This window comes from Sus scrofa, chromosome 3 (assembly GCF_000003025.6).
Source record: "Sus scrofa isolate TJ Tabasco breed Duroc chromosome 3, Sscrofa11.1, whole genome shotgun sequence".
NCBI classification, from domain to species: Eukaryota; Metazoa; Chordata; class Mammalia; order Artiodactyla; family Suidae; genus Sus; species Sus scrofa.
In genome coordinates this window covers 91,580,045-91,840,898 of record NC_010445.4, presented here as the reverse complement: position 1 = coordinate 91,840,898, position 260,854 = coordinate 91,580,045, and the positions used below count along the sequence as shown (strand labels likewise).

General features: G+C 39.8%; 1 protein-coding gene and 1 pseudogene across 5 annotated transcripts; one reads left to right on the top strand and one right to left on the bottom strand.

Moving 5' to 3' along the window:
- On the top strand, positions 13,826-15,879 carry LOC110260102 (annotated as a pseudogene).
- FSHR (follicle stimulating hormone receptor) lies at positions 65,644-233,663 on the bottom strand. Of its 5 annotated transcripts, none has more exons than XM_021085881.1 (10): positions 233,407-233,662; positions 157,047-157,118; positions 116,959-117,033; positions 114,413-114,484; positions 91,643-91,714; positions 90,263-90,340; positions 84,794-84,862; positions 84,608-84,682; positions 71,851-72,036; positions 65,644-67,564 (listed from the first exon to the last, which is right to left on the bottom strand). In XM_021085881.1, the coding sequence occupies exons 1-10, from the start codon at positions 233,556-233,558 to the stop codon at positions 66,331-66,333; spliced, it is 2,085 nt and encodes a 694-aa protein (XP_020941540.1). In that variant the 5' UTR covers positions 233,559-233,662; the 3' UTR covers positions 65,644-66,330. The 5 variants fall into 5 exon arrangements, with proteins under 5 accessions (XP_020941540.1, XP_020941543.1, XP_020941541.1 ...); NM_214386.3 differs by having other exon boundaries at positions 66,216-67,564; positions 114,413-114,487; positions 233,407-233,594; XM_021085884.1 differs by lacking the exon at positions 71,851-72,036 and having other exon boundaries at positions 114,413-114,487; positions 233,407-233,663.

The following is a 260,854-nucleotide window of genomic DNA, read 5'->3' as shown; positions in this document are numbered from 1 at the left end:
AAGTTTGCAGGCAAGGTCAACTCAGGTAGAGGGAAAAGCTGGTCTACAGTGGGGCGGGGCAGGGGGAGGGGAATGGGCCAGGAAGAGAACATTCGGTTTGTGAGTGAGTGAGATCAGACTGGGGAGGAAGAGGAAGGGCTAGGGTTTGCACACATGAAAGAGGGGATGCTCAGCAGTGTGAAAGGTGGGGTGGCTCTATCAAGCACTTAAGCTCGTCTTTGGCAGTTCTCAAGTTTTGGAAATATTTTAGCTTATGAAACTGGCTATGTGGGTGGCACTGAATACAAGAATACATTCCCGAGACACTGCCACAAAAATACTTGTCCGTCAGATACCAGTAAAAATCCGGTCTGTCAGAGCCAAACAGGGGGCTTGGATAACTTTATCCAAAGGGCGCTCCTTTGCATTAACTCACCCAATACCTAATTCTCCACTGCACTGAAGGCCTGGGGAAGCATGCCTGACTGGGGTCCCTCCTGATACCCTAACCCCTGCCCACTCCCCAGCACCTCTTTCTCTGCTGGGCAGGTGCTGCTGTCCGGCTCGGCCCATTAGACCTGGCAGTTCTCCTGAAGGAGAAGGACCAGTCTCTCGGAGGCAGAGCCCTGCAGAAGCCCCTGGGGTTTCATTGGCCAGGAAGGCTGGCAGCTGGAGACAGGCTTCCTGGAAAGAGAACCCCAGGATATGGTAGTGGGAAAGCCACAATTACAGTCAGAAGCAAGTTGGGAACAAAACAAAAAAGCAAGCGATCCGTTTAGAGGCAAGGAGAATTGAGAGTGAGTCAGTCTAAGAATGAAATAAAGTAAGTGGTTCAGAACCCAGGTTTAACCAGCAGGAGCATACTAAATGCCTCGCTACCTGCTGCTTGATACAGATGGTGCTGGGTGTACATAGGCACTTGCAGGGACTGTAGATTAGTTTGCTAAAGACAAAACGGAGCTGCCTGCTTTGAACTTTCCCTAAGATCCGAATCCTCTTAGCTGGAGAACAGAAACAACAGCTTGCTTGTTCCACTCTTCCTTGGTTTAAAGTGCCTGGAGGTCTGGTAAGAGGGCAGCCTGGACAGCTGGATAGGGTCCCAGACCCATCCTGTTGGGCAGCCTTCCTATGCCTTGGTTCTCTACAGGCTTTGGGAACTGTCCCTTAAAGGATCTGTCACTTGTAAAAGATGTATCTCCCAAATTAAGAGTTTAACTAGATTTTATTCTGGGAATTGAGCAAGAATTGGCAATAATTTAGCTAGTAAAAGTGTAGTTTAATGAAAGTATCAGACAATAGGCCTGGAAGAGGCTTTTTACTATCATAAGATGAGAGTTTCTATGGGCTGTTCTGACAGATTTACTGTTGTTTTAACTTAATAAGCTATTTCTGTTTTAGCGTTGTTATTGTTTCCGTGGTTATAGGACACTCTATATTGTTTTATTATATTATCCCTCCCCCTTGGTTTTATGGTGGCATTTTTCTCTTTGCGTAGCTTGTAAATACATGCATTTCCTCTGATCCTCCCAATTCTTCCAGGCACATGAAGAAACGGCACTTTGTCAGTACATGGGGTGGAACTTGCCCCAGTCTGTCCTTCTTTTCTTCCTTCCAGTTCATAAGGGCAGATTCCTCTTGAAGTCAGTATCCTCCTCCCAAATTGTTTTCATTTCTTCCCTCAAGGCATCCAAATAAAAAGAACAGTTCTAAGGTCTTAGGCTTATGAAAGCATTTTTAGCTTGAAAATCTGTTGTCTGATGTGATCTTTATGATTACTCTGCGCGGTGGGCCATGTTGGGGATGGGGGTGGATTACTGTCTGCATTTTACACATTGGGAAATGCAGTTCTGAGAGGATCAATACGATACTGAGGATTACTTAGCAAGTCAGTGGTAGAGCCTGGACCAGAACTCAGGCTTCCTGGCTGGTGGTGGAGGCGTTTCCCAGGCTGGAAGGGCTAGGTGGATGCAGAAGGGCTGATCATCAAAGGGGCAGCCTGTTGGCCATGGTGTACTCCATCACTGTTCCATTACCCACTCAACAGATGATACAAAGCCTTGGTCTCTTCTTTTTTATTTCTCTCTCTCTCTCTCTTATTCTCCAAGAAAGAAATTGCTACTGGGAAGGAAAAGCAAATTTAAATCTATCTCCTTCACCGTCATGAGCATTAGATGGACAAACAAGGTGGCCAGAATTATGTAGGGCAATTATAATAATCAATCAGGACTGGCTGAGGGAAAATCAAATCAAGTAGGGAAGGAATGGAAGAATCAATACCAGTGCCAAGTATGTTGTCTCAGTGAATTCTTTTAACAATCCCACAAGGTAGGTGAGTCCCAACTTCAGAAGAGAAACCTGGACAGAAAGAATCAGGGACAAGTTTGGGATCAAACACCCAAGCATGTGACAGCACTAGATTCAGATCTTTCTCTAAAGACCAAGAGTCATGGGCCCCTGTTCACCTCTGTCTATTTCCATCCTTTTTCTTCTTCAGGTACCTAAGAGCCCATATCTCTCATGAGAGCCCTCATTCTCTCCTAGGACTACGGGTTTAACATTTAGTAACATCTAATTAGAGTAAAAATATCATTAAGAGAGAAAGGGCCAAACAAACATAAACCTTTTGTCTATATTTGAATTTTAGAGAAGATTACATAAATTATTCTTTTAGATTAATCTCTTTTTGGAGGATAATTTGGAATGGGAACAAGTGAAATAACTGTTCCTTGGACCTCTGGCAGCCAATCAGGATAAAGTCACAATTCTTATTCATCAACATCCATCAGCTTCCAGCTCCTCAAGTGGGATGCAGTGATCTTTGCTAGTTCTAACTCTCTGTTTCTATGACTGAATATACCCAAGTTGGCCTCTCTGTGGTCCTGGGCCCTGTGCTTCCTTCGGGAAGCACCAATCCTATGCTGCTCATCTAACTTTTTGTTTGTTGCACTTGGTCCTTTAGCTGGTTCCCCTCCTCCTTCCTGGATGGCCTCAATTACAGCCCTGGGAGCTTTCCTGCCTCAAAGTCCTTGACCCAGCTGAAGGTAGAGCATGTTGGGGAGAAGGAGACTTTAGCCTATCAGGGTTCACATTCTTTATTGTGTCTCTTTTTGTTTTCTCTCCCTCTTAAGTCTTAAGTTTCTGGGATTTGAGTTTCAGAATAATAGGGAGAGAGTGCTTTTCCCAGAGACTGGGCATTCTTGTTGACCTGAAAAGATCTAGTTTACTGAGGCTCCATACAGTGTCAGCTTTCCTCTCCTCCTTCTTTTCCTCTCCCTCCCTTTCCTTTTCCTCCATCCCTTTAGTCTTTTTAACATTCATTCTTATGGTTTTTGTTGAGAACTTTCCTTTGGGGCTTCTGCTGGAGAGAATGATAAGCAGGATGGCTCATGGAGGTCACCTTAGGAGCCATTCTGATATTCTTAGGGTCTGTACCCTGTATAGTTCAGAAGTACCAGAACTGCTAACACTGAGTTTTGAGTTTACGGATTTCTTATATTCTAGGAGAGTATTTTTTACTATTATTGTTAGCATTCTTTTTTTTTTTTTTTTTTCTGCTCTCTCAGCATGAGCCTTCCTAGCTCTAGGTGACTATCTGATTTATCACCAATATTGTAATTTTAGCCAATTCTGCTATTTCTCTGAGTCCCGTGTCAGCATCTGAAGTCTCAGCATCATAAGTCTGAGAGAAGGTGTAGGGCATGGGCCCAGGCTCTGATGTGGCTGGTTACAACTCACAGTAATTATTCTGTAAGCACTGAATTGAATTTGTACTAAAAACCAGCCTTCAAGGCAAAGGACAAGACAGGTTTTGGGCAATTATTATGGATCCCCAACAATAAGGAGCTGCCAAAAAATTTTTTTTGAGGTGGGGACAGATACAGTCTTTGCATTATTTTATGAAATATTTACTGAGATTTTAAGATACTTTAGGTCAGCAACTGTGCTTTATTCATCTTTAAATCCCCAGCACAAATCTCAGCACTGAGAATGTAGAGGTATGAATACTTTGAGTAGCATTAATGAATAAATGAATGGATAAATATGTGCATGGCACTGATTGTAGAGAGGGGAAATCAGAGGCTGGGGACACTTTCAAGAGGCCTTTGTAATCTTAAGATAAAATGGCATGGTGATTGATCACATATGGAGGGAAGGAAATAATAAAAACTGATTTTACATTTCTTAAAACTGTGGAGAATACAGACACTAAGTCTTTAGAAATAAAGGATTAGATACAGGAGCTGGATTAAGGTGGGGAGAGGAGATGTTTACATTCATGTAGGCATGTTGAGATTAAAGTGCTACTGGGACAGCAGAGGAACACATCCAGCAGGCAGCTAGAGAAAAGATGGAAGACACGGGCAGAGGTCAGATCTGGGGGTGAGGATGCTCGAGTTCTCTTCATAGGTGGCATTTTCTGTGGGAGAAAATGAGATGCTGACTGAAAAATGTGACTTCATGAGATGTGGGCAGGGATGGGAAGTTTGCCTGTTTTATTTGCTGTTGCATTCTTGGTGTCTAGCACTTGGTATAGAATAAGGACTCAATAAATTCATAAATGCAAGTATCTACTCATTTGTCTATCAAAAGAGGTATATTGAGCACCTACTACGGGCAACTCTATGCCAGGTGCTGTGATAGGTTAGAGTCTCTGACCTACTGGGAGCTCATGATCTGACAGGGAAACAGACTTGTGAACCAGTAACTCAGTTTTGATGTAATGTGTCTGAGTGTTACTGAGTGCCGAGTACCTGAGTGAATGGAGGAGACAGGTCTCTTTTCCTTTGTGATGCTGAGTAATTTTCATTTAATGTTGCTACCTGGTATCTCTCAAGTCAGCAAATTCCTCTCTATTGGAGTGAACTTACATTCAGCTGGATGAGGTACAATTTTCTGCAAAGAGGAGGAGCGGGGGGAGGCAGGGGTGTGGCTGGAAGTGTTTGGTTCTGTAGGCTGTGCCCTGCGCAACTCTAGGGAGTGCCATTAAGGTACATTCTGATAGGAAAGGTGCCCTCATAGTTGTGCAGTGTGGCAGTCCTGTGACAGCAGCCTTTAAGCGGCTAGGGAACTTTGAGGTTTGAGATAACTTAGACAAAAGCTTTGAGGGCACTTCAGAATGCATTTTCTTGGTCCCAGTGACCCATGTGAAGAGACAAGTTACAGTCAAGAAAGCAGTGGGAACAGATTGCATTGCTAAAGGGAATGAATTCCATTTTTGCTGTTTGAGCCTTAGTTGGGTGTGGGCTACGCTGGTATCATTGATATCAATAGGGACATGACTATGACTTTCAGGTTTCTTGTGGTGCTACCCTGGGTCCCTTTCACTTGCCACATACCCTCTACTCAGTACCATATGTCGCCCAGTAGGGTGGGCAGCAAGTTTAGTCCTTGGCAACCTTGTGGAAATTAAACACACACACACACACACTCTCCTCATTTCAATAGGTTTTCTCCTCCTTTGGGTCTCTCTGGGAGTTGGTGGAATCTTCTGAAACCCATTACCATGGAATGGCAGGGATGCAATGCCAAGGGGACCCTGGGGTTTGCTGCAGAAGACTTTGTCCCCAAAGGAAAGAGGATGCCCCAATGATGGGATTTGTGTCTTGCTTGGGTAGGTTGTGTCCCTTACATGAGAACTTATAAATTTGCCCTGCTTCTGGCCATGGAAGGCCTCCTAAGCCTCACACCTGATTCCTTTTTCCAGGATCTAACGCTGCCATACAGAATTCTGAGGCAAACTCAAAGTCCGGCCCTTTCCATGGCAAATTGATTCCTGTCTTCTGTCTTGGAGGCTCCAAGGAATGGGTAGCATTTCAGGGTATAGTGGGAAAGTTAGAGAACTGAGCTCTAGACTTGGCTCCACTGATCATTGGCCATGAAAGTTTGGGGCAGGTCAGTTTCTCTTTCTGGGTCACAGTTTCTCCATCTATAAATGGTATCATCATATTACTTAGGAGGGGGCCCTCTCACAGAGCTTTTAAGAGAATGAAATGGGTTAATGAGAAGTTATTTGAGGCAATATTTGTGCTATGGGAATGTTTTCTGTGTCAGCATAGTTTGGCTTGATCACATGGACCTCTGGACATAGACAGATGCCTTTTAGTTTCCAGACATCAGGTGTTGAGCCCTATAGTACACATTTTCCTTTGGAATAAAGAGTAAAGTCTGGAGTCCTAATGGGCAACATTAGTTAGAGTAATACTGGTGGGAGTCCAGCTGTGGTGCAGGGGGTTAAGGATCCTGCGTTGTCTCTGCAGCAACTTGGCTTCCATCTCTGACCCGGTGCAGTAGGTTAAGGATCTGGCATTGCAACAGCGGTGGCTAAGTCACAGCTATGGCTTGGATTCAATCCCTGGCTGGGGAACTTCCATATGCTGCAGGTGTGGCCAAAAAAGAAGAGGGAAAAAAATACTAGTGACTATAAGAAGTAAAACCCCCAAATCTCAGAATCTTGAAACACTACAAATTTATTTCTCACTCTTTAACAGTCAAATGCATGTGTTTATTGTCAGTGGGTGGGTTTTCTTCTTGTAGGGTTTAGAGATCGTGGTTCTCAATCTTGGCTTCCTGTGCAGTTTTAAAAAGGATTCTTGGTTCCCACCCCAGAGATTCTGCTTTAATTGGTTTCTGGTTGTGGCCCTCATGTTGGGATGTTTTTTAAAGGCTTCAGGTGATCCTAATGTGTAGGTAAGGGTGGGTGGGCCCGCAGGTCGTGGTGCCTCTCCTTTCGACTATAAGAAGGGGAAAGAAGCAGAGGAGAGGGTGCATTTGCTTGTTGGAAATATCCACCCACCTTTTGTGGCCATCGCCTCGGTTCCCATTCCATTGGCAAGAGGAGCCGAGTTACCACTCGGAGTGCAAGGTAGGCTGTGAGATGTGGTCCCAGGTTGGGTGCTATTTCAAAGTGGCTGTATATATCACAAGGGGAGCTTTTGGGTTGGTTATTTATCTATGTCCCAGGGGCCAACAGATTGACTTCCCCAGATGCTGCAAAACTTAACCTGTGGTACAGAAGCTTAGAGCTGTTGTCACTTCGAAGAGGCTTTCTTAGAGGATTGGGAGAAGAATGAATTCTACCTGATTGTCTTGAATTTGGGAGCTGTGGTCACCCACATTCTTGTTGGCAGCCTGGTATTAGAGGATAGTTTGTCATTGTAAAGAGACTCTGAAGGCAAGCGAACTTCGTTAAAAATCCTCGCTTATTGTTACTAAACTTGTGATTTGGGGCATGTTAATTAACATCTGTAACCTTCATTTTGTTTCCAAATGTAAAATATATATAATTACACCTATGTTGATATGTTTTGTAATGCAAAAATACCTACCTTGTCTTAAATAAGATAACATCTGTTATGGAGCTGAAAATGACAGGCAGGGGTGGGATCCTTGGAGAATCTTCTCTCACAGAAGGAAGGAGGGAGGGATTCCCTGCCTGGTGGGAAACCGTGGACTGAGGAGGGAAGATGAGTTTCACTCCTAGGCTGAAGAATAGCCTCAGGACTGCACTTGTCCTCTTAGGTTAGAATAATGGGACTGGCTCCCCCTCAACAGGTGGGGGTCTTCTCGGAAAATAGTGAATCAGGCTCCTCCTAGTCCAGGAGCATCGGCTGTCTCTTTGCTTTGTATCTCCCTGGTTTCAGCTCCCCCGGCAACTTGAGAGAAAGACTCCCAGACAGAAACAGGAGTGTTCTAACAGGGCTAGGGCTCCTGGAGGCTTTTTCCTCCTGTTGCAGCTGCTGCCTGGGGCTGTTGATAAGACAGTAGAGATAGCAGGATACCTTCCTGTTAATGCCTGCGAATAGCCAGCTGGTACAGATAACAGCCTGTCAGTTCCTAGCCCAGAGTGTGACATGGCTGGCTTTGTGTGACTTTAATTAATTCTGTATGAGACTGTTTGGTGCTGAGGGTGGGGAGGGCAGGCAGCAATGGGAGGAGAGACACCAGTGCAGGACTGTGAAACTGACAAAGGTTTTGGAAGGCTTCTCCATTTTCTCTATCCATGATTCTTTTCCTTTTCAGCTACTTGGCCCCTTTGCTTTTTGCCGCAACCTCTTCCTATAGGGATTGACCTGTGTGAGTTGGGACTGGGGTTAGGTTACTTGGGCTGATTATCTCCTAGGATCCCAAGACTGCGAAGGTAAAGCAGCTTCTGCTGGGGTTGGGGAGAGGCACTGCCTGATGGCTAATGCTGATGGGTCCACCATACTCCAGGCTAATGGCAACAGGATGCCATCATCATCTGTACTTCTGGGGAGAATTCCTTCCCACCTTTTGTTTTTTCTTTTGGGTCCTTAAGCCCTCATTTTTTTTTTTTTTTGTTTCTTTTGATGTGCAGGTCTGCAGATAAAGCTTCTATAGTCCTTCACACGAATTGCTGAGAACAACATGAAGCCCCTAGTGTGTGTAATGCTCTGTGCTTGACACATTTTCTAGTGATGGTTCAAGCTTCACAGCAGACATTTGGAGTATCTATTTTTATCCCATTTTTACAGATGAGAAAATAGGCCCAGAAAAGGTAAGAAGTGTGCCCAGGGTCAGGTAGCTTTTTAAGAGGTGTTTCAAAGCTGCCTCCTCCCTGCTCTGATCCCCAGCTGGTTTTGTGAAACATCTTTGCAGATGAACAGTGAAATATATAATAAGAGATGGGATGCTTTTTTATGAGGCAGAATTTTACAGTCCCAAATCCAAACACATCATTCCCTATCCTTTTAGGAAGAAATATGATTCTGTAGCAGGAGTTAGAAAATTAAACCCTAAGGTCCCAACATGCCTCCTATGTCTCCTTGGCTGAAGATTGCTTTTCCCAGATGACACTCCATTATTTTGGTATGGACCTGAGCAGACATACTCCCACTCCCCCCCTCCACTCTGACCAACCAGTACTAAGCAGTTTGACTTTTACTTCATAAACTATGTTCTCAGACAGTTTCTAAGATGAGGCTCAACCAAGATGATAGGATAGGGTGGGTGTGTGAACCCTTTGAGACAGGATCAGAGTTCTGAAAGGTGTGTTTATTTTTTTATAAAAGCATGTTCAATGTTATAATTACTTTGATTTGTTTTAGTCATACATGTGATTGTGTTAAATAATCATAAATTAAAATTTTGAGAAATACAAAAATTCATAATGTGCTAATGTTGAACATAAACTATCTGCCTTTCTCAGGATATTTTAATTCTACCATGTGGTTATGACAAAAGAATGATGAGATCCCCACTGTGAGGCAGGCCAATGAGAAGGGGAAAAGTTTTAGGAGCAGGAGGGTTTGTGGGAAGCACCCTCAAATCATACCCCGCAGAGCCCAAGGACAGGTTGGAAAGCAGATTAAAGAGATGAGAGTTCTCAGTCCCCATCTTGATCTTCCAGGTGGTGATGGTCTCCATCTACCGAGTGCTCCACTCAGTAAATGGCTAAATTACTCCATTTCTGAGTGCTCTTCAAAAAACTGCCATCAGGTGGTGTGTTTGCAGTGGGGATGTGGGGATAAGCGAAGAATAGCACTTGCTGGGGATGGAGAGAGAACCCACTGGACCATTTTGCTCTAATTGTCCAGAAAGACATGGACGTATTCCCAGTGAGTTGATTTGTAATCAATGTGGGGGAAAAAGCTCAATACCACACCACTTATGTTTGGATGTGACTCTTCGGTAAGTGAGTTGTTAGAGGCAGCACATTCCATCCCTGAATCACAACTAGCAACCCCTCTCCAAAGACATCTCTCAACCAACCTCTCTCCCCCTACCCCCCTGCTTTTTAGGGCTGCACCTGGAGCATAGGGAAGTTCCCAGGCTAAGTGTCAAATTGGAGCTATAGCTGCGAGTCTACACCACAGCCACACAGGATCCGAGACACATCTTCCATCTACACCACAGCTCATGGCAACACTGGATCCTTAACCCACTGAATGAGGCCCGGGATTGAACCCACATCCTCATGGCCACTAATCGGGTTCATTACTGTTGAGCCATGACAGGAACTCCCCAACATCTCTTAAAATCCTTCTCAAACCCAGTTTTGTATCCTTGATCTTGTTGCAGGGTCCACACATCATGGACCAAGTTCTCCTTCATTTATCTTCATTCTTACACTGTGTATGTCCACTCTGGAAGTCTGTGTGCCACTTCATCAGACAGCCTGCTATCTCTGGCACCTATGGCCAAACTGCAGTGGAAAGATGGTTGTGCTCATGTCCTGTGCATGATGCATCTCAACTTGGTTGTCCTTCTTCAAGTAGGCAGCTTTGCTGAGTGGAGACATAAGAAACTTGATAGCAGTTGATACGAGGGAACCCACTACACTAACCACAAAGCAGTGGCATTTGTGGTTGGCAGGGTCCAAAAGGGCAGATGTAAACAGGATAATAAGTGGATAGAGGAAAGGGCATCTACTGTCCCCTGTGGTGATAGACTCCTTTGGCTGAGACTTTGACCCAAGGTGAGAACTGCCATTTCCTAGGAATGGGTTATAACCCTTGAATTGGCATCAGCCCAGGTTCATAATCCACAGGCACTTGGCAAGGACATAGGATCTACCTGTGAGATGAAGGGGGTTTCTGAGATGCTCATGCTTTGTCTTAATACTGTGGAACCTCTAAAGGACATCCTCCTTCATGGCCCCAAGTTGGCCTTTTCTCATTATCTTGTGCATTATGTTGCCATGTTCTGTAGAAGCAGAGTCTAAAGATAGGCTGAATTTATGCAGTTCTTGGGGGAAGGGCCCAAGGACAAGTGCAGGTTGCCTGACTCCTGGGGCTGGCAAATTCCACAATGTGTTCCCATTGCCAAGAAATGCCTCCTCCATTGCAGGCCCTCTGCCTAGCAGAGAGCTCCACCCTCATTGTGAGGGCCTCAGTCCAGAGCTCTGAGGAGACTCCAACTCCTTCAGAACTACCATGCTTGGTCTGTTGACTCATTGCAGTAGAAATTGGTACCACACAGCAGTTAGAAACCCTCCCTGGAGGTAGATGACCTAGGTTGAATTGCTACCATTTTAACTGCAAAATTACATAATATTTAGAAGGTGACTTTTCTGGACCTTAGTTTTCCATCTGTAATAGTGGGAGTAATAGCAACATGAAATGAAGAAGTCCATGTAAACCACATGGCACATAACTTAGTTCTCTCTAACTTTTAATCTCATGAAATTACATGGTAGAAATTTCCAGAAATATAATAGTTGCTACTCAGAAACATTCAACTCCTCTGAGCTTGGTATGTTACTGGCCTCAAATCTGTCCTCTTTTTGCCTCCCTACATCTCTTTCACTTGTTGGCATATCGAACTACTGCCAAATTGAATTATTTGAAATGAAAACATTTAAAATTATTTGACCCTCAAAAATTAAAGTACCTGAGGTTTTATTCCCCCAAACCAACAAAAATGCAAAATGGCAGCAACTGTTCTTGGCACCTCACCCCCCAACACATACACTATTCCATAGGCACACCCAGCTAGTAGGAGACTCTTTCTTGGGGTTAGACCCTTAAGCTGTCAATCAACCACAGAATTACTATCCACGTTCCCATGGATTTTAGCACAATGAGATGTTGTTTTGTTTTATCTGAGTGTAGTTGTTTTGTCTTTATTGGAATTGTATTTCCCTAAAAGCAGCCTGGATTAGTGAGCAGGGGACAATGACAAGGAACCACACTAAACTGGGTAATCCTGTTGAGGAACTGTGTTTGATTCCCAGTTTTCCTGCCCCAACATCCCTGGCCCCATTGACCATCTTGTTAATATTTATAGTTGCAGCTTTCTGCTCCAGTAGAAAAAGCCAGAGTGTTCACAAATTGCCTCATAAAAGAAACTCAATTTAGAAAGTCTTATTCACTAAGGATTTATTAGCTCTTCACACTCGGGAAGCGTAGAATTTTATTTCGACTGAAGAGTTAGTCTTATGCACCCAAACCAGCTGAATAATTCCATCCTGGAGACAGCAGGCAGTTGGAGGCAAGAGCTTTTCATCTGCTAGCAACTTCTCCTTTGGTTATGGTCTCTGGGTGGATGGGTGTACATATGTGTTAAAGGGGAGGGTCCTTTTTCTCCAGGGTGCAGCCATTCAGGTATGCCACACCATACAGACTGAATCAAAAGCTCTAAGTTTAATTACTTAATTTAATAGATGGTGGGGGTGGGGCAGACATCTCTACAAATTCATTGTCCAAGAATATGAACAGTGAAATGTACAGATAGTGTAAGCTCTATGTGTGGACAGAGGGAGAGTGGAACAGTGAAGAAAAGTCCTACCTGAAGAATTAAATACCAGTAGGAGACAACCTTGTCAAGGTGATGTCAAGTGTCCAGATGAGTAACTATGAGCTGGATGGCATAATGAGTAAGCAAGGTGTTAGGAGGAGGACTGGTTAGAGTGCACTGGGCTGGTCAAGGAAGTCTCCATGGAAAGTGAAATTTTAATGGCCTGAAAGCATGAGTTTTACTTGGACAGGCAAAGAGGAAGAGAAACACTTGAAGTGAGGACAATTAAAAAGATCTCTCTTTGCTTTAGATTTCATCCAGGACTAGTCTTCCATTGAAAGGGAGAACGAGTATAATTTCAGAACTGTACTCAGTTTTAGTTGTAAATGCCCACACATATACAAAGTATTTGGAACATAAGGAAGGGTAATTATCTAAAACATGTCTTTCTTTTACTCACTCCCCCACCAAAGGCTAAGAACAGAGTAACTTAGGCATGTAGGGAGAAATTAAAATTGGAAGTTATATGGTACCAAAAGTACTATCCAGAGCAATTAGATAAGAAAAAACGAAATGAATCACAGATTGAAAAGGAAGAAGCAAAACTGTCACTATTTGCAAATGACACAGGTAGAAAACCCTAAAGACTCTATCAAAAACCTGCTAAAATAAACACATTTAGTAAAGTTTTAGGATATAGAACTGATGAACCAATATCTGTTTATTTTTGTGCACCAGTGATGAAATATCATAGAAATTAAAACAATCCCATTTACAATTATATCAAAGCATGAAATACCTAGGAGTAAATTGAACCAAGGAAGTGGAAGACTGGTATGTTGACAATGCCAGGGCATTAGTGAAATAAATTGAAGACAAGTAGATGGAAAGATAGTCGTGCTCATGGATGGGAAGAATTAAAATTGTTAAAATGTCCATACTACCCAAGCAATCTACAAATTCAATGCAATCCTTATCAAAATTCCAATGGAATTTTTCACAGAAATAGAACAAACCTAAAATTTGTATGAAACCATAAAAGATCTCCAATAGCCAAAGCAGTCTTGAAAAAGAAGAACATAGCTGGAGGTATCACATTCCTTGATTTCTAAGCATATTACAAAGCTATATTAATTAATATAGTATGGTATTGGCATAAAAACAGACATATAGATGAATGGAACAGAAGAGTCAGTCCAGAAATAAACAAAGGATATACAGTGGGGAAAAGAATATACAGGAATATACAATGGGGAATATAACTTCTTCAATAAATGGTACTGGAGAAATTGGACAGCCACATGCAGAGAGTGAAACTGGACCACTATATTACACCGTAAACAAAAATGAGCTCAAAATGGATTAAAGACATGAACATAAGACTGAAACCATAAAACTACTGGAAGAAAACATAGGTGGTAAGCTCCTTGACATAGGTATTGGGTGATGATCTTTTCTGAATCTAATACCCAATACAAAAGCAGCAAAAGTGAAAAATAAGAGTGGTTACATCAAACTAAAAAGCTTCTGCATAGCAAAGGAGATCAACAAAATTAAAAGAAACTACCGAATTAAAAATATTTGTAAATCACATATCTGATAAAGGGCTAATATCCAAAATATGTAAATCACATGACTCAATAGCAAAAAAAATAAGCAGTCCAACTAAAAAATGGGTAGGGGTGGTAGCAGTGGTGGCAGCTCCGACACCTGCTGCGACTTGCCGTCGGAGAAAACCTTCAAACAGTGCTGAACCTTCGAACAGAGAGTAGAAGATGTCCGGCTTATCCGAGAGCAGCATTCTACCAAAATCCCAGTAATAACAGAACGATTCAAAGGTGAGAAGCAGCTTCCGGTCCTGGATAAAACAAAATTCCTGGTGCCTGATCATGTCAAGATGAGTGAGCTCATCAAGATAATTAGAAGCGCTTACAGCTCAATGCTAACCAAGCCTTCTTCCTGTTAGTGAACGGACATGGCATGGTGAGGTGTACCAAAGCGAGAAGGATGAAGATGGATTCCTGTACATGGTATATGCCTCTCAGGAGACTTTTGGAATGAAATTGTCCGTGTAAGACTAGAAAAATGTATCTGTGCTAGAATTTTTTAAACCTTTACCAAGGAATAAAAAAGGGGTGTTACCAACTGAGATTTATCAGCTCATCTAATCACAGATCATCCAAACAGTAGTTTTCCTCTCTAGGAGTTTTAGGAAGTTGTTTTCGTACTTTACGCAGAAAAAAGGAGCTCCGAATGAGCACATTCAGCTTTGGAAAACTTTATTACTTAACCTAGGCTGTTTTGTTTTTACATATATAAGTTTCAAAATAAAATACTTTGCATTCTAAGTTGCCAATAAAATAGATCTTCAAGTTATTTTTAATGCTCTTTTCCCAAAAGGAACTTAGAATTTGAGCATTCAGAGGGACAGTTAAGTCTTGTCTCTAGGTTCATAGAACCTGCTAACTTTTTACGGAAGGGTTTCTACTCAAGTAGAAAATCTTCTTAAGAGGATCTTTAAGCATAAGTTGTCAGGCATGGCCACGTCCATCCCAGTGTATTTGCCATAATAGTTGGAAAAAGGGTGAATTGGGGGTACACAGGAAATTATAAGCCTGAACTGCTGTCCAGGGTTCCTGATCTGCTAATAAGTGTATTCCAGGTCAGCACTCATGAGGAAGTTCTCATTTTGTTACTTCTCTAGACAGTACGTGCAAAAACACCACTGCTCAACAGGAACCTTGAATAATTGATAATTTTGGTCAAGTTTCTCCAAAGGCCTAGAGAAAGAAGGGCATTTCTTCTGTTTTGGATATTCTCTTCAGAGTCAAGATATTGCCTGCTTTGGTCAACGCCAAGCAGTTACATCAGTTTCATTCTTTAGGACAGAGGTGGGAAACCACAGGATTCAGATGTCACTTCCTCTACCTTCTGGCTGAAAGTGTCTTATGTTAAGTGTGTGACTAAAATATGTAATTAAACACTTTTAAGAGTATCTCGGTTATCACTGTTTGGTCAAGCAACCATCAGAATTTCCCCATTCTATGTGCATGTCACTTTGGAAAACAGCAAAAGGAAAAACATGTTCTTTTATGGATATTAATGGCAAAAGTTAAACATGTTCAAAAGTCCAACTAGAATAAATAGCCAGTGCTTCCTGCTACCTGAAAGAAAAAAAAAAATGGGTAGGGGATCTGAATGGACGTTTTATCCAATGAAGATGTACAGATGGCCAATAGGCACATAAAAAGATGCCTGAAATTCTTATCTGGGAAATGCAAATCAAGACTATAGTGAGATATCACCTCATACCTGTTAGAATGGCCATCATCAAAAAGATTAGAAAAAGCAAATGCAGGCAAGGATGTGGAGAAAAGGGGACCCTTATGTGCTATTGGTGGGATGGTAAATTGGTGTAACTGCTGTGGAAAACAGTATGGAGCTTTTTAAAAGAACTAATAATAGAACTACTATATCATCTAACAATTCTATTCCCCAGTGTCTTATCCAGAGAAAATGAAAACACTAATTCAAAAAGATATGCACCCTTATGTTTATTACAGTATTATTTACCATAGCCAAGTATGGAAACATTCATCAATGGATGAATGGATAAAGAGATTGTGATACACATACGCACACCCATACATATACAATAGAATGTTATTCAGACATAAAAAAGAATGAAATCTTGGGAGTTCCCATCGTGGCGCAGTGGTTAACGAATCCGACTAGGAACCATGAGGTTGCGGGTTTGGTCCCTGCCCTTGCTCAGTGGGTTAACGATCTGGCGTTGCTGTGAGCTGTGGTGTAGGTTGCAGACGCGGCTTGAATCCCGCGTTGCTGTGGCTCTGGCGTAGGCCGGTGGCTACAGCTCCGATTCAACCCCTGGCCTGGGAACCTCCATATGCCGCGGGAGCGGCCCAAGAAGTAGCAAAAAGACAAGAAAAAAAAAAAAAGAATGAAATCTTGCCATTGTGACAAAATGAATGGCTAATAAGGGCAATGTGCTAAGTTGTAAAATAAGTCAGAGAAAGACAAATACCTAATGATTTTATACATAGAATCTTAAAAAAAAAAAAAGCTCATAGACACAGAGAATAGATGGGTGGTTTTCAGGGATGGGGAATAGGAAAAAGGAGTGACTTGTTTTTGTTTTTAAGTTTAAATACATTTTTTGAAATGAGAGTTAATTTCGAAGGCGTTCCTGTCGTGGCCTAGTGGAAATGAATCCAACTAGGAACCATGAGGTTACCGGTTTGATCCCTGGCCTCACTCAGTGGGTTAAGGATCCAGTGTTGCTGTGAGCTGTGGTGTAGTTCACAGACGTGGCTTGGATCTGGCATTGCTGTGGCTCTGGCATAGGCCGGCAGCAATAGCTCCAATTAGACCCCTAGCCTGGAAACCTTCACATGCCGTAGGTGCAGCCCTAAAAAAACAAAAGGCAAAAAAAAAAAAGAGCTAATTTTGAAAGTACATAAAGAAAAAATAGCATTCAGTAGAGGCCTAACAATAACTTCTTAGATTCTTCAAAGGGCATATGTTTCCAGATAATGAAATCTACTTTATAAAGCCCAAACCAAATTTTGACCATTTATTTTGTCTATTTCGCATTGTATATTTTTAATCAAGATATTATAAATACTCTTACCGAGGCCAACAATAGAAATGAACAAATTTGTATCCATCCTTTCCACCATCCTAATGCTGAAGCTATGAGAAATGTCCCACAATCAGCCATTGTCACCACAAAGAGAAAAGTCAAAAAAGAGATGAGGTAAAGGAATTCTGAAATAGCTATATAGAATACACTTCTGGAGAACCTACTAAAGAATTGTCAGTTATGTATGTATTTAGTAATAAACATGGCAGGTGTCTCTTACATTTTTTTTTGGGGGGGGAGGGTTTCAACAACTTGAAAAACATCTGCAAATATGGGAGAGGGATACAAGACCTCCCAGGACGAAAGACAGGAGCTGGCACAGAGCCTGTGACTACCACCCTGTAGGAGAGGCCGCAGGGACATCTTCTGGGCAGGAATTATTTTGAGTTACAGTTATGAAATTTGAGGTTTTTCTGAGGCAAAGCAGGAAAGGGGAAGAACAAAGATGGAAGGAGGGAGCACTGCTCAAAACTGGCACTCTGAGAAGTTCCTGGAAAAGGGAAGAACAAGTGGAAGCTGCTCAGTGTAGAAGCAGTTTTCCATCTCAACTATGGTACCATAGAATAATCCATAACAAGATTAGGCAAAAAACAAAATCAATATCAAAATTAGGGATATCAAGAAAAGCTTAAAAGATGTATTTTTTTCTGTTGAAGTCAGAGAAGGATATTAGATTCCTCTAAAAGTTGGTCTCAATGGGATGAATACATTCGGAAGATTGAGGTACTAACTTCCAGTTACAAAGTCAGTGGTGAGTATGAAATGCCCAGTGTGGGGAAGATAGTAACAATGTAATATCTTTGTACAGTTAAAAAAGAAGGAAAAAATTGGTCAGTAGTACATTGACCTATAAAGGGGGAGTGCTGGATGCCCACTTGGGGAGGAGGGAGTAGACCTCTCCTTGGGGCCCCTCTTCTGGGGCTTACTGTGTAAGATGCTTTTAGCCACTGTATTGTCTGGTCATCACAGCTCTGGTGAGATATTCTATTTTATTTTAGGGGAGAAATGGAGTCTCAGATTGGGAAATTTGCTTATAGTCTCATAGCTTTTCAGTACCTGAGGAAGGATTCAAACCTGCTCCTTAGGCTATTATAAATTTCTTCCATCACTTATGTAAAAAACTTGTTTTTCAGGTGTTCCCATCATGGCTCAGTGGTTAACAAATCCAACTAGGAACCATGAGGTTGCGGGTTCGATCCCTGGCTTTGCTCAATGGGTTAAGGATTCAGCGTTGCCATGAGCTGTGGTGTAGGTTGCAGTCTTGGCTTGGATCTGGCGTTGCTGTGGCTCTGGCATAGGCTGGCAGCTGCAGCTCTGATTCAACCCCAAGCCTGGAAATCTCCATATGCCGTGGGCGTGGCCATAGAAAAGACAAAAAAAAAAAAAAAAAAAAGACAAAAATAAAAACTTGTTTTTCAGTACTGCCCATCTCAAAGGTTTTGTTACTGTTGACCTGCTTTCTGTGGGTCTCCTGCTGGGCTTCATGAAATAAAACCATCTGTGGACAGGTACTGGCTTGGTTTAATGTGAAAGATTAGTGTCTGTGCCATTCACTATTTAATAAAAATTTTCCAAGGATGGGAGGATGAGCTGTGATATTTCATATACAGTGCCTTGCACATAAGAATTCAATAACCGTTATCTATCATGACGATAATGATGATGGTAATGAAGATGATTAAACAGTCTCTGCCCAAAAGAATTTCCTCTGACAGACCATTGATTTCTGCAAAAGAATTGGCCTAATAGGATAGAGATTGTCATCTCCACATCATTAATTATGAAGCATTTATGAAATGGAATGGGGAAAAATGCTCTGGAGCCCAGAGCTTAACCTCTTGTTCTATTGCCTCCTTACGATGCTCCAGGGCCCTTGCCCTATTTAATAGGGGATGAGGTAAGTTTTGCATTTTTTTTTTTTGAGTCATTGAGACACATGAGAGATTTCTTCTCAGAGATGAATGATCTTGTGGATGTTTTTCTTTAGGAATATTCCCTGTCTCTTCTGCTGAATGATGGGTGTCCTTCTAGCTAGCAATGCTCTAGCTCTCCTTTTACATATTCTGGCCCATCTTCCCTTGATCTTCCCTCTCTTTCATTCCCTTTGTGAAGACAGAATACTATCCATGGTGAAGACCTTCAGCTGGGCCTGAGGGAAGGAGAGAGGTCATCATCTTTTGGCCTTGACTTTCACAAAAGACCACCAGATGGGGACTTAATCACCAAATAGATGGTACCAATAGTAATTGCTAGAGGACTTCAGAGGAGGAGCAGGAGGTATGTATGACCTGGGGTGGTCAAGTAGGCTTCTTGGAGAACATGGGCCCTGAGCTGGTGGGGCCTGAACTGGTCCTGAAAGCCAGGCTGCTTTGAATTGAACCTCAGCTCTGCTACTTAGTAGTTATGTGACCTTAGTAGGTTTTTCACTCTTTCTGTGTCTTAGTTTCCTCATTTGTAAAATAGGAATAGCCCATTGGATGGTTGTGAGGTTAAATGAGTTGGTACATCAAGTACTGAGAACAGGAAAAGTTCAGTAAGTATTGGCTGTTTTTGCTGAAGACTAGGGGAGTGGATAGTCATAGAGAAGCCAGATATCAGAGGTGAGAGAGAAAATTCAGGTCAAATTTATGTTCCCTTCCAGCCAAGGCAGGAGGCCTGACTCTTCCTGTTTCACTGGTAGCGCAGCTGAGGACAAAATGTTTATCATTTGTCTTTCCTGAAGGCATAATCGGCTCCTTAGGTGGCTGCAATGTGGAAAAACATTTTCTACACAGATTCATTTGCTCTTTGGGAATGTATTAGAGCCTAGAGAAATGCTGGCCCTGAGTGAGGACATTTTGGCTTCTATTAGAAGGCATACGTTGTTGGAAATTCAGAAGACTTGCCTGTTCATCTTCATTAGAAGTCATTCCCAAGCCCAGCTGTTGGTTTACATAGAGTTTATTGGGAAGACCTGGGTCCTGTTTTTGGGTTGGCATTTATTGATCATCTTCAGTGTGCCTTGTTTTTGCCTTTACAGAGCCCACAATTTATCTGGTGACACAGACAAGTAAAGTGGCAATTACACTGTAGTGTGATAAATGCTTTCGTGGGGAAGGGTAGGGCCCCATGGGAGTAAAATGGAGGGGACAGCTAATCTAGGATGGTGGAAGAAGGGACATTAAATTAAACCCCAAAGGAAGAGGAGAACTGAGCCTAGAGCAGTAGGGTTGGGGGTGAGGGAGCAGTAAGCTGCATGTAGCAGGCTTGCTAATATGCACCAAGGGTGATACTGTGTATGTGTGAGCCCATGTGCATGAGTGAAGGGGAAGGAAAAAAGGTGGGGGGGGGGGGGAGACAGTCGGGTGGTGAAGAGAGACCTGATCTGGATTAAGGAGAGGAATCCAGTTTTGGCAATATCTTCCTGGCTGACTTTGGGCAAGTCACTTACTTCATCTGTATAGAGCTTAATTTTTTCATCTGTGAAATGAAGATGATATTATAAATTTGGCCTATTTCTTAAGGTGATTTCATAATAATAGGTATGAAAGGGCTTAAAACATACAGTATTATGTACTTTTCAGGAATTATCACTGTCATCACATGATTTCATTTTGTAAGGCTGACTGTACTTCTTTCATAAATCCATTGTGCTTGGGTGTATGTGGAAGCAAGTGACTAGGAATTACTCTGATGAACAGTATCTTTAATTTTCCAAAGGCATTATTAGAAGCAGAGAAGTAGAGCACCTGGTTATGGTGGTGGACAAGGTTAGCCTATTAGCAGACAGAGTGAATGGCCATCTGTGCCGTCCATTCCTCCTGTCCCACAACCTTCCTCTACCCACCTGTGCCCAAAAGGTGGTGACTGACAGGATATTCAGAAAATGTGGAGAATTTGTCTAAGTGCCAGAACATCAATTCTTTTTTTTAAATTACTTGATGAATTTTATTACATTTATAGTTGTACAACAATCATCACAGCCAAATTTTATAGCATTTCCATCCCAAATCCTCAGCGCATCCCCCTGCCCCTCAACCTGTCTCATTTGAAAACCAAAAGTTTTTTTGAAGTCTGTGAGTCAGTATCTGTTCTGCAAATAAGTTCTTGTGTCCTTTTTTAGATTCCACATGTAAGTGATAGCATTTGATGTTTTGGTGTCTCATTGTCTGACTGACTTCACTTAGCATGATAATTTCTAGGTCCATCCATGTTGCTAAAAATGCCGTTATTTCTTTCCTTTTAATGGCTGAGTAATATTCCATTGTGTGTATGTACCACATCTTCTTTATCTACTCCTCTGTCAATGGACATTTAGGTTGTTTGCATGTCTTGGCTATTGAAAATAGTGCTGCAATGAACATCGGAGTATATGTGTCTTTGCGAGTCATGGTTTTCTCTGGATAGATGCCCAGGAGTGGGATTGCTGGATCAAATGGTAGTTCTAGTTTTAGTTTTCTGAGGACTCTCCATCCTGTTTTCCACAGTGGTTGCACCAATTTACACTCCCACCAACAGTGTACTAGGGTTCCTTTTTTTCCACACCCTCTCCAGCACTTATTGTTTGTAGACTTTTGGATGATGACCATTCTGGCTGGTGTAAGGTGGTACCTCGGAGTGGTTTTGATTTGCATTTCTCTAAGAATGAGTGATGTCGAACATCTTTTCATGTGTGTTTTGGCCATCTGCATGTCTTCTTTGGAGAATTGTCTGTTTAGATCTTCTGCCCATTTTTGGATGCGGTTGTTCATTTTTTTTTTTTTTTTTTTTTTTTGGTATTGAGCTGCAGAAGGTGTTTATGAACTTTGGAGATTAATCCCTTGTCAGTTGCTTTATTTGCAAATATTTTCTCCCATTCTGTGGGTTGTCATTTCGTTTTGTTCCTTTGCTGTGCAGAAACTTTTAAGTTTAATTAAGTCCCATTTATTTATTTTTGTTTTTATTGTCATTACTCTAGGAGGTGGATCTGAGAAGATGTTGCTGTCATTTATATTGGAGAGTCAGAACATCAGTTCTTGCTATGGCTTTTCCATGACTGGTTTAGAGTGATTACTTGGTCAGATGGCACAGCCAATGGAGGGAATGGTTTGGACATTGGAACAATATGATATGGGGGTGGGGGCTTCTTACTCAGCAGAGAGGTGATGGGGAGGACTCCAGGGATAAGCTTCAGGCATTAGCCATGAGGGTGGCCACTTGGTGGTCTTGTAAGTCAAGAAATCGTCCATCCTAATCCTAGTTTCAAGGTCACTGTGTGACCTAGGCAGGTTACTCTTCCTTCTTGAAGCCTCAGTTTCTTTATAAGCTGCTGATGATAATAATGGTAGCAACTTCATAGAATTGTTGAAAGAATTATTAAAGAGTAAAATTAGGATATACAAATATAAAATGAATACGTCAAAGATTTTATAGAACCCATTAACTAAAAAAGGAAGTAGTAAGATGATACCACTGGCTTAAAGGGGAACTCAAAGAACCATATGTGATATAGGTGATAAGGAATGCCAAAATGAATTTTAAAATAGGTGGAAACTGAGTTTATACACAAGGTAATAATTAATTGCGTTCCACTGGACACATTTCATTTGCATTTCAATTGACAAGTTTATTTGCACTATTATCAGTTTTCCACATCTGACAGAGTTATAGAATAACTAAAAAAAAAGTCATAACCTAAATTATGCCTAGTTTTCTGTTGGAAAAAAATCTAGTAATCTTTTTGGTTCATTTCAAAGTCTTTCTCATACTTAATTAAATAGAGATAATGCATATAGAGTGCTTGGCAAAGAGTAAGTGCTCAGTAAATGCTAGCTATTATAAAAGTCAGTGAAATTAATAGTAATAATAAAAATCTTTTGCACTGCTGGCAGTTAGCACCCTGAAGTAAAGCTTTGGTCATGATAGCTCTTTTTCAGAAACTTTCAGTTATTCATCATTGTCTCTGAAATAAATTTTACTTTCAGCTGAACATTTAAGGTTCTCTGATCTGTCCCCACCAAACTTGCCGGTCTACTGCCTATACTTAACTCCCTGCAAAGTCTGTCCTGGTACCTGGTGAATTTCACCCTTAGGGATCAAGCTTTGTGAACACTGAAGACTTCTGGGTCTCTAAGCACTTCCTCTGAAAATGCAAATGCCATCAAGAGAGGACTTTTGCCTGGAGGTGATCTGACAACAACACAGTTGTCCAGAATGGCAAGTATATTAGTCTGCCTAGATTGCTGTAACAAAATACCAAAGGGTGGATGACATAAAACAATGGACTTTTACTTTCTCACACTTCAGAAGGCTTGAAGTCTATGATTAAGGTGTCAGTTGATTGAATTTCTGGTGAGAGTTCCCTTCCTGGCTTGCAGATAGCTGACCTCACATGGCTTTTCCTCTGTGCATAAGGAAGGAAGGAGAGAGCTTTGTTGACCCTTTCTCATAAGGACACTAGTCTTACTTGGTTAGAGCATCATCCTTATGATCAGTTTTAACGTTAAGTACCTCACTAAAGGCCCTATTTTCAAATACAGTTACACTGGGGGCTAGTGCTTCAATATATGAATTTTAAGGGACTACAATTTAGTCCATAACAGCAAGGTACAAGAAGACAGAAGGTGATTTAAAAAAAAAAAGGGAAGGCTGATTGTCATCACTATGCCAAAAACCTGTTTTGCTGAATTTTCCTTGTAGTAAGCCCAGCTCTCACCAGGATGACTCTGCAACCTGGCTCCCAAATCTCAGAACACCAGTCCTAGCTGGCGAAGATGGTGGGTAGGTGGACTGGGTTCTTTCTTGCCATCTCTTGGCCTCTAGTGTGTGTGTGTCTCACTTAATCTAAAAACATAGGACAGCTGCCTACATCTGGCTGAGATTTTCACTGGGAAAGAAATACCAGTAGAAATGCTACTAGGCAACCACAAGTCTCTTCTCCAAGTCCGTGGGGAGTGGGAGGGATCGGGAGCTTGGGCTTATCAGACACAACCTAGAATAGATTTACAAGGAGATCCTGCTGAATAGCATTGAGAACTATGTCTAGATACTCATGTTGCAACAGAAGAAAGAGTGGGGGAAAAACTGTAATTGCAATGTATACATGTAAGGATAACCTGACCCCCTTGCTGTACAGTGGGAAAATAAATAAATAAATAAATAAAAAAATGCTACTAGGGTCTCTTTAAAGATTCTTAAGATTATGTGGTTTGTTTTTTGGGGGGTGGCTTAAACATAAGATTTTTCTTTGCTCATATATTTTGATTTTTTTTTTGTGGTGGGGACCAGACATGTTTGTTTCAAAGTGGTTCTTCTTTCATACCATTTTTTAGAGATTTTGTAGGACACAATTGGGCTTAATCACAGCAGTCTAGCTAATATTCACACTAATAGATGAAAAAAATTACAAAATATACATAGGGCTTTTGGGTAGCCAAGCACCTGTGGTTAGTTGATGAAGTTTTCATCTTGGGAAAAGTATTGTTTTCCAAGCATGTTGTAAGCCAAACTCAATGACCAATGTTTGCATGAAGACATTTGGATAATTTTGGGAGCAATTTTAGGGTAGGCGCACTTACATGAAATTTTTTGCTGAGTAGATAACAGTTCCTATTGTTATGGTTTATTTTTTGGAAACCAACTTGGCTGAGAGTATTTATTTGCACATACATAAGTTGAGGAAGGGAGACATGGTGAAAGATGAGGAGTGGGGTGGCGAAGGTGACCTGGTAGGTTTGTAGCCTAACAGACTAGACCTTGTCACTCATTAGATCTACATTGGGTAAGTCCCTTAATTTTTTAGGCCGTAGTTCTGTTATCTATAAAATAATGTTGATGGCCTGTTAGGTTTAGTTTTAGCTGCTGTGACAAACTCCACAATTCTGGTGGCGTAATACAATAGAAATAAAGACATTTTGAGATGAAAATAATTTTGAATGAATTTTTATTTTTAAAAAATTTTTATGCAATAAGCATGTTGAAAAATGCACACATCAAAATCTTGTAGCTTAGTTATTAGAAGTGAGCACTAATATAACCATTAACCCTGACCATTCACCTCTCAAAATTCCTCAAAGCAACCATGATTCTAATACCCTAAATTAATTTTGTGTATCTTTATACTTTATATTAATGGAAACATAAGGTATGTATATCTTTGTGTTTGGCTACAGGAGATTCAAGTATGAGATTAATATTTTTGTAGCATGTAGCTATAATTCACTAATTATGATTCCTTTATTATGTTAATTGTGTGAATCAAAATTTATCCATTTCTTGGTTATTATGAATAATACTGCTATGAACATTTGTGTACATTCTTTAAAAAATTTTTATTGACATATGGTTGATTTACAATACTAGTTTCAGGTGTATAACATAGTGATTCAATATTTTTATAGATTATTCCATTTAAAGTTATTACAAAATAATGCCTATATTCCCTGTGCTATACAATATATCTTTGTTGCTTATTTATTTTATACACAGTAGTTTGTATCTCTTAATCTTATACCCCTATCTTACCCCTACCCCTTTTCTTCTTCCCACTGGAAACCAGTAATTCTGTGTGAGTCTGCTTTTGTTTTGTTACATATATTGATTTGTTTTATTTTTTAGATTCTACACTTAAGTGATGAGTATCTGATTTATTTCACTTAGCATACTAACTTATTAGTTATACTAACTTATAGTTATACTAACTGTTGCAAATGGCAGAATTTTATTCATTTCTCATGGCTGAGTAATACTCCCAATAATATCTTATAAAATATTATATTATATATGATAATTATATATAACTTTATCCATTCATCTGTTGATGAACACTTAGGTTGCTTCTGTATCTTGGCTCTTGTAATAATTCTGCTCTGAACATTTGGAGGTAGGCATCTTTTTTAAATGGTGTGTTAGTTTTCAGTGGATATATACCTAGGAGTTGAATTGCTGAATCACACATGGCTCTATTTTTAGTTTTTTTTAGAAACCTCCATACTGTTCTCCATAGTTGATGCATGAATTTACTTTCCCATCAACAGTGTAAGAGGGTTCCTTTTTCTCCACACCCTCTCCAGCATATATTTCTTGCAAACTTTTTGATAATAGCCATTATGAGAGGTGTGAGGTAATATTTCATTGTAGTTTTGATTTGCATTTATCTAATAATTTGCAATGTTGAAAATTTTCCTTTTTCTTTTTTTTTGGGGGGGGGGTGGTTTAGAGCCACACATGTGGCATATGGAGGGTCCCAGGCTAAGGGTCCAGTTGGAGCTATAGCCACAGGCCTACGTCACAGCCACAGCAACTTGGGATCCGAGCCACATCTGTGACCTACAACACAACTCATGGCAACATTAGATCCTTAACCCACCGAACTTGGCCAGGGATCGAACACACGTCCTCATGGATACTAGCCAGGTTCATTGAACCACTGAGCCATGACAGTAACAACAATGTTGAACATTTTCCATGTGCCTGTGACCATCTGTATATATTCCATGAAAAAAATGTCTTTTCAGGTCTTCCACCCATTTAAAATTGTTTTTTATTTTTTATTTTTATTTTTTAAGATTTTATTTTACCTTTTTATATTTAATGATTTTTTATTTTTTTCCATTATAGCTGGTTTACAGTGTTCTGTCAGTTTTCTACTGTATAGCCAGGTGACCCAATCACACATGAATGTATACATTCTTTTTTCTCACATTATCATGCTCCATCATAAGTGACTAGATATAGTCCCCAGTGCTATACAGCAGGATCTCACTAGTTATCCATTCCAAAGGCAATAGTTTGCATTTATTAACCCCAGACTCCCAGTCCATCCCATTCCTCTCCCTCCCCTTGGCAACCACAAGTCTATTTTACATGTCCATGGTTTTCTTTTCTGTGGAAAGGTTCATTTGTACCATATATTAGATCCCAGATATGTGATGTGGTATATGGTATCTGTCTTTCTCTTTCTGACTTACTTCACTTAGTATGAGAGTCTCTAGTTCCATCCATGTTACTGCAAATGGCATTATTTTGTTCTTTTATATGGCTGAGTAATATTCCAATGTGTATATATACCACATTTTCTTAAACCATTCATCTGTTGATGGACATTTGGGTTGTTTCCATGTCTTGGCTATTGTAGATAGTGCTGCAGTGAACATAGGGGTGAATGCATCTTTTTGAATGAAAACTTTGTTGGGATATATGCTCAAGAGTGTGATTGTTGGGTCATATGGCAGTTCTATATTTATTTTTCTGAGGTACCTCCATACTGTTTTCCATAGTGGTTATACCAATTTACATTCCCCCCAATAGTGTAAGAGGGTTCCCTTTTTTCCACACCCTCTCCAGCATTTGTTATTTGTGGACTTATTAATGACAGTCATTCTGACTGGTGTGAGGTGGTACCTCATAGTAGTTTTGATTTATATTTCTCTAATAAACAGTGATGTTGAGCATTTTTTCATGTACTTGTTGGCCTTTTTTTTTAATGGTGAGTTGTATGAGCTTTTAAATATTTAGGATGGTAACCTCTTATTGATGATATCATTTGCAAATATCTTCTCCCATTCAGTAGGCTGTCTTTTCATTTTGTTGATATTTTCCTTTGTTGTGAAAAAGCATTTAAGTTTAATTAGGTCCCATTTATTTATTTTTGCTTTTGTTTTTTTGCCTTAGGAGACAGATCCAAAAAAATACTGCTGTGATTTATGTCCACGTCTTATGTTCTCTTCTAGAAGTTTTATGGCTTCAGGTCTTGTATTTGTGTCTTCAATCCATTTTGAGTTTATTTTTGTATATGATGTGAGAAAATCTTCTAATTTCATTCTCTTACATGTAGCTGTCCAGTTTTCCCAGCACCACTTATTGAAGAGACTGTCTTTTCTCCATTGTCTATTCTTGCTTACTTGGTCATAGACTACTTGACTATAAGTGTGGGTTTCTTTCTAGGCTCTTTATTCTATATCATTGATCTGTGTGTTTGTCTTTATGGCAGTACCATGCTGTTTTGATTACAGAAGCTTTTTAGTATAGTCTGAAGGTCAGGGAGTGTGATACCTTCAGCTTTGTTATTTTTTTCTCAATATTGTTTTGGTAATTAGGGATCTTATATGGAAACACAAAAGTTTTAGGGTTATTCTATTTCTGTGAAAAAATGTCATGGATATTTTGATGATGTTGCATTAAATCTATAGGTTACTTTGGGTGGTAAGGCTATCTTTACAGTATTTATTCTCGCAACCCAGGAACATGGGATATCTTTCCTTTTCTCGGTATCATCCTCAATTTCTTTCACCTCATATAATTAGTCCAATTTACTTTATTATGTTTTCTTTTGTAACCTTGATTTTTTTTTTCTCCCTTTATTTGTCATGGACTGAGATTAGAGTCTCCTAAGGCTGTTTTTTTTTTTTTTTTCCTCTACTTCTCTCTGAATCATCTAGAGGTTTTTTTGTTTTTGTTTTTTTGTTTTTTTTGTTTTTTTGTTTTTAATATTATTCTAGAGTTCATAGATGTTCACACTTTTATCTCCCTTGAGATGTGCACCCTTTGGCATTATACAATACCCTTCTTATCCTTGTTAAATACTTTTTGGCCTGAATCCAACTTTGTATAACATTCAGATTGTGATTTTTTTTTTTCTTCTGTCTTTTGTCTTTTCAGGGCCACACCTGCAGCAAATGGAGGTTCCCAGGGTAGGGATCAAATCATATCTTCAGCTGCCGGCCTACACAGCCACAGCAACACAGGATCTTTAACCCACTGAGCAAGGCCAAGGATCAAACCCACATCCTCAGTGTCCTAGTCAGGTTCATTAACCACTGAGCCACAATGGGGACTACCAATATTTTTTTCCTTTTATATGCTGTTGAGGAGGAAGAAATTTTCCTCTATCATTCTAGGTTCTTTTGGCTGCTCTAAAAATTAAAACTTTTAAAAAATTATAGATGGTTTACAATGTCCTTCAGTTTCTCCTGTACAGCAAAGCGACCCAGTCATACATATGTGTATTCTTTTTCTCATTACCTTCCATCATGTTGTATCATAAGTAGTTGGATATAGTTCCCTGTGCTATAAATCAGGACCTCATTGCTTACCCATTCTAAATGTAATAGTTTGCATCTACTAACACCAAACTCCCAGTTCATCCCACCCCTCTCCCCCTTAGCAACCACACGACTGTTCTCCATGTCTGTGAGTCTGTTTCTGTTCAGTAGTTAGGTTCATTTGTATAAGAAATAAAATTATATGAGATATATTAACAGGAGAAAATCAAACAAAAGTTGAGTAACATATACATGGGAAGGAACCAGAAAATCTAAATAACTCACTGAAATGGCCAAACCCTTACCTTAAATACCATCCTCAGCTAAAGACAAAAGTGAGTATTGAGATTGGGGAGAGTCAGCTATTGGAGGTTAGAGGAAAAGCACAGTAAACAAGGGAAAGTTTATTATGCTGATTTAAGTTATTGCCATCTCTTGATATGGATTTCTAGAGATTTGATCATCCTCTTCTTAGTCAACAAAAGAGTCACTCCTGCAAGTGGATATTTGCCTTGTAAATATTTCTTACAGAAGGGTAACTCTAACTTGGTTTTCATAGTTATTCCCATGTCTTTTGTTTCTTAGAAAATAACCAACTTCAAGTAATATAGCAGAGACACATTTTTGGGGTGGCAGATTTTGCTACCTTACAATGCATTTGCCTAATATATTTTTGTCTATTATTTTCACCTTCTCTGAGAATCTATATTCAGCATAGACTTGAACTACATGTTGTCATCCAGTCTGAATATATTTTTTCTCTAAAGGGCTGACTTCAGCTCATTCACATTTATTGATATGATAATATAAAGTACTTCAATCCTCTATTTCCTTATATAGTATCTATTAATTTTAGCTATAACTTAGGTCTCATAGAAATGAGACCTCTGTGTGCCTGAATTAAAATTTCTTTTTCTCTTGTTATTCTATTTTCAATATTGCTATTAGTCTAGCCACAAGATCTCAAAAAGAATAGAGTGGGAAATTCCCTCTCCCTGACACAGCCGTGTTCCTGGATTGTTATTAGACCTGATGATCAATCCCATGGGTTAAGGTAAAGGCCAAAGTATGGCAATGAGGGTGGGGCATGGATACTTAGGCCTCTCTCCCTTTTTCAGATTGAGCTTTTACACAACTGCCTCTGCTAAGGTGATTGGTCAGAGCTGAGGTTTTTGGTTAGGCCTTCAAGTAGGAGAGGGAGGGAGATCACGTTGCCTAAGATTATAAATTATTAGAATTGGGAGGGAGGGAGAGAGTAAATAGGAGGCTCTACTCTGACCTTGAAACTTGATCCAAATTAGTCTCTATAATCAGAACTGCATCATAAGGTGTGCTAGTGTAGCTAGGAATGAAATGGCACCGTGACTTTAATTCTGCATTGTCTTTGTGACTGCCTGTCTAGAACTTTTCTGGGCGGGGATAGGGATAATTAATTGACAAGGGTAAGTTTAAGTCATTCTTTGGTCCTTGACCATAGATAGCATCATCATAGTAAGACCTGGCACTTTCATCTTAATTTCTCAAAACATAACCTCATTGGGATGTTATAAAGATAAAGGGCAGGGAAAACTCTGTAGGAGTGGGGAAAAAACCCACCAGCTAGTAAAGAAGAGCTATTCCAGGACATGGGGCAGTGGCCTAGGAGAGCCTTTGGGGCACATGAGTGTGTATGAGAATGTGGGAGCAAGAGAGGTTGGTAGCAAGAGAGAATGATCTTATGAAAACATAAACCTGATGGTGCAGTTATATTGCTCATAGTCCTTTAGAGTCTCCTCACTGCTTGCTTTGAGGATGAAGTCTAATTTCTTTAGTCTTATCTCTGTCATGGCACAGCTCCCCCCTCTTCAATGAACCCTTGACCTGTAATTCCTTAAGCTAGTCAAATCCTATATTGATTCAACGCTTGGCATCTTATGAGCTGTTCCCCCTTGGAATATTTGATTCACCTAGCAGATACCTACTTATCGATTAGGTCCCCACTTAAATTGTCACTTCAGGGAAATTATGTATATTTAACTCACAAAACTCAGATGTGCAGCAAATGTTGTTTATTTTTCTGTATCTCAGCAATCTTATGCTGAAGCCCTTTTTTTTTTTTTTTTTGTCTAGTGGCAGAAAAAGCTGCAGTCTTGTTAATCCATTTAAACCAAATCACTTTCAAGATTTTCTCTAATTTCAGAATTAAGCTTAGTCACTTCAGATATTTATCCCCTGTTGGGTCTCCATGGGGCTGCATCTAATTTGAAGGGCTGCTTGCAAGTTGTCAAGGCCTTTGAGAAGGCATTGAGTCCTTGGTCTCTAGCCATGTAGTGTTTGTTTCCATGACAACTTTTTGGCTCATCTGTCTCATGGTGTCTATACCTCTGGCTTCTATCAAGTTAGGCCATCTTGCCTGGCCAAGGAGAATGGTTATTTCAAGAAAGAATTAACTATGTCCTCATAGCATCCATGGCAGGGCAGTTTACTACCGAACTTCTGCCAACATGCAGTTTCTCTTGCTCACGAGATATCCACAGGCTTGCTGACTTTCTCCCTTACATTTAACCCTTGGGTAAATAAGAAAATATGTAAATTGACTCTTTACCTTCATTTTGAAGAACTGTCATGGAATAATCTGATATTCTTACTCCTTGAAACTTTTGCTGTTTTTACTCAAAAAGCCTTTTTTCTTAAGATGTCCAAATACTTACCTGTACTTAGATTTTAAACCAGTTTATTCTGATAGTAGATTAAAAAAATCTGTTTTTAAACTCAAAAACTGATGAGACCACTTTGTATTCTTGCTATAAAAATTCTACTCTTTTTTTTTAAGGTATTGAATACCTTGGATTTTAGGGGAGCGTCAGAAACAAGAAATTGTGGGATATGGAGGGAATTTATTTGATGATTCAAGAAAATAATCTACCACAGAAGCCTTCTTCAGTGTCAGGACCAGATCAGGACCCACTGTTAAGAGGCCGAAATTACACACTGAAATGACTTGTGTCTCTATCATTACCAGGTCCATGTGTTCCCACCAAATACTGAGCTTCTAGAGAGATCTGGGCCTGTGTCTTGCTCACAACCAGAGCCTGAGCTTTAAGCCCAGAACTTGGCAAGAGTTCCCTGTCGTGGCTCAGTGGTAAGAAACATGATGAGTACCCATGAGGATGTGAGTTCAATCCCTGGCCTTGCATAGAGGGGTAAGTATCCAGCATTGCCGTGAGCTATGGTGTAGGTTGCAGATATAGCTTGGATCCTGCATTTCTGGCAGCAGCTGTAACTCCAATTTTACCTCTAGCCTGGGAACTTCTATGTGCTGCACACGTGGCCCTAAAAAGACCGGAAAAAAAAAAAAGTCACAGGACTGGGCAGAGAGAGTAGGTGTTCTAGAGTCCCATTAGGCCACTGAATAATCTGGGGAGAGAGGAGATCAGTGTGGCAGCAAGAAGGTTCTGGTATTCAGGGACACAGAGGGAACTGAATGGACAGATGGGAATGGCTGCTAGTTCCTCTTGATCGGATCAGTGACGCATGAATTGCTGTGGAACCCAATAGTACCAGGATTTTTGTTTTCTGTGTACATTTCAGGTAGACATTGAGTTCAGTTAGGAACTCATTCTGGGGAGGGTACCACTGTGAATGTAGTGAAGGACAGTGGGGGAAAAACACCTCATCTGCATGTAGGTTGCACTGTTTGCATCCAATCTCTTTACCTGGTTAGCCCCCATCACTCCTGCACATTCCCCAAACACAGGCTGAGTGTAGTTCTGACTCTCTACAGAGGGAGCTCTACATTGCCATAGTAAGGACAGGGCTTTGTAAAGTTCTCTGCTGGTATGCACTGCACTGGGGTTAGAGGGTCCCTGTAGAACCAGCAGGCTTGCTTGAAGAAAACAAATAAGTTAAAAATAACAAGCCGGTAATTCGCTTTCTCATTTTATCAGGTTGTCAGGAAATTTGTGTGTGTTGTGTGTGTTTTTCTAATTTAAAAAGCATATCTGAATCTTTCCTGTCAGAATTGATTATTTTGGGACTTTAAAAGCAATACACTCAACCAGGGAGCAAAACTGTGGAAAATCCTGACTTGAAAGCAGATGGTGAGATTTTTATACTCATTTGGTAAGAAATCCTGGTACATTCTTCTGACTTATTTGGTGGGAATCCTGGCACATGACTGGGGCTTCAGAAAGAGAGATTATGTCACTAGGGTCATTGTGTCAATTTATCTTCTCCTGAGAAGGATCCAAGTGTTAAACAAGGCTTAGCTAAATCTCCACATGACTCAAAATCTCCAGAAGTTGGCAGCAGCATGTCATAAGCTTTGGAGATTGACATCAGACAAAAAAACAAAAACAAAAACTTTGTAAGATAGATTCAGAGACCTCCAAGGCCAGTAGCCCGGCTTTCTTATTTTATAGATGAGGAACTCAGACCTAGAGAAGTAATCGACTTGTACAAGGGGACACAATTAATTAGTGGTAGAGCCATGATAACAATTGCTTAAACCACTGCTTCTCAGACTTATATTTTCATACTAGCCTTGTGGGGGTTATGTTAAAATACAGATTCAATTCAGGAGGTCAGAGGCAGGGCCTGAGAATCTGTACTCTCACATGATTTCAGGTGACATTGATGGTCCTGTTGCCTGGGCAACTCTGATTTATTAGGGAGCAGGGACTTAATCCCAAGCTGTTCCTGAGTACCCCTTCAGCAGGGCTGCTGGGGTAATGCATGCGAAAAGGCTCAAGAGCACTTGCCCAGGATGGACTCTCATGGGGGTGGGCTAAGTTCACCAAATCAGGGATGTCTTGTAAGGTCGGGTTTATGGGGATCTGACTATTCAGATGACTTTTCTTTCCTTCATCATTGACTCTGTCACTGTTTTTTTGCTTCTCCTATGAACAGGGACTTGAAAAGATGAGATACTTGTCAATTAAGGGAAAATTGTGGAAAAAAAATACTGAGTATCCTATGCAATTCTGGGCATTGTCTAGCAAACTCATCAGGATTGTCTGATTTTATAATAGTCTCATCCCATTGTCTTTGAGCTGTTTTGAAACTCTAAGTTCTAGAATTCTGAATGTAGCACAAATGGTTCTTGTCTGTAGAAAGGCAAATAAAATTTGTCCCATGGAATGCAGTTGATTATTGCCATGTGGATTTTGACTACATCCATCTGTGAATTTATTTCAGCATTCCTCATTATCTATATTTGTGTGTTTTTTGAGTTCCCCTTTGAAATGATGATAATCTGACTACTTCTGTCATTCCTTAAGGAGTTAAATATGACACATGTTCATTTTATATTTGCTTAAGAGCTATGATTATATCTTTTAAAAGTTATTGTTCTTTAAAAATCACTTTGATTATTTGGCTAAATATCTTTTCCCCAAGAGGTAAGATTATTTAGTTAAATATCTTCTCCTTAAGAGGTAAGATCGAATCTACTCTTTAATGTATGCATTTAGGGTCTTAATTTGCAACATTTATAGAGCACTTAGTGTCACCTATTTTGTGGAGTCTCAAAGGATCCCAAGTTACCCATTAGGCAACTAAAGCTCCAGGAAGTACAGTCTTACCCAGGGACACATTGCTAGCATGCAGCAGAGCAAGACATTTCCCTGGCTTCCTTTTCCTTATATTACCTTCTAGTTATTTATATATTCAAATGACCCAGGTCTTCACCATTGCCCCAGGGAATTGATCAAAGATAGGAGGAGGATTGACATGTGGGAGGGAGCCTGTTGGAACCAGCCCCCTTTGCCTGTTTGATGGACGCTTCTGGAAGGGAGTCAAGGAAAATGTGAACTAGAAGTCTCTCTGCAGCTAAAGGCTTAATGCCACTGCAGATGAGCATGGCTATGGTGATAATGATGGTGATAACAGAGATTCTTGGAATGTTAAAATGAGCACATGCTTTGGAGTCAGATTGATCTGAGTTAGAATTCTGCTCTTCTTTAGCAAATTGCCTTAGCCTTGGCAGAGTTGCTTAATCTCCCTGGATTTTTTTTTCTAATCTGTGAAATGGGATGGCACAATTTCATAGACTTTCTGAATTCATGAGACAATATGAGAAGCACAGTGTAGTTCCTAGATCAGTATTCAACAAACATTATTTTCTCTTGTTGTCCTTTCACTTTTGCCATAAAATGTATTCTTTTATATTCAGCTCTACGCAGAAGAGAGTTGACTGTTCAGTGGCATTTTATTCAATATACTTATTATGAACCCAGCCTTGTGGTAGAGACTACAAGGTGGGTGTACAGAAATACAAATCTTCCTATCCGTGCTTTTGAATGCACAGTCTGATTAAGGGAAGGGTGGTGACCTTGAACAAACGAGGACATTGGTGTAGTAAGAGTTTGGAGAAGCAAGGCATCAGTGAGGGTTGGGAAAAGGTGATTGTGGGAGCAGCATGAACAAATGTGAGATGCTGGGAAGGGGCATGTGTGGGGAAGGAACTGATTTTCCAGCAGGGATGGGGTAGAGGGGAGCAGGGGAGCACAGATGGGGAATGCAGGCCTGTGCTGGCCTAAAGAGGCCCTTGGATGCTGAGCTAAGCCATTAGGGGTTAATACAGTAGGTGACAGCCAGCCCCTGGAGGGTTTGGAGCAGAGCAGTAAGTGCTGTTTAGTGTAAATCTGTATGTTGCCTCCTAGAGCTTCCTCTGTGGGGGCTACTTGTTGTTGAATTCACTGAATCTCTCCTGGAGGTCAGAGATGTTGTGTACTCGCTCTGACATTGACTGAGATGTGGCTCTAAGGCACTGGGGGGAGAAGCTTTTGTGGGAAGCGATGACAACTTAAATGTCCCATGGAAGCAGCTCCCCCAGATTTCTACACATCGCATTTCTTTTTCTGAGTGTCTGTACTTCTGGTTACTTTAAACAGGAAGATATTATCTATAATTTTTCATCATAAATCTGTTTAATTATCTTTATTTTTTCTCTGGGGCCCCAATTTAATGAAAAGGTATAATTTTGACTGCTAAAAAATTGAGCTTTGCTACTCTAGTCAATATTTTTCATTACCATTGTCCTTTCTAGGCAAGCCTCTTGATAATGGAATTGCATATGAGCTCTTTATGAGGATTTTGACAAACTTCCATTCAAAACCAAGGCAATTTTAATGGCTCAGGGACTGAATGCAAGGGGTCTGGGGTAAAAGGGATGGGGCAAGCTTTTTTTTTATGGGCGCATAACTGCTGAGGGCTAGTGTCAGTGCAGGCATGTGGGAGAGCAGGCTGATCATCAGGACTGAGTGTAAATATTAAGCAGCAAGTGACTGGGAGATATTAAGCCTAGAACAAGGGGAGATAGGAAACATAATACACGAACCACCTGGGAGGTGAGATGTGAGACCATTTATGGAGATGAGATGCAGAATGCAACTGACAAGTGATACTGATGGGAGCAAAGTCAAGGTAGCTACTAGCCCCTAGAGTGATCAACATGATAATGAAAAATTAACAACTACCTTTACCAAGTATTTTACATACTATTTCATTTTCATCCTCAGAACAACCGTGAAAGGTAATGTTATTAATCTGACTTTATAGATAATAAGAAATCTAGGATTAAAATCTTGGTCTTCTTGAGGTCAAAGGCTGAGCTTGACACAGCATTGGCACCATCTCTTCAGGAAGATGCTTCTAAGCAGAAAGGCTTGGGGCGAAACTTCTGACCTTCAGCTTCAATTGACTCCTAAGGAATGGTGGACCATCCTTGCCAATAATTGATTTGCAGGGGAGACCGTTGTGCATTTGGAAAAGGACTTGTTGGTAGGAGCAGAGGGAAAGGAATAGGGAATTCATTGAGCTGTGCCAGCCAGGGTCAGAGTCTTCCAGCTGAAATGGAGTGCTGATTTTGGATATAGCTAATGGCAGGCACTCTGATCCAGTTCCCTTAGGGTGATACCTGGATGTTAGGAGGACAGGGCTAAAAACAAAGATGGTGAGTTATGTCATGAAGACCACAATGTACCATTAGAGGACAAAGGCATCCTTTCTTGGGGACTGACTTAGGAAAATATACATGAAGTAAAGGGAATGGATTCTTCCATTTTTGGATAGCATGGCTGGACTGTGGAGTGTTTGGGGTGCTGGTTAATTCTACCAAGGTGAGTGACAGCTCTTTCCACATCTGGATTGGCCATTTTGACATAGAAATCAGGCAAATGCCTGCGGAAAGAAGGCTTTGACAGGCACCAACAAGGATAGCAGGAGCCTTGCCAAGGCAGAAATTCTAGACCTTGTCAGGAAAAATTGAGAACTACTTTGAAATGGGGGAAAAATAATTAGAGCATCCCTTCAATGGAATACTAGGTGTTGGATAGTGCCCCCTTCTGGTTATCTGATCTTCTTGGGCTTCACATCTTTTTTTGTCTTTGAATTTGCATCCTCTGAACATTCCTAATTGCCTATGGATGTATCTGCTCTAGATTCTCCTTTGACCCTATTGCAGCGTCCTATTGGTTCCCTCATTAATTTAAATAAATTTTTCGTAAGGTAGATCTTCTCTTTGTACAAGAGTCATATTTTTACATTAAACAAAAGCATCCTTTAAGAGCTCATTTAAAATGTTCAGCAAGCACACCCAAATCTCCCTCATGATAAGTCAGAGTTCTTCATGAACAAGAATCCAGCCTTTCATGCATCTATTAAAGGTTGTGGGGAGAACGATGTCTGGCTTTGCTGGTTCAATTTCTTCTCTGCCTTTTGAGAAACAGTGTTCTGCCCCTGCTGGGTTGATTTTTTATAGACTTTTATGACATGGTTGGATGGAAGATACAGTGAAGAAGGAAATAAGAGGCTTGGAGTAAAGCTGGAGGAAGAGGGGTTTTTTTTTGTTTGTTTGTTTGTTTTTGTTTTTTGGGACATTTGAGGGAGTTACTCTTTGAAGGTGTGAAGAAAGTGGATGGAGAAGGAAAGGAACTTCATGAACTGTATCCCCATTCATAATAGTCATAAACACAAGCAAAGTTATTTTGAAAATGCGTTTTCATTTATAGGACTATGTCTCTTTAACTGTGACTTCTCTCTGAGGAGTCCTCTGGGTTGGTCATGGTTTTGTAGGTTTTGTACCAACACTTGTTATTGGCCATAAAGATACTTGAGATGACATGTCCACAGGGTACTTTTTAAACAGAAAAATGAGGTTGGTTCCCACTCAGGAGAGTTATAGGTATGAAATCTTAGCAAAATCTAAAAAATAAAACCCTATTGTTTTCAGTGCTCTATTCATAATTTCCCACTTCCTTTAATTTGTAATAATGACCCTAGTTGGTGCAGTGTATTAGCAAATTGTGAATGTTTGCTGTTTTTTGAAGTCCATCTACTTGCTGATTTTATTGGCCATACCTTCTTGCTACAGATAAGAACAATTTTATCCTTTTCTTGGCCCAACCAAGAATAAATAGCCAGGGCCAATATTTTTTTTCTCACCAAGTCTTCAGCTCTGCAGAAGATAAAACCTTTATAACTGAATAGAAAAATTTCTAAGAGATGCTGGAATGAGTGACCCAGTAGCCTTAGGTCACCTCTCTATCTGAGCACCAACCTCTGTCCCGCTCTTCTTGACTGTACACTGTAGATCACATGTAAGACCTTTGGCAAATAAATGTGCATTGAAGGCAAGAAGAAACCCTGATGGTGGGTCAGAAGAAGCTCAAGGTGGGGCCCAGCTCTAGCTATCACATACGGCATTCCTCTTATAACAAATATCCTTTTGTTATAATTGTATGAATTTGGGTAACAATCTCCCTAGGCCTCTGTTTCTTTGTCTGTAAAATGAAAGGGCTACCTAGATTCCTGAACTATTTTTTAGCTTTTAAGGTTCCAAGAGTCCATGGACTTTGGGCATAAACAATAGGCAATGAAGATCTCCCTTACATCTCACCATTAAACCACAGCTCACTGCAATTCTGGCCTTGGTCTCGAATTCTCTGTTTATTAGAGAATCGAATTAACTGGAGTGAGCAGTTCTCCCTTTATGAACATTTTGGCTAATTAAGATTTCTCTGCAAAGGACACTCAATTCCCCAAACCTCTCCTGGGCCCTTAGGGGAGCGTGGGTGTGCATGAAGACAGGACAGGTCAGAATGATGGCAAGTGGTGGGATCAGCCATTGGTGCAAGGTAACATTGATCAAGGAGTTCTTGGGAACTCCCAGAACCAACTTAAAAGAACAGGTAGGCATCAGGCACCTATGAGAGGAGAGGCCACAGAGGGTTCAGGAAGAAGGCAAACAGAGGTGCTAGACAAAATTCTTGCCATGCTGAGGGATAGACTGGACCAGTGATCCAGGACAATCCTAGGTACAAATTTCCTATCTCAGTCTTGTTCAGGTCAGCTCTACCTACCTGAAGCCTGGAGGCAAGTCCAGATCTCTGTCACCTTGAACAGAATGTCACAACTTCTTTTCCTAATTCTATGGCAGTTGCTGAAAAGTATCACCCAGGTATAGAGATGAGAAAATATTGTTTGAACACTAACACTTATTTTCTGGTGATAAAAGAATTGTCTTTCTTTCATCATTGTTCCATCAACTCCAACTACAAAAGGGCTTAGGTTTCCCAGAGCCTTCATGTAATTGCCTGCCCCAGTAATAAAGAGGCTACAGTCTCTTCTGTTGTGATAGCAACAGAACGTTTTGGAACTTCGGTTCCCCTCTGGCTTCTCCACCTGCGTTCAGTTTGTTGGGTGAGAGAGTCTGAGTTTGATTCTCTTGGTCGATTTTCTAAAATTAAATTGCCCTGTAAGTTTGCTCCAAATAATTTAGACAGAGGGTCAAAACGCTGTACTAATTGGTTGATAGTAGTCCAGTTTTCTGTCTGGTTTTGCCTGGAGGCTCTTTTAAATGGCTTTCTGGGAGAATCAGGGATTCCTACTGCTCTACTAAGTTCAGACTTTCAGAGACACTTGCCTCTCCCTTCAGTTTTCTTTTTCCCCTTTGTTCCCGGTACTGGCTGGACCTGCCCTCAACTCAGTTTGCTGCTCATCATGGGCCAGTCCACCTTTTCAGGATGCACTTGGACCATCGCCAGGCCCTGGGGACCTGGCATAGACTCCTTGGCAGCAGAAAGCAGGTGGGTGGGAAGTGGGAGGAGTGGCCAGAGTCTCTGTCTCTTCAGGTTCCTTTTTTTTTCTTGCAAGTCCTGCCAGAGGATGGAGAGACCACATAACTTATCATCCAAAATTGAGACACTTTTTTGATGGTGTTTCTTAGTCATTATTGATTGCTGCACCTGTACAGCAAGAACAAACCACGGTCTGCCTGCTTATAATGTTCTTCTCTTACCTTCTCCTGGGTAGCTCCCATTCACTCATTCTTCAAGTTTTGGTCTTGATAATGACTTTTTTTTTTTTTTTTTTAAAGGAAGACTTTTCTTTTTTGCCTTTTTTTTTTTTTTTTTTTTTTTTTTTAGGTCACACCCATGGCATATGGAAGTTCTTAAAGGAGGGTCTCATTAGAGCTGCAGCTGCTTTCCTATGCCATAGCCACAGCAATGCCAGATCCAAGCCACGTCTGCATTCTACACCACAGCTCAAGGCAACGCTGGTTCCTTTAACCCACTGAGCGAGGTCAGGGATAGAACCTGCATCCTGGTGGATGCCAGTTGGAATCTTAGCCCACTGTGCCACAATGGGAAATCCCAGGAAGACTTTTCTAACTCCCTGGGGCTGGGTTAGATGCCCTGCTTCTAAAACTTTCCCTTCCCATCAAAGCCATCATTCCATCTTGTAATTACCTGTTTACAGCTCTTTCTCTCTCATGAGTATGTACCTGGGGCTCAGGTGCTGGGCACTATTGACTTGTTTACACAGCACAGCCTCTGGCTTGGTGATTGCAGCTCAGTATTTACTGATGGCTACACTGATTTTCTTTCTCTCCTACTGGGTTTTGGTGCTTTGGGTCTCTAGTGTCTTCTATGGTGTTTGCCTGTATTTAGGTTAGCTTAGTGTTGGCTTCTCGCATCTGGTGCTTGGCTGCTCCCTCCTGATTTTCCTCTTTGCCATTTTCTTATCCATCGAGCTCATTCTTCTCTCCTCCCTCCACTGCTCCCTAGCTCTCATGGTGTCCTGTGCTGGACAGGACAGCTCAACATCTCTTTCCTCTCTTCCCCCCCTGTACAACATTACCTAAAATGAGTGGGTGGCTCCTGCTGTGGAAGTGCGTCCCAAGAACAAATGTCTCCATGCTCTGTGGCTTTGGAATAAGAGAACGGAGCCCAGGCCTTGACAGCCTAGAATATCTCTGGCTGTTTCGAGTTGGTGATGAATTTCTTTTAGCGCACATGTATGTTAGTAAGTTTTCACCTCTGCTCTGCCTCTGCGGTCTAGTCCTTTACATGGCAGTAGGTTCGAAGCAGAATGGCTGCTGGGATGATTTCCATTGCTATAGTAAATTTCTTCTGGATCTTCAAGCATTCTGAATTTGAGAAGTGGGCAACATTGTTTACTGTTGGTCTTCTTGGACACCAACACTCCCAGACCCAGGGAAGGAAAGCTTGTTCAACACAGGTGTTCCTCAAAAATGAGACTAAGTTGGAAGGAGGCTAGTGATAGGAATTTAACTTTTTTTCCCCTGTGCTGGCCTTTGAGGTTCCACTTTTTCCTTAATTGTCCTTTCTTTGTTTCTGATGATTTTGCTGTTGGTGCTTATCTCTTTTCCTGCCTCAATTCAAAGCCACAAATGAATTCCATATCTCTGTTCACCTCTGGCTTGTCTGAGCTTCTTTGCTACCTCATATACTTTAGCTCTGAAAACTGCAGGCCAGCCATTTGTATGCAGGAGCTGGCATGCCCTGGCCCTGAGAGCCAGCCCCATGTCTCTCTTCTCAGCTTTGCATTTGGTAGTTTGCAAATCCACTAGAGTGGGAGCATTTATACCATGGAAATCAGTGAATTTGGCAAAGTTAAAAATCAAGGGTGTGTGTGTGTCTGTTTAGGTGGAGAGAAAAATATTAAATCAGTGAAAACAGGAGGTCTCTGGTAGTGCAGTGGCTTAAGAATCTGGTATGGTCACTACAGTAGCTCCTTCACTGCTGTGGCACCAGTGTGATCCTTGGCTGGGCGAAAACAAAAGAAATCAGCAAAAATACAAACAAGAATGTATGTATTCCTGGAGTTCCCGTCGTGGCTCAGTGGTTAACGAATCCAACTAGGAACCGTGAGGTTGCGGGTTTGATCCCTGGCCTTGCTCAGTGGGTTAAGGATCCGGCATTGCCGTGAGCTGTGGTGTAGGTTGCAGACGTGGCTCAGATCCCGAATTGCTATGGCTCTGGCATAGGCCAGCGGCTATAGCCTCGATCAGACCCCTAGCCTGGGAACCTCCATATGCCACGGGAAGTGGCCCTAGAAAATGCAAAAAGACAAAAAAAAAAAAAAGTATGTATTCCATGAAAAGCACCTTAATTTAGAATCTGCTATAGATGACTGTTCTGAGGAGGTGGCATCAGAGCTGAAATATAAGATATTAATCAGTCAAATGTAATTTAAACTAGAATCTGTAGATTAAGAGTCAGTAAACTTTTTCTGTAAAGGCCATATAGTCGCTGTTGCAATTATTGAACTCACATATTATCACACAAAAGCACCCATAGACCATACATAAAAACCAAGCATGTTCCAAGAAAACTTTGTTTGCAAAAACAGACAATTAGCCAGATTAGCCACAGGCCACAGTTTGCCAATCTCCACTCTATTTAGCCAGCTAGTTTTACTCATGGAACTTACACATGTATTTGGAACATCTAATCTGAGTACATTTTAGAGTTTCCAAATTCACTCTATTTTAAAATTTTAATATGCAAAATTTCAGATAGACATGAAACTAAAGAGTGTAGTGAATCCCCATGTCCCTGTCATCCAGTTTCAATGATTATTCATACAAAGTAAATCTTACTTTGACAACCCACCTCCTGTATTCTCTTAATGTGAGAAGCTTATGTGTCAAAAGGCAAACCCATCTTAAAAGTCAATTTAATAGAGTAGGAGATGTTTTAATCCATAAAAGCCAACTGACCATTTTCAAAAGCAATCTTATCTTAGCCCACCTGATTATGAGCAGTGACTCCGGGGAAGCAGGACACATGTACACTCTGAGAGCATCCCTGTCCCTCAGGGGAGTGGCCTACCTTAATGGAGAGAGAATCATGGACTTGTTTGGAGATTAAAAACAAAACAGGCTACCTGGGACATGTGGCAGAATGCTTCTGCTGCTGGGCATTCTCCCAGCTCCTGGGCTTTTCTTTACTCAGTCCAGTCCTTGTCACCAGGGAGTGACACAGGCAGGTTACAAGGCTGGTGCAAACTCAGCATCTGTGAAGAAGCCACCCCCTTCCCACTTCCCTCTCTATCCCCCACTTCTGTGAGAGGTCTCAAGGATGGGTTTGCTTTCAGTGAAAAGAATCATAGAATCAAAGTTAGAATGGAATAGGACCTTGATGAGCATATAGTTCAACACTTACCAGTTATAGGTGATGAAGAAAAGCAGACAGAGAAGTGAAGTAATTTTACTCAAGAGCACACAGCTAGATTGTGACAGCAAGGTCTAGATTAGAGGCTCCTTATTTCTAGTTGAGTATTGGCAAGAAAAAGATATGGAAAGGAGACTTCTACCAAATTGCCTCTGTTTGTTTCCCTTGTCCAGGTTCCATTCACTTCAGACCTCTCTTGTTTTTAAAAACATTTTAAAATTTATTTTGCAGCTGCACCTGTAACATGCAGAAGTTCCTGGGCCAGGGACTGAATTCATGCCACAGCAGTGCCAATGCCAGATGCTTAGCATGTTGAGCCACCAGGAGACTCCCAGATCTTTCTTGCTGTTGACTGTTAGCTATTTCCTGGCACTGTTGGTGACTCTGATGGTATTACTTTTATCAGAGGAAATCATGTTTCACTGGCAGATGTTTGGGCATAATCACATTGTCCTGATGCTAAGGAACCTGTGTGGCCTTTCTCAGGCTCTTTTCTCTCCTGCTGGCTCACACCAAACTTTGTGAATGGAAAATCCACACCCTTCTCTCCCCTCTTTTTACATATGCAGATACCACTCTACTGACAGAAGCTTCTTGTGACTGTACAATAAGCTTCCCACTAGATGTGTTGGGTTATAGAACATGTTCTTGTTTTTGTTTTTGCTGATTTAATATTTTCCTTTCCATCTAGACAGCTCCATGAAGAGGAAGACCACAATTCATTACTAAATGCCCAAGCCTACCATCATGTCTGGCACATGGAGTGCGTCAATAAATGCTGGTCAAATATGTTTTTCTTATTTCCTCTTTCTGTTTGTCTGTCTTTTTTTTTCTTTTTTCTCTTCTCTTTCTCAATTTTTTCTCTTGTTCTCTCTTCTCTCACTCACTTTCTTCCTTCCTCTCACTCACTCATTTTTCCTCCCTTCTATTCATAATGCAAACTCTTGAGGACCAAGATTTCTGCTTTTCCTATTTCTAACATGGTGCCTAGCACAGGGCCCAGTCAACAATCATTCACCTGAAGCACTGTTTTCAATATATAGAGGAAAGCATCTTGGGGAGTTATAGCCCCATGGGAGGCTGGTCCTCTAATTTTGTAGTTTTCTTATATAGGATATAATGTTGTTTTTAAAATAAACTTTTTTAGAGCAGTTTTGTAGAGCAGCTACATCCCAGCAAAATTTAGCACGAAGTACAGAGTTTTCCCATATACCCCTGACCCCAGACCTACATAGCATATCATGCTAGCAACACCTCCCACCAGAGATGCATTGGTTACAGTGGATGAACCTACACTGAACCCAAAGTCTATAGTTCAGTTTAGGTTCACTTTTGGTGTTGTACATTCTGTGCTTTGGACTAATGTATAATGCTGTGTAGCCACCATTATAATAGCCTACAAGAGAGATTTACCTCCCTCAAAATCTTCTGTGTTCTGCCTATTCACTCTTTCCTAATCCCTCCACCCGAAAACCACTGATCTTTTTTCTGTCTCCATAGGTTTCCTTTGTCAGAATGTCATATAGTTGTAATCACAGTATGGAGCCTTATCAGATTAGCTTCTTTCACTTAGAAATATGCATTTAAAATGCTTAATCAAGTTTTTTTTGAAGCTGTAAATGTTATTTAACTCAGTGTTTCCTCCATGTCTGTTTCACGGTCCCTGTGCCTGTACGTGAGAAAGTGGTCCATGGTCAGTTAAGTTGGAGAGCGTGAGTACTCTCTCCTTCTTAGGGAGGGTCAAGTTCACACTGGTGTTAAGAGCATAGTTAGCCCACTATTTACCTCAGAGGCTTCTTCAGAGAGAGCTATTAATTCTTTGCCTGGGGAAATGGCCCATGAAACCCTTTTGGAACCTGGCCCCATTAACTTACTCCTTTTTCTTCTGTTTTGGTTCTTCCTCAGAGACAGTGGCTCCATTATGTTATCTTAAACTCTTTCAGGGGAGGTAGTACCAGAAAGTATGTCATAAAGAAGGATTTTAGCAGTACCACATGTTCTGTGCCAATTTTCACTATCCACCTGTTGCTGCAGTAACAACAAAAACAGGCAAATGCTAGGTAACACAAACCAGCAGGTAGAACTAAAGTTTCTTTTAATAAATTTATGGTTGCTTGGGAAACCTGGGCCCACTGAGGGTATATTAATTTAAGGTCTTGGAGGACTTGTGATGTGACTAAAGGCAGAGTCAGTGGCTAAAAGTTTCTATCTGTATACCATGGTCTGGGTCATTTGAGAACATGCTAAACAAGCTGATGTCAGAAACTGGCTAATATCTGCCAATTTTGTGCAAATATAACAATGTGTGTGGAGTTTCCATCATAGCTCGGTGAGTTAAGAACCTGACGTAGTGTCCATGAGGATATGGCTTCATTCTCTGCCCTTGTTCAGTGGGTTAAGGGTCTGGCTTTGCTGCAAGCTGCAGCATAGGTCCCTGTGGCTCGGGTCCTGCGTTGCTGGGGTGTAGGTCTCAGATGCCGCTTGGATCCTGTGTTGCTGTGGCTGTGAGGTAGAGGGGAAGCTGCAGCTCCTATTTGACCTCTAGCCTAGGAACTTGCATATGCTGCAGGTGCGGTTGGAAAAAGGAAAACAACAACAATATATTGATAATTCTGTTCAAGTTTGAACACTCGTTTATTCCGCCTCTGTTATCCAAAGTTGGGACTCTTAGGTATTGGCAGTTGCCGCAGTGAATGTTCTGTTGTGTCACACCCTTGAGTGCATCTTCTTCTGTATGCAGCATCCTTCCCATCTCAGCTGAGAAAACACTCATCTCTCAAGACCCAACCTAAGTGTCTTTTTTCGCTGAAGCTTTGCTTGACTCTTAGCAATCCTCTTCCCAGAGAGCTTTGTCCGAGTTTCTCTTACAACTCTCATCTCTCTCACTGTTTCGCAAAAATTCTTGTCATGGTAGACTGTGAGTTTCTTGAGGATAATGACAACGTCATATTTCTATACCCCAGAAACCAATTCTATGTCTAGCACATAGTAAGCAGCTCTAATAAATGTTTGTTAAGTAACAAGAAGAATAAATGAATAAATCAGTCACTCAGGTGTTTAAGGCCTTAAAAATCAGAAATTAATAGTGAGGATATGAACAAACACAGGTCTTATTGATTGCTTTTTAGTTTTAATAAGCATCAATTTAATGGGTTAATATTTTCTGGTAAGGACAATAAACATAATTTAAACTTTCAGGTTTCCAACTAAATGATCAAAACAGACACACCCTTCTAATTTGCCTCCTAATAACAAAAGTTGTTCATTTTACAGTTTTTTTGCTTTGGCAAAGCACATAGACAATTTTTTGCCTAATTAGCTCTCAGAAGTTTAGAAGTTGTTTTTTAATTTGTGAAAATGATTTTAAAGTTAAGCAAGAGTTTAAGTTTGGGGAAAACACCTTAAGACTTTTGCTTTTCCCCCTTTTGCCATCAATGATGTAAAACTTTGAATTTCTCTGAGTTTTAGTACAAGTCACATATAATGAGTAGAGCAGAATAACTAAAATAAAGCCTCAAGATGATAGAGATCTTGTTCTGTTGAATCAAGGAGACAAGGATGAAAATGAAGTTTTATTTCATGCCTTTCCTCATTCTTCATATTTGTGTGCTTTCTCTTTCTCTACAACAACAAATAAATCTTGTCAGGGAGTTCCTGTTGTGGCGCAGTGGAAATGAATCTGACTAGGAACCATGAAGTTGTGGGTTTGATCCCTGGCCTTGCTCAGTGGGCTAAGGATCCAGTGTTGCTGTGAGCTGTGGTGTAGTTTGCAGACATGGCTCGGATCTGGTGTAGCTGTGGCTCTGGCGTAGGCTGGTAGCAACAGCTCTGATTGGACCCCTAGCCTGGGAACCTCCATAAGGCGCAGATGTGGCCCTAAAAAGACAAAAAAAAAAAAAAAAAACCCAAACAAACAAACAAAAAACAAATAAATCCTGTCAGAGCAAGGCTGCTATCTCATTTGGTCCCTGATGTAGTCCCAGTGCCTGGTAAATGCCTGGTATGTAATAGGTTCTCAGTAAAAAACAAAGAAGGAATAATAGTTGCAAGATTGTAGTCAGAGTGGGAGCGAATGAGGGCCTCAATTGGAGTAGTGACCTTGGGGAGACAGGGGAGAAAGGGATGGTGAGGGATCAATGCAGCTACAGATCTAACTGCCCCTGGAGATGGCTAGATGAGAGTGCATTGGGGAAGGAAGGAGTTAAAGGAGCAGCAGAATATGGAGCCTAATGGATGGAAATGGTGCACGAAGAGAAGCGGAGTTTGGAGGGGAAGATGCTGATCTCTGATTTAGGAATGTTGCGTTTGAAATCCCAGTGGGGAGATACCAGAAGGCAGTTAAAAATGGGACACCAGAGCTTAGAAGAAAAGTCAGGAATGGAGGTACTGAGGTGATTATTGAAGCCACAAATGTGATGGATTGTCAGGATAAAAAGAATAAAAAGAGTCCTAAGCTAGATCTTTGGGGAATATATCCATAGCTTGGGAGGCATGAGGGTATGGGGACAGACTAAAAACTAGAGGTGTGATCGGAAAGGTAGGCATATAACCAAGAAGGTCAAAGAAAGGAGAGAGTTTGAGGAAGAGTACTTGGTTGGGGTGCTAAAGGCTGTGCAGAAGGTTAGGACTGAAAAAGATGACAAAATTCAGCAGTTAAAAATATTTCCTAGGAAGACAACAGATTCTTTGGAAGAGTGAGTAGTAGGAAAAGCAGGCTTGCTAGAGGAATGCTCAGTACTTGGCTAACACATCTCATACTGTTTTCTAATCCTGTAGCATGTGTTCAGTAAGTACTTGCTATTTGAGAGTAGAATCAGAATCTACATTATTTGTAGAAGTAGTGGGTTTTGCTTGAGGAGTACTTGCTTAATTTCTCAGGAAGTTGTGAAGATTGTAGAGCTCTTTTAATGAAGTGGAGTCTAGCCCTTAGCCTGAGTTGTGGTTATCTAACAATAATCTGCCACATGGTTCACGTCTAGGGTTCTTTTGTGGTCTCTTTGCATGTCAAGCTCTAGGCTGCTAAGAACAGTCTGCTGACAGGGTAGATCATTACCTACAGTCTTGGGTCTAAGAGTATTGACTTAGTAAATGCCTAAATCTTAAACTAATTTAAAATTGTTTTATATAGTTGGAAATCCATTATTTCCTTTGAAAATTTTTTCTGTACATTTGATGGAAATAACAGTGGGGTGAGAGGTGGGCCTGGGAAGAGGGCCAAAAGGGTGCTAAAGATTGGATAAGATGCGAAGTGTAGCCTGTGGTTAGTATCTTTGACCACTAGATGGTGACCTTGCATTGGCCTAGTGATTGCCTATTACCAAAGGGTGGTAGAAAGGCAACTGTAGGGGGTTGAAACCCACCGCAGTGAAATAGAGAAGCTTTTTTGATGGTGTGAAATAAAATGGTTGATGAGATTTGAACTAATAAAAGTTGAGGAATACCAGTGTCCTCCCAACTTTTTGCACAGGCTGTCATGCACTGGGAAGACTTGAGCATCTTGTTAAAAACTTACAGTGTTGGGCAATGGGAAGAAGACTGTTTTAGGAAATAAAAAAGCGGCATTCTAGTTCACCTGTTGGCACTTGCTCCTGGTATATCTGGCGAGTGGTTTAACTTCTAGGAGCCTCAGTTGCTTCATGTGTAAAATGGGAGGTAATAATTCCTAACTTGTCAGAGGCCAGGCCAGTTTCTCCCAAGACCTTGTCCTGTTGTATTAGTAAAGGGAAAAAGAGGTTGAGGTTTAGTATGTCTTTGAAAGGTGAGGGGAGAAGAGACCAAAGAATCTTGGCTAGTCATTGTCTACTTTTTACAGTTTTTAACTTTCTTTTTTGGTCAGGCGATGGAGTCTTAGCGGATGTTCCCCTCATTGGGAGAACAATAGGTATGAGTTTTGGGTACAGGTTGGGAATAGGGAAGGAAATAAAGGCAAAATCCGAGAGGATTAAACATTTTCTAATGGCGCTGTGGTATGAATTCGTGTGGGTTGGGTCTCTTAGGTCCAAAACCAGAGACAGGAGGAGAAATGGGAAATACTCAGTTATGGGAATGACAACATTATTGACCTGTGATGATAGTTTCGTGTCCCTGTTTTACAGTAGAGGGACTTGGGGGAAGTCTGGTGATATTCAATATGTTAAGGATTTATTTTCAATCTCACCACTAATGTAATTCATAATGGCAGCACTTTTATTTCATGCTTATTCAAGGGGCCTTGTATGAAAACACTTGAACCATTTATCAAGAAGTGATTTGGTGTTTAAATTGGTATTATTTCATTAGGAGAAAATAATGTCTCCATCAGGGCAGATTCCCAGGAGGCTCTCAAGTCATGGCCTCTTTCTCAGTTTTCCATGGGAGACTGTCCAAATACTGTGTTAACTTGAGCAAAGAAGAGAAGCTTGATTCTGTCCTCTGTGGTCCAGAACTTCTGTAATTGAGCCATGGGGAGTGGCTTGCCCTGTCTCAGAGTAATGAATGTTTACCCGGAATTCACTGAAGGAACCAGATTGTAGCCTTTCTGATAGGAGAACTCATGAAACCCTGAAGGACTGTCTATTCCAGCCATTGTCTACATCTTTTTACTGGAACAGAATAAATACAGTTAGAATAGATGAATATTTTATATTGGGGAGGGAAGGGAACAGAAAGCCATGAAAGTTTGAAAATATATGTTAAAAGCAAAGGTGAATTAAATGAGGGCAGGGACTGACTATGCTTTGTGGGATATATGTCTATGGCTGTATATTCATTTCTCTCAAGTGTTACTGCCTTTGAGCAATTGTTAAAAGTAGTAACAACAACAACAACAACAAAAGTTACCTTTTGTGCCCTTGGTGAGCTTTGATTAAATTAAATTGATTCTACAGTTCTCTCTTTGGGTGGAGGATGGTCAGGAAAACTGCACATGCAGCCTGAGTAGGGGGTTGGCGTGTAATCTAGCTATGTACTCAGTCATCAATACCTTTGTCTTCAGTGAGGTTTTTATTGTATTGCCTTAATATACCTGGAGTTCCATTCAGCTCAGCCTTTGCATGGTGTTGGCTCTTCTCTGAACACAGCAATGGAGATATCATAGGAAAAAGAAAGAGTGGATCTCAACCATTTTCATTAACTAGTGAAAAAACTATGAGAACCCTAGAGGGATGAATGTGTTTGGCTGCCAGACTGGAGAGGAAGAAGGCCATGGAAATCAGAGGGTTTGGCTGGGCAGAGGCTTCTAGTGTGTCCTTTCTCTTCTTCACATTACTTGGGTGATCCATTTCCTGCTTTTATTGTAGACAGGAAAGTTGCAGCACCAGGCTGAAGTGGCAGGGTGGTATGAGGGCAACTCCAGAGCCAAAGTGAGAAGCAGTAGTCAGATAGCCTGTATGTCCCCAGCCACTCACTTATCATGCCTACTCCTTCCATCCAGTGGGCTAGGCAATTATACAAGACAACATTTATGCCTATGAGGACATGCCTAGTGATGTTCCCTGGAGGCCAGGGGAATGCCTGGCGGTGGTGATGAAATGATGGTGATGGTCTGGGAATGATTGAATTCAGGTTGCCCCCTTTGAGACATTTTTCCTTGAAGACCATCTTAACTCAACCTGGAAAACAAGCAAAGCCTAAGTTTTTACATCTCTCTCATCATCTCTCATCTGTCTCAATCAAGGCAGTTGATTGTCCTAAGAGAATAAAAGATGAACTTACAAGGAAAATGATGAGATATGTGAGGAGTAAATGTTCTATGAAGAAATTTGACAAATAAGATAAACCAGAGGAAATAGAATGAACAGTAATTTAAAAAATAAGTGTAGTAATTATTCTTAGATAAAAAGAAGACTATTGAAAAAAAAAAAGAGCAAGGAGAAGCAAATAGAGGAACCAACTGGAAATGGTGATTACAAATGTAATTGTTGAAATATTGGAAATTTCAAATGTAATTATTGAAATAAAGAATTCAGTGGATGGCTGGCTGCCTATGAAAAGGGATACAAAGAACATCTTAGTAGACTGAAATATTGGAATGAGGAGTTTTCTCAGAAGGCATTGGGAAGAGATGAAGAGATGGCAGTTTGAGAGATGAAGAATTAAAGTAGAAGTGGAAGTTTCTCTCTTCAGAATCCTGGAAGAAAAGCTCCTGAAACTGACAGAACATGGAGTACAGAAGAGGAGAGGAGACCTGCACAGAAACATTCTAAAGTGACAGTAAAGAATATCAAAGGAAAAAAATTCTAAAAGTGTTCAAAGATTAAAAAAAAAAAGCTCCTCACCCCAAAGGAGCAAGAAAATCAGATTATAATCATACTTTATATTATTTTACTTACATATTTTGCATGATCATACGGATAATCAAGAGCTACACCAGATTTGGGAAAGCAGTGAATTAATATTTTCAAAGTATTAAAGAAAATACAGTAAAACTAGAATTTTATAATGAGCAAAGTAGTTAAATATGAGTTTGGAATACAGATATTTTTTAGCATACAATGTCTCATAGTAATTACTACCAAAGATTCACTTTGAAAGAAGTGAAGGATGTATTCCAGCTGGAAGTGAAGTGGACCTGGGCGGAGGCAATTAAATCTGGGAAGAAAGGTAAATAAGTAATGAGCAAACACAGAATGCATGTCCTTTTGAGTAAAAAAGATTAAACAAATTGGCCAGGAAATTAGGATTTATCCTTAAATTCTAAAGAATCAACTTCATTCAGACCGGTTCGCTTATGAAGAAACCGTTCAGCAATCCGAAATAATGAAAAGTAATTTAGGTGTTTACTGGTGTTTTTAAAAGAATGTTGCAGTTATCATTCTTGTACATGTCTTTTTGTGCTTAGGGATAAGACTTTTCCTTGGAAACAGATTCCTGGAAGTGGAAATTCTAAGTTTGATGATACACCCATCTTTACTGGGTAAGACAATTCGATTTCTACAGTTCCGTGAATCCTTATCTTTGAACTAACTCTGAGAATTTCACGGGAATTGCATTGAATGAATGCGTTCATTTGGAGAAGGATACTATCTTCGTAACATGAAAAGTTTGCATTGGTGAACATTATCTTAATTTAGATCTATTCTCAATAAATTTGATAACTTTCTTTGTGAAAGTCTTGTACCTCTTTTCTTATATTTATTCCTATACTTTATGGGTTTCATTGCTATCACGAGGATTTTTTTTCTCTCCTCAACTGTGTTTTTGTTACTAAAGGAACACAGTCACACTTCTTTTGTGGCTTATCAAAAAAAAATGAGGTATAATTTGGCACAATAAAATGCACAGATCTTAAGAGTTCAGTTTGATAGGTTTGATAATTATTTACATATATGTAACTACCACATGAAACCTCGACTACTTGCATTGTCATAAAATGTTTGCATTTCCAGTCAAGGCCCCATCCCAAGACAACCACTTTTGGACCTTGGGCACCACACGTTAGTCTTTCTGTGTTTGAACTTTATGTAAATGTAATACACAGTATTTACTTCTTGGTGTCTGTCTTTATTCATTTCTCAGAATGCTTTTGAGATTTATCAGCATTATTATATCAGTAGTTTATTTATTTATTTGTTTTTATTATTTTTTTGGTCTTTTTTTTAGGCCTGCACCCACAGCATATGTAGGTTCCCAGGCTAGGGGTCTAATCGGAGCTGTGGCTGTTGGCCTATGCCAGAGCCACAGCAATGCCAGATCTGAGCTACATCTTCGACCTACACCACAGCTCACGGCAACGCCGGATCCTTAACCCACTGAATGAGGCCAGGGATTGAACCTGTAACCTCATGGTTCCTAGTCGGATTTGTTTCCGCTGCACCACGAAGGGAACTCCAGTTTATAATTGCTGGGTAATATTCCATTGTTTAAATATACTGAAGAGTTTACTTATCTATTCACTTTCTGATGGACATTTGGGTTTGGGAACATTTTTGGTTTTATGAATAAGGTTGTTATGTACATAATGGTTTTTTTTGATGTATTTAAAAAGAATTTGTCTTGAATAAATATCTAGGAGTGGGGTTGTTGGGGCATGTGGTAGATGTGTGTGTCATCTTATTTAGGTTATCTTTTTATTCATTTGTAGGAATTTTTAAATGTTTTCTGGATATGAATCCTTTGCTAGATGTATGTACTGAGAAAATTTTTTCTCAGCCTTGGGCTTGCCTTTTGTTTTAATGTGTTTTTTAGAGGAAATAATTTAATTTTGATCAAGTCCAATTTATTATTTTTTGAATGATTATTGCCTTTAGGGTTATGACTAGGAAATCTTGGCTGACCCTAGGGTCATGAAGATAATTTTTTATGTTTTACCTGAAAGCTCTATAGTTTTAGCTTTTACAAGATAAAAGTTATATTTCCACTTTAATTTTGTTCTGTTTTTATTCAGTGATTATCTTTTTATTTTAATCATACTTTTGCGGGGGATGGCAAAATATTTTGTTGCTGTCATCCCCATGGTGGACCACTGGTGGTTATAAGGGTTGGAGCTTTCTCTTTGTCATTTTTAAAAGTTTTATTGAAGTATAGTTGATTTGCAATGTTGTGATAATTTCTCTAGAACAAAATGATTCATTTATGCATGTACACAATCCTTTCTTTTTCAGATTCACTTCCCACATAGATTATCACAGAATATTGGGTAGAGTTCCTTATGCTATACATTGGCCAATCATTCCATATAACACAGTGTGCATATGTCAATCCCAAACCCCCAGTCCATCCCACCCCTCTACCAAATGTCCCCTTAGGTAACCATATGTTTGTTTTCAAGGTGTGTGAGTCTCTGTTTTACAAATAAGTTCATTTGTATCCTTTTTTTAATAGATTCCATATATAAATATATCATGTTTATCTTTCACTAATTTTGCTCAGTATGATAATCTCAAGGTTCATCCATGTTATTGGAAATGACATTATTTCAGTCTTTTATAATGCTGAGTAATATTCCATTTTGCATATGTTTGATGGATGGACAACTTGTGCTTTTGAGGGTTGGAGTTGGTAAGCATCCATTCTTAACTAAATTATTTTCCCATATAAATTTATTTTATCTCTTTCGTTATCCAAGACATAAAGACTTACTACAGTTTTCACATCTTGGTATTGATTTTTAAGCAATGAAAGAACAGTTGTTCTTAAGAGCCAATGGTTGATTATGTATGTGTAGTTTCTGTGCTTACCATTACTTCTTTACCCCCTGTTTCGCTATGGGTTTACTTTCTTTTTGGGGTTTGGAGAGCGGTCAGCTTGCACAGTCATTATAGTCTGGAATGTCTACTTTTCCCTCATACTTGAATACTGTTGGCAGAAAGAGTACAGAGTTGTGCATTTTGAAGCTACAGGTGAGTTTTACTGAGTATTGATTTCCGTTGATGCTCTTGCCTTCCTGGTTGGTCCCCTGGGACTGACTCTCACACTAGCACCCATGTTGGGCTCTGGCTATCTTCTGGGCTGTGCCCTGGCAATGGAAGAGTCTTGAGTCATGTGGTATGGTCTGGGTTGTTTTTCAACACTCCATTTCCAACCAGCTGTTTTTCCTCATCAAGGTTGTCTTGAGTTTGATAAATTTACTTTCTCCAAAGTGCTCATGCTGCCCATCTGGGTTCCCAGGAAACTCTCATTTTATGTGGGTCCACTTTGTCTTCCAGGTACCCTGATTCTCCTTCCTCTATCAGACAAGTCCTGTGTGCCCCATTATCTAAGAGTAAAGCTGTGAGGGGCATCAGGAGGTCAACTAATTAAATCACTCTGAGTTACACACCTTTCCCAAGTAAATTTTGCATTTCAAAACTGCTCTAATATATTCATGATGTTCAGGTAATTTTCAACATTATTTCACATATTCTAACTCATATATTCTTTCCAGAAATAGGTTATTTCCCCCAATTTACAGTGGCAGAAACTGAGAATCCTAGACAGTAAGTGATTTCCTTAAGGTTATAAAACCAATGAAAGGTTTAAACTTCAAACTAGGTGTTTGCACCTAGTTTAAACTTCAAACGAGTTGTTTCTTGCTCTTTCTACCATAATGCACTTGAATGATAGGGTGGGAATTTTAGGTATTTTAGAACTTTGATAGGGATAAGACTTTGGATTTGGTTGGAGGTGGGTGATGGTGATGAGGGAAAGAGACAAGTGAGCTTCATTTTCTTTAAATCACATCTTGTAGGGGGCAGTACCACACACACATGCAGCTTGCAGATAATAGTGACCTAACTGATTATCCACAGTCAGCAAAGCTTATGTTAATTTAAAATTTTCTTATGATTCTTCCTCTTTGGTTATGCATCAATACAGGCACAGATCTCCTTTTTATTCCGTTGAGAGAAGGAAGCATTTTATGAATTCTGCAGCATCTTAGGAAAAGACTCAGAGTTATTGGCTGTGGTAAACGTTGCAAATATTTGCTAGACTTGGAGTTAGTTGTTGAACATGTGGAAACGAGGTGGGCTGTCACATCAACTGCAGGGGCACACTGGAGGGATGGAAGGGGCCATGGAAAGAGCTGTGCTTTGCAGCTCGACAGATCCTTGATCATCCTATCTCAGATAGCATCTACTCCTTTCCCAGATCCTCCTGATTATACCCCTCTATTTGTTTATTTATAGCACTGACCCAGTCTGTCTTTATGTTGCTTCTTTCTTAGTTGTTTATTCTCTGTCTTCCCTGTCAGAAGGTAATCTTCATCTGGGCAGTGGCCACCTTGGCTATTGTGTTTATGTCTGTATCCATGCAGTCTGACATAGTAGCCAATAGATATTAGGATCTCAATAACCACTGAAGGAAAGGAAAGTGGGAGGGATGAATGAGTTCTAGCTCTGTCACTTGCCAGCCGTATGTTAGACAATTTTTTTTTTCCTTTTCTTACCCAACTTCATTGAGATGCAATTGATTTATAACATTGTAAATTTAAGGTATACAACATAATTATTTTATTTATCTATATATTGAGAAATGATTACCGTCTTATCTTGATTACTACAGATTTGTAATATATAGTTTGAAACTGAGAGGTGTGATGCCTCCAGCTTTGTTCTTTCTAGGGATTGCTTTGGCAATTCACTTTTTTTTTTTCTTTTTGGTAGTTCCATATAAACTTTTGGATTGTTTTCTCTCTTTCCGTAAAAAAAATTCCCTTGGAATCTTGACAGAGATGGTATTGAATCTCTAGATAGCTTTGGATAGTATGGGAATTGGGCATTTTAACAACATTAATTCTTCTAATCCATGAACATGGAATGTCTTTCCATTTGTGTCTTTTTGCTTTTTAGGGCCACACTTGTAGCATATGTAGGTTCCCAGGCCAGGGTCAAATCGGAGCTGTAGCTGCGAGCCCATGCCACAGCCACAGCAATGCCAGATTGGAGCTGCATCTGTGACCTACACCACAACTAACGGCAGTGCTGGATCCTTAACCCAGTGAGTGAGGCCAGGGATTGAACCCGCAACCTCATGGATACTAGTTGGTGTTATTAACCACTGAGCCAAGGAAGGAAATCCTGTTTGTGTCCTGTTCAGTTGTTTCCATTGATATCTTAAACTTTTTTCAATATACAAATTGTTCACCTCTTTGGTTAAACTTTGAAGTATTTTATTGTTTTTCATGGCTATTGTAAATAGGATTGTCTTTTTCAGATAATTTGTTGATAGTATATAGAAATGCATTTGATTTTTGTGTGTTGATTCTTGTATCCTGTAGCTTCACTGAATTCATTGATGAAGTTTGTGTCCTGTAATTTCACTGAATTCATTGATGAAGTCTTAATTGTTTACTATATTGCAGTATGTTCCTTCTATACCCAGTTTATTGAGCATTTTTATCATGAATGGATGTGAAATTTTATTAAATGCTTTTTTTGCATCTAGTGAGATTATCATGAGTTTTATTTTTCAACCTATTAATCTTACGTACATTTGTTAATTTATGTATATGGAGCTATCCTTAGATCCCAAGGATTAATCCCATTTGATCATGGTGTATGATCCTTTTAATATGTTGTTGAATTCAGTTTGCCAAAATGTTGCTGATGATTTTTGCATCTACATTCATGGGGATATTGGCCTGAAGTTCTCATTTCTTGAAGTGTCTTTATCTGGTTTTGGTATCAGGGTAATGCTGTCCTCGATAAGATGAGTTTGAGAGTGTTCCTTTATTCTCAACTTCTTGAAAGAGTTTGACAAGGATGGTAATTATTCTTTAAATGCTTGGTATAACTGACCAGTAAAACCACCTGGTTCTGGGCTTTTCTTTGTTGAAAAAAAAACAAAAAACAAAAAACACAAAGATGGGCTAATTCCGGGAGGGGTGGCTTCAGTCCACCTCCATTTCTTCATGCAGACATTGTTAGCTTAGCATCTGCAGTATTTAGGTAAGGGCGCCAATGGAGGGGTTGGCCCATTGCCCCTCCCTTCTCCTCCCATCATGATTCCACCCAGCCTGCCCCTCTGAGCCATCAACACCCTGCAAACAGTGATCCTCAGGCCTTGTGGTGTGCCTCCTGGGAGTGTGGTTCACCATGAGGAGGGTAAAGTACACCCTGAGTTTTTGGGCTAGAGATTTCAGGGCCCCAAGTATCAGCGCTTGCAGTACAGGCTTAGGTGGTCATGTCACCTGGGCCTTATGGACTCCTAGACTCCTTGGCTATGGGTAGGGCATGGCTACAGGAGGGCCAGAGTGGGGCCTCAGCAGTGTGGTGTCCAGGGCAGGGGCATAGCCACACCGGTCTCACGGCACTTCTGCGTTCATATGGCTTCATTGTGAAAGGACTGATGGTGGCAGAGAAAAGGGCCCAGGCCTGATGGTGGCAGAGAAAAGGGCCCAGGCCCTGCAATGATTTTATTCTCTTAAAACAATGGGCTCTTTTAGGGATGACTGAAAATACAAAGTGAAGGTTATTCCCTTCTTGCGGAAATAATTTAGAGTTTTTAAATTTCTTCTTAAGTCCCTTGGCCCATGGTCAAATTTGGCCCATGAGTTAGGGCTCTCCTGGGTTAGAGCACACATCGTGGACTGGTTTTTTTTCCTCCTGGCTTTTGCTGAGCTCAGCTGCCTGCCAGTGGGGGCGGGGGCTGTGCTTGGGATCAGGAAGAGCAATGTTGCTACAGGGAATTAGGGAAAATCTTGCTCACCTGAGTGCTGGGCTTGGCTTTGTGATTTCATTTTCCCGTTCATTGGATTACATTCACACCCTCAAGGCTTCACTGTGACTGGTGAAGCCATGAGAGAATGTGGTCACTGGTCAGCTCCTGGTCCCGTCCTGCTGCCAGAAGTGTCTGATCCAGGCCACTGACCTTCATTCATGCTGGATATCTGTACTTGTACGGGTCTCTAGGAAGGGGGCTGCAGGAGACATGAATTTGTTTTACTCTGCCTTCTGTTAGCCGAGGGACCCTGGATAGGTCTCTGAACCTCTGAATGGTGATCTTCTCCTCTCTAACAAAAGAACCCTCCCTACCTCACAAAAATGTTTCGATGATCTAATGAGCCAATGAAAGTCAGTGGTCTTCCAGAATGTGTAAAGCCCATTGAAACTGAAGGGATTATTATCACTGTAGTGTGAACCATTTATCATATCCTTTACAAAGTGACAGCTCTGCAGGAGAGCAGCTTTGCTGCAGGGAGGGTGGGGAGATGGTTATATGGGGGATATAAAGAGGGGGCTGGGCAAATCAGAAGGATGGGGCAGGGGAGGGCGGAGTGGAGCAGGCTGTTAGAGGAAATGAAAAGTGGTTGAATTCAGGATCTCCTAGTGTTCAGTGCTAGGCCAGGCCCAGTCAGTACTTTCTGACATTTTGGTGCCATATCACCTTCACTTTTTCAGAAATGAAGATATCAAAATGATTTTGATATCTATATTTTTTGTCCTTGTCCCTTACCAGTCTCTCCCACCCACTTTTCTCTGCTCCAGCCCCACTAACCTTACTTTTTCTAGAACACAACAAGCTTATCGTAGCCTGAAGGCTTTTAGGCTTGCTGTTCCCTCTGCACAGACCGACCTTCCTTCAATATCCACGTGTCTCTCTTTCTCCCTTCCTGTGTTTTAATCAAAAGTCACCTTTTCAAGAAGGCCTTTAATTATTCCCTGGCATTTTATATCATATCCTGCTTCCCTGAGTTGTGTTTTGTCATGAGCACGCATCACTGTCCAGCATTCAGTACATTTTACTTAACTTTTATGTCCTCTGTCCCTTCTGCTAGAATATAAACTCCATGGGGGCAGAATTTTTGTTTGATTATTTACCACTGTTTTTCCTGGTGGCTGGAATAGTGCTTGCCTTATAGTAGGCACTCAATAAATATTGATTGAATGAGGACATGAATGAATGGAAAAGAGCTGTGTGGGCTTTTTCAGGATTTTTGATTTCTAGACACGGCCACCAGGGCTGTAATTTTTTCCTCACACCAAATATTTATACATTTCCAAATGCTAACCATTATGTCAATTAGATGCCCTCCCACAAGTACAGTGGCTCTTGAATTTTGATCTAAAGCTCTTCACTGATAATACATAGAAAATGAAGCTGCCTAAAGTACTCCAGACATCCTAGGAAAGAACAATTATCACACAAACCTGTTGACCAAAGAACAGTCAGTGTTCTTTTAGCTCAAGGTAGATGGAGGTCTTCCTGGGCCATTTCCTGAGGAATCACTGTGTTGGTTTGTGGTACTGGGGAGCCTGGGCTGGAAGCAGCTCATGCTGTACTTGGAATAGATGGGGAGGAGAATTCTGTGGCCTCTGAAGGGTTCCCCTCATTTTATAGATGGAGGCAGTGCGTTTTTACTGGTAGTTTTCAAGTTTTCTTCCTTCCTCTCCTTCCTTCTCTTCCTCCCCCTTTCTCCCACCTAATGGAAACGTATAACCATTTGGTAGATGCATTTTTTCAGAGTGAAGCCCTGTAGTATAGCTTCTCCTGTTGATGAAACAACTTAAAACCTTCTCTACCCCAAACCTCATCTTTATGCAACTCATGAATACCTGGAAGCTTAAATGACCCTAGCTAATGATACGTGGGGGGAAATTGCCTGAAATTTTTCTAAATGCAGAGCTGAAAATGCTCTTTGCATCTTAGTATGTGGAAATATCACTAAAAATATGATTTTTATGATGTTCCTTTTATATTGTTTATAAAGAATGTGTCAAGATTCAAGGAATCCTGTGTTGTAAAGAAAACAGAAGAAAAGCCAGCAAGAGCATACAGAGTGCTCTTACAACTTTGGGATTTAATGCACTTTTGAGACTTTATCCTGGGACAGAATCCTCGGGGGCTATAGATAATGCTGTTGGAAAGAATAGAATATTATGGAGAACTTGAGTTGTAAATAAATAAATAAATAGTTATTCTTATTGGTGTCTGGAGTGAGGATATGCTGAAGACCTTCAAAAATATTTTCCTGTTACTCATCTCTTCTACTAGACCTTAGGGAATCCAGATCATGGTACATATGGCCCTGGGATGTCTAGACATCATGGTATGACCAGTAGTGGTACTTTCTACCAGGATGGAAGACTGAGCCCATTCAGTGGTTTGAGTTGAACTCTTCACAACAAGTTGAAAGGGTTTTAAGACTGAGATGAGCAAGTACTAACCCAAAGACACACAGCCGGGGCCTGGCTCTCTCTCACAATTTCTCCTTTAACTTGTACTGCCCTTTTCTCTCTCCTCCTCATGTCTCCCTCCTTTTTAAACTAGTGCATTTCTTTTATTTGCTACTCTTTTTTTTTTTTTGGCTGCCTATAGCATACAGAAGTTCGAACTTGAGCCACAACAGTAACAATGCTGAATCCTTAACCACTAGGCCACCAGGGAATTCCCTGTTTGTTACTATTTTTCTCTTATATATTCTCTTTTTCCTTTTCTACATCTTGCTTTAGTCAGGGCATTTCTTGGGCAACATCTGACTTTAGAGTTTGCTTTTAGATCTAAGAAATTCTCGAGTCTTTTCCAGGGAGGAGTAAGAAGATCAGACTAAGAAGGGGAGGAGAAGCTGGACTACAGGCTAGAGGTGGAGGGGGAGAGGAGAGAGGGATGAGGACAGGAAATGTGAGATGTGAAGGTGCCGTGTACATCCTGACCTTGATCCTCATGGTCTCCATCCCATGGGAAAAGATTGGGATTGAGTCAGATTGGAGGGTGAGATTGCAAGCCTTCCTCCCACTGCAGCTCCCCCTTCCACTTTCCTGGCTGACAGGACCATCCTCCCATAATAGATGCTAAATGTGGCAGAGGTTCATTCTCCCACCTTGCTTACAGCCAGGGTAGTAATCTTGCATAATGTGTAGGAAGAAGTGTCTGATAAGAGTCTTTGGGGAGAAATTTTCCTCCCTTAAAAAGAGAGATGCATGGAAAGAAATACTTCCTTTCTTTGTGTCTGGATTTGCTCATGCCCACCCATGGTGTCTGGAACTGCTGCAGCAAACTAGCTACCATGAGGGAAATGTGGTTGAACACTCCAGGGATGGCAGGGCAAAAACATGGAAAGGTCCTGGGTCCTTGAGACTACTGAACCGCCCATTCAAATCTGGAGCATCTTATGTAATTGGCCTTATTGTTTAAGCCATTTTTAGGTGGAGTTGCTGCTGCTTGTAGCTGAAAACATTTTGATGAGAACCAGCAAGCATAACCTCATGGTTCGGTTTTTTTTAATGCTGACTTTTAGTTAGCTTCTTTAAGGTTACATATTCAACAGACAAAACATTCCATGTATTTGTCTTTTTTATCTAATACTGACTTCTTTCTCTATCTAGATTACTGTCTAGACTCTGAAACTTCATTATTTGCTTGTCTTTATAAACTTTCCTAATAAAATTCTTTATATACATAAACCTTCTGGCTATCACACTAGAATTTAAAGAATCTTTTTCAATGATTTTTTCCCCATGATTTTCTAATGAATGTTATATGATGCTGGCCCAAATAAGGCAGAATATCACTTTTGGTAAGAACTGTCATATCTTGGTGATACAAGCTTGGAAGGGTCTTTCCTCTGGTTTTATTCTTCCCTCCAAATATCCATTCCAGAAACCAGATCTGAAGGGTACCTTGTATTTAACACATGGAGCCCTGTAGTGAAATACATTCTCTAATGCCATTACCCCTCTCCCCATTACTGCTTCTGTATGTGGCAAGATGAGAACTGTTTTGTTTGTTTGTTTGTTTTTGTGGTCTTTTTTATGACCAAAGTCATGGCATATGGAGGTTCCCAGGCTAGGGATTGAATCAGAGCTGCAGCTGCCAGCCTATACCATAGCTCACAGCATTGCTGGATCCTTAACCCACTGAGCAAAGCCAGGGATTAAACCTGTGTTCTCATGGATGCTAATCATGATTTCTGCTGAGCCACGACAGGAACTCCAAGAACTGTTTCTTAATCTCTATACCCAGTTCATCACTTGACTTTGTTCCCTAAAACTTATGGATTTACTCCTTCAGTCTCTTTGCTCTGACTCCTCTAAGGAGGTTCCTATATTGTCTGACAGATTCTTGGGGTTCAGTGAAGGAGAATCTGGAGGAATGGGAGGTGAGGAAGAAGGTGATAAGAGATGCTTTCCAGGATGGGACTGAAGGAGTTTATGGTAGGTTAACGTTTGAGGAAAGATACATGAGAGCAGGTCCAGGTGAAGGTAAACACTCAGTGCTGACATTAACTCATTTTGTACCAGGATGGTCAAATGGACTGTTGACAGCAGGCTTCATTCTGAGAGATGAGTATCTGAGCTGTGCCAGCTGTTAATATTTTGAATATCACCTCTGGAGAAATGGGTAAAGAAATCTCTGAGAGATGTTGGCCTGCTTCATGGTGTTTGAGGTAAAAAATATACCTTTCTAGAAAAAGAAGAACTTGAAATAACATTTTGAAATTCCTTTTGGGGTGTGTTTCTGTTTTTCTTTTTTTTTCTTTTTGTTTTTCTTTTTAGGGCTGCACCTGCAGCATATGGAGGCTCCCAGGCTAGGGGTTGAATCAGAGCTATAGCTGCAAGCTACAGCACAGCCACAGCAACACTAAATCCGAGCCACATCTGTGCCCTACACCACAGCTCGTGGAAGTGCCAGATCCTTAATCCACTGAGTGAGGCCAGGGATCGAACCTGGGTTCTCATGGATGCTAGTCAGATTCATTCCATTGAGCCATGATGGGAAATCCATCTTTCACTTTTTTTTTTTTAGTATGAGTCACTGCTATGGGGCAGAAACACCACTCAGGGAAGTGCAGACTAGAGGTGTTACCTGTATAATCACTGTTTAGGAGGAAGAGTGACTGATAGACTGGACTCCAATTATTTCTATTCAAATACAGGAAATGGAGAAAGTGTTTTTCCCTTAGGACTTGTCTAAAGGGTTTAGAAACACTGAATATAGCTACCTATCAATATATATTTTTTGCTTATTTGGGAAAATCCTTATCTCTTACCAGGAAGTATCTTAGTGACAGAATAGTAGAAAGCAAGTCTTCTGAGCCTCTCTTGGCTTATATTTATCTTTGAATGTATTCTTGAGTCTGGGAACCATTATCTGTTAAACCAGTGTGCCAAAAGCCATGTTGTGAAAATAAAACCCTATCCTATCTTTAATATAGTTGCTACTTGCTTTTGAGTCCAAATTCGGAAATGCATTCCCTCTGGCCACAAACAAGGAAGAAAAATGGTTGCAGATGGTGTTGAAAGAGCCCACCAGTGTGGCAGTGTGTTGTGGGGACCTGGGGAGGAAATGTTAAATGAAAATGAAATTTTCACATAGTTCCAGACTTGTGCTCTCCAATAGAAATATAACATGAGCCATGAACATGATTCACTTAAGTAATTTCATTTTATTATTTTACTTTAAAAAATTTATTTATTTATTTATTTATTTATTTATTTTTGGTCTTTTTAGGGCTGCACCCGCCCTATGGAGGTTCCCAGGCTAGGGGTCTAATTGGAACTACAACTGCTGGCTGCAGCCACACCAGATCTGAGCTGCATCTGCAACCTACATCACGCTCACAGCAATGCCATACCCTTAACCCACTGAGCGAGGCCAGGGATTGAACCTGCAACCTCGTGGTTCCTAGTTGGATTCATTTCTGCTGGACCATGACATGAACTCCTACTTAAGTAATTTTAAATTTTTTGGTAGGCACATTAAAAAATGTAAAAGAAATAGCTGAAATTAATTTTTAGATGTTTCTTTCGTTTATGTCCAAAGTAATGTTCCCATATATACTCAATATCAAAATTATTGAGATATTGTAATTCTCTTTTTCCTTTGCACTACATATTTGAAATCCATTGTGTCTTTTACTGGATTGTTTTAGTCTAGACTGGCCATGTTTCAAGTGCTCAAGAGCCGTATGAGACCAGTGGCTACTGTACTGATCAGCACAGCTCAGGACTGTTTCTAAGAATAATTATTCTAATTTTCACTTCATGCTCACAGTAGATCCAGATGGTGCCAGGTCACAAGGGCAGAGATGCTTGTAGTTTTTTCAGCCCTCTAGGGACTCCCTTGTTAATGCATTTGGGACGAACTTTTGAAATGTTTGCCATGGGGCAAGAGGAGGAAGGACTGGCTTTGGAGGGGAAAGAGGATACACTCAGAGGAGACTCAGAGTTTGATGAGGTTTTGTGGTTGGTATTTATGTTTCAGATTATCCTGATGCAGTCATTTGTGAAAATAGATATATAAAGAATAGCTGCTTATCAGGAATAATATTATGTGGCAGAAAAATTCTAGATCATGGCTCAGAACTAGGCCCTCATCCCAACATAGATCTAGGAGGAGAAAATTAAACTAACATTCACCAACCCTGTTACAGCATTAGGCACTTTACACTCATTTTTACTTCCAATTCTTATAGTAAGCCCAGTAGTTACCAGCTCCCATTTACAAAGGAAGACACTTAGCCTGGGGGAGGGGGAGCAGCGGGGGAGGAGGAGTCCTGGCTTATGGTGTAAAAACAAAACATCAGCTCTGATTCCAAAGCTGCTACGTTCTTAATATTATAATCCAGGTGCCGGCCGTATAGATTGTATCTTCTATCAGGGTTCTATGAGAAGCAGAACCAGTCATTCATGCATGCATGTATGTATATATGTGGTAAATATTTGGTACAGGAAATCGGCTTACACAATTGAGGGAGTTAGTCTCTGTAAGGATGTTGTCTCTACATCTGATGCTGAAGCTTGCAGACCACAGCGCAGGCAGTCACAAAGGGAAGATCATGAGCATGAGAGAGAACCCCAAAAGGTCAAACTGAGCTCCATTTCTGTTCTTGTTGCCTCTGATCTTGGTAATAAAAGTGTTCTGACAAAGTTGGAGTTCTTCATCAAGGAGCTAAACACATATACCTGGCTCAGGAGGCAGAGAACATGAAGGAGTATCCAGGGGACCGTGGAGCAGTTGTGCTTTGCAGCAGTGAGACGAATCAGTAGATGAACAGCGAAGTGTGTGAGCGAAGGTAGGGCTGCAGCTTCCCTTCTGCCCTCCAATTTTCCAGAGAGTCTTCTGTGTGGCCCACCCTAATGGGAAACATTTAAGAAAGGGAATTCTGGAAATGTAGTTCAGCCTCAAGCTGACACCTTATAGAGCCATCACATAGGTGCTCAATAAATATTTGTTGAGTAAATGAATGAGTGATTGAATATTGTGCTGTATTTGTTGGAAATTCTGGGAGTCAGAACATGTAATTTTAGCTCTGCCTCTTATAAGCCAAGTCTCTTAACCCTTTGAGTCTTGGTTTCCTCATCTGTTAAAACTCCAAGAACAATCCCTGTCCTGCCTATTTAATAGGACTTTTATAGGGATCAGTTGAGATGATCTGAGCAAAATCACTTTGAACTTTAAAAGCATAAAACAAATTTTAATTTGTATTATTTTAATTGTTAGTGTTGTTATTAACACTTTAGCCTGCTAATCTATCACATAGTGTTAAGAGTTTCTGACCTGTTTCCCTTATAGGTGTGCCAGGAAGATTAAATTAGATAAAATATAGACAAGTAACCGTCAGCTATGCTGTGGCATAGTCTTCAAAGGCAAGACTTTAATTATCATTCAACACTCAGAAACATTTGCACATTGTGTTTTAGTTCTGGGCTAAACGGCTTAAAGGAATAAGTGTGTAACTGGAACTGTTGGTAATCCTGGGAGCTGGAGGGCAGTGACCATTTCTTGGATGAATGTTGTGGGCAGTGGATAAATTTTCTGTCCTATAAGTCTGGGCTTGCATTTCATAGCAGCCAAACTTGCTTAGCAGAATGAAGACATCCCTGCGGAAGTTCTTGGTGAAGATGGCATAGAGGAAGGGGTTGGCACAGGAGTTGATGGGGTAGAACAGAACCAGGAGGATCTTTGACTTGGACACAGTGATGAGGGGCACCTTGAGGGAGGCAGAGATGGCAAAGAAGGAGATGGGCGCCATGCAGAGGAAGTCCGTGAAGATGAGCATGGCCATACGCTTGGCGATCTTGGTGTCACTAGAGGAGGACATGATGTTGGGGTTCCTCACTGTGAGGTAGATGTGAGTATAGCAGCCACAGATGACCACAAAGGCCAGGACATTGAGCACAAGGAGAGACACAACGTACAGCTGTGACAAGGGGCTGTCAATATCCATGGGCAGGCAGATGCTCACCTTCATGTAGCTGCTGATGCCAAAGATGGGAAAGAGGGCGACTGTGAAAGCAAAGATCCAGCCTACCAGCATGATGCTGGCAGCATGGCGGAGCTGCACTTTGCATTGTAGCTGCATGGCATGGGTGATGGTATGCCATCTTTCCAGCGTGATGGCTGTCAGGGTGTAGACTGAGAGCTCACTAGCAAAGACAGTGAAAAAGCCGGCAGCATCACAGCCTGCTCCAGTTTGCCAGTCAATGGCATAGTTGTGGTATTGGGTTTTGGTATGGATATCAACTGATGCTATGAGCAGGAGGTAGATTCCAATGCAGAGATCGGCAAAGGCCAGATTACACATAAGGAACCGAGGGACTGTGAGTTTGTATTGGCTGGTGATCAGGATCACCAGCACTATGATGTTCCCAGTGGTGGCAAGGATACTAATAAACCATATTAAGACTCTGAGAATATCATGCCCCATGATATCTTCACATGGATTGAAGGCATCTGGCTCAGGGGAGCAAATCACATCAACCACTTCATTGCATAAGTCATAGTCAAATTCACTGTACATCGTGTCAAATTCTTTGGCTAAACTGGACTCACCATCTTCTGCCAGAGACACTCTCTGACCCCTAGCCTGAGTCATAACATCAACTTCTTGCCTTAAAATAGATTTGTTGCAAATTGGATGAAGGTCAGAGCTAGAAAGATACAAAAAGAAACAGAGTCAGCATGTTGGATCCAGAACAGCAAATATATCAATGTCTTTACATAGGGTAGAGAGTGGGGTTTCTTCCTGAGATTTTTTTTTTCTTCTAACAGTTTGTCTGCCCTTGAGACTAAACTCAAGGGTTAATGTTGCTTACTGTAAATCAGCAGAACAACTCCTGTATATATTCCTAGAGTTGGATGGCCCACTGGGGAGACCATCTGGCCACAACCTGAATGTGGGGAGGAAGGCGCCTAGGACTAGCTAAGCCTTGCTGTTAAGTGCAAGTAATTTACAGACCTGCTATCAACTCCACCCTCCCTTTCCCGTCTCCATTCAGCTCTCTCTTAATATGCCTGAGTAGGATATATCCCCAATCCTCTACTCTAAACTCCTGTCCTGCACTGCTTTCTGACTCAAATGAGAATTTGTTTTCTCTACATAAATTAGAAGATCAGAGTCTATAGTTATCTACCAGCCAGCCCTGTCCTTGGCTCTTTGGTACTCAGGCTATGCAGAGGTCTGCTAATATGTCTGAAATGTTACTGAGGGTCTTAATTCTTTATTTTTTTTTTCCTCTCCAGAGGCCACCACAGGTGTCGGGCATGTATTTGTCTGCATGGTAAGCCTGGCTCTCTCCTATTCAGTAGTTCACTAGTGAGTGCCCCAAAGAGCAGAGGCAGGTTACAAGGGGGCCTAATTTATTCCAAGATTGTAACTCATCCTCTGAGGAGCTGGCTCTTCTTGGGCTCACTTTCCTATCTTAGTCTTCCCTTTAAACCCTGATGTATGAGAGGCTCTGTCAAAAGGATAGAGGCACTTCCAGAAGGGATTTCAATGAAAGCCAAATGATAAATATTCTATCCAGACAAGTGGAGAGTGCCTGCAGAGACAGAGGGTCATCATTCTGTTTTTGAAGCAAAGGCTTAAGGAAGGCAAATATTGCACAGTGGGCTTTTTTTTTAAGATGGAAATACACACACTCACTCACTCACTCACACACTCACACACTGCATTCCCTTCCTCCCTCCGTGAGGGGCAAGCTCACAGCCATGTTAAGTGACTGCATTTCTCTCCAGCCTTAGCATAGTCTCAGAAGTGAGTTGGGGAAGGGAGTGTTAAAACTGTTCAAAGACCCTCCATAAGCAGTAGAGCGTGGCCTGGGTTGTGAAGGAGGTAAAGATTCCTTTTGATAATGATGAGGGCTGGCCAGCACATGTTGACTGAACTTTTCCCCATCAATCTCTCTGAGAAGGGGCTGTTAGTGAGAACCCTCTCCTCCCTTCCTCCCCTCCAGGAAGTGAATTGATGTGCCAGAAAGTTGTTTTCCCTTAGCCCAAGGGACTACCCCCACCCCCCCACCCCGAGAATGTGTCATCTTTTGTGTTAGAGACTGGTAGGGCTTCTCACATCAGTCACAAGTTGCACTAAGGAGTTATGGAATTAACATATATGTAATTGAAAGTACACCAAATATCTTTTGACTTAGTCAGAGATAATATAAGAAAGGTGAGGCAAGCACAGAGAGGCCGGGGGAGGACAAGAGAGTCTTTCTGTGTTTCTTACTCTGACTCCCAACTCCTGAACCCTGTCACTGGATTAGCCACAGCCCAATTCTAGGAACAGAAAATAAGTAGCCTGGTGTGATTTGTTTCATTGAAACCGATCTGACTAACCATCTACACACAGCCTTCACTTCCCTTGGCTTCTGCGAAGGTGCTTATTGTTCATACTGCTATCAGCATATTTTAAATATCAATGCTTGCCTTTCCTGAAACAGAAATGACCCGAGGGCATGAGTGGGGAAAAGGTCAACAATGTGTGTTTCTGAGAGAAGAATAAAAACAAAAGTGGAAATGAGGGAAGTCTTGCCTCTGTAGTACCTCAGCAAATCCTAAGCATCATTAAGAGTTGGGAATTGAGTTTAGGGTGAGTTTGGAAAGTGGTGGCATGCTTGGGCCCTAATAAATCAATGAATAGATCCTTGGGAAGTGCAGAGCAGAGTGGCCCAGAGCCTGAGGTTTGGAGACAGACAAACCAGAGTTTGGATCTGTGTTTGGTTGGTGTTGGTCAAGTTATTTACTGTCTTTTAGTCTCAGTTTCTGCCTTTGTGAGAAGGGAGTAAAAATAGCACTGTTACTTTTGTGAGTATGAAATGAGATAAAAGTGGGAAGCATTACACTGCATGGCAATGCGTACTTGGCAGGTATCAGCAATGAACACAGAGGACACTGGTTACTTACTGAGTTCATGTTGGGGGCAGGCCCTAGGTAGGTACTTAATGAGTATGCCACAGTGCATCTGTTTAAAATCTAACTGGGAAGAACAGGTTTAAATACAAGAAAGTTTAAATAATAAAACGAGGGCAAACTAACAATGCAAGCTGAGTGTAGAACTATGATGAGGACATAATGGTTCAATGACAGATAAGGGGTGTGATTGACAAGGTCTTTTGCTGAGAGTCCAGGAGGGCCGTTGGCCAAGATGTCACAGGTACAAGGGCCTAACATTTACACTTGGGGCATTATTTTCAAATGAAGATTGGAGGAACAGTTTTATCATTACAGCTTTATAAACTCACATTTTATTCCTAACCTCATCTACTATGCTATATCATAAAATGACACAATTAAAAAATGAATCCTGTAATTATCTTGTGACTAGCATAACTGTATTATTTTGGGTTTGTGAATTTGTTAAAGAGTAAACACCACTGTGATTTTTGTTACTCCGTCTTGGCATATAGTCCTAGAAGAGGTGCTTGGCTTCTCCTTTGCTGCACCTGACAAGCCCTGGTGTAAGTTACAGTAGGGACTGAAAGAGGTGGGAGCTGAGTGGCCCAGAAATACTGGAAAGCCTTCAAGCTATAGTGCCATGTAAGGCGGTCCTGAGGCTACACCTACACTACCAAGGAGTGGTAAAAGCAGAGCTGTCTGAGCACCAGTAAGCGACTGTACTCCTATGGTGTGTCAGTCTTGGGCCAGACAGCACACTCTCTATAGCTCTCTCAATGATCTTAACATCCTCTGAGATTTCTCCTGGGGGATATTCAGTTCCAGGGCTTGGGCAGTGAAATTGGTAGCTTTCTTGCCCTGGTTGGAATATCTCTTTCTATAATATAAAAGAGGCAGGGCTTCTGCCTCAGCCCAAGCTCTTAAGAATTCTTGTCATTAAGAAGAAAGTCCCCGTTCCTTGGCATAATCAGAGAGGAGTGTCTGAATCGGGATAGTTTCCCAATGATAAGCGCTGTTTCTGAAAAGTAGCCCCTTTTCTGCAGATCTTTCACATGGGTCTGAGTGTGGATTCCAAACTACTTGGAAAACATTTTAGGATGTGCACTGTTGGGTTGTTTTGTTTTATTTTGCTTTGGAGCAAAGGATATGTTGGCATGTTAATGGTGACTAATAGAATAATAAAATAAAAAACTGAATAGTGAAGTAATAACATGGAATCGGTTTTAGTGCTGGGGCTGTACATGATCAATAACAAAGGAATCATCTGATTGAGTACAATTGTGTGGTATGGCTTGTATCAGTGTGTTCAGGAGAGGGAGAATGCCATGAGAACTCCTGATATCCAATAAACTATATTTCCGATGGATCCTTTAAATGTCTAGAACATATAATCTCCAAAGTACTCCCTCTCCACTCCCTTCAGAACCTCAGCTTTTTAACTAGTTACACCGGGACTTGGCTTTATTTGGATTATCCTCTTTAATCCGGGCTTCCTTGAACCTGACCAGCCTTGAAAGCAAAACTAAAGAGATGTCACAATCTTTGTCCTCCCTGTGAGGTGTTAAGCTCCAAAGATGGATTAGAGAGATTTAGAGTGATTGGGATGTGTTGTGGGTGGGTGTGTGCATCAGTCTCTGATACGTGTTGATACTTCTCTCCTCCAAATTTGACTTTGATGGTCCCTGAGACATGTATGGAGTACAGGGTTTGGGACTTGAAGGATAACCCCATGTTGGTACAAAGGGAAAAGGGAACAAATATTTATTAAGTGGCAGCTACGAGTCAGGCACTATGCTTGGGGGTGTTTCATGTTATCTCATTTAATAATGGTTAGGTGGTCTACCATGTGGGTAGCCCTCTTTGAACCCATTTTCAAAGAAAACACTGAAGCTTAGATTTGGAATATGTCTGAGGCCTTTGATTAGGGAGATCTCTCTGCAAGTGGATTCTCTTCATTGCCACAAGCATGTGGAAGTTGTGGACCAAGTTCTGCATTGGAGAATTGCCCAAGACAGGCTTTAGGGATGGACACGAGAAGACTCACATTTGCCGCCTCCAGTTTGCAAAGGCACAGCAGTGGCTGGGGTAGGTGAGGCTGGCTTCCATGAGTGTAACAAACTTTTCCAGGCTGGGAAGCTTTTTTAAGTTGTAAGTTGACTTGGCCCGCAGCTTCTTAAGATTTTCTAAGCCATAGCTAGGCAGGGAGTGGATCCTGGTTCTTGAAATATCTCTATAAGGAGAAAAGATAAACATGGCCTGATCACTTATGGGCCTACAATTTTCTGCTCTGTTAATAGTCAAAATAGTAGTCACAGTAGTGATATTTTTGCATGAGTGAGGAGGGAGATGTCAATTCATCCAGCACCTCTCGGGTAGATCAATATTTGGGTAAAGGGACGTTGGTCCTTACATTCATGGTAGAAGGACGTTGGTAACAGGCCACTCTACATCCTTCATGTACTTGCATTCTGGCTGATTTTGGGCTTAATGTAGCTCTTTCCCTTTCCACAGTCTATCTGTAGAATAGATACCCACTAATTTACATAGGACCAAGGAACTGAGACCATTTCCTCCACCATAAAACCAGATATAAAAATAGTTCTGATGAGCTGAGATGGAAGCTCATATTTCAGAACAGATGTAGACAGAACATACCATTAGGGGAAGAGGTATCTTGTGGGCAACAGAGGTACCCTAAGCACACAGTAAAAGTGGCAGTAGAGAGTGGTGATGATACTCATGGCATCCATGGCCGGACTTGCCTGCATGTGCATCCTGCCTCTCTACCTACTAGATTTGTGACTTGGGTCAAGTTATATTCCTTCTCCCTATGTCAGTTTCCTCAGCTATAAAATAGGAGGGATGATAATACCTACCTCAGAGGGTTGTTGTGAGAGTTAAATTTCTAAAGTACACAGAGAACTTCCTGGTGAACAGACAACACTTGATGACTGGAAGCTATTATTAGTAAATCTCTGTCTGTCTGTCTCTGTCTCTGGCTCTCTCTCACACACAGACAATTGTTCTTGCTTTGCTGGGGTGAGTTTCTGCCTTGGTGAACCAGCAGGTCTACACAGAAACCTTTGTAAGTGGACAGTCTAGCCAGGTCTCTGTCCCCGGAGAGCTTCAGAGTCCCATTCTTTCTGGAAGCAACACCAGGGACATGAGTCTCTAAACAAGAGGTGGGAGCAAGGAGATTTAAATGGTATTGGCTTAGCCCCATTGGGGCCAGCAGATTGGCCATGAATGAATGCTTCTGCTGGGGGTGCTAGCAAGTATGACCGAGATGGATTCATTTCAGCACTCTTAGATACACTTGGTGAAGGAGAATCTTCTAATGTCTGCATGTCCTATAGGTCCAATCAGTAGACACTCAGAGCAATGAAACTTGGGGTGTGAGTGAATATCTGCTACACCATAAATTCTCCCAGTGCAGTGAAAATTATTTTCTCACAGCCTTGTTTGCATTGTGACATACATTTTCTTGTTCAAACATTTATAATGCTTCCTATTGTTCAATGAAACCTACTAATATTGCTGCCACATTGTCACTTCCTTTTCCCAATCAAACTTCTTTCACTAGTTTTCCATACTTGATGTTACTATTTCCTCATTCTGAATCCAGCTCAATTTCTTCCCAATCCCTAGAAAAATAATACTAAGGTCAGGGCTATCTAACCTTCTTACTTTCTCAATTACATTTCACCCATAAAATGTTCCTCCTTCCCAAGACACTCTTTCTTGACATTGCATTCTTTTTCATTTCTTCTGACATTGACTTTGACTTTTTGATTTTGTTTTTGGTGTCCTCTATCTAGTGGAGTTCCTCTAAACTTAGCCACTTGCTGACTGTACACAATCTTCCCAGGGGATCTCGCCCACTTCCTTGGTTTCAGATACCAAGCATATTCTGGTGGTTTCCCAGTGTAGACCCCAGTTCAAATCCTACTTTTGAACCCCAAGCCCAGATAATCCCTAGTCCATCAGATCCTACCCTTTTGATGACTTACAAGTATCAAAACTGAATTTCCCATCTTTCTTGTGAATATGTTGCTTCTTTAGTTTTTCTTTTTCTCAGCATATGACTCCTCCATTTCCCCCTGTTGTTCCGGATAGAAACCAGGGAATCATCATTGACTCCTCCTCCTTCCCACCCCCACCAGACATGAGTTTTTTGTTCTTGCAAGCCTAGCTTTTACATCTGTTTCAAATGGGGCCACCCCTTTGTGACAACTTTAGTTTAAGTCATGTTCATCTCTGCCTAGGGAGAAGGGCAACAGTCTTCTAACTGTTCTTCTTATGACCATTGTATCACAGTTCTCCAGAGACACAGAACCAATAGGATATATAAAGAGAGATGAGGATATTTATTATGGAATTGGCTCACATAATTGTGGAAGCTTAGAAGTCCCATGATATGCCATCTGAAAGCTGGAGAACCAGGAAAATTGGTGGTGTAATTCAGTTAGACATCAAAGGCATGAGAATCAGGGATGCCACTGGTTTACATTCCAGTCTGAAGATGCAAGAACCAGGAGCTTTGATGTCCAAGACCAGGAGAAGATGGATGTTCCATCTCAAGAAGAAAGGAAGCACATTTACCTTTCCCCTGCCTTTTGGTTCTTTTAGGGACCTCAGCTGATTAGATGCCCACCCACATTCTTTATTCAGTCAATTTGATTCCAATGCTAATATCTTAAAAACGCCCTCACAGACACACTCAGAAATAATGTTTTCCCAGCTATCTGAGCATCCCATTGCCTAGGCAAGTTGGTACATAAAATCGAGCATCTTTCTGTCTCTCTAATGCAATCTTTTCACTGCAGACTGGGTGATACTTTAAAAATGCCAGTTAGGTTGTGACTTCCTGCTTATAACTAGTTGGTGATTTCCCATTGCCCTTCCAATGAAAAATGAAGCACTGGATATGATGTGCTGGTCTTTTGCCTAGCTTCTCTCACATCCGTTCTCTGCCTGTGTCTGTGTTCTGCTCTGTATTGTTGGAGAAATGACCTCTGCAGTTTCCATTCCCCAGGTACCACCTTGTCAATCAGCTTTCAGTTGGCTTCAGCAAATGGCACTGGTGGCAGATTGGAGGGTGGGAGGAAGGGTAAAGTTAGGCCATTTCTCATCCCTCCTCTACCTGGGGCAACAGCTTCTCTGTAACTCCAGCTGTCACCAAACAGATCTGCTGAAGGATCTAACAGCTAACGGTTGTCCCAGTTGCTGTGCTCCAGTAAGACCATATCCTCACTTGCCCCCCCAAGTCCTAGGATTTGTAGTAATTACCTACCATTGCTAATCTCTGGACTGCTAATCCCCTCCTTGATATTTAGGCAAACCTATATTTTCAGAGTTAATGATTACCTTTATGTAATACCTACATATGTTTTACTTAGTTCCCTTCCTCATTAGATGCCATATAGATGAAATTTGTCAATGCTTTTGTTCAAATACTTCAGGGTGCTTGCTCGCTTTTTTTTGCTTGCTTGTTCTCACTCCTGAGAAAAGTACATTAAAATCTCCAGCTATGATTTTGAATTTGTATACTATTACTTTCAGTTCTGTCAAGTTTTGCTATATATATATATATATATATATATATATATATTTTTTTTTTTTTTTTTTAGGGCTGCACCCATGGCATATGGAGGAGGTTCCTAGGCTAGGGGTCTTAGGCTAGGGGTCTAATCGGAGCTGTAGCTGCCAGCCTACACCACAGCCACAGCAACACAGGATCTGAACCAAGTTTGCAACCTACACCACAGCTCATGGCAATATGGGATCCTCAACCCACTGAGTGAGGCCAGGGATCGAACTTATATCCTCATGGATGCTAGTCGGGTTGGCTAACCGCTGAGCTATGACGGGAACTCCTGCTTTATATATTTTTGATAATTTTTAGGTACATACAACTATAGAATTTTTACCTCTTCCTGGTGACTTGATTTCTAGTAATATTTGTCTCCTAACTCTGGGCATTTCTTCTTTGCTGGTTCTTTCCTGACCTCCTACTGTCGGAGTACCCACAGGCTCAGGGCCTTGCCTTCTCTTCTCCATTTTCACTTACCCTGTAGATGAACTCATCTAGTCTTAGGACTTAAACACCATTTATATGCTGATGCCCCGTGCCCCCCAGTTTTTATCTCTAGGCTGCTCTTCTCTCCCGAACTCCAGACTCTTCTATTCAACTACCTCCTTATAATCTCTTCTTGGATGTTTATAGGCAGGTGACACCTTAGATCTTAAAAATTGGGTTCCCAGTCTTTCCCCAAATGTGCTCTACCTGCAGCTTTTTCTGTTGTTCATGCAAAAACTTGGGAGTTAGCCTTGACTCCTCTTTCTCTTACATCCTGTATGCAAACCCTCAGCAAATTAACTGGGCTTTGCCTTCCATGTATATCTGGACTTTAGACCATGGGATAAAAGTTCTTGGTGTTCCAAAGTCTCTCTTCTGCTTCTTGCTTCTATCTTCTAATCCTTGAAAGCTGGGGTCCCTGGAGATAAAAGGACTGACCTATGAACTTTTGTCCCTGTGATGAGTCCTCGTTCTCTGCTGCTGAACGATCCAGCTGTCCTGGCCTGCCCTCCACTTACACTTTCTTTCCTCTGTTACAGGGCCTCTCAACTTTCTTCTTTCTCTCTTCAGGCTGTTGTTCCTCTGACCAGTTTTGCTTCTGATACTCACTCTGGTCCCTGTGACCAAAAGTTCTTGTTTTGCCTGGCTTATGGGCTCTTCTTTTTTTTCCCATCAAATGTGGAAGGGAGCAAAGATCACTTGTTTTTCTAAAACAGTTCAAGGCTCCCTCCAAGGGGTGAGATGAAAAGCAACAAAAAGTTCTTCAGGAACAATGCAAACCAGGGCAATTATTTATTGCCAGCCATGAGCATTTTTCATATTTTTAAAAGCATGCTATACAAAACAGAAACCTATTTTTTCTTAGTTATGCCTCCTTTCCTTAATTTTAGAATTATAAAAATCACATGAAGAGTTCCAAAAATAAACAAATTCTTATATGCCATGCAATGCCATCACATTCTCTCATTTATTCTGTAGTTGATTAAACATGACTGCAAGTTCTTCAGACGCTTCCATAGAGGGTCTATTTCTCCTTCTTTTGAATCCAGGCTGAACTGTGATGTCTTTGGACTATAGTAGAGTATGATGAAAGTGTGGCTATGCCAGTTGTGGCCCTTGCCTTTAAGAGCATTGACAACTTTATATTGGTCCTGTACACCCCTAAGCTCCCATAAAAGAACTCTGAATGCTTTGAGACTTCCATGTTCCAAATGCCCTGAGAATGCTATGCTCTGTACAGAGGATCCTGAAGAATGTGATGCTATGGGTGTGTGTGTGTGTGTGTGTGTGTGTGTGTGTGTGTGTGTGTGTGAAGAGAGATGCCAAGGGGCCCAGATGCACCAGATACATGAATGAAGGGGAAAACTTGTAACAGATCCCTCAGACATAGTCACCTGAGCCAGCATCACATGGATCAGACACAAGACACCCAATCTTCTAACACACAAAATTGTGAGCAAAATGCAATGATTGTTTTAAGCCACTGAGTTTAAGGATAGCTTTTATGCAGAAACAGAGAACCCAAACAGACTTGCATTGAAGTCTCTGTGATTCCATCCTCTCCATTGTATTTAACAGCGACGGAGATATTTTTCCTTGAAAGCCATTAAGCGTGCAGCAGTATAGTCTGTTTACTTTCTGCCTCTCTCACTTACTATCTTTTGCTTTATATACTTGCTCTTTGGATTTGTATTTTTTTTCTCTCCTGGAGGGCCAAGGGCTTCTTGCATTCTCAGCAGTGCCTTTTCTGTAGTAAGCACCAGAAAATTGTTGCTTTGTTCAAAGATATGCTGGGGAGTGGCACTGATTGAGGATTGAGAAGGGGAATAACTATGATGTCTTCTGACCCCTATCAGCTACAAAGAATTCAGTACTTTGCAGTTCCCGTTGTGGCTCAATGGTTATAAATCCTACTAGTATCCATGAGGACGTGGGTTTGATCCCTGGCCTTGCTCACTGGGTTAGGGATCTGGGGTTGCTGTGAGCTGTGGTGTAGATTACAGATGTGATTCAGATCCTGAGCTGCTGTGGTTTAGGCTGGCGGCTGCAACTCTGAATCAACCCCTAGCCTGGGAACTTCCATATGCCACAGGTGTGGCCCTAGAAAGCAAAAAAAGAAAAGAAAAAATTCAGTACCTTGTGTTATCTCTTCTACTGCTTCATACTGTTCAACTTTTCATGCATATTTGTTTTGTCTCCTCAATCAGATATCAGATGCTCTGAGAGCAGGGATTGTTAGGATACTTTTGTGCTCTACATTGTATTTGGCACAGGCGGGGCTGGGCTCATGAAATCTACTCAGTGGGTAGTTGTTTGATTAGCAGAGATGCCTCAGCATCATAACAAAAATGAGAGGTTGAAGCAAGTCTGTAGAAAAGCAGTTCTAAAGGGGCAAATTCTAAAGGGACAATTCTAAAGGATGCAAGGCAGACTGAGGGAGGAAACCTAGATTTAAAGGGAGCTCAGTAAAATGGTGTTTCTGCAACAGGCAATTATATGTGACTGCGAGTGTCAAAGGCACCAAGGAGGGAGCAACTTTGTGCAACGTTTATAAGGAGATATATGTGGGTAAGAGAATAAGAAGACTGATGTGTTGGGTGGATTGGCCTGCATGCTGGCCAGTGACTAGGTGTTGGATGGCGAAGCCCACTTGGGAAGCATTAGTGCCTTTCCGTCTGCTCAGTGTTCTGGAGAAAGCTTTTAGTTCAGACTTCCCCTTATCACAGCTACAAAATATGTGAGCTGCTGTCATTTGTACTAGGTAGTTGCTTCTGGGAGATGATGGCATCTTGGAAGATTCCTGAGCTCCATATCTTCTGCTTGTGGATGTTGAAAGGAGGGGAGTAGTTGGTAGAAGAGAGATTCAGAGTCATTTAGAATTTGGTAAAACAAAAGTCTTTAGCAGAAGTGGCTCCTGGGTGATATGGAAATAAAAGTGTTGGTAGAAGTGTTTACTTCAAGCTTACGGGATACTAGCTGGAGTGAGCAAACATGGAACGTATCAAGACTTTATCTTGGGCTGGTGGAAAAATGTTTCTCTCAGATATCCACAGATTAAGAAAAAACTAGACATTTATATTCTCATGGACAAAGAGAAGATAAGTGGATACTGTTCAGTGTGGTTTTAGACTTGGTCACAAATAATCCCACTTTTGCTTTCTGGCTCCCCCCACATACACACACCCACATGCACACAACCAGACACAGATGCACAGAGTCTAATTCCTGGCAAAGATCCTTTCAAGTGGCCTGGAGATCTAATGTTAGATTTTAATTGCCATTATAAAAACAGTTTCCACTCTTAGAATGCAAACATCCCTAGGGCAGTAACAAAATGACATTATCAGTCATTCATATCTTTGTAGAAGTGGATTATTGTGATTACTGGCTAAAGGTAGGCTTGGAGAGAGGCCTAGGACACAAAGCATGGCAATGAGGGCTTTTCAGAACCATATTTTGTGATTCTGGGCAACCATGTTTTGAGAAATAAGAGGAACCACAGGACAGAATTTGATCTCTCAGCCTTGAAAGCCAGGCATAAGAGTCTAGAATTTCTCTGAGCAGAAGAATGACTTACTGAAAGATGCGCTTAGTTTTGAGAACCTTTAACCTGGCACATAGTAGGTGTTGATTCATTGTTAAATAAATTGTAAGGAGAAAGGATTGAAGGTAGGAAGGGGGTGAAGCGGTAATTACAGACATTCAGGCATGAGGTAAGAGCTTTCCTCCTCACACACTGTCACCTCTTCTTCACTAAGCATTGTATCACATGGCAAAGATTTATTGGGCATCTGCTCCATTACTCTAGCCTCCTGTGGAAATTTCTGCAGAGCCTATGGTTGCCTCTACTGGAGAGATCAGTTGGGGCAGGTACTATTTGTTTTTAATTCCCTCCACCCCTCACGTCTAGCACAGTATGAGACACATAGTAGAGGCTCCGTCAACATCTACTAAATGTATGACGTGTGAGCCCTAATATGCTCGGTGAATGGGAGCATGTTTATTGATGACATTTTTCCTGGGGCTGGTGAGCTAGACAAGGGGAAGTTGCAGTCGTGAGCTGGTGTTTTTAATCCTTGTTTTTCAGGCTGGTCTAATGACGGCAGGCTTCCTTTCTTAAGAGGCCCCTTTGGTTAACATTTCAGCACTTGCTATATTCTGGTAGCGACTGGTTTTGAGAATTTAAATCCAGAAAAGTACCAACAGGAGACATGATGAGACAGTGGCTGGTGCCGAAGAGATTTAGTAATCCTGAATTGTTTCAACATGCTTAGGATTCTTGATTTTGAGATACAAAGTAGAAAGGGAGACAGCAGCCAGTAATAAGATGCTGAGTCAGGAGAGGCAGGAGTTAAACCATGCTCCGTGCCCCATTTAATCAAGTGTGTTATAGCCAGTGCCACAAATTTGATTTGAACAATTTCTATTTTTCCCAGCAAAGATGTTATTACAGGTCAATCATTTCCATAAGTGAGAGCACATTTCTGGTGTATACTACACTGACAGATGGCTAGAAGACCTCTCTTTCATGATCCCAGGCGGAATAAAAAGGCAATTTACTATCTATAGGACTGTGGGTACACTGGTAATGGAAGAGAATCATTCTTATACAAATAACTCAGTGTTTGAATCTGAACTATCAAATGAATCTGAGCTATAGCCAAATCAATTTGATAAACCATCAGAATATGATTGTACTGGCTCCAGCCTGCAAAGGCAATGCATTAAATTTTCCCCACAGGAAACAGTTTCCCAAGGAAACAGCAATTGCTTGATTGCTTTAAAAAAAAAGAAAGAAAAAAACCTTGAGTTCAGAATATCAGGTGAAAACTCAGACGGCTGCTCATGTTCAAGGTCAAGACTCATGAGAGGGAGCTCAGGATGCTAGCTGTTCTGCAGAAACTCTGTGGAGTCTGTCTGGGTGTCCCTGGCTTTCTCTGCATCTATTTTTCTTTGCTGTGTAACATCTTATCCTTGTACTCTCAGGTGCTCAGAGGCTTCTTGCTTTTTACTCAACTAAAATTTTTGCCTTTGGGGAAGGGGTTAGGATTGGTTTGGGTGCCCTCACCATAACTCCCTTAGGATCCCATGAATATACCTACTGGGGACTAAGCACTGAGCCTGTCGCGAAGTAAGATTCACCACAGCTGACTCTTGGAGGAGAAATGGTGGAAACTGGGCCAAACTTTCCAATTCCCCAGCATTGGTTCTAGCGCAGTGATTCTCATCGTGTTCTCTGGCCTGGCAACATCAGCATCACTTGCAAAGTTAGAGATGCAGGTTCTCAGGCCCCACCCCTGATCTGCAGAATCAAACATTCTGAGGGTGGGGCTCAGCGATCTAGGGTTTTACAAGCATGCCTGGTGATTCTGATGCATGGTCAAATTTAAAAGCACGGCTTGAAGACAGGTGAGGACCACTCACAGCTGAGGTGGTTTGGAGCTGAGTTCTTTGCTGGGATGTGCCCTTGCCTGGCTTACCCAAGATTTGGCTCCTCCCCAGGGCTAGCCTTCAACCAATGAGTGTTGATGAAGAGGCTCACCCCTAGCCTTAATTCAGTCAACTTTGAAGGGCCATCTTAACTCCAGAGCTCCCCATGGGATCAGCAGAAGCTTCTCTTATAAATGCATTGTAGTTTAGCTTCCCCTTTAGCCTGATTCTGCTTCCATCAAGTGCTCCATGGTAAACCTGTGTGCAAAATAGCCATGTCACAGTATGATTTTCAGGGAGGGGAATCTGACTCAAGCCACAGTCTCAGGCCTAGCCTGAGTGGCATCCACTGTGGGCTGAGGGGTCTATGCCCACTCCTTTTCCTATCCACAAACCCACAGCACCAGGGGAGGCTGGTCTTCTGCACACAGGAAACAAGCAGCTCTTGGGCCAGGGCTCAGCTAGGGTTGGTGCATCAAGTTGCAGAAATAGGGGAGGGAATAGGCCCCAGAGTCCAGGGTAGCAGGCAGAGGGGCTGGCAAGACATCTTTGGACAAACCTGAAAGGCCCAGAAAAGAGCCTTGATAAACATGATCAACCCTTTTGTCCCAAAGAAGAAAAGGCTAGCAATTATAGGCTGGGCTTTGGCCAGTATCTTGCATGTATATCCTCATGCATTGAAGTGAAAAGATGTAGGAATGTACTATCAGTCTCTACCTTTTGAAGTCACAGCATGGGCTTCATAATTCCTTTGGATTTTCTGTAAATTTTACTCACTGTTCCTGTGAGTAAAATTTCCACTGTTTTGGAAACATGGCCCTGTACCTCAAGCACCCTGCAGAACTGCTGGTGTTGGTTCCATCTCTCTTTTGCCGGCATTTGCAGCAGGGCTAGCTGAGGTGTGTGTGTCGTGTTTGTGTTTTCCACTGGATACTCAGATCAGACATACTGCAGAGTGCCTGGGATCTGCCCACTACCTGCAGGGGACCTTCTGCCCTGTGTGTATGTATCACTTACTGGTGTTGATAGTTATTTCCCCCTCTGTTTTAGTTCACAGCCAGTTGCAGGAACTCTTAATGAATAACTTTAGATGTTTGATTGAACATATTGACGTGCTTTAGGTGACATGATGTGGTGGGAATACATGGGATGGGAGGCAGGAGACCCAGTTTTCTGGTCCAAGCTTGACCACTTAGGGCAGCATGTGATCATTAGCAGATTGCTCCTGTTTCTGGCTCTGGTTTCCTCAGCTGGATAACAAGCTCACTGGGGCTCCTGCCCAGCTTGAATGTTTTCTGTAGAAGACAGTGGTTAAAGTGCTGTGATTTGATAGTGTACCTGGCAGGTATATTCTGACATAAGTAGAGGTGCCACTTTGGGCACATTCAAAACCCTCAGGGTGGTCTAGGTAAGTGAAATTGAAATACTGCTATCCTGCTCATCAAAGACATCAAAAGCACTTTCTCTAAGTCTGTCTCCCAAGAACTCGAATAGGAAACACTGACTGTGTGTTACAGTTTCTAAGGACTCAGTATATTGGAGCACAGGGACCAAATGCTTGGTGCTCCCCATTTGTTCCACCCGCATCCTACTTGGCACTTCATAGCACACATCATGACCCAATGTATTAAGTTGTATATTCAGTTACATTTTCTGACTCCCGCTGTAAGGATATAAGCTTTCTGTGAGGAAGCACTTTTGTGCCCTGCACTGTATACATGCATGGCTCTGATAGTGCTTAAAATCTATCTGTTCAGTGAGAGAATTTGTAAATGTAAATACATATAAATATGTACACACACAGTTACACATATATTATTAAGCTTAGAGCAGTATTAGGACATAGGTATTATTGCTTTTGTCACTTTCTTAGGTGAGGAAACTGAGGCTTAGAGAGGTGAGAGAATTGGTTTTAAACTGAGGTAGTCTTCCCTGGCATCTCTCTTTTAATCATGTTGATACTTCCGTCTTTGTATGTATTGCCTACTGGAAACTATGCATTCTGGAATAATCTTGGAACTTCTTCAGAGACACAGAGTCCCATATAAGGGTCAAAACTTATCCTTTATCATCAGTAATAAGCATTTATGGAGTTTCTTCCCTACCATAAGGGGCCTAATTCTAGAGACAGGTAGGCTCCAGCCTGAAGGAGAAGACAGTTAGCCCTTAGTGTCTGTGGGGGATTTGTTCTAGGACCCGCTACAGATACCAAAATCTGAGGATGCTCAAGTTCCACAGCCCTGGAACTATATAGATAGCCTATACATTGACTGCCAAATAAGAGGTGAGGGCTAGTGGCTCCTAAAGACCCAAAATGACCTTAGTCGGGCTCTGTGACGATTATCTAGCAACCCTTTAGAGTTATTCACATGCTTATCTATTTCTTTGCTTGTTGTTTCTTGTTGCATCTGACTCCTTCCTTCTGAATTGCTGTGTTCTTCTTGCAGCATATTTGTCAAGTTGTAGTAGGTCTTGCTTAGAAGCAAGGAAAACACTTTTTGGGCCCCTGCAGCCGTGAAGGCCATGGGAGTCACGGGAGGAAGAATTCACTGTTGGCTGAGATTGCCAGGGAAGAGGTGGGCATTAGCATGACCCTTGTGGAAGGGCAGATAAGAAGAGAAAGGTAAGAGTCACTCTTGGGGGTGGGAAGAAATAGACATGAGGAAACAGCAGGAGGAGGGGAGGTGCTGATGCAGGGCTAAGAAGCACTGAGTGCATCCTGAGAGATCTGGAATTGAGACGAAGGGGGACCAAAAATAAATGTATGTGTGTATCTTACTGGATGGAGGGAAACTCCTGGACCTTGAGGGTGAGGATGGAGAACTGTGCTTTCTCTTTGAGGGAAGAGAGGTTCAGCAGAGGGGTTAAGAGTCTATAATATGAGTCAGGCGAGCTGGGTGCTAAATCTGTGCTCTAAAATTTCCATGACTTTGGGTGAATTAATCTCTCCAGGGCAGCAAGTTTTTCCTTCTCTAAAATGGGAATAATAATAGTTCCTGCCACAGAGGATATTGTGAGGATTAAATTAGGAAATGTGCCCTGAAGCTTTTAAAGCACTCTCTGGGACTTGATAAGATCTCATTAAATGTTAGCTGCTGTTATTATTGTTACGTTATTGAAAGTTAGAAGGTGGATCATCCCTAAATTGTCCTATAAGTTTTTTAGATGATGCAAACAAAATTTGATCTTAATTGGCAGTCCTGTCTGGGAAGTCTCTCTGAATTGGAGAATGTTGACTTCTAACTTGTAGATCCTGCTCTCTAGCATCTGGAAAATGAGGGAAGCTACTCACAGAATGACTGGTCCAGAGGCTCCCTGGAAAACGTCATTAGGCAATTCTTCCAAATTATCGTTATCACTTAGATTCCTGGGGATGGAGTCGAAGAAAGAAGAATGAAAACACAAAGCCACATAAACATCACTGTTATAAGAGCCATTTCCCTCTAAATGGCCTGGAAGAATAGTCAGGGCTACTTACAGCTCATCTAGTTGGGTTCCATTGAATGCACAGTTGTGTATTTCTCGAATCCCATTCTTACTCAGCCATCTGAAATAAAAGACCCATTAAAAAACCAATAATGTCAGATGCAAACGATACAGGGGTTTCATAATTGGAAGCACTGGGGCAAGGTCAGGCAGTGCAGGTTAGTGGCATAAATGAAATACTGCCCTTAAGGTTCCGGGATAAGGGTGAGGAGGAGACTTAATTTATCACTGTATAACATTCTGTAACATTGCAAGTTTGCATTATGTGCAAGTATTCTTACTCAGAGAAATCGGTGAAGTTAAATTTTGCTTTTTTTTTTTTTCCTTTCAGGGCTGTACTCATGGCATATGGGGGTTCCCAGGCCAGGGGTCAAATCAGAGCCACAGCAATGTGGTATGTGATCCGTATCTGCAACCTACACCACAGCAATGTGGTATGTGATCCGTATCTGCAACCTACACCATACCTCATGGCAACACCAGCTCCCTGACCCACTGAGCAAGACCAGGGATTGAACCCACACCCTCATGGATATTAGTCGGGTTTGTTACTGCTGAGTCACAGTGGGAACTCCCTGAAATTTTTGAAAAGGCACACTTAGGCATAGAAGCCTGGATCCTGTAAGGACTCAGTACACATCATTCATGGGCAGAGACAATGCAGGGAGAATCTACAAAGATCTTCCCTGTTCTGAAGGACAGAAGTCATACCATTATTGAACAAGTATTTATGAGACAGAGAAAGAACATTTTGTATCACCTTTCTTTAAGGTCTTAAGCCTCTCACCCGTGCTCATTGACAGCAGCAGGCCTGGCTGTCATCAAAAAGTGATCTAATTAAGCTGTCAGACAACCTGAACATCTCCTGTGACCCACAGGGACCTGGTTATTGGAGGTTTGTGGAGGTGGCTCTGGGTTAAGCCAGAAAGGCAGAGAAATCAATTACAGAAACTGTGGGCTGTGTCAGGGTGAGGCGGTGTGAGTGGGGGCTGGAGGAGGCTCTGCGGGTGATAGTCCTGGATATGGAACAGTCATCCTGATGGTGCAAAGAAGGTCAGTGAGCAGGTTTGCCTGGACAGGGGAGCTCAAGGACACCTTGGGCTGACAGCTCTGCATTGCTATGCTCCTGGGTGGATCTGAAAACAGCAGAAATCCAAGGTCGGGAGAGCTTAGCCCGAAGAGCCTCTGATCACTTGCTCTTGATTTGCTGTCAGGTCCTTTTCCTTGTCGGGCTCAGTGGGTTTACAAATAACACTGTTCCATAAGCTGACCCAGGAAGCTCCTGTGCATTGAGGACTTTGACGGCTTCTGGCGCTACAATGAGTAGCTCAAGATGCGTCAAATCACAGGAGAACAACTGTGTGTGTGTGTTTCTTCCTCCTGAAAGGTGGTTCGCTAAAAATTCCAGAGAGGAGCAAGGCAAATCTTTTACAACATTAGTGACAAATTCGTGGATTCTGATGGCCAAGAAGTAGCGTGTACCCCAAATCCTGCCCCTTCACCACCCACATGTCTCTGGCACAATCCAGCCTCCTGACTGATTTGCTAGCCTATCCCTGGGTAGTGAAAATTCCTGGAGGCAGCTGCCCCTAACCTGTGGGATGTGGATCCCTGGGGCTTTTGGATCAAGCATGAGTCATCAAACTTTTCTGTCAAGGGCTCAATAGTAAATTTTAAATTTTGTGGGCCAAGAGGCAAAATGGAGAATACTACATAAATACTTTATATAGGTACTTATTAAACAGTTTCCACAAAATCTTTACTGACCAAATATAAAATATAATATTAATAATTGAGTGCAATTTTTTTGTAATATACTATGGACGTGAATTAATTTTTTTCTTTTCTTGGGGATAATATTTTGCTTAACTTAGGCTCAGTGTTTGTGTTTCCTATCATCAAAACATTCACTTGTCAAAGCCAGTCCCAGGTCATGGACCAGAGTTGGCCCATGGGCTGTATCTGGCTTAATCCAACAGAAGTGGTAGGCATATCCATATGGGCTTGATCTATCTTTTTTTCATAGACTAAATAATATTTTCTGCACAAATAGATATTTGTCAAATTTGACAAATTTGTCCTACAAATGGATATTGCTATGATTAAATAAAATACAAACTAACTTAAAAAAGAATTACTGTATTCAAAATAGACCTTTGTCTTTATGGATCTCCTTAATCAATAAATACCATCATATGGAGAGGGGGTGGCATTTTTCCATGTCAACAATAGATCACCATACAATAAACAAATTTATGCCCAAATTTCCTGCTCCAGGGTTTAGGCAGTAGGACTCTCAAACTACTACCAGAGAAGGTGATACTTATTATCTTTTCTCTTAAGAGACGTAGCACTGATTTTAAAAGCACCCTCATGATGATGATAGAGCAGAGTGTCAGCTAAGGAATGACTGGATCATGGTTTTCCTTAGCTTTTTTTGTCCCTTCCTTAGTGTGGTCACTCAGTGAGGGCTCAGAAGGCTCTAGAAGTAGAGTCTGCCCTCATCCTAAAGAATGAAGGTGCTGGGAGGCCTGGCCCATGAAAGCTCAGGGAGGGGCAGGTGCATGAGATGGAAGCCAAGTGAGGAAGGGAGGAAATGCACATGAAGCGAGCGGTTCCTGTGGTGGGGTGTGCTGGGAGCTGGCACACAAGTAAGCTCATTGTATTTCTTCTGACTTAGTCCCTTCTGCTGGTGGGCCATAGCCAGGTTCTTCCCTGTTCAGACTTTCCGGTTATGGGGGCAGTGTGGGGGTGGGGAAGGACTCAGAGGCATCCTCTTGGTGGGCTTTTATTCCTCATCGCCCTCTGAGCTGCTATCGAAGTGTCTGATGATCCTTCATTGTTGGGCTTTTTTTCTTTTTTTTTTTGAGATTGATTGATCAGGGCTTTAGGATTTTGAAAAATGTCAAGGCATAGAAAGCTTTTCCAGGCATCAGAGCCGGTTTGCCAGGCTTCCCCTCCCCCCAGTACCCTTGCATGTCCCTAGGGGGCGAAAGTGCTCCAGCATCCAGACAAAGCACCCAAACTAAGGACAGCTGGAGACTTGAATTGTGGTGTGTAAGGATCTTCTGATTCTATTATTTCTGAATTAAGGACCATCTGAGGTTAAAAAAAAAAAAAATCCTGTTTTCACAAAGGGGAATTTATTCTTTAGAGACCTGTCTGAGAAGTACTGACTCTGAAGAAAGCTGTCCTTGCTTGCTAGGAGAGTGTGTTCTAAATTCTGGGGAACCACATCATGTCAGTGAACAGGAGTCTGTGGAGAGCAGCTATGAGGGAGGAGAGTTTCTTTTGTAGATTCGAGTTTGCAAAACTGTTAAAGGTTCTTTTTTCCTCCAGTTCTTTTCCTTCTCTTGGGAAGAGTTAGGACTGTGTAGCTCAGGATGGCTTGCCTTCTTTCTTATGTCCTGGACAGAAAGGATGTGTGTCAATGTGCAACACTGAGAATGCTATTAGCACACACCCACTTTTGAAAAATTGAGATAATTGACATCTAACATTATATTAATTCCAGTTTCCCACTTATATATTCTGTATGAAGATATTCTATTAATAAACTTGCTGCATTTTAACATGAACGAATTTTGAATCACTATGTTTTAAAATGACCCATGTTTACAGCAAGATTTAAAGAAGCACAAGCATCCAGGTACAACTGATTACATTTATCACTCATCTTCCCCCTCCATAGTGTATACCAGGAATCCCTGTGCTGTGGTATTTGTGTTACAACCCAGCAGGCCAGTATTACTCTGGTACTCACCATTTTCTAAAAGTTCACTTTTATCTTTTTTTTTTTTTTTTTTTTAAATCCTTCTTGGCCTTGCTGATTCTGTTTCCTCTGCTTGTCCTTTTCCAAGGCTGTGGCTAAATCCCTCTCTTCTTTGAAGGCCCACCTTTTCTCAGCTACCCTCTTTCCCTCAACCCTCCCATCACTTCACCTTCATTCTTCTTTATGCTTAGAATGATGGCTTTTATTTTTTACATATTTCATAATGTGTGCATGTATATGTGTGTGTGTGTATATATATGTAGATACAGATATATATGTATATATATGTATTGTCTTTTTAGGGCTGCACCTGTGACATATAGGGGTTCTTGGGCTAGGGGTCGAATTAGATCTGGAGCTGCTGGCCTACCCCACAGCCACAGCATCGCCAGATCTTTAACCCACTGAGCAGGGCCAGAGATCGAACCTGCATCCTCGTGGATACTAGTCCGGTTTGTTATCACTAAGCCACAATGGGAACTTCATGTTTCTTGTATTTGAATTAGTTTTTTCTGCTTTCCTTTTCTCTCTCATGCTTCTCTTGCCCCCATCAACTTATTCCAATGCATGTGCACATGCGCTCGCATACACAAAGATTACAATTACCATGAGCATATTAAGTGAAAGGATTGGATATTATCGACAATTTTTGTCTTAATCTTATGTACTCTTGAACACATGCTTTTGATTTTATTTTTTCCTTGGCATATTCTATTTCTCTGCTAGTCTCTTTCAAACCTTTTCTATTCCCTGTAAAAAAAACTACATCAAATACTGTGCTTAGATTTATTCTTCAATATGGCTTAATATTTGCCTGCTATTTCTCTCTGTTCCCCTCCTTTGTTTTTTTGGTGCAGCTTGGTCTCTAAACCATATTATTACTATTAAAATGACTAAAATTCTTTTTAGACTAGAACTTACCTTTTTGCATAGCAGCATATTAAAGCACACAAACACAACAGTTTGTGCAATGTAAAGATAAAATACTTTCCTTGCAAGATAAGGTTGCAGTTACATGTTCTCCAAATGTCATTCTGTTCATCTAACATGGATCCCACAAACCCTTGGTAACCCTTAGTGCCCTGTTTCTTGGCTGTCTTGGGAAGTGGATAAATGGCCATGCAGGCTCCAGGCACAAACCATTAAAAGGTAGTTCATTAACAATGCAGAATGCATTTAGAAACTTTCCCAAAAGTCAGAGGGAGGAACTCAACCTCATTAAAAAACATGACTGTTCCAAGAAAATGAGAAGTCATCTTTGCTCAGCATGGGGCTGAACAGGAGTTGCTTGGCATGGTTATGAAGGAATATCCATATCTGCCTAATTCAGAAGTCTTCTTTGTCTTTTTCTTTGGATGACAAAAGCCTTGCCAGGCAATAACTAGCTTTATTGATGCATGAGCTATTCTGTCCCTCAGAACAGATGTTGCATCACAGGAGACCGTCATTCAAAGAGCAATTTTAAATACTTGAATCACACTACAGAATCGTAAATTATTAACATGGCTCCATGTTGTGATTCTGAAATGTAAAGATGGGAAATGAGAGAAAGACATAGAACCAAAGAGAAATTTGAATGGTGAAATGCCAAGGTCATCCAAACAAAAAAGGAGTGTACCATTAGGAGAAAGAAGTCATTAAATGAAAAGCCCAATGTTACTCCACTGGATTTTTTTTTTCTTTACTTACAGAATCATACTTTCAAAACTTAGTCCCACGAAAGAATTTCTTTCAACAGTGTGGATGTTTATATTATCTTGAATGTCTCTAGGAGAAAGTACAGACAAATTAGATGTTTATGTCAGCTCCATTCATGTCACCTCCCCACACTTAGTCTACTTGGCATGGTGTGGTCTTTAGCTGAGGTAATGTTGGAATAGTTACTCTTTTAAAGGATGATGAACTCAAAGTTTGGGGAATAAGTGATATCTAATTTAGTATATCAGATCTTTATTGATGGCTGTGCCTGTGGCATATAGAAACTCCTGGGCCAGGGATCAAACCCGAGCCACATCAGTGACAACTCTAGATCCTTAACCTACTGTACCACAAGGGAACTCCTATCAGTTCTTCTTAAAAATGAATTTGCAGACATCCAGTCTCTTCCCTGTCTGAAAGGTTTCTTAGCTAATTCAATTATGCTGAGGTTCTAACATACCATTTTATTATCTTTGCCTCCACCTGCTCACTATGATAAAGACATTTAGGCTGACCTTTTATCTCCATATCAAACTTCTCCATCCACCTTAGTTGGGCCTTCATCTTCCTCCATGTCAGTCCCCTGCTTACAGCTAGTTTCTTTCCTTTTTCTCCTTGGGTCACAGGAAAATGTTATCATTGGCTTTTCTCTTCATGACTGAAAGGATGAAGAGAGTCTCATTTTTCTGTTTGCACCCCTCATCCTCTCAAATTTCCTTATTGGGTCTGATCTAACATATAAAAGGATTAAACTGCTTGAAACAATTTGCAAAATTGAGTGAGTGTCTCTATTTTTCTCTCTCCCCGCCCCCCTCACCTTCCTTCTTCCTTCCTTTCTTGTTAGCGCATTGCATTGCTTCCCTACCTCTTCCTTTTGGGTCTGTCCAGATTCTTCAAATAACACTATGGAAAATAAACTTGCCGTTATACACTGCCTTTTCTCCCCCTCTTTCAAAATACAGATACCTTGGGAAAAGGCAACTATATCAAATACATGATCATTAACACTTTGATGTGAGTTTGTCACACTGTGGTTTCTTTATGCCTAGGCAGCCTGGGAGTCTAGAGGGAAGAGGAGAGGATGGTGGAAGAGAGGGAGTTATAGGGGGAGGAGCGTAAGGTGTGCAGTGAAGAAAGGAGAGACTTCCTGATTTGCTACAAGCTGGCTTTGTTGACAACTCTCTTATTAAGAAGCCTGCTGACTTTCTCCCAACTGAGATTAGCTGGTCTTCAGGTAAAAGCAAAGATACTTGCTCACGCAGAGCACCATATTTGGACAATGCAGTCTAAACAATGCATATTGCAGACTCAGAGGCTGTTGGGCAGATCAGCTACTGAGTAAAGAGTTGGTAAACCATTCTTTAAACTTACAGTAAAACCTTTTGTAGAGATTGAATCTTGTGAACAGCCGGCAAATGCTTAACACCTGTGTTGGATATTAACCTAGAGAGAGACAAAATGAAAGTGAGTAAAACATGAAGCTGGCGATTTTAACAATTGCTAGAGTCCAAGCTTTTCAAACACAAAATGTTGATTTTGGGCTTTCAGAAAAATCTGTCAGAAAATCCCATAACATACCAGAATCATGCTTATGTTTTCTAGTTTAAGGCTCTAACTAGGGTCTAGTAAGCTACTGATTTCTTAGAGAAAAGAAGCTTATACCTCAGGCACAAAGGTGTGCTAGTAGGCCACAGTGCACACCTTTTTTTTTTTTTTTTTTTTTTTAATACAAAGGAAACTATTTATGGAAAAGAAGCAAACTCATGGACATGGATAACAGACTTGTGGTTGCCAAGGGGGAGTGGGACAGGGAGGGAGTGGGATGGACTAGGGGTTTGGGGTTGGTAGACGCAAACTATAGCATTTGGGGTGCGTAAGCAATGAGATCCTGCTGTGCAGCACAGGGAACTGTATCTAATCACTTGTGATGGAATATGATGGAGGAAAATATGAGAAAAAGAATGTATATATATGTATAACTGGGTCATTTTGCTGTACAGCAGAAATTGACAGAATACTGTAAATCAACTATAATAAAAAAAGAAAAGATAAATTAACATGATCTGAAAGCAGCTTGCAATTAGGTAACAGAATTTTCCTAAATCATTTCCTGTCTCCAACCTCCTTGTACTCTTTGAAGAACTGCCTCTTCTCTTCTCCAAATGATTCTGTTGAGATGAGGGCATGAGTTCCATACTCTTTGACCCCAGAGTATGCATACACCTAAGCTAGGCCCATCAGACTCTCTCTTGGGAAGATGTTGGAGGTTAGTAGAGCCAAGTCACTGATGCCATCACTCTCAAGAGATGGTCCGTAAATCTCTAGAGCTGAAATTTCCAGAGATATGTTGGATCTTTCCCAAGGCCTGCTTTTCTTGGCCTGGGTTCCCCAGGAAGCAGAGTTTGAGATAAAGGCTGGTTTGTAGGTAGTATATTTGATAATATGAGTTCAGAGAGTTTGGACAGGGGGAATGCAACGTAGATGGAGGGAAGATAATCAGTACAAGAATGAGTTACTGAGTTGGCCACTGGTGACTGGCCCTTAATACCAAGGACTTGACTTAGGAGATTTTCAAAATGGGTATCAGAACTGTTGCACTGAATGGGGGTGATGGTCTCCCTTTGTTTTTCACTTGTGGGAAAGTGCTGTTGGCATGCTTTATTAAAATTTTTTTGTGTTATTTACTTAAAAAAAATTTCACACTGCAAAATAAACTGTTTCGTGTAGAGATCTGAGGTAACACAAGCATATACGGCTGTTTAACCACCATCACACTCAAGATACAGCACAGTTCCATCACCCTGCAAATTACTTTGTCTTGCCCCTTTGTAGTCACCTCTCCTTCCTGTTCGTACCACCTTTGCCAAAATGTCACATCAGTGCCATCATATATTATGCAACTTCTTTCACACAGTAAAGTGCATTTAAGATTCTTACATGCTTTTGTATGTATCAGTCATTCACTGTTTTTTATTGCTAAGTAGCCTTCCATTGTATGGATATACTATAGTTTGCTTATTCATTCAAGGACATGTAGGTTGTTTCCAGGTTTTGTGATTATAAAAAAAAATGTGTATAGTTTGTGTGGTATGTCAGAGAGTGAGAATGAGAATGAAATAGAGGGAACAGGTTTCTACTTCTCTTGGGTAAATACCCATAAGTGGGATTGCTGGGTTGATGGTACGAGTATGTCTAACTTTATTAGAAACGAGCAAACTGTTTCCAAATTGGCTGTAACCATTTTGCCTTCTCACCAGCAGTGTGTGAGGGTTCTAGTTGCTCTCCATCCTTTGGTTATTTAAAAATATGTATTTTTTGAATATAAAAGTAGTACATATTTATGGTGAGGCTTATGAAAAATATGGACACATCCACAGAAGAAAGTGAAAATCACCTCTACTTTCACTAACCAGAGATAGCTTCTGTTAACATTTGGAGTTTGAAGTTTTTAACGAAAACAAATAGCTTTCATGTTTGTTCCTCATCACCTTGAGATTCTGCTCATTCCCAACAGAAACATTGCCGTAACTGGATCTTTCCTAGCTTGACACAGTCCTACTCCACATTTGCTATTTAATCATATCTAACCTTCTGCTATTTTTAGATCTCTTTCCATGTGTCTATGAAGTATGCTTTTAATGAGACATCAAAGCAAGGACCATATTTAATATTCCTTGACAAGCTGTACTACTTTGTACAGATTGGGAATACAGTATGTGCTCAAAAAATATTAGGTTAATTGGTTGATGTTTCTAAAACATTTCCTCTACTGTCACCAAGAATTATCAAAACCCTTATTTAGTTAATTTACTTGTCAGGTATCATAGCTACTTGGAGTAATTAATCTTAAACAGAAGCAGGGAGGTCTGGAGGCTAGGAATCAGGAGATTGTATGTGCCAGCTCTGGCATAAACTAGACAAAAGCCATTTCATTTTTCCAGACTGGAAAAGAGGTGGAGTGTGTGAATATCAAGGTAGACTTTATATCAGATGCCTCTGTGCCCTGCCTCCCATTCTCTTGTTCCATCTTTTACTCTAGTGGTTACTATAGCAACCAGCTACTTACAGATTTAATTTAGCAGACACTGGCCTCAGTTACACTGGGTATCTTTCATTTTCTCTCCTGGACTTCTCTACCATCTCTAAGTGGGACATTTATAGGAATACACTCAACCATTCTGAAGCATGAGGCAAATCAGGAGGTACTGGGGCGTTAGTACCCGTAAGACAATTCTTCTGTTGCTGAACTTTCCCATTCCTTTGGGTGAACAATTCTGACTGTGTTCTAAATGACACCCTAGATGGTTTCTAGCATAATTGGGCCTTGATTTCATGGTGGTAATCAGCTGATAATACATTCTTTTTGGGGGGGGGCAATCCTCAGCATATGGAGTTCCCAGGCCAGGGATCAGATCCCAGCTGCAGTTGTGACCTATGCCACAACTGTGGCAACACTGATCCTTAACCCACTTTGCTTGATGATACATTGCTGAGTTGGCTTTTCCTCCTCTTCTCTTAGTTATCCAATTTCTTTCCTTGGATTTGAATGTAAAATAAACTACTTACTTGTTAAGCCCTTGCTCAGATATTTGGAGCACCTAAACTAAGGCAAGCACTAACTTGTACTGAATTTCACATTTTACAGATTCACTGATGGTTGCTGTCTCTCTTTACTCCAAGTCTGCCTCCAGTTGTAGCTCAGCCCTGTTTCTCTTCCTCTTTTACGGTAAAGTTTCTAGAAAGCATTGTCTGCAGAATGCCACCTTTGTTTTCTATGTCCTGTTCATCTTCGATTTGTTGAAGATGCCCCAATTTGTTTTCATTCTACATCTCTCCACTGAAATTATTTTTATCATGCTTCAAGCCCACCAACTTGCAACCAATAAATCTAATGAACAATTAAAATTCTATTTTTTAGAGACTTCAGTGCTGTCTGCCAGTCTCTCTCTTCTATTAGTTTCTGTCCAGTTGCACTTTCTACTATTCTGCCTCTTTCTTTATTACTCCTTTTTAGTTGCTCTGTTATTCGCACCCCCTCCTCTGTCTGGACTCTGAGCCTCTGCCTTTTTTCTCTACAATCTGGAAAGTCTCATTTCCCATGGCTTAATGTGATTTCAATATGATGACAACTCCTAGATTTTTACTTACTTCTGACTTCTCTAGTCTATCTCTAACTAAAGTTTACTTCACTTATCCTTTTCTCAATGTCTCATTGACATAGTAAACTAAACTATTTTCTCCTTTTGCTTTGACCAAGCTGCTTCTCAATTCTTCTTCATAAATAGCACTCCCATCTATCAATTGTTTGTTAGAAATGTGACATTAGGAGTTGCCATTGTAGCTCAGTGGTTAAGGATCCAGCATTGCCATAAGCTTTGGTGTAGGTTGCAGACGCGGCTTGGACTTGGTGTAGTTGTGGCTGTGGGGTAGGCCCACAGCTGTAGCTCAGATTTTATCCCTAGCCTGGGAACTTCTATATGCCATGGGTTTGGCCCCAAAAAGCCAAAAAAAAAAAAAAAAAAGAGAGAAAGAAATGTGATGTTAATGTTGGCTTCTTCACCCTTACTCCCAGCTTGCAGTCCGCTTGCAGTCCATCTAAAGTCCTCTTAGATTCAGTTGTCAAAAAATATTTGATTCCATACAGTTTCTGCCACCTCTACTGATAGTATTCTAGAACAGGCTACCATTATCTTGCTTCTAGATTTCTGTGCTAGTTCACTGCTTTCCACACATTTACTCTTGTCCTTTTCAAACCCATTCTCCATACAGCACACAGAGCATTCTTTAAAAAAAATAAGATCACTCTAGTCCTTTGCTTTTCTATAGTTCTTTCATGTAGTGAAATCTTTATACTCCTTACTGCCTACTCTTGAATGCTTATCACCTGCCACCCTCCCCAGTTCCCTTGAGCACCAGTGGCTTTCTTTCAATTCTTCCAGAGCACTAAGTCTCCCATCTGCAGGCACATAAGCACATGCTCTATCTGGAAGACTCACCACCTGCTCCTCACCTGGCCAACCTCAACTCGTGCTTCAGGGTTGAGGTATATATGTCATTTCTTCAGAGGAGAGCTCCCTGATTGCCAGTCTAAATTAAGGTTCCTGATTTATTCCCTGTATAATCATGTTCTTTTTAGCACTTGTCCCTTACTAGCACTCATCAAAATTCTGAACCATGTAGTATTTTGTGTTTATTTGTCTATCCAATGACTGTCCCTTCACTCAGATTGTAAGTGGCATGATGGTAGAAATCATGTTTTTTTTTTTTTAATAAAAACTCAATGTTGACACAGGGATTGGCATGTATAAAATGCTTGATTGTATCAGGCTAGGCAATGTGTTATGTACCATCAAAAAATGAGCATGACAAAGAATCATTCACTAGCCATGTTCATCACGCTTAGCTGGTTTGACTTTATATGGGCAACAACCTGGCTCGCTCTTAATGAATGAGTAGCATTTTATCTAATTGAAGGAAGGAAGGATTTATGATTGTCCTGAGAACAGTACAAGTACATTATTTAATATCAATATATGAGCTTTCAAAGCCACTCTATTTATGAGACATCTATAAATGTCTATAGATGCACATTGAAATCTTTGGTCTTTACAGAAAAGAAAACACAGAGGAAAAAATGGCTAAAATTATTCCAGCAGTTCTGAGTTAAAGACTCTTAAAAAGATCTAGTGACCATCTAGTGAGATGGATTATTGGTGATAACTCTATAGCTGAAACTCTCTATAACCCCAAGATAACTCAGGAAATGGAGTTCGGATGAACACTTAGTTTTCAATTCATTTTTCCCCTTTGATCAATAAATTCATGTCTGATGGAGGCTGGAAGTGGGTAATCAGCTAGAAGCTCTATGTCTCAATGGGTTTGCTTTGGTCAAATAACTGTTTGCTGTGAAATTATTTTGATTCACTCAACCGCAGTTTATCTTCAAAAACAGGTAAAGGCCTGAGGTAAAATGTCAGCAAATTTAACTTCTCCAAATGGATCTTCTAAAGAAAGGTAACTGGCTTGCAGTCCTTCTTCTCGACAGCCAGTTTTACATTCTGAGAAGGTGTTAACACCTTTCATGCCCTACTGTCCCTAGTCTTAAGGTTACAATAATGAAAATGGGTACTTCTCCCACCAGGATGAACTTAGCGAGGTCCTTTCAGTTGATGGGAACCAGTCTCGCTCTGTCCTGCCACCTAACTAGATAATATACTTGCTGTCCTGGACAGTTGATCCCATAGCTCCAGGGCTCAATTGTCCTAAACCTCATTAGTGCTTTCATTAATCTTCAAGAGTGTCTGTGGGTTGTTTTTCTTAAATCAGCCTTGTGTGCATGCTCACTTTTCTTGTACTGGGCTATATACCTCCTTCCATAAACCTCCACCCATCTAAGAGAGGATACTAAAGACTATGCCGTGTCTGCAGGAAGTTTGTGGGTGAATTGAGGAGCTAAGAGTAGCATAGACAAATATTCAGATAGGTCTAGTGCTAAACTGTGTGTTATTGACTGTGGGTGTCTTAAAAGAGTTCAGGGGGTGGGATAGCAATATGAATTGGATTAGTCATGGAGGAATTCTTGTAGGAAGGAGAACAAACCAAATTTCTGAGTCAGCTTAGAGCTTATTGGCCTGAACTAGAGGAGTGTGTGTAGCTAGATCACAGGAGGGGTGTGGGAGGTGGAGCACAGAGGAAACTTAGAACTAAAAGGAGGAAGCAGTATCTCAAGAACTTTTAAAGCTAGGTAGAGAAGGGTGGACTTGATGTCTAAGCAATTAGAAGCCACTTTCAGGTGCTGAAACAGGAAGTAAGAAAAGGTGGCACTCCCTGAACAGAGGTGGCCCTTATTATCATCCTCTTATCACCCTGACTTTATAGTAGTGTTCAGGACAAACTAATGGGCAGTTATTAAGAACTGCTACATAACCCACTGAACTGAGAAGAGTCGGGTAGAAAAAAGACATCCCTCTCCATCACACATGCTAACCAAGAATGCAATTCTTCATCTCTGTTCCACTAAAAATCCACCATAGCAGGGAATGATCAACTCTGAGGCTGTGTGAACCAGTTTTCTTTTAGTTTGTGAACTGAGGCAGAAACAGTGCATACCATGCCCTGAATGGCCTGTTGAGATGTTTTAGGCAAATTTGATTTAGGGCAGGGATGCTGGCAGTGGTGGTTTTAGGTTAGGGATCGAAGCACATTTCCTAGCAGCCAAGACTCAGGGTTTGAACTTGAACTCCTTTTTCTATCTTTTAATTGGTTTCTCATAATATAAGCTTTGCACTAAATCTTTGTCTTCTTCTTCATTTAAAAAAATGTTATTAGTGCATAGTTGATTTCCAATGTTGTGTCAATTTCTGCTGTCTGGCACAGTGAGCCAGTCATTCATATATAGATAGATATAGATATATAATAAAACTAAATATAGAACTATGTATAATCCAGCAATCATACTCCTGGGCATATATCAGGACAAAACTTTCATTCAAAAAGATATGTACACCCCATGCTCATTTTTTAAAACATTTTTAATTGCCTTTTTTAGCCTCTTAGATAAGAAATCCTTCCTCCTGATGACTCTGGGATAAGTTAGTGTCCAGGGATAGATAAGGAGAAAAGTAGACTACATTTAATACATAAAAAGACTCTTGACTTTTGAGGCTCCCTGATATTGAGGTTTCTATTAACTATAGGTCCTTATTAACTGGGAATTAGCATCTCTGCATACATCATTAGAAAATATCCTAACATGTACTTTCCAAATCATTAAATAAAAATTTGATTAGTTATAGAATTACACAGACTTGGAGTTAGATGCGAGTGTGTGTAATAAGCTATGGTTCGACGAAATGGCCTTAAGACTTAGGATTAGGGACCCTGGATTTAAGTGCCTTCGCTCTCACTAGTTGGATGGTACTGAGCTGTTCATTTACCTTGTCAGATCCTCAGTTTCTCTTTCTGTAAGATGATCTTGGGTAAGGAATTACAGGAGACAGTAGAAGAGCCTGGTTTCTTTCCTCCCCTGTTTTCAAAGCTGGGACTATTTAACTCATATTCAGTTCAAACTTGCCTTGGTCTCCATGGAAACCAGACTCCTTAGCAATCAGGGGGAATTTAATGAGCCCAAAGGCAGGATTTTAAAGATCTCAGCCTTATTAGCCTGGCAGCAGATTCTGTTTTGACCTAATATTCTGGTTTAACAATTGGGCTCTGGTCCTGTTTTCAGACGGGATGTGTAGCATAGCTTCAAACTAGAAGCTCTGGTGCTAGAGGATTTGGGTTCAGGTCCTGGCTGGACTATTTTTTAAGTCTCAAGGGGTTAGTTGAAGTCTCTAGGACTCAGATCCTTTATCTTTTACCCAAGGAAATGATAAGATTTACCTAACAGGAAACATTAGCACTGTGTCCAGGCACAATTATTGGTCATGGTCCAGCCTTGTATTCCATTTCTGTGAGACCTTGACTGATTTCCTGGTTCCCCTAAAACCTGGCCCATGCTCTGCTTTCCCCCAGTTCTCTTGGGTACTGAGATGCAGCTTCATTGTCTGGGTCCCTGTTGTCCCTATGGGACTGCCACTGCTGCCTGAGCAGGCTGGCCTGTCATCTGCTGCCTAATGCTCCATGTTCTCTGTTGGAACCACTGGAAGCCGTAGCTGAATTTCCCAGATTCCTCCTGCCCCCCTTCTCTAGTGATCTCCTGCCTCTTTTGACAAACTTGCTTGGATTAACCTTCTTGCTTGTCTGATTCTGGTCTCTGGATCTGATCATACTCTCCCCTGGAGGCTTGTTGGTCATCTCAAGAACATTACTGCAAAGAGTTGGCAAAATTGAAGATGACCTACCCATTAAAAAAAATACATATGATCCACATTTGTTGACTTTTTCGGTGCTGACAAATGGCTACCAGAATTAATGCTATGAAGCAGATATTTGCAAATCAGACATATTGATTTATCTCTTTAAGAGAAAGGTGATGTATTAATAACGAAGAGGAATGCAAGAGCATTTGAAAGGAGAGAATTGAGAGGGGAAATGGAAATTAATTTATTGCTGAAAATGACACGTCATCATTTATGAAAGGTCTTGTATTGCATATTTTAAAAACAAAGATATACAACTTTCTCACTCATTTAAATTTTTTCACTGGGTTTCAAACACATTGATTAGAAACATAAAAATCCAAGGTCTTCCAGGTAGTTTGTAAGAACATCTGATTGACATTAGGGAAGAAAATTACTAGCTGAATTTTATAAAAATATTTGCATGAAAGAATAGGATTGAAATAAGTACACGGACTCAGGGAATGCAGCTATTGGCTTGTTTTCCATTGGATCTACTTATTTTAGTGAAATTTTGTTCTCAGCTTTGACAGCCATGGAAATCTAGTATTTATGTGACCTGTGAATTGCTTTTCTGAGTGTAAAACTAAGGATTAAAAAAATAATGAAGCACATCCTATGATATTGCTTTATCTAAAATATCCATCATTATAATGTATTTAATGAGAAGAAAATAGGCTTTTTGTGCCATATGAAATGGTATATAATGAGACAAGGTGTTCATGGCAAAGCACATTATTTATTCATATCTATTTCATACTTTAAAATGTCATTTTTCTGTATATGTTTTAATACAGACATTAATACTGCAGTTGTATGAATATCTATTTTATACATAAAATCATTTGAGGACATAGGCTATTTTATTTTGTTTTTTGCTGATAGGGTGAGGAATCAAGACTATATTGCACAATACATGGGCTATTTTGCTTGGGAAGAGAAGCTGTGATTCTGAAGGGCTACCAGATGGAAAGAGTAATAGATTTGTGCTGTATTACTCAGGAAAGTAGGTATAGGATTAATAATAATAATGGTCGACACTTATTGAACACTTCCTGTGTATCAGGTCCCACACCAAGCACTTAATATTGATTATTTTATTTATTCCTCTCCTCTACCTTAGGAGACAAGTATCATTATCATCTCATATCAGAATGGAGGAGGCTCAGCTGAAAGATCCAGTCACTTTCACAAAGCCACACATAAGGAGGGCAGAGATGGAGGTTGAATGCACATATTTCTGACTCTAAAGTTTCTGCTCTTACCATTGTTAGGCTTACCCAAATGACTTATGCCCATTCATTGCAAAAGTTGTCCAACAGAGGAACGGATTATACTGCGAGGCACATGGTTCTCTACCTCTGAAAATGCATCTAACTGTATGGCTGATTTCTTCATAAGGAGTGATATTGTGATTTAGGATTAGAAAAATATTTGGTCTTTGTTCCCCATGCTGGAAAGAACTTCTGGGTGGGGAGAGTTGTGGGCTTGGAGAGGGCATGGATGCTCTGAATTCTTTCTCCATACCTTGCCCTGTGCCTCTCTTCCATTGGGCTGTTCCTGAGTTATATCCTTTTATAATAAGCTGGTAATCTAGTAAGCAGAATGTTCCTCTGAGTTCTGTGAGCTGCTCTAGCAAAGTAACCAAACTCAAGGAGGGGTTATTGGAACCTCTAGTCTATAGCTGGTTGTTCAGAAGCATAGGTGACAACCTGGACTTTGAGTGCTGTCTGAAAGGAGATAGTCTTACAGGACTGTTTTACATCTGTGGGATCTGATGCTGTATCAAGTAGACAGGCTCAGAATTGAGTTGAACTGCAGGACTCCCGGCTGGTGTCTGGGAATTGCTTGGATGTCTGTGGGAAAACCTCATACATTGGAATTGGGTGTAGAATTGGAAAGGGGAGTTGAACTCTGTGACCTTTAATATGCTTTCCAACTTAGAAACTTTGAGCATTTCTCCAGAAACGCTATTTCCAGAGGTTATAATGCTTTGCTTGCAAATGAAAGGCTACAATGGACAAATACATCTAGGAAATGCTGGATTAATAAGGTTACACAGTTTCTTTTCTGTGGGATTCTTGGAGCCTTTTCCACAATAGTATCCATTATAAATACCCAAGAGAAAGAAGTAGTGTGCTGGCTTTTCCCAAACACATTGACCTTGGATCCCTCACTTGTTGGAGAGGATCTCCTGAGTTTGGTGTTTCCTAATTTAACCTTGGAAGCCCTGCCAGAAGCTAGAGTGTTTATGCTGATTTATGCTAATTCTCTGAAAATACTCTTACCATTCATGCCACGGTTGGCAAACTCTCTTTTAGACAGGGTATTCTATTAGCACTCTCCCTTCCTCTACTGTGATATAAATCAAAGTTTAAAGCGCAGAAAATCAGAACCACATTGGTGAAAGGGCACACTGTGTCAAGTGAAGTATGATCCAGTTTCTCCTGACATCTTCAGGCATTTTATTACAGCCAGAAGAGGGATGGTAAGAGGCTCTGATAACCCCATGCAGCTGCCTAGAGTCTCTAGTCACAGAATCAGATTCCTACTCCTAGCCCTGCAATTAACCTCTCTACACACCATATCTGGGTAAAAAGAAGTCCTGTTCTCTAATGGCAAAGTGAATCAAAGGAGGACTAAACTGAAGAGAAATCTTCAACAAACTGGACCCAGATGTAGAAAAAATAAAGTTTGTGATGGCTACCCTGTAGCCCTCACTTTGGTGTTATTTATCCTTTCAATTTGGAGCACATGGTAGGATACCTTCATGGCCAGGGCAGATCTCAGTATAATAGGATGTCAAAGTTGGAGTTCTTTCTGAGACGCCAAGGTATGAGACATGTTATATTCTGAGTTTCTAGAAACCAGTGACACAACCTGAACCTCTCTGTATTGGGTGTGAAAACGGGTAGAGGGACCTTGTGAGAGGTCTTCCTCCAGGCAACTGTGTGAGTCTGCCCTTCCCATCCCCCCATCACGGGAAGGGTGGGATCTGCTGTAGTGTCACGTAGGTTGAGAGAGGAACTTTAAGAGGACCATGGGGCAACTTTCATTGCTGTCTCCTCCTGTGTGGGGACAGAGTGACCAGTCTCTGACTTGGGCCCGAGTGAGAGGCTGCCTAAAGTGGCAGTAAACCAGATGTCTGGTATTTGAGAGGTAACTAAAGTCCTAGGAACTGGTTCCACAGGTTGCAGTTCTGACCCAGACTTGTAGGAAGAAATGACTGGAAAATCACCTTGCCTTATATTTGTGTAGCACAGATAATTGACAAAAGTTATTTCAGAGTATCTCCTTTGACTGTACTGTGAGTTTTTATGATGAATGTAATTACGACTTCCATCTTACTGATAAGCTCACAGAGGGTAAATGAATCACCCAAATTTCTAAACATGAAATGGAATGAATCATAGACAATACTTACCAATTACCTTATCACATGTCAGGCACCATTAGAAAAGGCTGTGCCTGTATTGAAGTTATTAATTCCTGCCCACAACTTCATCAACTCCATGATGAAGATAACTGGTATTAGTTCCATTTTATAGATGGAAGGAAATTGAAGCTTAAAGAGTTACAGTTAATTTTTCTGTTGGAAAGTGGAAGAAAAGGAACCTGAACCTGGGCCCTCTGGCTCCCATGCCTCTCAGAGATCTTCTTCCCATTAAACCACACTGGCTGCATGAGAACTTTTAAAAACTAAGGATCTCTCCAAGCTAGATTCACTGCTAACAGAGCATTGCCAAAAGGTGATCTTTTGGGACTTTCTTGGATGTCGATGTATGAATAATTTTAATCAAACTACCAATCTGTGGCAAGCAGTTACTTTTGAATTACACTGGAGAGTCACAAAAGAGTAAATATTTTAAACAGTTTGCACACCCTCCCCCACAACTCATTTCTAGCATTAATTATTTAGAAAGCTATTTCTTAGGTACACTTCAACTTTGCCCGCAAAGATGATCACAAGTTCCAAATAACAAACAATAATCAGGTGTCACTCTTGGCTCAGAACACTGGAGATGGTGACATTGGCCTCACCTGCACTCTGCCCCTTCCCAGCTGTGGTGTGCCCGAAAGTGGGGTGACTCGGGATGGAGTCAGACACTCCTGCCTTCAGTTCTCAGTTCTGCCAGCCACATAATCTCTGAGTTTCAAACTGCTCATTTGTAAATTGGGGAAAACACATGTCTCACTGTTTTGGAAGACTGGACTATGAGCTGTGTGAACAAAATGCTGGTTTAGGGTCTGCCATCTAGTAGATGTTCAATAAGTGTCAGTTCTGCCCCAAGATCCTTTTGTTGTTGTTGTTTGGGCCACACCTGCAGTGTGCAAATGTTCCTGGACCACAGAGTGAACCCAGGCCACAGCGAGGACGATGCCCGATCCCTTAACCACTGGACCAACAGGGAGCTCCTCTAAGATCCCTTCTTAATACCATTTTGCAAGTTTGGTCAATTGATTCAGCATCTCTGAACCTCAAATTTCCTATCTGTAAAGTGGAACCATCAGTAAATAGCTGAGGGCTTATGTAAGGCTGTGTAAGTTAATACAAAGCAGAAGTTCTAAGTTATGATTCTTGTATCCCACCCCATATCTGCCAGCAATACCTGGTCCAATTAGCAGTGCTTACACTTTTTGCTGGTTCCAAATATCAAAGTGTCACCACACCCTACTCTTCTTATCTCTTCCTTTCACTTTCTTACAACCTTTTGATGGAGATAGGGCTGTTCTTTTCTTCCCCTTCTTACATGAGGCCTAGAGAGGTCTGGCTACTTGCTTACTACAAGTTCTCACAAGCAGCACTAGGGCTGGAACCCAGGTGAGTGGCAAGAGAAGAGCTTTTTCTTAGTGTCTGGCCCTGTTTATCTGTGTCCATGTGGCTCCCGTGGTCTGGCCCTTGTCAGAGACAGACCATGCTAGATGAGCTTTGGAGGGAGGCTGCCTAATTTCTTCCCTGGAATGTCTCCCAATCACCTGGCTCCCTCTTCCTAGCTCAGCTGTCTTTGAATGCCAAGCTGGTGGGGGAGGAGCTCACAGCCTCTTGAACTAGACATTATTTGTGGGGTGTTTGCTGTAAGTGAGCTCATGATTAAACTGCAGTAGAACATTTTTGTAATGTCTGCTGGAGATGAAAATATTCTTCCTGAGAATATTTGTCACTGCAGTGTTCACACTCTGTAACGCCCCAAGATATTTCACTAAAAACAACAGCTGCCTCCCTTTGGCTACCCAAACTGAAAGATTCAAACCCAGGCCTCCATTTTCACTGAAGGTCTACTGTGTGCAGACCCTGTGGTCTGCGGGAGCCCAGAGATGAACTGGACACAGGCTTTGCTTGAGATGGGAGGTCCTTCAAATCAAATGATGACATCTCCTGCCACTTCATGTCTCCCCAATGTCAGGCCAGCTGACCTGGTTGGCTGAGGACTCCCCTAGAATGCATTCCTCCTATTGCTGTGCCCACGGGAAGACAGCATCTTCCCAGGTGGATAAGCCGAGTTTGAGAGCATGGGGCCACTTGGCTAGAACATGCCTGTGTTCTTAGATCGCAGCTTAAGAACACAGTCTGTAAAAGATAAAGCATTTGAGATGAATGACAGCAGCAAGGAGCAAATGTGATACTTCAACAAGTATTACCGAGGGAGGAGAGCAGGTACACAAGAGGTCTGGATCACAGTCAGGTTTCTCTAAAAAGGAAAGTGAGTAGTTGAGAGCCCTTTTCATGCCATGCACTGGAGATATGGTGATGAAGTATCCTGGAGTAGCCCCGTGTCTAGTAACCAGAGTTTACTGGCATGATGCTCGCCTTTCTCATTGTCCTACCTGCCCCCTATTGCCCACCTCACTGCCCAGTCTCCTCTGGCCTATCTCTGCTTCTGGGGGCTGCCCCATCCCTATAGAGGTGGGAGCTGACAATTCTTGCGTTAGCTCTAATATCTTAATATGTGGCCTCTCCCAGGGATAATCGTAAATCTAAAAGGGTCTGGAAGGACCAAAATATCCTTTAAACTTCCCAATAGTGAGGCTGCAGTTGTAGAAGAGGAGGCAGCAGTTTCTTTTCCATGGAGGCAGGGCTTCGCTTGATGTCTTTCAGACTCTTGCCAGCTAAGCTTTTTGTCTTTTGCCTGTGCCTGAGGTCAGCCCTGCAAAGAATTTGCCCTCCCAGGCCAGCTCCAGTGGCTGCAGGGTACTGTCTTCCTCTTAGGACCCTCACATCCAGTATGTCTCAAGCTGCACTAAGGCTTTGTGCCCATTTGTTAAGGACCAAAATGGCAGGGGTGTATCCTGCAACTCTCTTTTAGCTTAAGAGGCTAAGCTTCTGTTGTACTTAAGAGTAATTTACAGCTGCTTTCAGTTTTTGATGCATCTAAATGCATCAGCATTTAAAAAGGTCTCCTTGAATCCTGGGGGAGAGGAGCCTGATCTGGGAAGTACAGTGGTCTGTAAGAGGCTGGATTTGCCTTTCTTAGAGAGGGACTTTCTCCTTCCATGCAAGACCCTTTGTGCTGGATCTGACTCTGCTGAGCTTGGGGCAGGCAGTGACACTAGGATCCCCAGATTCATGAAGATCACAGTTTAGACACTTAACTGCTGGCAGAGATCTTAGAGGAGGTAGAGTCCATTCTCCTCTTCCATCAGTCTCTTGAAGCATATTTTATTTCCATTTTGCAGATAAAGAAATGATTGTGTAATTTCCCTTGTGCCCAAACATCCTTGTAGTCATGACAACAGCCTTTAGAGACTTACAGCACCAACAGTCAGGGAGATGCACTTGAAGAGATCAGTCCATTCCTGTCTGGAGGACATGGGGATGACACTAGCGATGAGGAAGAAGTCAGGGCTGAGCTTCATGCAGCTAATCAGAGACTAGTTTCTCTCTGAACACTCTCCAAACATGTCTTTACATCTGATTTCTTATGATGACAGAGACAGGCCTTATTTCAAAATTAACGATGTGAGGACACACCTACCTTGTAAAAGGTGTATCCCGTGAAAATTTCATCTAGGGACTCAGCAAGTGGGTGGAGTAGGTGGCTACCCATATGCTGATCCTGTAGTGAATCCTGTAGGACTTTCCCTCTCAGAAGCTCCCATGCCCGGGAGTCCATCATGATTAGTCCTTGGGTTCCACATCAGCTTTTCCAGGTTCCTTTTTAAAAATGTGCCACTTCTCTTGATAAGAAGAATATTAAGACCTGAGTGTACAGATGTGACTTGATAGATCCAATAACTGTCTTGCTGATGGACAAGACCTGGACTTCTTGCAAGAGAAAATACTGAGCAGGTCAGAGGAAGGAGGAGGAGAGGTTAACAGCATGAAACCATCACCATCCTTACAATTAGGTCCTCAGGTAAGGGTGGGGTAATTGCTCTCCTTGGGCTGAAATCTTATTCCGAATCTTATTGTTCCACAAAGAAAAATCTGGCTATCTTTTCCCGGAGTTGACAATAGCAGGCAAAGTTGGGCCTGCTGGACAGATTACTGATAAAAGAAGCAATCGAGTAATTTCCATTGCGCCCAAACATCTTTGAGAGAGAATACTGACAGCTGGGGAGATGGTTAATAATTTTCTCCTTAAAAATCACAGCCCCTGTGTATGGTGACTTCTGGCCCAGAGGGGATTTTTGAATGCTGTCTGCAGGATGATTCTGTGCAGGAGTCCCTGGTGGGAAGGGAGGCTTTGGGGGTTACTAGAAGTGAGTGAGCAAAAATCACTGCTGTCACTTGGGTCCTTGTCTGACCTAGAGGTAAATCGTATACCAGTGGTTCTTGTTAGGGAATATATCCCCTGTTGAACCATGCCTTTCTCTTCCTCCAGGTGCCACCATCCCTGTACCCCTGATTATGGCAACTGGCCCTTAGCAGGTTCCCCCTTGAGTATGGTCTATATCCTGCTACCTGTCAATCTAAAGTCCAGTGACTGTCACCCTGTCACTCTGCTGCTCAACAGTCTCTTAAAGCTTATTTTCTACCACTGTGTTAGGCCAAAACTCATTTGTGTAATTTAGTTTTCCAATATCACTAAACCCAGTGCATCCTAATATAGTCATACTCCTTCTCAGTGTGCACCTTGTTTTCAGTTAAGACTCAGTTCCTCCCAATCCTCTGCCTGCTGCATGGCCCTTTTATATTCTATGTATTTACTTACCTTTCTTTCATTGAAAATGCGTTCTTTTCCATCTTTTCAAATTTTGTTCATCCCTCAAGTTGTAGGCCTCCCTATACCGATAAACTTTCCCTGACTAGTCCAGCCCAAGACATTGGATCAGTCGTCTTATCTATGGCTAGTGCCACACAACTGGACAGATGTGTTATTTTCAGGGAATAATGCATGATAGCCCCTTCTCCCCAAAGAGCTGAGCTCCTTGCATTGAGAGCTGTCCATAGATGTCTCCTGTATCTCTCATAAGGCTATCCCCTCTGTCCTTTCTTGATCCCCCTTTCTAAACCATGACTCTACTTTCCTTGCTTTGTTTTTCTTCATATCTCCATTACCACCTGACATTATCCAACAATTTTTGTCTCTTCCATTAGAATGTAAGTTCTATAGGGGCAAAGACTTTGTCTGTCTTGCCATTTTTTGGATCTTGAGTAAACAGGCACAGTGAAGCCTAGGTTATAGTATGGCCTCAATAAAAGATGGTTGAATGATTGAATGCATGAGTCCTTACTGACTGGCTAATTCATATCCAAAGTGATGGAGGAGAAATGGGAAGGAACCTCTCCTTTCTACTATGCACATGACTGCCATAACTTTGGCAAATGAACCCTAGTATATGTCTTTTCCCATCATTACAGAGAACCAAATGTTGCTGAATATCAGGATAATCCAATGCACAGGGACATTGCACCTTCCTGTCAGAAGAGCTCTGTGACCAGGGAGTACGGGCAAGGCCAACTTACTTCTGTAAGATGCTTGTACTTTTACTCCCTGGCTTACTCCTTCTTGTGAGGTTCAAATGCAAAGAAATATGGTAAAAGAGTTAAATTGTAAACCTACATAAAAATAGGAAGCATAATCCAACCAGTTGGTTGCTGGGGATGGCATGGGGTGTTGTGGACCATCAGGGTTAAAAATGAATAAAAGGAGGAGTTAGGAACCCTCCACTACAACTCTGCAGGATAATGTAATTTTGCTTCTTTGGGGGGCTTTTTGGATGTGTTAGGAGTTTATAAGAAGGAAGCCTTTTTCCTTTGAGAAACATGAGTGATGTATTTTCATGTTTGGATGCTGATCAGTGGACTCTGTCCAAAAGAAACAGTTAAAGAGGCCTTCAAAACCTTAGAAATATTAGAAGGGGAAAGAGATCATTACCACCACCATATCGTTATTATTGTCATCATCAAATTAATCCTTACAAGAGTCTCTGAAGAGAAGGTACTCTTTTTTAAAGACAGAGAAGAGAACTGAGTTTCAAAGAGATGGAGTCCTTTACACAGGCTCCCTTAGCTAGTAAATGACAAGTTTGGGAATTTAATAAGAATTGCCAACATTTGCTGAGAATTTTCTAAATGTCAGTCATTCTTTTTAGTACTTCATTTAATAACAACACAAGGATGCAGGCCATGTTACTCCTAGTCTACAGAAATGAAAACTGAGACTTAGAGAAGTTTAGATAATTATTCAAGGTCACCCAATGAAGAAGGGCAGGAGCCGAAAACCTGAGCCCAGCCAGGTGACCCAGAGCCCCTGTGCATCCTCGCTGAACCCCTGTCCTCTACCCCTCTTGGCGTGTGATGTCCAACAAATGGCTTAGCTTTGATAATTGAAGAAGCTAATTTCATCACTCCTATGAAAACAGATGAAAGGGAGAAATGCAGAAAAAGTGAGAGAAGAACTTAGGGAGAGGGGTGGAGATGAAACAGCCTGAATTACTAAGGTTAAGTGCGTCCCACCGATGAGTCTCCTGGAATCATCCCTGGGTGGAGAAAGCAGACAGTGTGGCTGCCATTAACAGCATCCTATGAAGCTCTACCTGGCCCACATGCAAGAGGAAGATGGTTGTCAGTTGGGGGTGGGGGTCCCACCCAACTGTGTCAAGGATTTGCTAAGATAGAATCATGGTTTATTGAGTAGCAAAGAGCAACATCCAGCTGCCTGAGAATTACGCTGACAGGATGCAAAGGCAAGAAAATATTGTGTAAACTTTATTTACAGATCAATAGATAATCTTTCATACACAAAAGGTCAGCTCCAGGAAGGCAGAGTGGTAAAGAAAGAAATGTTGCTTGCAAATACAATATTGACTTAAAAAAAATCCACCCAAATGAATCCTTTGATGTATATTCTTCCAGTAAAAGTACATTTCTTTATTCATGAATTTTTTTTTCCCTAACCATTTCAGGTTCCCCAGGAAAGTATGAAGACAGTAATAAAGAAGGCTGATTTCTAGTTGTCTTGAATTCTGTACCATCAAATGATCAGTATGAAGTGGAATCAATGCTGAGAATTCCAGAACAACATTTCTAAGTGTGTGTGCGCGCAGCAATTAGAGTTCTCTAGTCAAATGGCAACTCCCCCCTACCCAGGCAATTTCCTGCTTTGCTGGCTGTGATGATATGCATTTATCCTGGCTTAAGGAAATAAACTACTCCTCAGTCCTACTGGTCCCTTCTGGATTCCTTCATCCTTTTGGTGTTTCTTCTTTGCCTTGAAGCAAATAGTTCATCATCCCAAAGAATATCGAAAATCATTGCCATCCACCTCCACCTGGCTGCTGGATCAAGAAGCTGTTGATGACTGCCACACAGACGCAAATAAGTGTGGAAAGAAGAAGGAAGCTTAACAGGACTTTGTTTCCATGACATAAGCTTTTAGCTTAGAGGCCCAACTCTGAATTTAGGTGATTCCTCTTAGCTGTTTGGAAAATATTTCAGAGGACCACAGTCTAAGAGCCCTGAATGGATGTCTTGCTGGTGGAGTTGTTTTTGGAGTGTGAAGTTCCCAGGGTTGTATGCTATGTCCCAGGATCAGTGTGGAGCTGGGAGAAGCACACCCTTGGCAATAAGTCAAAAGGCTTAAGACAGACAGCTCTTTGTCCCAACTTCCTGATGGGGATCAGCATGGCAGTGCATGTGAAGAGACTTTCCACAGTGTAGAATTATGTAAGTATATATATTTTTCAGAGCCATCAAGGAGGATCATTTGACTATGACACAGTTCCTCTAAATTGCTTATAAGTTCTTTTCTTTCTCCAGTTAGAAAGCATGTTTCAGATACTCTGAGGACAATAACTTCCTCTCAGGAAAGGATGTGGCTAGAATCATAACTTCCAGCTTTGTCTGCACTTAATGGGAGAGTCAGGTGAGATGGAGGTTTACTTAGCATCTCAAAGTGAGAATAGGACAGAAAGGAGAGGCTGGACTTGATGACAGATGACACAGAGTCAGTCAGATCTTTATCCTCTCTGTGCTGCCCAAGTTCCCTCTTCAGTCTAGGGCTGTGCCTTCTATGCCCACATCCTCCCAAGTTCCTCCCAAGCCCTCACCCCCTCAGAGGGAGGGCTGAAGGTCTTTACTAATAAGACTGAATGGTGCTGGCCCCAAGGTGTTGGCTAATATTCAGGTCAAATTCTGGATATCTCTTGATTTCAAGCTTTGCAGTGATTCCCAGTCCTTCATACTTATCCCAGCTGATACTGTCATGGGCTATGGCACATGTGCTTGATGGGATTGCTGCCTTGAATCTTTCCTCTGCAGGAGAGCTTTTTTGAGACACATGTGACAGTTTATGAATGGGGGTATCCCTTTGTATATTCTAAGGTGCTTTTGTTTTGTTCTTGAATGTTCTATGGTCACCCCTATTCCACCCAGACTTTTTCTAAGAGGAAGAGAGGGAAAGAAGAAAAGAAGGAATGAAGGAAACCAACTGGGTAACAGGCACCAATAATCTTATATATAGTTCTTTATGGTTTATATACTAAAAAACAATTTACAAAATGTTTTTACAGGCATAATCATATTTAGTTTTTCCAACCATCCCAATTTATAGATAAGGAAACAGGCTTAGAGAATGGCTTATCTAGTTAATAAATATCAGCATCCCATCTGAAATCCAATATTTCTAACATCATGTATAGTCTTTTTCTTTTCTATACTGCTCTCTTAAATGTAAAGGCATGTCCCCAAACTACTCTTTTTTTTTTTTTTTTTTTTGAGCTCATGCCAAACACACTGGATAGAAGCTTCAGATCTTAGTGGCCGCTGTCATTGTCTATTCAACTCTTACTGGACTTTTTCTAAGGGTGGACTGGTAGACTTTGGCCAGAAATAATCATCCTACAGATGTTTAGTACAGTTATTAGTGTTTTTGAGCAGTCTGTAGTTTACAATATATTTTCCTACATAAATCTCACTTGAGGGTCCTATAAACTATGTGCATCTCAATCCAGAGATTGCCCTAAGAGTACATCAAAGAGTCAGGATGAGGTCCTAGATTTTTTTTTTTTTAATCTAAGACTCGTGCCTTTTCTGTTACTCCATATTTCCTCCCCTGTTTTGGGCCTGACCCAGGTTTGCTTCTGCAGCAAGTATAGCAAAGTCCATTTAGGGAGCCAAGACTCCCAGGTCAATAAGAGCATTACTGTTTACAAAATTTGTGGGGTATCATGCAAAATGAAAATGCAGGGCTCCGTGATCAAAAATGTTTAAGCATTTCAAGATGGCGACAGCAGAGTATTAAACCCAGTGCCCTCTGGTTGTGGGGCTCTTCTGAGCATGGAACCCCGTGAGACTGTACTGGTGAAGCTGGTCCTGCCTCTGGTATTAACTCAGGAGTTGAAGGCCTTATTTCTTTTTCAGATCCTTTCTGGGGCTCCTCTCAGAGAGTGAAAATTCCAGGTCAAATGGATTTTCTTCCGTTAACTCTTCTATCCCCCAGTCAGTTTCCATTCAGAAAGCTAAGCCATTGCGGCCCAGTGTTCCTTAATATACCTGCCTACTCCAGTTCTCGTGGATCAAAATTTAGGGACAGAGCCATAATCTCACTAGGAGCTAATGTTTTTTGAGCATTTACCATGTCAAAGGGCCTGTGCCAAACTTTTTACATGCTTTGAATTGATTGCAAAGATGGCCTCAATTCTCTATCCTTCTCTGTATCCACATGCTTTGTATTGTGACTTTGCAACTTTTTCCACAAAGTAGTAGCGTCTGTTTCTCCACCTCTTGAATCTGGGGTGGCCCCATGAATTGTGTTGGCTAATAAAATGCAGCAGAAGAAATAGTGTGCTAACTCAGAGTTTAGGTCTCAAGAGGCTTACAAGCTTACTTTCTCTCTCTTCCACTCCAGGACTGTCATGAGAACAAGCCCGTTAGTTGCTAGAAATGAACACCCCTTGGATGAGAGCTGTCATCCCAGCTGAGACCATCCACAGCAGCCAGCTCCCACTACACCTGCCAGCTAACCATAAATACAGGACTGAACTTAACTAAGGTGAGGCAGACAGCAAACAGCATCCAGCTCGGCAGAACCATTCCACTGATCATTTCAGAGACAGGTAAGAAATAATAAATCATTGTTGCTTAAAATCTGTCTTTTTCGAGTAGGTGGTTATCCATTATTATTATGTTAATAGATAATAGATACACATCCATTATTATGATAATTTCCATTCTCCTAACAAGGAAAAAAGCTTTGAGATGTTAAGTTTTGCCTATGTTCAATAGCTAATAAATGGGTCCAGAAGGTTTGATTCCGTAAGTCAAAGTCTAATATGTTATTTTGTGGGTCCCCATCATAGCACTCAGGGCTCTGTCAAGCCCTCAGCTAATTTGAAAGCCATTTGAGTAGAAGAAGCAGTGTTTCTGTGGATGGAGGCAGGTCCCAGGGATGGAGCTCAAACACCAGAAATCTCTCTGCTGATAAAAATACCATGTCTATTATTAACCAAAACTTTTCATATAAAACACTATAATCAAAGAAGAAATGCTTATATGCAAAACAAGAGAGACAGTGTCTTTGAGGTCAAGGTCACAAGCTAAATGCTAGCAGAAATTTTGGCTGTATCTCATTAATGGTAAATTATGACTAGTTTTGCAAGAGGTCCGTGTGACAATCCCATTAATGCAAATGACTTTCCTTATGATGTCTGTTTTTGTAAATGAAAACAAAATGCAATTATGTTAGTGGAATTCACTCATTAACCTAAAATCCACCAGTAAGTATCTCCCTGCTTCAGCTTCTCCCCCACATCTTTGATAAAAAACAGTTGTTCCCCAGAGTTACAAATGGATATTTTGCTAAAATAGGAATGCACAATATGCACAATCTGGATCATAGAAGGGGGCATCACTTACAGATATCGGAGGTTGGGAAGGTTCTGGAAGGCATCAGGGTCGATGTAAAGCAGGTTGTTGGCCTTTTCAATTCTACTGTAAAGGAGGAAATAACATGCACAGGACCTCAACAATAAGGAATGCTATGGTCTTTTCACATTACGCAAAGTGTGTCACAAAGTTAATTCACCTATCCATCTATCCATCTATTCATACATCCATTGCTTCAACAAAAATTGAGCATGCATTAGGTGTCTGTTGCTATATTAAACTGTGCAAACAAAACATCAACCCTGTCTCACATAACTTTCATCACTGAAGTCCTCCTGGAACCTGTCCATTTGAGACAGACAAAGCCCTGACTGGGTGAGTCATTTGAACCCTGAGCACAGCCAAGTCTTTAACCAGTAGGCATCTCCCAGGGCCTGAGGAGCCTAAGAGGGTAGGGACAAGACTAATATGGGGAGACAAGAGAGAAGAGGATGAAAAACAACAAAAGGGCGTGAAAAGAAGATGGGAGGGAAGAGGAAGGCTGAGGACCCAGAGGAGATTAGAGAAAAGGAGAGTGAAGGGGCAAAGAAAACAAAGACTGGGGGGAATACCAGTGGATATCTTTGGTTTTCACCGTGCAATGCCAGCAGACAGTAGCTGAGAAGGTACCAGTGAGTACCCCGGTGCTGCAGATGGAGGCTGCTCTCTCACGGCACATGAGGAGTGATTGGCTTCTGCTCCATATTGACCTGTGCTATGTCCTGATCAATAGTCTAAAGGTGGGCATGTTCACATTTGGATTCCGACAGAGAGAAGCTGCCCTTTCCTCATCTTGCTGGATCAATGTATATTTGCAGAGATGCTCTGTGTTAATTACTTCCTCCCTGTTTCATTAGCTTTAATGTTGCAGGAACCTGTAGCTACCCAGATCCAAGTACCAGGTAATTAATCATTTTAAGTACAGTCAGTGCTACATGGGGGTGAACACCTCTTCATGCAAGGAAGAGATGAAAGAGCCATCCCATTAGCTCCCTGCCCGCTGAACTGTATCAAGGGATGCCTGCTTGACCTTGCCCAAAGGACTGGCTGCCCTTTGGTTCATTTTCTGTGATAGTCCCTGTGGGTTCTGAGACCCTGGTCCCATCTCTTTTCCCAGTGAGGTTAAGGAAAGCCAGAGAGAGAAGGAAGGAAGGACCTGGCAGGTAATGGGGAAAGTGGAGGCAGGGGGGAAGGCATCAGTTGCAGAGGCTTAATGACAAGGAGGAAGGATAATGGTGGGAGGCAGACTGGGTAGAAGGAAAGGGAGGGGGGAGTCTGCCAAAATGGACAGACTGTCATTTCTAAACAAATTCATATATATGCATGTATGCATATATGAATTATGCATGTGTGTATATATGTATATATGCTTGGCAAATGCTAAAAAGTTTTTCAAAAGATACAAGAGAGTCAGGAGATTTATGTTCAAGTCCCTATCCTGCTGGGTGACTAGGCAAGCCTCACAACTGTTTTTTATTCCTCATCTGTAAAATTAGGAGAGTGGTTCATTGGCTTTCCTAACTGCATTCCCTGAGAATTTTGTGAGATTTTAATAAATGCTTCATAGAGAAACCATTCCAGTGACATTAGTTGAGAAACTCGCACTACTATATCCCTCTTGGAGATTCCAAGTGTATATTTGCATATTATGGGCTCTGAGTTTTCTTGTAGTAAGTGAATCTATCTAACTTTATTTGCCCATTGTTTCTTAATCTTATTTGACCATAGAATCTTTTTCCTTTTTTGAAACATTTAGTATGTTTCTGAGGTTTAAGGATACACAGACTATACTTGGGAAAATTTTGGACCAGACCGTCTCTAAGGTCACTTCTGGCTTTGATATTCTGTGGTTCTATGAATTAATCTGTGGTGATTATAGATTGGTGTGAAACAGAAGTGGATCTGTTTGAGTATTGACATATATGTAAAACTCGGATGTCAATAGGGAAAATAAACTTAGAGTAGTAAAGGAACCACTGTTATAACTTACTCTATGCCAGCTGATGGTAGATCTACTTAACATGTATCATCTCATTTATTCATCGCAGAGATCCTACATGGCATGCAATTTTATTATTTCCATTTTACAGATAAGAAAACTAAGTCCTAGCATGATTTTGTATCTTGGCCAAGGTTTTGTGGTAAGGAGTATATGGCACAGGTTAGTATTCAAACTAAAGCTGTTCAACTTCAGCTACATCATGTAGATTATCCTTAATCAGGATTTATTTGGACTTTGACAGCAGAATAAATTTGAAAGGATGAGGTAGAAATATTTGCAGTCACAGAGCAAGGTTCTTGAGTCTACTATGCAGAAAACTCTGGGAGAGAAAGAACAGGATAAGACCGGACTCTGAGCTGGTGCTTGGATCACCAGGCAGACATAGGAGAGTGGCTTTTGGGCTAACTTTGACATCTTAAAATGAAACTCTAGGGGTCTGAGAACAGAGCAGAGCCAGGGCCTCCCAGAAATATAAGCAAACTTTAAAGCTGTTGCCAAGAACAGCCATGGACAAACTCCACAGGGTCTTGCTTACATTTCATGTAATTTGGGCAGATTGGAGAACACATTTGCCTCGATCACTTCTAAGACATCATTCTGTGAGATCTCTCTGCAAGGAAAGAAATATAATTCAAGTCAGTTCAGTTATACTCCATAAATGGATTTAGGGCTCAACATAGAGCCTTGTGCCTACAATGATTCATGAGACACACAGAACTCTGTTCCTGTCGCAGAGAAGTCAGTTGTAATGATGACACAAAGCTAACATATACGATGCTAATAATTACAGAACAATGAGAGAATAAACCCAAGGCACTGGCTCAGTTCAGAGGCTATTCAGTCTACAGATGTACCAAGGGGAGGGAAAGAGACTGGCTCAGGGAGGGAAAGACACTTGATTAAGGATACTGAGGGAATATATAGGATAAGAACAGACTTTAAATTCCCTAGACCAGGGGTCAGTGACTTTCTACAAGGTGAGGCAGTAAAATTTTTTTTTTTGGCTTTGTGGGTCATTTTGGTCTCAATTGATAATGTCATGTAAAAGTAGCCTTAGATACCACCTCAATGAATGAGCATGACTGTGTTCCATTAAGACTTTATTCATGAAAACAGGTGGCAGGCTGGATTTGGTGCCCTGGACTGTTGTTCAGTGACCTTTTCCTAGACCATAAGAAGCAAGTTCTTCTCTCTGCTAATCTGGCTTTGGGAGATTAGAATGTCAATTCAGTCTCTTTTAAATAAACATATCGGGGAAATAACTATTAAAAAATAATAATATTAAATAAAAAACACATAGATTTAAATCCCTTTCTGCTCCAGACCATTGCCCAAGTGGGGATTGTTATTGCAGGGGCTTTGTCATTAATGTTGTTTTGGCCTAAAGTACCCAGAAAAGATCCTTTGGGTCCCAGCTTATTTCCTCCTGGAGTAATTTGAGGGGAGTGGAAGATGGAGTCCACCATGCAAAAGCCCAGAACTTAGGAGGAGATAAGGGAGGCTTAATCAGTTCACATTTATCAAGTGTTTCAAAGATGAAACCTGCTATTATTAGGCCCCCTGAGGAAGGCTCTCATGCAGTTTTCATGTGGCAGCTGAGAGAGTCTCTCTGAGTCTCACAGGCAGCATGTGTTCCAATTGGCTGAGGCAGAGCATGGCTGATGGCCTGGTGTTTAGCTGAGGAACTCCAGAAGGGCTCTGGATCAAGGGAAGGGCCTGGAGGGCAGGGCAGGGAGAAGGCCTGAGGGGGCGTGGAGGGTAGGGTGTACGGTTCTGAGCAGCAGCCAACTCAGGGAGGGGAGCTGGTGACATCAGCGGCTTGCCAGCTCAGGGGTGGCAGGGTGGTTTCTCACACGCCCCCAGGAGTGAGGAGACTTTTTTTTTTTTTTGAAAGAGAGAAACACCTCTTATTCTCCTGTAGCTTCCTATATGATTCATTTGGTCAAGTGAATCAGTCTTCATAATCTTCACAGTTGAACATGGATAAGGGTGGTGGTATGTACATGTGTGTGTGTTAATAGGGCATGCAGACAGTTGGGCATTTGGTTTGTCTCTCTGTCCTGCAAGTGGAAAGGGTGCTGGAAGGTACAGGAATGAGAAGGGCTAGGAGAAGGGTGGTAGGTCTAGAAAAAGGAAGACATTTATTTGAACAAGTAAAGCTCATTGACTCGAAAGAGCTGCACAGGAGGAAAATAGAGGGAAGCACTAGAGGTCAGAGAGGATCTAAATGCAACTGGGCCCATGACCTTCAAAAGCCATTTCCAGGTTCACTCACAGGTTTGGTCATCACTTGGGGTAATATCTCAGCCTAATATTGCTTGAAAGGTAGACATTTCTCCTTACCTGAGTTCATGAGCTGAGAGTTTCCTCTTATGGATTTCTTCGTTTTCTCTTTTTTGACCAAAGAGAACTGAAACTTTTTAAAGTAAACAAGCCAAGAAGCACTTCTAAATTATTTCAGAAGATAGTTTATGTTTTATGGTCTCAACTTCAAAGACAGGAAAGGGTGTTGGGGTTGGATGGAGGTTGAGGGAACCTTTGGTTGGATGAGGGCTGGGGGGAGGTGAACAGCTTGCAGTAGTGGAAAAATACCTCATTGGGAAATTCAGGGATCTTGCTCTAGTTCAGCCCAGTCTGCCTCTAGTTATTTCTGTTGTCATTGATTAGGTATCTGCTATTTACCACTCACTCTACATACATTCTCTCCAATCCCTTTGGCATGCCTGTGAAGTTCATTTTAATTTCCAGGTTAATAAATAGCTCCATCTGTATGCAAAACCATCTCTAGCTGACTGCAGGGCTGGAGTGCTTTCTTCTACGTGTCCTGCCTCCCAGGCCACATTGGCCCTAGTATTTCCACTGCTATGTATTTACTCAAGAGGAATAAACATTTATGCCCCCCCGCCCCCACCCCAAGACTTGTACCCAGATGTTTGTAACAGCTTTATTTATAATAGCCCAAAACTTGGGACCAACCGAATGGATAAACTAGAATATGCATACAATTGGTATATTACTCATCAATAAAGTAAAATAAACTGATAATACAACATAGTTGAATCTTTATATGCTTTCTTTTTTAAAAAAATTGAACTGTAGTTGATTTACAATACTGTGTTAGTTTCAGGTATATAGCACAGTGATTAAGGATGTTTGCAGATTATATTTCATTATAGGATTATTACAAGATAATGGCTACAATTCCGTGTGCCATACAGTAAATCTGTTGTTTATCCATTTTGTATGTAGGGGTTTGTATCTGTTAATTCCATATCCCTAATTTGTATCCCCCTTCCTGCTCCTTTTTGATAAACACGTTTCTTTTTCTATGTGAATCTGTTTTGTATATACATTCATTTGTAATTTTTTTTTGAATTCCACATGTAAGTCATATCATGTAGGATTTGCCTTTCTCTGTCTGGCTTATTTCACTAAACATAATAATCTCCAGATCCATCTATGTTGCTGCCAATGGCAGTATTTCATTTTTTTTTATGCATAACTTTCCATTTCGTGTGTGTGTGTGTGTGTGTGTGTGTGTGTATGTGTGTGTGTGTAGCCCAGATCTTAATCCAATTGTCTGTTGATGGGCATTGACTTGCTTCCATCACTTGGCTATTGTAAATACTGCTGCTATGAACATTGGGGTCCATATATCTTTTGGAATTAGAGTATTCATTTTTTTCTGTATATATACCCAGGAGTAGAATTGCTGGATCATGATGATAGCTTTATTATTTTTTTAATTTTTTTTTTGTCTTTTTGTCTTTTCTAGGGCCACTTCACATGGCATATGGAGGTTCCCAGGCTAGGGGTCTAATTGGAGCTGTAGCCACTGGCCTACACAAGAGCCACAGCAATGTGGGATCCGAGTCACGTCTGTGGCCTACACCATAGCTCATGGCAACGCCGGATCTTAACCCACTAAGCGAGGCCAGGGATCAAACCCGCAACCTCATGGTTCCTAGTCGGATTCGTTTAACCACTGTGCCACGACGGGTTTTATTAGTTTTATTTTTAGATTTTAAGAAACTTCCATACCATTTTCCATAGTGGCTGCCCCATATACCGAATCTTTAAAAAATTATGCTGAGTGAAATAATGCAAACATAAAAGAATGCATACTATATGACACCATTTATAGTGACAGAAATCAGAGTAATTGTCACCTGGGGTCAGGGATGGAGGTTGCTGATGGAGAAGAGGCAGGTAGAAACAATCTAGGATGATGGAAATGTTCTCTGCCAAGACTGAGGAGGTAGTAACATGAGTTGGTCTAACTTACTGAACTTTAAAATGAATGCTTATATTTTATTGCATATAAAACATACATTATTAAAATTATTTCAAAGGAAGTAAATTCCAGTTTGTGTTTTGAGAACTCTGAATTAAGAAAACTAATGGGAGAATGTTGGTTATATTGTCTGGCCAGAAGGTGGTGTTTGAATCCTAGTTCTCTCTTGGTGATTCTAGATGAGGTTCCTTCCCCTCCTAGCTGTCTCCTCCCCTCCCCACCCCTCCACCCCCAATCTGTAAAGAAAATAGTTGAATTTTCAGAGTTTCCCAATTCTGGCTGCACGTTGCAATCTTCTGGTGGACCTTTAAAAAAATTCTAAAGCCTGGGTTCACACCAGAGAGTTGGATTTATATAGTCTGGGGTGAGACTTCCCTTCCTTCCTTCCAGCAATGGTGATTCTCATGTGCATGAAGGCTTGAGAACTGCCTTTGGACTCGATGATATTAAGGTCCCTTTTAGACCTAAGATTTCTGCCTTAAAGTTTGCTTCAGGACCAATGGCCAATATTCCCTTGGCTGCTAAGACAATAAATTGGGGAAATAAGGTTCTTGGAGCACAAGAGAAAGTGAGGCAAAATAGTAGTGAGAGAAATCTGTAGATGGAATGTGGGGGCAGGAGTAAGAGGAGGTACTAATTAGGTTTGGTTTTTCGTAAGTTAAATAATTTAATCAAAAAGTCACAACATTTCAGATGTTGAATGTGTAACAATGTGGTTGAAAATATGTAATAATACCTTACAGTTAGTTAGTATTGATAATTGACAAAGTGTTTTTTTCTATGCATAGCTTCCCTTAATTTTCAGTATGCTTAGGTAAATTAGAGTTAGTGTAGCCAATATGATCTCCACTGAGGTTAACACAGGTGACCTGGCTTGGCTAAGATAATAAACAGTTGTGAGAATCACTCAACTGATCTTTGAAGGGAGGATGTGGAATCTTTACATCCAAAGAACTCACATGATTAATAAATTATTCTCAGAGTTCCCGTTGTGGAGCAGCAGAAACTAATCCAACTAGGAACCAGGAAGTTTCGGGTTCAATCCCTGGTCTCACTCAGTGGGTTAAGGATCTGGCATTGCTGTGAGCTGTGGTGTAGGTCACAGACATGGCTTGGATTTGGCAAAAGCTCCGATTAGACCCCTAGCCTGGGAACCTCAATATCCCACAGGTGCATCCTAAAAGGACAAAAGCCAAAAAAAAAAAAAAAAAAAAGACACCATTCTCTCTCTCAAAAAATGTACTTAAGAATTTTCTTTGTTTGCAGTTGTGACATATCATTGAAGTTGGCGTAATTCAGGGTGTGAAGGTGTTTTCTTAAGAGTCTACAGGTAAAGGGTTTATTTTATTTTATTTTTTTGCTTCTCTAAATGTCAGCATTTCTAAAGCTCTGTCTTAGTATCCCTCAAGTTTTTCCTGTTAGAATCTCTCTGTTGATGCCTCACGTGTCCTCAAAACAAGTTTCCTTCTTAGACCAGAGACCCGTGTCTGCCACTGTCAAAGCCATATTCTGCTACATGTTCTGCACACCTCTGATGGACAGATAGTCTAGGGTGGGCTTACTATTTTCCTCTCCCAACTCTCCCCCATAAACTTGGGTTATCTATGACTCCTCTTGAACATTTAATAGATTCTAAATTTTCTCAATTACTTTTTTTCAGTACTTCTTACAAATATCCCTTCATTTCCCACCATCATTATCGTAATTATGGCTCTTTGCAATTTCTGCTGGATGAGCGGTTCTTAATACTCATATGATGACTCAGTTTTGGCTTGATGTGGGTCATGAGTCATCTTTTTTTCAAACAAATTGTGTCCCAGTGATTTCCTTAAAAATTGGAAGGTATTCAAGTGTGTATGTGTGTGTGTGTGTATAAAATCCTATTTTTGTACACACAGAAATTGGAATAGCTAGGGTAGAAAAGGGTGGAATAGATGGTGAAGGCCTGGCCTGGAGTTCATCTCTACCTGGATACAGGAGTGTAGATAGTATTTACGTTTGGGAGCCCTGAATGGGATGGGGTTTGGGAAGGTAAATAGAATTAGGAGGATGATAAAAAGTGAGGGAGGGAGAAAGTGCAGGAGGTAAAGAGAATTAAATCAGAGTTAAAAGACAGAAAATGTAGATTTTTTTTTTTTTTTTTCTCTTAGGGGCTGCAGGTGTGGCATGTGGAAGTTCCCAGGCTAGGGGTCAAATTGGAGTTACAGCTGCTGGCCTACACCACTGCTGGATCTGAGCCATATCTGTGACCTACACCACAGCTTGTGGCAATGCCAGATCCTTAACCACTGAGCAGGGCCAGGGATCAAACCCTCATCCTCATGGATACTAGTCGGGTTCGTTTCCATTGAGCCACAAAGGGAATTCTGATAATTTCTGTAGTGCTCTGGGTATACCTGTCGGAAACAGTATAAAGAGGAATTCATTAAGTCCTAAGTGATGGGAGATAAGGGGTTGGGCAGGTAATAAGCGAGGACCACTTGGCTTCAGTGTGGTCTGCCAGCTTTAGCAGAGGCCAAAGGAAAGGAGGTGGGAAGGCTGGAGGGGCCTCTGACCCACAAAGATGGGTAAATTGTCGTGGGTTTGGGGCCCTCGCAAGTGAGCTGTGTAACTCAAGGCTGCTGGCCTAATGATGATGGTGATAATTAACCTTTATTAGACATTTACTGTGTGGCAGGCCTAATATAAATGCTCTACATGGGTAATCACATTTACGGCCTTGTCTTTTAAAGCCCTGCTGACTTGTTTCTGGCTTAGTTCATATGTATTTGTAAATGACAGTGTGAACCTAGATGCCTGACAGACCTGGACTCAAATTCTAGCTTTATCATGGCCTAGTTTTGTGACCTTAGGTCAGCTAATCTATTTATTTCATTGGGGGTAATTATAACTTATAGGGGTTTTATGAAAATTATGGATATAATCTATGGCATGGAAGAGATTTCTAGCTACCCACCAAAGTCTATTTTCCTCTCTTATTTCTGGAGGCACAGCTAGATTGTGTTTCATGGCAACCTTGTTGTTAGGTATAGCAAGGAGGAAGCTTCTCAAAGGAATATGAGCAGTAGTGGTGTATGCTGTGCCAGGCCTGCCCCTAACTCCTCACATGTGCTCCTGCATGCTCTGTCTCCCATCCCAACTGGCTGGAGGTGCTTGGGGAAACCTTGGGAACCATGACTAAAGACGGCGAAGCTGCTCTTGCCCAGGGGTCCTAAATCAAGGGTTGAGCAGCGCCACACTGGACCACTAGATGAGAAAGAAGAAACTTGTTCTTAAGGTCCCTGACATTTTGGAATTTTTTGTTGCCACATAACCACCCCTATACCCAGACCCACAGTAGGAATTTAGCGTCCTGAATCTTATTTAGTTTGTGCACCCAATGCTCCTCCCATTAGGGCAGGTATGAGTCCTCACCTACCATCTGGTGAAAAATTGGGTGGGTATACACAGTAAGTGCTGAGTACATTTTTTTCAGCTGGTTAATTGGGAGTCATGAAGGAGGATTGCTTGGCCAAACTGGAAGGAAACAGACAACAACAAAAAAATCCTCCCTCCAAACTAAGCCTGTGTTTGACCTCGTTTAGCCAGAGACTTCTCTTCCTTAGTGACACGGTATTTACTACCTGTGATTGAATTGCTTGGCCTCTTGTGGTGAACACACCAGGTGGCTGTTCCTTATTGAATTATGGGCCCTTGGCTTTTTTCTCCCTTTTTCAATTATTTCATGAAAAAACCAAATCAAACAAAACACCTCAGCCTGCCAGAAAGAACAACTCTTGAACAATGGGGACTACTAAATCCATTAGTACACAGACCTTGGGAGGGTGTTCAGGTTAAGAAATTTGAACCCCCTGCTCTGTAATCTCTAGCAGTGTGGAGCAGCATGAGGCGAGTCTCTTGAGCGGGCAAAAGGAAGTCCTTCATCTCTTTGGTAAATCACTGCAACTCTCTGAGATCCATTTTCCTCTGTAGGATGTTGCTAAAGCCCTCTGTCCCTCACTACATTTTATACTCAATCCTTTATAGTTGGCTGGGCTATTGAAGATCATATGAATAATGCATGTCACGCAGGAAGAAAAAAGCACATAGTGTTATGTAAAGGTCATGCTGCTTACCATTATTTTTACTACTTCACTGGCGTCGGGAGACCTAGGTTCTAGTCCTGACTCTGCCACTAATTAACCACTTTCCTTGAGTCAAATCAGTTACCTTCTCTGGGCCTTTGTTCCTCATCTATAAAACAACACTCTTGATCCAGATGATCTCGTGGGTCCCTCCTAGCCCTAAAATTCAGTGATATTCATTATTTCTGTGATTCTGTTATTAAAAGGCAGCCAGCCACATCGTTGGCAGTCCCTCAGGACAGCCAGCTTCCATTTCCAACAAAATGGGGGTGAAGGCAAGGGCTTTATGAAGCACCTGAATTAGGGCACTGAACCTGTTCCCTTAAGTGCAGGTTGTGGGCAGACCCAGGGGAAGCAGCCACAGGCTAGCCAGCAAGGACCATCCTTCCTGAGCCCTGGACAGGTGAGAAAGTACTCTGGCCTGAGCCATCATTCTCTTGTAGATGGTGTTTGTTTTATTGTCAGCTTAAAGAGGGCTTCATTGATCTTCCTGTAGGCTGATGTTGATTTCTTCCTTGTCATACATGCCCAGCCTCCTTACCAAAGAAACATAGGTGTGTGTGTGTGTGTGTGTGTGTTGAAGGACAGTTATTGTAGGATTTCCTGTCAACTCTGTCACCCCCACCCTGGCTGTCTAGTACCCCAAAAGCTTCCTCAATCATTTTCTCTAGGATCTATTGTGTTTCTTTGCTACCCTTGCCACACCTGTAACATAGGCTGCCCTGCCCCCACTGGCTTTCATCTTCCTACCAGCCCCTGTTTTCACTCTGCAGTTCATAATTACTCTCTCTTTTATGCCTCTCCATTTTCCACCTCATTGACTTTTATTCTTGGCACAAACGTGCCTCCTTTATGGGCTGCAGTGAAGGAACAACAAGGAACTCACATTTGGCCAATTCTGTATTTGAGTCACTTTGATTGTCTTATTTTCCTTTTTGGGATTGCTTGGGTCTAGTACCCTCATAAGCCTCCCACATGAAAAGATGTTGTTATCCATCGTGCCTTTTGCTCCATTTTCTGAATTTCTTTGAATTTGGAAATTAAGGGGCCTGTTTTCACCCACTCCACATTTAGTTGATTTTTATATCCATTTCTGAGCAGTAGATTTCCACCTCCCATCCCAAACAGTAGTTGAAAAGCCCTACTCCAGGGCCTCCTTGGCCTCACATTGGCCCTGAAAAGTGTTCCTATTTTTTATAGCGAAGAGTCCTATCTGATCAGGAAAAAGAAAGGATGTTTTTAAAAAAGAGCTTCCTCTTTTATGAAACTTTGCCAGTGCCTGGGCAAAAATGCAGTCATTCTAGAAAGTGAGGAGGAATGTGGATTCTCCTCCAACTTGAGTCTTTGGTTTAACCAGTTAAGGCCACCCAAGATGTTGGGAGTCATCAGCCTTGTTCAGTATACATTCAGGCCTTTTCTGTGCCTTGGAAACCTTTGTTTAAACAAAAGCTTAGAGAGTAACCAAACCTCTACTTTTTTGGAGTAGAAAAAAATGTAGTGATGGAATTGTTGATGGAATTATTCCTAGCAAGGTCTAAGGCATTGGCTGCATGGGTCAGAAGAAGACAACCCAGATCCCCTTCCTCACTTCAGCAGCTTCTGAGGTTTCCTTCATGTTCCTATGAATGGTCCCCTGTGTGATCCTATGCACGTTTCTATCACGTTCCTATGCATGTATGTGATTGTGAAATACACATCTAGCTGGTATCAAGTAATGCAGGTCCTATTAGGAAGATAACTTTTAGGAAAGCTTTTTTTTTTTCGGTTTGTTTTGTTCAGTAATGCCACTGAAATGAGAATTTCAAAGTATCAGCAAAGAAAGGAAAGGACTTCCTTAGTTATGTTCTAAATTTCCTTTCCTACACATGCCTCCTTTCTGCTTTTCTCAAACAGACAAAATAACAAAGGCGCAGGAAGCTGTAATTACATGGGCTATTAACAACTGGGCTGGTCTAGGTTAAGAGATTCATTCCCTACGATGAGAAAAGTGCATTTTCCTTCATTCACTCAAATTCCATTAAATGGGTCTCCTTGTTGGAGCTGTGGAAACAGCATTAAGGCTAACCGACTTCTAGGAGAGGGGATATCTGTGCTATGAGCCAGGTAACAGACAGGTAACTTGCAGACCCGTGCAAGTACTTATAGACCCATTCAAGCTCTGTGAAGGTGGCAGAGCTCCTTAACCTCTCTGAGCCTTTTTGCTCATATCTGAAATGAGGACAGTGGGATTTAACTTTGCAAAACTTTGGGAGAATCAAATATTAAATAATTACATGTGAAATATTTAAGGCTTAAATAAATGCTATTTATGACCATTGTCATTATTTTTGTCTTGCATCTAGTCTAGTGACTACAAATACCTTAGTGTCAAGGACTTTGTTATATTCATAGCTTGTCACCTGTGCATCCAGCAGGCACTCCAGAAATGTGGGCTGAATGGACAGATGACATTTGCAGGGTTTGAAGTCCTTTGCTTTATATTGATTAAACATTTATTTTTACCCTCACATTTGAGTAGTTAAGCAGGAAGGAAACCCATTCCAATTTTAAGGCCTGATCTTTAAAAGTTTTCTCCAAGGAAGCCTTCCCTAATCCTGCAGAATTAAGATATTTGCCTTCCTTGGAGTTCCCTTTGTGGCTCAGCAGGTAAAGAACCCAACATGTCCATGAGGATGTGGGTTTGATCCCTGGCCTTACTCAGTGGGTTAAGGATCAGGCATTGCCATAAGCTGCAACATAGGTCACAGGTAGAGCTCAGATCTAGTGTGTTGGAGCTATAGCTCCAATTCAACCCCTAGCCTGAGAACTTCCATATGCCCTGCAGGTATGGCTGTAAAAAGACCAAAAAAAAAAGAAAGAAAAGAAAAAGAAAATGTGTTATGGACAAACAGGAAGGAGGCGGCTATCCAGAGGTTAAAATTAAGGAGTTCCCATTGTGGCACAGTGGTTAATGAATCCGACTAGGAACCATGATGTTGCGGGTTTGTTCCCTGTCTTGCTCAGTGGGTTAAGGATCCGTCGTTGCCCTGATCTGTGGTGTAGGTTGCAGAGGCGACTCAGATCCCACATTGCTGTGGCTCTGGCGTAGGCTGGTGGCTGCAGCTCCGATTAGACCCCTAGCCTGGGAACCTCCATATGCTGCTGGAGCAGCTCAAGAAAAGGCAAAAAGACAAAAAAAAAAAAAAATTAAGATCCACAACACTGGGATGCTATACCTTGTATTTGGTAGAACATCAGCATGGGAGCTGGCAGACCCAGGTTTCACTTCTCCTTACTTGCTGTGTAGCCTTAGGTAAATCACCTAACCTTTCTGTGCTTTTCTCATTCTTTGTTGACACTTGAGATAGTAGCTTTTGCCTCTCTCATTGCCTTAGTGAATCCACAATCACTGGTTGAACAGAAAGCCTTGAAAATCCATCATCATGTAAGCTTCTGCCTTCTTTGGAGCTTCTCCACTTCTTGTGTCTTTATCATAGTGGGACTAACAGTCATTTTAGTTGTGCTTCTGCCTGGAGGCCCTTGAGGACTGGAACTGTGGCCATTGTCAAATTCTCAATAGCACTAAATCTAGGCATGGCACTCAGTAGATTTTGAATTTTATTGAGTCGGAGGGAATAGGTATGAACAATGCTTTAATATTTTTGGCATCAAATCTCAAATTCCTTTGAAAACCTCTTCTTCAGACATATTCAAGAGACTACAATTCCTGCCTTCACAGAGCTTTTATCTAATAGGAATTGCACTGTTGTCTTTTCCATTGTGATTGCTTTTCAAGGCTTTCTGTTCAACCAGTGATTGTGGATTCACTAAGTCAATGAGAAAGGCAAAAGCTACTATCTCAAGTATCAACAAAGAATGAGAAAAACACAGAAAGGTTAGGTGATTTACCTAAGGCTACACAGCAAGTAAGGAGAAATGAAACCTGGGTCTGCCAGCTCCCGTGCTGATGTTCTACCAAATACAAGGTATAGCATCCCAGTGTTGCGGATCTTAATTTTAAGCTCTGGATAGCCACCTCCTTCTTGCTTGTCCATAACACATTTTCTTTTTTTTTTTCCTCCTAAAAATATATAATTATTTGGAGGAAAAGAAAAACATCGTGACCAAATGTGCCTTTGGTAGTAATTCTGGTACCAATTTATTACATCAAATCCTGATTTAGATTTAAGAATTTATTTGAATATATTCATTTTACAATTTGTATATCTAATTATGTTTTCTTCTGTTACCAGCCACAAGCAATTTCCCTCCTTTTAGGATCATTGTGTCTTGAAATGCAAGACACAAAACACAGGAATTACCATAGCAACTTGCTCTCCAATTAGACTGCAACTGCTGACAATCAATATGATTAGACAAGGTCAGTGACAGAGTAAGCCCCACAGTGTTTAAAGAGGGCTGGGGAAGTGCTGGGACAATGAGGAGACGATTGAAAAATCTCTCCCCAGTGTTAAGTACGAGCCCTTTATTGCTTGCTGCTTGTGTAGCCTAAAAAGATGTCTCAGAGTAGCAACAGTTTATAACCTGCCAACAAGAACTGGGGGTTGGAGGCTGAGAGATGTTCAGTTGTTTTGGCTTTCTTTTCTTCTGGTCCCCAAACACTTTATAAAACTAAAGACTGAAAATCATCAACTTGAAAGTGAGGATATATAGTAACTGAAGGAGGAGTTAATGAAGAGGAAAACCAGGGGAGCTGTTTTTAGCGCAGATAGGAAGCAAGGGTATTTGAGAGGAAATGGGTTGGTCAACAACCAAGTTTGCCTGGAGGGGGCTGTGGGAGCTGGGGTGGCTCCAAGCATTCTGGGAAGTATTGCTGGCCTTGAATTCTGCATCATGTAAGCTTCTGTCAGTGGCTGCCTCTCCCTCTCTCCCTGTACTGGTCTCTGCTTTAAAGAGGACAAACTCATCCATGCCAGTGTGTTAGTGTCTGACAACTGATTAAACCTGATTGAGAGGGAGAGGATTGTGTTTTAATAGGGAGCAAAGCTGAAGCAAAAGAGTCATTGGGACTATTAGGCAGAAAGAAGCAGATAGTAGAAGTACTTTTGGCACCTTCCTAGAGCTCGTTAAAACCACATCTGTGACTTGCCATGATTTCATCGTGGGCTGGTGAAAAAAGGAGCCCTGAGACCTCATCCACTCAAGGAAAAGATGAAATGAGGTGATCGTTTTAGTGGCCAGGTTGTAGACATGTGTCAGTCACAAGCAACATCTTAGAAAACAAATGCAGAGCCTTACTCTGTGGGAGCATTTGTGTGGAGGAGTCAAGACCCAGTTTCTGGAGGATTCAAATGTTGGATATGCAGCAGGAGGGCCCAGAGTCACTGACTTTCTGCCTAATAGCCCCACCCCCACCCCCTGGCCTCTTCCCCAGCTATTCTCTGCCTAAGAACTAAGTGGAAGGAAGCTTTCTAACATGGGAAGGATGAAAGCTGGAGCCCTTGGAATGCAATGTGGTCAAGCCTTGGGTTATCAGAGTATTACATGACCCCTAAGAAGAGCCTGGATGCTTAAGGAAAACCAACCTGTTAATCCTCTGGTTAACACTCCCAATTTCTCTCCTCTAGCAGGGAGTCTCTGTGGCACTTGAAACACTGTTAAAAAAGGTAGTGTGTGCAGAATCCACAGCTGGCACTAGGTTTTAGTTTCCTACTTGCTTATCAATGGTGTGACTGGGATGAGACTCTTTAGTCTCCAAATCTCATGTGTAAAGTGAATAAATAATTCTCGTATCTACTTCATAAAATCAAAATCCAAATTAAATGATATCTGTGAAAGCACTTGTCGGACTGTAGAGCATTAAACACATAAACACATATTTTGGAATGATTATTATCTGTGCTGTTATGACTGTTACCTAACCTTTCTGGAAGGACCCGCCACTCCCTGCCCACTTCTGTACTCTTTTCCCTCCTTCCTGTTATGCTTTTCCTCCAGATACCAGTTTTTGAGATAAAACTCATCTCAAAACTCAGAACCAACTTGATAAATTCACCCCAAGAACCATTACTGTAGACCCAGCATTTCTATATCCTCCAGAGAAAATAGAGGGGTTAGATAGAAAGTGACACAATGCATAAAATGCTATTGGGAGGTAGAATTTAGGCATTTAGGATGAATCAGAAAAGATGTTTTATATAAAAATTCTATGTTGCAGGAAGGATCCCTTCTGCTGCTTCCCCCCTCCCCACCCCCATGTAATGCCTCAGATGGTGCTGCTTCCTCTCCTGACTACCAGGAAGCAGCACCATCTGAGTGGCTACCCAATACCACATTAGATGTGTCTCCGTCTTTAAGCATCAATGCTGATCTTTACAGGCTTTATACTTTATACAAAGTGTTGCTCTTTTAGAACGGGGGTAACTATGTTAAAGATAAATTATATTCTCCTTTGCTGCTGGAAAGACAAATCACTGAGAATCACAGGAGAGGGCAGAAATAGAAACGATGTCCTAAGGAGGTCCTTGCATGTAACTTTCCCCTGTTGGCATAGTTTTCTCAAGTGCTTTATTTGATTTCACATTGACTTTCATTTTCAAAAGGTCTTTACCAGTGACAGAATGGACCAAAGACAATGAACATTTTATATATGTTAACATCATGCCCATTTAAGGAGAAGAGCTGTGGGATGTAACTCTTTGGCAAAGTTCTCCTTCCTACCTCCCACCAGGGAAGCATTTGGATCACAGAGGACTTCGTGGTGATGCCCATATTGGCTTTAATCATCCCTTCACTCTACCTATACCAAGTGGCATTTAAGGTTGTTTATCAACCCTGATTCCTAGTCTTCTGTCAAAACTTACCCGCCTGTTAGTTTATCCTATTATCAAATTTTAGAATTACAGAGTAACTCCTAATGAACGGAGAGACCCAAGAGATCATTTATTTACAAGAGGGTAACTGTTTCCTGGCTGCTCAAGACTTTCATGGGTGATGATAGTTTATATTTCCAGACATCAGCCTTGTATTTTTATAAAGGACTATAATCTTTAAACCGTGAGTAAGATAAGAATTCCAAGAACACTGGCGAGCCAGTAGGAGAGATCTTTGAGCATATAGGGCATTTTAGATAGTCCTTAGATTGAAAGCTGTAGAACTTCCTACCTTCTGCTTCAAGTGACCATCAACAACAAGTTCAAGCATGTAGTTTTAATTTCTTTTAATGAAAAGGGGTTGAGCAACACCTCTCTCCCTCTCATTCTCCCCCGACCCCGCAATCATCTGTAATCAATTTGTACGCAGGTAGATATATATGCTATATATGCTAGATTCTAACAAAAATAAAGAACATGTTACCATATGTTTTAGATTATCTGTTGTGGACGTTAACCAACATCTTTAGCCATGATTATTTATACTGCACGGACAATCCACAAGGTTCATTATTTTTCATATTTCCCACCACAACCACATCCAGAAATTGTTATGAGGGAAACAGTGGCTGACATTTTGCTTCTCCAGAAAATTGCCTCCTTTTTCTTTTGGGATCTAAAATTTATTACCACCAAGAAGAGATTTGTTATTTTTGATCTCTGTTTCATCATCTCCAGTCATCCTTTATATTCATTGCTTGTGTATTTACTCTGGACCTGAAACCTAAATGTTTTACTATGTTGTACACCTAAACAATGTTCCCCAGAGATTTATTCAAAAGTGCTTGCATAGACTCTCATGAGAAGTGTTCTTGCTGCCAGCCATCGGTTTAATATTATTTTACTTCGATACCCCAGCTTCTCAAAAGCTGGTTGAACATTGCAACTTCAGATTCTATTATGATTCTGGGAGTCTAAAATATGATTTTTACTGCTATTTGTCCCAAAACACAAAACCCTTGTGACTATGACCCACTTGGAGCTGGGGGAAAGGGGAAGCTGGAACAGGCTCTGCCCTGGGGAAGGTTAATACCAACCTGAGAGCCGTACTTTGAAAGGGAACAACCATTTGCCAGATATGCTTCTGTCCAATCTTTGGGTCAACTTTTCCTTGATGGTGCCCATATGTAAACTGGTAAAACCAGTTTAATGCTCTGTGTGGGCCAGGGAAAAGGGTTAGGAGTCAGAAAAAGCATGTTCTACAGCTACATTTTCTATAAACTAGCTGTGTTCCATGGGCCACTAACTTAAATGGGATATGAGTATTCCTGTGATTTATGTGGAGATATTAATGCCTATTTCATCAATTTTTTTTAGGATGATATGAGGACTGACTTAGCAACATGTACCAAGTGGATAAATGAACAATAGGTAGGAAAGTGCTTTGAAAAATTAAGTATATTTTGTAAAGGCAAAGTACATAAGGAATGCAGGCAGAGTGCTACCTGGCTTTGAGTTGCTATAGTAATATGAATTGCCTGGTTTGTGATTAGACTGACTCAGTTATCATTCTTAGATCCATTATCCCAACCTCTTCTTTTCATCCCATTGTTTTAAGATATTTATCTGTCCTTTGTATTAGATTCTCAGCTATTCTCACATGAGAGTGCTATGGTTTAGCTTGTTCAATTTCTATTGCTGAATACATTCTTTGATGTTTAGATACTGTTTTTATGGAAATTTTGACTTCACATATGCATACAGTATATATGAGAAAAGTTGCCTTTGATGTACTGAGCATCTTTTTTTCTACAATTTCTTCCCTCTTTCTATCATCCCGTCTTCCTTGAGATGCTCAGTACCATCAGTCAGCCCGTTTGTCAAGGTAGAATGTAACATAAACTATATTTCCACTAAGATGTTAGTTACCTCCCTCTGACATCTTCCTGTATTCAAATTAGAGCTAAAGGAGGGTGATTTACTGCCGCAAAGAGTGAAACCATGGTTTTGGGAGTTCTGGATGATGTGGAAGTCTGAGATGAGGGTCTCTCTCTCTACCTCTGGATATATCCTATAGAAATACTGGATAGAATAAGCCAAATGGCCAATTTAGAAACTATGAAAGTAACACCATGCTCAACCTGGTCAGAATGGTATGTGTACATTGAAGCTGAAAGACAAAGGGAAACATTCTAATTAGGTTAATGGCTGAGTCTTAGAGCTTCAAAACCCACTTGGAAAGGTGAACACAAATTGCAGATTTATTTTTTTTTCTGAGGGGAGCTAGAACTGACCTACCAGCATAAAGTCAATAGTAGGGAAAAGCTGCATATTAGTGAAATGGAAGACTCTAAAATTCCACTTAGCGACTAGAGAAAACCTCAAAGAAGCAGCCTAGGCCCTGAGTGGAAATAGTCACCTGCAAGTATTTATAATACCAGGCTAGTGACACTTGGTTATGTTGTATGAGAATTTATACCAAACCCTGAAGCCAAAAAATTCCTAGAGAAATCAAACCAAACTGGTGGAAATGAAAATGTTCAACAGCAGCAAATGAAAAACAATCTGTTAAGATGTTTCCATACAAAGAGCGTGGGACTCCCACTGGCCACACCTCAGCAGCCCTCCTAAGATGGGCAGAGAGTAAATGCTACAAATCATACAGGGAAATGCCATATGAGAGAGAACAATTTTACTTTCATGCCTGGGGACTAAAGTGACTACAAAATATTTTAAATTAAGTATTTTTAAATGCTCAAAGAGACGAAGATGTAGACATCATAGGACAAAACAATAAAGTGTGGAAAAGGACAAGTTTGAGAAAAAATTAATGAAAAATATCAATATAAGAATACACAGGTCATTTAAAACTTAGTTGGATTGAATAATGGACTTGACCTAATGAAAAGCAAAATGAGTGAATTGCAAAATAGATAGGGCAAATCTCTTATAATACAGCTCACAGACAATCAGATGGAAAACAGGAAAGATAAGAAACAGGATAGTATAAGAAGTTCCAACATAGATTTCATAGGAGATCCAGAAGGAGAAAACCAAGAATGAAGAGGGTAGAGATAATAAAATTCTTCAGAATTGAGGAAAGACCGCCTTAGTTTGAGGAAATCACTAAACCATAAGCATAAAAAAAAACCCAAAACAAATCCATACTCAATAGTGAAACTATAGAGAAAAAAATCTTAAAATCTATTAGAGAGGAAAGACTACCAAAAATTAGAACGACAACAGATTTCACATAGGCAGAGGTAGATACTAGAAGATAATAGAGTTGTTTGCTGAGTGGAAATTCTGGTTAATTGGTTAGTCAACACAGGTATATAAATTCACCTAGAATACTACTAATAGTTCAGGAGGGGGCGGAGATGACATTTTCAGATACACAAAGGAGGACTGAAGAGAGCTTACCATTCATACATGTAAAGGACTATTGGTGTTGTTTTCCACAATTAAGAAAGGACGTTTAATAATTAAAAAAGCAATACATGCTTGCTCATGAAAAACAATGCAGAAAGTTATAAAGAACAGTTTTCATCAACAAGAAGAAAAATTGAACCCGGAAGAAACAAGTAGAGTTTAATAGAAAAAGCCTAGCAAATCATAGTAATATTAAACAATTATTCAATTAAAATGGTACTAATTTGGGGCTATTTATTATGTTTTATGATTTGTTTTTCTCACAGTAATATCATGTTGCTAATATTCTTTATTCATTTATTTTTATCTTTAAAAATTGTATTAAAGTATAGTTGATTTATAATGTGCCAATTTCTGCTGTACGGCAAAGTGACTCAGTCACACGTATTTATATACTCTTTTTTTAAAATATTATTTCCCACCATGGTCTATCCCAGGAGACTGGATATAGTTCCCTATGCTGTACAGTAGGAACTTGTTGTTTATCCCTTCCATATGTAATGGTTTTCACTCCTCACCACCCCAACCAAAAAAACCTAGGAGCTGTTTAAAAACAAGATAGAACTAAAGTGCTCTACAAAAATGACATGGAAAATTGCAAATGGAAGGCCAGGGTTAAAGCACTTGAAGTGCTGTGTTGTGCAGGTAGAGTAAAGCGATGCTGATTAATTTTAGGGTTTGATAAATTTGGGTTTAAAATGATAAAACAATTATAAAATAATATGAATAGAAAATACAACTTTTAGAACAGTAGAGAGGAAAAAATGGAGACTAAAGAATTTTTTTTTAAATGGAATTTTGTTATTTAAAATTATTTGAGAACTATGTCTAGATACTCATGTTGCAACAGAACAAAGGGTGGGGGAAAATGTAATTGTAATGTATACATGTAAGGATAACCTGACCCCCTTGCTGTACAGTGGGAAAATAAAAAAAAAAAAAAAAGAGCATAAAATTATTTGAAAGTCCAGCTGTTCTTTGCAGGCACATACGAAAGCAACTGACCTTTTTTTGTATTTTAACTTGGTATCCTGTGAACTTGATTTATTTGCTTGTTAGTTTTAGAGTTCTTTTAAAAAAATTCTGATATCCAATTTTATTTTATTTTTGTATGATTTTTTAATGCTTAAATGTTTGATCTGGAATTATTTTGTTTTTATTAGAGTATAGTTGGCTTACAATGTTGTGTTAGCTTCAGGTGGTATAGCAAAGTGAATCAATTATACATATACATATATCCATTATTTTAAAAATGACTTTTTTATTAAAGTATAGTTAATTTAGAATGTTTCTTCAATTTCTGCTACACAGCAAAGTGACCCAATCCTGTGTTCTACAGTAGGTATCAATTCTTTTTTAAAATTATTAAAGTACATTTAAAAGATTGTACTAATTTCTGCTGTACAGCAAAGTTATCCAGTCATATACATATATAGTTTTTCTTATATTATCTAGAAACATAAAAGAAATTCTGATGGTGGTATGTTAAGCACTAACAGGAAAGGCTTTATGATTGGGTGTGTATATGTGTATATATGTGAATATATGCTGGATGCCAGAATTCTTCTGATAGCTCGCAAATCTATTTGCACAAAACCCCGTACATATCCTAGTCATAAATCTAAGGTAAAGTTTTAGAACATGCGTAGGACCAGGATGGCAATTTTTTCACGTTATTCTGTTGTAGCAAGTACAATTGCACATGTTGATGCAGCCAACAGATTCTTTATCGCCGAGTAACCAGGCAGCAGGTGTCTCTAGGGGCTCTTTACATCCTCGTTTTCTGGTCAATTTTTGAGGAAGCCCATGGTTGTCTTTTTTCTTGTTTTGCCAGTCTTGTTTTCTAGAGAGCCAATGTCTTTTACATCAACTTCCCTCTAATGACATTCAACATCCATTGGCAGTAAAGATAACGTATTGTGGAGCCCCTTTAGAGAGACCTCTGTCTACTGTGCTTTCCAAGATCAGCCTTCATGGAGGAGGGCACAGGGACACACACACACACACACACACACACACACACACACACACACACACGATGACCTACTCTCTCATCTTTCCAAAATGACTTTAAAAATGTACTTTTCTTGTATTTGTGACTCTTTTCTTTTTTTCCTGCATTCTGCAAGGCTTTTCATTGAAAATCAAGGTGGTATGTTCATTATAGGCTCCTATGTTTTTCCCAAACTGGTGTCTGATCCCTTCCGCTTATCATAGTCACAGATGAGCTCTGGTTTTCTTGAATTAGAGATTCTTATCCTTGTCTTAACACTTTAACATCTTTCACTGTCCTCTAAAACATTTTGTCAACATGCAAGTATATGAAAAAAGTGTTACAAAAGAGCATACATAATCTCTATTTTTTTTTTTGTCTTTTTAGGGCCACACCCATGGCACATGGAAGTTCCCAGGCTAGGGGTCAAATTGGAGCTGTAGCTGCTGGCCTGCAGCACAGCCACAGCAACACAGGATCTGAGCTGCACCACAGCTCATGGCAATGCCAGATCCTTAACCCATTGAGCAAGACAAGGGATTGAACCTGCGTCTTCATGGATACTAGTCAGGTTCATTACTGCTGAGCCATGGTGAGAATGCCCTATCTCATTTTTGAAAAATGTCAATCAACAGAGGAAAAATTGTGAAAGGTTGTTCACTGAAATACTAACAGTGGATGTGTTATTATAGAATTGTGTGGAATCATTTTCTGCTTTGTTTTTCTACAACAAGCATGTATTACTTTTATAATCATAAAAAAATCCTATCATAATTGTGAAAACTGAAACCATTTCCATCAGGGTCAGCATTCCTGATTTCATAGCTTGGGAGAGGCTATAGGTTGCCAAAGGAAGGCAGGCAGTACATAAGGACGCATTGCTTTGTGAAACAATATATGCTATGGTTTGGGGAATGACTTGAAAAAAAAATTTGTTTGCTACTTTGTTTTTCCTATTCAATTGCAGTTAGGTTTCTTCTAGGAATAGGCTCATGGAACTATTGCAGAGTTGGCCACAAACATATTATAGTATGGTATGACCAACATGGAGTTTGAGTATCTTGTGACTGGACCATGGGCCAGGAGATAAGTCTTAGAAGAAGCCCTGTTGATACCTTTCACCCAGCTCTAATCTCCCCCACCCCAACTCCACCACTACTCAGAACTTATCACCTCTCTATAAGTTACTCAATTCCTTTTAAAAAATGTAATGTTCATTTTCTGTTTCTTGCTCTAAGAATGTAAAATCCATAAGGGCTGGTCTTGGTCATTGTTGTCTTTCCAGTCTCTAGTGCACAGTAGGTGCTTAGTAAATCTATGTGGCAGGAAGAACCACGTGTTAAATGGCTATGTATGTGGAGAGAGGCATGGTAGTACTGAAGTTGGAGGAAGAGAATGGGTAGAGATGAGAAGGTGAGAAAGGAAACAGCAAGGATATGGGGCCGTGAGGAGCCTGATCTGGCTGATGGGGAGAAATGTTCAAAGGGATTTGAAAATAAAGCAGGAGAGAAGCAAAATAAGGAGTGGGCAGAGTTCTCTTGTGAGCAGTAGGTTAAGGATCCAGCATTGTCACTGCATCAGTGGCTTGGGTTGCTTCTCTAATGTGGTTTCAATCCCTGGCCTGAGAACTTCCACGTGCTTAGGGCACAACCCAAAAAAGGCACGTGCAGAGGATGTGCTGAGAGCAAGGCCGGATTTCCTAACATAGGGTTAAGTCAGGGCTCTGGCATTGATACAAAGGAAATAGTCTCTTATTCTGATTTACTATAAAGGGAAAGAGGATGCTGGTACAAAATTTGGAATAGGGATGGGCTAGATGGTTTCTTTTATTGTCTGTCTGTGATAATATTACTTGAGTCAAACATTCAGGTTTAAAGGCTTTGCAGTTGGAATCATTTTCAATTCAAACCACCTGACAATGCAAGACAGCTATACTCATACAGAAACAGAACACTTAAGGAGATACAGACCTTTTTCTTTAGGCTTCTCTGAAACTCTAATTAAATGAAATGGATCTGTGCCTCCTGCTTAGCTCTGATTTTTTTTTTTTTCATATAATGCATTTGAGAGGCGTATCGTGAATATGTATTTGAACATTTTGGTGATACTCATTTGTGATGAGTGTGGATAGAAATGGAATTCACTCAGTATAAAATGTTTACATGCTACAGTGAGCACGCCTTTGCTGTTTCTGAAAAGAGACAGCATGCCTTTTTGCTTAGTCCAGCTTCTGAGGGTGACATGTCAGGGAGCTCCTCCTGCCATGCAGAAATCCTGAGTTATACCAGAAAATGGAAATTGCAATTAGGATGGGCAGAACCAAGACCGTGTCTCCTTTCCGGAAAATGTGCATATCTCTTATAAGATTTCCAAGCTGCATGAATTATTTCAGTCCTCATCTTACCTTTGATTAATGACCCTGAAGGATTTTATTTTAAAAATATCTCTATTCTAAAGAAGATACAAAGATAGGGATTGCCAGAACACAATGTAATAGGATATTCTAGAATTGAAAGGGAATCTGATCTGAAGCGTTCTAGACAAGGACAGATTGTTGCCTTGAGATTACCCTCTTGACTTCCTTGCCTGAAGGGAAAGGAACAGACTCCCTCAGCCTAAAGGGGAGCTCCTTCCTATCTCATCATGGGACATTTAGTTTTAAGAAGTGAAGAGGAAGAAAACATGCTGGAGAAATGGTGCAATGATAGTAGACTTAAAGTACTTTAACCACCATCCCATTATCTATATTGCAATTCATTTTGGCAGTGTTTACAGGGACATAAGCAAAGCCAGTGCACATTCTTCCATATTGTATTTTACACTCCAGGGTCTAGAGATGGTGATTTTGAAACTTCAACTTCTGAAATTTTGACAAGTGACCTGGTTCTGGGGCCTTTAACCTGTGGCTTAAAGATAATCATCTACTCTGGTGCTTAAGAATTATTTGGAGTGAGAATCAGGACAGATGACATGTGAATGGGAGAATGAGGAGATTTTTAATGCCAAAGAAGGGATGGTAGAACACTGAACCTGAAAATAGGATTATTAGATTGGTGGTGGGGGTGTCTCACAGGGTAACAATTTAGCAAAAGCTGGTTGTCAAAATTCAGTAGTGCTCTTGATAAAGTGCTGAAAAATTCATTGACATCAAAAATTTCGCCTCTATATAGGATGGCTACAGAACCCACACAAGTGTTTGTTGCTGTACCTTTTGTAGTCTTTTGAGGGTCATGGTTTTACTTTTAGTCATACATTAGTGAATGCTGGAAGAGCAATTTTCCTTTTTTATGGCTCTAATTGTGGCATATTAAGTTCTAAAGAGCCAAATGTATTTCTAAGGTTGGTCATCCCTAGATTTCAGGGATAATAGAAGGAGCGGTTTAGGACTAAAAAGACAGAGATAAGGAGGAAGGACTGAGGAAGTAGCATATTTAGTTCTTTCAAATCCTACCATTTGCATTGTTTAAATAGAGGATTGCCAGGAGGCAAGACCAGCTATGGTATAGTGTCACTTATGAACTCACTGATCAAACATAGCCTGTTTTTTTATCTTGATGCTGATAACAGTTTATGAAAAGAAAGAAGAATATAGCAGATCTTAGAGCATTTTGAACAGCACACCAAGACTTTCTCATATTTCTACAATGGAGGAAACTCGGCTTGAGAATAGTGAGCATTCACTTGGCTTTCTTCAGGGGAGATCAGGAAAACACTATTGTGTTTGAGTAGGAACAGAGTATTTCCCTTTCTGACTTCTGTGCTGCCTGAGTTTAGGGAGCATGATGAATTTTGCTCAGAAAGGAGAAGTACTTCATGGAGTTAAGAGGTCTGGTTGTACCAAATTACCCCAGATGCAGTTGGCCATTTCTTCTATCTGTGCTTCTGAGTGGGACATGGTAGTGGTATGTGTTTATTATTTAATCAGGGAAGGCCATCTATGAAAACACAGAGATTGGACAATGAAGGCCCTGAAGTGATCTTTACATGTACTCTGATTTGAGTATGTAATTAGAATGAAGTAAGTGGACTCATATAAATCTTCCATTTCTTTGGGGTTTACATACAGCCAGCCTAAGGGACATCTCTCTATGGAGAGCTGGTCTCCTTAACAAAAGTTTCCCCAAGTCAATGAAAGTAAACAGTTTTTGATGTAATTTGAGTCTGTCTATTGTACACACACCATTACACTATCCGGATATTGATGGACGATCTTCTAGCATCTTGACTACAGAATCATAGGTGGGGCATTAAAGGAGTCAATATCCTAAAGAAATTAGATAGTTATCCCAGTGCATGGAGGTTATTTTATTCTATTCCTGTTTGAACTTTCAGAGCTCAATGGGAGCCCATTGTGCATAATGTGATCAAAAGACAAGAACTGTGGGAGCCTACAGACATCTTTAGGGAGACCTCATATCCCCGTTATGACTTTGAATCTGTTTCACTTATATCTGCCACTCAGAACACTTTGCCCTCTCCCCTTTGATTACAGGAATCCTACAATCTCCACAAAACCTTCTTTGGCATCTCTGTTCCACATTGATCTAACTCCTACCTCTTTGAACTGCTTTCATCACCCAAGGTCTAGACAGCAACATTTAGAGGTTGCTTCTGTTCTGGTTTGTGACCTCTGTTTCACATGAATTCCTCTCATTTCTGTAAGTATATCGCAAACTTCTTGGATGCCAGAACCAAATCCTATCTTTTCTTTCAGCTTCTAATAGGGATGACTGACTGAAAGATGAATGGATAGATAGATCGATAAATGGAGCTTAGGAATTTCTAATAAGAATGAATCTGAGAGTTTGGGAAATGTTGTTCTTCCTGATTGCACAAAGTCATAAGTAGGTGGGGGAGATTCACACTTGCAGTTGGTGAGGAGCATCTCTCCTGTTTATTACCATTCCCTCCCGAAACCTTTTCACCCTCCTACTTTCCCTCATTCCTTTTATACACCACACTTAAAATTGGAGGCATAACCTTGTTCAAGAATGTGCAGAACAGGAACATGGTAATGAACTCTTGTTGATGCTATAAACTTGATGAATGACTTGTGGAGGAAGGGCATTAAATGGCAATCTCAGTCCAGTGATGAGCTCTGCAGTATTCCTCCCTTGGAACTTATGTAGACCAGCATAGCTTTCATTCTGCTCTAGGTTTCCTGTGAGCAGCACTGATTGTGAGGAATGTTTCTGGGACTTGGCTGAAGGAGTAAAGCACAAAGAAGGTCTCTTTGTTTCTTTCCAGCATTCTGGCTGCCCTCCTCCATCTCTTTCCCACCTCATCTTAGAGCTGTAGCTGCATTTGATCTGAATGAAACATGTGCTACCTTGACTTGCACTTTCCCTCTGACCTTTGTCCATTTCAAGCTGCCAGGACATAAATGCTTGTATTCAGTCTTCTCCTTTTTGCCTGAAATATAGACAGCCTGCCACAAGGAGTGCTCAGTCTTACTTTGCCCAGATGAGCTATACAGTGGGTTTGCCTTTGAAATAGTTGTACATGAATTACATTTTTCAGTGTTCAACTGTGTTTCCAGAATACCAATAGAGGGGCTTTCATAAACTGAGACACTTTCATATTGTCTAGTTATAATTTAAAAAATGAGGACTGTATTTTACTATTAAATGTGATCTGACAATGACAAAGATAATAAGAAAATTTTCTCCATTGTCTATCATTCAATTAGAGCAATGGAGCATATTTATGCATTTTTTTTTCTGTGCTTTTCTCTAACTGTTTCATGTGTATTTATTGACAACTACAATGGATCAGGGCAATTTCTCTTGCGTCTTCCACCATAAGCTCCATACACAGGACTACTACTTTTTCAGATCTTGTTACTCCATGTGGACCATGGAGCAGCAGTGTTGGCATCAACTGGGAACTGGTAAGCACTGTAGAATCTCAGGTCCCACACAGACCTTCTCAGTCAGACTCTCAGTATTAGTTAGATCCCCAGGTGATTTGTGTTCACATTTGAGGTGCCAAGATGTAGAAGATACTTAGTAGAAACTCATAAAATGTTCATTTAATTTAACTAAAAAAAATCCTCTCTTGCTTAGATGAAATTCTGTATCTTGGCTAAGAAGTTCTGGTTGAATCTACATGTTAATAAAATAGTAATTCCTAGGAGAGACAAAGAGAAGTAGGCAAAAACAGTAATAAGAAAAGCCAATAAATATAGCTGAATAGGGATGTTTCCATTAAAAATGATGTTTTGATGAGATAGCATGGGCTAGTTTTTAATAATGGATACTCTATTGGAGCATTTCCTCTTTGGCATGGAAAAGGCTAGTTTTACACTTGGATTTTCATTTCTTGGACCAGACTCCAAGGGCATCCATCCACTCCTAGGGCTTTTTTTTTTCTCCCCACTTTGGAATACTCAAGACTGAGTGGGAAGTATGGGAAATGCTGGACAAAAACACCTGCATATAAAGTTTATATACTTGGTAGAAATATAAGGGTTACTTTTTTCTTCTTACTTGGACACTCTGTGCTAATGACACTTGTTACTGTCCTGTACTAAGGTGACTGTAAGACTCTCAAGATGTAATTTTCCTTTAATAAATGAGGGCATTGCAGAAAGTAAAGCATTGTATAGACAAAATGTATAGCATGTGGCATCTGAGGGAGCTGACTTCCATCACTTCCTAGGTATTGATTTCAGGCCAGTCACCAAACTTCTCTGAACTTCATTTCCTCACTTGTGAAATGGGCTCTGATTCTTGTCTCACCTGCCACTGAAGGGTTGGTGTGTGAGATTAAATGTGCTAATAGGTATATCAAGCATTTTTGAAGTTGTAAAATAGGTAACCAGTACAAAGGTATTTAAACTACCACTATAAATAGAATGGAAAAGGACTCTATGAATCCTGCTTCTCTCCATTAGAAAGCAAGATAATCACACTTCTATATCATATGTTATCTGGACTACTTTTGTTGCATTTGTAGATATTACAGAATAATAAATTACTGTGTAAGCATTGGAGTCAGAAAGTCTGGGTTCCAATCCTGGCCGCACTACTTATTAGATGTGTGACATTGGGCAAGTCGCATAACCCCTTTGACTTCGATCTCCTCACTGTAAAATGGAGATGATGAGGTTATGATAATTAAATAAGATAATGCATGTAAAATGGCTCACCTCAGTTTCTGGCAAAATAATCACTCAACAAATGACGGCTGATTGTTGCTTTTCCCCTTGGGAACTCCTTGAGAGCAGAGACTTGGTATCTTTATCGCCCAGGGCATCTAGCAGTGACTGGCACATAAGCTTCATCAAGTCATTCCTCATCTCATTGATACATTTTGTGACTCAAAAGGAATTTGTGGAATTAATGACCAATGGAAGGATTATGCTTTTGGGAGTGTGCCTGATCTCTCTCAGAGTTGTTCGCAAATAGAACAGAACAAACACGACAGCGCATACACTAGTCAGAGGAGGTGTCCCTAGCTTGAGGAAGCATATTAGCTCTACAAGCCTCATCCTCACAGGTGTTCAGGGAGTGATGGAAGTCACAATCATTTACGCCGTGAACCCTGATAAATCACTTGATGGATTAGCTGGTGTCATCCATCAGCCTGCACTTGTCTTGAGTACTTGACTGAAGTCTATAAATCTCCTGTCTTTAAAAAGCTCCAACTGGTGATTTCTGATTTGGCCTCATTTCCTTGAAGTTAGGATATAACTTAATCTCTATGCAGGATTTTGTTGTTGTTGTTATGGAACTTGATGCAGCGGTAAGCCACTATCCTTTTTTCTTCAGAGCAAATGTCTGCTTTACTAAATGAAAAGTCACATCTTATGTGCTTCACTTGATTAGACTGATAAGTTATCTGTACATATGAAGAGAAGCAGCAAGGGCAATATAAGAGATGGTATAAGAGGGCAATTTTAAACAAATACATGAAGACTTGGACCCTGATTTTTAACACTCAGTAAAGGAAAAACAAATACTAGCCTGAGTTTTCTACCTGGCCAGTCAGACCATGATGGATCTTGTCCTCAGTAGATGGTATTTTTTTGGTATGAGTTTTGTTTTTTCTATTATAGTTGATTTACAGTGTTCTGTCAATTTCTGCTGTACAGCAAAGGACCTAGTCACACACACACACACACACACACACATATATATACACTTTCTTTTTCTCACATTATCTTCCATCATGTTCCAGTAGATGGAATCTTGAAGGCACTAATGTCTATGATTATAAGACGCTCATCTTTCCCTCAAATTTCTGTTCATGTACACATGGACTTTATAGTCCAAACAAGTAAGTCAGTTTAGATATGGTTTTTCATGTATTAAAACAAATCTCCTTAAGCATATGTGCCACATTGACTAAAATCCCACTATGAGCAATTCAATCCTTTGGAACTGACATACCCACTTTCTGTCTTTTTAAAAAGGCGAACTGTCTGGGAGGATCCAATTCAGGAACTCCTTAGAATTTCAGTGCAAATACATTATTCAGATGCTGTTATCTTTACTGAGAAAGAAGAATGAAGAACAAGATAAAAAAAATAATTTTTGAGAGACTGATTTGGAGAAAAGATCCTGAAAAGCTGGGAAAAGACTTAAGAGGTGGAGGTGACAAATTCACAAACTTTACTTGCCATCATCTTTTCAGTGTGCCCAGCCCCACGCTAGGTGCTTTGAAGGAATATGAAAAGAGAGAAACGTTAGATCTGTAATCAGTATGGGGTTGAGCTTGAGAAGCCATGAATGGGAAGCAGAACACATGTGCTCTCTTTATTATTCATACCTTGCATTTGTATGCACTTTTAACTTTTCAAAACATGCTCACATCCAAGTGCAAATTACATGTTTATAAAACACTTGACATCACCAATTGCTTTCTCTATGCCCAGACTCTCTCAGAATCTCAGACCCACTGGGGTGCTTAACTTCCACTTTATTCACTTAGGCTTCTCTGGAGTTTATCCTTCAGTCTTCTGCTTTTCCTCTCTACCTGTTTACTTCTGGAATGGTATGAACTATAAAAACCCATCTCCAATCATTTGATTTCTGGGTAAGCTAGCCAGGGTGGTTCTGAGAACCACAGAAGGGGTTTATATAGCATAAGATTCAGGTAGTTTGTTGATGGGTGGGCAGGCAAGTGGGTCCATTTCCTATTTGAGTCTTTTACTGTTTAAAGTATCTTATTAAGTCATAAATAGCCCAGATGGATGTGGTTGTGATGGGCATGGGCTAAATGAGGATATAAAAATAAATAGTTTGTGTATCGATTGAAGCTTGTGTTTAGATTGCATCTTTTTATTTTATTAAAAAAAAAAAAACTAGCAAGTGTCTCTAGGGCAGAGTCATGAGGCTATTTTTAACTAGAGTATTATGCTGCCTTAATTGTATCTTTTCTGAGTAGACACAAACTTTGAATTACTGGAAGAAAGGAAAAAAAGGCCAGTTCATTTTGGTTATATCTGTGAGCCCTGGCAAATATAACACATCTGAAAGTCTCTCCCACAGCTTGCCTTGTCAAGAAAGGTCAGAAGGGCAAGCATGGGGAAGCAGAAGTCTTAAAAGATATTCGGGGTGATGTTGCTTGGCTGTTGATTAGAAAATGGAAGAAGATTGTATTTGATAGCAAGCCAAAAAAGCCTGGTTTGAGTGACCGCTGTCAAGCCTTGCCACTTGTAAGATTTAGCTGCTGAATTAAAGGCACTGAACAGAGGTCACCAGGACCACGAATGACTTAGAGCATCAAGTTTCCAAGAAGCTGGAAAATCCTAGAAATGGAAGCTGTTAATGAGGGCATATCTGACCTTTCCCAAGCAAGAGAGAATTTACAACACACATCTTTATTACTATAAGCTTGCTAGCTTGTAGTGGATGGTATGTACTGAATGGGTCTCTCCTTCCACCACACCAAATTCATGTATTGGGGCCCTAATCCTCAGTGTGGTGGAGTGTGTAGACAGGGACATTGGAAATGGACAGGGTCATGGAGGTAGAGCTCTCATGATGGGATTGGCGCCCACATGAAAGGATAGAGAGGCTGAAACTCCCTCTTCACCATGTGGGGATACAGAAGGAAGGCAGGGAGTGGGTTCTCACGAAAACCTGACCATGCTAGCACTCTAATCTTGGAATCCCAGAACTGTGAGATTTAAATATTTGTTGTTTAAGCCACCCAGCCTAGTATTTTATTGCAGCAGCCTGAGCTGATTAAGACAACAGGGCTCTTTTCTATATTCTTTCAGCATTCCGTTCCTTGGAATTCCTTCTAGCAAAGGAAATGCTACACTATCTTCATGGATAAAGCAGAAAGGATGAAGATGTGGAGAGGCATAATGAATCTATAGTTGCAGGCACCCATAAAATCACTAGATCTCGGAAACTGTTTCCTTTATCAGTTTCCCCCACCTCAAACACATAAAAAGAAATCAAAGCGAAAACAAACAAGCAAAAAACAAAACCAAGCATATAAATGCAAAGCTAATAAATTATTCTCTTTCTGATCTGGGCAGCTATTAGATATTGCAGAGTTTATTTTGAGGACCCACCTAGAAACAGTTGAAAATAAGGAAACTTAATGGAAACACTAAAACCACATCAACCCCCAAAGTGACAAGAAAACGGCTTCTTCTGTTCTTGGTTGAAGCAATAAATACAGCAAAAATACTTAATTTCTGAATATTTATAGATGACAGGAAATGAGATAAGGACTTTCACCTTCTAGACACTAACTCATGTTTGACCTGGGTCAATATTGACAACTTAATTGGCTCAACTCTTACATTTCCCAAATGCTGACTAAGTTATTTTGCAACTTAACAGGCAGCTAGCTTTGCAAAACCTTGAACCAAAGCCAGTCTCATCACTATCTTCACCCAGAACTGAGTCTGTACAATGGAACATGAAGGTGAAAAAAATATTCAAAGAAGAAGTTTCCCCTCCTCTATGGCTATCTCAGTAGAAAAATGACTCTAGGCTCTCGTTTATGCAATTCCAAGGGTTTAGGCATACAATTCTCTCTTCTACATTTAAAGGGCATCAAAGGAAGCATTCACAGCCTTAATCCTTCCCTTTGTCACTTTTCACTTTTGTAGAATGATTCTGGAAAATGGCAGACACCAACAAAAAAGTCTTGTGTAACAGAAAGGGCCAGGTTAACTTGGGTTCAAATCCTAGCTTCACTGAAAAAGAACTCTGATGCTGGTTGATTGCTTTCTTTTTCTGAATGTCAGTATCCCTGTCTGCAAAGTGCAGGTTAACTGAGTTACAGTATTTAAAACATCTGGCTCCAAATAGGAGCTATAAATTGTTTAAAAAAATTTTACTGAAGTGTAACTTTTCAAATCACACTATGCACTCATTCTGTTAGCTAAGTTTGTACCAATTCATATATTTTGTATTAATCATCACAGTAAGATGTAGAACATCTCCTCTAGCCTAAAAGGTCCCTTTGTGCCCCTTTGCAGACAATCCCCACCATTACCCTTGGTCCCAGCAAGTGCTGATGTGCTTCTTATCACCATAGATGAGATATTCTTTCTTCAAGTTTCATATAAATAGAATTTTATAGTGTAGAGTATACTCTTTTGTATTTGGCTTCTTTGCCTTAGTACAATGCTTGAGATTTATCCATGTTGTTGTATTAGCAGTTTGTTCCTTTTATTATTTATTCATATTCTATGGTATGAATATAACACAATTTGTTTATCCAGTGACCTGGTGATGAGTATTTGGGTTGTTTTTAGTATGGAGCTGTCATGAATAAATCTGTTATGAACATTTTTGACCAAGTCTTTGTGTGGACATACGTTTTCATTTCTCTTGGATAAGTACTTTATAAGAAACTGCTAAACTCTTTCCCAAAGGGGTTGTACTCTTTTACAGTCTCACCAGATACACATGAGAGTTCCAGTCGCTCCACAGTTTCACCAGGACCTATACTATCCATCTTTGATTCTAGCTGTTCTATCTCGGTATGAGTATGTAATGATATTTCACGTAAGGTTTTAAGTTGCGTTTACATAATGATTACTGATGTTGAATATCTTTTCATGTGTTTATCGTCCATTTGTATGCATTCCTTTCTTAAGTAGCTATAAAAATCTTTTGCCCTTTTTCAAATGGATTATTTACTTTTCGCTTTTAAGAATTCTTTACCTATTCTTTATACAAGTCCTTTTTCAAAAGTAGGTTTTGGAAATATTTTTCTCCTGCCTGTGTCTTGGCTTCATTTTCCTGATAGTTGCTCTTTGGAAAAGCAGATTTTTTATTTGATCAAGTCAAAATAAAATATATTTTATGTCTTTTGTGTTCTATTTAAGAAATTTTCACCTATCTCAAGATTATGAAGATTTTCTCATAGTTTCTTCTAGAAATCTTAGTTTTAGCTTTTACATTTAAGTGTATGATCCATTTAGAGTTTGTGTATAGCATGAAGTAAGGGTTGAAGTTTATTTTTTTCCCATATGAATACCAAGTTGATTCAGCACAATTTGTGGAAAAAAACCCCATTATTTCTTTACTGTAATAAACTCAGGATATAGAGGATGAGGGAGCATTTCCAACTCATTTTATAGCGCCAGTATAACAAAACCAAACAAAGCAATTATAAGAAAAGAAATATACAGACTCACATCTCTTCAAATATAGACACAAAAATTCTTAACAAAATATTAGCAAATCAAAATCTGTGTGTGAGTGAACTTTAACAAATACAAAGCAGAAAGGCTGGGGGAAAAAATGTAATTGTAATGTATACATGTAAGGATAACCTGACCCCCTTGCTGTACAGTGGGGAAAAAAAAAAAACAAAAAAACAAATACAAAGCAGATAAGTTCATTTAGTTGCTCAAAATAACCCATTTAATTTCCATCACACTCACCATGACACTCAGTCTTGTCCACATGGCCTATAAGATGCTTCATGACCTCAGCCCAGCTTTTTCTCTGACCTTATCTTCTACCACCTCCCTTTGTTTACTCTCTTCCAGCTATATCATGTGGACACACTCTACATATTGGTGAATACTCTTTCTAACACATTGGCTTCAGACTTAAATGTCATTTATCTCAGTGACTTTGAACTGTGGATGTATATTAGAATCACCAAGGAAGCTTTAAAAAATTAGCAATCCTTGGTCCCACCCTAGACAAAGGGAATGAAAAATCCTTGGAAATGACGGTCAGCCTTGTGGATTATTTTGGAAGTCCCCCAGGGGATTTTAAAATACAATCTGAAATGAGAACCCACTGAATCTCATCTTTTTTATGCTTAGGGATGTAAATACTCTCTTCCTATCCAGAAGTCCAGCCAACTCTGGCCTCCAGTTTTTTACTAGGTGCTTGTAAGAATTATCGGCCTTTCCTTCTTGCTTTATTTCAGTAAGTGGGACCCCAGGCTTCTTTGCCCATCAATTCTCTGAATCACCGAAGGTCAGAGGAGGAACATACCTAAGTTATCTAACAAGGATTTGCTTAGGGAGGCAAAGCAGATTAGAACCCAAATTTTCTAGCATCAGAATTTTAGTTACTGGGCTTCTTTCCTTTCCTTTTATCTGTGCTAAGCGAGCCTGAAGAACTGAGACCTGGGAGGATCTTCAGCTTTTTTAGTGTGTTTACAACAGTTTTCATTTAATAAATCTCTTCCTCTAAAAGTCCCTCTGTTAACTTTTCTTTCCCCAGTGATATGAGGGTGGAGGCTGGAGTGTCAGACTAGTGTTCTCATTTTTATGTGCAAATAAATCACTTGATTATATTTTTTGTCCTTATGTTATCATGAATATTTCAAATGAATTTTATATGGTTCATATTTATGGTTTGGGAGCTATTTTATATTTTGGCTCGTTGCCGTCTCATCTCCATATACCATATCTCAGCTGATGATGTTGATTGGTCTCATTTACATATTCATCATGCTCCTATTTTCCAAAGATATTTTGTTGTACACTGGCTTTTCTTCCCCCTCCAATGTTATAAAAGCACATAGATGTGTTTTTAAATTGCACTCATTTCCATACATAATTTTTCTGGTTACCATAAATCACCACATTGTCACCTACTCCCCCCACCCTATTTAGTATAATCTTCACACTTTATACCAAGCTGACATATGGCTCTGAAGTAATTAAAGACAATGTAAACAGTTTACAGTGCACTTTGCAAAGCCACTTCACATTGCAGAGAGTTTAATGATTTCCTTTTCCCCCAGCCAGTCCCAAAACAGTAAAGAGTCAGTAGGGAGCTCTGAGATAGTGACGCTGATTAAAGCTAAGATGTGACAGTCATCATTTCATTTCTAATGGAGAAGCCCCTGCTCCACTTCTACCAAAAGACTCTTTTTTCTTTTGGCTTCTTATAGAAGCACAGGGAGTTGGGTTAAGCTGGATTAATGAAAGAATGAGTTAGCATGGATTAGGGCAGAGTGACTGAATTCTTTCAATTATTTTAACAGGAAGAAGGGGGAAGAATCAAACTCAGCTAATCTCCAAACCGTCAACCTCTACCCCACACCCAGGTCATAGAACCCTCTTTCTTCTGGAGAAGAGGAGGGCTCCTTTTCTTTTGAGACTTTCATTTTTGCTCTACTATCAGCATCTAATCTCCATGGTTCCTCTGGCAATGCCCTTAGTTTTTGTGGGTCTCCCTCCCCCATTCCAGGTCCATGTGGTCTAGGTATGTGTTTTCAATTCTAAACATGGATCCCACCACCCAGGCCACAGCCAATCTGAACATCACATTCTCTTAGCTTCAGTGCTTGGTGCAGGGATGATTGTGTGATGTAAGCAAGTCAGACTAAATCTCGAACTTTCACGGTGAGCAGGAAAAAGGTCAGCTCTTTGCTCATGAACAGAACTTGAGCTGACATGTGAAGGCAGGACTCCTGTTTCCTTCTTGCCACCCAGGCTGGGGCTCAGGGCCAGAACTAACTAAGCCAAGGAAGGGAGACCTGAAGGAGGGAGAGAGGCTTTGTCCTAAAGACCTTGAACCTGAACACAGCTGTTTCTAAAGCCATTCTTCCTATCTGACCATCAAGTTAAACGAGCCGTTAAATTCCCTTATTTTTCTTAGGCCCATTTGAGGTTCATTTTCTTTTGCCTCACATAACAAAAAGCCAGAACAAATATAATGTTTGTATCTCTTACTCTGCACATATTATCCTGTCCATTTTTGTTCTGGGTTATATTTTAAACTAGGTAAGCGCCTAGATCATAACAGATTCTCAGCCACTCTTTATTTCTGGATATTTTCTCTCTCCAACTAATTATATTGGTTTGTTCACTTTTATCATGCACTAGTCAGATATTTATTATATGTACCTGACTCTGTGTGAAACACTGTGGATCTGATACTGAGACAAAGCAATCATGTCCTTGAACTTATGGAACTTACAGTCCAATAGGGGAGTTAGAGATTAATTCAGTTACAACATAAATAAGTGCAAAAATGCTAAGAGGGTAGTCACCACACAGAGACTAATGGTATTATGAGAATGTAGTAGTGGGGGATTTTGTCCTAGTTGGGGAGGTCAGGGAGGGCTTTCCTAGGCAACTGACACTGGTGTAGGAATCAGAAGATTGAAGAAGAACCTTCTAAAGGAAGATGACAGTGTGGAAAGAAAGTTCTAGTCAGAGGGACCAGCATGAGTCAAAGAAGGCGCATGGTGGGCAGCACAACATGGTATATTTTATGAACTGAAAAGGGGCTAGGAGAGCAAAGGAGAGAATGTGAGAGGGCTGGTTTCTTTGTTAAGAGCAGCAGTGAGGGATGGAGTGAGTGTGTGTATACAGGTGTTGAAGGTGACATGACCAGGTATGAAGATAGTATCACTCTGGTTGCTGTGTAGAGAATGGATGGGGGGGGTGAGGGGAGAGCATGCTGGAGGATAGGGCAGCACAAGTTGAGGGCTGCTCCATTTTTCAAGGGAAAGATTGTGGTAGTTGGAGAAGGAGATGAATGGACAGTGTGGATGCAGTGCCAGGAGATAAAAGCAATGGCACTTGATGTTGTACTTAATACAAAGTTAAGTTACACTCTGCCCTTGCTTTTTAAGAAGAATCCAGGCCTCTGGAAAAACCTGTACACTCCAAATATAATCTGATAAATGTTGTATTGCTATTCTAAGTACAAGATTATGGTTTGGAAGCACTGGGAGAGTTCTGGAAAGGCACTGCTGAGAAGTAAACATTTGATCTGGCTTCTGGAGGACAAGGATTCTCCCAAGTGGATTTTTAGGCAAAAGGACAGCATCTATCTGAGACCAGTGTGAAAGTATATCTATTTGCTTGTTCACTCACACACTCCCGTGCTTCTATGTTTTTGGTCCCTTTATGTGCCAGGCATTGTCCAAAGAACCAGCCATCATATTCTAAATAAGTGATATGATGTCTGATAAGGGTAGTGCTTGGAAAATGGCAGCTCTTCCTACCTGGTAAAAGTGTGTGGTACACTGTGTGGAGTGAGGGATAACAAGGTTTGATTTCTGTGCCAGGGACCTAAGACTGAAACCTACAGCAATGATGGGCCCTAGAAGTTCTTCTGCAAGGGAATTTGGGCAAGGCAGTTCTGGAAGCAGAGTGGTAGGACAATGGAGCTGGGACAGGCAGCGCAGCCTCATGCAGTAGACTGTGCGAGTGACTTTGAACCCCATAGCCCCAGAAGTAAGAGGAGGACAGGATTCTGGAGATGTTTTTGAGGGGGAGTCAATAGAACTGGAAGAGCATTGCACATAAAGGAGAGAGAAGGCACATGAGTCAAGAGAGACTGAGTTTTCTTGCTTGGGAGACTGGGAAGATGATGATATTATTCACTGGGCAATATGGAAAGATGAAGAATATAAGGATAAAGATAATGAGTTTGTTTGGATATACTGAATTGGAGGTGTCGGCAGTTCACTTACGTGTAGATGTTTAGGAATCTCTCCATTTCAAAAGAATTAGGGCCTCAGAAGAGAGGTGGGGTTTGTAGATGAAGGTTTAGGAGCCCTGGTAAAACATTATTTGATAGCTAATGATTTGAGGGCGTGACTATAAAAAAAGAAAATGACCAAAAATGGAGCCCTGAATATCTGAACTTTGGAGGGGCAGCTGAGGAGCAAGAAAAGGTTATGCAGTAGTCTGGAAAGGTCAGAGGGCAGGCTGGAGAGTGTGATATCACTGAAGTTAAAGGGGAAAGAGTTTTGAGAAGGACGAATGGTCAATGTAATCAAAAGCTATTTATAGGTTAAGTACTAAGTAGACAAAGTAGAAGTCATTACTTTGACAGTTTTGGTATGTTTGGGACCTTTGATAGAGTCTTTTAATAGTGCTAGAGAATTTGTGGTTGAATAGCAAGTGGGCAGGCTGAGAATGATTGAGCAGAAAGGATAGAAAGGCGGTGAGTGCAGGCTGCTTTTTCAAAAGATTGGTAGTGATGGAGAAGAGAGAAGAAGGAAGGCAGGGTTTATATAAAAAGTTTCCTCCCTTCTCTTCCATAACGGTATGTGAAACCAGGCCACATATGCAGAATGAGTGAAAGGGATTTTTTTAATGATCTGTGGAGAGGAAGGTATCAAAGAGGAAGCCAATGTTAATTAAATTCAGGAGACTGGTTAAAAACTGGAGCAAGAACATAAAAGAAGAAAAGAGATATTAAAAGGAGATGAGAACTCATCAGTGACCAAGAATAGGAGGTGAGAAGATAGGTGAAGATACACATAGAGACTGAATGGTACAAATTGTCTCTTCAGAGTTAAATTCAGTGCTGGGTCCTCTACTTGAGAATGTTTTGGAAGATTTTGGATGTAAAAAGTATTGAAAAGAGGGATTCCTGTCATGGCTCAGCAGAGATGAATCTGACTGGCATTGATGAGGACACAAGTTCGATCCCTGGCCTTGCTCAATGAATTAAGGATCCAGTGTTGCTGTGAGATGTGGTGTAGGTCTTAGTCTCGGCTCAGATCCTGTGGTTGCTGTGGCTGTGGGGTAGGCCAGCAGCTACAGCTCTGATTGGACCCCTGGCCTGGGAACCTCTGTATGTCATGGGTTTGGCCCTAAAAAGACAAAAAGCAAAAGTATTGAACAGATCTAAGATTAATTTTTTGGCATCTGTGTCAGTGTAGGCTGATGAATAAAAGCATGAGGTAACAATGGACAGTCTGTGTCTGAGTAACTTGTTTCTGAACCAGTTACTCTGTCTCTGAAGTTATTGCTTTGTCAGCTCAGATCAACCATTTATGTCACTGCAGGAAGGTCCCATGGGAAGCTGAGCACCCAAATGAGGGATCAGTCACATCTGCAGGATTGTAGTATTATTAAGGTGGATTATTTGTGGTATCTGGCATTCTTATCTTTAGAATGATTCCTATGGAGTTACAGACCTGTTGGAGAGTGAGACCTCTCCAACAGTCATTTAGTCTGTTAATTCCAAGTAGGGTAATGGCTAATCCATCAAGGAATACATTTTGAGCTCAAAGATTCCCTAATTCTATTCCTTTTCTGTTTTTCTTTGTGAGCTCTGCTCAGATGAGTGTCCCATCTCCCAATTCCTGTGCATGTTGATGTCTTCAAGAAGGTAAACCCTGAAGATGGCAGGTCTTAAACTGGCTGTCATCCAACTGGGAGATACTTGCACATTGAAATTAGGGATCAAATAAGCCATCTTCCTCTTTGCAAATTATTCCCTTAATAACCAGATGAGGAAACCAAGGCTCTGAGAGATAAGGTGTTTTAATCAAAGTTACACCAGAAGTCTATACTAAAAGTGTCACTCAGACCCAAGAGTCTGACCAACCTCCTCTAACAAGGTGGCTTAACCACTGAAAACACACTTGCCACTCTCTCTCTGCTTTGTGTTTCTTTCATTAATGGATTTCTTTCTCACTTCTTCAGACCTGGGCAAGTATTCTTTTTAAAAGTTGGGTGAGGAGTTCCCGTCGTGGCATAGTGGTTAACGAATCCGACTAGGAACCGTGAGGTTGCGGGTTCGATCCCTGGCCTTGCTCAGTGGGTTAATGATCTGGCATTGCTGTGAGCTGTGGTGTGGGTCGCAGACGTGGCTCAGATCCCATGTTGCTGTGGCTCCAGTACAGGCTGGCAGCTCAGCTTCGATGAGACCCCCTAGCCTGGGAACCTCCATATGCTGCAGGAGTGGCCCAAGAAATGGCAAAAAGACAAAAAAAAAAAAAAAAGTTGGGTGAAAGAATCAAAAGAAAAAAATTGAATGACTTAAGAAGAAACACATATAACCTAGGGGGTTGCTTTACTTTTTATAATGGAAGTAAAATTCCCTTCTGTGTAATCTCTCTGTTCGAATACTTACTGGCATTTAAATCCTGGATTCTGGCTGCCTCTGTGGTGAAAAACACATTTTCCCATACTTAAAAGATGGGATCAAGTACTTTAAAGGTAGGATAGGTTATCTTAAGCATGGAAGAATTTGTTGTTTTTTCTTACTATACCCCACTTTGAGAAAAGTATATCTGGGGAAATCCCTACATTAAACTAGCCCGATAAAAAGTGGATGTTTACATTAACAAAGTCTTCTCTTTACAAAGGAAATCTCCCTCAGTGCTATAAATTTTCTCAATACTTTTGAATGTTTATATATCAATTACCACTTGTCACCATGACTTAGGAACAAGAAGTCTAGAAACCCTCTAAAGCACAAATGTTAGTCCCTGCTGTCAATTAAAAATTGATCAGAAATAATAGAGAGTATCTCTTAAAAAGAATGGATGTCAGTAGAGGCTTTGGTTTATAAAAATTCCATTCATAGTACTTTGAAAGCAACATTTAATACCAAAAAGTGAGAATTGCTTGGATTGGCAATGGGCACATGCTAAAAGACTGCACACTACTGTTTAGGAAATGTGGTAAGGAAGTAAAATGGGACAAGGTGCAAAAACTTTGTATTTCAGTCTGGTTTCTAAGCATAGAGCATTACACTAGATTGATCTGAGATTGCTGCCCATACCCAATTTTAAGCATTCACACACTGCTCAGGTACATACATTTTCTCCAGGTCCCCAAATCCAGAAAATGCTCCTTTTGGGATGACTCGAAGCTTGGTGAGAACAAACCTCCTGAAAAGAGAGTGGGTAGAAAATATCACAACTTATTCATTTATTGATAAGTCGTTGGTTTAATGTGTTAATATCAGACAACAGCCAACATATACTAAGTGTTTGCCATTTAGTAGTGGTTATGGTTATTTCTATGTGATTTCTTTGCATCCACACCCCAAAGCAGTGATAATGGCACTATTGTTATTCCTATTTGAGTAAGAGATCACTGAGGTTTAGGGAGGTTAAAAAACTTAGCCAGGGTCATATGGCTAATATGCGGCAGAGCTAGGATATGAACCTTCTCATCACTACTACCCCATGTTGACTCCTAATAGCCTTGTGTGAGGCTCCTTCTCTTTCTCTCTTCCATCCCCCAATAACTCCTCCCTATTGTCCTTCTTAGCTGGCCCTGCTTCTTACTTCAGAGAAAATGAAACCAATAGAAGAGAACTTCCTCCTGTTCTTACACGGCTCCCAGCCATCCTCCCACCTGTGCAGGGGCTTACATACTCTGCCTTCCCTCCTGTTACCATGGGTGAACTGCCTGGGGTCCTGACTAAAAATAGCTCCTCCACTCTACATCATATCTTTTTCTCTCTCTTGTCATGAAGTTAGTCACTACAGCAATTTCTCTCTTTCTTTCATACGTTCCATTCACCTACTGCTTCTTTATTGGGTCCTGCCCATCAGTGTGCAAATATGCCTTAATTTCTAAGAAAAGTCCTAACCTCAGGCAAATTCAGCTTTTGCCATTTTCTTCTGCCTAAAATCTTTGTTTCACACCTTCCTCAAAATTACTTACAATAGCTCATATCAGTCAGAAACAACAACAACAAAAACAACAACATCCAGATTTTATATAAATCCCTGCAGGACGCTGTAGGATCTTCCCGCTTTCCCTTCCCATAGACTCTCTAACCTTAATTTTGACAACTCTCACTTTTGCTTATCCCATTTTTTTTTCACAGCACTTTTTTTGCTATTCTTTGTACATGCCAGGTTCCTTCTTGTCTAATATTTTTGCATTTGCAATTCTCTCTTCCTGAAGCATTTCCCTCTCAGGTCTCTGGCTTATTCCTTCAGTCAGCTGCTTGCTCAAATGTCACTTTCTCAGTAAGACTTTCCCTAACCACCCTGCTAAAATGATAGTTTTCCCAACCCTCTTTCTTCCTAATACTTCTGACATGTTATACCTTTTATTTACTCATTTATATATTCATGTATTTATTTATCTTTTTTAAAAAATTTTGTCCGCTGTACAGCATGGAGACCAAGTTTTACTTACATGTATACATGTTTTTCCCTCCCTTTGTTCTGTTTTGATATAAGTATCTAGAGATAGTTCTCAGTGCTACACAGCAGGATCGCTTTGTAAATCCATTCCAAGAGCAATAGTTTACATCCATTAATCCCACACTCCCAATCCCTCCCACTCCCTCCCTCTCCTCCCGGGCAGCCACACTCATAACTAGAATGCAAGCTCTGTGAGGGCAAGGAGTTTTGTCTTATTTGTCTACTGCTGTATATCACATACCTAGAACAGTGGCTGGTACATGAGAAGTATTCATAAAAACATTTCTCGAATGACTAAATGATTAGCTATTAAAGTCTGAGAGTTCTAGGTTCAAGGGTAGAATTAAGAGTGACCCTTTGGGAATCGCTACAACAGAAATGCTGTTTCTTCCTCTGCCTTTCTTCACTCTCATTTTCTCTTGCTTTGCAAATGATTAATAGGAATTTGGTTTTCTTTCCACTTTAATCCCCCCTTCTGCAAGGTGGTCTGCCAGTAGGAATTCAATACTGTGGATTTGGATAGTTTTGCAAACCTTCATTGTTTTAGTCTCCTATTATTTATTGGTGAAATTTAATTAGTGAAATTCTTGTTTCAGATCAAGTTATTGGTCAGGCAAACAGTTCTACTTTTTTAAAAAAAATTTAAATTTATTTTTAATTTTATTTTTTCACAGCAGGGTCCCTTTATTTTTTTTTGTCTTTTGCTTTTTTTCTATTTTTTATTATTATTGTTTTTTAATAGTTATTTCCCCAATACAATTTTTTTCCTACGGTACAGCATGGTGACCCTGTTGCACATACATGTATACATTCTTTTTTCTCACATGCTCCATCATAAGTGACTAGACATAGTTCCCAGTGCTACACAGCAGGATCTCATTGCTAATCCATTCCAAAGGTAATAGCCTGCATCTATTAACCCCAAGTTCCCAATCCAACCCACTCCCTCCCCTTCCACCTTGGCAACCACAAGTCTATTCTCCAAGTCCATGATTTTCTTTTCTATGGAAAGGTTCATTTGTGCCATATATTACATTCCAGATATGTGATATCATGTGGTATTTGTCTTTCTCTTCTGACTTACTTTACTCAGTATGAGAGTCTCTAGTTCCATCCATGTTGCTGCAAATGGCATTATTTTGTTCTTTTTTATGGCTGAGTGGTATTCCGTTGTGTATATATGCCACACCTTCCTAATCCAAGATGGACATTTGGGTTGTTTCCATGTCTTGGCTATTGTGAATAGAGCTGCAATCAACATGCAGGTGCATGGTATTTATTTATTTATTTATTTTTAAAGGAAGGTTCTGTCTGGATATATGCCCAAGAGTGGGGTTGCTGAGTCATATGGTAGTTCTATGTATACCACCATACTGTTCTCCACAGTGGTTATAGCAGCTTACATTCCCACCAATAGTGCAGGAGGGTTCCCTTTTCTCCACACCCCATCCAGCATTTGTTATTTGTGGACTTATTGATGATGACCATTCTGACTGGTGTGAGGTGGTATCTCATAGTAGTTTTGATTTGCATTTCTCTAATGATCAGTGATGTTGAGCATTTTTTCATGTGCTTGTTGGCCATCTGTATATCTTCCTTGGAAAAATGTCTATTCAGTTCTTTTGCCCATTTTTCAATAGGGTTATTGACTTTTTTGCTGTTGAGTTGTATAAGTTGCTTGTATATTTTAGAAATTAAGCCCTTGCCAGTTGCATCGTTTGAAACTATTTTCTCCCATTCTGTAAGTTGTCTTTTTTTAAAATTTTTTTATGGTTTCTTTGGCTGTGCAAAAGCTTGTCAGTTTGATTAGGTCCCATTGGTTTGTTTTTGCTCTTATTTCTGTTGCTTTGGGAGACTGACCTGAGAAAACATTTGTAAGGTTGATATGAGAGAATGTTTTGCTTATGTTCTCTTCCAGGAGTTTGATGGTGTCTTGTTTTACATTTAAGTCTTTCAGCCATTTTGAGTTTCTTTTTGTGCATGGGTGTGAGGGTGTGTTCTAGTTACACTGATTTGCATGCAGCCGTCCAGGTTTCCCAGCAATACTTACTGAAAAGACTGTCTTTTTCCTTTTTTATGTTCTTGCCTCCTTTGTCAAAGATTAATTGACCATAGGTGTTTGGGTTTATTTCTGCATTCTCTATTCTGTTTGATTGGTCTGTATGGTCTGTTTTGGTACTAGTACCACACTGTCTAAATGAATGTGGCTTTGTAATAGTGCCTGAAGTCTGGGAGAGTTATGCTTCCTGATTGTTTTTTTTTCCCCCTCAGGATTGCTTTGGCAATTCTGGGTCTTTTGTGGTTCCATATAAATTTTTGGATTGTTTGTTCTAGTTCTGTAAAAAATGTCATGGGTAATTTGATAGGGATTTCGTTGAATTTGTAGATTGCTTTGGGTAGTATGGCCATTTTTACAATATTAATTTTTCCAACCCAGGAGCATGGAATATCTTTCCATTTCTTTACATCTTCTTTAATTTCCTTAATTAATGTTTTATAGTTCTCAGCATATAAGTCCTTTACCTCCTTGGTCAGATGTATTCCCAGGTATTTGATTTTGTGGGGTGCAATTTTAAAAGATACTTTATTGTTGTATTCCTTTTCTAATATTTCATTGTTAGTATACAGAAATGCGACTGATTTCTGAATGTTCATCTTATATCCTGCTACTTTGCTGAATTTGTTGATCAGTTCAAGTAGTTTTTGGGTTGAGTCCTTAGGATTTTCTATAAGTAGTATGCTGTCATCTGCATACAGTGACAGTTTTACCTCTTCTCTTCCAATTTGGATGCCTTTTATTTCTTTTGTTTCTCTGATTGCTGTGGCTCAGACTTCCAGTATTATGTTGAAAGACAGCGGTGAGAGTGGGCATCCCTGTCTTGTTCCAGATTTTAGTGGGAAGACTTTCAGCTTTTCTCCATTGAGTATTATATTTGCGGTGGGTTTGTCATAAATGTCTTTGATTATGTTACAGTATGTTCCCTCTATACCCACTTTGATAAGAGTTTTGACCATGAATGGATGTTGGACTTTGCCAAATGCTTTTTCTGTATCTATTGAGATGATTGTGTGGTTTTTGACTTTTCTTTTGTTATTTTGGTGTATGACGTTGATTGATCTGCATATGTTGAACCATCCTTATGAACCTGGGGTGAACCCCACCTGGTCATGGTGAACAATCTTTTTGATATGTTACTGGATTCAGTTGGCTAAAATTTTGTTGAGAATTTTTGTATCTATATTCATTAAAGATATTGGCTGATAGTTTTCTTTTTTGGTGTTATCTTTGTCTGGTTTTGGAATTAGGGTGATGGTGGTGTCATAGGATGTCTTTGGGAGTGTTCCCTCATCTTCAACTTTTTGAAAAAATTTAAGGAGGATGGGTATAAATTCCTCTTTGTATGTTTGGTAGACTTCACCTGCAAAGCCATCTGGTCCTGGACTTTTATTTGTAGGGAGTGTTTTTATGACATATTTGATTTCATTTCTAGTGATTGGTCTGTTCAGTTGGTCTATTTCTTCTTGATTCAGTTTTGGCAGGCTGTAAGTCTCTAGAAAGTTGTCCATTTCTTCTAGGTTGTCAAATTTGTTGGCATACAATTGTTCATAGTATTCTCTAATTGTTTTTTATATTTCTGTGTTATCCATTGTGACTTCTCCTTTTTCATTTCTTATTTTGTTTATTTGGGTTCTCTCTCCCCTCTTCTTGGTGAGTCTAGCCAGAGGTTTGTCAAATTTGTTTACCTTTTCAAAGAACAAGCTCTTGGTTTTATTGATTTTTTTAATCTTTATTTTATTGATTTCCTCTTTGGTCTTTATGATTTCTTTCCTTCTGCTGACTTTAGGTTTTGTTTGTTCTTCTTTTTTCTAATTCATTTAAGTGGTAGGTTAAGTTGTCAATTTGAGATTTTTCTTCTTTTTTGAGGAAAGCTGTATTGCTATGAATTTCCCTCTGAGCACCACTTTTGTGGCATCCCATAGATTTTGAGTGGCTGTGTCTTCATTATCATTTGTCTCGTGGTATTTTTTAATTCCCTTCTTGATTTCCTCATTGACCCATGGGTTTTTTAATAGCATGTTGTTTAGTCTCCATGTAGTCAGTTTTTTCTCATTCCTTTTTCTGTGGTTGATTTCTGGTTTCATGCCATTGTTGTCAGAGAAGATACTTGAAATAATTTTTATACTCTTAAATTTGTTGAGGTTAGCTTTGTGCCCCAGTATGTGATCAATTCTTGAGAATGTCCCATGTGCACTTGAAAAGAATGTATATTCTGATTTTTTTGGATGTAATGTCCTGAAAATGTTGATTAAATCTAACTTTTCTATTGTGTCCTTTAAGATCTCTGTTGCCTTATTGATTTTCTATCTAGAGGATCTGTCCATTGATGTGAGTTGGGTGTTAAAGTCTCCTACTATGATTATATTCCCATCAATTTCTCCTTTTATGTCTGTTAGTATTTGTTGTAGGTATCTGGGTGCTCCTAAATTAAGGGAATATATGTTAATGATTGTAATATTCTCTTCTTGAATGGATCCTTTAACCATTAAATAGTGTCCTTCTTTGTCTTTCCTTATGACCTTTGTTTTAAAGTCTATTTTGTCTGATATGAGTATTGCAACTTCTGCTTTCCTGTCTTGTCCATTGGCATGAAATATCTTTTCCCATCCTCTCACTTTCAATGTATATGTGTCCTTTGCCATAAGGTGAGTTTCTTGTAGACAGCAGATTGAAGGTTTTTGCTTTTTTGTCCAATCTGCCACCCTGTGTCACTCCAGTAGTCCATTGAAATTTCAGGTAATTATTGATAGATATGTATTTATTGCCATTTTAAACCTTGTTTTCCAGTTGATTCTATATTGCTATTTTCTTCTTTTCTTTTTTTAATTCAATGGTTTCCATTTATTTTATACTTGAGTACTTTTCAGTTTTTGTAAATGTAGTGTTCAGTTTTGTTTCGTGGTTGCCCAGTTTTTTAAGTACATTAACTCCTTCCTATATCTGCTTGCTTTTGCCTGATAGTTGTATAGGCTCAAACACATCATTAAAAATAAAAAAAAGGATCTATATTTTCATACTTTCTTTCCCCACATTGTATGATTTTGGTGTCTCTCTCTCTCTCTTTTTTAACGTCTTCATGTTTAGATCTGTGTGCTGGCTTATTTAAGTGACTGCTTTCCAGCTGTGTTTTCCTCCATCCTAATTCTTCTTTTTTTCTTTTCTCTCTCTCTCTTTTTTTTCATTTAGAGAAGCCCTTTCAGTATTTCTTTCAGAATGGGTTTAGTATTGCTGTACTCTTTTAGCTTTTGTTTGTTAGAGAAATTCTTATTTCCCCTTCTATTTTAAATGATATTCTTGCTGGATAGAGTATTCTAGGTCATAATTTTTTTTTCCTTTCAGCACTTTAAATATATCTTGCCACTCCCTTCTAGCCTGTAGTGTTTCTGTAGAGAAATCAGCTGATAGCCTTATGGGGGTTCTCTTATAATTAATGCTTTGCTTTTCTCTTGCTGCCTTTAGAATCCTCTCTTTATCTTTACCTTTTGCCATTTTTATTATAATATGTCTTGGTGTGGGCCTGTTTGGGTTCAACTTGTTTGGGTCCCTCTGTGCTTCCTGTATCTTGATATCAGTATCCTTTAGATTTGGAAAGTTTTCAACCATAATTTCTTCAAATACATTTTCAATCCCCTTTTACATGAAAGCAATGTAAGAGACCTATGGGATAATATAAAGTGGGCCAATCTATGCATAATAGGAATTTCTTCTACTTTGTTGGTTTGTTTGCCTTTGGTCACCATGTGTAGCAGCTTTATGGTGAGGAATCTTGAGAGAAAAATCCCATGTGCTGTTCTTGCTCTGGAGTTGAGATACATGGAAAAGCAAAAACAGAAGTCTTGGAATCACCAGAAAACAGATATAGGATACAGTTGATGTAGTAACTATAATTTTTTTCTTTTTTTTTATTTTTTAGGGCCTCACCCATGGCATGTGGAAGTTCCCAGGCTAGGAGTTGCATCAGAGCTACACTTGCTAGCCTACACCTCAGGCACAGCAACGCCAGATCCATCTGTGACCTACATTGCAGCTCATGGCAACACCAGAATCTTAACCCACTGAGCGAGGTCAGGGGTCAAACCTGCATCCTCATGGATACTAGTCAGATTCATTTCCACTGAGCCACAGCAGTAATTCTAAAATGTTATACAAGGATTGAAGTGTGAAAGATCCCAAGTACACAAATATGTAAGAGGAAGATTGGAAGGAGTGAGTGAATTTGAATCTGACTCTCAATCAGATCATACTAAAAGTATAGTCTCTATGAAACTATTTGATCTAGTTAGGGTTGAAGGCAATGGTTCTGGAACAGTAAAAACTTTTAGTACACTGATCTGAAAAATAATCAAGGTCAGTTCATACTCTGCTAATGTACTCACTTAATCTTAAACATAGAGAAGTTCCTTTTGTTCCTGTTTATCACAAGACAGAAGAATGATGAAAACAAACAGGTAAAAGCAAATAATAAGATTGCTTTAAACTACTCAATCAACCTAAAATTTCAGGGGAGTTGAAATATTAAGGTGACTGTTGGTTAATAAGATATGTAAGAAGTAGAATCTTGGATAATCAACTCTATTTAAGAACAAGCCAATTTAGATTTTTTTGATTCAGCTCTGGTAACAGGCACATTTTCTAAAAATTTCAATGTCTGTGCCTATAGTTAGAGGTTCAAACTAATTAATATAATTAAACCCTTTTTAAAGATTGAAAGTCTTGACTTCTACTTCCTGAAATGTTATAAACTAGATAACCTTAAGATTTTTCATTAAAGATCACCCAGATTTCTTCTATAAAACATAGCTGTTATTGTTTTAATTGTATAGCTGAGCTTATTAAAAAGCACGAGAAATTTCTAGGGACCCAAAGTAAAATAATTGAATACCAGATGAAATCTTGAGTGGTGAATACAGAATTCTAAGAGGGTAAATTGAAGTTAAAGTATTCTGTGGGTAGTGATGAGGAGTGGGGAGAAGGGTGTCTGGACTTGGCAGACAAGGGGTTTGTGTTTCTATGATAAACTGGTACATGAGATGAAACATAGAAGTGGAATGCAAAGATCTATTTCTCTGCGTCATCCCTCTGTCTGCCTATCTACCTACCTACCTACCTACCTGCCTGCCTATTACATAGGTTTCCTAGAAAGAAAGACACCAAAAAAAAGTAAAAAAGAGAGAGAGCAAGCAGGCAATTTTCAATGAAATAACATTTGGAGAATTTCCACAATTTAAGAAAGACATGGCTCAGTGGTTAAGGAACCCAGCTAGCATCCTTGAGGACGTGAGTTTGATCCCTGGCCTCGTTAAGTGGGTTAAGGATCCAGTGTTGCCGTGAGCTGTGGTGTAGGTCACAGACAAGGCTTGGATCCTGCGTTGCTGTGGCTCTGGCATATGCCAGCAGCTACAGCTCTGATTGGACCCCTAGCCTGGGAAGCTCTATATGCTGTGGGTGCAGCCCTAAAAAGACCAAAAAGAAAGAAAAAAAAGAAAAGACATAAGTCCTCACATTCAGAAATCTCAACAAGTCTCAGGAAGGGAAACAAATCTACTGACAGATGCCTGTGAGTTTAAAATGTAGAGCCACAAAAGAAAATATTTTAGGCATTTCCATTGTGGCTTAGCAGCAATGAACCCAACTAGTATGCATGAGGACACAGAGTTGATCCTGGGCCTCACTCAGTGGGTTAAGGATCTGGTGTTGCTGTGAGATGTGGTGTAGGACACGGCTCAGATCCCACGTTGCTTTGAAAGTGGAGTAGGCCAGCAGCTCCATCTCTGATTCGAACCCTAGCCTGGGAACATCCATATGCCTCAGGTGCAGCCCTAAAAAGACAAAAAAAAAAAAAAAAGAAGGAAAAAATAAAAAAAATATTTTACATGAAAAGAGAGAAAAAAAAAGAGACTATGTTCAAGGAAAAAATTAGAAGACTTTGTAAAAATTCTTCAAAATCATTAGAGAAAATAACTTCCAGCTAAGAATCCTATGCCCAGAAATAATTTTTCAAATTAGAGGATAAAATAAAGACAGTTTTAGATAAATTTAATTAGCCTTTAACAATATTTTAGCAAAAGAATTACCTTAGAAAATAAGTTTAATAGTTTAATTCAGTAGGAAGACACACACACACAAACACAAACAAAACAAGAAGGAATAGTGAACAAAGAAATTAATGTTCCTTATTGAATAGGTGGGTTTTCATAATGGTTAGAAAGCTCACCTATTTAATAAGGAATACTAGAAAAATACTGGCCAAAAAATGGATCACAAAGCAAAGCTGATTGTTATCAAACAAATCATTTTCTTTGATAATGATGTATTTGAAGTACTTTGAAATCAGTAATAAGGGATCATCCACTCCCCCCAACATATGTACCCACACATTTGGAGAGCCAAAACCAAACCAAATCAAATAAATCTCTTATTTTTTAAAATTTGTTTCTTAAATTATAGTTGATTTACAGTGTTGTGCTAATTTCTAAATTTCTACTATACAATGGCATGACCTATTCATAATATATATATACATATATATACACACACACATATATATACACACACACACACATATATACACACACAGAGACATACACAGACACACACATACACTCCTACATGGTAGGAATAATATATATTCTCTTCTATCATGGTTTATCCTGAGAGATTGAATATAGTTCCCTGAACTAAATAATAGGACCTCATTGCTTATACAAAACACTCTCTTAAATCATACATGGATCAAAGGAGAAATTACAATAACATTTGTAAATTATTCGGAATTGAACCATAATGAAAATACAACATATGAAACTTATGTGGTACAGATAAACTGCTACTTACAGAGAATTTTGCAGCTTTAAATTATTATACCATAAAAGGAGACAAAAAAAGATGGAAATTTAAGCTAATTCAGGAAATGCAGAATTGTTCTATGAAGCCAATACTCCAGTTTTGGCTAGAGCTTAAAATGCAAACCCAAAAGCAGTTTAATTTTTAAAAATTGGTAAAATTAGGGGCTATCAATTGACATGTTTTGAGAAGATAAGCACTGAGTAAGATATTACAACTTGATATATGGAGTTTTAAGTTTAAATTTTTTATTTTAGAAAGAAAGCAAATGAGAGTCTAACAATTTTATTTTAATTTTAATTTTTTTGGCCACATGCACAGCATATGGAAGTTGCTGGTCCAGGGATTGAATCTGAGCCATAGCTGTGGCAATGCCAGATCCTTAACCCAATGTGCAACAGTGGAAACTCCCCTAATGCTAACTTTAAAACACATTGCATTTTTTTTTGCACATGGTGTGAAGGTGCGTTCCAGTTTCATTGATTTACATTCTGCTGTCCAGTTTTCCTAGCATCACTTGCTGAAAAGACTGTCTTTTTCCCATTTTATATTCTTGTCTCCTTTGTCAAAGATTAATTGACCATAGGTGTCTGGGTTTATTTCTGGGTTCTTAATTCTGTTCTATTGGTTTGTATGTTTGTTTTGGTACCAGTACCACACTGTTTTGATGACTGTGGCTTTGTAATATTGCCTGAATTCTGGGAGAGTTATGCCTCCTGCTTATTTTTTTTTTTTCCCTCATGATTGCTTTGGCAATTCTGGATCTTTTATGGTTCCATATAAATGTTTGGATTGTTTTTCTAGTTCTGCAAAAAATGTCATGGGTAATTTGATAGGAATTGCATTGAATCTGTAGATTGTTTTGGGTAGCATGGCTATTTTTATGATATTAATTCTTCCAACCCAGGAGCATGGAATATCTTTGCATTTCTTTCAATCCTCTTTAATTTCCTTGATTACCATTTTATAGTTTTTAGCCTAAAAGTCTTTCACCTCCTTGGTCAGGTTTATTCACAGGTATTTAATTTTGGGGGGTGTGATTTTAAAAGGTATTTTATTTTTGTATTTTCTAGTATTTCATTGTTAGTATACAGAAATGAAACTGATTTTTGAATGTTAATCTTATATCCTGCTACTTCACCATCTGCATAGAGTGACCATTTTACCTCTTCTCTTCCAATTTGGATACATTTTATTTCTTTGGTTTTTCTGAGTGTTGTGGCTAGGACTTCCAGTACTTTGTTCAATAGCAGTGGTGAGAGTGGGCATGCTTGTCTTGTTCCAGATTTTAGTGGGAAGACTTTCAGCTTTTCTCCATTGAGTATTATATTTTCTGTGGGTTTGTCATAAATGGCTTTGATTATGTTACAGTATGTTCCCTCTATACCCACTTGGTAAGAGTTTTGATCATGAATGGATGTTGGACTTTGTCAAATGCTTTTTCTGCATCTATTGAGATGATTGTGTAGTTTTTGATTTTTCTTTCATTAATGTGTGTATGATGTTGAACTGGAACGCACCCTCACCCCATGCACAAAAATAAACTCAAAATAGCTTAAAGACTTAAATGTAAGAAAAGACACCATCAAACTCCTAGAAGAGAACATAGCAAAAACAGTCTCTGATGTCAACCTTAGAGATGTTTTCTTAGGTCAGTCTCCCAAGGCAATAGAAGTAAAAGCAAAAATAAACCAATGGGACCTAATCAAATTGACAAGCTTTTGTACAGCAAAGAAAACTATACACACACACACACACACAACCAAAAAACAAAAGAAACAACTACAGAATGCAAGAAAATAGTTTCAAATGATGCAACTGACAAGAGCTTAATCTCTGAAACAAACCAACAATTTATACAGCTCAAGAGCAAAAAAACCCAAGAACCCAATTGAAAAATAGGCAAAAGACTTGAGTAGACATTCCTACAAAGAAGACATGCAGATGGCCAACAAGCACATGAAAAAAATGCTCAGCATCACTGATTATTAGAGAAATGCAAATTAAAACTACTATGAGGTACCACCTCACACCAGTCAGAATGGCCATCTCAAAAAGTATATAAATAACAAATGCTGGAGACAGTGTGGAGAAAAGGGCACCCTCCTACACTGTTGGTGGGAATGTAGATTGGTACAACCACTATGGAAAAAAGAATGGAGGTACCTCCAAAAAATAAATGTAGAACTAACATATGATCCAGAAATCCCACTCTTGGGCATATATCCTGAGAAAGCTGTCATTCAAAAAGATGCATTCATCCCTATGTTCACTGCAGCACTATCTACAGTAGCCAAGACATGGAAATAACCTAAATGTCCATTGACAGATGACTGGATTTAGAATATGTGTTTTATATATATATATATATATATATGTATATATATATATGTATGTGTGTGTATATATATGTATGTATGTGTATGTGTGTATATATATGTATGTATGTGTATGTGTATATATATATGTATGTATGTGTATATGTATATATATATATACACACACACACAGTGGAATACGCCTCAGCCCTAAAAAAGAACAAAATAATGCCATTTGCAGCAACATGGATGGAACTATAGACCCTCACACTAAGTGAAGTTAAGTCAGAAAGAGAAAGAAATATACCATGTAACTTATATCTGGAATCTAATATACAGCATAAATGAACCTTCACACAGAAAAGAAAATCATGGACTTGGAGAACAGATGTGTGGTGGCCAAGGTGGGGGATGGTGTGGGATGGACTGGGAATCTGGGGTTAATAGATGTAAACTATTGCATTTGGAATGGATGAGCAATGAGATCCTGCTGTATAGCACTGGGAATTATATCTAGTCACTTGTGATGGAGCATGATGGAGGATAATGTGATAAATACAATGTATACATGTATGTGTGACTGGGTCACTTTGCTGTACAGTAGAAAATTGACAGAACACTGTAAAGCAAGTATAATAGATAGAATAGAAATTATTATTAAGAAAAGAAAAAAAAACCCTAAAATAACACATTTAAGGGAAGTCTTAGTACTGTGAAGATATCAATTGTAATCCATATTAATATAGAAATTAAATGCAAGACTAATCTAAGACACAATAGTTTTTTGTTGGTGGTGGTTCTTTTGATGTGTGGTAATTGGCTGGTTAGTATTCATATAGAAGAGCAGTTTTGAAGAATAGCCAAAACCATTTTGAAGAAAAACAAAAGATTAGGAGAATTGGCACGCCAGGCAATATGATTTTTGTAAAACTATGATGATTAAAATGCTGTGGTAGTGACAGATTTAAAAATAGACCAAAGGAAGACAGAAAGAGTACAGAAATAGACCGTTAAACGAAAGGAAATGACAAATGACAGAGTAGCATTAAAAAAAAAATCTATGGAGAAAGTTATGGATTAATCAGCAAGGGATGCTGAAACTATTGATTATCCCTGTGGGAAAAAAAATAACACCTTTGCTTATTACCATATTAAAATCTCAATTCCAGGCTTACTAAAGATCTAAATGGGAAAATCAATACTTTAAAACTTTAAAATAAAATATAGCATTCTATTCAGAAGACTTTCTTTAAAAAGAGCACAAAAAATGACACCCACAAATTAAAAAGCTGATAGATTTGAGTACAGTTGACTTAAGATTTCTCTAAAACAAAGATAAAATGTAGACTGAGGGAAGTTATTTGCAACACATACAGCTAACCAGGGTTAGTATCCAGAATATAAAGAACTTTACAAAATAATGAGAAAAGTACAAACAATCCAGTAGAAACATTGGCAAAAAATATGAACAGGAAATTCATATAAGAGAAAATACAAATGACCAATAAACATATGAAAAGATAGTCAAGTTCACTAGTAATCAAGAACATGCAAATTTAAACTATTATTAGGTACCATTAAACACCATCATGTTGGCAAACATTGAAAGCAAAGCCTCACAATAACAGTGCTGGTGAGGCAGTAGGATAATAGGACTTTTCCACACTCTTGATGGAAGGGTAATTAGCTGCAGGTACTTTCAGTAGCCATTTGGCAAAATGCATTAAAGTCAAAGAAATGAATGCCCTTGGATCCAGTTATTCCATAATATGTGCACCTGGAGATAGGTAAAAGCTTAATCATAGCAACATCATTTGTAATAATAAAAAACTGGAGACAAATGTTTATAAACAAGAAATGAATAAATATTAATAAGCCGTGATATGCTGACACAATGCCAAATTATAAAGCAGTGAAAAGAAACAAACTGACTGGAGCTGCATACTACAAAATGGAAAAATCCCCAAAGTGTAATGCTGAGAAAAAAATAAAAGAAATTAGTGAATGCTATGTGCAGTATGTATAGTGTGATACGATTGTTCACAAAGTTAACAACATGCAGAATAAAACAGTATATTGTTTGATGTGAAATTTTGGGGGTTTGCTGGAGGAACTTTAGCTAATTTTTTTTTTTTTTTTTTACTTTTTAGGGTCTGCAGCATATGGAAGTTCCCAGGCCAGGCTAAGGGTTGAATCAGAGCTGCAGCTATTGGCCTGTGCCACAGCAATGCAAGATCCAAGCTGTATCTGCCACCTACACCACAGTTCATGGCAACACCAGATCCTTAACCCATTGAGTGAGGCCAGGGATCAAACCCACATACTTGTGGATACTAGCCAGATTCCTAATTTGCTTAGCCATAGCGGGAACTCCTGGCTAATTCTGAGATAGCCCACAACCAGCCTGACCTGTGAGTGTGCTTTTCACGTGCAGACCAATCAATCCAGACTCCACACCCTCAATCACCTCCTTTAAGGGACCCTTACACTCTGGGCCAAGGTTCCTCTGCCCTAATCACCCCAGGGAAGCTCCTACACCATAGAGCCCACTGAAGTGATGTAAACTAGTCAATTTTAAACTTGTTCACCCTATTTCACCGTTTTTTCCCCCATGGAAGCCACAGTAAAGGCTCTTGCCAGTTTCATCCAGCTCCCTTGCATCAGGACCAACCCTGGTGCTTCCTATAGCTCTTCTTCTCTTGGGAGCCAGAAGGATAATAAACTGTCTTTTCAGTGGCAGTTGTCTCTTTGTCTGTTGGCCTCACCATACCTGAATAATAATAAAACCTCTATTTCAAAACATGTTTAGAGAGGCATATGTATTTATCAAAGGAAATTCTGAGAAGGACAACACCAAAATCAACACAGTGTTTACCTCTGTGACAAGAAGGAGTAGAACACAACTATATCCAAAATATTTTGTATTTTTGTTTTTTCAAAAAAGCTGAACAATTTTGACCAACTGTTAAAATTTGGCAAAGCTGAGTGGTGGTTTATGACTGTTTACGATATCATTCTCTATGCTTCATACTTGAAATATTTTCATAATGAGTTTTTCAAGATTAAAATTCTTATCAGGCCATATCCCAATCATCATTTATCTGTTTGTTTTTAAACACAGAGAGCTACTGAAAGTATCATCATACCCTTTGTGTCAGATGCCAGCTTTACTCTGTAAGGGGTCATAGAGTGCCTGGAAAAGTTTTGTAAAAATGCACAATTCATCATGATGGCTCTGGAAAGAATTATTTTCACTATATTGCAAGTTGCTTAATGTCTTTTCCATGACAAGTGAGGAGGGTGGGGTTTATTTTTATTTTTTCCTTCCCTGAAATTGGGAAGCTTTAGGATTCCCTTGAACTCTGTCTCTGTTGGAGGCAATGCATATTCTGGGCAGTCCATTCACCCTTGGTGAAATTTAATTTCCCTTTTTGGATTAAAGGAGAATAGCTTAAAAGATCCCATAAAAAGCTTTCTGGCAGCCTGGAAACCAGCCAGTAGTCTTTTTGAGAAGCTGGCTTTTTATGATGGCCCGAGTGTAAATGACACTGTGCTCTGTGTTCTTTGAATTTCACACAAGTTAAAAAAACTAAAGTGCGAACACCTTGGCACAAGATGCACAAAGAGAAATTGATCATCTTCCTGACCTCAAAATGCCATAGTGTTTTTGTGCTTCACACTCTTTGGGTCAAATTGCTACCTAATTAACTTTCTGGGAATGTGTTTAGGAAAACTATCCAAGGGGGTGGATTGAATTAAATGAGGAGATCATCCAGAAAGAAAAAAGAGTTTAAGTGACTTTGACTTTTTTTTCATGACTGAGGAGATGACTACCCCACTGTTAAAATCATTTGGGTATCTAATTGGTTGTATTTCTCATGTTGTTACACACAAGTCTTGAAGCCACTGGGCAGGGAATAGCAGGAAGGAAGAGGTGGGAGGATAGGAAGAGGTGGCTGGCTTCCTTATGTATCTTGACTTTAAGCTTTTTTTTTTTTTTAAATAAAATTGTCTACATTTTAGCATATTCTTAACTGCTTAGATTAGAGGTGCCCAGTAAAATACAGAGAAATTGGTTCAGTTAGCATTAGCCCTTCACCCAATTTTAGGCTGTGTAAGAAGATGCCAGCAATTCACTGGGATTTGCAATCCCCATGGGGATTTTTTGGGATAGACTTGTCAGTATTCTTTTTGTCCTTCTTCCATAGTTTGGAAGGGGCTCTTGTCCTTTATCTTAAGGACAAGATGTGAGAGGTATTAGGAGAACAAATTAAAGGGGTTGACATGCACTTCCTGCAGATGTCAGCAGTTTAGAGCCTGGAACATGACTCAGGTCTGACCTCTAAAGGTGAGAAGGGGCCAGCTGCCTTGGGAAAGAGCTGCAGTTCTGTAGATAAGGGTGTGGGTTTCCCAGAAGCCAAACCTGTACCCAGCAGAAGGGAGATGGATTCTCTACATCATGAACAGACCCCTGAAGAAAGCCTGTCTGGAGAGGACTGTGGAAGCCAGGGACAGGGGAAGGAACGGCTCCCCAGGAAGTCCAGATGCAGGTTTTAAGAAAGCCTTTTGAGTATTTACTGCACCCAGCAGGACCCAAAGCCCTGTGGCCACTGTGCCATCAGTGTTAGATCCTGTTCCTTTCCCTTCAGTCTCTGCCTCTTAGGCCCAACCCAGGCACGGCAAGAACCAGCAGCAAGTGGGGTAGAAGGTGAAATAAGGAGGAGAGAAGAAACTGCCCCTTCTTCACCAGTTACAGGTTTCTGAGTCTGAAGTAGGCCCAAGCAGTGGAATTAGGGAGGTTTTGGATAGGATGAAGGAGTGGGGCTTTCATAATAGTCATAACTGGCCTTTCATGACATTTATGAGGCTGGAACAGTAGTGGCACCTGCTTAGAATTTAGTCTGGGATGGGCAAAAATGAGTCAAAGAGTGGACTGGCCTGGCAGTGATAGTGAAGAAGCAAGCTACTTCTAGCTGTGCCCTACTGAATCCATCTTGATTAATGTACTATGATTTCTGGGTTGGTGAAAACCTTCTCCAAGTCTTCCTTTGTAGTACTTAATCCCGAGAGAGAAAGTATTATGAATTCAAATGGGAGAAGGAGTGGAAAGGCATGGAAAGCATACTTATTCCTCTTTCCTCCCCTGCTATTTAGCTCTTAATACATAGACTGTCTACGAGCAATTTAGGACAGAGAGGGTAATTGGGCTTGTCCTTTTGGCGCAGTTTAAGAGAGAAGAAACCTCTGCCAGTCAGAGCCCTGGCCCCAGGGATTGGCTAAAGGAAGGGAAATCCAATTGTGCAGATGTTTAGTATCCATTGGCTTTCAATTTATTTAAACTTCCAGATAATCTGTCTCATGCAGACACTGCCACATGCCATTGTGTCATGATGCCATGAGGTTTTCATTAGGAAAGTTTATGGTCGTAGGATAGAAACTTATGAGACAGGCACCACTCCAAACCCAGATCCAGTGATACCTTGCTGTCCCCTGAGTGTCCAAGATTTCCCCTCTTCAGCCTTTCTAGGGGTGATTCTTCAATTTATCATCTTCCAGTGAACAGGGATTTCTAATAGCTCTTTTGAATCAGCTTTCCTTTTATTTCCATTTATGTCCCCTTATCTCAGCATCTGTGCTGGGCTGATGAAAGGGATGTAGGCACTACTGCTGACTGTATATCATTGCTGACTTTATCTCCTCCTTTGTGTAACCTTTACATCAAGGTTGTAGAGGCTTTTTTTCCCCTGACTCCCCCTCCCTTGTTTGCATTGAGTGGCTATGGGAATTACTCTCTACACCACATTTTATCACCTGCTCACTTTTGTCTTCTTACCTGAATCTGAGGCCTAGTTTATAATTCATTTGTAGGAAAGCTCTATTGAAGAAGCAACATGGTGAAGAGAAAAGATCACTGGGGTAAAAAAATTACAAATCCGGGTTCTATGCTTCCTCTGCTACAAGGTGTGCATGTGACAGAAAAGTCTCGTCTTATGTGTAAAGTGAAGGGGACAGGCCAGGTAATCTCTAAAGCCCTGGAAGATAGATTTTACAACATGCTTATATAGGAGAATACTATTCAAGAGCTCTCCCATTTCAGCTATAATCTGTTTAAAGCAAAAGAAATCATTTTACGTTAAATGCTCAACACAGAATGAAGCCCATTGTAGGGGAATACTGAACAACAGCTAGCCCTCCTTTTCCTCTAGTCAAGGTTGAAATCACTTGAACCTGTTCTTGCCTTCCCAATCCTCTGCCATCACCCAGGCCAGACCTTTATCCTCTCATGTCTACAGCCTTGGCTGTGACCTACTAAAAGGCTTTCTTCCTCTGATCTCTATTGTCCAGTGTCTCATCTAAGACCAGAGTGTTCCTCCTAATACTACTTGCCATGCCCCTCTCCTCCTCAAAAGCAAGACAAAACAAAAGAAAAAGAAAGCCAACAGAGATTAAAAACACACGAAGCCCCTTCAATCGCTCGCTGATATATCTGGGAATTTTAACTCATTTGTCATGTACTTGAGGCATTGCACAGTCTGCATCCACTCCCTTTTCTGGGAAACTTTCTAGTACTTTCTGTATATAAACTCAAACTAGCCAGGCCGTCACTACTAATACAGGTTTTGTGTTGTATATGTAGTAAAATCTCATGGGTCTATGTATAGTCCAATTATATGGACTGACTTTATGCAGCAAGAACCATGCCACTAGTCTGTATTCCAAAAGGCTTGTTACTGATTTGCATATTTCAGGTGTGATTAATACATACTAGTAGAGGGTGAGTGATGTTTATAACAGTAATCATTCAAGGTTTTGGGCATTTGAGCATCTCATACGTTAAATCACAGAATTTTTTTACCCTTTAAAATTATTTCAGCCACACCAGTCAGTTTTGTCCACAGCAATACCCGGAGTGTAGATCAATGATGAAAAGGGAATCTAGCTTTTTAGGAATTTAAGACAGACTTGGTAAAGGATATAGAAAGGATTTCTTAGGAAATGGTAGAGCAGTTGGCATACAATGAAAACTTAAAATTATTTGGCCCATGAATCCAGTTCAAGACATGTTTTGTTCAGCCCACATAGAATTTAAAGAAATTTGAGTTGGTTGCCAGCACTTCAGATTGTGAAAGTTCATCTTGAATTGAGGATTTATGACTTCCCTTGAAGATTCAGAAGATCTAGAGACACGGGCTACATTCTGACATAACTGCAGCTGACTACAGTTGAGTGGTGGCTGACAAGGTGTAAGCTGCTTGTTGGTCAGGTTCTCTGCTGGTATGTTCTTCTGTTTTGTGCCTTAAGACTTTGTGTTTGGGATTTCTGGTACTTGAAAAGCTAGTCTGAATGGGCTTGAACCTTTTACAACCCAATGGTTCTCAACCTCGGGTGCATATTAGAATCACTTAGGTTTGTTTTTGTTGTTGCTTTTACATACTATAACTGTCTGGGGGGTGTAGTCAGGCATCCTTATCTTAAAAGTTCCCCAGATGATGCTCATGCATAGTGAAGACTGAGAACACCTGCTTTAGAAGGGCAGCACAAAGAACCAGCAGCAAGCTTCCCTGGTCAGTATTAGGGAGTTGGCATGATGGAAGGGTCTTTACAAAGCTGCTCTTACCCCAAATCTATCTCCCCTTAGCACATGGCGGAGGCATAATCTAAGCAGTTCCTTATAATCTGCAAGCCTTAAATTAACACATTACCGTAATTCATTGGAGTAATAACACGAAGACATAGGATATGTTCATGTTCCCTTGGAGACCTTAGTCAATGGAGATTGTTTTTGGTTAGGTCTGGTTCAAGGTGGAGAGGACTCTAGTTCAGGCAATGAGTAGTGCTATGAAGAAGAGTCCTGTATTTCACAGTAAAGAAGGAGGGCATTGAATGGAAGGGTGACAGGAGTCCAAAGGAAAGGACCAGAGGGAGATATTGAAAGTCAGAATCAGAGAACATCCATTTGTTCCTTTGACAAGTTTATTGTGTTCCTATTTATATGTCTGATAGTGTTCTAGGCCCTGAGAGCACAGCAGTAAAAAAGACAAAATGTCTTCCCTAATGAGTTTATATTCTATCCAGGGAAATAAGAAATGAGAAAAGATTCGGTGGGGGTGGGGGGGTGAGAAGCAGATACAGTCATGGGGAATTACTTGGAATGAAAGGAGGATCAGTTATGTATAAATGAACAGCTAAAAAGAAGAAACATTTCTTTAAAAATTACATACATCCCTATGGATAGATGGATGATGGGTAGATAGCTAAAGAGAGAGGACAAAGGGAGAGAGAGAGAGGCAGGGAAGGAGGGGATGGGAAAGAGCGAGCAAGCTAGCATATGTAATTATTCATTTACAAATTATTTATTGATGAACTGCTACATGACACACCTTATCTAAGGTTCTGGGGAAAGCAATGGTAAGCAAGATACATTTCTTGCCCTACCAATTTTAATTCTATTGTGATATATATACACATGCACAGACACACATATATATATAAGCTAATAATTATAGTACAGAGTGTACGGTGATGACAATGGTCATTTTTAGTGCTTGCTGTGTCAGGTGCTATGTTAAATATTTGCATTATCTCATATAACCCCCAAAAGTACCTTATCAAATAAGTAACTGTACTTATATCCATTTATCGATGAGAGCATTGAGTTAAGAGTGGTATAGTAACTTAAAGAAGGACACGGGTGCAGATCTCATTTTCAAACTCAAGTCTAGTCCCCAAGCCCATGCTCACAATACATAATATGAAATCACATATTTGTATAGCTCAGAGGGAGAAGAGGATGTGACCAGGGCTGTTAAAGTTTTAATGGGGGCAAGTGGGATAAGTAAGAACAAAGCAGGTCTAGAGCTTAGGTGTTTTTAAAAGCAGCACCAAGTAAATTAATTCAAAGGGGGGACAGCAGGCAGTTGAGATTGTGCTGGGAATTTGGGAAAACACAAAGATGCCTCAAGAAGGTAAAAGGAGAGATCTTACCAGAAAATCCTCTGAAGGTCTTTATTAAAGGCCTTTATTAAAGACTTTATTAAGTCTTATTAAATTAATTTGAAATTGGGTCTTTGTTACTCTAGATTCCAGGTTTTGATCTGGCTAGAATTCAGGGATGCCCTTACTTACTCTGTTGGAGTGAATAAACAGAATTCTACTTTAATGGCTCACCAGGGTCTTGGACAGCATCTGATAAAATGGCAAATATATTATGCTTCTAAAGCAGTTCTTTCGGTCCCCTTGGTTAATGTCAACCTGGTTTAACTGTGATTTTTATTGACAACATTTAGCTCAAGATGCAATAATGAAAGGCGACTGTCACATAAAGGTCAGTTTGGGGTGACTTCTGCTCAGATATAGGAGGATTAACTAGGGATAAACTTCCCTCTGGAATCTATGGGCTTAGCCTGACTGTGACAATCACTGAGAATGAAACCACAAGAACACCACAAAAAAAAGCTCATCACTGCTTCTTGAACTAAAGATAAATTTCAGTCTTTCATAATGCACTTAAAACTAATTTCCGTTTTCTATTTAGGCGTTTCACACATTTAATCAGAAAGCATATGCGTTGAATAATTATCTTTCACTGACTGTGTAAAATGCAAATGTCGAATGTTCAAGTGAACTCTGTTAGAGACAAGAACAAATGCATGAAACTATTCAAAATAGATTCACAGAAAAGAGAACAAGATGGTGCTCAGAATGCAACCCTTGATCCAAAATCACTCCTAAGATAATGAATATGTTATTTATTACAGGATTTTGAAGGATGATTTATTTAATCTTCAAGGCAATAATCTGATGATATCTATATACCTAATCCTTAAGAGCAACATGTATTTTGACAGAGGGAAAGATTCCCTGAAAAATTTAATTTCCTCTGTGGGGATAAAAAGAAAGCATTATTTAGAATTGTTTATTTTGAATATGAACCCAAGATTTTACCAGAAATCAAGATAAATACCTTTGCTTTGCACCAGAAGAACATAAAATAAATATTAAGCACACATTATGCTTTTCTAGATACTAACTGATAGCACAGCACAGATCCTGAATAAATAGTTACCACACTGTAAATGAAGCAAAGCATTCTTTGTCCATAATATTTAATTGGTAGAAACAAGTAGTAATGGTCAGTAGAAACACAAGGACTCTTTACGTCATTAAAAATATTGCAATCTATAAATGATAATTTCTAAATTAACTGTGTGACAAAGTAATGGCTTTGCATTGATACCTTGCATTCAACAAAGAGGGTCATGTCTCCAATTTCCTGAACATGTGATATATTTCATCTCAGGAAAATGAAATCTCTTTAGTAATGAAATCTCTATCTTGGCTGTTAACATTTCCTATTTTGAAAACACCCAAGAAATAAATGTTCCTGTTAAATGGAGTCTTTGCACTAATTTAAGATTAAATGCACTTATATCTGGAATCTAATATATGGCACAATGAACCTCTCCACAGAAAAGAAACTCATGGACTTGGAGAACAGACTTGTAGTTGCCAAGGCAGCGGGGGAGGGAGTGAGATGGACTGGGAGTTTGGGGTTAATGGATGCAATCTATTGCTTTTGGAGTGGATAAGCAATGGGCCTGATATATAGCACAGGGAAATATATCTAGTCACTTATGATGGAACATGATGGAGAATAATGTGAGCAAAAGAATATATATATGTATGATTGGGTCACTTTGCTGTACAGTAGAAATTGACAGAATACTGTAAACCAACCATGATAGAAAAAATAAAAATCATTTAAAAAATTTAAAAAAATGACAGAACTATAGTGGAAAAAATACAAATATTTAAAAAAATAAAATAAATATTGAGGATAAATACAAAACAAAAATAAAAACAAAAAACAAAAACACAGTGGTGAAGAACTGGCTCACAGCCAGTGGGACGCAGGTCCACATAGTCTCCACCAGACGTTTCCAGTTCTGAACTGTGTAAAGTACACAGATCCTAGCTTCAATGTGTGGCCACTGACCACTGCGAAAGGACTTTAGCTTTGGTTGGGAGGAGTTAAAAATGGGGGAAATGGGAGTTTCCATTGTGACACAGCAGAAATGAATCCAACTTAGTATCCATGAGGATTCGGGTTCGATCTCTGGTCTTGCTCAGTGGGTTGGGCATCTGGCATTGCTGTGAGCTATAGTATAGGTCAAAGATGCAGCTGGGATGCAGCATTGCCATGGCATAGGCCAGCAGCTGTAGCTCTGATTTAATCCTTGGCCTGGGAACTTCCATATACCATGGGTGTGGCCCTAAAAAGAAAAAAAAAATTGGGGAAATGAACTAACAGTTAATGAAGACTTAATAGGTACAGCCATCATTCAAGGCTGTTTACCACATGTTCTCACTTTTAATTTTCATTGCAGTTTTAAAACACTTTTAAGTCCTGGTAACCACTGATCTGTGTTCTGTTGCTACAGTTTTACCTTTCTAAAACATTATATAGGTGGTACTATCCAGTATATTACTTTGTGAGAATGGCTCTTTTCCATCATTACTGTTCATTTGAGATTCATCTATTTCGTTATGTATATCAATAGTTTGTTTCTTTCTGTTGCTGAGTAGTGTTTCATTGTATGTATATACCACAGGTTTTTTTTTGTTTGTTTGTTTGTTTTTTCTTTTCTTTACTCATTCATTAGTTGAAGGATATTTGCTTTGTTTCCATTTTTGACCAGGAGTAGAGCTACTATAAACATTGACAATGTAGGGTTTTGTGTGAATATACATTTTCATTTTTCCAGAATAAGTATCTAGGGGGAAATTAATGGGTTACATGGTAAATGTATATTTGTGAGAAACTGTCAAATTGTTTTGCAGAACAGCTTTACCATTTTGCATTCTCACTTGGCTGTATGTGAGAGTTCCAGGGGTGCTGCGTCCTTGTCCACACTTGGTAATATTGGTTTTGTTTTGTTTTTGTTTTTAACTGTTCTAATAAGTGTGCAGTTGTATCACATTGTGATATTATTTCTTTTATGGCCACTGAAGTTGAGCAGTTCTTTATGTACTTATTTGTCATTCTTGTATCTTTGGTGAAAAGTCTGTTCAGGTCTTTACTTTTTGTTGTCATTTCCTTTCTGATGAATTCTGAGAGTTTTCCCTTTTTAAATTATAATCTAAGATACATGTCCTTTTCAGATATGTAGTTTACAAATATTTTCTCCCAATCTGTGATTTGTCTTTTTTTCTCCTGATAGTATCTTACACAGTGCAAAGGTTTTAAATTTTGATAAAGTCCAATTTATCAGTTGTTTCTTTTATGGATAGTACTTTTAATGTTATGTGTAAAAACTCTTTGCCTGTGGAGTTCCTGTCATGGCTCAGCAGAAAGGAATCTGACTAGCATCCATGAGGACATAGGTTCAATCCCTGGCCTCAGTTGGTGGGTTAAGGATCCAATATTGTCATGAGCTGTGGTGAAGGTCACAGAAGCGTCTTGGATCTGGTGTGGCTGTGGCTGTGGCTGTGGAGTAGGCCAGCGGCTACAGTTCTGATTTGACCCCTAGCCTGGGAACCTACACATGCTGTGGGTGTGGCCCTAAAAAAACTAAATAAATAAATAATAAATAAAAACCCTTTGCCTAACTCTAGGTTGTAGGGATTTTTTCCCAATGTTTTCTTATAAGAATTTTATAACTTTATGTCCTACATTTAGACATAAGATCCATTTTTGTGTTAATTTTGTATAAGGGTTTTGTGTTAATTTTTGTGTAAGGTTTTTTGAAATACTCCAGTACTATCTGTTTAAAAAAGTCTATCCTTTTAACCATTGATTCCTTTTGCATTTTTGTCAAAAATCAATCAGCCGTAATTGTGTCGGTCTATTTCTGGACTCGTTTCTGTTTCATTGATATGTGTCTATTTCTTTGCCAATGCCATATTTTCTTGCTTTCTATAGTTTTATAGTAAGTTAAAATTTCATAATGTGAATTCTCTTTATTCTTATTCAAAATTGTTTTGGCCATGTTAATTCCTTTGCCTTTCCATATAAATTTTAAAATCAACTAATCTGTATCTACAGAAAATCCTGCTGGGATTTTGCTTGAAGTTATGTTAACCTACAAATCAGTTTGGGAATTGACATCTTAACTATATTATATTTTCCAATTATGAACACAACATAGTATATCCCTTTTATTTAGGTCTTCTTTGATTTCTTTCATAGGTGTTTTGTAGCTATCAGGATACAGATCCATTATCTATTTTATAAGGTTTATTTCTAAGAATTTCATTTTTGTGAGGATTGTAATGGTACTACATTTTATTTGGGTTTCTTAATTTTTCATTGTTAATTTAAAAGTAAAAATGATTTTTACTTCTTGACCTTGTATCCATCCTGCATCTTCTCTCAATTCACTTATTAGTTCTAGGACCATTATTTTTTGACACTGCATGGACTTTTTATATAGAAGTCATATCCTTTATTAATAGAAACAATTTTATATCTTTTTTTTTTTTTTCACTTTTTAGGGCAGCATGTGGAAGTTCCCGGGCTAGGGGTTGAATCAGAGTTACAGCTGCCAGCCTATGCCACAGCCACAGCAACGCCAGATCCAGGCGGAGTCTGCGACTTATACCACAGCTCATGGCAATGCTGATCCTTAACCCACTGAGTAAGGCCAGGGATTGAACCCACATCCTCATGAATACTAGTCAGATTCGTTTCTGCTGCACCATAATATTTATTTTCTAATCTGAATGCCTTTTATTTATCTTCCTTGCCCCACATTACACTTGGTAGGTTTCCAGTACTATGTTGAAGGGAAGTCATGAGAGTAGATGATCTTGCTTTATTCCTGATCTCAGGGAAAAGGATTTTCATTTTTCATGATGAAGTATGATATTAGTGATAGATATTTTTCTTTATGTTCTTTATCAAGTTAGGAAATTTCCTTCTATCTCAAGTTTGCTGAGTGTTTTACCATGAGTAAATATTGGATAATTTTCAAATGCTTTTTCTTCATTAATTTATATAATCTTGTTTTGTGTTCTTTATCTTTTCATTACAATCTATGGGTTGCATTGTTTGATTTTCAAATATCAAAGGTTGCGTTCTTGGGATAAAGCCAACTTGATCATTGTGTGTGATTCCTATTATATGTTACTAGATTTGATTGCTTGTATGTCGTCAAAGATTTTTCGTCTGTGTTTATGAGCAGTATTGGTCCTTAGTTTTCTTCTTTTGCACTAACTCTAGTTTTGATATCAGAGGAATGCTAGCCTCATGAAATGAGAAATATCAATTAGATCCACTTGACTGGTGATGTTGTTCTTTCTTCTATGTCCTTACTGATGTTCTACTTGTTCTTTTGATCACTCAAAAGGGAATGTTGAAGCCTCCAAATATATTTGTAGATTTGTCCATTTCTCATTTCAGTTGTATCAATTTTTGCTTCATTTTTTTTGAAGCAATGTTATCAGGTGCCTACACATTTAAAATTGTGGTCTTCTTGACCCTTTTGTCATTATGTTGTGTTTTTTTATTCCTAGCAGTTTTGTTTCCTCTGAAATCTAGTATTTGCTTTGAAGTTTGATATTAATGTAGCCACTCCTACTTTCTTTTGATCAGTGTTTGCATAATGTATCTTTATTCATCCTTTATTTTCAACTTTCCTATAACATTATATTTAGATTTCTTTTAGTGTATAATTGAATGTCTTTATTTTAATTGGCATGTTTAAATTATTTACACATAAGGCAAATTGTTAACATGATTAGATTTAGGTCTATCTTTTTTAATTTGCAAAATTTTCTTCTTTTTTTTATGTCTCTGTTACCCTTTTCCTTCCATCTTTTGGATTACTTGAATTTTTTTCAAATTATATTTAACCATATATCTTTATATAAATTATTAAGTGGTTGCTTTAGGGATTAAAATATTCACTCTTAAAATTTTAGAATCCACTTAGAATTAATATTTTATGATTTCAAGATGAATGTAGAAGCCGTACCATCACAGAGTCATTTTAACCTTCTCCTTTCATGTTGTAATTGTCATATGCATTTCATCTACTTATATTGAGAAACCCATTGGATAAAGTTATAATTTTTCTTTCAACTGTCAGTTATATTTAAAAACTTAAGGAAAATAATTTATTATATTTATCTAGATATTTTATTATTTCCTGTATATATGTTTATTATATTTTTGTAATATGAATTATTTATGTTCTAAATATACTTTTGGAATAACTTTCCTTCAATCTGAAAAGCTTTCTTCCGAATTTCTTTTAGAGTGGTTCTGCTAGCAACAAATTCTCTTGGTTTTCTTTCTTTTGTTTGATAATGTTCTGTTTTATCTCTGTTCTTATCTTTTTTTTTTTAAGGGTCACACCCATAGCATATGGAGGTTCCCAGGCTAGGGGTCAAATCAGAGCTGTAGCCGCTGCCCTATACCACAGCCACAGCAACATGGGATCTAAGCCATGCCTGTGACCTACACCACAGCTCAAGGCAATGCCAGATCCTTAACCAACTGAGCGAGGCCAGGGATCGAACCTGTGGCCTCATGGATGCCAGTCAGATTCATTTCTGCTAAGCCACGACAGGAACTCCTTTCTCTATTCTTTAAGGCTATTTTTATAGGATATATAATTCTGGGTTGAAAGTTATTTTGTTTTAGAACTTTAAAATGTTGTTCCATGAATGAAAACAAAAATACAAAAATATTAGTGCTAATAAATTCAAGATTACAGAATATACAATGAATACACAAAAATCCATCATATTTTTATATACTTTCAGTAAACAATTCAAAAATGGAAGAAAACAGTTCCATTTATAATAGCATGAAAAACAATAAAATACTTAGGAATAAACTTAACCAAAATAGTGATCAATTTCTACTCTGAGAACTTGAAAAAAATTTTGAAAGAAATTAAAGAGGACCTAAATAAATGGGAAGACATCTTAGTGTTTTTATGGAATGAAAGACTAAATTACTGTCGATATGAAAATACTCTCCAAATTAATTTATGGAATTAAAGCAATACCTACCTAAATCTGCCTATTTTTAAAAACAGAAATTGACAGGCTGAATAAGCATTCTTATATTGTAGTGCAAATACAAACTGATGTAGGTGCTTTAAAAGAAATGATTTGAAGATTCTTCAAAAAGTTTGTAGATTTCTCATGTAATTCAGCAGTTGCACTCCTAAGTTGAAAACATATATCTACAAAAATCACATACATGCATGTTCAGAGCAGCATTATTCCTAACAGTCAAAATGGAAACAACCCAAATGTTCCTCAGTAGATGAATGGATAAAGAAAATGTGGTATATTCACACAATGGAGTACTACTTACTTGACTATGAAAAGGAATGAAGTACTGATAGATGATACAACATAGATGAACTTTAAAAACATTATGCTAAGTAAAAAGACCAACATAATAGGTCACATACTGTATGATTAATCTATATAAACTGCTGGTAGTAAGGAAATACATAGAGATAAAAAGTATTTTGGTGTTTTCCAGGGGCTGGAAGGAGAAAGTGATAGGGTTACTGCCACTGAGTATGGAATTTCTTTTTGGGATAGTGAAAATATTCTAGAATTACATAGTGGGGGGGGGGTTGTAAAATCTAGTGAATATACTAAAAATAACTGAATTATTCACTTTTAAAGAGTGAATATCAGTATAGCAAAATAATAATCGTAATACTAATAACTGTTGCGTTTCTTTCTGGCTTCCATATTTTCTCGTCAGAAATCCATAATCATTTGAATTATTGCTCCCTTACATGAAATGTGTTGTTTTTCTGCTTTCAGTAAAATTTCTTTTTCTTTAGTTTTCATCAGTAATAATAATAAATTATATTATTCTGGGCATTTGTTTCTCTGCACTTTTCCTGTTTGATATTTGCCAAGTTTATTGAATATATAGGTTCATATAGTTCATCAAAATTCCTAAGTTTTCAGCTAGTTTTTCCATTATGTTTTCTGCTTCAACTTCTTTTTCCTCTCCTCCTGGAACTCAGATAATACAAATGATGGACCTTCTGATACTGTCCCCCAAGTTCCCTAAGACGCTATTCATTTTTTCTTCTCTTTTTTTCAGGCTAGATAATTCCTTTTGATCTATTTTTAAATTCTCAACCAGAATTTTGGACTTGTAGAAAATGGATGAATTTTTGGACAGTTTGGAATTGTAGTTGCTATTTGGGGGAATCTTTCACTTAGATAAGATAGCCTACTTTAGGGGCCCTCTTAAAAACAGAGGATTCCTAACTTCTCAGAGATAATAGAATGCATTCTTTGATTGCTATGCAGCAAAATGACTCCAAAGAGAATTTCACTAAAAGTCTTTGTAGTGAGTAAATAAAAAAAAATCTAACTGGAGTTCCCATTGTGGCTTAGCAGTTAGTGAACCCAACTAGATCCATGAGGGTGTGGGTTCGATCCCTGGCCTCACTCAATGGGTTGAGGATCCGGCATTGCCGTGAGGTGTAGTGTAGTTCGCACACATGGCTTGGATCTGGTGTTGCTGTTGCTGTGGCATAGGCCGGCATTTACAGCTCTGATGGGACCTCTAGTCTGGGAACCTCCATACGCCATGGGTTCAGCCCTGAAAAAATAAACAAAACAAAACAAAACAAAAATCTAATGCAAAAGTTTTGGACTAACCCAAAAGTTTTCCAAGTTCACATGATCTAGGATTTTGATAAATCAAAGCTAGTTTAAGTTTGTTGGTTTAACTGAAACAGGCATGTCTTCATTCAGAGTTGGTAACATAAAATATAGCTCAAAAATACTGCTTTTTCTGCATAGATTTATTAGTCACATAAGCTTGTGCTATCTCTATGTTAAAAAATTTGTCAGCAATAAAAATAACTTAAGGTGATGGATAGCTGTTTAATATCTAATCCAAGCTAAATAGTTGTAAATAAGATGAAAGTTTACACTAAATTAAGTTAAATGATGGATATTCATTATCATTTTAGTAGGTCATTTCCTTACTAAAACATTTATTGCTAAATATAAGTTTATCTACCTTAGTATTGTTAATTTTTACAGACAAAGATATTTTGGTTTAGAAGTTCCCATCGTGGCTCAGTGGAAATGAATCTGTCTAGTATCCATAAGACACAGGTTCGATCCCAGGCCTTGCTCTGTCGATTAAGGATCTGGCCTTGCAGTGAGCTTTGGCCTAGGCTGCAGACATGGCTCAGATCTGGTGTGGCTGTGGCTGTGGCGGGGGCTGGTGGCCTCACCCAGTTCCAATTCAGCCCCTAGCCTGGGAACCTCCATATGCTGCAGGTGAGGCCCTAAAAAAAAAAAAAAAAAGACAAAAAACAATTAAAAATATTTAGGTCTATTGAGAAATGTCTTAGCCACATTAAAAAAAATTATACTGTAAAAATGTTTGATTATAAATTTTTATAATTATATGTTCATAAATTTGCTAATCTACTACGAGATACTGAGATATGATAGTTCCTAATTGCCTGCTTTCTAGTTTTCACTGGGAAATATAGGTTACTAATAGTTAAAATTTAAAATCAACATGTAGAAATAATACTATTAAAAACAATAAAAGTGAAAGGAAACAACTTTGTCTACAAAGTATGGCAGAAAAGGGGATGTGTTTCTAAATGGAGAATGCAAGAAGTATAGGATGTGTTTTTGTTAAAGAAAAAGAGTAATTTTGTCCTAAGGTAAAATAACTGGTTGTTGCAGAATGAAAAAGAAAAGAAGGAATAGGTCAAAATATAAATGGATACAGAAAAGTTGCAGAAGATTTGTGGAAAGGAAAGTATTTATTGCAAGGTCAAGGCTAACTAAATTAAATGGTTTTATTTATGAGTTTTTAAAATGTCCTCAATAATGTACCGATAAAAAACTAGAGTTTAATTTCCTCTCTGTTAAAATGAGAACATTTCTTAAATTATTGGTCTGCTCTTAACAAGAGACTATAAAAGGTTTTCTTTTTGTTATCTGCCTGGGAAACAAAGATTCTTTTTCTTAACAAAATAATTTCCTGAGCACATTGTCTTTATCAGGTATTTGATGACTTAGAAAAACTGAGTCTTTTCAATGTTAAAGGAGTTCAGTTTTTTTTTCTTTAACAAGTATGTGATTTTCTGTATTTTCTTTGCCATCTTTTAATTGTCACTTTGGTTGAATGGACGACTAAATTTTGTTTCACAGTGACTCTGATTTAACTGATCTAGTGTTTTTTTTTTTTTTGTTTTTTTTTTAAATGTCTTTTGAGATTTTTGGAGTTCTCTTGTGGCTAAGAATCCAGTGTTGTCACTGCAGTGGCTTGGATTGCTTCCTTGACACAGGTTTGATCCCTGGCCCAGGAACTTTTACATAATACAGGAATGGCAAATAAATAAATCCATCCATCCATCCATCCATCTTTTGATGTTTTTGACAGACTTCCCCAAATCAACTGAATGAATTTTTTTTTTTTTGCCAAAGGGTCCCTTGAAGATTTGTTCTCTCTTCTTATAAAAAGGGAAATATTAATATACTGTTATTTGATATATTAAAATACATTGGAAACATTATCAAATACAAATGATGATTAACTTTCTTTAGATTATATTTGCATGGGTGTATATTACTAATGTTCCAGAAATGATACAAAATTCCATACAATTTATCAACGTCCTTACTGTCCATATAATCAGTCATTATTCCAGTTGTTATCTTAAAATATTGTGTGTCACAAAAATAACCTAACTCCTCTGTCAATTGCATTATGATGAATTCTCACCAGATCTTTAACCACGGCCACTTTAATTGAGACAGTTACTATTTTACTCTAATACCTTCCTGAAAGATTTTGCAAGTAGCTGTGGTACAAATTGCAAGAGATTAGTGGAAAAGACCCTGACAAATACTTTAGAATACAGGTTTGTGATAACCTTAAGAACGTATCCCTGACCTGGGTAAGGATTTCTAAAATTCCAGTGGAAAAATTGGTTAATTCTTAAAACTGCTAATCAAGCAAAACAAGAATTAGTTTTGTGAAACTGAATGAACTAATGATGATTACAATTATTATGACTGTTTAAAATATGACTGGTTCTTCAATGTTTTCTTTTCTATCTTTAAAGAACCTGTCCCTGACTTTCTCTCTCAATCTCTTTTTTCTCTCTCCTACCCCAAACTTAAACCTGCTATGTAAGGTATACTTTCATAAACAAAAACATTTATCTTTTTTCTCTTTACCTGATCCCTCCAGACTTCAGAAACTCTTATTGAGTATTCCTATTTTCATGGCAATATAGATATTTAGATAGGTTTCATAAGAATTTATATTCCAGTGATGTCAATTTTCAAAGTAATGCAATTAGTGTGGTTGTTAGAGATGATTCAAACCCATGTTTATCTGATTCTAAATAAAGTTTGTTTCTCACTAAAACAAATAATTTGTATTCTTTATAACAAAGTACAATGGGGCAAGTCCTTAACTTAGCCTCTTAGCCTAAAGAGACTTTTAAAGATATAATCTGAGATTCCTTATTACTAGATAGTTTTCAAGAATTAAAGTTGACTTTATGGAGACAATAAAACCCCTTGGATATAAACAAAACTTTGGCAAGGATATCATATCTGAGAATATTCATAGACTCACTATTCTTGCTGCATTATGTAAATAACCATGCCTAATGTCATGAGACTGGACTTATAGGCAAGTTAGTCTTATGGTGATTGACTTGGATAAAAATGAGATGACAATAGAAGAGAATAGTGAAAAATACAAAAAATAGTAGAAAACTGTAACTGCTGTCACCAAGAGTCCAGTTGTGTTATCTCTGAGGTTTTGTTATCTACCTGTATACGTCCGGGAAATCACAACATATCATGTATGTACAACCTTCTGTGTGGTTGTTCTTCTGTATGGGCCACTCAGAGAGTTCAGCAGAACATCACATGATGTCATGAAGGACATTCAGACTGCAAACCAAGAAAATCCATCAGATTGAAACTACCATTCTCATTCTACCATCTAAAGATGCTTGGAGCTCAAATCTAGAAAATTTCTTGACTGACTGCATTCTAGACTTGGAAACTGAATCTATGATTTTCTCCCACTATTAAGCTTTGTTTTTCTTATGTGTCCATAGAAATGCTCTTATGTAATACCTGATTCCTCACACCAATAGAGTTCTAACCCAGATGGAAGCTCGTCTGCAGCACCACCTCCTGAAATGGAACATCTCCATGTTTATTCTGCCCTAAAAAATTATGATGTGGTTCAATTACATACGACGCTAATACAGTATTCAAAGGCTTATTACCACCAAGTCCAAAGAGCTCTCTGTGATCTGCTTCCAAAGAAGACAATGTGCCCTATACACTAGTACCTGGAGACGGTTTACTGAAGAAGTCACCAATGAAAGACCACACTTAACCTCCTTAAAAGAGACCCTATTTGCTGCAAAATCTCTACAGTTACAGCAACAATCTATAAATTCTTTAGCCAGGGTAGTATTTTACAGTTGCATAACTTTAGATTATTTACTGGTTGAATGAGAAAGAATATGTTATTGTTAATGTGTTATGACACATCTATGTAAATAACTCAGAAAAGTTAAAAGTTAATTACACATTATCTAAAAAATACAGATTGGCTTTGAAAGATAAACCTTGAATGTGATTATAACTTATTTCTCTTTTTTTTAGTTAGTTAAATATTAGTTCCTAGGAATATCTGCTCTGGGGAATTTTTCAATCCTTGGCTATTATTCTTCTCAAAGTAATGATATTAACCTCCCAAGTGCATTGTGTCCTCTTCAGGGGTTTTAAATATCTTTCAGCAGTCACTCACACATTAAATGATATCCATCTGTATGTGACAGCTTTAAGAACTCAATGATCTGACTGCCTATGTCTACAGCGACTATGCAACTATTGGAAATAGCAACTGTACGACCAGGTGCCCCAGCAACTGTTAACAATGGACGAGTATGATATTGTACTATTTGATCACACCCTCATCTTGCTGAAAGAATGACCAAAAAGAGAAACTATTAAAATTATAAAAATGGAGATCAGGCTTGAAGATCTCTCAAGCTGACAAAACTGGTTAAGCTATGTAAGTGAAGCAATCTTGCATATTTCACGAATATAAGCAAAATTTGATGGAGGTGCTTTCTTGTAAATGCCTCTGATAATCATAAATGAAACTTAAGTCATCTTCCTAAAATGACATAAGATGATAACTTTTAACCTCCCCTGCCATCTGGAAACCCTCATTATAATAACCAATCATTGTAAAGGTTCTGTTTTCACTTTACAAGCCATCCTATAACATTGTGCTTCTGAGAATCATACCAGTTTCAGGTTTGCCATATCCCTCTTTGTGAGTAGTCTGTTTCTTGCTCAATAAAATATTTATGTCAAGTAAAGCTCTCTGAATTTTCTTTTGACAATAGAGAAGGTTATTATCTAGCAAATCCTCACATGGAATAAAATCAGAGCAGATTTAATCTTTGCAAAATGCTGACCCTTGGCCCAGTGACCCCTTGGAGAAAGTAATGGTCCTGGAAACAGACAAATTGCCTTTCTCTAGAGTCCCAGCAGCCTGACCAAATTAATAGGCGTGCCCTGACTTTCTGGTCAGCCTCTGCCATTTCCTTCCCACAGATAGAATAGCTATGTATTGAATAGGAACAGGTGGTGCTATGGAGCGGCCACCTGAGCCAGGATGCTTTGTGAAAGAGAGAAAGGGCAGAAACATGGAGGGGACAATGGTCAGAGTTCAAAACAATCCATCATGGAAAGTTGCTCTGAGAGCCATTCTGCTTCTGTTCTTTCACATCCATCAAAGCTTTTCTTTTACATAGGAAAAACAGAAAAGTTGAAGAAAAAGATGTTTCTGTTGAGTCTTTGCATTCCAGACTAGCTATAACCTTGACAGAAACAAGTTGATTTGTGGGGTTAATCAGGGAAAAATGGTTTACAGAAAGACATTGTGTTCCCAAGTGCATGTGGCATGGCGTGAAGAGGGGACTGAAGAAGGCCATGAGCGTGGGCAGGACAGGAATTGCTTCAGTGGGTCTTTCTCTTGGTTCCTGTCTACTTCTGACTGTGGTCCCAAAGGAGGAGGGGGGAAGTAACCCCCCACCCCACCCAGCTGCTCCAGCTGTGCCTGGCTCTAAGGTGCAGGTGGCAGGGGGAAGATGGAGCAAATCTGTAACAGACGGGAGACCAACCTTCCCCACTACTTGGGGCCTGTGGAAGGTGAGAAGGGTTTGGTGGTGGGACTCCTGAATTATAGTTTAGTGAATCCAGGCAACTGAAATATCTGTTTGTTTAGAAAACTCCACAGATTTGAAGAAAAGGGCTCAAGCCATCAATCCTGGACAGGAGAAGGGCAGGATGAGGGTTTGGGGCCAATCATACTTTATGCTTCTCAAAGAAACATAACACAAAGCATAAAGTTTGAGTATTTTCACCAATGTAGTCTGGTTTATCTGATTATTAGGAAAGGGCTTGAAAAGCAAAAAAAAAAAAAAAAAAAAAAGCATCCTGTCTTAAAAGAGCAGGGGTGGTCTCCTCCTCTTGGCTGTGGGATGCTGGGGGGGGTGGGTAGTAATTAGAAGCCTCAGCCCCATGTTGGAAAGGCCCCCTCCTCACCTTTCTCTACCACCTGCCGCCATCCATTACTCTTGAAACAGGATGCCTTATTTCCTAAGTTCATTGAAAGGGCTGTAGTTGCAAGAAGGCCAGATACCTCCTTTTTCATGGTTCAAAAACAGACATTGGCAACTAAACCTCAAAAATCAGGAGGCAGAGAAAAAAACCATAGAAAAGATCTAAGTGAGAAAAAAAAGTTTCTGCTTTCTCAGAAAAATCAGGCTCTGCAGGCTGACCCTCCACAACATGCTTGTTGGCTCCCACTCTTCGAACCCCCTGCTCAGGCTCAACACTGAGACATTCAGTCTTTCAAGACAAAGGCCCTCTGTCCCTGGGAGCTGTGCTCCCTGCCAGCTGGCTGGGAGCTGCCAGACCAAGGCCACCAAAGTGCAAAACAGATCTGTGCAAGGAGGTTCATGTGCATGTACTGACCTCCATCCACGAGTGGGGCTGGCTGGTTTTGTCTGCTTGCAAGTGTAAGGGGAGTTGAAGAATACTGATTCAGAAGGGTTTCCTGGCAAGCTGAGGGCATCCTCCCCCGAACCATTCAGGAAACTAGAATGAGCCCCAAGGTCAAAAGGAAATCACGTGGACTCCCTTACAATCTGTTTTCAACTTCATAAAACAGGCAGTTCACCATCCTCTCTGCCTTCTGACCAGGTTTCTAGGAAGGCTAAATGAGGCGATATGTGCTAACTATGAAATATCATACAGGTGTTTTTAGAGACATCTTCCTAGTGTGATTTCAGGGGAATAAAGAGTCTTTACCTGCCCACCACTTCTTCCTTAGGCCCAAGACCTCGTAAAAGAAGTAAGTCTTCACATTTAGCAAGGAGATGCCACCTGACTTGTACATACTCCCGGGAGAAGATGTGCAAGGACACGTTCACACCTCAGGATGGATGCGTGACTGCATCCGAGGTGCAGAGCTAGGTTTGACAGGAGGAGGGAAAGAACGCGTGAGCTCTTGCAGCTGGGAGGTGGGTGCACAGGAAGGAGGAAGATGGGGAAGGCAGTGTTCCCGGGGTAAACCTCACCTATTTTACAGGTTGGCTGGGACTGATTCTGCCATTCAGGGCTTTTCTTCTGAGCTAAGAATTGAAAACTATTGAGGAGAAAGGAAGACATGTATTATCTCATTGTGCTCTTTGGGAGGTTTTATGCTCTGAGAAGTGGCATTTTATTAAACTTCACCAAATCCCAGGCCCCATTGTCATGGAGCAACGTTCTTGACAGCAAATCTCCGCCCCTGGGCCTTCCCCATGTTTTGCTCCTTAGGACTCACCTGGACAACCTTAGTGTAGTTACTTTCCTGCGATATTTCTTGCTCAATGATCTAACTTCTCTCATCCAAAGCCCCTAATCCCTGTTAACCACCTGCCTAACACAAGGCTACACATGTATAAACCCTTCAGCCCCTGGGCAGCTGTGTGGGGCTGGGGCAGCCGCCCCTCTTAAGCAGTCCTGTCACTGACCACAGTGAACCATCCCTTTATGGCCTGAGTCTGTGTAAGCCATGATGTGAAAAAAGTTGGAAAGCATAACTGTAGCCCATGTCGTACAATATCTAAAGAAGACTTTCTAAATGCACATCCTACCTTCTCATTGCCTTCCAGTGGCTCCTTAATACCCAGAGAATGAAGTTCAAACTCTTGAACAGGATGGTTGTGAATGAGCCCCATCTAATCCAGCTCCTGCTTTATCTCCCAGGCCTGAGTTCTGGTCACTCTGGCTGCCTGCTCTTTCCCGAATGCATCATGCTCCTCTTACCTCTGATTTTGCACATGCTGTTCCGTCTGCTTAAACCGGTCTTTCTTTCTAGTTCTCAGGGGGCTTTCCTCCCTTCCTTTAAAATACATCTCCACCCTCACTTCCTCGGGCCTCTGACCTCCCTAGCCTCTACTAAGCCTTTCTTCTAAAACACTCATGCTGCCTTACATACTGTCTTACAGGTTTTATTTACTGATGTGATCATTTGTGGACCTGTTTTACTCCATTATAATTAGCCCCAGGAAGGCAGGCTCCGTATTTCATTTATCTTGTGTCTTGAATATAATACGTGTTTAATAAGTACTTATCTAGGCATAATTGATCCATCTATGATGCAAAGAGAAACTATTTGGTTTTAAAATGAAAACTGACAACAGTTAAACCCCCAAATTCTTATTAATGATCACTAACTTTTATCAGCAAGCATACAGCATGGAGAGGTTTATATGCCTAGGTTGTAGTCCTCTTGATAATCCTACAATGTAAAAACAACCCTTTCCAATTTTCCAGATGAGCAAAGTGAGGTTGAGATTGATGAGGTGACTTTGCCAAGTTCACACAATTATTTAGCAGCAGAGATGTGTTCAGGCAAGGCATTTCTGCCTCCAAAGATGGAGTTCTTTCTTCTCTCCCACTGTGACTTTGAAACATGTATTGGGCTTCATGTTGAGTACACACTCCTTACCTGGCACATCAGTATGTATAAATACCAAAGTGTGTTTGCTTTAAAAGTCTCATGTGCCTTTTGCCTCCCTTTGCTCTGCTGTTTGGCCCATCAAACCCGGACTAGAACTTCGACACCTTTGGATATAGTCATAACGTGGGAAGAAAGCTGTGTATTGACGAAGGCCCTTCTGTAATTCTCCTGCCAAGAATCTTTTGTGTCAAAGCTAAGCATGAGGGTTTTCAGAAAGGGAAGCAAAACAGAGCAAAGCATCCTGTGGAAGGATCGGGTAAGGGGACCCGCACATCTGGTGTCAGTGTCAGGTGTGCTTTTGAGAACACTGAGCCTGGGCTTGGACAGAGGGGAAATCATGACCTAAAAGTGAAGGAACCTGTGGTAGGGAGAATGAGGATGAGGGGTAGGTAAAAGAGCCAGAAATTAGATGCCTTGTGGGGGGAGGGGTGTGTGGGAATTTTCTGTACCTTCTTGTCAATGTTGTTATAAAGCTAAAACTGCCTCAAAACTTAAAAGAAATAACTCAGTGTTAGGGCAGATATTTTTAGCAAAACTTTTGTTTCATTTTTTTATGATTATACATACAGATGTGTGTGTGTTACATTGCAGTGTAAAATGTATTTTTTAGATCAAACAAGTTTGCAAGCCTCTGTAGGTAAGTTATACTGGCAAATGTAAGCACAAATTAACCTCACAAAAAAGTTAGAGGCTTAAATAGATGCAGAACATTGACAAGTTATTCATATGTTTATTCTATAAACATTTATAACTTAATATGCACTAGGTGGAGAACAGAGAGATAGGACCAAAGGGACAGTTAGGACATTTGGGGGAGGTGAAGGGATGGGGTGAAGCAGGACAAGCCTAGTTTTGGATGTGTGGACCAGACATACTGAGAGCTGGTTAAATAGAGAGAAAACCACCAGGCATGGAAAACCTCCTGCATCTGTCACAATCCTGCACAGTTCAATATCCCGTCTTCTAAGAGGCCTCCTCTCATCCCTCAGAAATTCATGGCTTTCTCCTTCATACCACCATGGTGGGGATATGAGAAGCCACTCTGTCATATGAGGAACATGAATATAAAATTTCAAATTAGGGGAGTTCCCTTCATAGCTCAGAGGTTAACGAACCTGACTAGGATCCATGAGGATGCGGGTTCATTCCCTGGCCTTGCTCAGTGGGTTTAAGGATCTGGCTTTGCCATGGCTGTGGTGTAGACCGGCACATACAGTCATGTTGGACCCCTAGCCTGGGAACTTCCATGTGTCGTGGGTGTGGCCTTAAAAAGCAAAAAATAAAAATAAAATAAAATAAAATGAAATAAAATTTTCAAATTAGGAAAAGAACATACTATCCTTCAGTAAAAAAGGTTAAGATGTTTCCACTTCCCCTGGGAAATCAAAACAAATCTGTTCAGGTGGGACCAGAGTTGAGAAGTAGGAATAGAATCTGTCTAGGATGAGCCATGGGCTATACAGGTGGCAGATCACACAGGGATGCCTGAGAGGCAGGCCAGGATAGATGCAAAGGGAGACCAAAAGAGTTCATTTGAGAGCAGGATTGGTCTGTTACAAACCGAGTTAATGTTTACCTGTCATCTACACCCTTTAATTTAATATGGTATGACCCACAATAACGGCCAGCGTTAATGTGGTGCTTACTCCCTGTGAAGCATGGTTCTAAGTGTTTTATCTTTATAACTAATCTAATCCTTTCAGTAACCCATGAGGTAGGGACAGTGTCCACACCCATTTAATAGGTGAGAAAACTGAGCACAGAGCAGATCTATCTTTCAAAGTAGCAGACTCAAGAAGCGAATACAGGGAGTCTGTCCCTAATGCTGAGTCTTTAACCATTTAATATACCTCCTCTGTTCATTAAATTCTTCAATATGAATTTCTGTGATGAGCACTTGTCTTGTAAATCATTTATTTCTAGACAGCTATATGACATTCACTGGTATTCCACACAAGTAAATTAGCTGGCACAGTTCAAGGAAAATGCAATGAAAGAGGTTTAACCTCTACTTAGTTATTAGTCGATTGCATGTTGTTCACCCTCACTAGGTTTTAAGCCTCTTGAGGATCAAGGGTCCTACTTTCTCCCTTGACCTTCCTTATAACAGGGTAGAGAGATCTTTGCACAAAGCAGATAATCCTAAACACCTATCGGTCGTTTCCCCCTCCACCTAATTAACCAGTTCTGTGCAGTTTCCAGCCATACCAGGGTTCGTAAGAATCGCCAGGCCATTCCTGGTGCTACGCTCCCATGGCCTGGAGGTGTTGCTACTAACTGGCTGCCCATCCAGGAACACCATTTCCTGGCTTTGACATCCTGGTGGGGCTGTTTTGAGTTCTGAAAATGGAATTGTTTGAAAGAGCCAACTAGCCAGATACTTGGCTGGAAGGAGAAATACATTTGTGTCATGTCAAGCTGCTATGATTTGGGGAAGTTACTCATTACAGCAGTTTAGCCTGCCCTTATAACTTTAAGTAAAAAAATGGAGTTCTGAGTCTTGCATCACATGTGGCTTTTGGCCATGTAGCTTCCCGGAGGCAGAACCCTCCAGAGACTTGTTTGTGCCCTGATTAGTTATTTGCTGCCATGTTGTTGTTATCTGACCATTAGAACACGAGGGAGAGCCCGTGCACTGAAAGTCAGAAAGGTGGCCTTGGAACACTTTTCTGACAAAAGACCATTGGATGACCGACCATCATTTCACTCCTTCTCAGTGCCCCTTCTCCCTCTTGTTCTTTTTTGGGTGGCACTGTGAAGAAAACAAGAGGAATTTTTGTTTTTATCCTCTGACCATTCTGCTTCCCAGGTTCTTTTGCCTTGAAAATGCCTTTGGTCTTTGAATGCAGACAGATCATAGTTTTTGCTGCAAAGGATCATCACCTCCTTGCTGTTCAGCTGGTCACTTCGTCTCTCTGGCTGGCAGGGGAAAGTATTATTATTAGACAATTTCTCTTCTCTCTGAGGAGAAACAGCTATGATCTGTTCCTCTGTTCAGGTCTCAAAAGAAGGTAAAAAATACACTTTTTTTCCTGGTGAATTTCATGTCTGAACACCCCTGCACAGTGGAGGAGGAAGCCGTCTCTGCTCAGGATAGCAGGTTTATTGCTTGAGATCAGAGATGGGGGGGCCTCTCCTGACAGAGCCCTGCAGCTGGAGTTCTCCATGGGACCTCAGCTGGCGGTATTTAGAGGCTTGCGTGGGAGGCCCCAGGAACCACTGGCAGGAAAAATCTCCATGTTCTGTACACACTCTGAACTCTGCTTCTGCAATGCGTCTTCCGTTAGTATTTCTTATGCTTGAGCAGTGCACTGTCTTTACAAAGTGAGTCCTCGAGGTAACCCCATGGTTTGCACATCCTGGTGAAGTCTGTGGGGCAGGTTCTATTGCCCCCAGTTGACAGAGGAGGAAGCTAAGGAGAAAGTAATTTACTCAAGATGACAGAGCTTCCAGCAACTAGAATCTCTGATATGTCCTCCTGATCTCATGGTGTCACTTTTCATAGAAAATGAAATGAAGGCTTTGGTTTTGTGTGTGAGTCTTGTTTCATGGGGGTCCTTGAGTCCAGCAAAGAGAAAAATTCCACTCTAATCCTTACATTTCCATTCACCAAACTGCAAATCTGTATGCCCAAGGTGCTTTAGGATAAGGTATATATATATATGTGTATTGTAATAAGGCAAAGTTGGGTAAAAGAAATGTCATTTTTTTACCTAATAAAATACTGACGAAAATTTGGGTAATTCACAGTCTGGGATTTTTCTGTAAAATAAGATGGTAGAGGAGGATTTGTGGGGATACAGGCATAGATGAAACAAGATTTATTGATCTTTGTTGAAATGGAATCTTAGCGACATTAGAGTTATTACCTTACTTTCTGCACAGTTTTGAATATTTAAACATTTTCATAACAAAATGCTAAACATATAAAGGTGTGCTAATATGAAGAGAAGCCCCTGTCTCTGGAATCTTTAATTAGAGGCAGCAGACCCCTTGGTGAGCACATACAAGGGAGCATCGGTGAGCAGACCCCCAAAACCACTAGAACCAAATGCCGCTGTGTTTTTATCTCAAGACATAACTAAGAAAAGAGGTGGTACATCCTTCTTGTCCCATAAGCTTTTGTGTTGTTGTGAACTGTACTTTGCTTAGGTTTTCAAGTTGCACCAAGTACTTCGATGAACTTGTGGTTATGTCCTGTGTTTGAAAGGTGTGTTTATGTAAAATGGTCATTAAGGATCAGGACAGAGACTTTTATTCTTGAGACAAATCCCTAATGCTCTGTTGGGAGAGAGGAATTAGAGGGGGAAAGCCAAGCCCCCAGGAATGTGGGAGGAGAGAAAGGGACAGGGTTGGTAGATGGCCTTTGAACAACAAGAAGGAAGGAAGGAAGGGAGGCAGCACCACTCTCTGGGAGCTGTAATATAAGAGGCTAGGTGGATCACGGTGAGCTGGGGGCCCTTCCCCATCAGCCTTAACTACGGTGACTTTGAGGGGACACCAGCATCTCCAGGCCTGGAGGCGGCTCCCAGAACCAGTTCTGCCTGACAGGGCTAAGCCATTTTAACACATTGCTCGTTCTGCTGGCAAAACACTGCCCCTTGGAAATCGGTGGATGGCCTTTACGTGGCTCCATGCAAATCCAGAAGGCATGAGGTGTGGGGGCCAGCGGGGGGAGAAGAGGCTGAGCCTCGAGAAGCTACATTTTGAACTCCTGTGGGTTCTTGTCTCCTCAGTGTGGGCATTTAAAAGGATGATTATTTCTGAAAGCAGCTCCTCCAGCAGCATCTCCACCTTCTGTTCTGTGGGAAGCTGCGGATTTACACAGGCAGGGAGAGAGCTAGTGTTAGCTCAGCAGGTTAGGAGCTGAGATTTAAATTGAAAACCATTCAAGCCTTTTAAAAATTGTTTCCCTTTGGCCCTGATGTGTTTTTTTCCCCCTTTAACTTGAGGATAACTAAATGGGACCTGTGAGAACATGAGTTTGTTCATTTGCCCTTCCTCCCCACCACCCCAACAACTTGTTTTAATTTAATTGAATAGTTTCATGAGAGATGTGGCTGCTGGTTTCCTATATTGACAATGACATTTTGTGGGAGGTGTTTTCCAAACTAAACCTGTGCAGAAAAGGACCTCAGAACTCAAGTCCCTAGGTCCCGACACAGATGCCAGATTCGTTGGCAACAGATTCTGCCTTTCCCTTGATTACATGCAAGATGCCTTAAATGTTTCACACCAATTATCTCCTGTCATCCTCAGGAGACCTGGGAGTTGTCTCAAGTGAGCCTTCCTACTCCCATTTAGAAGATGGAATAATTAAGGCTTAGAGACGTGCCATAGTTAGTTAAAAGCTCATTTCCCCAGATCCTGGGTCACAGCAGCAAAGCACGCTGCTGTTCCAGTCGGCAGGATGGTTATGCTCTCATGCCTCCTTTCCAGCAAATTCATCTTTTTTACTTCCCTTCTTGGTTACCAGAGGGTGACCCAGAGACCACTGTGCAAACAGAGTAACGTTGGAACTCTGGCATCACCACATTGCTAGTACAACCACCTGCACTTATGGATGCTTTGCTGAGTCTCACATCACAGGGTGGAGTGTTATCTAAATGCTAAACATGGTGATTGAGAAACAATCATTTCCATCCTGGGGAGCCTCTTTGGACTCGTACATTCATTCCAGATCGAGACAATATTCTCTTAATGCATCGCTTTAATGTAATATGTCAGAACCAGCCTGCTATATTTTCCTTTGTTTATAAACCACAGTCTTGTCTTTGGGGAAGTGCTTCAGGAAAAAAGAAAAAAAGAGAGAGAGAGACAGTAAGAAGGTTTGCACATTAAGTTGGAGTCCCATGTTTAAACTTTGGATCCTGTACTTAACAGCCATGTGACCTTGGGTACGTAAGCTACTGTTTCTGAGTCTCAGTTGCCACAACCATAAACAATCAAGAATCATAAGCCTCATAGGGGTACTGTGGTACTTGTGAAAATATCTTGGAAAGTGTGATAAAGATGACAGCAACAATCATAATACTTTGTATTGTTGAAGAAGTAAGACGTGGGGATGGTTTTTCACTCACTCTGCCTTGGGGAGGCTGAAATACACTGAATTCCTATAAAAACAGAACTTTTGAGGTGGAGGGAGCATTAAGAACCTACGAGGCTCAGGGCTGACTATTGTTACAATGGTCAAACAAGCCTTTGATTGTGGTAAGAACAATAATATGATATGAAGCAATATAGATCTTTTGCAAGATATACAGATTTATAGAAAAAACATTGATTTAAGTCATTTGGTTGATAAGTTTGTTTGGCCTCCTTCCTGTTCTTAGAGAATGATCTATTACAAGCCCAGTTCTGGGGGCAGTTTGCATAAGAAGAGGAGCTGGCTCCCTCCAACCCTAAACTAGTGAATGGAGAGCATCTGCTTATAGGAAAAAGGGTTGAAGGAAAAAAGACTGGGCCACAGCACAGCGCTTCACTTGGTCCAACCAACCTCTGGAAGGATGAGAACTGGGAGCGATCACTGCAGCCAGATGTACCTCCTTAATAGGCATGTTTTGAACGCCAACTCAACTCAGCACTTTATACACATGAAACATGGTGATCACTTTGATATTTATGATTATCTCACAAGTTCAAAGAGGTAGGTCATTCATTCACACAACATACTCATTGAGCATCTTCTGTGTGCCAGACAAGGTTCTAGGTTAGTGGAGAGAGGGAGGAACAAGATTGACCATGATCCCAGTTTGTTTTGGACTGCAATATCTAGAGGATGCAATGATTATAATTTGAGGTAAGTGCTGGGGTGAAAACAAAGCTGAGGCTCTTGCTGAGAAGATGGAATATTGGAAAGGAAAAGGTTCTCTTGATGAGGCTCACTTTGGGGCATTGTTAGTGACAGCTAGGATTTGAAACTACAGGGCCATGTGCGTTCCAGTAGGATACACTGCTAGAGACGCAATTCTCTTAAATCATGAAAAGGTCACAAAACCATGCTCTCATGATCTCCCGACCTCATTGTCTAGTTAGTAATAGTCAGATTTTAGCACTGATGTTTCTGTGCTCACTCTACTGATTTATGGAAGCCCTGGTTTATGTCGGTCATGGTGCCAAGTTCAGGGGCTAAGACAATGAATAAGGTACAGTTGTTGCTCTCAAGAACCCCATCTAGAGGTCAGAGAGAGAAGTGACTTGGTGTGATATGTTATGTGACACAAGTGCAGGGGTGACTCTAGGACCCCAGAAGAAGGGGCAGCTCATGGACCCTGTGCTCTGAAGACTTCTGAGCCAAATCCTGGAGGTGTATTTGTATTAAAATAGAATGAGTAATGAGGGTGGGTGAGGGGAGACAAGACTGGGAGCATCTTGTACTAATACCCGCAAAGAAAAGGAAACTTGGCATTTTCCAGGAATTGTGGGAAGAGCATCATGCATAGAGCAGAAGAGTGAGGAGTTGGGAAGAACTGAGCTTGTATGTGAGCAAAAATCAGGAAGTCTCTTGCAAAGCCAGATTGGGGAACGTAGGGCACATAGGGATCCTGAGAGGATTTAAGCAGGGTGTGAAATGATCAAACTTGAGTTTTGGAAGTTCCCCCTGCTGCTCTTTGGAGATGGGTGGGAAAGATGAGACTAAGGCCAAATGCTATGTTGAGTTCAAAAGTACCAGCAAACACATGGCCCAGCAACTTGGCGAGGTTAGGGACATAGCTTTAGTGTTAGATCAGGGTCTCAGTCTTTGCTATGCTGCTCATATGCTATGTATCCTTTAAATGTGAGTTTTCCTCTCTGTAAAATGAGGGAAAACATAGCACTTCCTGAAAGTTCCCTGGTGGTTTAGTGGCTTAAGGGTCTGGTGTTGTCGCTGCTGTGGCTCAGGTTGCTGCTGTGGCGCAGGTTAGATTCCTGTTCCAGGAATTCCTGCATGCCACAGGCATGCTCCCTCCCCCCCCCAAAAGGAAAAAAACAATAGTGCTTCCTAACAAGGATGTTTCGAAGATTATGTGAGATAATGTGAATGCATGTAATATTCTTAGCACTGTGCCTAATACACAGTGAAGTACTTGATAAATGATAGTTGAAAAAGCAAGTTAGAATTGTTTCATAACCTCCAATTACATCAGCCATAGCTTATTATGTGCCCACATTTTGCTACCATACTTCTTAGGGTAATGTTCTTAGTTGAAGATTCCAGCCTCCTTCCCCAGTATCTGCTTTGTTGACTTCAATTAGAAGCCAAAGAGCAAACAATGGAACAGTCAGCCTGCCCTATTCTATTTCTGTCTAAGACTGATAAGGGTGGAAACATATTCAGTCTAGCTCACTCTAAGAGTAGGAAAAACACATGGGAAAGAAGAGCTTGAGGAGGGGAAGGGTTCTTTCCCTTTTTGATCAACTGCCAGGTAAATGTGGCCCTGATGCTTTGTGAATGCTCAATTGGTGTTATCTAGGATTGTTATTGTTGGTTTGGTCAGAGCTTAGATGCTACCCGCCCAAAATCAGGCCAAGAAAAATGGTTCACTGGCAAGTTCTACTTCTGTTTTGGATTAAAATCACTGAGAGTAACTCTGGAATATGCAGCTTTCATCTTTAATACTTACCCTTCCAGGCTGCCAGGATGCTTTTTCCAAATCAAAACCATTTTCTCTCTCCCTGTCACACACACCCCTCTGCACCTCTCCTCTGCACCACTCTGCCATTGAAGGAACTTCTCTACTGAATGGGACATGGCCAGCTTACATCTTTTGGCTTTCTCTGGCACTACTGAGTATCTGAATAATAATAGTTCATCAGTGACAAAGTAGAAGCAAAGAAAACTTAATTTATATGTGAATCATCAATTTACCTTTTCTTTTTCTGAATTCAATCTGACTCATACAAACTAGCAGCTGTTCCTGTTTACCTGTGTTGGAGACTAATCATAACTCTAAAGAGTAGAATTCTATTCCAGATAACTGGGGCTTCCTTATTGGAAGCATTGGGTAATGCAGCTCAAGATAAGAACAAAAGTTCAGCAATATTAGGAACTTCATAAATGTGTACCAGTGAGCTAGACTGAGTAGTTAGATTGAGCATCAAGAAGTATTTCAAACTTTTCACCATGGCTTTCTTTCTGTGCTTCAAATTTCTTTGTACATGTGCCCCTATCACCATCTTCTCTGTTTATTGCACTGGTCCATTCTGAAAACTGAGTTATTTCCTTCCAACTTTTCCACCTGATCTCATGCTCTCATTGTTTTTTTTTTTTATTTTTATTTTTTCTTTTAAGGGCTGCACCTGAGACATATAGAAGTTTCCAAGCTAGGGGTTGAAGTAGAGCTACAGCTGCTGGCCTACAGCTGCTGGCCTACACAGACACAGCAGCACTGGGTCTGAGCCGCATCTGTGACCTACACCACAACTCATGACAACTCCAGATCCTTAACCCACTGAGTGAGGCCAGGGACCAAACTCACAATCTCGTGGATACTAGTCAAGTTCGTAACCTGCTGAGCCAGCATGGGAAGGCCTCATGCTGTCATTTTTATTTACTACTCCCATGGGCTCTGTTTTGTATCACAGCAGGGTTCACCCATTATAGAGAAGAGATAGAAAATCCATTGCAAAAGAGAGGTATGGGATTATTTTAGGAAACTATGAGGTGGCACTATCACTTAATCACTTAGCAAATAGTGCTGAGTATTGGACTAAGAACTAAGGTGACATGCAGATATATGGGCTCCAGATGATTTTAACACATAGAGATTTGGTAGTATTTGAACTTAGATAATGGGTAGATATGGACACTAGTTTGGGGGCATCTCCTTGAAAATGTAATTTGATGGGTGTTTTGGGGGAGGAGAGGATGCCCCTTGGAATATGATTTGTGTGTGGAGTACTCAGAAGCAGAGTTGGCTCAGGGAAAACTCAGGAAGGTCGCTTCTACCAAGGCTGTGGATGGTGTCTGAGCACCCCAAGGGAGGGAATCCAGGCAGAAGTGGAGGGAATTCTTTCCATGGGAGGGGTGAGGAGTGGAGGGGAAATGGAGGAGTTGGGGGAGATGGAAGTAGGCTTGGGGTGTGTCAGGGACACCACCAACACAGAGGCTTTGGTTAATGGCTGGCCGAATGGAGGCCAAGTGGGGTAAGACATGTCACTTCTCAGTCCACCTAATCAGCTAGTGTCCCCAGAGATGGGGGACCCTTAGCCCCCGGCTTTCATCGTGGCAGGAGTGGGACTGGAGAGATGTCATGGGCAGTGGCTTCATGGGCAGTGGACATTGGCAATTGGCCTGAACAGAGGACCACTTCTTTCCACATGTGATTCACCCCCAGAAATAGCCAGTGCAACTCAGGGACCCTTTGCAGGCGAAGTGGAAGCTGACTTTCATAAAGAGTGAGGGAGTTGGGCAAGAAACCAGAGCCTTTATAATTTACTGTTAGTATGATATCATTTCTTTCTGCTATGCTGGGGGAATTTGAGGAAATTTAACTTATGTATATTGAAAAATGATCCATAAACAAAAAACGCATAGTTTGGCCAAACATCCAGGTAAGAAACAACCACCCCTCTTTCTTTGTAATTCTCATCACCTTCTTTTTTTACAGTAAGTTCCATGTTCTCTTTCGAACCCATCAGTTCAACCTACCTCACACCTGGGCAATTTCCTTCCTTTTTTGCAATGGCACATTTTAAATCACTGGGTGGGTTTATTTTGTTTGACCAAATCTGTTAGCACTGAAATATCTTCTAGGATTCTTGTGCAAATATTACGCAAACATAATAGATTGTCACTGAAATCCCAAGTAACACACATCTCCCTTGGACACACCCTCCATTTGCAGCTGTTAGGATAGCAAGAGACGATTTTCACTATAAAACAAGTGGATCAATGTAAAAAAGTGAAGAAAGAGCCTAGACTCAGGATTCGTGTCCTGTTTCACATTTAGAGCTATGTGAGCTGGCAGGTTGTGCAGCCTCTCCATGCCTCAGTTTCCCCATCTGCAAAATGGGGCTAACAACTGTTTCTACATCATAGGGCCACTGTGAAGATTAAATGAGGGGACGTGGAGTTCCTGTTGTGGCTCAGTGGAAATGAATCTGACTAGTATCCATGAGGATGTAGGTTTAATCCCTGGCCTTGCTCAGTGAGTTAAGAATCTAGTGTTGCCATGAACTGTGGTGTAGCTCACAGATGCAGCTGGGATCTGGTGTTGCTGTGGCTATGGTGTAGTCCAGCAGCTGTAGCTCCACTTCGACTCCTAGCCTGGGAACTTCCATATGCTGTGAATGCAGCCCTAAAAAGACAAAAAAGAAAAAAGAAAAAGAAAAGGAAATGAGAGGATGTTATCACAGCACACAACTGCGGCAACGCGCAGGGAGGCTTGGTGAAGAAGGAAACCCTTACAAGGCTGTGCTCTAGGCAAAGGATGTCATCTTCTGAGTCAGGCTGATGGTGGAATCCATTTTGAGTCAAAATTTGAGGTTAATGCACTGTGGCCCCCTAAAGAGGATTCTCATGAATTCTGGTTTCTGTCCTTGGATAAGGAAGTCTTTTGTGGTTAACTGGCACTCTCATTAAGGGGATCAGTACCTTTATAAAAGAGGCCCCAGAGAGATACAGCACCTCTTCTACTACAGAAGGACATAGTGAGAAGGTGCTGCCTATGCACCAAAAAGCAGGCTCCCATCAGACATTAAATATGCCAGCACATTGGTCTTGAACTTTCTAGAACTGTGAAAAATAAGTGTCTGTTTGTAAGTCAGCAAGTCTATGGTATTTTGTTATAGCAGCTCACATGGGCTGAGATACTTGTACCTTGTGAGAACCAAATGAGATTGATGCCTGTCAAAGTGCCTTGTAAGCTATAAAGTACTCTGGAAATGCTGTTATCAATTAACAATTGATAAATACTGTTATCAATTAAGACACCTGTCAGGAACATAAATCTAGCCTATTTTGATGTCTTTAAACGCCCATGGCCCTGTGCATCACTGTAGCTGAAACCAGTGTAGGAAGGAAATAATCTTTTGGGGGTTACCTACTCTAGTCTAGGTATCCCATGAAAGCATTTGCATACAACTGGCAGAAGTTCTGGGCATCAGTGGCAGACTCCTCTATAACTTGAACTTCCGCTGCCTTCAAGGTATCATTCTGAATGCCTCAGTGCATATGAAAAAGGCAGCTCAGGGGCAGAGCTACCTGCACAGCCATCTCAACTCTGACATTAAGGTCTGTCATAGGAAGACTGAGGACCACCACATCAAAACTCCCCCAGTCATTCATTTTTAGTAACAAAGATCTTTTTTTTTATGTTACCATAAGGTAACATCTCTTCTCTGACTCATCCTTTCATGATCTGTGTCTTTGGGACAAAAATGAGCATGCTCTCTCTTGAATGGGATGCTTCTCCAGTTATTTATTTATTTATTTGAGAAAATTGTCATCCAAAGCACTTCAATCAAGTCTCCTTTTGTAGTTCCCCTCCCTGATGTCTGCTCAGCCAGGCGACATGCATGCCACTGCAAATTGCTCCTAACGAAAGAATCAGAACCCTTGCAGCAGCTTGTTTTCTTTTATCCATTTCTTGGTGCTTTCAACATCCTGGCATTGATGGCGTGAGAGGTGAACTTTTTTCTTTCTCAGCTTTGGGATAAAATATGCTTTGCCTAAAGCGCGCTCTGAGCATTTTCCTTTGTACCTTCACGATGGAAAGAAAGAGCTGGGAACAGACTGACAGACCCACATGGGCATGTTCTTGGCTGACACAGGAAAGAGCTGGCGCCTTACTGATGTTGCTGTCAGAACTGTCATCCTCCTAATGCAGGGGTGGGGGATGGGCCTCTTTCTTTAGCAGTGGAGCACTGCAAGCTTGTGAAACAGTGAGTCGGGTTTGTCTTTTTGATTGTTCCTTGCTCCCAACCTTCATTACCACAAAGTCTGATTGCTTATTCCTGGGAAAATTCACTTGGACCCATCCCCCTTTTTTTCTCCTCCTTCTTTTTTTTTTTTTTCCTTTTTGGGGCCTTGCCCGAGGCACAGGGAAGTTCCCAGGCTAGGGGTTGAATCAGAGCCACAGCTGCCAGACTATACAACAGCTGCAGCAACACAGGATACAAGCCACGTCTGTGACCTACACCCTGGCTCAGGTCAATGCCAGATCCCTGACCCACTGAGTGAGGTCAGAGATCAAACCCTCATCCTCATGGATACTAGTTGGATATGTTTCCAGTGCACCATAACAGAAACTCTTGGATCCACCTTTCATTTCCATTTCTAGTTTTATTCTAGTCAAGAGTCTCGTTCCCCTTGTGACTGAATAACTGTAATGGCCTCTGCTCTTGTCTCCATTTCACTAATTTCTCTTTTCCAATTTGTCTTGAATACTTACTTTCAAGTCAAAACTTCAAAAACATGACTACACACTTGCTCCAAGGTCTACAGTGGCTTCCTGTTGTCTGTTATATTGAACCTACAATCCTCTGCCTCACTTTTCTAAGTCCCTCCTGGCAAAGAGGGCTTACTTCTGCCAAAGATTAATGTCCAAAACCTTGGGCTCTATTCTTGGCTTCACCACATCCTGGCTCTGGGTCTTTGGGAAGGTCTTCTCACCTCTCTGGAATCTCAGCTTCAACATTTATAAAATGAAGGATGTGGTAAATATGTTGAGGCTTATCTGCCTAGCCCACTATAATGCTTTTTTTCTAAGACCTTAGTGTTTCTCTCTCCTCATTTCCCTCAGTGCCTCCCTCCCTCCCTCTCTCCCATCTTTTCTCCCTTCTGTCTTTTATTCCCATTTTGATTTGAGATAGAAAGTTCCAGGGCATGAAGAATTTAATTGACTTGCTTGAAACATATAAACTCTGTCTTCTGTATTATATCTGTAAACTCTGATTTGAAAGGAATCACACCTTCCAGGCAAAGTTCAGGTATAGGGGAGCCCCACCCAGCATTGCTCTCTGGAGGAGGGAGGGAGGAGAGGAAAGGGGATTGGGTAGGAGCACTGGGACTTTGCCTTGAGGAGTAGAGGAGGGGGAAGGCAAAGAAAAGTGGAACAGTGCAGAGCTTTGAAGATGACATGAAAAAAAACCCATTTCTTCTGGGGAGGGAGGGTCCTCCCTGAATCATCACTAAAAAAGAGGGTACATGGAGGGAACTTGTTTAGCCAATAGAAGGCATTTCAAAAAGCTATTTCTGGAGTTCCCATCGTGTTGCAGTAGTTAACGAATCTGACTAGGAACCAAGAGGTTGCAGGTTCAATCCCTGGCCTTGCTCAGTGGGTTAAGGATCCGGCGTTGCTCTGTGCTGTGGTGTAGGTTGCAGACGTGGCTCAGATCCTGCATTGCTGTGGCTCTGGCGTTGGCCAGTGGCTATAGCTCCGATTAGACCCCTAACCTGGGAACCTCCATGTGCCACGAGAGCGGCACTAGAAAAGGCAAAAAAAAAAAAAAAGCTGTTCCTGAGGTATAAAATAATTATTCAGAAGCTCTGCAGGTTTTTGTGTGTGTGTGTGTGTGTGTGTGTGTGTGTGTGTTTTAATGTAACATTCTAAGAGTAAGGACAGGCATGAGGGTGGTCTGGGAAGTATCAGAAAACAAGAATGTAATTAAATATGGAATTATTTTTAAGGATCTGGTTTCCTTAGAGTTTTGTCTGTCTCTTAGTCTTTTGTACCTCACCCCACCTCCCTTCCCCACCCCAGCCATCATCCTTTTCCTCCTGCATTCTTCCTAAGTCTGAGAAAGGCAATTCCATTTTTCTAGCTATACAGGTTTATCACCTATAGCCGTCTTTGATGCTCTTTTCCTTCATACCCCATATTTAATTTGTCAGTGATCTTGTCTCTACCTTTGAAACATGCCCAGAATCTGACCTCTTCCCATCACCCCTGCTATTATCCCCTTCCTATGAGCCCCCTTTTCCTCTCAGATGGATTAGTGTAATAGTCTCCTAACTGGTCTTCCTGCTTCTGTTTTGACAGCCATCAACCTACTCTTAACGGTAATTCTGTTAAAGCTTAAATCAGATCACCTCCCTCCCGTGGCTTGCCCTCTCACCCTGAGCAAAATCCCTTGTCCTTATAAAGGTCTGCATTCAAACTTCATTACATGCTAACTTCTCTGTGACTCTCTGAACCTATCTTACCCTGGGCCCTCTCTACTCATCCAGTCACTCTGACTTCTTTGATGTTCCTATATACATGCAAAGGTGTCCCTGTCTCAGAGGCTCTTGCTCTTGCTGGGCCCTCTTCTAGGATATTCTTCCCCCAGAAATCCACGTGGTTCAGTCCTTCACTTTCTTTACTCAATAGGTTCTTTTTCTGAAGGGCTTCTTGGCCAGTATATATACTACCCCTGACCACCTTCTTCTTCTTCTTTTTTTTTTTTTTTGGTCTTTTCAGGGCTGTGCCTGTGGCATATGGAGGTTCCCAAGCTAGGGGTCAAATTGGAGCTACAGCTGCTGGCCTACGCCACAGCCACAGCCACGCCAGATCCAAGACTCGTCTGTGATGTACACCACAGCTCATGGCAACATCAGATCCTTAACCCACTGAGTGAGGCTAGGAATTGAACCTGTGTCCTCATGGATGCTAGTCAGATTCGTTTCTGCTGAGCCATGATGGGAACTCCCACCTCTGACCTTCTATAATTCCTTTCCTTATTTAATTTTTCTTGATGCTGCACATCACCATCTAGCATATTCTCTTTCTTACTGATTTTTTCATGGTAATTATCAGTCATCTACTATAGAATTAATCTCCTCAGGAGGTTATCATCTTTTCCTATAGTCTCTTTTGTTCTCTGCTGTTATCTCTAGCATATAGAGTGTTATCTGGCACACAGGAGGCAATCGGTATGTATTTGTTGAAAGAATGAATGGAATTGTTGCTTCCCAATTTTGCTTTCTTTTTTTCCTTAGGAAATAGCATTCAAGTAACTACTTGGGGAATTTTAAGGCAATCTACTGCCTCCAATTTTTAGGACTCTTGGTTTTTAATATTAGACTTAGAAAAGGAATGTCAGGAATGATCTCTCTCTCTCTCTCACACACACACACACACACACACACACACACACACACACACACACACACACACAGTCATACTCTTAAAGTGGCCCTCACTACCCAGTCTTGACACTTGCTGTTGTGATGTGGATAAAATGTCAGTTGCCAACAGAACTAAAGCCCAGGAAACTACAGATGGCTGATGAGCTCTGTTAACCTCAGCTCCTCCTCCTTCGCAGCAGGGTCTACAAGGCAAACTGTCAATAAAAAGATACCAGATCCTTGAGCTTATTCCTGCCTCCTCTTAATCATGACAGCCAGAAGAAAGAGGCTTCAAAAAATGCAGGATTTTCACTATGCAGGTGAGATTCCTTGAATCACAAGTGTCAGCTGTCAGGGACTATGAAAGTGGTATGCTGGGAAGGACAGTGACACGGACATGAAGTTGGTTTCATTATGAAGGGGTTGAATGGCTTCAGTCATAGCTCATTCTCAGGGCTAATTTTCCTTCTATTTGCTGGGGAGGGAAGTGACTTTGGGAATCATCGTGTTCAGTTCTGTGACTTTATAGAAGAGTAAACCGAGGCCCAGAGATTTAGGTGATTTTCCTAGGTTGTACAATGAGGAGATTGGGGATTAGAACCAGATCTGGGTCTTCTTACTCCTTGTCCTGGGATCATTCCATGATGCCGTTTGGCCTCCTTGCCCCATGATACACCTCACAGGAAGTGGAGTGTGAGCATTTCAGAGATGGCCTGCAGGCCTGTCCCACAGGGAGGCATCCATCTTTTATCTCTGCTTCCAGAACTCACCAGAAAGATTTCTGGCTTCTATCAAACTGGCCAAGAAAGAGAGGGCAGCCAAGCATGGGTTTGGGGAAATGCATGGAAGGGACTTAAAAGAGCTCAGATCTTCAGAACCAGAATAGTCAATAATTAGAATCACTTGTGTGGTTCTGATTTGTTAGAATGATTAAAACATCTCTGTGTTCAGGGCTCAGTGGACGCACTCAGTCACTTCTCACAGATGGGAGCAGAAAATTCCAAGGTGGACAGGCCTTTTGGTGTAGAGGACAGGGAGATAATGCCATGTCGGGATTCCTGGTCACTCTGGAGGTAGGGACGTAGCGTGGTGCCCAGCGTTACCTAGGGGCTCTGTGTCCCAAGACATTACTTGAACATTTCCAGCATTATGAGGTTATGTTTTGGATTGTAAAGGATAGATAAACATGAGATTTCTGTTTTTAAAAACCTCTTATTTTATGACATTTCTAGAATTCAGAACCCTGACATACCTACGAGGCTCTGTACAATATGGTTTGGTAGATCCTACCAGAGTCAAATTTTGGGAAGTCCAAGAAATTTGAATTCTGAATGTTTTAAAATGCTTACGTTAGGGAGATAGCAACAGATTTAGAGTTGTAGGTCCTCAAGAGGGGAAAAATCCCTCCTTTCTTGTGTTCCTCCATTTCCTTAATTTTTTGACATTTTCCTTCTTTAAAATGTATATTTAAGCTGTATTGTAAACATTTCCTCTGCTGCCCATGAAGTCTTGAAATGGGTAACAGCAGTGTCTTGGGGTCTTGCTTCCTGAGTCCAAATCCAGGATGTACCACTTGGGCAAATTACTTAATTGCTTGATGTCTCCTTGCTTTATCTGAAAGTGTGGATAATATTGGGGCTTGCCCTGAAGGGGTTGCTATGTAGGGTAAATACATGAAACATCAAAACACTTAAAACTGTGCCTGACATACTACATACATGATACATGTAAGTCCAGTTATTTGTTTTTATTGTTATGTCTGGAGTCTCTGTTCTGCCCCCATTTTGCTATCTGTCCTTAGGCAATCACTTAACCTCTGTCCTCAACAGCCAAGAGGGCCTGGACCCCCCAATCATTCCAAATCCTGGCCTTGATTAGTGAGTGAATGGCACACCCTAACCTTCCTTCTTCTTTCATGATAGCTACTCTGTCTGAAGCCCAATTCAATTCATTTCAATCCAATCCAATCCAATTCAATTGAACTCATCTATTCAACTTACCACAAGTCATTCATTGCATTTATTCAGAAATACTTCTTGAGGTCTGAGACATGCATAATACTTGGTGGACCTAAGACATTAGAAATGAGGCAGAGGAATCCTTGTTTTTGAGGGTCTTATAAATCTAAATGCTTTATGTAGCTTCACATCTTTCAAAGTAGAAAGAAAATGAGAAAGACTAACCCCTTAGGGGTTTAAAGGAGTTTTCCTTTAAACAATCTTGAGGAAAACAAAATCGAGCCAGTTGCTGGGAAATGCAATTCTGATATCTAAGTGGTTCTAATTATTCCCTGCTCAAGGGAGGCAGTTCCTAAAGGTTGGCAAATCTTCCCCGGAGGCTGCAGTAGACAAGCTATTTGGCTTCAGTGAAAACAAGACGGTGGCTGTCGCAGGATTCAGACAACAGCAAAATAAACAAAGCCCCAATTATGATTCGAGGGAGGTAGACCAGGCTTTTCTATTTAGTCAAAAGGAATTGATTTCTCCTGGAGTGTCACTTACACCATAATGATTATTGGAAGGGAGACAATTTAACAGAGTGATGCAAAAACAGAAATAGATGGACTGCAGTTCAGTAACTGATCTTGACTGCTCACCTTGAAGATAGAGTGAGAAAAACACAATAGATGGGGAGGCAGGATATTTGGAATATTTTCTTGACATTTATTGTTTTATGCTCACTTATTCACTCATTTTTTTCCCTTTCTTTGGAAAATCAAGGTGGGTTGGGATCAGCAAACAGAATGGTTAATTTCAGCTTAATTCTAGAAAACGTTTTTTAGATTTCATTAGAGTTCTTTGCATACTATGTGCAAGAGTAAATTAGCCCAATGTTTAAGTAACTTTCTCTGAAGGGATTATTTATTTCAGAAGCATATAGCTTTATATCCAAAGATCTCCTAAGCATAATATGATCTCAGCTGGCCCCTATTCCAGGCAATTGAAACAAATAATTGAATAAAAAACAAATTCTATTTGAAAAGACTTCTAGTGACTTAAGTAATTTGTATTTCTGAATAACTGCAAAATAGGGCTAGGTCTAATCTGTTCTGCAGTCAGTCACAGAGATTTTAAAAGCCATTTATTACACTCCACTAAGTTTCTCTGAACTGTGCCTTGCATCTTTCTACCAAAACCTCCACAAATTATTAAAATAGAATTTCGTTTTTTTCCCTTCTAGATAATCATTCTTGAATTTGGAGATCTGGAATGGAAATGCAGCAGTTTCCCCCACTCTCACCCAAATGCCATACTTGGCACATTATTGAGCAGTGGAATTGAAAATTCAGAAACAAAACTATTTCCTTCAGGAAAAAAGTTATTTCTTTGATTTGCTGCTATTGGACTAGCTCTCCAGATGTTCTTTCTACCTACTAAGCATTCTCCCTCACTATTGCATATATAAATATATTTTTATATCTGGAAGATGTCTCACTTCTTCAGGGATGTGCCCTATATTTATTAGCAAGCCTAGGTGCCACTGCCTTCAAGGAACTTCTACAGTAGTCAAATTTTGTTCTGCTTTTCCTGTCCTTATCATGCTATCACACGGTAGCTTGAAAAGCCTTTTCCTCTTTTTCTGCATGTCTGTGTTTCTACTCTCTTCAGCTACGTTAAAAGGGTCTATGTGTCAGGGCTACAATGTTGGCTCTTTTATCCCAGCAAATGGCTGTGCACACAGTGAGTTTTCGATAAAGGTATGATGCCTGTATTAGCTGGTCCTGGATGATGTACTGCTTTGTTTAGGGTCTCAACGATTTTTTGCTAGAGATGCTGAACTCAGGATTTTGATATTACTTTTGCTTGTTTTCCATTTGGTACAACTGTATGCTCCCTGTTGTTGAAATTACTTCAGTCAAATGGTCAGGACTGTCAATACACAGGGAGAAGGTCATTGTGTCTCTATCTGGCTCAGGAGAAAATAAATCTGTTTTTCTCTTTTGATCTAACAAACCAAAGCAACCCTGGAATCATCCTTTCAGTTGTAATTCCAGTTCAGCTGTTTTGCTCACCATATTACTGTGCTTAAAAAACTCTTACGCCTACCAAGAAGAGCAGTTAGTGGCCTTATTTGGTGGGTGATAGAGCCAACACTATTCACCAGACTAACATTTGGGACAAGTGTACTGAAGTATTTAAAACTAATAATGCACATGAAAAACATTAAAGTAAAAAATGGGATGAAAACCTCATTGTGTCAACATTTGTTTCCTCCTAGTTTGCCTGGTATTTTCCTTTGTTCAAGGGCACACCAAAAACTTCAGAGATGATAATCTTGGGTACTCAACTGCTTTGTTGCTTTCAATTGCAACCCATTCCCCCTTTGCTTTGCCTGATCAAGAACATAGTAATGGGATTGCTTTACAGCATGACGATGTGGGGAGCTCAGCTGACCAGCTTTGTAGTGAAACTTGTGAGAATTAAAGCTAAATAAACAAAACTATTCATAGCCTCTAGAAATGGCACGAATGGCAAAGAGCAAAGGAGGAAATGTCTATTTAAGAAAATCTATGAAGATGCAGTAAAAAAACAAAAGAGCAAGAATGTGTTATTAAAAGCAAAATAACTGCCTCCCCCACCCCTCACACCTCAGAGAAGTGGACACTCCACTCCAGAATGCAGTCATTCTCACTCTCCTCCAGCCACCTGTTGCTTAGGCTGTGTGCTGGGAGTGTGGTTGAGAAGTGGGGGCTCCCTTCCTCTTACCAAGCCACATGTGTGCACCAGAGTCTCTATGTTGAATTTAGCTTTCTGAGAATCCTGGTGTCCAAAAAACTCTTTCCAGGGCTCATGAGGTGGTGATTTCCAGCCAAAATAATCAAACCAAGAACATCTCAGATTGCTACACTACCCTTCACCAACTGCTCAGCTCGAGGAGGATGAATGTCTCAGAGGGAAGCTTGACACTAAATCCACTCCTGGCTCCAGAGTCAGGGCTGAGATTTTGCCTAAAGTGAGAAGCAGGCTGTGAAACTGATACTCTCTCAAATTGAATCTGATAGTATCGTCCCAAAGGAACTGATACCATTTGCAATAGAGGATGGAAAAGTTTAAGCCTAAGAGCACTCTCAGGAAAAGCAAAGGTATGGAAAAAGATAATTAGAATATTCATGGACCTAATAAATAATCTAATGTAGGACAGCTAGTTTTCAGGAGAAAAGTGGGAAAATAAGATAGCTGGAAGGAGCCCCCTGGGGTCAGAACAAATATCAGACATTGACCTCATAAATAATTTATTTGAAGCAGCCACAATTTGATTGGATTAATTTGTAGAGAAATTTATGTCCCAGGGAATTGTTGAAAATAGTAGCATAGTCTGCCTGCAAGTAGTGAATATCAGGATATAGTCAGGGGAAGAATGGAAAAGAGCTCTACCACTACCTTATCCTCCCAGGGTGACTATGGGTAGATTCAAATTTGTGGCTTCCTGAGAATCAATATCAGAGGTTTTCACTAAAATAATCTAGCTAGTAGTCCCTAAACAACAAACAAACAAATAACATTAACAAGTTATGGAGGGGGAACTAGTACCCAGAATGCTACAAGAGACTATATCTGAATGTCACATTTCCAACAACAACAACAAAAAAAAATACACACACACACACACACACACAAAGAAATAGGAAAGTATGACTCATACACTGAAAAATAAAGGAGGCAACAGAAAATGTCAGAGTAACCAGATGTCAGGTTTAACAGAAAAATATTTGAACTCAGTCATTAAGTAAAGAAGTAAAGAAAAGCATGATTATAGAAATAGAGGAAAGTGGCAACATTGCATCAAGTAATGAATATAAATAGAGAGATAGCAATTATCTTAAAAAAATGGAAATTCTGTACTTGAACAGTACAATAACTGAAATTTTTAAAAATCACAAAGTATCTCCACAGTAGATTTGGACTTGGAGAGGAAAGAAATAGAAAAATTGAAAAGAAACCATTAGAGATTATGTAAGCCAAACACAGAAAAAAGGATAAAGGAAAATGGAGAGACCTCAGAGAAATGTGGGATAATTTCAGCCTGCTAATATGACCATAATGGAAGTACCAGAGGAGAGGAGAAAGAAAAAGGCAGAAAACAATATTTAAAAAAATAATGGCTTAAAACCTCCTAGATTTGTTGAAAAACATCTAGTAAGTGTAATAAATTCCAGTGGGATATAAACAAAGAGATACATAAACAGATACATTACATTAAAAATGATGAAAATAAAAGTCATGGAGAAAATCCTGAAAGCAATAAGAAAAAAATTTTCATTACAGCACTATTTACAATATCCAAGACATGGAAGCAACCTATGTGTCCATAAACAGAGGAATGATAAATATGTGGTATATACACAACAGAATATTACTCAGCCATAAAAAGAATGAAATGATGCCATTTTTAGCCACACCGTTGAACCTAGAAATTATCATACTAAGTGAAATAAGTCAGAGAAAGACAAATATCATATAATATCACTTATATGTGGAGTATAATACAAATGAACTTATTTACAAAACAGAAACAGACTCACAGATTTCCAAATCAAACATATGGTTACCAAAGGAGAAAGGTGGGAATGGGGTGGTGGTGGAGGATAAATTAGAAGTTATGGTTTCCAAAGGAGACAGTTTGGGGGTGGGGGATTTGCTGGGGGTGTAGGATGGAAATCCTATAAAATTGGATTGTGATGATCATTGTACAACTATAAATGTAATAATTCATTGATAAATAAGAAAAGAAGTTTGAAATTAACATTATACACTATATAAAATATATAACCAGTAAGGACCTACTCTATAGCACAGGGAACCATTCAATATTCTGTGACAACTTATATATGAAAATAATCTAAAAAAATGGGTATCTGTGTATGAATAACTGATTCACTTTGCTGTACACCTGAAACCAACACAACATTATAAGTCAACTATACTCCAATAAAAAGTTTTTAAAAGGATAAGATGTATATGGTAACTCTTAGAAAAACCACTAAAAATCAAAAATCTCAAAAAATAGTAAAAAATCATTAAAGAAATAAAATGGCTACATTAGAAAAGACTGAAAGAAAGAAGTCATGAGAACTAGAGGGGGAAAAAGGCATGAGACATACAGAAAACAAAAAGTCAGATGTAAATAAAACTAAAGTCATTTGAAAACAAAAATGGTGAATGTAAATCATGTTATACCAACAACATTAAATGTGAATGGATCAAATAATCCACCAAATGAATGGATTTCCATTTTAATCTACTGATAATGAAACAGAGATTGTCGGGTGGATTAAAAATATGTTCCAACTATGTTTTCTGAAAGACACACTTTGCTTTCAAAGACACAAATAGATTGAAAGAAAAATTATTGAAAAAGTACATACCTCTTACAAATAGTACCCACAGGAAAACTGGAGTAGCTATACTAATACCAGATAAAAAAGGCATTAAAACAAAAACAACAACAAAATGCTTCTATATATAAAGAAGGATATTTTATGAGGATAATAATGTTCAATCATAAGGAAGATATAACAGTTATATATGTACTTTTCAACAGAACATCAAGATGCAAAAACTGACAGGAAATAAGAAACATTATTTGGCAATAAAAGTAAAAGGCTTCACTGCTCTACTTTCACTAATACATGGAACTAGACAGAAGATCAACAAATATATAGAAGACTTGAACTATGCTATAAACCAACTATATTTAACAGACATGTATAGAACCCTCAGGTCAATAACAACAGATAGACAGTCTTCTCAAGTGCATATGAAACATTCTCAAAAGTAACCAAGACAGTGTGATGCTAATACAAGGAGAGACAATCAGATCAATGAAACATAATTTAGAGTCCACAAATAAACTCATGTCTCTATGATCAACTAATGTTCAACAAAGGTGTTAAGACTATTATAGGAAAAAAATAGTCTTTTCCACAAATGGTGCTGGGACAGCTGAATAGCCACATGGGAAAAATGAAATAGGATAATTACCTAATATATACAAATATTAACTTAAAATGATCAAAGACTGACATGTTAAGAACTAAAATTGGAATTCCCACTGTGGTGTAATGGGATTGGTGGCATCTCTGGAGTGCTGGGACTCAGGTTATATCTCAGGCCTGGCACTGTGGGTTAAGGATCTAGCATTACAACAGTTGTGGTGTAGGGCACAACTGTGGCTTGGATCTGATCCCTGTCTCAGGAACTCCACATGCTCCTGGGTGGCCAAAAATGAAAAGAAAAAAAAAGTTTCATGACCTTGGATATGAAACCAAAAGCACAAATAACAACGAAAAAACTGCCCTGCATTTTATGAAAATCAAAAACCTTTGTGCTTCATAGGACACTACCAAGAAAATTAAAGGACAACTCAATACATCTGGTAAGAGACTTGTGTATAGAATGTATGGAGAATGCTTATAACTCAATGATAAAGATAACCCAGCGAAAAGTTGGGCAAAGCATCTGAATAGATATTCAGTAGAGAAGAGATACAAATGGCCAATAAGCACATTAAAAACTTGACATCATTACTCATGAGGGAAATGCAAATCAAAACCATGAGATACCACCTGATACTCACTAGGATGGCTGGAATCAAAAAGTCAGATAACAAGTGTTGATGAGGATGTAGAGAAACAGGCAACTTCACTCCCTGTTTTGCAGAATATAAGAAGGTTCAGCCACTTTAGAAAACAATTTGGTGGTTCCCCAAAGGATTAAACATAGAGTTAACATATTTCAATTATTCTATTCCTAGATATTTATCAAGAGAAATGAAAACAGATGCCCACACAAAAACATAAGCAAATGTTTAAAGCAGCATTATTCATAATATCCAAAAGATGAATAATCCAAATGTCCATCAACAGATGAATGGATAAATAAAATATGGCATATCTACACAAAATAATATTTTTTGACCATAAAAAGAATGGAGTATTGATACTTGTTACAACCTGAATAAACCTTGAAAACATGCTAAATTAAAGAAGCTAGTTACAAATTTCTCATATAATTCCATTCATATGAACAATCAGAATAGAGAAATCCATGTAGACAAATCAGATTAATGGTTAATCTTAGGTCTGGGGGAAGGTGGGTAGGCCAGGGAGTGATAGCTGAAGGGTTAGGTGATAAAATGTTTTCAAATTGATTATGATATTGGTTGAACATATCTGTCAATATACCAAATACCACTGAAATGTAAACTTCAGATGAGTAAATGGTATGATACATGTTTTATTTCAGTAGAGCTATTTTTAAAAAGCAATCAAAAGTTAATAAAAATGCTATGCAGTTCTAATGATCATAATGTCTGGAAGGTGTTTCCTTATGACATAGTAAGAAGTGGAGTTGGTGGTGTTGGCGGGCTATCTATTTTGTGTGGGAGTAAAGAGGAATGCTTTATTGCTAAGCCTGACACAGAAGCTTGGAAACTGAGGATTCCACGTTTCTGGCTGTGGAAACAGTAGACAGTAAGTACTTTTAATAGCCCATGTTCCCTAAGAGAAGTCATTTTACTGGGCCTCATTTCTCATTCCTAAAACAAGTAAGGGGAAGGAGGAAGTATATGGTTTCTTAAGTTCATCTAGGAAAAAAAATTGTCTGATTTGAAGAACAAAGAACAATTTGCACAGGGTCTACCTAGAAGTTTAAAATTTATGTGTACCGCATGTTTTGGGTTGTAAACACTACCTTTCTCAACTCTTCAGTTTCTATGGGTGTGTATGGAGACCTATTCACCAAATCATATTCTTGGTTAAATATATCTAACTAAATCAGAATTTTCTTAAGTTCTGTGGAATAGTTATGAGTTATTTAGAATTGGAACACCCCTGAAATCCTTTCATGTGTTATGTCCATTGTTATTCTCTAAGATGGGTGTATAGCATGCAACATTTTCCAAACCAATTTGATCATGTTAAACCTTTTAAAAATTTATTTTTTCTAGAGGGTCTTATGAAACTGGGGTTGTGAAGAATGTACTTTGAAAAATGCTAAAGGGTCAGCTTTTATTTATTTATTTTTGTGTTTTTATTTATTTATTTTTTTTATGGCTGCATCTGCAGAATATGGAAGTTCCAAGGCCAGGGGTCGAATTGGAGCTGCAGCTGAGGGGCAGCCTTTAAAAACTTAAAATATTTCTCCTCCAATAATATTTTACATTTCAACTGCAGAGCCTTAAAAATTAATAAAATCTTAAAGACTCTAGGGATTAATTTATTAGTGGTGGAATTTTGGCAAGTAGCAGAAGAGATATTTGGAGTAAACTGAGCTAGCTTGCTGCCTCTCAAATCATATCATATAAAGAGCGTGGATCAGTTGGAGTAGCCTTCCTCCAAACTTTATTAAGTCATATCCAAATGAGAAAACAGAAGTACAAGTCTACAGGTCTAGAAAGAAATCTTGCAAGAGTCCATGAGGTCGTGGTAGACCAGTAAGGATTTTTTTTTCCTTTTGGAACTTTGTGGGCCTTTTCAAACCTCATCACTATTCATCTAATTGTATGTGGACCATTTAGAGAGTATTATCTACAGAGACCTCCAAGCCTCCACTAAGTACTTCATGTTCACTGGTGCTAAGCCTCTTCACCTGCAGATGATCAGCTACTCAGCCTGCTGAGAGCTAATTATGAATGGGGAACAATCTTCACTGGAAATGTGCAAAAGGCAAGAGATTTGGAACCTGTTCTGTGAACTGGCTCCTCTATAGGCATACATATTATTCAAACAGCTCCCTAGCAATATGAGATAACTTCTGGTTATTTTGCAACTTATCACTGAAAATGGCCAGTGGCATCTACTTTTCTTTCTAGTTATTCATAACCCCACTTATTTTCTGTCTCTGTCCTTACTGAGTAGTTAATGAGTACCCAACCCTGCTGTGCACAGTGCTAGCCCTCAGAGAGCTTACTGTATCTGAGAGATTAAGATATTAGCTAAGTTTTGTTTTATAGATGCCTCCAGCATTGTACGTATTTAAGCTGAGATGATGGGTTCAGATTGTTTTGCTTTAGGGGGTGAGTTGAGAGGCCAGAGAGGTCCTCTGTTTCTTTCTTCATAGTTAATACAAAGAAAGGACAGTTTCTAATCAGGTATAGCAGGAATCTCAATTTCAGTTCTGACACTCAGAATTGATTGATTCTATTTTTTTATTTCCTAAAATGAGAACTGTAATAGCTACAGTGCAAGACTGTTTGGCAAGATACTATAAGAGGCATACAGTATGATGACCTAGTAGGATAACAGGTGCCTGTTAGTCAATCTTTCCTTTTAGTTCTTATTTGCTTGAAGGGACCTTTTGTTTATTCATTCAATTCATGGATGTATTGAGCATTTTACTCTGTACCAGAAGCTCTTCAACCTGCAAGAATCATTGGCATCATGAAATTTTAGTTCTTGTTTCTAGTGAGGGGAGATAAATAGATAAATACATTCAAACTGCAGTAAATTTACGGAAGAAAGAGATCATATGTTAGAGAAAAAGAGGATGCTGTGATAGTGTAGTATCAAGGAGGACCGCCTGAGGAGTTGGCATTTGAGTAGAGACTGAAAATGAGAGAGAAAAACATTATATATAGAAAGAAAAACAAGTGAAGGACTTAAGGTGGCTGAAAGCCTGGAGTGTTTGGAGAGCAGAAAGGAGTCCAGGGTGATTGGAGCATAGTGGTGATGAGCAGGTGATAAATAATATGCACTAAGCCTATGGACAGGCAGGCAGAGGTCATTACCACATAGTACCTTGTAGCTATGACAAATCACGTAAGCACTGTAAGGGAAAAGATTCCATTTTGCTCACTGCTTCATCTCTGACACCTAAAATAATGTCTGTTATAATAGGTAGTCATGAAACATGGGTTGAATACATTTTATTCCGAATGCAATTCTAAGTAATTATGTGCCACCTCTCTTTTTCAGTCTCTCTAGCTGCTCTGGGGAATGGATTCAAGTGAAACTAGGGGCTAGGAGCAGGGGGGACTATTTTAGTAGCCCAGGTGAGAGATTATGATGGTTTGAGCTGGGGTGAAGGTAAGGAAGGTGAGAAGTGGAAACATTTGAGCTATATTTTATGAGTCATCCCCAAGTACGTGGATTGGATTTGAAGGTGAGGAGTGGTGATGTGAGTGTTTACACAAATGATAAAGATTAGGAGAGGATATTCTGAGGAGCTGAGGGGAAGGCAATTCAGTGTACTATTTTCTGCTTACTGGTTTTGAGATACCAGCAAGAGATCCAATGGAGATGTCAACATTTCAACTGAGTATTACTTGCATGAAGTCAGATGTGATGTGCGGATTTTGAATGTAGGTGGTATCAAAAGACAGATACCTGGTGTGATCGCTGTAGAGAGAGTAGAGATTCATGAGGGAAGATGATCCAAATGAAGCCTGGGGAACCTCAACATTTAGAGACTGGGTAGCAGGGAAGACCAAGGTCTGGTGTGAGAGGTAAGAGGAAAACTGGTATGGTGTCACAGAAGCTAGAGGTCAAGAGAGGAAAGTGTCTCATGCAGGAAGATGGTCAACTGTGGGCCATGTTCCTGAGAGGCAGGTAACATATAGGAGGGGAAATGCCCTTGAATCTGATATCTGGATGATGGGCCATCCTCTAAACTTTTATTTGAAAAATAATCTATCCGCAGTGTAAAATATACTGACAATAAAGAGAAGTTTATTGATACAAGATAATTTTTAGTGAAACAATGGGCAGAGAGCCAGATTGAGCCATGAATGGGAATTCCTGGGAAGGGATGGTGTAGTAAACAAAAAACTATTGGTTTCCTCTTGAAACCCTACTGAGAAAACAGCAAGGGGACTTTTTCTTTCTTTTAAGCCCATAGAGCCCTAAGGAGAGAGGAATAAGATCAACAGAGTTTTAGGGTTGTAAAGAACATGGATGAGTGTGGTTCTGGAACTAGGACAGTCAGTGTCTCCTGTGGCTACATGGAAATGTAGACTCTCAGGCCCCTCCCCAGACATCATCTGAGTTCCTTGCACATTAAACTTTGAGAGCTGCTGAACTTGCTGACTCTTGAAAATGGAATCCTAAGCCAAAATGGTTTATTCTGCACAGTCCCTAAAACACTCAGGAATTGGAGACACTGGTGTCCCCGGAAACAGGACTGGGGAGTAAACAGGGTTAAAGAGACCAAAATAAAGAGGGCTGGTGAAAAGGTTGTTTAAGAAGCAGCCATAGTCTCTACTTGGAGTAGTCAGGTGCCGGGGCTCCTCCCCACCTGAGCAAAACACCAAAGGCTGATTCAGTTAAAGAGAGCAGGATAGAGAGTTTCTGAACTGGAGGACACAAGGGACCACTTATGGCTGCTGGAGGCTGAGACCCCCAGTCCTTTTCCCCAGTCACCAGAGTGCTGGCAATTATGGCTTCACCCTCCAGGTAGGATCTTGGAGGAATATTCTTCAGGGAAGTTGCCCAGCCTAAGAAGCAAGACCTAGATACTGACACACTGATTCTCCAACTCAATGTCCCAGCCCATTCTTTTATTTATATTTCTGTGGCTGTTATTTTGCTTCTTCTTTCCTATATGCTTCTGCTCCAGAACTACTTTGTAATTTTCCTATGTGTTTATCATAACTGTTTGTTCTCTTTCCTCTTGTCTCTAGTATTTGTTTGGGGGAATCAGATGCCATTCTAAGACTGGGTGTTCTTATTAAAGAAACTCAGCAGCTCTTCACAATCAGGGGCCCGATAAGCACTTGTGCTACTGTGTGCAGGATTCCAGATGACCTCTATGCCGTTCACCAGAAATATCATATTTGCCATCATTGCCTTTCCATTTGTTTTCTATATTAAAAGAGTATTTCTTGTTGCATTTTTCAGATGCCTCCCCTCCCATATATTTACTTACAGAGAGTCTATACTGCTTGGCCATAAAACAAACACCAATTCAGGGATGGTTTCATCCCTTTGTGCCTTGAGCAGATATTAGTCTTGGTGGGCATATGGCAGTGAGAGAAGTTTGAGCTGAATGTTGATACTTGCTCAGGCTATGATCTGATGATGGAGAGGGATCATTCTTTTATATTCAATTTGATTTTCTATTCTAAACACAGCCACACAAAAATAGTTTGAAATTTAGAAGAGAAATCCCTTATAGATTCAAGAGCATTCAAGAATTCCTCATTAGAGTCCTACTTATGCCAAAGAAGACATTTTTAAGGTGTATCATTTTCAGAAGCAACCTCTGGGCTTTAAGACTAACTCTGTGTGATTACCAGATTTCATAGATGACATTCAGCTGCTCTGAAGGGAAGCTGTCATACATACTCCATTGACATGTAAACTTTTACCCACTCTCTCCCCAGTATCCACATAATAGTATTCATGAACATAGGCAGCTTGGGAAAATTATGAGGTTGGCAAAGAAAACAGTGCAATCTAAGCTTCCCCTTTGGGTTCTGTTTTCCACCTTCGGCACCATTCTCTTCTATCTCAACACACAAGATCCAGACCCTTATATTGGTCCAACTGAAAAACTTCTAGTCAAACTTAAGCATCTGGACATCTGCCAGTTAAACCTCATCATAAATTTTGTGGCATTCATTTGTTGTTCTATTTTATTTGAGGTCTGTGTTTTCCTTGTAAAACAAAGGGAGGATTTTCTGGTCTTTTAAAAAATATGGTGTTCTGGAAGTGACCCTGCATAGCTCTTGAAATCAACTGTAGGTTATCCAAAGAGAAAATCTAGTTGGGGCAGGCAAGATGTCTATCTCTGCAATAATTCTTTTTTGGCATCAAGCAGGCAGGCATTTCCTTATTGACTTTCTCTAGGCATCTGCTTCTTCCATCTCTCACAATCTATAATTTCAGATTGCATAAAGCAACTTGCAATTAATTGTCAAGTGAGTGGTTTTGACAATGACCATTCTGGGTTCTGAGGGTGATTTTTATTGTTGTGGGTAAAAGTGAGGAAAAGCATGATTGTCATTTCTTATTTGGTGCTCTTCTCTTTTAGCAGCTCCATGAGAGCAGGCACCATGTCTTTTCTATTGATTCTTTTCTCCCAGGTGCCCAGGATAGTGCTTTGCACAAATATAATCAATAAATATTTGATGTTGAAAGAAAACTTCATGAAAAATGAGCATCTTTACTTGGTCTCAAAAGCTGAATATATTGGAATAGGAGAATACATTTCAGGTTGGAGAAAGTAATAGTATTTAGGCAGGGGAATATAAGGTATGTTTATGAGCTGGGGGTAGAATATGGTACATAGAGCAAAACATTGAAAGGATGGAAGACAGGAGAGGTAATTTGAAGACAAAAAATTGAGGAACTTAATGCCATATTTATGGCTTTTGACTTTTGTCCTGAATCTTGGCACTGGAAACTGACAGAGAAATTAAACCTGAGCCAGAACTCAAAGTAGGGGCTTGGGAGGGGAGAAGGCAAAAGACATAGAGATGAATTCAGAAGCTATTACCATAATATGATAAGTGAATCACTAGTACAGTCCCCTGTTTTCTAGGGATGTTGATCCTATCTTCTCAAAATTTAGTAGACTTTCTTAGAAGGGACAGGATATTTTAAATTGTGGCCACTCCTGAAATCTAGTGCAAAGCTTTGACCCTTTCTTTTTCAAGCCCTTCTAATCCAGGAGGATTCTGAATGAAATGTTTCATGATCTCTGATCAGCCTTTGTTTATCTATTTACAGTCATTGTTGGAGCTGGGATCCCTCACAAATTCTTTGTTTAAGACTTTTCACCAGATTGAAAATAACCAGAAAGATAGGTCTGTGGGAAGGTTTTCCATATTGCATTTATAAATAACAAACTTAACTGAACCTAAGGACCAACCTAACCCCCGATTCCCACAACTGAAATCACCAAAATTTAAGGATTACAAGCATATTGGACTATGGAGGCCTAGAAAAAGCCTACTGGTTGGGGGAGTTTGGTGCCAGAAGCTGTTTGTAAAATCAAAGCATTTCAGAATTGAAAGAAACGTCGCAGTATTTTACTTCTACTTTCCCCCAATCTGCTGATGAATTTTCTCTCCCATGTCCTCAGTTTATCTCTGTTTCATTGAGTCAGCTGAACTTTTAGGGTCCTTGTTTCTTAGTGGTTTTCATCTACATTTTCCACTCTTTGTGATACAGGATTCTGTGATGGCTGTGTGTTGGCTCTTGCTGAAACAGATCTGGGAGAAATTATGAAAGAGAGTGGATACTAACCACTCCTAAGACCAGAAATATAATTGAGTTCAGGTCTATGGCAAGGATTCAGCTGCTTTATTCAAACATCCCCCCCATCCTTTGAAGACTTTCAAATCAGTTGACATATTCCTTATGAAAGAAAAAGGTAATGGCATGTTCAGATCAGAGACATTAAACATGCTCAGACACACTTTAGGGAGAGGTCAGATTAAGAAGCATCCAAAGCTCATTATAATCAGATTCTAAGCAATTAAAAATAATTACTCTCGTTCCTAGGTGACCTTATGGAATATATAAGCTAGAAACTCATCTAAATAAAGCTAAATTATAGAGTATAACAGCTTAACAAAAGTATAGTCTAATCAACCAGTGATGAGATAACTCAATTAGTGGCTTTGGAGAAGGATAATCAAAAGTTAAATGAATTTCCCATTTGCTGCCAAGATGTACTGCTTCTGAAGTTTAGGCTTCTTTGGCGGACTTGCATGAGGATGAACTCATGTTTAGGTAAACAAGGGGATTTTATCATCACCAAGAACTGCAATTCTAGGCTATCAAATCCTTAATCTTCCAGTAGTTGATAATAACCATAAATTTTAGCTCCTAGCCAAGTCTCAGAGAAGAGTTCATCTTCTACTTTAAAGAATTTTTTTCCCCTGCGATATAATTTTTACTTTTCCCCTTTTGAGATTCTGTATTCTACAGCTCCTCCTTCTTCTGATTTCTCTGTAGGGAATACAAACCTTCCTTATCTCCAGACCAATTAAATTCCAAGTGTTGGACAAAGACATATCATTTCTCACTAAAGTAGGTACAAGGTTTTGTTTTGTGAGAAAAGATTATGTACGTGTTAGCATGAAAACTGTGCTGTTTGTTTTTTTCAAAGAAATATATAAACGAGGCAGTAGGAGTCTTCAGATAGGGGCACCCAGAGCAATCTGCACAGTGGGTGTTAGCTTTTGATATCCAGACAGAACTACAATAATCAAAGCACATCTGGAAAACACAGGACACCTGACGTTCAGGGTTGGGAATCTGACCTTAATTGGCAAAAATTATATTTCTTTGAACACTTCTGCCTGGTTTAAAGTGATTTTGTACAGGAATTTAACTCATTCTTTGAATGTTCTTGTTAGGAATAGAGAGGCAGGCATTAATACTTAAATCGAGAGAATTGAGTGTCATGGCTAAAATGTAGAATCTTCAACTTTAACTTAGGAGACTTTGTTTCTAGTCTATGTGTCTCTCTTTCTGAATAAATTGATGGATTTTGGAATGACATACAGGCATTTTCTTCAAAACAAACAAAAAAGCAAGGGAAACAAGGAAACTATCAAATCCTATGGTAGTTCACCACAGGGAGAGCAATAATCATCTTTTATAAGAGTCTTTTCTTCAATACGGAGAAGCAAAACAAATAAACAGATGTAATTCCCCCTTATTTATTGTATCATTTGTTCTACGTATAATTGAGGGCCAAGAGCAGACATTGCATTGAGCCGGGCACAATAAGGAGTGGAAAGGAAATTTTTACTGCAGTTGAGGAAAAAAGAACACATGAAAAATTAAGGGCAAAGCAAGACTGTAAAATGAATGGCACCGGGGTTCAGATTAAATGAAGATGGAATAGTCAGGGAAGATTTCATGAAAGAGGCAACCTTTGAGCAAGGTTATGATATGTACCTTAGATTTAAAGAGGCAAAGAAGAAATTGCAGATCATATAAGCAAGAGATACAAACACATGGGACAGAAGATGAGCTTAAGAGCAAGTCTTTATCAGCCCTGCAGAATAGATAGCTCCTGATGGAGAAAGGTGAGGGGTAAATTCAGAAAGGTGAGCTACTGAGTAATTCCGAACTAGGGAATCAAAACATGGTGGCAGTGGTGTTTTATGGAGAAAAACAGAATGATGGTGTTCAGGCTGGTTTGGAAAAGAGAGAGATGGGTAGCAAGCACATAAATTAGGACATACTTATTTAATCCAAGCTTTAGATGTTCTGATCCCAAAGATGATGGCAGTGAAAAAAGAGAATTATTGCTTGTAATAGTTAGGAAGGGAATTTGTAAAACTGATTAATATGGGCATTTAGGAAAGTGAAACCTACATGATGAGCTGAGTTGAACTATTGATATTCAACAAATGATGAGGACAGGAGTAGCTTTAGTAGTTTTGTAATCCATTCCTTTCTACTCCTCAAAAAGACTAACACCCTAGTTCCATCATGGCTTTAGTCTGTAGTTTGGAACCATCTTCTTCATTACTTCTCAGGCACAAAGCAATGAAAACCCAGCCAAGCATCCATCTCTAGCTATAACTGAGCACTGAATCGGGAGTCAGGTGATCTGGGCTGTGGTTCAGACTTTGCAAGGGATCCGTACTGGTGACTGGGGTTGGATAGACCAGATTTGAATCAGTCTTTCTCAAACTGTGTTCTGCAGAATATTAACCCCTGAAGATGCCCTTAGAGAAGAAATTCCACAATTGAAATTGTTTGCAAACATCTAAAAGTCTTTTTCCCTCTTGGAGATCACAGAATTTTATTGGCATAATGAAAGGCTTCCCTTTTGGTTCAAAATACTGATACATCCCTCAGAACTAATTACCTACTAAGGAAAGACTAAACTCGCTCCTAACTAAACAGTAATCTATGGTTATGGGATATAGATAGCGACTAAACCAAAACAGAGAAACAGGAAATATAAACCGAAAGAAGAAAATAAAAGGGAAAATATAATTATATAATGAGAAGCGAGTGATGGTCAGTTGAGATGGCAATGAGATACAGGAACTTGCTGTGAGGAGAGAGATCAACACAAGCAGCCTGTAATATAATCTCAATACAGAGCTCCCTACACCAAGAATAACCATCAATGGACTCTTTTTTTTCCCTCTAGTATTGTGGTCAACTGACCCTGCTAGGGAAAAAGATATCTGTATCCATACTGTCACTTAGACTTAAATTTTTAGATTTTGAATGAGTCTTCACATTCTTCTTAGAAATTCTAACTCCAGGAAGAATAAAGCAAGATCAAAGGGTCCTTACTAGATCCATTGACTGCCTCCAGGTGAAGCTGAGTTTATAAGGTACCTCTGAAATCAAAATTCCTTTGCCTATGGTCAGAATGAAATCTGAGTTCTTGGCAAGTATTGAAAGCCTAAAGGAACACATTTTCTTACTCAGAAAGTAAGTGCAGAGAGACTAAGTGCTCTGGCCACTGGGAGGAAAAGATTATTCTTAAGTCAGTGGGATACTGTAAACTCTCAGTGTTATAAAGATCTTTGCATTGATTTTTTCAAAGCATTCTCATACCTATTGATTCATTTGACCACCACAAATGCCCTCTGTGCTGTTTTTTCTCTTGTATTTTACGGAAGACAATAACAACAATAATCCCATCTCCCTGCCCCCACCACCGCCTCACATACACTTGAGAGGCATTGTGCTGGGAGTTTTATTATTCATTGTTGCATTTAATCCTCATAGCAACTCTCTGAAAAAGATACACATTACAATTGCCATGATATAGCCAAGGGCCCACATCATAGAGCAAAAAACAGTGTCATAGCCTCGGGTAGAACCTAAATCTCTTGGATTCTAGAGACTACAATCTCCAACTTGTCACAGTCAGTTAAAGGCACCCCTGTGAATATTATCTTAGAATTCTCTCCATTCCTGATCCTGCTCATTCAGTTTAGTTCTTTCTCCATGGTGCTATATTGTCTCAGGCTGCAGAAACCCTCCTAAAGCCAGAAGATAGTAATATTTATTTATCTCAGCTATGGTCTAAGTCAGAAGTGGGCATTCCAAAGACTGTGTGTCAAGTCTGGTTTCTCTCTATTTTTCTATGCAGAATGAAAAAAAATCTAGTAAAGAGATATCAGAAATCAGATGGCCTAGTGTAAAAGGAGTTTTGGATAAAGTAATATCACCCTAAAATTAATCCTTGCTTGTTAGAGGCTGTCTGCTTTAGCAATTGGTGGGCACTACTTGGCTCATAGGGAAACACTGTAAGAAGAGAAGGGCCAGGAGAGGGGTGTGTGTGTGTGTGTGTGTGTGTGCACACGTGCTAGAGGAGGGGCTTTATCTTTTAACATTAGTAACAATCCAACCAAACAGGTTGTATTAAAATGTGAAGAGGTTAGGAATCTGAGGCTCAAAAGAGGTTAAGTGATGGTTCACAGTCACTTAGGAGGGAGTCACTGATCCTGTATTTAGAATGATCTAACCAGGCAGACTGAGTAGAGGCATATTCTTCCCTCTAATCAGGAAAAACTGTCTCATCTGAAGTGGTGTAGCCAAAACACAGAGCTGGCCAGTTATTTTCTTGCCGCTGCAGCTGCCTCTGGGTAGGAATGGAGGACTTGTGATGTCAAGGGGAAAAGTAGTAAGCAGAACTAACTCAGTCTCAAGGCCATTTGTCCCTGAGTAAAACTCTGCAGTGCAGCACCATCGTGTTTGAGTGTAGATATGATTATTGGTAAACGAAAAGACAACACTTTGTGCAGTAAAATAAGAGTCATGCATAGCTTTGGGAAACCAAGATTCAAACAGGCTTCCAGAATAACTGCTTCTGTTTAAAATCCTTGGGATAAAAGCCCTGAGAATATCTACAGTCTCTGAGCCACCTTAGCAGTTCTCAGGGGAAATAATAATCGGACTATTTAACACCTCTGTCTTCCTCTTGCTCTGATGCAGGAGATGTGGGATTTGAGGGAAAGAACAGTAGTCTGTGAGTCAAAAGGCCTGGTTTCTAGTTTTCGTTCCATCTCAACTCTCCAGACTCCAGAATTTTCAATTGCAAAATAAAGAGATAAAGTGAAATGATTCTCAGATCTTGTTCAACTCTAATGGTCTGTCTGCTCCCTATTAAAATAGTTCAGTAAACATCTAAAGTTGGGAATCACATTTTCCCAGTAGTTTGGAAGATGACCTTGTATCTCTCCTCCCTTCTCCTTACCTCTTTTTTTCCTTTCCTTTCTTCCTTTTTTTCAAACTCCTTCCCTCTCCTACAACTCCCTTTTCCCCCAGGAAGCAGAATCCCAGTTCAGGAATTACTTCCTGGTGGTTCCAAAGCAGCACTGATTCTTGCCTCCTTGAATTCAATGTCCTCAGGGGACCCACATTGTGCCTTCCACTTAAATCAAAGCTGTCTTCCTGCCTCCAATCCTGGCTCTTCTGAGTTTCTACTTTTTCCTCATTTTACTTTTCTGTTTGCACTGAAGAGAATGTGGAGCCCAACAGCAACCTTGTTGAAAACACTAAAAAGTCTTTTTGCTTTCGGATTCAGGTTCCCACGCTGCCCTTCCCTGAATTATCACTAACATCTTTAGAGACCATGGGGCAAGACTGTTGGCCTGGGGAAGTTTGTTTTATTTAAGCCTTCAGTCAGGGCAGAAGTATTATCAGCTGTGGACAACAGTTATCAGCCGAATGCGAAAATAATAATAGCACGTAATACGCAAATACCAGCCACACTGTTGTTCCCACCAACTCTGATACTCACAGTTCAACCGCGTTCCTGGGGAGGTCGGGAGGAATCTCTGTCACCTTGCTCTCCTGGCAGAGGAAAACCCCGTTAGAGCAGTGACAGATCCGATGATGACATCCTGAGCCCAAGGTCAGGAATGCCAGCAAGGACACCAGGAGCAAGGACATGATTATTTATCCATTCACCTGCTTTCTTTCTGCCTCTGCAGAGAAAAACCTGCACAGATTTCAGAGGCTCCACACTGAGCCCTTATGGGAAGAGCTACTAGGATCACATGACCCACCAAGGGATGCTTTTTTTTTTTTTTTTTTTTTTTTTCAGTTACTTCCAGACAAGTAACAAAAGTCCTGTGTGCCAGCAGTGATTTTGGGGGGAGCGAGATAAGCTCCTCCCTTATTTTTCTTGATGGGGTTTCTTACACCCTGACCCAAGGAAGATAGCAAATAGAACCTTGACACATGTCTGAAAGAGCTTATATTAATTTCGCTGTAGAAGTGTAGTAGTAGTGACCCTTCTGGTCACTATTTTCAGCTCAAAAGCGCAACATACTTGACTTTTGCCAAAAAAGACACAATTTGCAATGTGAAACATCACTAAAAGTGTCACTCAGTGAAGGACAGGGACTTGTTTCTAGTCTCAGCATTGATATCTTCCTCCTGCCTGCTTGCTATAAGATCAGAACTTCTTGGTTGCAATCACTGATTCTCTTTCTTGATGTAATTAATAACCAGAAATGGTGATGCTCAGAGGACCAGCCGTGGGTTAGTGAGTCAAGGCAGGTTGCTGTAGTAGGAGGCACTTCAGAGATGGTAATTCACAGAGAGAACTAACTAGTCTGAGTCATCTGTGGAATGGGCTGTGTTTTCAGTAGGATTTAGTAGATGCCAGCTGCCCATCCTCTATTTCATGTTCTTTCTAGCTTCTCTCACTTCCGGGCTCTGCAGACTGCCCTTGCCATTTGGAAGCTGGTGCAAATGAATTCATTTAATCTAGGTCTTCAACTTAGTTTTAAATGTTCTCTGTAGGTGATCTTGGCACTTGTGTTGGTCCTCCCCATCTCCTTGATGGTGAGGGATCTGAGGAGCAATTGGCCACACTTTCAGTAAAAAGGGACCCTCTACTTTAAACTCCAGAACCTATGAAGTTTGAAAGGAAGACTATTCTTCAAGATCCTGCCCACCACATATGACTTGCTAAAATTAGTTTCACCAAGATCTTTAGGTAATTAGTTGTATAAAATTGAGTTATATGAAAAAACTGAGCAAGAATATATATAGCTCCCACCCTTCTCTTCCTATCGTCTACCTCACCAAGGAATAATGGTATATAATGAATGGATTACATAATCGTTAAGGGGAAAACAGAAGCAAGTGACTTTTAGGATGAAGTTGTTTCCTGGCTTCTTCTGGGAGCAACTGATTCATTCTACCTCTAGAACTAGAAGATCAAGGCAGACTCTATGTTGTTACAGTTTTGGCTAATATGAACAGTTAAATTATTTCATTAAGCAACTGTTCCATGGAATCCTAGTTTTTCAGATGTGGAAGGCATTTAATCCAATCAACCAGCTAATGCTTAAGTTTGCTTTAAAATGTCCGTATTAATTTACAAGGGTTTACTTACCTCTGCTTGAGTAACTCCAGGGACAAATTACTCATTACTGGTTGAACAGATTTTTTTTTATTGAGCAGAATTTTTTAACTTGAGATTTTGATTTTAAAACTATGTCCTATTCAAACCAACAGATAATATTTGTGCCCTAAATGTAAATTATTGAGCAAAATAATAAAACAGTTGTAGACTGAAGAAATAGAGGACAATGTCATTGTATCTATGTAGTTGCTTCCCCTTTATCCCTTTTATGGTCTTATGCCTAGAATTGACCATTAATCTGAATTTTATTTGTTATCCTTTGGTTTTTAACATTAATTTTGGCACCAGAGTATGTATCTCCAAAGAGTATATTGCCTAATTTGCTTGTTTTTGAATTTTATACAAATTGTATTACTCTTAGCTAGTTTTTGGCAAGTCTTAACTTGCTATTTTACATTAACAACATTTTAAAGAACCATCCATATTTCTATGTAGAGATGTAGTTTATTAAGTTTCACTGCTGTGTAATATTCCATTGTATAAATATACTACAGTTTATATTTTCATTTGCCTATGATCTTTCTTTATTCTGAGGCCACAAAAATATTCTATGTTTTATTCTACAAGTTTTATAGTTTTACTCTGCATATTTAAATCATTATTAAGTATTAACATTTATGTGTATAGAATCAGAAACTCAATTTAAATTTTATTCAATGGCATATGGTTTTTATCCACATGGATAAACAATTGTTCTGAACCATTTATTGAATAGACCCTCTTTTTTTTTCCTTCTCATTTGTAAAATTATCTTTATCATGTCTCAAATAATTTCTCTTTTGCTTAGGTTTGTGTTTAGGCTCTGTTACAGTCCCTCCTCTTTTTTATCTGCATCAATACTATACTGTCGTAATTACTAGAATTTTGAAATAGTCTTGATATATGGTAAAAAAAAATTGTTCTCTTCCAACTCCTTTCTTCCACCTTCTTCCCTCTCATTCTCCTTCCCTTCTCCTGCCCCCATTCTCTCTTCCTTCTTCTTTTCTCTCTCTCTCTCTTCCTTCCTTTTTCTTCCCAAGTTAGGATATTCTATGAAATAATGAATAGAAGTTATAGTGAACATTCTTATCATGTTCCTGATTTTAAAGAAAATGTGTTCTACTTTTTCACCATTAAAATGGTATTTATTGTAGGCTTTTGAAGCCTACTAGGTTAGATATCAGGTTAAAGATCTTAGAAAAGTTTTCTAAGAATTTTTTTCTTACCATGAATAGAAATTAATACTGTCAAATGCCTTTTCTGCATTTGTTTTATCCTTAGCCTATTAATTTGCTGCATTACAATGAAATTTTATACTATTAAACTACCTAAATTCCTAGGATTAATAAACTTGATTATAAGTTACTGTTATTTTATACATCAAGCAATTTGGGATTTCTTATTTTATTTAGAATTTTGGCCTCTATTTTCATAAGTAATTTTTAATTTAGTAATTAGTAAGGTAATTTCTAATTTTCATTTCTTTTGTCTTTATATGGTTTGGTATCAAGGATGTATTTGCTTCATAGACTGAGTTGGGCAATAATTCCTCTTATAATGTTCTCAGGATAAAACTGTTTTAGATTGGAATAATCTCTTCCTTGAAAGTATGGCTTTATTTGCCTATAAACCATCCAAGCCTAGTCTTATGGTGTGTGTGTGTGTGTGTGTGTGTGTGTGTGTGTGTGTAAAGATTTTAAAGTACTCATCCGACATCTTTTTTTTTTTTTTTTTCTCATTTGTCTTTTTAGGGCTGCAGCCATGGTACATGGAGGTTCCCAGGCTAGGGGTTGAATCGGAGCTACAGCTGCTGGCCTATGCCACAGGCACACCAGATCCAAGACACATCTGTGACCTACACCACAGCTCACAGCAACGCTGGATCCTTAACCCACTGAGTGAGTCCAGGGATCAAGCCTGAGTCCTCATGAATGAAAGTCCAATTAATTTCTGCTAAGCCACAACAGGAACTCTACATTCAACTTCTTTAATTGTTCTTGGGCTATTCAAACTTCCTATTCTTAAAAATTTTTACACTAAAAATCTTCTAGGAAATTTCCATTTCATTCAAGTTTTAAACATATTATCATAATAGTTTTTAATATTCTTTTACATTTTTTAGAAAGTATTCCTAGTGTTGTTTATTTCTGCCCATTTTCTTTGCATTAGACAACGTGTGAGATTTCTTTCCCATTTAATTGTCCTCTCAAGGACTTTTTCCTTTGCTGATTGTATTCCATCTTTATTTTCTCTTTCCACAATTTTTGCTTTTACTTTCCCCTGTATTTTCTTTTTGCTCTTTTTTTAACCTCTCATTTGGGTGTCAGTTCACAAGTTTTTCAGCCCTTCTTCCTTTCTAATATATGTACTTAACTTGTCGATTTCCCTATAATCTTTGCCTTCGCTCTATTCCACAAATATTGATAGTTAAGTTTTTTATTATAGCTTAGTTCTAAGTGTTTCTCAGTTTTCCTTTATGATTCTTCTTTGACTCACATATAGTTGAGATGTACACTTTTGAAATTTACAAGATACAGAGATATATAAATTTATCTCTTTGTTATTAACCTCTAACTTAAATTGTATAATTGTCAGAGAATATGGTCTGTATTGATTTTTTTCCCTCTAAACATGTTGATATGTATTTTATGGCTCATTGCAGTTAATTTCTGTAAATATTCAATGTAAGCTTGAGAAGAATCAATAGCCTCTATTTGTGACAGTTTTTATTTGTCCCATAAATCCAGCATATTTCATTTTTCTAAAATTGTATATTTACTAACATTTTAGTTTTATTTAAACTAAATAAAAGTGGTTTCTGTTGAATTTTACATGATCAGAATGATACAAGTTGTTGCTCTATTTTTCTTTACATATAAATGCTTCTTGTGGCATACAAGTTTAGAATGAAATATATATATGGTGAATTAAACCTCTAATTTTGTAGCATCTTACTCTACACATAATATTGTCTTGTATCTTATATTTGTCTGATATTAATATATATACACCAGCTGTTTGTTTGATAAATATTTTTATAGTATAATTTTTTATTTTTTCAATCTTTCTATATCTTTATGTTCTAGGCATGTCTTTTATCATTACCGGTAGAATTTTATAACCACTTAACTGAATATTTTATTTTGATACATTCTTAAAATCTCTTTTAACAGATGACCATAATAATTTATGTTCTAATTATTGACCCATATGGATACTTTTTTCCTACCAAACTTCTACTTTGCTCTAATTTTACATGCTCCATTGTTCTTCTTTTTTGTCTTTTGTTTGTTGAATTTTTGTACATGTGTTTCTTTTATTGCTTTGTTTTGTTTTCTTATTATCTTTTCCATCTACTGTTTTAGGTGTGGTATACTCTCCTTATTAATTTTAATAGTTACTTTCAAATTTTTACCTTATACTCTTAAATTATATCTTTTATTTTTAAAACTTAATTTTATCAGCTTTTAAAAATCCCTTCCTGAAAGATACATAGATGTTAAATTTTCAAGCCTACTCACTAGCTAGGTAAATGTGTTTTTTGTTGTCTGATAATTTAGTTCCATTTTTATTATATATCCTCATTATTTTATATATTCAATACTTGCTTAGTTCCTCTTGCCACTTTGGGCCATGTTACTGGAGATCCATGGAGTTTGTAATCTCATTTGTCTTTGTTGATACTACATTGGAAAGCTTTGAGAAGCGTGGCTTATGGATCAAATATAATCTCTTTCCAAAGATAAGCCTCAGATTAATGGAATAAAGCTATTTTCACAGATGTTCCAGTAAATGTTTAACAATCAGCTTTCCAGGGAAAAACATCCTTACTGTAGCATTTATCAGTTTCCATAGTGTAATTCTTTCACCATAGCTTATATCAGGCTACCAATGTGATCTCAATCAGCTTGCAGAATTCCTCAACATTTTTCAATCTGTCCTTCTGAGCTGATGGAGCTGGTAAGATCTGGTCCTAGCACATCACTGGCTATTTTGTACCTCTTGAATCATCTTCTTACCTGTTTAGATAATCCCCAATTCCTTCAGCCATTCCTTAACTGACATAGCTTTGAGTGTGTAACGGTTTACCTGGATATTCACTTTAGAATAATTTCCACCATGGGCTGCTTTATCTCAGGGTCCAAACCTAAAATGTTATTTCGGGTTGTTTAGCGTCATCATGAGTTCTATGAACTTTATGAGACTCTGGCCAGTGGAATATATAGGCATGTTGTAGAGTGTGAATGTATAGTCATGCTCTATGAAGCAGCTATCTGGATTTGCACTCTTCTCAAGTGAAGAGAAATGGTTTCTTATGCAAAAACCAGAGAACTGGGCAGAGAAATTGTTATAGCAATGTTTAGCTCTGCTATTGGATTCAGAAGGGAAAAAACCCTTCTCTAACATAAAAGGGGAAATGAGACTCTAACAGCTTCCCAGGAGATTAGTGGTGATAAAGTTGAATTAAATGCCTTATTACAGAGTGTTCAGTCCTGAAAAATTATGTGAAATACAGATCTTTTTCTATCCCTCTAAATTTCCCACCTGACCCTCATCATTCTTTTTATCCTGTCCTTAGCTACCCTTGCCTTTTCTTTCACTTATTCTATTTCAGGAAGAGCTTTCTTTTGAGGTCATTTGCCAGATCTTCCTAGTATCAAAGGATACCTCGTATTCAGCACTGAAGTGGCTTATAAATAAATTTGAAAAATTAATTTCCAAACAAATTTTCATTTCGTCTCAAGGTAGTCATGTGACAATGAGGTCACTGGGAGAACATCTCTGTGTCTGCTGGTTGGCAGAAAGCTGCCCCATTGATGGAGGTAACTTCTGTTGGAATCTGTTGATCCTGCCAAGTCATAAGACTAGATCAGATTTAAGGGCTAGAGAAACAGACTCCACCTCTTAATGAGAACTCAAAGGCATATGGCAAAGTGGTGTGCATACACAGAAGGAAACAATTGCAGCCATTTCTGCCAGTATTTACTGTCGGTATCTAAGCATTTAGAGAGGACATCATTGTTTATGCTAGGTAATTTTGCTTTTCTAAAAAAATGTTTTCCAAAGTACAAGTTAGGCCAACTGGTAGAGCTCCTGACAATGATAATGTTGAAGCTTTATTTTCAGCCTTAATTACTGTGTTTAATTATCATCTAAGCATGTTGCTACTCTAAGAAAGCCAATAATGTAAGCTGGTCTTTTTAACACTCTGGTGTTTTAAAATGACCAAAGGTATTTGTTCTCCATTCAGAAAATTTGTACTTGTAGGTTTAAAGTTATTCTTTAAAAAAAAATTCATTCCGCTGTATAGCACTGGGAACTATGTCTGGTCACTTCTGATAGAGCAAGATAATGTGAGAAAAAAGGATGTAAACATGTATGTGTGACTGGGTCACCTCGCTGTGCAGTAGAAAATTGACAGAACACTGTAAACAGCTATAATGGAAAAAATAATATTATTTAAAAAATCCTTTTCTCCTTTTATACACTCTCATGATATAATTTCATTTGCTCATGTGAATCTAATGAAGACTTGCTGTACTATTAGTGGCCTTAGTGAAGTATATACTATGATATATGACAGGAATAAAAATTCCTTGTGATATGACAAGACATAAATGTATCATCTGTGAATATTCAGTGAAACATAGTAATCTGTGGACACTAAATCTTTGAAGTAGCATCCTTGAATCCACTTTTTTATCAGTATTATAATCTTAATTATAGTTCCCATATTAATTTTTTTACACTTGTTTTATGTATTGATATTTTATTGTTCCATTACGTAATTTGTAATAAGAATTAGATTGGGTTATGTAAACTTGGTAAGGCATTACTTAGAAGTCTAGCACACCAGCCACGCAACCAGTCATAACTAGCTTGATGGGTCATAACATAAATTTTGCATATTGAGACAGGATAGTCATTTAGGCCATAATGTTAATGAACCCTCATAGGTTGAGCAGTGCACAACCAGTATAACTGCACAAGGTGCCCAGCACTGGGGACTCAAGATGGGTGCCCATGATGAATGTTCGACCTGGTGAGGGTATGTTTATTGGCTACTAGCAATGGAAACTGAGGAGAAGCATTAGACAGAGTGTCGGAGAGGTGGTCCAGAAGAGCATCCTTGGGGACATCTCTCAGCTGATTGTCTGCATTACCTATTCCTAAGGCCACAAAGGAAGAAGCTGTACCCTGGAGTTAGGAGACTGGGCTCTGTCCATAACCTTATCACTACCGTGGCATCCCTGGAGATCTTGAATAATCTGGAAGTCAGTTCTTTCTCCTCCAAAAAGTGAGTGTAAATGTTTAACTTACAGGGAGGGCTCTTATGAAGAGAGCATGGGGCGCTCATGTGAAAACCCTGTGACAGAGCCTGGTGAGAATGTGTGATATGGTTCTCTTCATGGCTGCTGTGGTGAAAAGGAAGGGTAAACAGCCTGTCACTGGAAAAGGGAATCTTCTTAATGATGATTTTTTATTTGGTTTATGTGGTGAAGAGGCAGGGGCAAAACTAAGATACACAATTGTTTAAACCTGGTGCCACAGACCCCTCCTGAGCCAGTCATCACAATCACGCCATTGATAACACAGACCTTCATAGACCCCTGACTCCCCTTCCTAGACCCTCTCTCCCACTCAGGACTTGAGGAGTTCAAGGCCAACCTGTTGTGGGCAGAGAGATGATGTACCCTCCCAACTTGTCCTTGAATGAGTGGATAACAACTGAAGTCTATGGTCAAAACAAAAATGTTACTATGAGGACCAATGATAGGTTGGGGGAGCACATATTTGTAAACTCAGTGAGCAATTGATGCTGCTTTTGAACAAACAAAGCGGATTTTGAAATTCTTGCATTAGTTTAATTTCTCATAGACATAGAATGTCTTAGGCTTTTTTAAAAAATGCAGTGGCAGAATGCAAATCACATCTTGGTCATCGCGAATGATCTTTATGTCAGTGTTTTAATCCCCAATGTTTTGAGGCTTCAGAGTAAGTAGAAATTGAAAGGGAACACACTTGTGAATGAGGGTCCACTGATAAGAAGGCCAGATGCAGCGTATGTTCAGACACCAGGGAAGGCCCGAGGAAGGGGAGGAAAGGGATGCATCTAGCCACTGGTTTGGTTGTGGGAAGTTTCATAAAAACTTTGAAGCCAGTGAATGTTTTTAGAGAATGCCCATAGTGAGGTAGAGCTAGTATAGATCTATACTGGATTTCTTCCAAAATGCTTAGCTCTCGGAGTTGGTGTGTGCCAAAGACTAGGGCACTGGTCCTTGCTTCAAGGAGCTTAGACATTTAGTTATGCCCACACGACTATACAACATGTGATGCTCCTTACTTCACAGGAATATAATCAGAAATTAAAGTGTTGCATTATACTTAATTACCAACTACTTAGGCTGCAGTTCTTCTGGAAATGTCGATTTTGAGCTGAGTCTCCATAGTGCTAAAAATAAATAGATTTGGCAATATTCTGACTTAGGTGGTTCCTATACTCACTTAGATCTCTCAACCAAACCCTTAGTTAAAAAAATATTTTAAATATATATATATATATATGCAGTAGATAGACATATTCAAAACAACAGCATGGCAGAGTAGGGTCACTGTATACAAAAGCAGGAGTGTCAACTGTCAGCAATACAGCACTGCAGGCTGAAAACCCAAGGTCTGTTTTCTGTCTTTATTCTTTGGAATGAAGAAAAATAATACTGACATTCCATCATTTATGAACATGGTTAAAGAAAAGGGAAGCAGTGAAATTTCAGTGCTTTCAAGGGGTAATTTATTTTGATTCCATAGAGGGCCCAGGGTATTTGCCTCACCATGATGCTCCCCTTTACTATAGATACCTCGGGTGGCACCGTGATGCTCCCCTTTCCTGTAGATACCTCCCCTTTCCTGTAGATACCTCTCAGTGCCCTCTAGGACAAGGGACACAGCTTGCAGAACCTGGCCATCAGTGTTCACTGGGTTTGGAAGGCAAGTGATTCATTGATCAAGAATGTGTGGAAGGCCTGCTTTGTGCCTCACACTGTGGAACACTGGGTGCTCTGAGCAGAACTGAGGTAGAGAATGGAGACTCTGTTCTCAAGGGATGGCTGACGTGCAGGATGGATGGGAGCCAGACATACCAAAATTGGGACCCATTTCCAAATGCTGACAGTCCTATACTAAATAGTGCAGAATTCAGAAGACAGCTTCTATTTATTTTGTGCTAACTTTTCACTAGACCCCAGGCTAAATACTTAGAAAATCTCTGACTCTTCTACCAACCATACAAGGCAGCTCTGATCCTTTTCATTTTGTGGATGGAAAAACTGAGGCTTAGAGAAATTAAGTGTATCACCCTTGGTCACATAGCTGGTAACTGATAAGCCCGGGACTCAAAAATAAATACCATTGTTCTGAAGTCAGGGTACCTCTGCTTCCATGCAGCACTGTCTCAGAAATCCAGACAGGCTGGGAGCGGGGACCGACTGGAAGCAGCAGGCTGGGGCTGGTTGGCTGGCAGGCTGACACAGTGACTTCTGCTGGGGCCGCCACCTTCCAGAGAAGGGAGGCCCCTCTATATGTAGTTCCTTGGTGACCCTGGAAGGCAGTGGGCCCTCATTGTTTCTGCTGGATAGTCCTGCTGAATCATTCCAACCATGCTTTGGTTAAATTACCTACTTTAGTGCTATATTTTTATTTTGTGGCTCTCAGCTGGAAACAGCTCAGCTTTAATGTAGTTTTTAGAGTGAGGTTTTCAAAGAAACCATTTAATTTATCATGTAAACTAGGACAATTTTGAGAGTGAAAGGGAACTTAGTAATTATGCCAGGGCTATCCTGGGCACCCGGGGTTTATGATTACTCTACCAGTATAGGACCAAGGGATATAGTTACTATGGAAATCATATCTGCATTACTCAGACAAGAACATCTTCAGGACAAGGAGCAGCCAAATGCAAGTAAACTTCTCCTATAGCAATTGTTATTGCCTGTCTGATGTTGACAGGGCTGAATTTGGGCAACTTAAGTTCCTCAGCCTTCCCCCACCAAGCCAAGGCAGCTCTGATTTACCATGTCAAAGAGACATTGTTAGTGTGGAGACCTCTTGCTTACTGCTAAACTTAGTGACTTTGGACTGCTCTAACTTATAAGGAATTAAAGATTTTTTTTTTTTGGTTTTTTAGGGCTGCACCTGCAGCATTTGGAGGTTCCCAGGCTAGGGGTCCAATCGGAGCTGCAGCTGCCAGCCTATGCCGGAGCCACAGCAATGTGGCATCCAAGGCACATCTGTGACCTACACTACAGCTCACGGCAATGCCAGATCATTAACCTACTTTGCAGGGCAGGGATCGAACCCATGTCCTTGTGGATGCCAGTCAGGTTTGCTAACCACTGAGCCACAGATGGGAACTCTGAAATTAAAGAACTTCTTATTCTAGATGATCTTTGAGCATTTTTTTGCTTAAAATTGATAAATCAGGCTCTAACAAGAAATTCTGACGGCTGTCTTAATCAACACTTTGGTCATCTAACCAAAGCCATTGTAAGAATCTGGAAAATAGTGGCATGTTGATGGTCTGAGCCTCCAAAAGGGGGGCAATGAGAAGTGCAGAGGGAGAAAGGGAGGGAAGAAAGGAGGAGGGAGGGAAGGGAGGATGGTCAAGAAGGCCTTAAGCCAAAAATGATCCAGGAGCATCTTGTGACAGTGGACCTCTAGCCCAGTTCCTCCTCTTTTTCAGTCCCTGACCCTCCTGTCATTTGTTCCCTTTGGGCTGACAAGTGAGTGTTGATTCATGAGAGCATCATTGATCAAATGACATGTTGTCTTGTATTATGTCTGGTAATATAGAAACAAAATTTCTTCTTGGCTTAACCTGACAGTATCAATTTAGATAGTAGCTTCTAGTCCTAAATCTCTCTGAGAATGACAGAAAATTCCCTTTGAAACATAAGAGTTTTTCATCACTAATGCCCCAAATAATGCTTGTTCTGAGACCAGATTTGTCAGTCATTTCTATCAAATTCTTCCTAATGAGAGGGATGATTTATTTTATTTTATTTTTTTTAGGACTGCACTCACATCATATGGAGGTTCCCAGGCTAGGGGTCGAATTGGAACTACAGCTGCTGGTCTGCACCACAGCCACAGCAATGGCAGATCCAAGCCGTGTCTGCGACCTACACCATAGCTCATGGCCATGCCAGATCCTTAACCCACTGGGCAAGGCCAGGGATTGAACCCACAACCTCATGGTTCCTAGTCAGATTTGTTTCCGCTGCACCAGGACAGGAACTCTGAGGGGGGATGATTTCCAAAGAGATCCCCAATAAAGTCAACACTTCTTTGGAGTCTCTTTATATTATAAATGTATGCAAATATTACATTCTGTTTTACAGCTTAGCCATGTTTGCTATCAAATTTGTCAAAATATCTTTAATAAGAGTTATATGCAAAGAAAATGTGCCATTTTTATTATTTCTGTCATAAGACCATATTTTCCACTTTAAGGATTGGAGGATAAAATCTCCCACAGTAGCTGATGGTAGGGAAGAGTTCAGTATTTTGGAGGTCACAGATATAGAGTTTTGATTGTGAAAGTCAAATAAAAGCCTGGACATATTAATTTTATTTCAAAACATTTTTTTCCCCAAATTCTTCAGAAGATCAGAAATATAGCACCAGATAAACAAGTTACTCTGGCCATGTTATTGCATGCAGTATTGACCTGCGAGGAGCCAGGGAGAGGAAACAAGGAAAGAAATTTCACAACACAATTTTTGTACCAACCAAATAAAACCCTCAGTAGCTCTTTTCTCTCATGTGGCTCCACCTGCCCCTAAATGGTCATTCGTTTTTATCAGAAGGATATTTTATAATTTGGAATCTCAGGGTACAGTAGGATTAAAATAAAATCACAAAATTTTATGTGAATACTCAATTCTGAATTTTCCCTTCTCTCTCTCTCTCTTTTGATAGATATGTGTTTGTCCTTCTCTGAGATAAGGACCGATGGGTATGAACTTTGGTATTCTTGGAGTAAACTTAAAAGGCAGAAGTACTTTCAAATTCTTTTGATGTTCTCAAAAGAACACACTTAACTTCAGGATAAATCTATCAGCATAATGTACTTCTTTGTATACATTACTATGAGTATCCTAAAAACAACAACAATGGCAATCAGAAAAGAAAACATGAATGACCTCCCTAAAACCAAAGTGAAGCAATAAAACTGAAGATGCTGATAACATTAAAGGAAAAAAAAAATTGATTTGAGAAAACACTTCCCCATTTTCTTTAAATTTTAAGTACATGTGTTGATGTAGATAATTTAATGTATCTTACACAGTAGAATCCTTCTACATTTATTTAGTCACTGGATTTCAGTGACTTGAAATCTTATTGCATGAGAGGCTTTGATCTCAAGAATGCCTAATACAATTCCTACCATCTGCCTGGAGAATGATTGAACACAATTCCTTCTCAGCTGTATTAGCACCCTTTATTCACTATTCAGACATTACTGAGTCTCTCCTGTATCTTAGGCCCTGTGTTTGATGCTGAATAGTTGAAAATGGATTGAAACGTACTCCCTGACTTCTGATATCACAGTTTAGAGTAAAGACAGGCAGGTGAGATGTGCTGGATCATGTGAGGTCAACTTGGCCAAATCTGGGAACTGTTTCCCAGGACGACCTTGCCTGACTTCTTTTCCAAAAGAAAAACAAGCAAACAAATAAAAACAAACAAACAAAAAAACCAAAAACACCTTGCATGTGGCTTGGCTGAGAGAAATGAAACTGAATCCATTACTCTCAGAAGGTCTTTGGTGTCCGCTTTGATGATGGACAGAGGCAAAGGTACCCAAGGGGCTCTGGCTTGTTCTCTCCTCCATTCCTCTCCCAGCTTGTCTTTAAATAGTGGCTCCAGGCCTACCACCAGGTGCTTGGCTGAGGACCCATCAAGGCTGCAGCTCTGTAGAGCAACTTCTTCCCCAGAGGGGGCAGGTTTCCAGAGACTTCTCCGTGACCTCTCTATTTATGGTCCCACGTTGATGGCTTCTTGAAGTTCTATTTAAGCTCCCACCCTTTGCTGTAGGAAGCTTGGATAATGACTGTTTTTCTGACTTGCCATCTTTCCCTTCCAGATCATCTCTTATCCAGCTCCTTACATACTTGTGTAAAGTCTAAGTCCTATAAGAAATCCTTTATTTCCATAAGACTTAATAGTGAATCTATTTTCCTATCTGAGTCCTATTCAAACCACTATAAGAGGCTATTATAATGAAGGCAAGGAGTGGGCATGAAGGAAGACTGGAAAGAAAAAGTCTATCACCCAGATTGGGTGGTGGTGGTGGTTCAGAGATGGTCAGGGAAAATTAGCTGGGTGGGACTAACTGGGCAAAACAGGGAATGGCATTCCATAGAGCTAGTGTGAACATTTTGCAGCTGCAAATAATTCTGTGTGATGGGACTACAAGATACATGTTGAGAGGTGTAGTGGGAAATAAATTTGGGGGGCTTAAGCAGGAGCCAGTTTATAAAATCGTCTTATGCTTAGCTGAGTCCCTGTTTTGTGGATAATGGGGAAACTTGAAGTAAATTTAAGCAGGGAGATTAGTAAGATTTACTTTGGAAAATTTCTCCGGCAGTTGTATAGAAGCTGAATTGAAGAAAATCAAGACTAAAGTCAAGAGGACCAAGAAGGAGACTACTGTTACATCAGAACAGATTAAAAATGTAAATAAAACAGCGTGGGCTCACTAATGCAGAAGAAGAGGGACCAGAGAGAAAGGAAGAATGTTGCCTTATAATGGGAAGAAATTTGTGGAAGAAACTAAGTAAGAAGAGTTAGAGAGGTTGTAGGATAATCAGAAGAGTGAAAGCAGATGGAGGGGAGAGTATTAAGAGAGATGTGGTCTACAGTGTAAAGAAATTGGAAGGACAGGAAATTTTCCATTCTCTTTTTAACCATGTAGACATTATTGGTGACCATAGGTGGAATAGTTGCAGTTATATTTGTGTTATCATTCTTTTGCTTGCTCTCTGGACACAGAAACTCCTTAGAAAATTATATTGTGTCTGTAGTGAGCTTGTGCAATTAAGAAAACAAAGTCTCAGTCTTATCCCCAGTGATCAGCTAATTTCCCTGGTTCACAGAGTCCCAAAATAAGAGAAAATGTGCTAATCGAGATCTCAGAAGCCACCTTCCCCCAGCCCCCTCATGAGAAGTCAATGCTGTTTCTTAGAAGTGGTAGGTATTTCAAGTCTTTCAATAACCCGTCAATAATTTGAATGATGATGAAAGAGAGGTGAGAAATAGATGGCTTTTACCAAATCTGACATTTCCTTTTTTTTTTTTTTTTTGCCTCTTCAATCAGAAGACATGTTTTTAGATTGTGAGTGAGCCATCATATTTCTTCCAAGACATAGTGCACAGGGTGATTTTCCATCAATTTCTGCTGTAGCCCAGATGACCCAGGAGGAAGTAAAGGCCACTTTGCCATATTGATGGGAAAAGCCCACTGAGGCTGAAACCCAGAGTACAAGCTTCCTCTTCCTTACTGTAGACAAAATTAATCATATGATACTATCTGTGCTTCTTTCTGGCATTCAGTTCACAGAGATTCATTTTTTCCTCTGGATTTTCCCGATGCTTAAAAAAATTGCTATTTTGCTTTATTTTGCTAAATGTATTTGTTTACTTTATAAAGAGTTAGAGGAACCAGAGTCCCCTTGGAACAATCCCTGACTCACAGGGGCTGTGACTGAGGAGTCATTGTCCATTGATCTAGACTAGCGAGGGCTTGTTATAGAGGAGGAACATTTTGAGGCAGTGGATCCTTTCCTTTCATACAAATATATCACAAACCTGGAAATGACTTCTCATACTTTGACCTCTTATTGTTAAAAGGTAACCCTCCAAAACTGCCTCCACCCTCCAAAAATATACACATAATGAACATCCCTTAGATTTTAAGGGCTTTGAAAGCTGAAGCCATGCTTTGTTTACCTTCATATCTCCAATTCCAGGCATTGTATCCCATACATGAAAATGATAAATGTAATTGGAAAGTGGCATTTGTTTTGCTTCTGAAATGGATGCAAAATAGTATTGTTTCATGATCTAACTTTTGGAAAAGCTAATCTTTTCTCAAGTTTCTCTCCCAAGGGGTCCCCAGTGAATGCTTACATGTCCCTCAAACTACTGTTGGTAGTCCCTTGTTACTTCGTCCACCAACTCACCCCCAAACCATTACTGTCCCTAAATGCCACATTATCATGTATCTTAATTAATAATTCACTTCTAAAGGCTGCTGGTTCTCCCTTCACTAAGGATGGGCACTGTCTCCTCCATTAGATCTCCAAAAGCACAGCTAAGAACAGCCTGATTTATAGACAGCTCCAAGTTTGATATTCACTGTTATAAGCGTGGTCACTCCTGGGACCACCCTCGCCTCCCAATCCCGGTCCCCAAGCCTGGAGAGGGTTTTATTCCTCTTGCTAATACAAACATCCATTGGTTTCAGGGGAACACTAGAAAAAGCAGTTGAAATAATCAATAATATAATTTGTCAAGTCCGAGATATTCTAATTTAAATAATGCCATTTAAGGAACATTAATTATTAATCTTACTTTAGAAAAGTTATCTAAATCTTTAAGGGCTCAGTCTGGCTCACAATGAATATACACAATTTACCCAGTCAAAAATATGCAAACTTCAGCCTACACTATCTACACTCATATTGTAGTGAAACCAAAGTTTTCTCTGAGAAAAATTATTGGTATTGACATTTGTATTTTCTATGTGTAACTGAAGGGTCCATCCTAATGATTTCTCCCAAATCAAGGAAGTCTGTTTCAAAAGATTCCAACAATTCCCAAATTGAAATTTTCCCATTAAAACGAAACATTTAAAGTTGGTCTTTATGGGCACTCCATTATATGAGTAAGTATTTATTAAATTAATAAATGGATTTTAGAGTCCTATAATTAAAAAGTAATAATTGCATTTCAATGGCAAATAGAGTAGTGGCAATGACCAGACCAACAACAATAACAATACTTCATAAGCGGTATTGTTATTGTTGTTTCTAAGAGGTTCCAGTATTATATCTTTTTTGTTTGTTTCTATATAAGATATTTATTATTAAATATCTTCAAAAAGTTAAGAAAAGATTCTTCCAAAGTTAGGACAAACATTATGGAATACATTAAGGATATGAGGAAAATTTTCTTTCAAATTACATGCTTCAAATTGGGCAGTATCTATTAGTGCCTTGTTTGAAATATGACAATAGTAGGTCATCTATGTCTTCACATCCCTGCCTCACATCCCATTTTTTTCTTAGTGAAATTATTTTACATTGTTGGGATCCTAATTTATTACCATAATTCCTAGTTGTTCAATCTTTTTGTGGGGGGGTGGGTGCGGGAGGGGGACTGTATCTGGGGCATATGGAAGTTCCCAGGCTAGGGTTGAATGAGAACCACAGCCACAGTAATGCCAGATCTGAGCCACTTCTGCAACTTACACTCAGCTTGTGGCAATGCTGGATCCTTTAACTGAATGAGGCCAGGGATTGAACCTGCATCCTCATGGATACTAATTGGGTTCTTAATCTGCTGAGCCACAGAGGGAACTCCCCCAGTTGTTTAATCTTAATTCAATATTCAAGTTCATTTAGTGCTCACTACTAGTCTTTTTAACGATGGCTGTACCATTGCACAGTTCTTTTATTTTGAAGCATTATTGATTTGCTATATTTTGTTTTCAGGAAACTTTTCCTTTTTTATTTAAATTTTCTTTATACACACACAGACACACACACACACACACACACATAGACACACCCACACATTCTTTTTCTCATATTATCTTCCATTATGTTCTATCCCAAGAGATTGGGTATAACTCCCATGCTATTCAATAAGACCTCATTGCTTATCCATTCTAAATGTAATAGTTTGCATCTACTAAACCCCAACTCCCAGTCCATCCCACTCCCTTGCACGTCCACCTTGGCAACCATAAATCTGTTCTCTTATGTCTGTGAGTCTATTTCTGTTTTGTATATAGGTTCATTTATGCCAAATTTTAGATTCCACATGTAAGTAATATATGGTATTTGTCTTGCTATTTTCTGACTTCATCCAGTATTAGAATCTCTAGTTGCATCCTTGTTGCTACAAATTGTATTATTTTATTCTTTTTTTATGGCTGAGTAGTATCATGTATATATATATATCACTTTGTCTTAATCCATTCATCTATTGATGGACATTTAGGTTGTTTCCATGTCTTGGCTATTGTGAATAATGCTGCAATGAACATAGGGGTGCATGTATCTTTTTGAATAACAATTTTGTCTGGATATATGCCCAGGAGTGGTATTGCTGGATCATATGGTAACTCTATCTTTAGTTTTCGAGCTACCTCCATGCTATTTTCCGTAGTGGTTGTACCAATTTACATTCCCACCAACAGTGTAGGAGGGTTCCATTTTTCCACACCCTCTCCAGCATTTGTTATTTTTAGACTTGTTAATGATAACCCTTCTGACTGGTGTGAGGTGGTACCTCATTGTAGTTTTGATTTGAATTTCTCTAATAATTAGTGACGTTGAGCACCTCTTCTTGTGCCTATTGGCCACCTGTGTGTCTACTTTGGAGAAATGTCTATTTAGGTCTCTGCTCACTTTTTGATTGTGTTTTTTTTTCCTGTCGTTGAGTTGTATGAGTTGTTTAATATTTTGGAGATTAAGCCTTTCTCTGTTGTATCATTTGCAAATATTTTCTCCCATTCTGTGGATTGCATTTTTTTTAATGGTTTCCTTTGCTGTGCAAAAGCTTTTGAATTTAATCAGGTCCTATTTGTTTTTGTTTGTTTGTTTTCATTATTCTTATTCAAGGAAGTGTATGGAACAAGATATTGCTTTGTTTGCAAGATATTGTTATTTACGTCAAAGAGAATTCTGCCTATGTTTTCCTCTAGGAGTTTTATAGTATCTGGCTTCACATTTAGGTTTTTAATCTGTTTTGAGTTCATTTTTGTGTATGGTGTTAGAGAGTGTTCTAATTTCATTCTTTTACATGTAGGTGTCCAGTTTTCCCAGTAACAGTTATTGAAGAGACTATATTTCCTCTATGGTATGTTCTTGCTCCCTTTGTCATGGTTGACCATAGGTGCTTGGGTTTATTTCTAGGCTTTCAGTCCTGTTCCATTGATCTGTATTTCTGCTTTTGTGAAGTACCATACTGTTTTGATTATTATAACTTTGTGGTATAGTCTGAAGTCAGGAATCCCAATTCCTCTAGTTCTGCTTTTCTTTTTCAATATTGCTTTGGCTATTCAGGGATTTTTTTTTTTTTATGTTTCTATACCATTTTAAAAATATTTTGTTCTGGTTCTGTGAAGAATGTCATTGGTAATTTGACAGAGATTGTGTTGAATCTATAGATTGCCTTGGATAGTATAGTAATTTTGGCAATATTGATTTTTCCAAACTAAGAACATTGTATATCTTTCCATCCATTTGTGTCACCTATGATTGCTTTCCTCAGCATCTTATAGTATCCAGAGTACAGGTCTTTTGTCTCTCTAGATAGGTTTATTTTAAAGTATTTTATTATTTTTGATGCAATAGTAAATGGGATTGTTTCCCTAATTTCTCTTTCTGATCTTTCATTGTTAGTATATAGAAGTGCAGTTGATTTCTGTGTATTAATTTTGTATTCTGCTATTTTACCAAATTCATTGATGAGCCTTAACAGTTTTCTGGTAGCATTTTTAGGATTTTCCAGGTATAGTATCATGTCATCTGCAAACAGTGATAGTTTTACTTCTTCTTTTCCAATTTGGATTCCTTTTTCTTTTCTGATTGCCATAGCTAGGAATTCCAAAACTATGTTGAATAACCAGTGGTGAAAGTGGTCTTGTTCCTTGTCTTGTTCCTGTTTTTAGTGGAAATGCTTTCAGTTTGTCATTATTGAGAATGATGTTAACTATGGATTTGTCATATATGGCCATTAGTAGTTGTTAGTAGTTGTTGTAAAGCTGGTTTGGAGATGCTTAATTCCCTTAGTTTTTGCTTGTCTGAGAAGCTTTTGATTTCTCCTTCAAATCTGAATATGAGCTTTGCTGGATAGAGTATTCTTGCTTCTAGTTTCCTTCCCTTCATCACCTTAAATATATCTTGCCACTCCCTTCTACCTTGCAGAGTTTCTGCTGAAAAATCGGGTGTTATCTTTATGGGAGTTGGGGGTTCCTTTATATGTTATTTGTTGCTTTTCCTTGTGGCATTTAATATTTTTTCCTTGTATTTAATTTGTCAGTTTGATTAGTATGTTTCTCATTGTGTTTCTCCTTGGGTTTATCCCATGCGGGATTCTCTGTGCTTCCTCAACTTGAGTCAGTGTTTACTTTTCCATATTATGGAAGTTTTCAGCTATAACCCCTTCAAATATTTTTCTGGCCCTTTCTTTCTCTCGTCTCCTCTGGAACCTCTGGAATGTTGGTTTAATGTTAGACTCTCGTCAATTATTTCCATTCTTGTTTCTTTATTCTTGTCTGTGGCAATGCTTTCCACTCTGTCTTCCACCTCACTTTTTCATCTTTCTGCCTATGTTATCCTGCTACTGGCTCCTTCTTGTGTATTTTACATTTCAGATATTATAGTATTCATTTTAGTTTCCTTACTCTTTAATCTTCTAGCTCTCTTTTAAACATTTCTTGTAGTGTCTCAGTCTGTGCCTCTATTACTTTGGCAGTATCTTGAATCATCTTAACTATCATCACTATGAATTCTGTTTCAGGTAGATTGCCTATCTCTTCTTCATTTAGTTGTTTGTGTTTTCATCATGTTCTTTTTTCCTGAAAGCTATTTCTTTCTTGTCTCATATTGTCTAACTTTGTGGCCCCCTTGACAGCAGGTATGTAGATGCGATAGATGGTTCCCAGTCATAGAGTTCTCGGGGGTGATGGAAGCTCATATGTATGCAGAGCATACAAAGGGAGCAGCAATATCACACTATCTCTCTTGGAGCTGAGTGGCTTCTAGGGATGAGGTCTGTGAGGGATGTGGCAGTGGCTCATGGTTCACAGGACTGCTCCTGTGGTCGGGGGTGGGGGGGGTGTCACTGTTGCTCTTGTGACCCCGCCAGGCAGCTCTCAGTACCATTTCCTATAGATGGAAGCATCAGCAGCTGCTCCTGCAGTCCCTCCCTTTGCCAGGGAGGCTCTGGGGACTGCTCTCTGTAGCTATGGGGATGAGCACTGTTCCCTTGGTCCTTCCCTTTACTGGTCATTTTGCAGCAGGAGAGATCTCTGTAGCTTTGGGGGCAGGTGCCATTCCCACAGTCACTCCCTTTTCTGGTGGCTTGCAGGAGCCCTAAGGGTAGAAGCTGCTCCCTAGCTATTTCTAGGGAGCAGCTTCTCCCATTGTGGCTCCTGGAGCTGGAGTTGGTAGTGTCTTACAGCCTAAAAGTGCATGTAGGGAAAAAGGCTGTAGTGGTAGATCTTGCCCCTTCCCTCCAGAACCCCCAAACAATGGTGCCTGGTCTCTTAGCCCACGTGAGTTTCTTCAGCTTACACCCTCAACTGTGATTGCCCTAGATTTTAGTCCCTCCAGGCTATTTCTGTGTGGCAAACTCTATTTTTTTCCTATATAGCCAGCTCCAGCTCTCTCTGAGTCTGATCTCCAAAGCCTGAGTTTCAGTTCCCAGCACCTGACCACACCAGTGAAGGCTGGGAAGAGCAGGGCAGAAGCACTAACCATTGGTTTGTGGAGGACTGTTTCTGTTTTAACTGTTTCACACTGATTGCTGTGTTCTCCTCTAAGATGCTAAAGTACAGTGTTCTCCTCCACTGTCCAAAATGATCTCCTTGCTTGTGGGGGTGCTTCCCAGGGTTCATGAGCTTTTCTTCTGTCCAGCTCCCTCCAAGAGTGCAGGTCCCATCCTTCTTCCTTTCTCATTTTCTCTCTCTTTTTCTTCTTTCTTTTGTCCTGCCTGGGTTAATGATTTTCTTGCTCTATCAGAATCCCGAGGTCTTTTGCCAGTGTTCAGAAAATTTTCTTTGTGAATCATTCCACACGTAGATGTAGTCTCAGTGTATTTGTGGGTATAGGTGAACTTCATGTCCTATTACTCTGCCATCTTCTCTTCCTCTCCCCAGTATTATATCTCTATAGAAATGCATAATGGCTCTTGATTCTTCCTTTGTTTTTGTGTGCCCTCCTCCTTATCTAGTCATATAAATAATGTGGGAGTCCCCTGCTGCTGCAAAGTGGGTAGATCTGTTACTCAGATGAACCCATGTGTTTTAGCCAGAAGCCTGGGAATCATGAGTACACATTCTAGATCTGTTACTTCTCTCAGTGATATCAGACAAGTCAATTCTTTCTGTTACAATTTCTTCATCAGTCTAAAGACAATGATGAGGCTTGTCTCCCTACAAGAAAAAACATAACAAGTCATTGTAGGGCTCAGGGCCATTTCTTTCCCAAGTGGGGGTGGAAGTCTTGGTGCTGGAAAACAGGAGTTTCTTTGTCTCAGGGTAGGATATATAGAAACAGGAGTGTGAGGTTGTGTTTAGGGTCTAGAAGAAAAGAGCAGAAAATGGAGCCTATGCAAATATTTAAGAGGTGACTCCAGGTTTACTTAATAGCAGGCAGTCCTTGAAAGAGCTGTATACTATCTCTGAACTATATACTGAAATATCAGCAGCCATGGCCCATGTTTCTCAAACAGGAACCCATGGGCAAATGTCTCATAGAAGAAGTTTTAAAAGTTGGTGTGGCATTTCAAAGATAATCCAATAAGTTAACAGGCATATTCTGATTTTTTTTTCTTTTTAGAGCCACATCTGTGGCATACGGAAATTCCCAGGATAGGGACTGAATTGGAGCTGCAGCTGCTGGCCTACACCTCAGATCTGAGTCGTGTTTGTGACCCACACCACAGCTCACAGCAACTCTGGATCCTTATCCCACTGAGCAAGGCCAGGGATTGAACGGACATCCTCATGGATACTAGTCAGGCTCATACCTTCTGAGCCATAATGGGAACTCCCAATATTCTGAATTGTTTTAACATCACTCATTCCAAGAAGTGCCACACAATTTTCAGGTGGACATCTGCCTTTGTTTTTATGATTTATTTTGCCTCAGTGAAGGTCAAATGACTTCAGAGAGTGAGGCAGTAATAAAAGTATCACAAGAAGAAACATAACATGAGGACTAAGCCATCAGAGAGTGCAAGGGCCTATGTGCACATCAAACTCAAAGCAGGATGCTCATGGACAGCCCTGCCCTCACTCACCCCAGATTACACAGATACCCTCTTTGAACAAACTACACTGTCATTCATTGTAAGCATGGCCAGACACATGATTGAGACCTGCTTCTGGCAAGCAGGGTTTATTTAATGAAAATTTCAGTAATGCTACAATCATAACACTCTTTTCAAGTAAACAAGACAGCGTTACAGAGTTATCAAATGACACTTAATTAAAATTGACACTTCAAGATTGTTTATTGGCAGCGTTTTCCAATCATGTGAGGTCTATTTATTGTGAACCAGTAAGTAAAGCCTTGAAATAATTAATAACATACTTATGCTAACAGGCATTATCTGAATTACTGAAGCCAAAATACATGCAGGAAAAGTATTAAATACAGAATCTGACCAAAGGCTCATTTTTCTCCTATTAATACACACTGACAATCTAGTTTCAGCAGGAAAACATCCTTCATCACATTCAATTAATGTTTTTAATTTGAATTTTATGGACCTTTTAGTTTAGTTATTAAACGTTTCTAATACATAAGTTTGGTTTGGGTTTTGTTATTTTAGAATGAGTTTAGAGCTAGTTTTATATTTGTTCACATTTTAATAAAATTAAAATTAATTTATTAAAATTAAAATTTAATAAAATTTAATAAAATTAAAATAATTTAAATCAATACTGGAAGTGCACAAGATTTTTTTTTTTCTTTAAAGGGATCTATGTGTCCTTCAAATTTGGGAGACATTGTTATAGAGCCTACATGCATAGTATTTGAAATCAGAGAGACCTGGTTTTAAATCTATGCTTTGTCACTTAAAATTGTAAACTTGAGCATGGTATTTAACTGAATTGTGTTTCATTTTCCTGATTTAATAAAGAGGTACAATAATAATACTTGGGTTATTGTGAGGAATAAGTGAAATAATAGCCTCTGAGTTTATGATCTTGGACACATAGTAAGTACTTACTAAAAGTTAACCATTATTATCATCATCATTATTATTTTTTAAACTTTGGTCTGAGGGACCTAAGAGATGGCAGAGCCAGTCAAAGAGATAAGAGTTGCTGTAGGAGAAGATGCTGGGAGCCACTACTGTCAATAGGAGCAAATCTTTTAAGGAGTGCTATCCTGGAGCAGCTCAGTAACTCCCAGAGGAAGTAGCTTTCACTGAAGTAGCAGCCAAGTATGACCATGGTCTTTGGGAGCAGCCAAAGCTGTCAGTCTGATGAAACCGCACTATCTAGAGGCCCCATCCCTCTCTAATAGCTCTACACCATGGGTCACTTTTGAGGAAGGAAACCATGCTTCAGTCTCTATTTTCTCTTTGACTGTTGGTTCCAGAACTTTTTTGACATGCTCAGCATGGCTACCTGCCCTTTGTTGTCACAATCACCCCTTGCATCAGACCTGTTACATGATTTTTCTAGTCTTTGCTCTTGATTTTGCTTAGATTATTTCTGTTGCAGCCATTTAAGGGACATCTGGCCTCATCTACAGTGTTGTCTGGGTCCCCTGTGGTGATCCAAGTCCCATTCAGGGAAACCAGAGACTTCCTGTGGGAATGAGGATCTGATGGGAGAATTTCATGGTGTCATCTTCTACCATTGTTCTCCTTTGTGACTGGAAGTTTGTTAAAATATACCTGTGGGTCAAAGACTTAACAGCAATCCTGATCAGATCATCCAGTGGGGTTTCCTCAGCTATAGTTTCCCCTGCAGTTGTTAGATCATGTGTTTTTCAGATTTGGTCCAAATACCTTGGAGCTACTGCCCTGAAAACCTGGAGGCAGGATGGACTGATGGGTAAAGCTGACCTGGAGAGAAAGGAGGCAGAAACCTGTAAGGATTGTGGAGGGGAAGAAGAAAAGGCAGGCTGTTTCAGCCTTGCAGCACATAGAATGTTCACTGTATGATGATTTTTTAAAGAAAACCATTTGCAAAGCTGATTGAACTCCCAAAGAAAGCCAGCCCGATTCCTTATCACGTGATCTATAGCAACATTTGCTGATCCAGACACCTGGTTAAAGTTGCATTAACATGTAGCACACAAACCCCTCTGGACAGTTTTTTTTCCTCCTCCTTTTTCCTAGAGCATCTCAAAGCCTTTCTGTGATCCCAGAGAGCATGAATTATTCACTATATATAGCATCAGACTTCAAAGCATACTTTTTAAAAAGTAAAACTGCCTAAACCCTCCAAGCCTTTGCCTCTGCCTTGACTGTGATTAACTGGACAGTCATCTTTAGAATCATCACCCACCTTCTTTCCTGTGGTCTTGTTGTTGGCTTAGTTCCTGTTCCCACCTCCCCCCTCACCTTAGTATTGTACACAGGAGCTCATCCTATTTTGCCTCAGGGTGTCCTGCCCAAGGGTGTGATTTACACCTATAGTGTTCCATGTAAATGCCATCGTTTTCGTTTTAAACACCTTTGTGAACACAAGTGGAAGGATGTAATATCTCTCACACAGTGACAGCCTAGCCACAAATTCTGTTGACCATCTACCTCCATGTCCTTGGCATTTATTAAGATTTAAGAGACACACAGCTTAGGGTTGCTTTCCAGCAATGCCATTAACTAAATGTATAGCTTTCTTTGGCTAATAATGTAACTTTCTGAGCCTCAGTTTCCTCCTCCAAAAAAGAGGATTGAACAGCAAGATGAAACTTAAAGACCCGATGAACACCCAGCATCTAGCATAGAGAAAGTATTAAGCAGTGGTGTAAGTAATTCATTTAATCAGTGGCTGCATTTATTTGTCATCAGTGCACAGTCTAAGTTAATGACATCTTAGCCCCTGGCTCCAGCTGTTTCACCCTTTCCAGACAGCTGAGATTAGGAGTTCAGGATCTGATATTGATCAGATTTGAGTTCAAATCCTGTTTGGCTACTTGGCCATGTGACGTGTGGCATTTTATTTCAGCTGTGAGTCACTTCATCTCTCTAAGCTTTATTTCTTCATGTGAAAAACGGGACCTTAAAATTGTCAACCCAGCTGTTTTTGTGGTAATCAAATAAGATATTTGTTGTAAAGTTTTTAGTCCATTGCTTGACACTTGATAAATATTTCTTTGTAAATGACAACTTAAATATATTAACTGTGGCCATTCCATCCTTTCTCCAGTTATAGAATACATATTGAAAAACGTGTAAAGGGAAAGAGGGAAATGGCCATAGGCAAAGTGCTTTGGTATTTTCTGGAACAATCTATTATTCCCTCATTTTATTATGAATATTTTAATACGTACAAAATATAACATACATGAAATATGAATCAGAATGCAGATATAATCATGTATAAGAATACCATGAAGAATGAGAAGTTTCCTAAACCCTTGAAACCACAATGAATTTTCCTGATTCCATTCCCTTGCCTTCCCTCAGCAGAAACTATCTTTGTTATACTTCCTTTGTTTTTCTTTATAATGATACCACATATGTATGTATTGCTCAACAATATATTGTCTAATTTTGCTTTCTTTTGGGCTTTATGAAAATGACAACTATGCTGTATACATTCCTGTGAAACTTGCCTTTCTCATTTAGCATTTGTTTCTAAGATTCATTCATACTGTATATGGCTGCTATTCTTTTATTTTTTATTGCTCCATAATATTCTATTTGAGCAGTCTGTAGCTAAATTAGCATTGTCTTGTCAGTGGTATTTGAGATTTCTCCACATTTTTGCTGTTATGAACAATGCTGCCAGGAATGTAAATATTGCCATACATCTCTGCTATGATTCCCTAGGTTTTGCTGTCCAGTATGGAGGCACTGGCCACTTGGCTATTGAGTACTTGAAATATGGCTGATTTGAGTTGATATGTGCCATAAGATGTAGTACAAAAAATGTAAAATATATAGTTAACATTTTTATGTTAGTTTCTTATTGAACTGATATATTGTTTTAAATAAAATATATTAAATATGTTGTTAACAGTAAAGTTTACCTATTTTTAATGTGGCTGTTGGAAAAAATTTTATGTGGCTTGCCTTAAAATTCTATTGGACAGTGTTTCTATAAGGTATAATTAGGGTATTCTTAGGAGTAGGATGTCTGGGGCATAGGGCTATTTTCATTAGCTTTACAAGATGATGTCGATTGTATTTCCAGGTTGTTGCACTAATTTGAATTTCCATCCTAAGTGTATGATCCTTCATGGCTCCATATTTTTGTCATAATTGGTATTGCCAGATTTTAAAATGTTTGTCAGATTGATGATTGAAAAAATCACATTTCATTGTCTTATTTTGAGATCCTCCAATTGCTATTTAGTGTGAATATTTCCTCTGTGTATTAGTCATTTGTTTTTCCTTCTTCTATTTTTCTTCTTGTAAAGATCTTTTGAAGAATTTTATGTGGGATTGTTTGCCTATTTCTTATTGATTTTTTTGAAGGCATTTAAAATATAATCTTTGTTCTAATCTTTCTCACAGTTTATGGCTTATATTTTTGTCTTTTTCCTTGGATTTTTGATGAATAAAAGTTCTTAATGTTAATAGTAGTCATTAAAATTTTTAAATCTATTAAAATATTTTCTCTTTG

Excerpts from the sequence above, each read along its gene's own strand:
- FSHR (NM_214386.3), bottom strand. The coding sequence starts at position 233,558 with ATGTCCTTGCTCCTGGTGTCCTTGCTGGCATTCCTGACCTTGGGCTCA. Across the intron at positions 114,488-116,958 it reads CTGCCCAAATTACATGAAAT|TAGAATTGAAAAGGCCAACA; the intron begins GTAAGCAAGACC and ends CCTCCTTTACAG. Across the intron at positions 67,565-71,850 it reads GCAAACTGGAGGCGGCAAAT|CTCTGACCTTCATCCAATTT; the intron begins GTGAGTCTTCTC and ends GTATCTTTCTAG.